Below are 236807 nucleotides of genomic sequence, written 5' to 3'. Positions count from 1 at the left end.
AATAACCAACAGGAAGTGGGTTCCTGCCTCACTGAGAAGGCCCTGGCCTGCTGGCCAGCACCCCCTGCCCTGCGCCCATGGGACCCGGGGGAGGCAGCTGGCTGTGGAGCACCAGACCAGACCCTTCCCTAGATCTGGCCTGCCACGGAGGGACACGTGGGCGACGGGCCCCACCTCAGGCTCCCCACACGCATCCTGAGGGAGACCCCCCCTAGACAAGGGCCACTGCTAAGTTCAGTTCCGTTTCTGTGGCTCAGCCTGGCCCGTGTGTCAGGCGTCCAGTTTGGAGAATTTGGAAGAGTGTCGGGGGGCTCCTGTCCCTTCAGGGCCCAGGCTTGCCACAGGACAAGAGGAGAGGAAGGAAACCCAGGAGCTCAGGATCTGAAGTGGGACCCCACCTCGGCCGGCCGACAGGTCTGCACCAGCAGGAGGTGTCCCATCAGCGGGGCCGCCCGTCCTCAGGCTGGAGGAACCGGCAGCTCCAGGGATGGACGCCTCCCTCCCGCCAGCACACACAGCAGGTGGCGGCACACACAGCAGGTGCCACGGGCAGACCACCAGGCTCCTCCAGCCCAGAGCCGGCACACCAGTCTCTTTCCTCCTCCCTCCCTCCCTCCCTCCCTCCCTCCTTTCTTTCCTACGGGGGATTGAACCAGGGTTACTCAACCAGAGTCACATCCCCAGACCTTTTTATTTCTCTGTTTTACACACACACTTTTTTTTAGTTATTGATGAACCTTTATTTTAATCATTTATTTATGTGCAGTGCTGAGAATCGAACCCCGCGCCTCACGCGTGCTAGGCAAGCGCTCTACCACTGAGCCTCAGCCCCAGCCGCCAAGCTCTTTTTACATTTTATTTAGAGCCAGGGTCTCACTGGGATGCTCAGCGCCTCACTCTGCTGAGGCTGGCTTTGACTTGCAATCCTTCTGCCTCAGCCTCCCGAGTCACTGGGATCAGGGGTGTGTGCCCCCTGACTCGGCCACCCCCAGGGTGACTCACTTGAAGCAGTGAATGAAGCCCCCAAGGTAGAGGAGGGTCAGGTCTGAGGAGCTGTCGTCCAGCGCTCATCACACAGGACACCCCAGGGGCAGGGGCCGCACCTCCCCCGTTAGACTGGAGCTTCCTGAGGGAAGGAGCCACAGCTCTCAGAGAACTGGATGCCCGAAAGCGAGAGCTCCCATCAGCCCAGGCACCGCCCAGGGGAAGGGACAGACACTCCCACCAGACCGGGGCTCCTGGAGTCAGGGGCTGGTGGTCTCAGTTTTCTCCCCTGCCCAGCTCTGGTCTGGCCTGCCCTGGGTTCATGCTGCTACCCTGAGCACTGCGTCTTCAGGATGACCGGTGCCACCTGGCCCCAGGTGAGTGGCATGGAGCCAGGACCCAGCCCCAGAGGGAGCCAGATGTCAAGCTGGCACAGGGTTCCTGAAGTAGGCTTCGGCTGTGGCCAGCAGTGACCAGGGACACCCTCCCTTGTGGTCCAGAGACTCATGGAAAGGCTGCTTGGGATGGAAGGAGGGACGGAGCCCAGCAGGGTACGGCTGTACGGCACGGGCATGCCCAGGACCCCCGCCAGGGAGGGAGCGACCCTCCCCCAGGCCTCAGCTCTAGCGGGTGAAGGACGCCATCAAGCCCGAGGGCCCAGCGTGTCAAACGGGCCGCTTAGGCAAGTCGCAACTCCTCTTGTGATCTAAAGTGGCCATCATAATCAGAGGGGTCGTGGCACGGACGGGGGACTGTGAGGACAACATTGAGGGACACGGGCCGGCCAGCACTGGGCACGTGCTCAGAAGACACACAGCACCTTGAAGATGGGGCTGGGGACGCTGGCCATACCTGCCTCGCTGCCCACCTGACCCCAATCCCCCCTCACTCTCTCCAGCCATAGAGACTCCCCAACCAAACCCTCCTCACCCACGAGCTCCCTGCACACGCCCTGTCCCTGGTCCTGGTCTTCGTTCAGGAAGGCTTGGGTAAGTGGGAGCAGCCAGGCCCTGTCCCTCCTCCTGGAATTGGCCTCCGGCTGGCCTCAGCTGGGGGCCGGTGCGGAGGGGACGCCTGTAAGCCCGGCTGCTCCAGAGGCCCAGGTGGGAGGGTGTGAGTTCAAGCCCTTGCTGCAAAATAAAAAGCAGGAGGGCCGCAGCTGGGTGATAAAGCGCCCCTGCTCAAACCCTAAGCCCAGTCCTCTGCGGAGCCCCGCCCAGCCTTACTTCCCCAGTCCCGTGGCACACTGCCACTGGTCACAGTTCGTACCACCAGGGCCCGGCCACTGTCTTCCTCCTGGAGGGCAGGAACCGCAGCCCAGGCCTGGCAGGGCGGCCTGGTGGAGGCTGCCTGCAGCCCAGCCCCTCTTCCACGCGAGCGGCGTGGGGAGACTGAAAGGAAAGCCCACCAGGAGGCCCGGAGCCCCGGCTTCCTGGACTTAGGACAAGGTACGTGGGGCTGAGACCCGGTCAAGCCGCCGGCCCCTCTCACCCGGGGCACCCACGGGCTGACCAATGGTAAGGGGCCTCGGAACGATGCCAGGAAACAAACTGACGCAGGGCCCAGGGAGTGGCGCCAGGCGGGCAGCCGTGCCCACCTCGCTGTCCTCCCCTCCTGCCTGTCACCTCCTCCAGGAAGCCTCCTGTCTCCAGGGAGACCTGTCCCTCTTTTCCAACTAAAATCACCCAGGCTAACCTCTGCGGAGCAATTTCTACATGCCAGAGTTTGGAGCTAAACTCCATTTAATCTTAAAAGGACTTAGGGAGAGGTGGCATCGTCGGAGCTAAACCCTATTCTGCTTCTTCCTGAGCACCAGGCACAGGACCCCCCTGGGGTGTCATTCTGGCTCCTGTGACCCACACTGGGTGGGGTGTGTCACAGAGAGGGCACCAAGATGGAGGTCAAAGAAACCAGGGGCCCTGGGAGGCTGGGCCGGGGCTGTGGGCAGACGAGTCCTCCCCTCTGGCTCTCTCACACCGGCCACCATGTTCCCCAGGGCAGCCCAGACCCCTGGACCTTGGGAGGGAGCAACGGAAACAGGCGGTGCTGGGAGTAGCGTTTACTAGGTGGTCTCGAGGCACCCGGGCAGACCGGGTGCACCTGCAGCTGTGGCCCCGGGACGGCCAGCAGGATGAGGTAGTGGGTGGAGGGCGAGGCACTGTCCTCTGAGGCCCTGGGCTCTCTGCTGCGGCCCCTCCCTCGAAGCTCCCTGGGACAGCTGCCTTGGACCCAGGGTGGGCGGGTCAGCCCTGGGGACCGTCCTGCTTCCGGGCAAGTCAGTCAATCTGGTGGGGAGGCAGTTGGGCCAGGAATTCTAGGCCTCCCACAGGCTGTCACCAAGGCCCAATCCAGGGCGGCGGCAGCACCACTGCTCACACGTCTCCCCTCCTGGGCTGGCTCCTGGAGGTCCCTGTCCTCCCGGGGTGCAGTCAGCTGGGGAGGAGGGGCTCCTGCTCGGGGGAGGTGGTGTTGTTCCGGTACATCAGGAACTGGATGGAGATCTGCGGCCACGTTAAGGCTGACCGAGCGGACCGGGCTGGACCTGCCTCCCTCGGGAGCTGCCTCCCACGTCCCTCCCTCTCGCAGGTGAGGGGCCAGGCGCGACCTCCCCACCCTGGCTCTCGCTGTACCCTGCCCCCTGCATGCTGTCCCGGATCCTTGTGCCCAACTACACTCCACTGGTCTTCAAGTCCAGCCAAGTCCTTCCTCAGGCAGCCTCGCCTGACCCCAGCCCAGGACCGGCTGTTCTCCCAGCCTACAGCATCGTGGGGTACACCCTGTAGCTGGGTCACTTTGGGCCACTAGAGCTTCAATTCTTTTCTTTTTTATTTTTTTGCGGTACTGGGGAATCGAACTCAGGGCCTTGTGCTTGCGAGGCGAGCACTCTACCAGCTGAGCTACCTCCCAGCCCAATTCTTTTCTTATCACATCCTGCAGGGACTCAGCAAATGTTAGAACAAGGTCCATGTTTCCCTTCTCCCAATAAGACCCAAGTAATGTCCTGTCCTGCCATGTAGCAAACATTTGCTGAGCACATGCTGGGTGCCAAGTCACGTGGGGAGGGCTTTCCGTTATGTGACATGATCACCCATTATCCTGCTAACTCGGACGAAGACATGGAAGCACAGGCTGATGGGGTGCCCTGTGTCACACAGCTAGGAAGGAGTGGAGGAGGCAGGATTTGAGCCCCGGGTCTTCTGATGCTCATTTTTGTGGGGCTCCACGTTCCAGCTCCCACTCCCTGGATGGAGCCCCTCTTTTCTATTCCTCAGGCCCTTTGCACAAGCTGTGCCTAACCAACCTCTCCCTCAGGCCAGCTTAAATGATCCGTCTGCAGACCTCCGCTTCCTCTCAGAACTGGGGAGTCCCGAGGAAATACTCTCCTGCTCTCTTTCTCCGCAGCACTTGGTATCCCTACGAGGAAGTACCTAGCTGACAATTCTGTGTCCTGACTCCCCACTGACTGTCAGGGTCACCAGGCGAGGGCCATTCTGTTCTTGCTCATTGATGAACCTGGTGCCTAGGTGGATGGGCAGATGGATGGGTGGGTGGAGGAATGGATGGAGGGAGGGGTGGATGGGTGGACTGAGGTGGGGGTGGGCGCCAGCTTGCCCAGGTAGGTGGATAAAGGGTGGGAGGGATGGCTAGCTGGCTGGGTGGAGAGACAAATGCAGAAGCTGTCATAGGCAGAAGCTGTGCCACCCAGCCTGCCCCGGCCCTCGAAGGATATGACAGTGTCGAGCAGCAGCACGCCCAGGCTGCCCACAAGCCAGGGCAGGTGGTGCAGCACGTAGCTGCCCTTGCTCTGGCCGACCTCGGGGTTCTTGAGCAGCACGCTCAGCCCATACGACGTGTTCCCCAGCATGACCAGCGCGAACAGTGAGTAGGAGATGCCCTGGGTCGACCTCCGTAGGAACTGGGGGCGAAGGGGCGGGTTAGGGACATCCAAGACGGCGTCTGTCGCCCTGGACTGTAACTGTCCATGTGTCTGTCGACCCTCTATCATAACACTGAGCTGGTTTTTCACTGTGCCCAGCACCCAACTTGCGCCTGGCATACAGACCAGCCTCTCCAGGGCCAGCTGCCTGACCCAGCCTCCACCCCCGTGACAGCTGGCCCCCCGACGCCCACTCTCCAGCCCTGCAGACTCCCGTGCCCTGCCAGCTTCCCATCCTGTCCTCACCTTCTCCCCTCGGCTGAGCTCAGCCACTCCCCCTCCCGTGACCCCCAACTGCCCTGAGACACACGCAGGTCTCATGCATTCCTCAATGGCAGCCCTCCCCACACCCATTTTCCAGAAGCAGAAACTGAAGCACAGAGAGTTGAAGGAACTCGCCAAGCCAACAGTGAGGCTGGTCCCAGACAGTCTGGATAACAAGCCCTGCACCAGGCTACTGCTTAACCCAGAGAGCTCGCAACCCGCCCCTCGAAGCTCACGTTGGTGTGGATCTGAGGCAGCCTGGACAGCAGGTAGAGCACACTGGAGACAGAGCCGATGACGAAGCCCACGATCTCCTGTTTTGTGAAGGGCTGGGGGGCGGGAGAGAGTGCTCAGTGGCCGGTGGGGGCTGCAGTGCAGAGAGATCCCTCCCAGAGGGGATCCCCAGCCCCCCACTAACCTGCGCCTCACCTTGCTGCCCGGCTCCACAGACAGGAGTGTCCGCCCCCGGAAGCCCTCCCTCGGGGCAGCCACTGGGCTGGTGCTGCTCAGCAGGGGCATGGTACACACGGTCCCCAAGAGGAACAGGAGCACAGAATTGATGGGGGCAGATACTGGTCATGAGGAGGAGAGAAGCCAAGGTTAGGGATCAGAGTGGCAAAGAAGACTGGGACTGGAGACCTGGCCTTGCCCCTAAGCTTTTAGATGCAGTGCCTCGGACAAGTGACCTAACCTCTCTGAGGTTTTTTTGGTTTGTTGTTTTGACGCTGGGGATTGAATCCAGCGGTACTTTCCCACTGAACTATCCCCAGTCCTTCTTACTTTTTATTTTCAGACAGGAGCTCGTTAAATCGCTCAGGGCCTCACTAAATTGGTGAGGCTGGCCTCAAGCTTGCAATCTTCCTGCCTCAGACTCTTTCTTTTTTTAAAAGAATTTAACAAAAGCTTTATTTTATTCATTTGTTTTTATGTGGTGCTGAGGATCAAACCCAGGGTCTCACCCGAGCTAGGCAAGTGCTCTGCCACTGAGCTACAGCCCCAGCCTGCCTCAGCCTCTCGAGTTGCTGGGATTACAAGCTGTACCACTGTGACGACAGTACCCTTCTCGAGGTGGACAAGGAGGGACGAGCTGTTCCCTCCCAGGGGCCTCCACGGTCCTGCCAGCCCTCAGGCTGACCTTGTCTGTTCACCCTCCAAGTCCTGCTGGGCAGACGCAGCCTGTGTGACATGTCCTCATTTCCCACCTCTGAGGCCAGGGACACAGAGGAGGAGCAAGGCCATGTTTGCTGAACGAGAATTCAGTGGAGTGACCTCCCTGCGTCTGGGCCCGTATGTGTCCATGCCCTGACCTTCCATCTTGGCCGACTGAGGTTCCGGCTTTTGGCTAAGGCCGCGTGGGGTCAGTCTCACCACCTGCGTGGGAAGCCCGCTTCCTCCCCTCTTCCAGGCCCTCTCGGCTGCCAGCGGACCTCCTGGCACTCACGGGGAGAGGGCCGCTTCTTGAACTTGTAATGGAAGTACAGCGTCAGCATCATCAGATCGGCCAGAACGTAATACACGGCTGTGTAGGTCTGCAAGACAAGGGGCAGGGCGCGCGCTGGCTGCGGGCCCTGAGACTGCCGCATCCCAGCGGGCCACCTGACTGTCACTTCCCCTCCCGGACCTGTGTCCTCCCCAGGGAAGAAAGAACCACAGGTCCTACCCTGGCACATAGGATCAGGTGGGCCGTGGGCCCCGCCAAGCATCCAGCCCCAGCAGCTGCCAAGGATCCATGGCCAGCGCTAAGTCAGCTCAAAACAGGACTCTGGTCATGCGATGCCTCTGGGTTAGCCTGACACGGGAGCAGTGGAGGCTTTATGGCCCCCTCAGGAGGACACTGTCTTCCTGAGATTCCAGCTCTGCCTGGCCACAGGAGCGGAGGCCACCTGGGTTCCCAAAAACTTCATTTCCTCAAGGGTTCCACACCCTGAAAACCCAAGGGCTAGCCTCTCAGGAGCCAAATGTCCCAGAGGTTTGGTGAACTCACACTGCAGAGGGGGAAGCTGAGGCCCAGAGGCGGGCGGTGACTTGCCCCCGTCACACAGCGTGACAAGCACGAGGCTCTCTCTAGATGTGGTCAGGGTCCTGGAGACTGGACCCCCTTTTTCGGCTGCCCCCAAGGCCTCTCCTTAGCTGCTCCACCCTGCCTGAGGACCCACCCACCTGCAGGGGCAGCTGGTCAGCCAGGAAGGAGCCGATGAGGTTGCAGGAGTCTCCGCCGATCCAGCCGAGGAGGAACCACAGGGACAGGGCCTGGTCCATGTTGCCTGTCTTGCAGGCCTTGATGTACTGGCTGTGGAAGAAGAGGACACACAGTTCAGAGGCCGGGGGCTGCGAAGCCCCCTCAGAGGGCCAGTGAGGGAAACTCCCCAGAAGAAGTGACCACAGTCCAGGGAGGAGGGGGCAGCGATGGCCAGGAGCCCATGCTTCCTGTGGGCAGGAGCGGCGGGAGGTGTTGCTCTCAGGGGCCTCCACCACACCCTGGGGCCCCTGGGGACTCAGATCTACCGAGGGTCCTAAGTTTGTGTCGGGCCAAAGAACAACTTCATAGGTTCCCTGGCAGCACTTTGTTTTTTAATCAGGATGGGGGTGCCGGAAGCAAGGCGGCCATGGCGGCAGGGCCCAAGACCCCGGAGCGCTTGATGACAGATGACAGGTTCGGCCGTCCTCAGAGGGCCAGCGAGGGTTGCAGGCCGGGATCCTGTCACTCTGCAGCAAACGTCCCAGGTTTTTGCTTCCCTGGGTGTTTTCCCAAAGGTCCCCAGTGCTGGAACCCTTTTCTGGAACTGTGGTCAGTGGTAGTATGAGCCTGAATCCCACGTGAGCCAGTGCTGCCCGGGCCACAGGGCTCGGAGCGCTTGCATACTGACCCCTTCAGACCTCACAGCCCCCAGGAAGGCAGGTCTGTCATGATCCTCCCCGCGGGGGACTGAGGAGCTGATGTCCTGGCTCGGATCCAGACCCCACAGAGCATCTGCCGCTCCAACTTCCCTTCCCTCCCGCCCTCCCCTTCCAGTGAGGGATGGACCCCGGGCCTCCCACATGCTGGGCAAGGCCCTGTCTCTGAGCAGCACCCTCAGGACCTCAAAGACCTGACTCATCTGCAAAGAGGAAGAAAGGACCCGATGGCAAAGGAGGGAGAGGAGGCTGGGGGCTGCTCGTGGTCCAGCACGCGCTGGCCCTGGGTCCACCCGCAGCCCCGGAAGGAAAGGGAAGGAAGAAGCTGAAGGGCATCTCGCCCCACCCACCGCCCAGGCCAGGCCCTTCCCGCACCCTCCGCGTCCTGACCAAGGGTCCCACCCAAAGCCCTGCTCCACCCGCACCCTCCATGTCCTGACCAAGGGTCCAACCCAAAGCCCTGCTCCACCCGCACCCTCTGCGCGTCCTGACCAAGGGTCCCACCGAGCCTTGTGCCCACAGAGCCGGCCTTCCTCTCAGATCTTTCTAGAACTCTCATCATGCCAAAGCCAGTCGGCCATCCACTCTAGTCCTCGGTAAGGACCACACCCTCTGGCACCTGCCCTGCGACCCCAGGAGGCCCCACCCCACCCAGCCTGGCCCTCCCTTCCTCCCCGCTCATCCCGATGGCCCTGCTTCAGGGCCCAGACAGCCTCCTCCCCTGGCTTCCCCCCAGGAGCCCAGCAGCTTCTTCTCCTCCCTCTGGTGACGCCGACAACCCCACCCCTCCTGGACCCACCTTCCTGAGGGCAGGGACAGCGCCTCAGGCTCCTCCTAAGATGCTCTGACTTGACTCGTCTCATAAATCACAGGAGAGTGACTTTGTCCATCCAGGGGACCCAGAGTTCTAGGGAATAACTAGGGGGCAGCGGCCCTTCCGCTGTCACTTGGGGCTCCCTCCGCAGCTCCAACCCCCTCACTGGTTAATCAATCAGGCCCAGGCAGGAAGCAGAAGCCTCAGGAGCGCCTCAGACAGTCTCCCCAGGACAGGGAGCCTCCCCAGCCTCCATCAGTCACCAGCCCTGTGCAGGGTGCCTCCTGTGGCCCCCACCCACCCTCACTGCTCACTGAGCTTCCGCAGCCTCCCAAGCTCCGGTCTCTCCCACCCTTCTTCCCTGTCACTCCCAGATTGTCTTTTCAAGGGCGCCAGAATGGATGCTCTGCAGAGGTAAAGATGCATCCATCTGGCTACTCATGTCACAGTTCATTGACACCCGGAGCAGGCAATTCAGCAGAAGCCAGCCTCGAACAGGGCACTGGGACAATTCAACCAGGAAGGGACAGTCCTTTCAACACACAATGCTGGGACCGCCGGATATCCACATGCAAAAGAATGAAGAGGGGCCCCTACCTCACGCCACATACAAAGCATCACACCAACCGACCAGACATCTACATGTACGTTACATCTAGGAAACTCGTAGAATAAAAGGACCAATGTCTGTTACCTGGGTTAGATACGACACCAAAAGAAAAAGAACACACAGAGTGGGGTGGGGAGATGGCTCAGCTGGTAGAGTGCTCACCTCACAAGCACGAGGCTCTGGGTTCGATCCCCAGCACCGCCAAAAAAAAAAGAACACATAAAAGGACTGAAGGGGTCAATACACAAGCGCTCCAAGCCCTGTGGCCCGGGCAGCACTGGCTCACGTGGGATTCGGGCTCATACTACCACCTGACCACAGTTCTAGAAAAGAACACATAAAAAAAAAAGGACACCATCAGAAAGCTCTGCACACCTACAAGGACAGCTATGATAAAAAGACCAAGGTCCCAGGAGGACTTGGAGGAAGGGGGTTCCTGTATACCGCTGGTGGAAAGGTCAAATGCACAGACCATTTGAAAAGTAGTCCAGCAAGTCCTCAAAAGACTAAACCAAGTTAGGCTGGCCACGGTGACACACACCTGTAAACCCAGTGACTCAGGAGGCAAAGGCAGGAGGATCACAAGTTCAAGGCCAGCCTCAGCAACTCAGCAAGGCCCTAAGCAACTTAGCAAGACCCTGTCTCTAAATAAATAATAAAAAGGACTAGGGATGTGGCCCAGCACAGTACCAACCCTCGCCCCCCACAAAAAAAAGATTAAACAGAGTTACCCTTTGACTCAGCAATTCTAATCCTTGGGAAATATTCAAGAGAAGTAAAAACATAAATCCTCACTAACACTTGTACGTGGACATATATACAACATGAACCACGGTGACTAAAAAAGAGCAATGATGCCAACGTCCATCGATGGATGAAAGCAAGAACAAAATGTGGTACATACAGAGAATGGAATATTATTCAGCCATAAAAAGCACTGAAGTACTGACACATAGTACAACATGGACAACTAACCTTCCTTTCTTCTGTCTTTCCTTCCCTCTCTTGCTCTCTCCTTTACCTCTCTCCTTCCAATTGAACCCAGAATACTTTTACCACTGAGCCACATCCCCAGCCGTTTTTGTTTTTTATTCTGAGACAGCTCACTAAATTACTTAGGGCCTTGCTAATTTTCTGAGACTGGTCTTGAACTTGATCCTCCTGCTCTTGGCTTTCCAGTTACTGAAATTGAGACTGCAGGTGTATATCATTGTGCCCCTCTCTCTCCCTCTGAGACAGGGTCCAGTTATGTTGCCCAAGCTGGCCTTGAATTCCTGGGTTCATGTGATCCTCCTGCCTCAGCCTCCCAAGCAGGTGGACAACAGGTAGGTACCATTGCACGAGCAACATGGATGAACCTTGAAGATCTTATATGAAGTGAAAGAAGCTAGAGCCAGAAGTCACATACGGTATGATTCCGTTTAAGTCAATGATGAAATGTCCAGACCAGGCAAATCTACAGAGATGGAGAAAGGAGACGGGTGCCCACCAGGACAGAGGGTTAGGGGAAAGCAGAAGTGACTGCTGACGGGTGTAAGTTTGTTTTGGGGTGATGACAATGTTCTAAAGTGAATTATAATAGTTACACAACTTGGGATCTACTGAAATCACTGATTTATACATTAAAATGGGTTAGCTGTACCATAAGTGAATTCTTTTTTTTTTTTTTTTTTTAGTTGCAGATGGACACAATGTCTTTATTTTATTTATTTATTTATTTATTTATTTATTTTTGGGTGCTGGGGATCGAACCCAGGGCCTTGTGCTTACAAGGTAAGCACTATATCTTTATTTTACTTACTTATATGGTGCTGAGAATCAAACCCAGTGCCCCACACATGCAAGACAAGCACTCTACCACTGAGCCACAACCTGCCCATGAATTCCCTCTTAATAAAGCTATTAAAACCATGTCAAGCCCCTGACTAAACCATTATCTTTGTCCCTCACAATAAAACCCAGGGCCTCACGCATACCAAACACGCTCTACCACTGAGCCAAGAGCTTCCTTTCTTCCTTCCTTCCTTCCTTTCTTCCTCCCTCCTTCCCTTCCCTCCCTCCTTTCTTTCTAATATTTTTTGTTGTCCATGGACCTTTATTTAATTTACTTATTTATATGCAGTGCTGAGACTCGAACCCAGTGCCCCACACATGCCAGGCAAGTGCTCTACCACTGAGCCACAACCCAGCCCAAGAGCATGTTCCTTAACACTGGAGAACAGACCTCAGGTGGCGGCTCCCTAGCTGACCTCCTTGACCTCCCCATGCTGTCCAGCCAGCGCCGTGGCACTGTCCCCTCTCTGCACCTGCTGATCCCTGGTGGCGCTCCCTCCCGCGCTCCAGTTCTGCCCCGTCGACGGCTCCTGGCTGAGGGCGACCTCCAGGCCCTTTCTGACCACAGCCCCTCCTGCCTCTGCAGACTGGGGAGGCGCCCTCTCCGCGGCTCCGAGTAGTGAGACGACAGTGCATGAGAAGGCCCGAGTGCATGTGATCCTCACAGCAGCCCCAGAGTGGCAACCTGTCCCCATTTCACAGATGAGGAGGTGGACACGGAGCAGCGGTGTGGCCTCCCGGTGGGTGGCAGAGCTGAGTGCGGGCACTCCTGACCCCTGTGGTCAGGCACTGTGTCCTTGGACCCCCATACAGCAGTGGTCACACTATAGCTCCACCCCCAGATTGTCCAAGCTCTGAGGTCAGGAGCCTGCTTGCTGCCTCCAGCCCTCCCACCTTCCCAGCTGTGCCACCCAGGGCCAGTTCCTTAACCTCCCTGGGTTTCAGGTCCTTCATCTGTCAAATTGGGAAAGCAGCTACCTCTGTCACAGGGTTATTAGGAGAACCAGATGAGGTAAAAACACGTCCAGCCCCTGGAGAGAGCAGGTGCTCAGTAAACTATACAGATGTTACCTGTCTCCATCAGAACTGCCCAGCATGAGGCCAGCCTACGCGGGGCTCCGCAGCCCCTACAGAGCTGGCTGGAGGAGGGGAAGGGAAGGGGTACACCTGGCCTGGAGCCAGCAGAGCCACTGTCCCTGCCCTGCTCTGCCACCAGGGACTACTCACGGGAAGGTGGATGCTGCAAAGCAGAAAATGGAGATCAAGCCCAGGCCCACGCTGGCCTCGTCCCAGGCATCCTGGGCACACTCGCCGAACACATCCCATATCCACTGGCTGGATCCATTGGGGCAGTTAGAGAAGTTGCCAGGGCCCAGTTTCCTCCGGATCATGGCTGCAGGGGGAGGGCCCCAGCCCGCGAGGGCGGCGTGGGAGAGGAGGTGCAGGCGTGCAGAGCAGGCGAGGGTTGGTTCTACAGGGAGAAACAGAGGAGGCCTCAGGGGTGGAAGGCCAGCTCCTGTCCACGGTCACCCCGACCTCCGCTCACCTGGGCCCAACCACCTGCCCTGGCCTGAGCCCCGGAACCAGAGGAGGAGGAAGACGCAGTCCTCACCCACGGGATGGGATGCAAGGGGCCTCTGGGGACATAGATCAAATCAAGTTCTGACAGCCACAAACACGCTGGGAGTGTAGGGTCTGCGGTGGGGACGGCGTGTCCACACCCCAGCTGTCCCACTGTAACGCTGTCAGTGTGGGCCAGGCCCCGGCCTCTCGGGCCTCGGCCCTCTCACCTGACAGTGGGGTAATGACAGGGCCTGTCCCGTGCGGCTGCTGTGTTTCAGCAAGTTCATAGGAAAAGCACGTGGAAGCGGGCCCCAGCGTCAGCTTTCATTATGACCCATGAACATTTGGGTGGGTTCGGGTTTTTGTTTTCATCATAAATCTCTCGAGGAGGGTCCGTGAGCCAGGCCTGTTAAGTTCATGTTCTCATTGGAAGGACGGCTGTCTATGCATTGACCAGATGAGAACGAGGAAAAGGTGACCCGAGTGGCCCAGGTGGCTGGGGTACAAATGCAGAATGCTCGGGCCTGTGTCCCCCCGAGGGGCGCCCGTGGCCCATGGGAATTGACAGCCACCTCCCAAGCCGGAACATGGCTGGTGCAGGGGCAAATAAGAAGGGCCCTCCCAGGACCTGGGCTCCTGGGACAGATGGAGCCATCGCTGCCTGTGTGCTAACCTACAGAGGGGAGAGGAAGCAGGGTCTGCTCGGGGCCACCTGCATCCACGACAGTCACCACGGTTCTGACCAGCGGGCTCTGTGCCAGGTGCCTGTCCTGCCCTAGTGCCTTTGGTGCTCAACTTGACTTGAGGGAGCAGGGACAATAGATCCAGGAGGGACCTGAAACCAGCGCAGGGTGGTGACCCGCCAGGGTCACCTGGACAGGAAGCAAAGGAGCTAAGCCCAGGGCCAAGACCCAAGGCCCTGCTTGCAGCCACCACGCCACGCTGCTTCAGATGCTTCTGTCCCTGCTTGTGCAGAACCTCCTGTGGTCTGGCAGTGCTGTGGCTTCTGGCAGAAGAGAAACCTGGCTTCCCCTTTTCTCGCTGTGCCAAGAGGGGGTTTCCTCACCCAAGCTGGGGGTGTGCTCCAGCCCCCTTGGTTCCCACTTGTGCCGGGGGCCTTGGGCTCCTCAGAAAGCAACGCCTGGCCGGACTCAGGGAAATGCTGAGGCCGGAGGATCAGGGAGTGTTAGGGAGGGAAAGGAAGCGAGTCAGCTCCTTTTCTCAGGAAGCTGAGGTTCTCAGCCCAGAAGTGACTAGCTAGGCTCAGAAGCCCTGGCTCTGAGGGCAAGGGCATCCCAGGCCACTGCCTGCCCCGCTCATTGCAGTGTCTCCAGGGCCAGGCACAGGGAGGAGAAAGGCTCCTCCTGGGTCTCAGTGGCTACCTTTGATGAAGCACATACCTGATGTGCGTCTCTGGACCCGAAAGGTCACCCCAGTGAACACCCGGTCCAAGTAAGAACTGCACCTCTGCGATGGACCCGAAAGGTCACCCCAATGAACACTCGGTCCAAGTAAGAACTGCACCTCTGCGATGCCAAACGCTTTTCAAATCCACCCCTTCTGTTCCCCAGCCAGCCTCCCTGTCCGACTGCCTCCCGCCTCCTCTCATGACACCGCTACAGTGTATCACGTCAGCACACCCCTGACTGGGTAGGGAACACTGTCCCCATTTTACAGATGTGCTGAGTGGCCTTGGGCAAGTGAGTAAGTCTGCCTGAGCCCAGCTATAAAACAGGGCTAATGGCACTCTATCCTAGGGGTGGCTGTGCTGACGAAATGCACATAACCCTCACAGCTCACGACCAATCTAACAGATGCTAGTGTCTGTTTTGAACACGAGAGTCCAGTATCTTGCCACCCTGGGGCCTCTTGCTCATTCCCTCCTTTCACCAGATTAGGGAGGAAATGGAGTGGATGGGGATTCTGGGTTCATGCAGGAAGGACCCTCCTCCCAGCTTCTTAAAGAACTTTGGTGCACACGAGGCACTGTGAGAAAGGATGGGCTGGAGAGAATCTCTAGTCCCACCTAAACCCTCTCCCTGATCCCAAGGGCAGCCAGGGAGATGGTTTCCCACCAAAGCAAAACAGGTGTCCACCATGACATACAAGTTGGAGTCCAAATTCCTTGAGAGCAAGGCCCCAAGATACCCCTAGAACTGCCCTCCTAACTTTATCTCCTGCTCCAGGTCTTCAGAGTCATTTCAGGGTCCCAGTCATCTTCACATGCTTTCTCTTCCCCTAGTAAGGCCCTTATCAGCCTTGAAGGCCTGGCAAAGACATATATGACCCAGTTCTGAAGCGCCCTATCCAAGAGCCTCAGCAAGAGGTAGCCAGACAGGACCTGCTGTCTCCTCCCCCGTCATGGGCCACACACGAAGAAGGCTTAATCACACTCCTCAGCAACCACAGGTCTTTACACACGCTCTTGCCCCTCACCCTGGTGGTATACTTCCTGTTCTCAGGGTCTATTATACCAGCTGCGTGGCAAAGGTTCAGTAAACGTTGCCAGAGAGAGAGGAAACAGGAGAGAGGAAAAGAGAATCAGAAAGGAGGAGAAAGAGAAAAAAAGAAAGAAAAGTCATAGATAAAGGAAAAGGGAAGAAGACAAAAATTCTGACCTTAGAAGGCCTAGGATTTAGAAGAAGCTACCTGCCTGTTGCCTGCAGGGTTAAATGAGATAACCCAGACTAAGCCGTGAGGATGGTGCCTGGCACAGGGCAAATACTGGATAGGAACATTTAGGGAGAGCCATTCGTCTGCTCTTGCTGCATCCCACTCCGGGGACCCGGGCACACGATAGCCTTCAGTAAACTGAATGGACAAGACCCTGGCCAGTCCTTGCCTATCTAAATCTACACCTCCCCAGCACACACTTGGAAACTTGTCCCAAGCCTGGTGGGGAGGGGCCGAGCTGGGCTCCCCTCCCTGCATACCTGGGCAGAATGTGGCGTGGAGCGTCCTGGCTTGAGGATTCCACCCACTCCAAGCCTCCGCAGCGGCGGTCACAACTCCTTCCTGGTGACTCAGGCTGGCGCGGGCCGTCTGTTTAGAAGGATAATGACAGGGCGGCCGCTGGGGCCAGCGCCGCGAGGCCCCCTCGCCCGGCCCGCCAGGGGGAAAACAAAGCCATCGAAAGCCAGGGGACCCGCTGACCGGCGCCAGCAGGTGAAAAGAGGACCCGGACCTCAAACCCTGGCCAGGCCAGCCCGAGAAGCCGTGCTGATCGCCCCTGAGGTGGGGGCGACCGGGGACCCCCGAGGGCTACCCAGTGCCGGCCAGGTGTCTCGCCCCAGGCTCTCGCGCCCTAGGAGGGGACAGAAGCCCGGGACCGTGCAGAAGCTGGAGTAAGAGGCTGGAAAGACGTGGCACAAAGCACCAAGAGTCCCGACCCCCAGCCTTGGGGTCCGCTGCCAGCCCCCAGTCATCTTACCACGTCGAGATCCGCCGCGGGACCAGGCTTCTGGGTTTGGTCCCCGTCTGGGTCAGCTGACAGAGCGCTGTGGCCAGGCCCCGGGAGCCGCGCGGCTCCGCCTCTCACGCCGCGCACTTGGCAGACGGTCCCTGGAGGCGTCGCGGCGCAGCGTGCGTGCGCCGGAAAGCCCCGCGCGCCTTGTCCTCGCTCCCTTACCTCAACGCTCCTCCCACGTCGTGGGCGGGGCCCGCGGGGTCCCCGCGCGCAGGCGCAGTCCCATGCTGCACGCCTTGTCTCGAGCCGCGGCCCGCGCCGCGGTGCTCAGTGCGCGTCGTTTGGATCGGTCGGGAGCTCTCACTGTCATCATGTCCCGACCGCCGCCGTCGCCTCGGGCTGCCTCGGGCGCCCGGGTCCGGCCTGCCACGGTTCTGGGCACCATGGAGATGGGGCGCCGCATGGACGCGCCCGCCAGTGCCACGGCAGTGCGCGCCTTCCTGGAGCGCGGCCACACCGAGCTGGACACGGCCTTCATGTACAGCGACGGCCAGTCTGAGAGCATCCTGGGCGGCCTGGGGCTCGGGCTGGGCGGCGGCGACTGCCGAGGTAACAGTCGCGCCTGACCTTGCCCTGCCGGGTGCAGAGCTGATCCTCTCTTCCCCTAGCGGTGCCCTGGCCGCAGTGGTTATCCACGCCCACCTCACGGCCTGTGAACTCCAAGGTCCTCAGGCACCTGTAGCTCCAGACAACGGAATGGTGCTTTGCAGTGGCTTCCCTTCCTCTTCTCTGCTAGCTGTAATCTCGGAGACCCCACCTTGTATCCGACGCCCCCCTGCGTCCACCCACTCCCGACCACCCATTTCTCTTCCTGGTCGTTGATCAGTCCCTAAACTTTGTCCTAAGCTCCTGGCAGTGCCTCTGGGGCTCTGGGACAAGGGTAAGCATGCCAAGGGCCCAGCAGAAGAAGTAGGAGTGGTAAGGCTGGGGGTGAGAAGCCTTCTGTGTCTGCACCTTCCAGGCCTTGCCACAGGATTGTAGGTGCCACTGAGGGCTCTCAGAGTCCAGTGGGGCAACTGAAGCAATCTTGGCTCTAGGGGGTGCTGAAGAGAGCACTCTGGGGAGGAGAGCACTCTAGGGGAGAGAGCACTCTGGGGAGGAGAGCACTCTGGGGAGGAGAGCACTCGGGAGGAGAGCACTCTGGGGGAGAGCATTCTGGGGGGAGCACTCTTGGGGAGAGCACTCTGGGGGAAGAGAGCATTCTGGGGGGGAGAGCACTCTGGGGGGGAGAGCATTCTGGGGAGGACGCGGGCGAGGCAGTACGGAGGGCTCAGAACACAACCTGGGTCTTAAAGTGCCAAAGTCCTCAGACCAGACTTGAGGCAAAGTTCACACAAGAATGCCTGAAGGGCTGTGGGCGAAGAAACTGGACTTTCCTCCCATGTCTGGTGTGATCAAAGGCACCCCTCTGGCCTGCTGAGGTGAATTGCCAAGTATGAAAAGTGCAGATCTCTCCACCCCTCAGTCTAGACAGTTGGGATACTTCATAGGGGAAGGAACTGGGCTCAGTTAACTCACTGCCAAGTTGCTTGGACGGCAGAACACTGTTGTTCTCATGGGGATGTTGCCTCTGCAGTGCGTGGGTGGCTGCGTACCGGGCTGAGGGTCTGGAAGGGAGAGGGACTCGACCTTCTCTTCAGTCTCCCTCTCCTTCAGATTGGTTGCTGCCAGGGGCCCACATTCAGGAGCCTGCATCTCGCCTACATTCTTGCAGTGGCCTTTACTGGTCTCCCTGCTTCCAGTCCTGCCCTCTTGAGTTCCTTCTCCATCCTGCCACCAACTAACTCACTGGTTCACACCCAACAAAACGTGGGAATGTTTGAGCCCAGATTCAGTGGGATGGTATCTGAGAGTGGGTCTGTGTGCCTCTGTGCACCCATCTCCTGTCTTGTGTCCCACAACTCCCTGCCCTGGAATTACTAGTCTCATGACTCAGTATTGGAGCTGGGCGGCCTCACATCTGTGTTTTCTTGCCTCCGTGACTTTGTATTCCCAGGCTTGTCCTTTGCCGGCCGAGACTCACTCTTGGGCGTGCCACTTGAGGTCCTCCCCTGGAGAACCCTCTCCTGGATTCCAGGATTGGCCTTGTGCCTCTCCTTGGGTTCCTTTGGCACCACCTGCATTTCTCCTACTGTACTAAGCCATACTGCAGTGACAGTCCCTTGACTGTCTTCTGAAGGGCAGAGGTCAGTGTGCTGGGCCCATCGCTGCACCTCAGTCTGCAGCGCAGGGCCTCGCAGAGCCAGCCATTTGGTGACTAATGATGGTGATTGGAAGGTGAACATTGAGAACTTGGATTCAGGCATCATTTAATACATGATTGTCACCCCCATCTTACAGATTAGGGAATTGAGACTCGAGAACTTACGTAATTCAGCCAGTCACATGTCCCCTAAGTGGCTGTAATAAGTCTTTGAACCATTACGTTCTTCTCCCAAGTGAAAATTGCCACCAAAGCCAACCCCTGGGAAGGAAAGTCACTGAAGCCCGACAGTCTCCGGTCCCAGCTGGAGACATCACTGAAGCGGCTGCAGTGTCCCCGAGTGGACCTCTTCTACCTGCATGCACCTGACCACGGCACCCCCGTGGAGGAGACACTACGTGCCTGCCACCAGCTGCACCAGGAGGTGAGGGTGGCTCTAGAACTCTGGGAGGTGACCTCTGCCCCTCTCCTCTTGGTGCTACCAGAGGAATGGGGCATCCGGTGCGTCCAGAGCAGAGCTGGGGCCACGCCCCACCATCCAGTGCCCCCTTGCCGGCCTCCATCCCGTGCCCTCTGACTGTGTTCTCACCCCACAGGGCAAGTTCGTGGAGCTGGGCCTCTCCAACTATGCCGCCTGGGAGGTGGCTGAGATCTGTACCCTGTGCAGGAGCAACAGCTGGATCCTGCCAACCGTGTACCAGGTAAGGCCTCCTGGGGTGCCGGTCTGCTGCTCCCAGCTTTTCCTCAGCCCTTGGACTGGCCCCTGTGCCCTCTACCTATCAGCCACACCCCTCTCAAAGCCGTGGGTGGCTCCAGGTGCCCTCAGGCCAAGCTCCCCGGCCTGGCCACTGGACACATGCTTGCTTCCTGCTTCCGGGTGCACCTGGCTCTCTCCCTTCCACGCCCCGCTCCCTGGGAGAGGTGCTCGGGTCTCAGGTTACTGTTCCTCTGGGAGCCCTTCCTCATGGCCCCCAGGAGCCTCTGATCTTCAAACCTCACATGTACCCACTGTGATCTTAGAGCCGACCTTTATTGTAATTCTCTTTTGTCTTTTTTGGGGGGAATACTGAGGATTGAACTCAGGGCATGCACCATTGAGCTATATCTGCAGTTCTTTTTGTTTTATTTATTTGTTATTATTTATTTATTTATTTTTAGTACTGGGTATATAAACCAGAGGCTCTTAACCACTGAGCCACATTCTCAGCCCTTTTTATTTTGAGACAGGGTCTCACTAAGTTGCTGAAGCTGGCCTTGAACTTACCATCCTCCTGCCTCAGCCTCCTAAGTCACTGGAATTATAGGTGTCTGCCACTAGCCTCAGATTTTTTCCCTTTTAGTGGTACTGGGGATAAAGCACATTCATTGTGTGTGCTAGGCAGGTGCTCTACCACTAGCTAGTCCCCCTGCCTTTTGTCTATTTTTTAAAAATTTGACTATAATGTCTCTTACAGGCAGGGATTTTACAAACCTGTCAGTGGTCAGAAATCCAGTATCCAGCCTGTGGAATGGGGCCTATAGATACTTGTAGAATGATAAATCAAGGCCAGTTTCTCTTCCCTGAGCCCAGCACTCTCTCTTCACTTCATACCAGCACTAGTGTTTAGAAATAATGTCTGAATGCTGGGCATTCTGGTTCACACTTGCAATCCCAGCTACTCAGGAGGCTGAGGCAGGAGGATCCCAAGTTCAAGGCCAGCCTGGGCAATGTAGCAAGACCCTGTCTCAAAACAAAATAAAATGGGCTAGGGAAATAGCTCAGTGGTAGAGTACTTTCCTACTATGTGTGAGGCTCTGGGTTCAATCTCCAGTATTGGAAAGAAAAAAAAGAGAGAGGAAGGAAGGAAGGAAGGCGGGAAGAAGGGAAGGAGGGAGGGAAGGAGGGAAGGAAGGAAGGAGAGAAAGAAGGGGCAGGGGTGGGAAAGATCCTGGGCTGCGGTGGACTTTAAAAACAAGACTGGTGGCACACACTGCGCTCCAACTACTCTAGACTCAGACAACAGGCGCGCCCAAGCCCTGGAGTTCAAGGCCAGCTCGAGCCACAGAGCAAGACCTGGTCTCTTAAAACAAGCAAACAAACAACAGTTCAAAAAAAAAATTTTTTTTTTTTTAAAGGAAGGCTGGGTCCCTTCCTTGACACACCCACCCTCTCCCGCTGGCCCCTCTCCCTGCAGGGCATGTACAACGCCACCACCCGGCAGGTGGAGACTGAGCTCTTCCCCTGCCTCAGGCACTTTGGATTGAGATTCTATGCCTACAACCCTTTGGCTGGTATGGGCTTGGGGACAGGGCCCTGTGGGGAGGGTGGGCATTCCTGGCCCTGTCTCTGCCTATTCCTGCCCAGGTGGATGCCCAGCCCAGGCCCTGGGAAGTAGAGGGGGCTGTGACAGACGCTGGGTCCCTCCTGCTCCCCAGTCCAGATCCGGGAGGGGTGTCAGCTCTGGGAGGGCGTGGCTGTGTGTGATGCGTGCTTCCTGCAGGGGGCCTGCTGACCGGCAAGTACAAGTATGAGGACAAGGATGGGAAACAGCCCCTGGGCCGCTTCTTTGGGAACAGCTGGGCTGAGACCTACCGGAATCGGTGAGCCGCCTTTCTACATTAGGTTGGGAGGGTGAAGGTCCCTTTGGTCTGAAATGAAGTTCCAGGCTATTTCCTGGGTCAAGGGCTTCCTCATACTTGTGACTTTTAATCCCTATAAGAATGACCAAACCCTCTGCCAGGCTCTATATTTTCTTGGGGCCTCTGTGAGCCATGAGGATCCCAGGGCCACATGGTCTTCCAAGTCAGAGATCTTCCCTGAGGAGCAGCTGCTGAGAAGGAAGGAAAGAACCCCAGATGAAGGCCTAGGAGGCCTGGGGCTGGATCTTGCCCTGTACTAGCTGTGTTGCTTCACTGGGAAAAAGCAAGGCAGGTTGACATGTTCCCAGGAGTAAATATATCAGTGATACCTGGTGAGGTAGCCAACAGCCCAGGTGAAGTAGGAAGCCACTCAGGGAGGACCTGGGCCTTCGTTGCTTTAGACCTTGGGGTGGAGCAGCCACGCTGGTGGGCTCTTTGGCTGTGGCTCCCAGTGTGACACCCAAGGTACTGACTCCTGTGTCACCCTCCCCACCCGCTCAGCTTCTGGAAGGAGCACCACTTCGAGGCCATTGCCCTGGTGGAGAAGGCCCTGCAGGCCACCTATGGCACCAGGGCCCCCAGCATGACCTCGGCCGCCCTGCGGTGGATGTACCACCACTCGCAGCTGCAGGTAACCAGCTGTCCCTGGGGCACAGCTTCTGCCTTTGTAGGGGACCCAGAATTATCTTGAGGTAGTTTCTAAAGTGTGTTTTGTCTTTTCCTCTGGAAACTCTCTTCCTTCCAGTCCCAGTTAGAGGTGAGCACAGCTTTAACTCCGCAACCCCTCAGCCTCTCTCCTCTGGCGGAGCTGGGTTTCCTTCTCCCGGGGCCATGTCTGCCTTGTGAAAATCCCTCTAGCGTTGGCCTCAGGAGTTCATGTCGTCCATGCTCAGTAAACAGGGCCTAAGTGTTCTTCTCCAGGATTTCTCTCTCTCATAACCACATTGAAAATGGAGAAGAGGGGATCTCAGAGACGTTAAATAACGAAGCTGTTGGCCCAGCTGTTGGGTGGCAGACGTACATAGGTCTCTGGACAAGTAGGGGATGGAGAGAAGAGAAGAGGAGGTCTGGAGTTGTGTAGGTGTGACTGTTGAGGGCACCTTGGGCTCTCTCTAGATGTACAGGGTATAAATAAAGATCCCAGATCGTGGCAGGGAGGGAAGTGTGACTGGAGCCACAGAACAGCAGAAGCATGTTGGTCTGGGCTTCTCCCCTCACAGGGCGCCCAGGGGGACGCGGTCATCCTGGGCATGTCCAGCCTGGAGCAGCTGGAGCAGAACCTGGCCGCCACTGAGGAGGGGCCCCTGGAGCCAGCTGTCGTGGACGCCTTTGATCAAGCCTGGCACCTGGTTGCTCACGAGTGTCCCAACTACTTCCGCTAGGCCCTGACATGGCTGGGGGTACCAGAGTCTTTTCTATCACCTCCCTTATTCTTTCACTCTGGCCAGCCTTTGCCTTAAGCTGACTTCGCACGGTCCTTCCTGATTGTCCCGATCCTGCAGTATTTTCTAGGTTCCTGCCCTGCTCCCTGCTGCCTGATGAGGGCATGCTGGAGCCCAGGCCCACACCAGCATTTCCGGTCTCAGCAAAGCAGGCGTCTGGCTGCAGCCCAGGCCTGGGCAGAGCCACAGACTCGTCTCCTGCTGCTCACCAGGAGGAGTTACCCACCTCCTGGGAACCTGAAAAGGGGCTGGCCCCATAGGCTGGGGTCTCCAGAGAGCAAAGGGAGGGTCTCAGGAACATGCTACCCTTGAAGGGTCCCCTCACTTTCTCCGGAATCCAACCCGATCACTCAGTCTTCTACCAGTGATAGAAAAATGGACCATGCACCCCGAAAGGAGATTTCCTCTCATTCAGAATCACCTCACTTGATAGAAACAATAAACTGGGCAAATGCTACCACTGGCATGAACGCTAAGAAGAATAAAGAAGTGTCTCAGGATGCTGCCGACCTCTTTTTTGTTTGTTTCTGAAATGGCACCCTGCAGTGTTGCCCCTGAGGGCCTCACCCTCCTGGGCTCAAGCGATCCTCCCACCCCATCCTCTGGAGCCGCTGGACTACAGGTGTTTGCTCTCTCTCAGTGTCAGCAGTGGCTTTACTCTGGTCTTAGTAAAGCCTCTTGCCAGGTCAGCCCTAGGAGGCTTGGCCTTCACTTTGCACCTCCTGTTGGAGGTGGGGGCACAGGGTATTATAATTTGGATCCGAAATGTCCCCCAAGGCTCATGTGTTGAAGGCTTGGTCCCCAGCTGGTGGTGCTGTTGGTAGCTGGTAGAAACTAGGAGGTGGGACCTAGTTAGAGAAAGGAGGTTGTTGGGCATGTGCCTTTGAATGGTGCTTTGGGACCTGGCCCCTTCCTCTCTTTCTGTTTTATTTCTGGCCTCCCTGAGGACAGCAGCTTTGCTCTGCCACGTGCCCCCCACCTGATGTTCAGCCTAGCTGCAGGCCCAAAGCAATGGCTCCATGTCCAGGGACAGAAACCTCTGAAATTGTGATGCAAAATAAACCTTTCCCCCTCCAGCTGTTTTTCTCAGGCACTTTGTCATGGCTATACAGGCAGCCAGGGTCCCCATTCCCTCAGCAAATCTCTCCTCCAAACAGGAGGCAACTAAGGCTGGAGAAGAAAAATCCCAGGTCTGGGGGTTGCTCTGTGTCCCTTTCCATCATGGCAAATCACTGGGTGGGGCAAAAGGAGGGGCAGCAGCAGCAGCTGGCATTAAGAGTCCCCTCTGGGAATGGTGAGAGGGACTCAACCTGGAAATCCCATTTCCTGTCTGGAGAGAGACGCCCTGCAGACAGCAGTAGCAGCAGCAGCAGCAGCAGCATTTTGCAGTGCTGAGAATTGATCCCAGGGGTGCTCGACCACTGAGCCACATTCCCAACCTTTTTTGGAGACAGGGTCTCACTGAGTTGCTTGGCGCCTCACTGTTGCTGAGGTCGCCTTTGAATTTGGGATCCTCCTGCCTCAGCCTCCCAACCTGCTGGGATTACAGGTGTGCACCACCACACCTGGCTTTTTAAAATGTATTTTGATACATGGTCTCACGTAAGTTGTGGAGGCTGGCCTGGGACTTGAGATCCTCCTAACTCAGCCTCCCGAGTTGCTGGGATTACAGGTGCGTGCCACTGCAACCAGCTCAGTCTGTTTACAGGAAGAAGTCACTCTCCTTTATCTTCATCTCCCCAGTGAGCCGTTGTATCCACTGTCATTGCACAACAAGCAGCCCCCAGCTGAGTTAATATATTCTTTCCCAATTGATCTAAAGGGTCAATGTACTCCCTATGAGAATTGCAGCTGGCATTTTTTTTTTTTTTTTGGTAAACAAATTGGTAAACTGATCCTAAAATTCATGGAAATTCAGTCTTGAGAAAAAGAACAAAGTTGGAGGATTAAACATTTCCTGAAAAGGTTACTACAAACTACAGTATTAAAGACAATGTGGGTCTAGGGTCATGGCTCAGCAGTAGAGCACTTGCCTAGCATGTGTGAGGCACTGGGTTCGATTCTCAGCAATGCATATAAATAAATAAAAATAAAGGTCCATCAACAACTAAAAAAATTTTTTTTAAATAAATAAAAATAAAGACAATGTGGAATAAGCATAAGGATACACATAGATCAAGACCATAGAATCAGAAGGTCAGAAATAAACCCTTACATGTACCTTAGGTAACAATTAGTTTTAAAGAGGCCCAAGTCAATTCAATGGGAAAAAGAATCACCTTCAACAAACAGTGCTGGGACAACTAGATGTCCTCATGCAGAAGAATGAGGTTGGATCCCTTCCTCACACCACATACAAAGATTTAACTCAAAGTGGATAAAACACCTAAATGTAAGCCCTAAAGCTATAAAACCCTAGGAAGAGAATATAGGAGTAAATCTTCATGACCCTGGTTAGATGTTACACCAAAATCACATACAACAAGAAAAACAGATAATTTGGACACCATCAATATGAAAAAGTTTTGAGCTTCGAGAGACACCATTGAGAAGATAAAAAGACAATCCACAGGATGGAGGAAAGTATTTTTAAAACATCTTCTAAGGAACTTGTAGCCAGGATATATAAAGGACTCTTACAACTTAATAAAAGACAACCCAATTAAACAATGGGCAAAGAATCCAAATGAACCATTCTCCAAAAGAGATACGCAAATGGCCAATGAGCACATGAAAAACTACCCAACATTATCATCAAGGAAAAGCAAATCAAACACTTCACACTTTCTAGGATGCCTAGAGTTGGAAAGAAGGAAGGAGAGAATAACAATTGTTGGTCAAGGTTGGAGACAGTGGAAACTTTGCACAAAGCTGGTGGCAAGGTAAAGGAAGCAGCTATTTGGAAAAGTCAGTTGCTCAAAAAATTAAACATGGAGCTGGGCGCGGAGGCACATGCCTGTAATCCCAGCAGCTCAGGAGGACTGCAAGATCAAAGTCAACCTCAGCAACTTAGCAAGGCCCTGTCTCTACATCAAAAATAAAAAAGGCTGGGGATGTGGCTCAGTGGTAGAGCACTTAGCCAGTGTGTACAAAGCTGGGTTCAATCCCTAGGGTTGCAAAATAAATAAATAAAAGGGCAAAGGAACAGTGTTGGATCTGCAATGTGCTGACCATTTTTAATCAAAATAAGGAAAACTGGGCATAAGAATATGAAAGGCTGGAGAATGGAGCAGCAGAGGTTTTCACATGGGAATTGTCCTAGGTCGTTTTCTGTAACTGTAATAGAGCACTTGAGACTCAGAGATTTGTAAAGCGGTCTTTGTTTTGTTTTTTGGAAGCAGGAATTGAACCCAGGGACACTTTACCACTAAGCCACTCTCAGCCCTTTTTATTTTTATATTGAGACAGGGTCTCACTAAGTTTTCAGGGCTTTGCCAAATGCTAAACTAACCTTGAAAATGCAATCCTCCCCTCTTGGCCTCCGCAGTCACTGGGATTACAGGCATGCGCCTTTGCGCCAGGAAAGAGGTTTTCCTTTTGGTCCACAGTTCTGGAGACTGAGAAGTTCAAGGATATGGCACCAGCATCTGCCCAGATCCTGGTGAGGGCCTCCTGGTGCTTCAACTCGCTGGGGAAAGTAAGGGTGAGCGGGCATGTGTGGGAAGGGGCAATACACAGGGGACAGCCTCCCTCTGTACCACCACTCTCCAGGCCTGCCAGCGGGAGAATTCACTAATTCCCAAGAGCAGTGACCCAGTTCTGTGAGGTCAGCATTAGTGACCCTAAATTCTGAAGGTCCCACCTTCCAGCACCACCACAATGGCAATCCAATTTCAACGTGACTTTCCAAGGGGACAGTTCACATTGAATCATAGCAGGAATCAACAAGAAGGGAAGCTACTGACCCTAAAGACTGCAGAGAGAGCCTCTGGGCTGACCTTACCTGTTGGCATTCATTTCTGGCCTACTTGTTGCTAATGATTGGTGAGGGTTCACGTCTCCAGTGTCTCAAATTTGCATTCTGAATACGTTCCAGAAGCCACTGGAAGGTAAGAGTGTCAGGCACCATAAGTGCTTATGAGCATGTACACTTCTGCTCTGTAGATTTTTAATGAGGCTATTTTCATCTTGACACTGGGTCCCAGCAGAATTTGTGTTTGTCCACTGCAAAACCGAATTTCTATCTTCAATGTTGAACGTTGTAACTACATTTAATATGGCATTCACAGTCAATGCCTCATCTTTGAAAAAATGAGTTTCAAAGGCTATACTTTAGGGGCTGGGGCTTTGGTTCAGTGGCAGAGCATTTGCCTAGCATGTGTGGGGCACTCAGTTCGATCCTTAGCCACATAAAAATAAACAAAATAAAGGCATGCTGTCTATCTATAATTATAAAAAAAAAAAAAAAAAGCTATTCTTTAACCCAGCAGCCTGAGAGTCTGAGGCAGAAGGATGGCAAGTTCAAGGCCAGCTTGGGCAATTTAGAAAGACCCTGTCTCAAAAAAAGATAAAAAGAAGTGGGGGTTTAGCTCAGTGATCAAGAAATCCTGGGTCCAATCTCAGTAGCAGAAAAAAGAAGAAAAAGGAAAAAAGAAAATGAACCTTCTTCATTGTACAAGCTAAATCACTTTCTTCAGATGTAATCTTCAAAAATCAATTACATGGCTGGGAGTGTAGCTCAGTGGTAGAGTACCTGCCTACCATGCACCAGGCCCTGGTTTGTACTGGAGGTTGTACAGACCATGTTGCCCTTCTAATTTATTTTTATTTATTTATTTATTATTTATTTTTATTTTTTTCAGGACAAGGACTGAACTCAGAGCCTTGCGGGTGCTAGGCAAGCACTCTGCCATGAAGCTAAATCCCCAACCCCTTAATTATTATTTTGAGGCAGGGTCTTGGTAAGCTGCTAAGGCTAGCCTTGAACTTGGGATCCACCTGCCTTAACTTGCCAGCTGTTTGGGATTAAAGGCATGTGCCCCTGTGCCTATCTCTCTTCTGCGTTTCATGTAGCCAGTGACATCGTTGTTCTTCATGACAGAAGACAAATACTGACATTGTGAATGAGCCATGTATGTATTATCAACTTTCTTGAAAAATGGAAATCCAGTGCTTAATATTCAATGAATGAGGGATCTGGCCCTTTGAAAATGACTTTTGACTCTGCCTTTGTCTAATCCTGTTAGAATAGTTTTTCTTCAGTGCAGATAGATATACACTCTCCCTTGAGGGAGGAAATGCAAAAAATGAGAGAGAGAGAGAGAGAGAGAGAGAGAGTGCGTGCAACTTTGGTTGTTGTTGGTGAGGTTCTCCCCAGAGATTGTCTTCTAAGTGATGTTTCTAAGAGTTAAATAACATGGATAAAGAATACCTAAGACCTATATAAAATAACAGGAGAGCATGTGAGTGTTTTGTGTGGGGTACAGTGGCCCTGCCCTTACTGGATGGCATAGTCAAGATGTCTGTTTAGAACTTTTTGAGTGAGGTGCGAGTGCTCAGACCTGCTGGTTAGAAGTGCTCATGATCCCCACAGGGTTGCTTGCATGCATTCAGTGGAGCACATTTAGGAGCAACCACACATGCCCGAAGCCTGCATGAGTCTAGGAATTACCAGAACCACACGCAGCAGAGGGGGGGAAATACTCTCTCCATTCAAGGACTAACACAATGCTATTTCTCAGCTTAATAGCACTGTCTGTAGATGAATTGGTTGGCAAATCACTCTGCACTACCAAAGCTTGAGTAAAAGGTGCCAATTTTTCTCCATCAGCACTGAACATTAGTGACCAAATTACTGCCATTACTGGCAGTTGGCATGTGACCTTGGACTTCAAATATCTTTTCATTATCTAATCAGGCAAAAGGTGGAAAACACTCCCAATGTTTCACTTGGCAAGATATGCAATACACGTTCTTGTTCTTTCATAGGATTTTCAATATTCTTCTGGTTTATTTCCTTAACAGGTTAGACAAACACTAGTACAAAAATATCTGTAGAGGACCGATGTCCAAGCATTTAATTACAAAAATGGAACTAAACATGGGCACCATGGCGTTGGCCTGTAATCCCAGTGACTCAGGAGGCTGAGGCCTCACAACTTTGAGGCCAGCTTGGGAAATTTAGCAAGATCCCCTCCACCCCCTCCCCCAAAAAGGATGTAGCTTAGTGGTAAAGTGCCCCTGGATTCTCAAGTTCAAAATCGGCCTCAGCAACTTAGCAAGGACCTAAACAACTCAGGGAGACCTTGTCTGTAAATAAAATATAAAAAAAGGGCTTTCAAGACGCCGCTGTCGCCTGTGGTCCTTCTCTGTCAGCCATGGTCAACCCTACCGTGTTCTTCCACATCGCCGTCGACAGCGAGCCCTTGGGCCGCGTCTCCTTCGAGCTGTTTGCAGACAAAGTTCCAAAGACAGCAGAAAATTTTCGTGCTCTGAGTACTGGAGAGAAAGGATTTGGTTATAAGGGTTCCTGCTTTCACAGAATTATTCCAGGATTTATGTGCCAGGGTGGTGACTTCACACGCCATAATGGCACTGGCGGCAAGTCCATCTATGGGGAGAAGTTTGATGATGAGAACTTCATCCTGAAGCATACAGGCCCCGGCATCTTGTCTATGGCAAATGCTGGGCCAAACACAAACGGTTCTCAGTTTTTCATCTGCACTGCCAAGACTGAGTGGTGGGGTGGCAAGCATGTGGTCTTTGGGAAGGGGAAAGAGGGCATGAACATCGTGGAAGCCATGGAGTGCTTTGGGTCCAGGAATGGCAAGACCAGCAAGAAGATCACCATTACCGACTGTGGACAACTCTAACACATTTGACTTGTGTTTATCTTAACCACCAAACCCTTCCCCTGTAGCTCAGGAGAGCACCCCTCCACCCCATCTGCTTGCAATATCCTATAATCTTTGTGCTCTCGCTGCAGTTCTTTGGGTTCCATAACTTTCCTTATTTCCCTCCCAAGTCTAGCTGGATTGCAGAGTTAAGTTTATGGATTGTGAATAAAAACTAAATAATATATATATATATATATATATATATATATATATATAAAAGAAAAGGGTTGGGGATGTGGCTCAGTGGTTGAGTGCCCCTGGGTTCAATCCCCGGTACTCCCCCCAAAATGAGAGACCTTGAATGAGTACAAAATCCAAGCAATATTTCTCAAGTAATCTTTTTTTTGAGATGGGATTTTGTGGTGCTGCTCAGGATAATCTAATCTAAAACTCTTGTGCTCAAGCAATCCTTTTGCTTCAGTCTTCTGCATAGCTGGGACCCTAGGTGCACAACACCACCACATCCAGGTCTTCAAATAATCTCATGTGGGACTATTTTGGCATCTTCCAAAAGACATTTTAGGACTCTTGTAAAGCAAACAGAAAGTTTAAAAAGAAATCTAGAGTCTCATAGCAAGCTGGGCACAGTGGCCCAAGCCTGTATTTCCAACTGCCAGGGAGGCCAAGGAAGAAGGACTGAGTTTGAGACTTGCCTCAGCAGTTTAGTGAAACCAGTTCAGAATAAAATAAAAAGGGCTGGGGGTGTAGCTCTGTGGTAGAGCATCCTGGAGTCAATCCTCAGTAACCTCATATACACACACAATCTCTTAATAGCCAAAATGTCCAGGTTTCAATAAAAAAAAAAAAAAAATCACTGGTCATACAAAGAATCAAGAATATCTTGCTAGGTGTGGTGGCGCACGACTGTAATCCCAGCCGCTTAGGAGGTTGAGGCAGGAGGATCACAAGTTGAGGTCCTGCCTGAGCAACTTAGGGAGACCCTGTCTCAAAATAAAAAAGTAAAAAGGGCTGGGGATGTGGCTCAGTGGTTCACCCCCATGCAGCATGAAAACGGTCCCAGCTCCACCAGCTCAGCAGCTGCGCACCCGCCCCTCGCGCGCCGGCCCCGCCCCTAGTGGGCGTGACCCTGCTGGTTCCTTAAAGCGGCATGGGGCGCGCGGAGCAGCTAGTGTAGTTGCCTGCCGCGGGCCGCCGCCTTCACTCTGGTTTTCCATCCGCTATCGCAGTCATGTCACAGGCCCGGCCCGCCACGGTGCTAGGCGCCATGGAGATGGGGCGCCGCATGGACGTGCCCACCAGCGCGGAGACTGTGCGAGCCTTCCTGGGGCGCGGGCACAGGGAGATAGACACTGCCTTCGTGTACGCTGACGGCCAGTCCGAGAGCGTCCTAGGCGGCTTGGGGCTCGGGCTGGGCGGCAGCGACTGCAGAGGTAACTGCCGTCCGACCTCGCCCTGCACCGTGCAGAGTTGATCCCTCCCCAGCAGTTTCCTCCTGCAGGCACCGACCTCCCCTGCCCTCCCCACAGCTCCGTGAACCCCGGGCTCCTTAATACGCGTATATCTAGCCTCTAACAGCTGAACGGTGCTTTTCCCTTTTTCCTTTCTTCCTCTTTCCCTTCTGGGAAGGTGGCCCAGGATCCCTCCCAGAGCGATGCCCCCAGCCTTGGTCTAGCCTGGAGCCACTGGACTAGTTTTTTTCTGGAGTCCGGGAGAACTTTGGAATCCGGCACTATGCAGCCCCTTCTCTCTCGTCCCGCCCATATTCCCTGAGGAGTCTGCTTTCCAAGAATCCTGTCCTTGCCCGCTGCGGGTGGGGGTACGCCTGTAATCCCAGCTATCCCAACTACTCGGGCAGCAGAGGAAGGAAGATGGCAGTTCAAGGCCAGCCTCAGCAATTCAGCAGGAACCTGTCTCAAAAATTAAAAAGGACTTATAACTGAGTGACAGCGTGCCCCTGGGTACAATCCTTAGTACTAAGGGGAAAAAAAAAATCCTGTGCTTATCCCTGGCGTTCTGGAACACTACCCCAGATTCCGCTTTGGACCTGGCAAATCTACTTCCTTCTTTGCTCAGGTCAGTCTTTCTCCAGGTCCTCCACCTAGCTCCTAGTAGCTAGCTGCAGGTGACTGTTGGGTTGCCAGTGTCTCCTGCCTCAGCAGGTGGCAGCCCTGGGAGCCATAGTAGCTCCCTAAGGGACTGGTGCAACTAATCTCTTGAATCTGTAAGAGAGAAATCCACACTGGCTCACTCTGGAAGCTCGGGTTTAGAGGTGGCTGGGGAACCTAGAGGGAGCACTTCCCAGGAGAGAGCCATCAAAGAAAGGCCCTTCAGGGAATGGTGACCTTAGAGAAAGGGAAGAAGTTTGCTAGGGAAGGAGTAAGAGGGGAAGGGGCTTCCAGGCGGTGGGCAATGAGATCTAGTGGTGCTGAGGGGTGGAGGAGGAAGCTATGACATTTCAGGGAAAGACGTGTGTATGGGGGCAGGTCTGATGCCATTTTAAGTGCGTGCAGGCACACAGTGAGGCTTAGAAATGTTGGCTGTTGCTTTCTTTTTCTTGGTGTTTGTTTTGAGATGAAGTCTTCCTGTTTTACCCAAATGATACCCAAACAGATCTCAAACTCCTGGGCTCACGTGATCCTCCTGCTTGGGTTTCCCAAGTGCTGGGACTATAGGTGTGTGCCACCCCGCCATTTTTTACATTGGTACATTATAATCATACATAATGGTTGAATTTGTTCCATATTTGTATATGCACACCATATAACAAGGTAAAATATTGTGGTTGCTCTCTTTTTAATATTGCCCTTTGCGTCCTTCCACTCTGGCTCTTTCCTGTCCCCCTCGGGTGGAGTCTTGCTCTTGGCCTCACAACTCGGTAGATCTGGAACAAAAGGACATGTGTCTACTTCAGTGCCGCCTCTTTCTGAAGCCCCTGGCTGCATCTCAGTGAGAACTCTGATCTCTTCTGATTTGTTTTCCTTTTCTTTCACAACACCTCCTTCCCTTTCATCCCAGAGGCCAGGGCTGGCTGGGCCCAAGTCCACAGACCTCAGATCTAAAGTTAAGTTCACAAGAAGAAGGGGGCAGAGAGGGAGGGTTGGGGTGGAAAAGTCCCAGATGCGAGCTTCCTCGAGCTTGTTCTCACCAGGTCCCAAGGACACCGGAGATTGCCCTCTGTTCTGCCCCTGTGACTTCCCAAACATGGCAAGTTCAAAGAGGACTCTCCTCTCACCCATCTGTCCAGCTAACTCGGCCTCATGCAGCGGCAGGGAGAACAGTGTGAACCCACTGGGATGGCCCGCAGCGGGCCTGGGTTCCCGGGACCCAGGCTGAAGCCTCCCGGTGTCTCTTTCCTGAGTTCCCGTGGTGCCTTCTCACTCCGCCCCGTTTCCACACCCGTGTTTCCTGCACACTGCATTCAGCTCCATCTTTCAGAACTACAACATTGACTGTGCAGCTCCCCACTCAAAGGCGCTCAGAGCACCCTCAGCCCCCTAACGTCCAGATTCTACTGGATGCTGTCAGCACTGGATGGCGTCTGGTCTGTGGCCCCTTCTGTTGCTGCATGTCTGCGACCCGAGACGGGTGCTCCGAGACCAGACCAGCAAGCAGGGCTCCCACATGTGCTGGGCTCTTGCTGTGTCCCGCGCTCTGGAGTGAACCTCCCACGTTTCCTGAACTGGTGGCTCTGACTAACCCTTGGATATTCAGGTTGGGGTTCTGAGGAGAGCCTTCCCGAGTGCCCAGGCGCTGCACGCCTCTGCTCTGCTCTAGCACTGTGTGTGTTCCTGTCTTCCTAACTCCTGAGTGGCCCCTCAGACTGAGTCCTTGGGGCAGGGAGCCCCTTCCTGGGCCAGCCCCTGTGCCCTCTATATGATCACCATAGTGAGGCCATCAGCAGCTCAGACCCTTTCAACCAAGTCTGATCAGTGGTCAGGATGTCCTCACAAGACACCATCTTTTTTGCTCCCATTTTACAATTGAGAGAGGATTGAGACTCAGAGAGGTTAAGCAACTTAGTCAAGGCCACAAAGCTAATAGTGGCAAAGTTGGGAAATGAAGCCAGATCTGTCTCTTAATCATTACACTGATGTTTGGTGATCTGGCTTGAGCTTCCATTTCTTTTCCCCAAAAAGCGAAAATTGCCACCAAAGCCATTTCATGGGGTGAGATGACACTGAAGCCTGACGGTCTCCGGTCCCAGCTGGAGACATCACTGAAGCGGCTGCAGTGTCCCCGAGTGGACCTCTTCTATCTGCACATGCCGGACCACGGCACCCCCGTGGAAGAGACACTGCGTGCCTGCCACCAGCTGCACCAGGAGGTGAGGGTGGCTCTAGAACTCTGAGAGGTGACCTCTGCCCCTCTCCTCTTGGTGCTACCAGAGGAATGGGGCATCCGGTGCGTCCAGAACAGAGCTGGGGCCACGCCCCACCATCTGGTGCCCCCTTGCCGGCCTCCATCCCGTGCCCTCTGACTGTGTTCTCACCCCACAGGGCAAGTTCCTGGAGCTGGGCCTCTCCAACTATGCCGCCTGGGAGGTGGCTGAGATCTGTACCCTGTGCAGGAGCAACGGCTGGATCCTGCCAACCGTGTACCAGGTAAGGCCTCCTGGGGTGCCGGTCTGCTGCTCCCAGCCTTTCCTCAGCCCTTGGACTGGCCCCTGTGCCCTCTACCTATCAGCCACACCCCTCTCAAAGCCGTGGGTGACTCCAGGTGCCCTCAGGCCAAGCTCCCCAGCCTGGCCACTGGACACATGCTTGCTTCCTGCTTCCGGGTGCACCTGGCTCTCTCCCTTCCACGCCCCGCTCCCTGGGAGAGGTACTTGGGTCTCAGGTGGCTCTTCCTCTGGGAGCCCTTCCTCATGGTCCCCAGGAGCCTATTGTCTCAGGCTCAGCTTTCCTCCTCCTCCTCAGTCACCAAGTGTTTGTACACCACTGTTTGCCCAGTAATTGTCACGGAACTTACTAGTGTAGTAAGAGGCCTCCTTACTCGGTTACATCTGTTTACACTCCAGACCTTACTCTAAAGTCCTGGAGGGTGGGGACTTTGTCCTTTTAGCTTGTGGTTCTGAGTCCAGCATCCAGATGATGATTTGTCCATAGACATCGGCAGAACTAATTTCCCTGGGAACAAGCCCCCTCCACTCCTGCTTCTCAGTACAGCCCTGACTGGCAGGGTCCCAGGATCATTAAGCCTGAGCTGTGGGTTTTGAGGGTTACATCCGGGCTCCTTCCCTTGACACACCCACCCTCTCCCGCTGGCCCCTCTCCCTGCAGGGCATGTACAACGCCACCACCCGGCAGGTGGAGACTGAGCTCTTCCCCTGCCTCAGGCACTTTGGATTGAGATTCTATGCCTACAACCCTTTGGCTGGTATGGGCTTGGGGACAGGGCCCTGTGGGGAGGGTGGGCATTCCTGGCCCTGTCTCTGCCTATTCCTGCCCAGGTGGATGCCCAGCCCAGGCCCTGGGAAGTAGAGGGGGCTGTGACAGACGCTGGGTCCCTCCTGCTCCCCAGTCCAGATCCGGGAGGGGTGTCAGCTCTGGGAGGGCGTGGCTGTGTGTGATGCGTGCTTCCTGCAGGGGGCCTGCTGACCGGCAAGTACAAGTATGAGGACAAGGATGGGAAACAGCCCCTGGGCCGCTTCTTTGGGACTCAGTGGGCTGAGACCTACCGGAATCGGTGAGCTGGGTGGGGCTGTCAGAACGGGGGTGGGGTGCTGGGTTCCCTTAGTTTGAGGCAGGGAATCCCTGAACCTGCATTCCTGGGCAGCCCCTTGCCTTGCTGCTCAGACCTAGGTCTCTGGACTCCCAGGGGCTTCACTGAGCACCATCTCCACGTGGGCTTTCTGCAGAGGGATGCGGGGCTGGGATGTGGGGCTGGGATGCGGATCCCCTGGCTTTCTTCCAGTCTGCACCATTGTGTGGAATAGCTCCTCCAGTGTCCATGGCAGGGAACGACCGTGGATGGACTTGGGGGAACTTGGGACTTGGCGCTGGCCCTGTCACCTGGGGCACAGTGAGGGCAAGTCTTGTAACTCTTGGCAGCAACACTGTCATCAGCGCCTCAAGTCAGTTGGTTGGACAGCTGTTGGGGTCAGCCACTTTTTCCCTTCCTTTCCTTTTTGAAAAATATTTCATTCATTTATGAATTTATGAATCCCAGGGGATCAAAGCCAGCGTGCTCTACCACTGAGCTCCACCCCACAAGGCCTCACTAAGTTGCTGAGAGTCTGGTTAAATTGCTGAGGCTGGTCTCAATCCTCTTGCCTCAGCCTTCTGACTCACTGGGATTATACTACGGGCCTGTACCACTGTCACCATCTAGAGTTTCTGAGGTCCTTGTCTCCGTTCAGCGAAGAATTGAAGAACAGGACATTTAAAGCAAGCAAAGAAGTAGGTTTATTGTAAAAGTGACAGAGATAGACTTCTCCAGAGAGCAGGGAGGCCTGTGGGGAGTTTTGTCTTGTTCTCTTTATGGTCTCTGGAATTTCCTCCTTCCTGTCTCCTCCCCGTCCACCAGCTCCTCACTATTATTGATTGCTGCTGCCTGTTTTAGTTTTTCTTTTGGATTCCTCTGCTTAGGAGTTTGATATGAAAGTGTCTGATTGGGTCCCCAGCTTGTGTCCACCAGCACTTCCGTCAAGCAGGAAGTCGCCCTCATCACAAGAACCTCTCCTTGCTCCTTTGTTGACCTCCTCACTCGCCATCTTGCCCTGACCGCCTATGCCCTTTCTTTTTCAATCCAAGATGTGTGTTTTTTTGTTTTTTTGTTTTTTTTTTTTTGGTGGTGCTGGGGATCGAACCCAGGACTTTGTGCTTGCAAGGCAAGCACTCTACCGACTGAGCTATCTCTCCAGCCCAATCCAAGATGTGTTTATTGGGACGTTTTCCCACTCATCTTGATTCAGGCTGCTTTTAGTGCTGCTTCCTCCTGAAGGAACAGCCTTCTGCAAGTCTTGCTTTTCCTCCCGCAGGCTGGCAGAGGACAGCTGAACAGCCAACACACAAAACTACTGTTTGTGCATGGCTAAAAACTGTCGTGATTTTATAACCTCCTGGGCATTTCACATCCATGAAATAGGAATTGGGGCTCTGCTTCTTGTTTCCTTTTCTCCTCTTCTAGAGAGGGATGAAGGAGATCTTTTGCGAGAGGCATGTTCTCTTGAGGAGCGTCACCGCCGGAAAGCCTGCCCTGCTTTTTTTTTTTAATTTAAATTTAAATTTAAACTTTCTTTATATTTTTAAATTGTTGATGGACCTTAATTTTATTTATTTGTTTTATGTGGTGCTGAGGGTCGAACCCAGTGCCTCTCACGTGCCGGGCACACTCTCTGAGCCACAGCCCGGCCCCACTGCCCTTCATCCCACTCACCACCAAACCATGAAAACAGACCAGACTGCACAGAAATGAACCTTGGGGGCTTGACTTCTGTAAATCAAGAAATAGTTCTCTAGCAGTCCAAGAGGACATCTCAAGTTAATGAATTAAAGCATGGCAACAAAGTGTGAACTCAGAGAACAAAGTAAATGCTAGCTGTTTGCTTTTCTCCCACACCGGCAGGGAAGGCGGGAAGGCCCAGCAAGTCAAGCTCTGTGCAGGAGGGCACCAATGCTAGTTTTGTTGAAATGGCGAAGGACACAGTGGCCGAGCATATTTGTGCTCACTTTGAGTCCTTCGCTGATTTAAATGCTTATCTGCACCTCCTCCCCCTGCTCTGGGTTTCTGGTCCTGCTGGCTGGGTTTAGGAACCACAGCCCTGATCTACGCTTCTCAAAAGTTGCCTTTTGTATGCTGCCGGGGACCAGGCCTCAGCTCTGGAGAATCAGGGCCTGATGGTCTTCTCTGGTGCACCCTCTACAGTCACCAAGGCATGATCAATTTGTCACCTCTTGTAGTCACTGTATGGGGCTGGCAGGGAATGTTTCCTTTCCTCACTGAGCAGATTAGCCAAGGCCACAGAAGCTGGAGCTGGGCCCAGGACCCGTCATGGGTCCTTCCTGTGACCCAGGGTGCACAGGTGGGTGCTGTAAGCACTTGATTCTCTGATTTGGGGAGCTGAGCTATTAACACCTACCGCCAGGTTAAATGCTAGGATTCTTGCCCACTGCATCTCCTCCCCTCACTATGGACTGAAAATCAGGAACCCAGAAATCTGCATGCATTCTGAAGGTTAGAGTTTGACACCTCCACTTGAGGATGCTGGTCTCTCAGCGTGTCAGGGACTGGGTCACCCTGGAATGATCCCAAGGTACTGACACCTGAGCCTCCCTCCCTACCTGCTCAGCTTCTGGAAGAAGGACCTCTTCAAGGCCGTTGCCCTGGTGGAGAAGGCCCTGCAGGCCACCTATGGCACCAGGGCCCCCAGCATGACCTCGGCCGCCCTGCGGTGGATGTACCACCACTCGCAGCTGCAGGTAACCAGCTGTCCCTGGGGCACAGCTTCTGCTTTGTATTGGTGTGGGTGTGGGGGGTTGAGGTAAGGAAGAGGGGAGGGGCTACACAATTATTTGGCTATTTCTGCAATTACTCTTTTTCTTCCTCTGAAATGCCTCTGTGGCCTCTGTGGCAATCCTATTGCTCTTAGAGAAGTTACTTAAGTGCCAGCTTACAGTATTGGCTCAGAGATGCTACTTCATTTGGCTAAGTTCCCACAGCTACATGTGGTAGGGAATAAGTATGAATTTGACTCTGAAATCTGCATTTTTTATAGTTTTGTGGTTTCTTCATGGTACTGGGGATTGAACCCAGGGTTCACTACCACAGAGCAATATCCCCAGCCCTTTAAAATAAAATTCTTCTTTAAGTTGTTGATGGACCTTTATTTTATTCATCTGTTTTTATGTGGTGCTGAGGATCGAACCCAGCGCCTCACACATGCTAGGCAAGCGCGCCACCATTGAGCCACAACCCCAGTTCGTCCCCAGCCCTTATTAGTTTTCCTTTTTAGATAGGGTCTTGTTAAGTTGCTAAGGCTGGGATCTCCCTGCCTTGGCCTCCCCAGTGCTGGGATTACAGGCCACCATACTCAGTAATCCTGCCTCCCTGCCTGCCCATCCTGGAGACAGAACCCAACTCTACACCCTGGTGGGGTGGGGGGCTTTCTCTCTCCCTGCTGCCCTGTTCCTGACTGGTTCCTCCGGTGTGGGCATTCTGTGGTACTGGCTCCCCTCTAGCCAGCTTCTGGTAGGTACCAGACCTGGAGCGAAGTACCTCATGCAGTCTGTAATTCCTACAACCACCCTCCGAAGTAAAGGCAGTTGGAAACCAGGTCAGCCAGCCCAGGTTGCCCGCCGCCGAGGCTCCCCACGCTCTGACCCACACAGCCATGGCTATTTGGAGCAACAGAAATTCTTGCTGGAACCATATAAGACTTAAATAAATAACAGGTCCCAGATCGTGGCAGGGTGAGGCACAGAGGGACATGTGACTGGAGCCCCGGGGCAGCAGAATCATGTTGGCCTGGGCTTCTCCCCTCACAGGGCGCCCAGGGGGACGCGGTCATCCTGGGCATGTCCAGCCTGGAGCAGCTGGAGCAGAACCTGGCCATCACTGAGGAAGGGCCCCTGGAGTCAGCTGTCGTGGACGCCTTTGATCAAGCCTGGCACCTGGTTGCTCACGAGTGTCCCAACTACTTCCACTAGGCCTGACCCTGGCCTGGTGTGGAGCATCGCCTGTCCTCTGGTTCTGCTACCTGGCCGGTTTTAGCTCCAGTCCATTCAGCCTTCTCTCCCTCCTCATCACAGTTCGCGAGTCATTTTTTTCCTGTTTTCTTGCAATATTCCCAGGTGCCTTCCCAGTGTGAGGGCCACCTGAGCTCTGCCCCAGCATCTCCTGAATAAAGCTGGCACTTGGCCTGGCTGGAGCCCAGGCGTGAGGTGAACCCGGTGCATCTGCTTCCTCTGCTGTCAGAGGCTGCTTCCTGTTGTTCTTCTGGAGGCGTGGTAACAAGGGAGGAGCAACAGGCTGGTCTGAGGGCATAAGCCTCCTGAATCTAGCCTGCCCTCTCAACAGGTGGGCTAGAGGTGACCTCACTCTTCTGCACCCGACGAGAAGGCCGTGCATGAAGCTGTGTTAGAAAAATCGCCAGGCCTCCCTCCACTGTCACACCTGTCAACATGGCTTTTACACCAGACATGGAGGTTCCTCCCACCAGCCAGTGAACAGTCGGTTTGGCAGCAGTGGACACCAGTGGGGTGTCCTCTAATCCAGTCTGGTTCTCAAACCACCTTCTTGGGGAGAGTATCAGATCCCACAGGATCCCCAATGCTTTAGATGACATAAACTCCACATTGCTTTACCTGTGCTTCTGACCCACTGGCTACAAACCAGGGTTCCCCTTCAGTTAATTTGCTTTAGCAACTCACAGAACTCATGGTTTAGTTTTATTATGAAGGACATTACAAAAGAAACAGATGCACAGGGGAGGGATGTTGGGGTGGGTGAGGGTGCAGTTTCCAGCCCTCTCTGGGTGTGCTGTCCTCTGCTCTCTGGGGAACTGCCTTGTTCACACATTGTGGAAGCTCTCTGAACATTTTTTAAAGTACTAGGGATTGAACCCTGGTGGACTCTACCACTAAGCTACCTCCCCAGCCCTTTTTATGTTTTTTATCTTGAAACAGTCTTGCTAAGTTGCCCAGGCTGGCCTCAATCCTGCAACCCTGCCTCAGCCTTGGTGAGCTGGGAGTACAGGTGTGCGACACTGCATCTGGCTTTTTGGTGGTACTGGGGACTGACCCTATGCCAGACAAGCACCCCACACTTAACTATACCCCCCAGTTGTTTATCAACAATTTTTGACATAGGGTCTCATTAAGTTGCCCGGGATGGTTTCAAATCCACCTGTCCTCCTGCCTTAGCCTCCTGAGGAGTTGGGATTGAGGCGCACCACACCAAGCCCTCCATGGTTTTTATGGAGGCTGCACTGCAGACAGGGTGACTAGCAGACTGGATGGGGATCCCCAGCAGAGCTGGTCTTCTCAGCTTTTCTTGGCCTCTGTAGCTTTCCTCCCTTGAGGATATGGGGCAGGATCCCTCTGGAATGAGGGTCTTAATCTACTATTCCAACAGGTAGGTGGCAGAATTTTTTCCTTTGTGATGCTGGGAATTGATTCCAAGACCTCAACCATGCTAGGCAAGCACTTCCCACTGACCCCCACCCACGCAGGCCCCAGAGAACACCTTTATTCTCAGCTAAAGACAAAGAAGATCACAGGGAGTCAGAAGCCACGAAGAGTAGACATAAACCAAAGAAGAGATGTTGCGTGAAACAGATGTTCTCTCATTCAGTGCTTTCACTAAATACCTGCGTATGAAACAATCTGGACAAAAACCTATCCCGGTTCCCACTAGGAAAACCCTCCAGGATGCTGTGGGATGCCACACGCTCGCTCCCACCTCCAGCAGAGGCTCCACTCCACCCTGAGGTCTCCAGTTTCTTGGCATCCACCAGTAGAGCCTGGTTGAAGAAGTGTTTATGCAGGGCAGGGCCTAACTTTCTTCAGCAAATCTCCATTCCAAGCAAAGGACAGCACAGGCCGGAGAGGACAAAGCTCAGCTCTGGGGGTTGCTCTTGGCTGTCCCCAGAACTGCAAAGCTGCACTGCCATTGCAGCCCCTCAGGAGCCAAAGTTGTACTGGCCGACTAGGTCAACAGAGGAATCCTGGGAATCCAAACAGAGGCACATACCCAAGGCCTTTTTCCTAAGAAAAGTCTCTTGCTGTCTACAGGGTGACACCTACAGACCAAGTTTTATTCTTCATGGGACAGTCAGTTCCCATCACCCACATCTATCTTCATCAGCAGCAAAAATAAATAACTGCTCCTTCCAGAGGGGGTAGGAACAATTCCACGTGGTTTGATGGAGACCCAGAATGTGCTAGAAGGCCTTCAGACAAGTCCCTGAGTCAGTCATCTTCGCTGTCCTCTGATTCTTCTGAGGACTCAGGTGCACTTTCTGGCAAGTCATCTCCCATCTCCTGGAACCTTCCGGACTGTGCATCCCACATGTATTTGATGGTCACCTTGAATTCAGCCATCTCATACCCGAAAAGCTTCTGCAAAGGGAAGCAAGATGAGAAGATGAGTGTGACTCCAGGCCCAGGGGAACACTTCCAGCAGGTGAAAGGTGGCATCCCTCCTGCCAGAGCCCTCGTGCCCCAGACTCACCAGGACGCGGGCCTGCTCCGGGGTCAGCACGTCACCCTCCTTGCACACCTCGTAGTCAGACAGCAGGGTCACCACACCTGTGGGAGGGTGTCCAAGTTACTCCTGCACAGAGGCCTGCATGACACTTGCTGCCACTGCAGCAGGAGCTGGGAAGCATGTGGTGATGGTTCATGGTCTCCATGTCTCAACACCCAGTGGGACAGTGGCTGCCTCCTCAGTGTCCCTAAGTGCTGTACTCTGGTTTCACTCACTGTCCACTCTCACCCCAGCTATGAGGTGGGCAGTCAACCCGCTTTCACCTGAGAAAATGGAGGCTGGTACAGAAACACCTTGCCCGGACAGGAAGGGGAGAGCCTGCATGCGCATGCTCCTGGGCTCTGGGCATGACCTCATCTCTAGGGACTGTCCGTACCTCTCCTGAGGGCAGTGGGCAGGCCCAGCTGCCTCAGCTGTGGCTCCATGGAGTGAGGGAACTGCTCCAGGGGCCCTGGATCCAGGTTCACGGTGAAAGCTGCTTTGTTGCCAGCTCGGGCAAAGTCCATTTCTGTGTATTTTGTGAACCACCTTAGGGAAAAGAGAAGTGGTGGGGGAGGGTCCAGACTGGGCCACCAGCCAGCCAAAGTCAAGTCCTCCCAGCTAGTGTGCTGTGGCCCTGTAGCCAGGCTGGTCACTGTGCTGGAGAGAACGGAGATGCCTCTGGTCACAGCCCCCTGGTCTCATTAAGAGGCTTCCAGGAGCCGGCTCCAAGATGCTCTGGGACGCTCCCATCTTCCCTCCTCCTATTCCTCACCAGCACTTACTCATTCACCTCCTCCTTTGTGCGGTTGGTAAAAAGGAGACCAACTTCACCCCTCAACTTCTTGCTGACCTGCAAAGCAGAAGTGAGCCCTGATTATCTACTGGGGGTGGTCTTGCCCACCAGGGGACATCTGGCAATGTTTGAAGACATTTCTACTTGTTGGAGTAGGAAGGGACGGACACGCACACACACACACACACACCCTCCTGAGGTGTCAAGGTGAAGGGAGAACCCAGCACTTTAAGATAGGTTGGGTTCCTTGTGCCAACGGTCTGCTCACATGGCTGGGGGCGGCATGTGGGAGAAACTGGAGAGAAGGCAGCTTAGCCTCAGCCCCTCCCCGGGGGTCAGGGTTTACCTGGTGCAGGTTGTCTTTGTACTCATCAGATGGGCTCCGACCCAAGGCCACCATCATCACCTTGTTTTTGCCAAAGAACATCCTACCAAGAGAAAGAGGGGGCTGTGAAGGAAGGGCCCTGGCCCTGAGTTACATTCAGTGCAGCTTGAATCCTCAGGAGCCCAGGCCCAAGTACGACAGGAGGCCTGGCTAGAGGCTCCCACTTCCCCACACAGCCCACCATGCTGTTGCCAGTCCAGGGTCCCCTTCGTTATCTTCCTACCCACAGGAACCAACACTGACAACATCCTTCCATGGGCCCACCCTGAGCACCATGTGGATGTGGACAGAGGTATACCAGCAGTCTCCACCACGGCCGGCACAGAGGGCCAACCCCAAGCCACCCACCCGAGGATGACAACTTGCCGCACGGCTCTTACAGCTTGTTCTTGAGCAGCCTGGCACCTTCCCCGCTCCAAGGAGTTCTCTTCCCTCTGCCCACTCACCGGCTGTGTTTCCAGGCATTCCTGATGTCCTTCAGCTTGCTGTTCCTCATGTTGGCCACAGAGAAAATGAAGAGGTACTTGTATGTGTCCACACATTTCCGAAGCTGTGGGATAATTCATGAGGCTCTGGAGTTCAAGGGGCAGCATGGGTAGGGCAACTGTGGTCTCAGATGGGAGAGAATCTATTCTACTCTATTTAAAAAAAAAATTTTTTTTTTTTGCTACCAGGGATTGAACCCAGAGGGGTTTAACCACTGAGCCACATCCCCAGAGATGGTCTCACTGAGTTGCTTAGTGCCTTGCTCAGTTGTTGAGGCTGGCTTCGAACTCACGATCCTCCTGCCGCAGCCTCCCAAGGTGTGTGCCAACATACCTGGCACAGAATTCAACTTTTGTGGAATGAAATCTCTGTCCAGCAGGAGACCGACTGCTCTCGACCTGCTCAGCTCAGGTCAGAAGTAGCGGATGGGTGGGTGCAGTCACCTGCCCCTGGTAACGAGCTAGTCTTTTGACTTTGGGCAGGAAACAAACCTGGCTAAGTTTCAGTAACCCCAACAACAAAACAGCAATAACATAATTTGGTGTCTACATCACAGGAACACTAGGAGGATGGTGTGGAAAAATAAATGAGACACTTTGCATAGTGCTGGGTACACAGAAAAGCTCAATCAAAGTTGGAGATCCTCATTATGAGAATTTTTATTGGTACTGCTGCTGCTAAAGGAAAAAGGGCTCAATCAGGAGTCTTTTACTCCTTTAAAAAACAAAGAACGCCCTAGTAAGCTCCCCTAGTAAATAGTCTTATCCCTACCATTATAAATCAAACACAAGCACTTAAAGAAGAAAAGGAACAAACTCTTACCTCTTCTATCAGGTTCTGTTTCAGTTCCAAGCCTTTCTTGGTGGTTTTGGTTAAGGAAACTAATACAAAGAAGAAAAAGAAATGGTGGTGAGTCTGGATGTCTTGGGGACTTTTTTTCCTTGTATGCAAGGCCATTCCCAGGCTCTGTGCAGCGACTACTCTCTATAGTGTCCCCGGGCCTGGTGATTCCTAGGCAGGTCTCCTCTAACTTACACAATTGACCACAGTGTGGGGAGGGGGGCTTGTTCTTCTGTTGGTGTGCTCTCAGTGGCAGCCTGAACCTGCTGGCTGAGGTGGGTCCCTTTTTGCTCTTGGCCACAGTGCCGAGGTCATCAATGGTTGGCCTATGTGGTGAACAGAATGCTGAACCCGGGGACTGTCCCATTACATATGTGCACTTCAGTTTTCCAATCTGGACCAACAGATGCAGCAATGCCTCTTGGGGAAGGGACAAGTACCTCTATTGTAGAAACAACTGGGGTTCAATTTGCTCCCTGCCTAGAATTTGACTTTTGCCATATCTGACCAGGACTGTCCCCACAGAATCAAATATCCCACAAACACCGAGCACCAGCTGCAAAGCCCTGGGTGCTTCCAACAAGCAGCCTGGTCCCCTCTGTTCATCCTGCCTGGTACTCAGTCCTCCTTACAAGGCACACACTGTCAAAGGCATTCATTTCCAGACGGCAGCAAGTGCAGCAAAGGAGGGCAAAAAATGACAACTGGCCTTGTCCCATCACATCCACTGCTGTGACTCTGGTCCAACATGGCATTACTCTCTGGATTACTGCTGCCCTTGCTGCTTTCATCCTTGCCCCCTGACCCCATCTTCCCCACACTATTCTCAAGAAAGCAACTAAAGCGATCCTTTAAAAGTCAAGTGAAACCAGGCTATTTCTCCCCTCAAGCTCCAGGACATCCTCGCATTTCACCTGGGTGTGAAAGCCAATTTCTTACAAAGGCTATGAAGCCCTTCCCCCATTCTGTTTTGCCCACTCCGCTCCTGCCACACTGGCCGCCTGTCCCAGAATATGTCAACCACACTCCCACTTTAAGCCCTTTGCACTTCCTGCCTCCTTCACTTGGAATACACTTCTCTCAGATAACTCCACAGGTCGCGTGCTTCCTTTCCTTAGGTTTCTGCGGATTTGTCACCTCATCAATTTCCCGAGGACATTATACAAAATAATGTCACTTTTGCCTTCTCTTTACCCCACTTTCCTTTTTAACATTTTATATTAGATGTAGGTGGACACAATACCTTTGTTTTATTTTTTTACGTGGTGCTGAGGATCGAAGCCAGGGCCTCACGCATGCTAAGCCAGCGCTTTACTACTGAGCCACAACCCCACTTTTACTCCATGGGACTCATCACCACCTGATATACTATCTTCCGACCCCCCACAAAGTGCCAGGCTCCTATCTGTTTTGTGAATGTGCTCCAGGGTCAGGGTGAGGCGCAAGACAGCACAGTGGAGGTAGTCAGGAAGGTCTCTTAGGAGGTGCCCTGTGAACGGACAACCAAGGAACCAGTCCTACGAAGACCGGAGCACAGGCAGGCCAAGCAGAAAAGGCAAAGCGCCCGTCGCGGGAACAAGCCTGTGCCGAAAGAAGGGAAAGGACACCGGGGTGGCAGGAGCCCAGAGAAAGAAGGAAAATGGGAAGGGGCTGAGGGGGGAACGGTGGGCCAAAGCGACATCGCGCTCAACTAGCTGTTTGGAATCTGCCTCTCGGCCCAGGAGGGCTGCAAGAGCACTCGAGGCCGCGTAGAAGTCTCCGATCCCTGGACCCGCCCGGGTTCCAGCTCCCTCCGGTGACCGCCGCCCCGCATCCGCCACCCGCGGAGGCTCCTGCGTCCCACTTCGTGTCCCCATCGGCCAAAGCCCCGACCAGAAGCCGGGCGGTCAGCCCTCGCAGCTCCCCACCACATCCCGAAGCGCCCTTCGCCCACCTTTCTTGTCGCGCTTGGATTTCGGCATCTCGATGAAGCCACGTGCGGCAGACGGCGGTGTGGCCCGATGGGACCCCGGCGGCGCGGGGGCCTCTGGGAGGGCCCTCGGCGGCTGCCCTCGCGTGTGCCTGAACCAATCGGCTCTGCGACTCTCCCCTGCCTCTCGCGCGGGCAGAGCGACTTCCCGGAAGTCCCAGCGGCCTCCAAGTCGCAAGCGCACACTAGGGCCTCGCGTGCGGCCCCAACTCTATGGTCTGCGGGGGCGGAGCCTGCGGCGCGGTGCATGCCGGGCCGCAGGCGGCGCCTGGGCTCCCGTCATGGCGGCGGCGCTGGCTTCCCGGTGCTGGCTCTGGGCTGCGCTGCTTGTCCTTGCGGCCGCAGTGTATGAAGACCAAGTGGGCAAGTTTGATTGGTGCGTACGTGTGCGGCCTTTTCGGGAAGTAGGTGGCTGTTTTCCTAGCACCTGTCTCCTACCTGCCGAAACGAGGGAGGTTGCCATTGAAGCAGGATCGGCTACATGACTTGCGGCACCCCGTGCAAAATGAAAATATGGGGTGTCTTGATAAAAAGATCAAGAATTTTTATACATCGACCCAGGAGCATTAAGCCAAGCGTCGGTGCCTCTACTAAGCTGATCCTTCTGTGACTGTACAGCTTGCATGCCCACTGTCAGCGCCACCATCCAGACAGGTTTTGGGGTTCTGGTCAGAGGTCACCGATTCCCTCCTCCCGCTTCAGGTCCTATTTCTGTGACTGTCAGGTTGCTCGTGTCCCGGGTGTCAGAGGCACCAGGCCTCAGTGGACTTTCATAACTGGCTGTTGTCTCTTAGGCATGAAAACATGGCCTTATGTCTGCTAAGTGTTTAACCTGAGTCCTCAATCCCCTTTTTTTCATCCCGGTCAACCCTGGGCTCAGAGTATGGTGGCCCAAAACTCATCACCCAGGAAGTGCCATGAATTTATTCGCCCTGCAGATGGTTTGCTTCTGTTTGTACATTTAGCCACTTATTGGGAAAGTGACTAAACCTGTCTGTGCCTTGATTTACTTATCTGTAAAATGAGCTTACTAACTGCATTACCTCCTACAGAAGTTGAGAGAATGAATGAGAGATGATCTCTTTAAAGTATTTAGCACAAAGTTTGACTCATCAGTGCAGTCAATAAATGTTACCCATCAGGGCCCAACTCAGATACCTACTCCTCTGAACCGTTTTTGTCTCAGATAGATTCATAAATTCAGTCCATGACATTGGTACTGTATGTTTGTTTTTATACCTTTATGCTTTTTTCATATTTTCCATATGGGTGGTGTTATACCCCCCTCTTCCCCACTCACATTTCTAGTGCTGGGACTTGAATACAGAGTCTTCCACATGCGTTGAGTTACACCCCAGCACGCCTTCCCCCATCTTTTTTGCAGTGCTGGGGATCAACCCAGGTCTTCACACACACCAGGCATGTGGTTTACCTATAACCCTCCCTTCTCCCCCATTTAGAGATTGGGTTTTGCTGTGTTCCTAGGCTGGTCTCACTCCTGGCCTTAAGTGATCCTCTTGCCTTAGCCTCCTGAGTAGCTGGAACCACAGGTCTGTGCCACTGCACTGGGCAAAACAGCAGTATTTCAAGAGATAATGTGATTTATTGTCAAAGATTTATTGATTTACTTCGAGTCCTAGTTCTAACTAATTAACTGACCTCTCTGGACTTTGGGTTTCTCACCTGTAAAATGGGGGTACTATTATTTGTCTTACATACTTTATAGGGTTTTCAGTGTATATAGTGAGAATAAAGTTTGTGCAAATATATGTACAAACTGCCAAATAAAAACCCATCTCTCTACTACTAGATTAGTTTCTTTAAAAAAATAAAACAAAAAGCTGGACTAGGTACTTGGGATGCTGAGGTAGAGGATTACAAGTTCAAGGCCAGCCTGTGTTTCAGGCCCTGTTTCAAAATAAGAAATGAAAAAGGGCTTGGATGTAGCTTAGTGGTAGAGTGCCTGTGGATTTTGACCTACAAAAAAACAAAAAATAGGCTGGGCATGGTGGCACACGCCTGTAATCCCAGCAGCTCGGGAGGCTGAGGCAGGAGGATCACAAGTTCAGAGCCAGCCTCAGCAAAAATGAGGTGCTAAGCAACTCAGTGAGACCCTGCTTCTAAATAAAATACAAAAAAAGGGCTGGGGACGTGACTCAGTGGTTGAGTGCCCCTGAGTTCAATCCCGGTATCCCCCTGCCAAACAAACAAACAAAAAACCCCAGAACCCCAAAAAGAACAAAAATAACAAAAACCAAAATAGAACCTAGACCAAACAGCATAACGTTAGGAGAAATGCAGTGTAAATGTCATGTTTACTTGGTGTGCTAGGCATTGCAGACCTTTATTAATAGCAAGGGGCAAGCACTCCTGTTAGGTTCCCTTTTTGTGCAGGTTAGAGTGTTGAGTGGTGGATGCAAGCCAGCAAGAGTATGCGTGCTGATCCGATGGATCTGAGTATGTGTGGGCTGCAAAGGGTCATAGAGGACAAAGTTCTCACCCCGTTTGTGGAGTTGGGTTGGAAATTTTGTGTGATTTTTTTTCCCCCCATAGTTAGTGGAAAGGGTTGGCTACATCTGGAGCCGTTTTTAAAAAATTGTCTGGAGACTGGGTCTTGCCAGGTTGCCCAGGCTGACCTCCAACTTGCAGTCCTCTTGCTTCAGCCTCTTGAGTGGCTGGGATTGCAGGTGTTCATCACCACACCCAGCTCATTTATGTGTTTGGTGCGGGTGGCAGTGGGGACTGGATGTGCAGACACCTCAGATGGAGATATTGTTGAAGGCAGGGCCTAGGTTCTCCCATTTCTAAGTGAGTGCCTAGTTTCACTATTAGTGAATACAGGAAGGACTTCAGCTTTGTTCTAGTGGATTTTGGGACAGGGGCTGTTTTGAGTATCACCTTGAGCAAATATGTACTTAAATTTGGCTGGGAGTCTTAGTATTTCTCATCTGTTCAGAGGTACATGCCCTCGTACCCTTTGCTTCTGACTCCACCTGCCTTTAGTCTGATCTCTACGTTAACAACCACAGCTTACCTTTCCTAAGGTAGGTGTGGTGGTGATAACCCAGTGAACTGCCTTTTCACGAAGTCAGTGATGACTTTGCCCCTTATGTTCCCCTGTACTTTTTTTCTCAGGAGACAGCAGTATGTTGGGAAGCTCAAGTTCGCCTCCTTGGAATTTTCCCCTGGATCCAAGAAGTTGGTTGTGGCCACAGAGAAGAATGTGATTGCAGCGTTAAATTCTCGAACTGGGGAGATCTGTGAGTGAGCCATGCAGAACGACTGGCTTCCGGGGGGAGGCTGACAGCCATGAATCCAAGTGGCCTGTGGCTTGCCATGCCTGCCTGGCTAGTCCCCAGGTCAGGGCCATGATGGCCAAAAGGGGCCTTTCTTGGTGGATTCTGATAGTTTTTTTCAGACTTCTCATTTTTGAATATTTAATATATTCCTACCACTGGACTTTTGCAGTTTATTCTCTCAACCTTGAGTATCCTTAAATAAGACACTGCTGCAAAAGACACATTATACTATTTTGCAGTAACTCCTATATTCAGGTTACCTCTGCTGGGTGGGTTTTTTTGTTTTTTTTGTTTTTTGTTTTTTTTTGGGTCAGTTACTACTATTTGTGTGGATGTATTTATTTATTTTTTTTAATTTTTATTTTTACAGACTGCATTTTGATTCATTGTACACAAATAGGGTACAACTTTTCATTTCTGTGGTTGTACACAATGTAGGTTCACACCATTTGTGTAATCATACATGTGCATAGGGTAATAATGTCTGTCTCAGTCTGGGTGGATTGTTTTTAGGCACTGAAATCATGAAAATAAAATTTTTAATCACTATTTTATTGTGATAGGCCTCGGCCTCCTGAGTTGCTGGGATTACAGGTGTGTGCCACTGTGCCCAGCTATCATTATTTATTTATATATGTGCTTTTATATATATGTATATATACATTTTTTTTTTTTTTCTTTGTGGTACCCAGGGCTTTATATTTGCTAGGCAAGTACTATAGACTGAGCTACATCTGCAGCCGTTTTAAAATATTGTCTTGAGACTGGGTCTTGCCAGGTTAGGTTGCCCAGGCTGACCTCCAACTTTCTGTCCTCCTGCTTCAGCCTCTTGAGTAGCTGGGATTGCAGGTGTTCATCACCACACCCAGCTCATTTATGTGTTTGGTAGGGGTGGCAGTGGGGACTGGATGTGCAGACACCTCAGATGGGGATATTGGTGCCTCCTCTCAACCCCTCCCACAGGGAGTGGAACTGGATCATGGTCAGTTAGCTGTATTTTGTCTCTTCTTCTAAATAAAATTGAATACTTTTATGCAAACAGAGACCTCTTCAGTCCTCTTTTTGGGTCATGGTAATGTTCACAGTAATGCCTGACACTTGTGTCTCTCAGTGTGGCGCCACGTTGACAAGGGCACGGCAGAGGGAGCTGTGGATGCCATGCTACTCCACGGACAGGGTAAGCAGAGGCCTGCAGGGTTCCCAGGGTGGGGCAACCCCCCATTCCTTGGTTCCTTCTTTGTACAGTGTCTGATAGGGAAGGAGGGGGGTGCTCCTGTTAACATCTGTTTATATAGACCCGAGGAGGTGACAGAGCAGGTTTGGGAAATAATTTCATCTTGGTCTTGTCTTTTCCAGATGCAATCACTGTATCCAATGGAGGCCGCATCATGCGTTCCTGGGAGACTAACATTGGGGGCCTGAACTGGGAGATAACCTTGGACAGTGGCAGGTAAGGGAAGAAGCCGTGTTTCATTTTGGCTGAGTGAAAGGCTCTGTGCTCTGTGGAGCATAGATCTGCATGGGCAGTAACTGTAGGCCCTTTGATTTTTCTGAAGAGGCAAAGATCATCAAACACCTTTTTTTTTTTTTTGGGTACTAGGGATTAAACTCAGGACCAAGGGGACACTTAATCACTGAGCCACATCCCCAGCCCCTTTTTTTTCCTTAAATTTTGAGACAGGGTCTCACTAAGTTGCTGAGACTAGCTTTGCACTTCTGATCCTCCTGCCTCAGCCTCCTGAGCTGCTGGGATTACAGGTGTGTGCCACTGTGCCTGGCTATCAAATATCTGCTCTTGGTGTTCTGTGTGGCATATGTTTACTCAGCCAGCATTTACTCAGCACTTACTAGATGCAGAGCTCTGTGCAAGCCACAGTGCTTATTCTTGCACTTGAATTCTTTTCCTAGTCATGATATGTGAACTTTGCCACGTACTAGGTATGAGAACATAATGTAAAACTTGGTGTTTTAGTTTTATATTTAGAAAACAGCTTGGGCCACTGTTCCGTCTTTGCTAAGGTTAAGTTATAGAGTTATTTACATTACCTTATTCATCTTAGGGTGGTAATTCACCTGGTAAATTCATGGTGGCCCCAGGCAATGGGCATACATATGAATGTGAGACAACTTCTATCATCAAGTTCACAGTTGGGGAGATAGGCATGTGGCCCAATAATGGCAGCACTTGTCTCATGGGTGCACGGAAGAGGGTTGGCCTGGTTGCTGTGAAGTTCCAGGGGATGAAAGGAACAGCCCTTAGGAAATTTGGGGGTTCGGGGAAGCAGTGTGGCTGTGTGATTGCAATGCAGACTCAAGGCAGCTGACAGCTGGCAGAGCCAGATTAGGATCCAGGTACGTTTGAACTCGAAGCCTGTTTCCTTGTCTACCAAGCCACAGTGGCAGTGGTGGGACTGTCTGCACTGGCCTGAGGCTCACCCTGTACCTGTGCTCAGTTTCCAGGCGCTTGGGCTGGTGGGCCTGCAGGACTCCGTGAGGTACGTCGCGGTCCTGAAGAGGACGACGCTTGCCCTCCGTCACCTCTCCAGTGGGCACTTGAAGTGGGTAGAACATCTCCCGGAAAGGTAAGTCTGTCACCTCCCAGGCCACGGCTACCTTGTTCCACTCCCGTATAAGCCCTCCTTCTCCTTAAGGGGCCTCCAGGTCTGCCAGGCCCCCTGCACGTTGGCGTCACGTGTGGTGGGTTGTGCTCCTGGATGTGGGTCTGAACGCAGCTGTGGCTGTGCGGGGAGTATCTTCGTGGGAGGAGAAAACTCCTAGCTGGGGCACCACAGCGGCCGCGCACGGGAGCCGTAGGCTTAGTACTGCTTGCTCCTGGGCATGGTACTTTGGGCTTTTCAGCTTCTAGTTTCAGTTAGACTGAGCCTTTCATTCATTGTAAGAGTCAGAATAATCAAGGAGGGTTGTTTCCAGGGGTCTGGTGGTGGGAACTTGAAGCTGAGAAGGACAAAGTCAGATTCCTGTGGGGCCAAGTGTGTACACCCATGAGTCAGGTTGGCCCCTTCAGGACTGCTGGGAACTGCAGTGTACCTGGCCTACCTCCAGGGGTCAGCCTTACACAGCCGATTGGTGCTCTATAGGTACGTAGGTGGGTATGTACTTAGGTCCAGTGTTACCACATCTCTGACCTAAGAAAAGCTAGAAACATGATTTTTTTTTTTTTTTCCTGTGGTGCTGGGGATTGAACCGAGGGCCTTGTGCTTGCGAGGTGAGCATTCTACCAACTGAGCTTTGTCCCCAGCCTGTAATCCTGTACTTTGAAGACTAAGGCAGGAGGATCGCAAGTTCAAGGCCAACCTGGACAACTTACTGAGACCCTGTCCCAAAATTGAAAATAAAAAAAGGGCTGGGATTGTAGGTCAGTGGTAGAGTGCCCCAGGGTGTCCCAGTACTGCTGAACAAACCCCTAAAAGCAACCAAATTAAAAAAAAAAAAAAACAAAAAAAACGTCTGGGGGTCTATGGTAGAGCACTTTCTTAGTAGGCTCAAAGTCCTGAGTTTGAACTCAGCCCCAGCACTGCAAAAAAAAAAAAAAAAAAAACAACAACCTAGAAGCACAACTCTAAACTCTGCAAGCTAAAGAAACCCATTTGAGGACTTGAGTTTGTGACATCTGAGGACTGGCACCCTAGCTTTGGAAGACCCCTAGGGATGCTCCTGTCTGAGGGATAAAACTGTTGCCCCTGCTCTCTCTTGCCCCTTAGTGACAGCATCCACTACCAGATGGTGTATTCCTATGGCTCTGGGGTGGTGTGGGCCCTCGGCATCGCTCCCTTCAGCCATGTGAACATTGTCAAGTTCAATGTGGAGGATGGAGAGATTGTTCAGCAGGTATGGGGGGACATCTTACATGAGAAGCCTCGTGAATGGGGAGCGGGGTCAAGAGGGCCCTTCTTTGCACTAGGGATCAGGGAAGTTGGCTGAGCAACTGCAAAAGTCATTTAGTCCCTGATTCTGAAGGTCAGTTGCCACTGTCTTGTCTTCATCTGTGTGTATTTAAAATACTTGCATTTGCTCGTGGTGCTCTTTTGGTGTGGCTAAGAAATTTTGCAGATCTAGTCACTGCCTGTAAGTGTCTTCTAAGCTAATACCATAAAATAACAAGAGGAAACCACCTGTGACAAACAGTAGAGAAATACCTCTCTGAAGTGTCAGGCATTTATAGTTATCTGGTATATTTTTCCAGTAACCAAAAAGAAAATCCTGACTTTTTTTTTTTTTTTTTGTTTTTGGAGGCTCTTGGGAGGCTGGTTGGTGGTGGGGGTGGGGACAGGAAGACCCTGTGGAACCAACTGCAACCCAAGCCTTGAGCTTAGGACCTCCACGGGATTCCGGCAGCGATGCTGCTGACGAGCTGAGGGAATTGTACGATCCTGCGTGGTCTTCCTGTTATGATCTCTCTGCAGGTCAGGGTTTCGACTCCATGGCTGCAGCGTCTCACCGGAGCCTGTGGCCTGGTGGATGAGGCCGTGCTGGTGTGCCCTGACCCAGGCTCACGTTCCCTCCACACTTTGGCCCTGGAGACGGAGTGGGAACTGCGGCAGATCCCCCTGCAGGTGACAGGCTGCAGCTGGTTTCGCTGGCCCTCAACTTTGCCTGCAGGGCTTGGAGGGGGCACACAGTTCATGGGGGCCTTTCTTCTGGTGGCATTGCTGCTTCCCTGTTGGGTTGTGGTAGCCTGGGGAGAAGTTTGGGCCTCTGGCAGAGCTGGTGTCAGGGGAAGTGAGCCACTTTCCCCTTTGAGGAAGCTGCATGGGAGCTTCTGGAGCCACCTGCCTGGTTTAGTTACATCCCCTAGAAAGTGGGGCAGAGGGTGTCAGCCTGGTGGGTCAGTCACTGATCAGCTGCCTGCCTCCGTCCTCCTTGTTCTTTTCTCCCTTAGTCTCTTGACTTAGAATTTGGAAGTGGATTCCAACCCCGGGTGCTGCCAACACAGCCCACCCCAGTGGATCCTTCTCGGGCCCAGTTCTTCCTACAGTTGTCCCCGAACCACTATGCCCTGCTGCATTACCACCACGGGGCTCTGAGTCTGCTCAAAAACTTCCCCCAGGTAACTGCTGGCAGTGTGGGTTGCTGGGGTTCAGGAGTGTCTGTCTAGGCTACTGATGCTAAGAAACAGTGCCTTCAAACCTGTCCAGGCTGGAGATTGGTGGCACCACCCCTGAGTGGCTTGAGAGGGTAGCCTTACGGTAGGAATGAAATACTTTTTCTTCTGAGTGTTACAGAGGGTCTTAAGAGTAAAACTGCCACCATCCTTGGAGTCCACATTCAGAGCCTCCTCAGGGATATAAGAGCAACACGGGGCCTAGTGGGACTGGCACCTGGTTGGCAGTAGGGTAGTTGTTAGATGCAGCTGGGGCCTCCTCTGCTCACAGACACCCTGGCCATCATTTCCAAAAGCTGGGAACGCTTTGAACTCCAAGGCCAAGGGACCTCCAAGGCCAAGGGACAGTGACCCTCCAGAAGGCTGCCAGCTGACCTAGGTCCCATTTGGGAGCTGACCCTTGCTTTCCCCACAGACTGCCCTGGTGAGCTTTGCCACCACTGGGGAGAAGACAGTGGCTGCAGTCATGACCTGTCGAAACGAAGCGGTGAGTACGGAGGATAGGATAGTAGCTGGGTGTGGGGATCCTGACTCTTCCTGCCGGAAGCCCTCAGCTAGTAATCTGGGTGCATTCTCCTGGTCAGGTCAAATGTAGGAGGCTGCCGAAAAGTGAATTCTTGTCTCTGGAGCTTTTTGCACAGCCCCTCTCTCCCTAGGAAGGAGACTTTAATAGAACCTTCTCACTTTGACCTGAGCGTTAGAAACCGCATAGACTTTGTGGGCAGGATGAGAAGTGAGGTTTGCCTTCTCTAAGTGCTGGGAAGACAGAAATAAAAGCTTTGTTTTGTGACTGAGAAGGGGCCCTTTATCTGAAATTTCTTCTGTCCTTCTCTTTCCTCTAGCAGAAAACTAGCAGTTCTGAAGATGGGTCAGTGGGGAGCTTTTCGGAGAAGTCTGGTGCACAGGTAGGGTGTGGCATCCGGCAGCATGTCAGACCTGGAGACACAGGAGGCCACCGGGGGAAGCTGGGGAGCAGCTGAGGCTCGCAGGCCTCCCTGAGTCCCTTGGGTTCTAACTCCTGTAAATTCAGTGGTGGTGCTCTTGACTCCTTTTCACTGTGAGATGCGGAGGTAGAATCCCTAGAATCTGTGCTGACTGCATCCTTCTCTGGGCCTCAGTTTCCCTGTTTCTCTTGGGGTCCAGTTGGTAGAGCTGAGTGTCCCCTGTGCAGTTGCTGTGCGGCAGAAGTGTGGCCCGGCTGAAGGCACGAGTTAGCTGTGGCTTCGTGTGAGCTTTTCCCTGCTTCTTGTCCTTGCGCCGTCTCACCTCTGGGATGCCTCTGCTACACTCCGCTTACCTGTTTCCTTCTAAAACAAGTGTACTAGTTGCAATGTCACTATTCACCCAGGTGCCTCATTCTGCCTCAATATTTGGTGTTCTCTGCTTTTTTTGTTTTCCTTTGCACATATTTCTCCTTCTGGCCTGGAGCCTTCTCTGGGGTATTTGTCCCTGGTATTGGACATCCTTTGGGGGACTTAGCTTTGGCGGATTCCTCTAGCTGATGTGTGCTGTTTGCACCCTTAGGAGTCGCTGGCATGCTTCAACCAGACCTATACCATTAACCTCTACTTAGTGGAGACAGGTCGGCGACTGCTGGACACCGCGATTTCATTTAGCCTGGAACAAAATGACACTCGGCCGGAGCGGGTGAGCCAGGGCCTTGGCCTGCAGACATTGAAGGCCTGTGGGCTTCTCAGCATGGGGCTTCCTGTCTTCAGAGCCAGGTCACAGCCTGGGTCCTGGGTTAGGTCTCTGGACATGGGTTCTAGTTTTTCCTGAGCCTCTGACTGGTCACAGATAACAGCTAAGGCAGGTATTTTTTATGCCTGGTTGTCACTGTGCCCCAGGCACTGTGACAAGCTTTTTCCTGATGCACTAACCGATGTGAACTTTTCACAGTCCTGTGAAGTGCTAGTTACTGACTGAGTTTTATAGATGTAACTGTGGCCTGGTGGAATTTGGTACCATATCCAGAGTTGCAGAGCTGTTAAGACATGTGGTCCAACTGGGGCTGTTGAGCTGCACAGCCTGTGCGTGTGATCCCTCTCAGTGTTCCTTCAGGGACACTGCATTGTGTCCCTCAGCTTCTTAGCTGTGGCTTCTTCACCTTACAATGTGAGTGTAGTCCTGGTCTCCTGCTGGCTTTATGGGGCATGGAGGGGTGATGTGATACTGCCAGGTGCTTGGGTTCCTTCATGGGCAGGTCTGAGGGACCATGGTCACGTTGGCTCCAAAGGGTACATGTTACCTTCTTGGTGTGTGGCTAATAGCTGGAGATAATGCCATGACCCCGACCTCTGATGGCACCTCTTACTTTGAATCCTGGGATCTGTTGCTCTGAGAGCCATTTGGATTCTCAGTGACTGCTCGGTCTCTAGCTGTACATCCAGGTGTTCTTGAAGAAGGACGACTCAGTGGGCTACCGAGCCTTGGTGCAGACGCAGGATCATCTGCTCCTTTTCCTGCAGCAGCTGGGTGAGTGCACCCCCTTCAACCCAGTTTCGTTTCAGTCTGCCCAGACTGGTTTTGGGGCTGTGAACAGGTTTCTGGGAAAGGTTCAAGTGGAGGATAGCCAGAGTATTTTCTCCAGAGCCATATGTCACCTACTTCTGAGTAATTCCTTAGCCTTGTAGGGTGGCATGTAGAACATTACACCTTTGACTTGTTAATTCCCGCTCCTTACTCTGCTGTTTCTGTTTCTTTCTTTTTTTTTTTTTTTTGGCATGGGGGATTGAACTATTGAGCTATACCCCCAGTCCCTCCCCTCCTTTCTCTCTCTATATATTAGTCATTGATGGACTTTTATTTTATTCATTTACTTATATGCAGTGCAGGGAATCAAACCCAGTGCCTCACACATGCTAGGCAGGTGCTTTACCACTGAGCCACAACCCCAGCCCCCAGCCTTTTCATTTTTTCAAATTTATTTATATTTTATTTAGTGATAGAGTCTTCCTGAGTTGCTGAGACTGGCTTTGAACTCTCGATCCTCTGGCCTTAGCCTCCTGAGCTGCTGGGATTACAGGCATGCACCACGGTGCCTGGCCCCCCAGCCATTTTTTATTGTTTTATTTTGAGACGGGGTCTCGCTAAACTGCCGAGAGCATCACTGAACTTGTGATCCTCCTGCCTCAGCCTCCTGAGTTCTGGGGATCACAGGCCTTTACCAGCCTGCCTGGCTTTCCCACTAGAAGGTCAAGGAGTCAGGCTGAGCTTTTGCAAACTGGTTTCCCTTAGCAGGGAAAGTGGTGCTGTGGACCCGTGAGGAGTCCCTGGCAGAAGTGGTGTGCTTGGAGATGGTGGACCTCCCCCTGACTGGGGCACAGGCTGAGCTGGAAGGAGAATTTGGCAAGAAGGCAGGTATGAACCCAGGGGATGGGGCAGCAAAGGTGCTGGAGGGACTGCTCTCAGACTGAGTTTGCTAATTGAAGCACAAGAGACCCTGCCTCATGGCAGCCTGGCTTCCTGGGTTCAGCCAGATGGCTAGTCTGTTGTGAATGAGCTCCATTTCCAATGCATTGGTGGCCCTGTGGTTTGTGTAACTATCCTTTCAGTGCAAGAGTGAACTGTGAATCCCTCTTGGGAAAGATTCTGAGGCCAAAAAACAGTATAGCAACAGCTGTCATCACCTGAATACCTAGAAGTTAGGCACTGCCCACTCATTGTCCCCAAAGCAACAGTTGCATGTGCTTGGAGATACATGACTGGATGAATCTGTTTCTTGTGGAAATAGCTCCATGTCCTTTGAAGGCAGCTGTAGTCCCAGCTGCCCGGATGAGACTGATCCCCTCCACTCTGATTCCGTCCTGGGCCCGCCCCCACCCCGGTCCATTCCTGGAGCTCTCTAGCAGGTGGTTGGTGAGGTCTGCCCTGGGCCAGGTGCCCTGCCAGGCATTGCAGGTTTTCTTAAACGGAGGATTAATTTGACTTTACTCTTTGTTTCTGCTGCCTGGATCCAGCGATTCAAGGTAAAGTCCGCCTCTTGCTGCCTTGCGCTTGTTGCCTGCCCACATGGCTAGCTTTCAGTTGATTGTTTTTCCTGACTTGCATCAATGAGGTATATGCTGTGTGAACTGCTCTACTTGTGACTTGTCCTCTCTACCTCTCACTTCTGTTCCTTGAGCTGAGATGAACAGAAAATAGAAAAATAAAGGTTCTACTTTATAGTGAGCGCTTAGGTGCCAGGTGTCGTGCTAAGTCCTGCATGTGCGTTGTTTGGTCTAAACTCTGACAGCCCTCTAGGATGCAGGCCATTTCACAGATGAGGAACTCAGGGCACAAAGGTCACACCAGAGTAGGGAGTAGATCTGGGGTTTTAATCCAGGCCCACAGACTCCAGAGACACCACTCTTTACTGTGTCACCTTGCAGCTGCCATCAAGCCTCCAGTCTCTGATGGTAGGGAATTGAAGAATGGTGGCTTCACTGGTGAAGTTAGGGGTAGAGGGAAGAAGGGCCTTGGATACATTGTCAGGTGATGTTCAGCAGGTGACAGTAGGAAAGAGGCAGAGGGAGATGACAGGGCCTGTTCGTGGTACACAGGTGAACACACGCACTCCCCTTCGCCCCCACCCCACGCTCTCTGGCTCTGTTGTGGCACCCAGAAGCCTTCCCCACACCCTGGGTGTGGGGCTGTGCTAGACATTCACAGCATGGCTGCATCCTGCATGGTGAGCCTGACCTCTTAGTTTTCTAGTCCCAATTCCAGGCAGTTATGGTTGAAAGAGCCACGAAAGTGGGTTTGTGAAGCTTGGGCATGGCTGAGTGTGAGACTTGGCATCGGAGCAGACTGCCCTTCGGGCTTGTGGCCTGGAGCGAGAGTGACGAGGATGCTCCACAGGAGAGGGCAGGGTCCCCTTTGGGAGAGGTACCTCCTGCCAGACACCCTGTCTGATGGGCAGTGCTTTACCCTTTTCTTGATGCCAGATGGCCTGCTGGGGATGTTCCTGAAACGACTCTCGTCTCAGCTCATCCTGCTGCAGGCGTGGACTTCCCACCTCTGGAAAATGTTCTACGATGCTCGGAAGCCCCGAAGTCAGATTAAGAATGAGATCAACATTGACACCTTGGCCAGAGATGAGTTCAACCTGCAGAAGATGATGGTGATGGTAACAGCCTCAGGCAAGGTGAGGGCTGGAAGCCCAGGTACCAAATCTGAAGTTCAGAGGGTGGGAGTCAAAGAGCCTTGCTAGGGGATGGTGCTGGTTCCAGATGGCACGGAATCCGTTCTTCGGCTTCTCTGTAGTGACTCGAGTATCTGTTTACCTTGCAGCTCTTCGGCATTGAGAGCAGCTCTGGCACCATCCTGTGGAAACAGTATCTACCCAATGTCAAGCCAGACTCCTCCTTTAAACTGATGGTCCAGAGAACGACTGCTCATTTCCCCCACCCGCCCCAGTGCACGCTGCTGGTGAAGGACAAGGTGAGGCTGTCCATGTGTGACTTGAGGCAAAGTGGGTGTGGCTCTTTTGGTGTTTTGTAATTTAAATTTCTTGCAGGCTTTTGGAATTCTCCAAGTGTCCAAGAGGAACATGCAGGGGTTAGGGATTTTTTTCTTCTACTTTCTTGCCTGTGTGGAGGATTGACTACAAAAGGATCTACCTTCAGCCAGCTTTCTTCTTCTTCTTCTTTTTTTTTGTAACTCACTGCAACATTCTTTTTAGAAAATTTTATTTATTTATACATGGTGCTAAGAATCAAACCCAGTGCCTTACACATGCTAGGCAAACTCCCTACCCCAGAGCCATAACCCAGTCCCTCAGCCAGCTTCCTTTTTTTCCAGTCATAGACCACTGTTGGTGGCTGAGTGACTATTTTCTATGTAGAAGAGTAGAACACAAAGCTATTTATATTTCTGTCTCTCCAAATTAGAATGGATTTGGAGGATTCACTCTAGCAGTATGAGAGAGGTAACTTGGATACTTCTGGAATGGCCGTTGTGGGGTTGCTGCCGAATTGGTATTTATTTGACCTTCTTGTTTGTTTAAGCACCCTAGTGGTGCTTAAACAACACTGAGCCACATCCCCAGGCGTTTTTTTTTTTTTTTTTTTTTTTTTTTTTTTGCGGTGCTGGGGATCAAACCCAGGGCCTTATGCTTACAAGGCAAGCACTCTACCAACTGAGCTATCTCCCCAGCCCTCCCCAGCCGTTTTTATATCTTATTTTGAGAAAGGGTCTTGCTAATTTGCTCAGGACTTTGCTGAGTTGCTGAGGCTGACTTTGAGCTTGGAATTCTCCTGCTTCAGCCTCCTAAGCTGCTGGGATTACAGGCGTGTGCCACCATACCCAGTTCTTATTTGTTCTTTAGCATGTCTAGTTCTTGGTTATGTTTGGAGCCAGAGGCAATTTGACTTTTTTCCTTTGACATTAGCTCTGGAACTGTTCACCTTCAGCCAAGAACTTATTTCCACAAAGAAGGAAAAGAATAGGGAATTGCTCACCGTTGAGCCAAAGTCTCAGCTTTATTGATTTACCCTTAGGATTTGCAGTCTTTTCTGACAGTTTGCTCTGCCCATTTAGGAAACAGGAATGAGTTCTCTGTACGTCTTCAATCCCATTTTTGGGAAGTGGAGTCAGGTGGCTCCCCCAGTGTTGAAGCGCCCCATCTTGCAGTCCTTGCTTCTCCCAATCATGGATCAAGACTATGCCAAGGTGCTGCTGTTGATCGATAACGAGTACAAGGTACTACATCCCTGGGGGATGCAGATACTCAAGTGGAGTCGGGCATGGCACAGGCTGGGCAGACAGGTGAGAAGCAGTTGGATGCCGTCTGCAGCCAGTACGTGCTCATCCTCAGTCCATCCCTCAGAGACATGGCTGCTGTGTCTGCCTGTCTTTTTTGTGACTGCTGTTTCTGCACTTGTGAATACACAGGTTCTTACCAGAATTAAGTTCAGTCCTGTTCCTTGAGTATTTGCTGTTGTGTTTTGAGGCTCTCTGATGAGGAAGCAGTAATGAGATTGGGAAATGGGGCTTAGCAATTCCTGAATTTTTCTTTGACCATTTTTATGGGGTTTTCAAGGTCACGGCTTTCCCGGCTACACGGAACGTCTTGAGACAGCTGCATGAGCTTGCCCCTTCCATCTTCTTCTATTTGGTGGATGCAGAGCAGGGATGGCTGAGTGGATATCGGCTCCGAAAGGTAGGACTTGTGCTCTGGCATTGCTGTCTGTGGGAGGAGGTGGGCGTCGCCTGGCTACTTAGCTGAGAGGCACCCATGCTGGTCATCCTTTTGTAAACTTAGATCATCAGCACAGTCCTGGGGTCTGATTGAAAATCGGTCACTTGCTCATGTTGGTTGGCAGGTTCTGGGTAGAAGACATGGCTCTGGGTGCTGTGGACAGAGCAGGACTTGATGGACCAAGTCTCTACCCTCATGGGTACCAGGGATCGAACGCAGAGGCACTTAACCACTGAGTCACATCTCCATCCCTTTTTATTGTTTATTTTGAGGCAGGGTCTCAATAAGTTGCTGAGGCTGGCTTTGAACCTGGGATCCTCCTGCCTCAGCCTTTTGAGCTGCTGAGCTTGCAGGCTGTGCCACCATGCCCAGCCTTCAGGAACTTTTCATTCCATGTTTCGTCTATAGCTCAGGGAAAGGATGTTTTCCCTTCATTCTTGGAGGAAAAGGTGATGGGAGGTGGGAATGGGGGTTGAGTAATGAGTTGTAATTTGTATGAAGAAGATTTTATTGGCCAGCTCTTGTTAGAGCATGTACTTTAAATTTTATTTCTAGAAATGGGATTGGTTTGCTCTGATCCTGACACACTTGAGCTGAGCTCTTCCATACAGCAGTCCACACTGGCACGGAGGTTTCTAAGGGGGTGGCCTAGTTAGCAGGGCTGCATAGAGGGGCCCTTGGTGGAGTGTATTCAGCAGAGAGACCTCCTCTCCTGTCCTATAAGGCCTTTTACTTATTTATTTATTAATGTTGCAGTACTGGGGTTTGAACCCAGGGATACTCTCCCACTGAGTCACGCCCCCAGATGGTTTTATATTGTTTAGAGACAGGGTTTTCCAAATTGCTGGCCTTGAACTTGCAGTCCTGCCTCAGCCTCCTGAGTGACTGGGATCATAGGCATATGTGGCCATGCCTGCTTAGCTTTATCACGGTTACTTTGTGAACTGGGGCGTATTGCATCTCCTAGTTTTCTTGTCTATAAAATAAGATGGTAAAGGCGCCTGCACCCTAAGGTTGCTATTCAGTGAATCCAGTGAGTTGACACATGTGAGTCACGTAAAACAGTGCCTGACACATGGCACATGCCATCTGAGGTTGGGCTCCTGTCATTTTGACAGTGTGATGCCCTTTCCTGACATAGTTGCAGCAGCTAAGCTTTATCATAAAGAACATAGAAGTGGTCTGCTCAAAAAACACATGCTTTACCCTTATGGGAGGAAAGAGAAATTGTCTTTTCAAGTTCATAAAAAGGGAACCTCGGAGGAGACTGTTTTTGTAGACACGGGAGCAAACGGAACGTGGCTGTTGTGCATCAGTGAAGCCCCGAGGACCTCATCTCAGTCAGCAGTGATCAGTGGGCGACGAGGAGGCGAACCTTCACGTGGGCCTAAGCCAGGGTGGCTTTCTGTCACTGCCACGTGTGTTCACTGCCTGTCCCTCATGTGCGGTTGTTACTCTGGGAGTGTTTTAGTGAGTCCTCAGGATTTCAGAGGAGGCTGGCACAGAAACCTTATTTGGTATTAATAAAAAGGTCTGTTAAAACACTTACATGAGTCGCACACCAGCTCGTTGTCATCATCGAAGATGCTGTGCTGCAGAGGCACACACAAGACCTGGGCGGCCCTGCGGCCCACTCCCTGCTGCTGTCCTGCAGCTCTGCAGCCTCTTCTGTCCATGTGTACTTATGAGGCCGTGTCCTCAGTCGTGCACACACACACACCTGAGTCTCACAAACGTTTTCTTACTGAAAGGGAATTGTCCTGTATTTATTTGCTTTTTTCTGATGTGTTTTCTGCCTCAACCTTTTGTTCAGAATCCCATGTTGATTAAAGTGACACATTGAGAGAAGTATCAAATCCTGAAGCTCAGTGAACCTTCATAAAAGGAGTCCATTTGTGTATGTGGCAGTCACCTTAGGATCGGAGCACCAACTCCCAGGAAGACTCCTGCCCCTTTCCAGTCCTGGCCCTCTACCACAGGGCTCCACGTAATTCTGTGGTGTGAACATCTAATTACATGTTGAATGGCAAAAGCGTACTGATTTCCTTTGACTGTGGAACCACACAGGAATGGTTTTGAGGTCTTGGCCAGCTGAGTAATTCACTCGTGGCCCTGGTGTACAGAGATCTTAAATTTTATTAATAAATGCCAAACTTCCCTTGAAGACATCCTCCTTTGATAAACAATACTGTTTATTGGAACACTGTTGGGTATTCTTTTCTTTACTGGCTTTGGTATTTTTCTTTCTTTGTTTCAATACTGGAAATTTAACCCAGGGACACTTTACCACTGAGCTACATCCCCAGCCTTTTTTATTTTTTGTTTTGAGAAAAACAGAAAGTTGTCTAGTCTGGCCCAAATTTGTGATCCTCCTACTTCAGCCTCCTGAGCTTCTGGGATTCCACGTGTGGGCTGCTGTGCCTGGTATTTTAGTATCTCCCTTAATCAAACCAAGGGTTCCACACTTCTTCATGAGCCAGGTCTTTATTGCTAATTTCAAGGAGTTCTGATCTTGCTTCTTCCAGCCCAGAGGCTTCAGACACTGATGTGCAAAATGGGCCAGCAACAGCTGTCTCAGGTCTGTGTGTCCCCTTCTGATCACAAGCACTTTTACCCCTGCCATAGGACCTCACTACTGAACTGAGTTGGGAGCTGACCATTCCCCCGGAAGTACAGCGGATTGTCAAAGTGAAGGGGAAACGCAGCAGTGAGCATGTCCATTCCCAGGGCCGGGTGATGGGGGACCGCAGTGTGCTCTACAAGGTATGTTACAGTAATCTGTCAGAGTGAGGACTTTAGAATCAGGAAAATAAGGACTTCAGTTCTGGCACTTGGACTAGTTTGCTTTTAATCCCTTTGAGTCTTAATTTATTATCTGGCAGGTGGGTATAATTTTTTTCCTTGGGTGCTGGGACTGGAACCCAGGGCCTCCCCTGTGCTTGGCAAGCTCTCTGCTCCTGAGCTACACCCAGCCTGGGCGTGGTATACCTTCTTCCTACAGTTGTGGTGATGATCACATGGGACAGTCACACTGAACCCAGTGACTGGTGTATAGTAACTACCCAATAGACGTTCGCTTTATCATTGGTAGTAGCGTTGATTCTACCTTCTGGGGGTGACCCTTAGTCAGTCCATCAGGGAGACAGGGTGACTGGTGGGCTGCAGAACTGTCCTGTGAGAGAAGGTAATCCTAGCAGTAATGACCATTCATACCTCTTCTGATGGAGCAGAGACTAAGCTGGAGAAGGGTACAGTAGAATAGGGTAGGGAGACCATGGAACTTGACCAAGAAGCTGCTTCACTGAGCATGTGGCAGCACAGCAGGCCGCAGGCCTCCAGGGGGTCTGTCAGGTCCAGATTTGCCCTGCCACAGACTCACTCTTCAGCGGGGGTCATCTGCTTCGTCTGCCTACCCTTCCGTTGTCACCAGTATCATGGGGTTAATAGCACTGACTTCTGAGCATTGTCCTGAGGTTAGAGGGGTATCATGATTGGAGAGGTGCCTGCCATGTGGGTCACATTATGATTAATCCTGTCGACTTCAATTCTTTTTTGGGGGGACACGGGATTAAACTCAGGGGTGTTTAACCACTGAGCCACATCCCCAGCCCTTTTCATTTTTATTTAGAGACAGGGTCTCACTAAGTTGCCTGTGACCTCACTAAGTTGCTGAGACTGGCTGAACTCCTGGTCTTCCTGCCTCAGCCTCCCAAGCCCCTGCACCATCATGCCCGGCCTTAACTTGAATTCTTTATTGATGAACACCTTCTATATGACAGCAGTCAGTTTTAGCTCATTTGGAATGACCCAAATGTTACAAATTCTAGTTTGGGCTGGTGGAACACTTGCTTAGTATGCACAAAACACTGGGCTCCGTCCTCAGGATCATTAAAAAAAAAAAAATCATAATAATGTGTGTATACCTGTATAAATTTTAAAGAACACATTTTGATCTATATTAGTAAGATGTAAAAGTTAAAATTTACTAGAACACTTATGCTTTCATGTTCTGAAAAGAACAGTAGCTACCAGTAGGAATTAGCTAGCAATAGGACTTTGTGAATTCGTAGTCATTATGCAAACATTCTAGGTTAGTAATTTTTTTTTTTTTTTTTTTTTTTAATTTTGATACTGGGGATTGAACCCAGAGGTGCTCTACCACTGAGCCTTTATTTTATGTTTGAGACAGGGTTTTGCTAAGTTGCTGAGACTGGCCTCAAATCTGTGATTCTCCTGCCTTAGCCTCCCAAATTGGTGAGATGACAGGTGTGTGCCACCACACCTGGCTCATGATCTTGATAGTTGTTTTTGTTTTTGTTTTTTTTTAGTTGTTGATGGACCTTTATTTTACTTATTTACATATGGTGTTGAGGGTCGAACCCAGTGCTTCACACGTGCAGGGCAACTGCTCTACTCCCGAGCTGCAACCCCAGCACATTGGTAGTTTTGATGAGTGCTCAGTTTTGGTTTGTCTGATGTTTTCCTGGGGTTGCCCTGTGGCCGTGGGTTTTGGAAGGAGGTCCACAGAGGCGTAGCAGCGGCTAGTTTGTGAGTGCTGGCAGGAGGCCGTGTGTTGTTCCTAGGTGGTGGGGTAGAGCAGTGAGCTGTGTATGCAGAACTTGCCGTGTTTACGAGGCTGCCATTGTAGGTGGGAGTGGCCAGTAGTGAAAACAATACGTAGGTACGTCAGTATGTTGGCAGGCTTTGGTTCTGTAGGTAAAATCAAACCAGGAGGAGGGAAAGGGACACGGGATGGGGCAGGGATGCAGTTTAAAACAGGTGACAAAGAGGCCCTCACTGTGAAGGTGGCATGGAAGCAAAGACTCGGAGGGAGGAAATGAGTCATGGATGCCTGGGGGGAGCCTTCCGAACTGGAGCCAGAGCATGCCGGGTGTGCGGAAGAGCAGCAGGAGGCCACATGACCAGAACAGAGTGAGCAAGGGCACTGGGCTGTCGGGTCAGCTGGGACCCCACCACAGCTTGCCACTCGGGCCTTCGTTTGGAGTGAGAGGAAGATCCCTGGGAAGCTTCGAGCAGAGAAGTGACATAAATGGCTGAGATGTAACAGGCTCATGCAGCCTGGACTGGACTGCAGAGGGCTCTGGAGGAAAGCAGGAAGACGACAGACTGTATGTTGTCTTCTCCAGGGAGGGTGGCAGCAGAAGTGGGTTGGCAGAAGTGGGTTGGCAGTCGAGGAAATGGTGAGGGGAAAACTTATTCTGGATACTTTGAAAGTAGAGCCAATAGAATATGTTGATAGGGTGTGTGTGTGTGTGTGGGAGAGAGAGAGACAGAGACACAAGGATGACTTGGACAGTTTGGTTCTGAGACATCAAAACATGGAGTGCTGTTGGCTGAGGGGGGCCCAGGCAGAGCCAGGTTAGGCAGGCATAACCAACAGGTCAGTCTGGGGTGGGTGAAGTTTCAGATGAGGCATCTAAGAAGAGGGTGATGGCGGGTTGTAGTAACACCTGCAGTTTTGGGGAGCGGGAGTCTGGCTTGGATACATAATTGGGACATTGCTGGCACCTTTAAATAGTGGTAAAGCACGAGGTTGCTGAGGTCACCAGGAGGTAAATGTAGATGGGAATGTCCACGGCCTGAGTGCTTGGGTGTCTTCATCATGAAGGTGCCAGGAAATGCGGAGGAGGATTCCTCCAGAGACTGGGAGGGGAGGCCAGGGAGGCAGAAGGAGACCAGGGCAGGTTCCTGGGTGAAGAGGATGCTCACCTCTCCAGTGGTTCTATTAGGTCAGGTAAGATGATGAGAACCAGCACTTACCCGCTGGAGTTAGGGGCAGGAGGGTACTGGTGACCTTGGGGAGAACGCCACAGTGCTAGAGTGGTATCCTGAGGTCCCAGGCTGCAGACCCAGGGTCTCGAATTGACCATGTTGGTGCCAGCCCTGTGACTTGACAATCACTTCACTGCTCTGACTTCCTGGTCTGGAATGTGGACGGTAGTAGCCACTTCACAGGGTCGTCGAGGGGATTAAGGGAGAGTCAAGCCCCTCGGCATGACCCCCAGTCCCTGGTGGACACAAACCAAGCACAGGAGTGAGAAGCAGTATTCTCATTCCTGGTTCCTCTGCCAGGCCTGTGAATCCTGGTCAGCTCACAGTGGACCTGGGCTCAAGGCCGAGCACAAGACACGTCATTGTCCTGAAGGAGCTCTCCTGTCTCTCCCCAGAGCCTGAACCCCAACCTGCTGGCCGTGGTGACCGAGAGCGTGGATGTACACCACGAGCGCACCTTCATTGGCATCTTCCTCATTGATGGTGTCACTGGCCGTATCATCCACTCGTCCGTGCAGAAGAAAGCCAAGGGCCCTGTCCATATTGTGCATTCGGAGAATTGGGTTGTGGTAAGGAGGGACCAGGGACACAGGTAGCCCAGGAGGTCTCCTGCATTTTAAGTCCTTTCCAGAAATCCAGCCACTGCTCTGTTTTCATAGGATTCCAAGATCCCTGGATGGCAGCATAGGTACTGGTTAGGGGCGGGCTCAGGAACGACACTGCCTAGGGGTGGTCTTGGCTCTTCCTAGTCCTGTCGACTGCAAGTTAATTATGTGAGCTCTCTGCATTGCATCACTGTGAAATAGGGATGATGACAGTCACCTCCTCTAGCTTAGGGCAGTTCCTGGGACCTGAGGAGCACTCCAAGGCATCTAGTTAGCTGTTAACATGACTTCTAAGAACACCAAGAATTCCTTTGTCATGTGGCAGATTGTGGATAGCCTAGTTAAATTGGCTTAAAAGTTAGTAAACTTAGGAGCCAGGAAGTAAGATGCTGTGCTGGCTGCTTCTTTCCCCCGGGTCTGTAGCTGATTTAAAGGTGCCGTTCAGTGTAGCTTCCCTTCCCAGTTGAAGCAGCACTAAGCCCTGAGCTGCCTCCCCTCTCCCTGCAGTACCAGTACTGGAACACCAAGGCTCGGCGCAACGAGTTTACTGCCCTGGAGCTCTACGAGGGTACTGAGCAGTACAATGCCACTGCCTTCAGCTCCCTGGATCGTCCCCAGCTGCCCCAGGTCCTCCAGCAGTCCTACATCTTCCCCTCCTCCATCAGTGCCATGGAAGCCACCATTACCGAACGGGGCATCACCAGCCGACACCTGCTCAGTGAGTGTTAGGGGAGGGCTCTGGGATGGCTGGGTTCCCCGAGGCAGCCACCCTGAAGGGCAGTGTAAGGGAAGGTTGGCAAGGAGGGCTCCATTTCAGTGGGAAAGTTTGGCCTTGCCCTGTAAAGATGACCACTTCTTCTTAGTCCTCATTTCTATTTTTTTTTTTTTTTCTTTTTTTTTTTGGGTACCAGGAATTGAACTCAGGGGCACTCGACCACTGAGCCACATCCCCAGCCCTGTTTTGTATTTTATTTAGAGACAGGGTCTCACTGAGTTGCTTAGCGCCTTACTTTTGCTGAGGCTGGCTTTGAACTCAATATCCTCCTGCCTCAGCCTCCTTAGCCTCTGGGATTAGAGGCGTTCACCACTGCACCTGGCTCTTAGTCCTTATTTCTGATGAACAGCTTTCCTTCTTTGGTGTTTTCACCTAGCAAGAAAAGTAGGGATGGAGTTATGGCTCAGTGGTAGAGCACTTGCTTGGCATGTGTGAGGCCCTGGGTTCGATACTCAGCACCATATATAAATAAATAAATAATCCATTGACAACTAAAAAATATATATAAAAGAAAAAGAAAAAACAAAAGAAAAGCAACCCCTGGTGTTATTTATTTATTTATTTTTGGTGGTATTGGGGATTGAACTCAGGGGTGCTCTACCCAAGCCTTTTTTGTTTTGAGACAAGTTCTCGAAAAAAGGCTGGCCTTGAACTGATGATCTTCCTGCTTCGGCCTCCTGAGTAGTTGTGATTACAGGTGTGTGCTACTGTCTATGGTTCTGACAGCATTCTTTTTTATTTTTCTTTAACTTTTTCTTTTTAGATATACATGATATGACAGTAGAGTGTATTTTGACATTATACATACGTGGAGTATAACTTATTCTAATTAGGATCCCATTCTTGTGGTTGTATGTGATGTAGCCTGATATATATATTTGTTATATTTTTTTGGTTGCCAATGGGCCTTTATTTTTATTTATTCATGTGCAGTGCTGAGAGTCGAACCCAGTGCTTAGGAAACGCTCTACCACTGAGCTATATAAATCCCCAGCCAGTCCCCTGATATTATTCTTTTTCTTTTCTTTTCTTTCTTTCTTTTTTTTTGGTACCAGGGATTGAACTCAGGGGCACTCAACCACTGAGCCACATCCCCAGCCCTGTTTTGCATTTTATTTAGAGTCAGGGTCTCACTGAGTTGCTTAGTGCCTTGCCATTGCAATTCTCCTGTCTCAGCCTCCCGAGCTGCCACTGAGCCCAGCCTGATAATATTTTTAACATAGCTTGTGTTAACTTGTGTAGACATTGGCAAGATCTCATCATGTATAGTCCAAGTTCAGGACTCAGTGATTGTTTAATGGTCTCCTGGGCCTACTTCATTTGACTAGAAACACTTGGGGCTCTCAGCTTTGACAACCACTGGCTACCGTATTGACTGTCAAGTATGAGGAAGGCAACCCTCTTGGCAGCATATGAACTTTGATCAGCATCGCTGACCCTGGCACTAACTAACACTGCCTGGCCCCCTGCCCCCATTGGCTGGCCAGGTGCCAGACACAGCCTCGTTTGCTTAATAGGAAGGAGACGCCTGCAGGGGAGGCAGAGGGATGAGGAGACCCCAGTGACCTTCTACACTCTTCCCTTTTACCATTACTGGTTGCTTGACTTAGCTTGATTTAGAACTTCTTCTTCTAATGTCTGGGGATGATGGTATGTGAAGAAACTAGTATCTTCAATAGTGGGAACCTTCATTCGGACCCATGTATATTATTGGATTTTTTGATGATTTAAAGGAAACTCACTGACCACTTTTTTGCTTGATTTAAACTCTTTATTTGAAATTTCTGTGACAGTAGTTTGTAACTGACCCTGTCCTTGCTTTAGGTAAGTGAACGTTCTCGTCTTCCTTTGCAGTTGGGCTCCCTTCTGGAGCAATTCTTTCCCTCCCCAAGGCCCTGCTGGATCCCCGGCGTCCTGAGATCCCAACGGAACAGAGCAGGTGAGAGCCTGTGGCAGTGCTCAAGGCTCTGACTGTAGGGACTTCACCTCAGCGCCAACTTTGACTCTCAGCCTGCCCGGTGCCATCCTGGCCAGGCCAGGGCCTGGGGAGGGGCTTACCTCCTGGTGGAAAATAGGCAATAAATAACAAGTAAATTGTGTGCAGTAATGCTAAGGAGGAAAAGTAATACGGGGTGCGCTCAAAGGGTGAGGGATGTGTCCAGGTGGGATTTGAGATCAGGTGGCCTGGGAATGCCCCTCTGAAAATGGGGACTGTCTTGAGTAAAGCTCTAAAGGAGTGGAGGAGCCTGAGTTGTGGATGGGGGAGCTTTCTAGGAAGAGGGAACAAGTGCACTGAGGCCCTGAAGCCATGTCCGCTGAGTTTGGGAGGACAGGCCTGTGTGGCTGCAGCAGTGAGTGTGGAGACACTGGCCAGTCCTGGGAGTTATGGGGCCAGAGCCTGGGGGCAGCCACTAGCCACTAGGTTGTTCGCTGTCAGCACTCTGCTTACATTCCCACCTCCATCCTGACTTCTGTTCAGTTTGGGGCGTGGACAAGTGTGGACGGTGGGAGACAGAGCAGATCTGCCCTTGTGGGTGAGGAGCAGAGGAGTGTGGGTCGGAGCACTGCCAGGAAGGGTGGGTAGAGCTGGGGAGGGAGCGGGACTGAGCCCTGGACTGAAGAGCAGAGTGGGCCTGCTGACTCGGTGTATCGTTGTGAAAACGGCCCTGACTTCATTGGTGTGGAATACCCGCCAACTGTGTACTACTACTTTTCAGGTTTACAGCAAAGAATCCAGATCTCAGCCTGACCCTCCAGACAGCCTTCCCAACATTCAGCCACTAAAATTTTAACCATTTAATGCAAGTAGGCCCCAAAGGAGATTTGAAGCTAGATGTGTGGCCTGGAAACATCCCAGGATGGAGGAGGGGTAGCCAAGAGGTCCCTGTACAGCAGCTTCAGAGTGCCTGTCCCCGCTGGTGTTTTGCAGGGAGGAGAACCTAATCCCGTATTCTCCAGACGTACAGATACATGCAGAGCGATTCATCAACTATAACCAGACGGTCTCCCGGATGCGAGGCATCTACACGGCTCCCTCAGGCCTGGAGTCCACATGTTTGGTGAGTGGAGCCCACAGCCACCCAGTAAGATAGCTGCTCTTCGTTCCACTTTTGGAAAACAGCTGAGGATATCATTCCCTTCTTCCCCCGAGTGTGAGTCATGTGGCTTGCTGGCTGCCTTTCTTCCTAACTCTCATTCCGTCTGCCTCACAGGTTGTGGCCTATGGTTTGGACATTTACCAGACTCGAGTCTACCCGTCCAAACAGTTTGACGTCTTGAAGGATGACTATGACTACGTGTTGATCAGCAGTGTCCTCTTTGGCCTGGTTTTTGCCACCATGATCACTAAGAGACTGGCACAGGTGAAACTCCTGAATCGAGCCTGGCGGTAAAGACTGAAGACATGGTGCCAGAGTGGTGAGCCATAAGGACATGGGTCAGCTAAGGAGCAGCAGTGTGCTCTGGGTCGGTGCATGTGTGTCGGGTTCTCTTCTCAGGAGTTGGAGGAAAGACGAGGGACCATCATGCGTGACTGCTTCTGGGATACTGGAACACAGTCCTGTGGCTGCAGACCTCACTCTCCAACCCAGCCGAGGGTCCCAGAGCACCTGAGGGGTTCCTCCTCAAGTCCATGGCTGCTGCTCAGCTCCCTTTCTTTGCCCATCCATGGAAGTTCTATTTCTTTGTAAGACCTCCGAATGGTTGTCTTCTTTTGTGAGGCCTGCTGAATGTGATTTCAGCTTCCCTCTATTTCTGAGTCTTATCTAGAAATCCTTCTGACTTCCCCTGCCTCTTGCTTCAAAGTCCCAGAGGGAGCTTTTCTGGCCAGCTCCACCTTATGGGTGCATTTACCGCTTAACCTTGAAGGGGTGGGCATAGGCTCATCCTGAGCTGAGGGTCGAGGACTGATCAGCTTCTCCCGACTTCTCTCTACAGTAACGGGGGTTGAGGAACCTGTGTGTGGTGTCAGAACCTCTTATTTCATGATATTTATTAGGTTAGGCCACCCAGGCTTTGCTTCAGTCTGTTGAGGCCAAGTGCATAATTACATCTTGGTTTATTGGTCATTACCTGTGCTTTTCTCCAGAGATGGGTCAGAGCTGAGACTCCCCCCCCCCCCCCCCCCAATTGTTTTTTTTTGGTGCTGGGGAGGGAACCCAGGGCCTCACACATACCAGGCAAGTGCTCTGCCAATAAGCTGCATCCCCAGCCCAAATGAGCCCTTTTGCAAACTACTGAATTATCTGAACCTTGAACAGATTTCACGTGAATGGAGAGTCTGCCTGTTTCCCGGTACCTCATACCTCACTTTACCTGTGGGCTGGCCTAGTTCAAGAAAAGTGTCCTTGTTTAAGAACCCTGTTATTTATTTTTAGTTTAGGGTTTTTGTTTTGTTTTGGTGCTGGGGATTGAATCCAGGGCCTCATGCATGCTAAACACACACTCTACCACTGAGCTAAATCCCCAGCTAGTTTTAAATATAAATTAACACGTGGGTCATATTTCCTTTTAAGATGAGGTTTTAAATCTTATTGATTTTACTTTTTCTTTGTGGTGCTTGCCTCACTCATGCCAGGCAAGAATCTACTACTGAGCTACATCACCCAGTCCCCAACCTACCTTTGAAGCTTTAAACAAGACAGGATGTGCGGATATTGCAGCACTGATTAGCTGGGCTGCTGTGTCTCTGCTACAAATGAAAGGAAATCTGGAGGCTTCCCCTTGTTCATGGATTTGGGGGAAAATGGGGCTTTTTTTTTTTTTTTTTTTACTGTGAAGAATAAAACACAGTATAGATCATCTCTAGCCCTTTGTTGAGAGGTACACTCAAGCTTCAGAATAAAGTGATGAATGACTGACCTGAGTCCTTTTTTGCGTCTTAGCATGATCACTCACTTTTACATTAGAGTAGAGAAAAGCACAGAAATGGAGTGAGTGTATTTAGTAAGGAAGCGTGACAACTGAGTTGGTTTCAGTTATTTAAAAACAATTTTTCCTCTTTCTTTGGTCTTATGCTGATGGTAGGTTATCATGGAGAAGGAAGAAACATGATAATCATTTCACTTTAGTAATAAGGTCAAATGGATGTTAGGAAATGATCATGTATTGCCAGAAAAATATATCTATTCAACTGGACTCAGTGTATTTTGTATAAAGTAACCTGTACTGGGTCAGTGGAACATGCCTGTAATCCCAGCAACTCAGGAGGCTGAGGCAAGAGAATCACAAGTTTGAAGTCAGCATTGGCAACTTTGTGAGACCTGTCTCAAAATAAAACAATAAACATGTTTGGGGGTGTAGCTCAGTGGTAAAGTGCCCCTGGGTTCAATCCCCAGTACTAAATAAATACATAAAGTAGCCTGGGGGAAGGAGTAAGTACAAGTTAAAAAAATATTGCCCTCGTTCTGAGATACATGGTTGGAATGCTGGGCTGCCTTGTATAAAGATGCGTAAGTGACATAATCAGCTAATGTCTTGCTGCCTGCTCTGCATCCTCAGCCCAGATAATCTGTAAGATTCTAGTTTAATTTACCTATGTTTCGAAATCTCAACAATCTAATGGGAGGGAAATGACCTGCCCTTTCGTAAGATTCCCTTATTTTGGCTCTAACTATTACCATCGACAGTTACTTCAGAGCAGGTACTTAAAAGAGCTGATGCCAGTCACACCCACGTCTCCCTCCAGGTGCAGTCTTCCTTCACCTCCACGAAGCACTTGGCCTTACCAGCTAATCAGCCTCCATACGGCTTGGGACCCTGTTTCCTCTCGGTTCTCAGATCCATTTGCTTGTCTTCCTTTTCCATGCACATCCCTTGAGTTTTCTCTGTCCTGGTCTTATTAATTAGGTTAGTTTTGGGATCTAACATTTAACTGAAAATGGGTGATTCCTCGGGATGTGACTCAGTGGTTGAGTACCTGAGTTCAATCCCCGGTTACCCTCTTCCCCCACAAAAAGGGGTGATTCCTTAGTATTTTCTAGGCTAGTTTTTAAAATTTGATCAGCATACTAGATCTTTGTCATAAATTTTGCAGCTAAGTAGTTCTGAGTACTTAGTGATCTAAATCCCTCTTGGGAATCATGTAAAATGATTTGTGACTTTTGTTGATTTCTCCTTAGCCTTGGACTTAAGATAGGAATCAATTATTGAGGAATGTGCAAGAATTAAAAACAATTCCAACTGCAACAGAAGATTCAGGGTTAGGAAGAGCTTTGTTTTGAGATTAGTTTTTGTGTGTCCCTGTCCCTTTATGTTATGATTGTATTGCCATAACCTAGGGGTGCCGCTAATAGACAGCTGACCTTGTAACTTAACTACCACATGAGTTATAGAGTTCCACTTTTCTGAAACCCAAATAATTTTTGTTAGCATTCTCCAGTATTTATTTGGTTACCAGAGTCCACATTGTAAATTGTGAGTAAATCATTTGCCTTTTTCAGTGGGCTGGAATTTTGGACCTGTCTATTCTTGTCTGCACGGGGCAGGTGTAAAACTCTTTGAAGACAGTCCTTTGGCTGCTTAGCCATGAATCCTTTTCAGCTTCTCTCTCTCTGCAGTACTGGGGATTGAATCCAGACCTCATGCATGTCATGCAAGTGCTCTATCACTGAGCTACCTCCCCAGTCTACTCCCCGCTCTTTTTAAAATAAAAAGTGTTGAGGGCTGGGCTGTAGCTCAGTGATAGAGTGCTTGGCTAGCATGCGAGGGGCCCTCAGTTCCATCCCCAGCACTGCACAGACAAGAACCCAAATCTCCTCTCAGACTCTATTTCATAGATTACCACTGAGCAATTTGGTATGTCTTCCTTGGCCACACAGTTGTTCTGCAACTTGATTTTATCACTTGGTATACTGTGGAGAGCTCCCATCATCCACAGCGTGAATCTCCCATGCCACTTTTAATGGTTACAAGGTTGGAATTCTGAAGTGTTATTCCATTAGAGATTTTTATGGGATCAATCAAGCACTCTCAGGAAAGTCTATCTTATCTTATTTAAGCCATCTTTCCGGTAAGAATTTATAACATAAAGAATGTGTACAACCTTCCCCCTCCCCCTTTATTTTAGGAATTAAAAGAGTATGATGCTGGTTGAGACTGACCTCCGACCAAGAAGGCTGTTTGCCACCAGCCCTAAGGCTGACATAAATTTCTGACCCTTAATACCAAGAAAGTGTCTTTATTTTTTCCAGAATAAAAGTTAAAGCCACTCAGGAAGCTGTCTCTACAAATTAGCCATATTTATACTGAAGCTCTCTGCTCCATTATCCCTGAGCAAGAATGAAGGGCTGGGGTGTGGCTCTGTGGGAGAGTGCATTCTTTGCACACAAAAGGCCCTGGGTTTGATTCCCAGTAGCACCAAAAGAAAAGTATGAAAGTTAAGAAAACAAATTATTAAGTGGAAATTAATTTGAAAGGCATACTCCTTCCTAAACTCCATCATACCTCATGGTCACATCATGGCTGTGATGGCATTACGTATCCCACATGCTGTGATAAACTGAGTTGGACTAGAAGACTGAAATCAGCCAGGTGTGGTGGTGCAGCCTGTAATCCGAGTGGGAGGCTGAGGCATGAGGATCACAAGTTTGAGGCCAGCCTCAGTAATTAAGTGAGGCCCAAGCAACTTAGTGAGAACCTGTCTCAAAAAAATACAAAGGGCTAGGGATGTAGCTCTGTAGCTCAGTGGTTAAGCACCCCTGGTGCTTAAAACAAAACAAAAACAAAAACAACAACAACAAAAAAAAACCAAAGCCACCAAAAACTGATAAATCAGACTGCCAGTTTACTGATAATGAAGTCCATATCATTGGTCCTCCATATCTGTGGGTTCTGCATCCTCAGATTCAACCAACATTGAACTGAAAATATTTGAAAAAAAACCCAACCCCCCCCTACATTTGTACTGAACATGTATAGACTTTTTTTTTGTGGGGGGGTGTCATTACTCAATACAGTATAAAAATTACATGACATTTATATTGCATTAAGTATTATAAATAACAAGATGATTTTAAGTGTATGGGAAGATATACTTAAAAGTTATATGCAAATACTATGCCATTTTATATTAGGACGTGAGCATCTACAGATTTTTTTTAAAATCAAATTCCCTGCAGGTATGAGTTTGTCAAAATGAATTCAACTACTGTGGAATTACAATGCTTTAATTAAAAAAAAAAAGTTAACTTTTTTTTTAATCTCCTGCAAAAAAGCTGGCAAGTTAAAATGCTACTGTAAGTTTGCTTGGTCATTATGGGATAAGAAGAGGAGATGTGCTATCTATTCTACTCATGGTTTTTACCGTAGGCATGTATCTGCAAAAGAAACAATACTAATCTCACTGGTGAGGACTGGCCAGGACAGCCTTTCTGTGCCCCAACTCCAACAGTGCTAAAAAATAAAGTATAGTAATTTGGTTCCACTGTCCCTATATGGATACTACTTTCCTTCTGTTAGGTGTCTGGCACATATAGGCTATCTGTCATTATACTCTAATCATGTTTTCCTAATTATAAAGCAAAATGTTACAAACTTTTTTCTTTTAACTTTCATTTTCACACAACTTACAACTTTTCTCTACGAAATTGTGTGAAAATATAATTATAAAGAATTCCCAGCTACCTTCCATCCAGATTCCCCAAATGTTAGCTTTTCTTTTTTAAAACAAATGCCTCACCACTGCATTATAGTTCCACATAGTAGTTGGGTTCATTTTGACAAAATTATACCTGCAGGGAATTTTGATTTCAAAATTTCAGTCCCTATACCCCTCTCCCCATCCCCTTTCCTCTAATCTGCTGATCTGATTTTGTTAAATTACTTCTATATTTTCTCCTCATTCCTCTTTTTTTTTTGTACCAGGGATTGAACCCAGGGGCACTTAACTACTGAGTCACATCCCCAGTCCATTTTTTGTATTTTATTTGGAGACAGGGTCTTGCTAAGTTGCTTAGCACCTCACTGTTGATGTAGAGGCTGGCTTTGAACTCGATCCTCCTATCTCAGCCTCCCATACCCCTGAAACTATAGGTGTGCACCACCCCACCCAGCCCTCCTTCCCTCTTGATCTTTCTTCCTGTGTTTCCCTCAACCTGTCAAAACATTTCTTAGACTGTAAATCCTAAAAGATGGTAATAGAATTGGGGAATCAAAAATAAGATTTTATAAAACTCTTCTATTTTTGCTTTTATGTAAGTTATTTAAGCTGAGTTGACATATCTAAACTTCATTTTCTAGCAATTTGTGAGTCAAGCTCTTACTAATTCACATTGGCTACTAATAATACCACTGCAAATTTGGATGTTCACCATATTGTACTGATTTTCAAAATTCAGTGTTGCTCTTCTTTCCTTCCTTGGTTTCCTGTAAGTCTTGCTCCCTCCTATTCTAGTCCCAAATTTATTTCTTTCTTAAAGCAAAAAGGTTGTAAGACACATCTTTGTTGTAAATTCATAGTATTATTGGGCAAATAATCAATACTTGTAGATTACAAATAATTGTGTCAAATTGCTAAATTGAATTGTTTCTACTCTAAATCTTTATATTCTTGGCAGTTGGAAAAAATCTGTTGTGACTCACCAAAAAGAGTTGCTCCCCATTTGTATCTTTGAGGATTCAAACTACAGTGGGAGTTTCCACAAAATAGGCACAATTACTTTTTATTGTAACTTTGTAAAAGCTTAAGGACAGATTGACCTCTGTGGCTGGTCCCTGGGAGCTAAAAGCTATGGATTTTTCACTCCATTGTTTCTAAAAACACTGTATCTGTTAGAATTTATTTCAAGCAACTCTGTATCAGATGGGACTTTTTAAAATAAAAATGTCAATATCTTGTTTTTTAGGTTCCTGCAGTAAGGCCCATCCACCTCTGGTTGTTAGATTGTTTGATGTACAATTTACAACCATTAAAGTGTACAAATTATAAGTAAATAGCTCAGTGAAAATACTATGTGTGTATATCCATGTAATTCCAACTAACCCTTCCCCCTGTGGTACTGGGGAATTGAACTCCATAGTGGTCTGCCTCTGAACTACACTCTCAGCCCTTTTAAACATTTTTATTGAGCTGGCATGGTGTTGCACACCTGCACTTGCAGTTACTCTTGAGGCTGAGGCAAGATTTTTTTTTTTAAACTGGGGGTTGAGCCCAGGGGCCTTAACTACTGAGCCACACCCCAGCCTTTGTTTTTTTCCCCCCCCTGTCGTGCTGGGGACTGAACCCAGGGCCTTGTGCATGCGAGGCACATACTTTACCAACTGCCTACATCCCCAGCCCCCCCCCCCCCCCCCGTGCCCTTTTTATATTTTATTTTGAGATAGTGACTTGCCAAGTGACTGGCTAAGTGCTGAGGCTGGCTTTGAACTTGAGATTCTTATGTATCCGGAGCCACTGGGATTTACAGGTGTGCACCACGACACAGAGTGCCAGAAAGTTTGGGAGAGCACTCTGGGTTCAATTCCCAGTACAAGGGGAGAGAGGGAGGGGGTATGTTGGGGGTGGGAGGAGAGAGTGAATGAAACACACACACACACACATATATAATCTTTATTTATTTATATATATGTAAACACACACAACTTTCTCCCCCCTACCCCTGGAGTGGTGGGCACCATTGCCCCAGCAAGGCAATTTTTCTAGCTTTCAGTAGGGGGTCTATCAATACCTCCACACTGATCTTTAAACCATATCATTCAACAAAGTTTGCTTAATTTTTCCTTTCATTGTATTTCCTGTAATAGGACTATATCATATATTTTATCAATTTAAAAATTAGTTTCAGTTCCATGCCCAGCCAGTTGGGATCAAAAGTTCTTTGCTTGGGATTTTAAGTCCTTCAGTTAATTCATAAAACTTTCTTACTAGTCTTTAGTTTCTGTCTGTTTTCTGGGCCAGATATTTCAAAATCTTATTTCATCCAGAAGTGGTTTAGTCTGTTTCTTTGTCATCTAAAGTTAGGCTGTCGATGCCATTCCAAGTTTTGAGGCAACACAAGAACAAGCCTCCAATATTAAAATAAATGTGGTATTTATCAAGGAAAATCTTTATCTGGGGCGCCTTCTCCAATTATTAGCCAGAAACACTGGAAAGTGTGATGCAAACACAAGCTGGTAGGTTTGTTGCAGAGGGAAATCCAAATAAAGTATTTGAGAGTGAAGAGAAGAGGATTAGTGAGTAAAATAACTGCAAGGTGGTGCCTGCAAGGTGGTGTGAGATGGAGAAAGTGTGCATCCTGTGAAGTGCTAGTAAATGACTAGTGCTAGTGCTGTGGGCACGCTAGGAGCGGGACGCGTGTGAGTGATGAGGCTGCGGTCTGCTCTTCTCCTCCTCCGCCGGCCCGGGCTGAGGCCAGTACCTTCGCGGATGCGCAGTCCGCCCTGCCGTCCCGCACATCCCACGAGTCCAACCCGGAGCTCACCTGTCCCCGCTTCGCCGGGCCACATGGAACCCACCTGCAGCAGCGCCCCCCGCGCGCAGGCGCAGAGGCCAGCGCTCCCCGCGCCCGCGCGCGGAGCTAGGTTCTGCGCAGGCGCAGCACCTCCGACCCGCCCGGAGCCGCGCCTCGTTTCTCCTGTGAGGGCCGAGGCCGCCCGCGCGTCGCGTTTTTTGACCGGCGACTGCGGCGCGCAGCCTGACGCGACAGATTGCGTCACTTCCGCCCCCTCCCGGGAGGCGGCGCTGAGCCGGTGGCAAGCCCCCGGAGGGAGCCGCAGTAGTACGACGGAAGATGGCGACGAGCGGCGGCGAAGAGGCGGCGGCAGCGGCGCCGGCGCCCGGGGCCCCGGCAGCGGGGGCGGACACGACCCCGGGCTGGGAGGTGGCGGTGCGGCCCCTGCTGTCCGCGTCCTACTCCGCCTTCGAGATGAAGGAGTTGCCGCAGCTGGTGGCCTCAGTCATCGAGAGGTACCGGGCGGCGGCCCCGGCGGGCGGCGCAGGGGGGAGGGGAGGGGAGCCGGATCGTCTGGACCCGCTTCCCGGGCCGCCTGCTGCTCTCAGGGACCCCCGCCCAGCCGCGGCCTCGGGCGCCCGGGCCCTGGAGGCCAGGGCTTGCCGCGCTTCCCTCACCAGCCCCTGGAAGCCATCTGTGCCTCAATTTCCCCTCCAGAGCAAAACTTTTGAGGCGGCCTCGCGGGAGGGCGTGGCCGCACACGTTGGAGTGACTTTGAGATGCTTCGCGCCCTAAGTGAAACGTCCTCGGGGCTGCCCCGTGCTAAGGTCAGGGCTTGGATGAGTTTGCATTTCTCGCCCGCACTCGTCCTCCTAGCCTGGGCCGGAGCGGAGCCCGGGGTTTAAATTGGAGACCTGCCGCATAATTTGATAACGGTCTCCCCGTGGTGCTGTAATCGCCAGGGGCACGTGTTATTTCTGTGACTGAAGCCACTAGTTTCCCCCGATGACTTTCTTTTTACTTTGCATCCCTTGCACATTTCTGCTGTAACGGTGTTTGATTGAAGACATCGCAGCCTGCGAGTCTGAGAGATCGTTTTCCCAAAGGAGTGTGTACTTCCTCATCCCTCTCGTGCAATAAAATATCTTCAGACTCACACGGGACTGTTTGTTGCCTTGCTGTTTCATGGTTTTGTTTTGTTTTGCAGAGATTCTTAGGCTGCAAGAGTCATGTTCACAGGAAGGCGGTGATCTCAGTGTCTACCTTTTCCTGACAATGTACTCAGAGCTGTCTTTCATTAGTTTAGCAGTAGACTTAACACTTTTAAGGCCAGTCTCACTTTCATTTTTCTAGCCAAACCTTGCTTCCGCGACTCCCTGCAGTTGCTAACTGGGTCACTTTAGCTTCTTGCCAACAAGGGTATATCAAAGTGTTATCAAGAAGGTGAGAAATTGCTATGGGTTAATCAAGGAAGGCTCATGATTTGACATATTATCTATTTTGGTGCTTGTTATTGTTCTTCGACTTGTGATGTTTTGGATGCAGAATTTTAAAAATTATAATAAAATAATTGTCAGGTTTGGTAACTTCAGAGTTAACAAGTGGATTTTCCCTTCCTACTTAGTAAGCTGTGAATGTTCTAAAGATGTAAACAAGTGTCAAATATAGCACTCTGAAATTATGTAGCCTTTTTTAAAAACTGCCTTAAACATTTAGATTAGTGGTATCCCCCCCCCCCAGAATCATACTCATAATGTTACTTGCAGTTAATAATGTTCCCACTCTTTTTAGAACATTTTCTTATATGTTTTGTGGATGTGAACTGAGAAGGTTATAAAACCTCCTGAACATAGTTGTATTCTGGGGCCATGCCTTTTAAACTGTAATAGTTAAGCAACTCCTCCAACCTGCTGAAGGAGCCAAAACCAAATTTATCACACTAGGTTTGAATTTTGCCAGTTGAGGCACTAGTGATCCCTCCCACACCCTGTGTTAGCTCAGATAATCAATAGTTGTCTGTGTTTGTAGTCATTAGTAAGACCTCTCTTTTTGGTTTAGAAAAGAAGTTCAAACTGATGGTTTTAATAATCGTTTTATTGGAAGGCAAGATCTTTGAAGGCTCTGTTTTGTTTTTTGTGGCTCAGTTAATTTTGAACGCCTGTCATTTGACCTCTTCAGGCCCTGTAAGAGAAGTATGATCATAAGAAAAATTTACAGAAGAAATATCTGGCTTACATGTTCTTTATGGTGTATAACAGTTAAACAAATCAAATGTTGGGTTTGGTGTAGAGCTTGGTATCAGCAAAGTTTCTAAAAAAGGCCACATGGTAGCAGGTCCTGTGGTCTCTGGCCTGTTAACTCTTCCAATGCAGCTATGGGCAATACTGTACATAAATGAATGGGGTGCAGTTGTGTTCAGAATCTTAGGCACAGACGCTGAAATTTGAGTTTCATGTGATGTTTACATGTCATGTAATATTAAACCCTCAAAAAAATTGAAAAGCCATTCTTAGGGGCTGGAGTTGTGGCTCAGTAGTGAAGCTCTCGCCCATGCATGAGGCCCTGGGTTCGATCCTCAGCACCACATAAAAATAAAATAAAGGTGCCCACCTAAAACTAAAATATATATATATATATATATATATATATATATAATATATTTTAAAAAAATTCTTAGATATGGGCTGTACAAAGATGGGCAGCTAGATGAATTTGACCTGCCAGTCATAGTGCACTGATTCCTGCTTTAGAACACACAAATTTTATACCGTGTCATCCGTTCTGAGAAGTTTTCTGTGACTTTCCAAAAACTGAAGAGAGGATCTCAAATTGTGGAATCATTTCTTGTATAGTGAGTTATAGCCACAGAGTATATAGTACCAGATCAAAGTAGACACTGACATACTGAGGTGGGGTTTGTCTTCCGGTTTAATCGCAGGTTTAGATGCCCAGGCTGTACTTTGCTTGTGTGGCTGCCACTCTTAATTTCTGCAGTTCCCTTATTTCTTTCTATTGTTATGCCTGCCCTGTTTTTCTTCCCTGTCTCCAGGGACCTTCTGTTTTTCTGTTGTAATTTACCATTCTCTGCTTCCCTTTTTGATGTCCTGGTTCCATCATATCAGCTTTTACTTCCTGTCTGGCAGCCTGCTCATCTATGCAATTCCTCTCCTTTGATTGTTGGATATGATGACACTTATTCTGAGAGATTCCTCAGTACTCCACCATTCTACTTCCTAACTATTCTTTCATGCTTTTATGGTTGAAATTGACCCTTTGAGGCAAAGGTAGATTACAATTTCTTAGAGCTAGACTCTTTTTGATAAGTTTGTTTGCCTTCATAACCAACTTGTGAAATGAAGGAGGAATGGATTAGCATTAGCGTGGATAAGTTGTGAAGTACAAAGTGTCGTCAGGAGGTGGGCTTGGTAGTGCATGCCTGTAATCCCAGCAGCTATGGAGGCTGAGGCAGGATGATCGTGAGTTCAAAGCCAGCCTCAGCAAAAGTGAGGTGCTAAGCAGCTCAGTGAGATCTTGTCTCTAAACACAATACAAAATAGGGCTGGGGATGTGGCTCAGTGGCCAAGTGCCCCTGAGTTCAATCCCTGGTACCACTGCCCACCGCCACCACCAAAAAAAAAAAAAAAAAAAAATTGTCATTAGGTTTTTAAAGGAAAAAGATACCCGAGATATTGACAGGGCAGTTTATGTTCTCTTCTGTCTCCCGCCCCCCCCTTTTTTTTTGGTACCGGATATTTAATCAAGGGTCTGTTTGCCACTGAGCTGCATCCCCAACCCTTTTTGCTTTTTATTTTGATATGGGGTCTCACTAAGTTGCTTTGGGCCTTGCTAAGTTGCTGAGGCTGGGATTGAACTTGTGATCCTCCGACCTCAGCCTCCCAACCCTCTGGGATTACAGGTTTGTGTCACCATTGTCTATAGCTAGCATGTCTTTTAGTAGTAAAGACTTAAAAATCTTTTAAACAAGATTATCTTTTCAGATCAGAAGTGGAGTTAAAACTTGTTCAATGGAGCACATACTATTCATAGGCTTAATTGCTATAATTGCTGAATGTAGCTTTCTGTGTTAAAGTGTACAAAATTTCTTAACTCTGCAAGATAATTTGGTGAACATCGTTGCCATTGAGTGTAGATCTAAAACAAACTGGAAAAGAAAAAACACCAAACTCCGAAACAAACTTTTCCTCTGAGCTAACCTGACCTCTTATAAGCCTCTGACAATCTCTGCCTCCCAGATATTTGATAGAATTTAGAGCAAAGACATCTACTTGGGAAGGAAAAGCTGTTACAATCTTGTCATTAGGTACCACACAGTCATTTCTTAAAAATATCGAAAAGGAGCTTGTGTTGCTATAATGCACAAATGTGCTTTTGCATTTGTAATCTGTGGGACATAGGGTGATGGTTGACCTACAGGGCCAAAAAGCTCACCATCAAAAGATAGGGTGAGATGAGTTCTTGTGACTGTTTCTATGTCTTGTAAGTCATTCACCATAGTTCTGTCAATGTGTGAGGAAAGTATCTGAAAGAAAGCACTTAGTTTTTTGGGTAACAATAGAATATGTATGTATGTGTAAAGTATTATGAAACAAATGTAATGGATTCTGTACTTAGAAGTTCATGTATCTGATGAGATGTCGGGTACTTGTGGAGTTTACAGTTTTTGAAACATGTACAATGTTACCAAAGAGGGAGAAGTGAGGTGAATCAGGAAACTTTTATTATGCCCCTCCTTAGATTCCCATCTCGTCCTAGAGTGAGGTAGATATTTCTAGACTCCAGTCAATTCTTTTTTCACTTACACATCAAATTGGATTTCTCTGACCTGGCTGCTTAGCTGCTGTTTCCCTTTGTGCTCTGCACTGCTTTTATTTATCACAGAACAGAAAAGCCTCAGATTCCATGTCGTCGGCAGTGTTTCAACCTCTGTGGTGGTGTTGTTGGAATGTGTGTTAAAGGAGGCAGGTGTTTCAGGAAGAGACCTTGACTGACCAGAATACAGGCATACTTTCACCTGTAAGTCTCTCTTTTTCTTCCTCCGTGCTGTGTCTGCCTTCAGTGTCTTCATTCCTATCTTTCCACCTGACCTCTTGCCCTCGAATTCTGAGCATACTGTGGTGTTTTGGTGGCTGTCAGTTTATTGGGGAATGAGGGTGGGGTAGGGAAGTGTGGCAGTACATTTTTATTAGGTGACTCATGACTCTGACACTTTCTTTAAAAATCCAGAGATCTGACAACGAAGTCATGGTGGCATGTGCCTGTAACCCCTGCTACTTGCTACTCGCGGCAGTCTAGAGGATTCACAAGTTCAAACCCAACCTGGGAATGTAACAAGACCCTGTCTCAAAAAAGTGACAACGCCATGTCTGATACTTTTCTACTCTTCTTCAAGTCTTTTAAAAACTAATCCTTAGTTGTCCTAAGCAGATTATAAGTGGAGGTGAAGAGTGCTTCTTATTTCCTCTGCCAGTGTTCATCTTTCCCCAGAGTGCATTCTTTTTTTTAAATGCCTTTATTTTTTAATGTGGTGCTGAGACTTGAACCCAGTACCTCACACGTGCTAGGCAAGTACTCTACCACTGAGCCATGCCCCCAGCCCCTTCCCCCCGCAGGTGCATTCTTCCATTTCCTTCTTGAAGTAAGACTGTTGTATATATCTAGGGGAAGAAGTTTGTTAAGTCTCAATGGATCCACAAGGCCCTGGGTCCAGTCCTCTCCCTAAATGAAACACAAGCAATGAGTGACACTGCCAGGCACCTCAGTGGGTTTAATGCTGTGTTTGGACGCACTTCCTTACCAGAATGGGAGTGAAAGCACAGAAGAGTTTGTTCTTTGGGTGGGCAGTGTTCCTCCTAGATTGGTAAACCTGTTCAGCTGAAAAAAAACGGGGTAAGCAGCTCTGAGTTTTAAAAATAAAGCAGTGAAGGTAGGTAAATGACTCGTAAAACACATCACATTACACAGCAGGAGAACCTTAGAATACTGAATAAGAAAGTAAATTGAAGTGAAGGAAAAACCAAGTGCATAAGGGAGAAGAAAGGGGATTTAGTAGTTTTTTACTGAACACATGAGTTACAAATGAGCTGATCAACAAGAATTTTGAGTGCTTTTTTTTTTTCTTTTTTCCTTTTTTTGTGGTGTGGGGAATTGAATCCAGGAGCATTCTGCCTGTGAACTACATGCCCGGCTATTTTTAAAAATTTTATTTTTTTTCCTTTTTTTATTAAAAATCGTAAATTTACATAGGGCAATGTTGTAAAAATTTTATTTTGAGACAAGTACTCACTAAGTTTCCCAGGTTGAACTTGCAATCTTCCTGCCTCAGCCTCCAATGTCTGTGGGATTATAGGTGTGGACCACTGCACCTGATACTTCCTCCTTTTGGGGGATGGGGTGCTGGAATTGAACCCAGGGATGCTTTACCATTGAGCTGCATCCCTGGCACTTTTATTTTTATTTTCAGACAGAGTCTTGCTAAATTGCTGAGACTGACTTAGAATTTGTAGTTCTCCCGTCTCAGCCTCCCAAATTGCTGGGATTAAAAGGCATGTTCCACCTCATTTGCCTCTTTCTTCTATTTTGATTAGCATGAGAAGTAGGGTTAAAATGACCCTTGATGGACAGGAAGATCCTTGTACATCATAGGTGTGTTCTCTCTCTCTCTCTCTCTCTCTCTCTCTCTCTCTCTCTCTCTCTCTCTCTCTCTCTCTCTCCCTCTCCCCTTCTGTACATATGTGTATAGTACATATATATGTATGTAGCTATTCTAAGATAAAGGACTAATCTTTGATAAATACCCACTTAATCCTTGATAAATCTCCCAATAACAAAGTCCTGGCAATGCCAGACTCTTCAGTGTTACTTGAGGTGATTCATCACTCACCTTCTAAACATTGCCTTGGCTTTTTGGCTCCTATGTTCATTTTGCAAGTGAATAGTCTTGCTGGCAGTGAATAGAGTTCCAACTGTTTGTTTCCTTTCCTAGGCTGATACTTCTTGCTGGGGATGAATTTACTAAGGAAACTGTTGAGCCAGGGAACTCTACTCTTTCCATTAAATAAGATACATTTTACTCTTTTCTTTGTCCTGTGTTTCATGTTCTGTGGAGTGGCATCTGACTTGATAGAGAAAACGACTTCATTGTATCTAGCCTTTAGAACTAGTTGGACTTCAGATTTTCACAGAATAGGGCATTTCCTTAGCTAGAGAGGAGGAATGTGATTTGAAAATCACCAAATCTGTTGTTATCTAACTTTAACTTCCTAGGGGGTGGGTGTGGATGAGGGGAGATGTTCTGGTACTCTGGTGGTAAATTTTGGATTTTAACTTGGCTCATAGGATTTTATTTAATTTTTTAAAAACTTTGAATTAATTCTTTACAAATCACTGAATTCTGGGCTAGTATTACGTGGTCTTCAAAATGGGTTATTTTAATCTGTATTTCCACTAACACAGTCTTTTTTTCTTTTTTCTTTTTTTTCCCCTGGGGCTGGGGATTGAGGCTAGCTTTCACTTAAGGATCCTCCTTCCTCAGCTTCCTGAGTTGCTGGAATTACAGGCGTGCTCCGCCACGTCCAATTCTACCAACAGTATCTTGAGTGCTCTGTTCTAACCACTTTTGATTATCAATGATGAAGATGTTATTAGCTTTTGGTCTTTGCCAATCAATAATACAGGACAAACTGGTATCCTCTTATGTTTTTACTTGTGTGTCTTTGAATGAGTTTGAAAATGTTTTCTGTTTATCAGCCTCTGCTTCTTACTAAGCCTGATACCTTGAACAGGATACTTAAGTCTATGAGCTTCACCTTCAAATTTTAAAAAAAAAAATTTTTTTATGATGTTGGAACTTAAACCTAGGGCCTCATGCATGCTACGCGAGTGCTCTACCACTGAGCCACATCCCCAGCTCCAAATCTTGAATATAGAGAATACTACTTACCATGCAGGGCTGCTGAAAAGGGTTAAGTGAAGGGATATAAAGGGATGTGTGACACATGGTAGGCACTTAATAATGTTGACTGCATTGTTTTCTTTACAGTGAGTCAGAAATCCTGCACCATGAGAAGCAGTACGAGCCCTTCTACTCCTCTTTTGTTGCGCTTTCCACACACTATATTACAACAGTTTGCAGCCTTAGTAAGTATTCTACTCTTGTCACCTCCTTTGAGGGCTTGTGAATAGGGGGATTGTTTATCCTCTTGTCAGATCATCCCAGCAAGTTGTTAATGAGGTCTGTGTTTTAGCACTCCTAAGCTGTTCACTGAGGAGTGGAGACAATTGCCAGCTGTGCTGGGTTCCAGTGGCTCCCTTACCTAGGCCAGCTGAGTGGCCTGTAAAAGCTGTTGTGCTTTGGCATCTGCTTTATGACCATCAAGTCAGCCTTCCTTTCCTTCTTAATCAGAAGCATTTTGTTGATTTCACACATTTAATTACTGGTATATGAATTTGGTGGGATATTGGTATCCCCAGAAATTAACTGCTAATCTGCAAGGTTAGCAGTTAACTAAGACTCTGTTCCTTGTTGGTTTTGGTGAGAATGTGAACTCTCCTCTTGTGTTCTCTGGTTTATGAAGAGTTTTCAACTTTAGTTCCTCATTTTCTGAATTTTCCTACCCTCAGAGGGACCAAGCCCTATTTTTTCATTATTTCTGAACTTTTGCTTTTTCAGTTTATTTTTATCCTATATTAAATAGTTCTGAATTATTCTAGTTATTTATTTATTTGAATCGTTTGCTAAGCATGTAAATCAAAAGAAACTACAGAGCCATTGAATAATCTGGGTCCAGTGCTGTTTCTTATATATAGGCACTGACAGCTGCTAGGAAAACCACTGTAGCTTTAAGAAACTAAAAAGTCATTTAGAACCTATGGAAAAAGAGCGGAGGTTACTCTTGTGGCCAGGAGCATAAACTCAAGAGGCAGGTTTCCTGAACTTTAATATGATGGGCAAGCCATTTAACCTCTCTGTACTTTAGTTTGCTTGTCTTTTAAAAATGGGAGAGGAAAATAATACCTGCCTTATAGGTTTATGTCTAAGGATTAAATAAGCTGATATCATTTGAAGTGCTTGGCACTTAGTATAACATATTTCCTATTATCATTATTTTAATTTCCAGTAGCGTAAGATGAATGAATCCATAAGCAGTTGATGGTTATCAATGCCAAAATGTCTTTACTCCTTGACTTGTTGGTTCTGAATAATTATTTTCATGGAATGATATTGGGAATGTTGAACATACAGACCTCGACATTTGTTTTATTTGGCTTATTGACTGTGAGGCTGAACAGTCAGATTAAGTAAGGCTTATTACTTTCTCAGTTCCCCGGAACCAACTTCAGTCGGTGGCAGCAGCCTGTAAAGTCCTAATTGAGTTTTCTCTCCTGCGTCTTGAGAATCCAGATGAGGCTTGTGCTGTGTCCCAGGTGAGAGTGATGGGCTCTTTCTGGCCCTTACTTTGAAGTAGGATTTGTGATTAACCAGTGGGATTGATGAAAAACGGATGGCATAGAGCAGAGATTGTAAACCTCTGTAATTGAATAGTGAATAATTTGTGACTCTGTAATAACGGTTGCAGCTAGTCAGCTCTGCCTTTGTACTGTGAACACAGCCATAGAGGATATGTAAATGAAGGAATATGGCTGCGTTCCATTAAAATTCATTTAGAAAAACAGGAAGTGGGCTGAATTGGGGCTGTAGTTTGTCATCCTTTGGTGGATAGGACTGTAGAGTCTTTTTCAAGGATTGCAAACTTATGTACTTAAGTGGCCAGGCAGGTGACAGAGCATGGGTGAATTGTGCTGGTTGACAAGGTCGTAGGCCCCACTGAAAGGAACCAGCCATTACTTGGCTCTAATTGTTGCCATGTAGAAATGGGGGCTTCAAGTGGTAATATCTTGTGAATTGTTGAGAGACGGAAGAATTCTGGATTTGCATATGAAACCTTCCATTTTTAAAAAACTTGCACATAACGTCAAATTGGGGAAACAAAAGGACTATGAGAATAAGACAAATCTGCAAGTCAGGTGGGGTCTGAGGATCATCAGCTTTCCATTTCTGCTTTTTTTTTTTTTCCTTCCCCGCTGAACTGCAGTTCTTTATGTGAACGTAAATTTGGCCCTGTGCCTGTTGGGATTCCCAAAAGAGTAGAATCTCCTGAAAGACATATTTGAATTTGTTTTCTTTTCAGAAACACTTGATTCTCCTAATCAAGGGCCTGTGCACTGGCTGTAGCCGACTAGATAGAACTGAAATTATCACATTTACAGCAATGATGAAATCTGCCAAGCTGCCTCAAACAGTGAAGACGCTTTCAGATGGTGCGTGTTCCTTCTCTAGACGTGGTTCATGGCCACCTCATTGGCCAGCTTCGCCTTTCGGTGGCACTCTGCTAATCCCTTTTTTGCTTTTGTTATGTTACAGTGGAAGACCAGAAAGAGCTGGCCTCACCAGTAAGCCCCGAGCTGAGGCAGAAGGAGGTACAGATGAATTTTTTGAACCAGCTGACCTCAGTTTTTAACCCTAGAACTGTAGCCTCACCACCTAGCAGTCCACAGGCTCTGGTGAGTTCCTTCAGCCAAATAGCCTCATCTCTGGGATTTGTTAAGGTGGTAACACTGGAAAAAAATTATGTGTTTTGTATTCGTGATATAAAGTGATAGTCACATACCACATATAACATTTTGGTCAAAGATGGACCATATATACAATGGTGGTCCTATGAAGTTATATCACCTAGTGTGACCTCATAGCCATCTTAGTTTGTGTACGTATACTCTGAGATGTTTGTACAATGACAATTGTCCAATGATACATTTTTTAGAATGTATTTCCTGTTAAGTCATGTGTGACTGTGCATGCCTGTGGTAGAAAAAAAGGAATACAAAACAATGAAAGTAAAATTCACCCCATTTGGTTCTGTCCGCAGTTATTATTAGTTTGGTGATCATTCTTGTAGGCAATTTGCAATGCATAAAGACCATATAGAAGCTGGGCACAGTCGTCCATGCCCATAACCCTAGTGACTTGGGATGCCAAGGCAGGAGGATTGCAAGTTTGAGATCAGGCTCAGTAACTTAATGAGACTCTCAGTGAGACCCTGTCAAAAAAAAAAAAAAAAAAAGGACTGGGAATGTGGGAATATAGTTCAGTGGTAAAGTACCCCTGGGTTCAGTCCCCAGTGCAAAAAAAAAAAAAAGAAGACCATATATACAATTTTCTGTAAAAGGCATCACTCTAGCTGGATGTGGTGATATACACATGTAATCCCAGTGATTTGGGAGGCTGAGGCAGGAGAATTTTAAGTTCAAGGCCAGCCTAAGCAACTTGGCAAGGTTCTAAGTTTAGTTCTAAATTTAGTGAAACCTGGTTTCAGAATTTAAGAAGTAATAGAAAAGGCTAGGGATGTAACTCAGTGAGAGAGTGCCTGGGTTTAATTCCCACTACCAGAAGGAGAAAAAAAAAAGCATCACTCTATGTTAGCTGTAGAACAGATATTTTTCCCTCCTCTTGGGAAAACAGAGTTTTTTTCCTCCACTATTAGTGAGGAATTTTTTTTTGTTCTTCCCATCATTTGGGAATCTGAGTATCCCTGGAGCTGCTGCTCACCTTTCATCGTGTATATAGCAGGGTAGCTTGCAGTGAACAGGTGGTAGGTAGTGTCTTGATAGACCTGTGTTACTTTTCAGGTGGAAGGAGAAAATGATGACCAGTCATCCACAGATCAAGCTTCTGCTATCAAAACCAAGAATGTATTTATAGCTCAGAATGTAGCTAGTCTTCAAGAGCTTGGTAAGACACTAGCTGATGTTGGAAAATGGTTTCTGTGCTTACAAAAACTCCTTAAGCATGCTTCTTCCACGTGGAGAAAACAGACATCAAATAGAGTCTTGTTTGTGAGGTTGTGTGTGTTCACTAATGCAGGTGGCTCAGAGAAGCTACTACGTGTGTGTCTGAACCTGCCGTATTTCCTACGCTACATCAATCGGTTCCAGGATGCAGTGTCAGCCAATTCCTTCTTTATCATGCCTGCGACGGTTGCAGATGCCACAGCTGTTCGTAATGGGTGAGGTGCTCTTCTGAGCTGTGCTTTATATTTTAATTAAAAGAGATATACCTGGTTCATTTTTATGGCAAGCTAATTTTTTTAACCAAATTATAGAAGCAAGCAGTTCTAGGAGACACCTTTGATCTTCCTTGATTTTCTCTATTATGTTCCAGTTTTCATTCACTGGTGATTGACGTAACTATGGCATTGGATACTCTTTCTCTACCTGTGTTGGAACCTCTCAATCCTTCTCGTCTACAAGACGTGACAGTCCTCAGCCTAAGTTGTCTGTATGCAGGTGAGAAGTTAAAATGTCTGGTCTTATTTTCTCAAACACAGATATACTTTCAGGAGACAATGAGAATCATGAGTACTCTGTCCCACTTTACTTGTTCCCTTCTCCTAGAGATTCTCTAATGTCATATGTAGGTGAAATAAAGTCTCAGTAGGAGTCTTTGTAAAGGATCCTTTTAACTGCTGGCATTGTGTTATAGACGTTGGATTTCATAGTATGTGTAGATATTGTCTACTGCATGAAGAACAAAATGCCAAGAACTTTGGAGGTGTCGAGAGGAATAATATATCATCCCTGCCTACAGGGAGCCTGTACCTGAGCATGAAGAAAAGAAAGGATTAAGTAGTATAATATAAAAGAGAAGATTAAAAAGGCAATAAAAGATTTATGGAATATTTTGGGCACACAAACAAGGGAGAAATTGAGTCTTGGTGTGGCAACAGGTTTGAAGGAGGCTTTGTGGAATGGAAGGTTTCTGTTTCTGTTGATAAATGAAGAATGCCATTCTCTGTGTTTCCATAAAATCCCTTCTTCCTATTGACCATGCTGTCTCGGAGGCAGTTCCTGACAGTTGGTGTTTATTCTTTGAAGTTATTGTTGAAGTGACTTTTTAACTCAAAACTGATCCCTGCTTTTAAGTCTTGGACATCCCATAGCCTGTTATGTCTTTGAAGTATAGCATTTTCAGAAATTCACTTGGTTCTGCAGGTGAGGGTTTGTGCATACAGTCTTAGAAACTAGACGTAGGGAGCATCAAGAAATTGTTGAGGGGTGAGGTTATAGCTCAGTGGTAGAGTGTTTGCCTTGCACGTGTGAGGCACCACATAAAAATAAAGGTGTGTGTCCGTTCACAGCTAAAAAATATTGAAAAGAAGATCGTGAGGTCGGTTCATCTCCATTCTTTTTTTTTGTAATACCGGGGGCTTGAACCCAGGGGTGTTTAACCACTGAACCACCTCCATAGCCCTTTTTAAAAATTTTTCATTTTGAGACAGGACCTGCCAAAGTTGCTTAGGGCCTTACTAATTGCTGAGGCTACATTTGAACTTGCGATCCTCCTGCCTCAGCCTCCTGAATCACTGGGATTACAGGCATGCATTGCCACTCGTGGCCCAATCTCCCTATATTCTCTGAACAGCTTTAATTTGAGCATCTTTGTACAAACAGAAACATAAAGGTATCTGTGTTTAAGAGGATATTAGTAAAAACCTTTTTTTTTTTTTTATGTCAAAGATACTGAGAGGTGAGGGGTATTTGCTATAGAATTTTAGAAGTAGAATTAATTTTAGTTAAGGAAGGCAGTAGTCTCGAAGGAGTTCTGATGCTGTTATCTTAAAAGACAGACAGGATTTTACCTTGGCTCCTCCTAGGCAGAGTCAAAAGCAGGACCAAAAGTATTCTGGAATTTGGGTGAACATATTACATAACCATGCATGTGTATAAGTCTGTGGGTTTTATGGGTCCTGGTGGGTGTTGTATAGAATGGACCGAAAGGAGGCTCATGTAGAAATGCAGACTAAGTCATTTGGACCACATTCAATAGACAACAAAAGGTTCTGAAGGTTGTGAGCATCTGAGTTTGTTTCACTGGAAGAACATTCAGGCATTGGAGTACAGGGTATTTTTGTCTGGGAAATATTGGAGGTAGGAAGATGGATTAGGAAAAATTTACTGTTCATTTAGGCAAGACACATTTAGGGCCTGAGCTAAAGAAGTAGTCTTAAGAATAGGAAATTCAAGATACATGTGGGAATGTGCTATCTCTACTCAGTGTCCAGTGTTTAGTTTCCTGTTATGTGTCCATCTGATTCGATCTTATATTTTTTAATTTGGGGTTTATTAATTTAGGTTTTCAGTGAATTTCTTGACCAGCACATGGATCTCAATGCATTTAGTCAACATGTAATGTAACTAAAATTGATAAGAATTAAAACTTTCTTTTTCTTTTTTGGTATTGGAAATTGAACCCCAGAGGCACTTTACCACTGAGCTACATCCCCAGTCCTTTTATTTTTTATTTTGAGACAGGGTTTCAAACTTCTAATTTGAAATCCTCCTGTCTCAGTCTCCTAAGTCTTTGGGATTACAGGTATGTGCCACTGCATCTGGCGGTGACAGATTTCTTAAAAATTCATAGTTGGGGGTTGGGGTTTTGCCTCAGTGGTAGAGAGCTTGCCTAGCACATGTGAGGCCCTAGGTTTGATCCTTAGCACCACATAAAAACAAATAAAATACAGGTATTGTGTTCATCTTACAACTAAAAAAAAATTTCATAGTTGGATTAATATCTCAGATTCAGTTTACTATTGAAATTTGATCCTTTGGAATTTAAGGAAAGAGATTTGACTTGGATGCCTTTGAAAAATACCAAATAAAGTTTGGGTTTTCTGGTTCATAATTTTAAAATTTATTTAGATTTTTTGAAAAAATGTGTAGATGGGCACAATACCTTTATTTTATTTTAAATTTTAAATTTTTAATTTTTTGTGGGGGATACTGGGGATTGAACTCAGGGGCACTCAACCACTGAGCCACATCCCCAACCCCGTTTTGTATTTTTTATTTAGAGACAGGGTCTCACTAAGTCGCTTAGTGCCTTGCTTTTGTTGTGACTAGCTTTGAACTCTTGATCCTCCTGTCTCAGCCTCCTGAGCTGCTGGGTTTACAGGTGTGCACCACCACGCCTGGCTATCTTATTTGTTTTTATGTGGTGCTGAGGATTGAACCCAGTGTTTCACATGTGCTAGGCAAGCACTGAGCTACAACCCCAGTCCCCAAAATCTTAAAATTTCTTTTTTCTTTTTTCTTTTCTTTTTTTTTTTTTTCTTTTTTGTCCCTCCACCACCACAAAAAAAGAAACAATAGTGCAATTGGTGGTAACTGATTGGGGCCAACAGTTATGAGTAGTCAAGAGAATTTGTACTGAGAATTGAGCCCAGGGGTGCTTAACCATTGAGCCACATCCCCAGCCCTTTTTTATATTTTTTAATTTAGGGACAAAGTCTTGATGAGTTGCTTAGAGCCTTGCTAAGTTGCTGAGGCCGACTTTGAACTCATGATCCTCCTGACTCAGCCTCCCGAGCCGCTGGGATTACAGGTGTGTGCCACCTCGCATGGCCAAAATCTTAAATTACAAAATTTTTTCATTAAAAAAAATTACCCAGATTTTAGCTGGGTATGTTGATACATGCCTGTAGTCCCAGTTATTTGGGAGGCTGAGGGCAGGAGGATCCCTTGAGTTCAGGAATTTGAGACTTGTCTGGGCAATACAGTGAGATCCTGTCTCAAAAAGAAAAACAAGTGTTTAAAAAAAGTCTGTTGTACCTCCTCTCCCCGTGCATAGTTTGCCCTGTTAACATCTGGAATAAGTATGGTACATTTGTTATCATTGATGAACCAGTCTGACACATAACTATTGAAGTCCTTAGTGCTTTAGGGTTCCCCTCTTTGTGTTGTAGAGCTCTATGGATTTTGACAAATGTATAATGTTATGTATTTATCATTATCATATCATACAGAATAGTTTCACTGCCCAGAATATCCCCCATGCTTCACCTATTTAACCCTTAGCCTCTTACCCAACCCTTGGTAACTGTTGACATTTTTACCATTTCTGTTGTATTTTCTTGTATTTCTTTCCCAGAATGGCATGTAGTCAAAATCATACAGTATATAGCCTTTTCAGACTGTTTTCTTTCACTTGATAAACATGCATTTAAGGTTCTTTCATGTCTTTTCTGACTTGATAGCTCATCTTTTTTTATTGCTGACTTATGTTCCTTTGTCAGCACAGCATAGTTTATCTATTTCCCCATTGATGGACATCTTTTTTGCTTCCATTTGTAGGCAGTTTATGAATATAACTGCAATAAATATTCATGTGCTGGTTTCTTTTGGCCGGGTGGGGTGGTTATAAGTTTTCTGCTCATTTGGGTAAATACCTAGGAGTGTGATTGCTGGATTGTGTGGAGTGACTATGTTTATTATGGTCTTGCTTTTATGGAGTTTATTTTAATACTCAGATATGGAATTGCTTATTGCTTATGAGTGGGGTGTATATTTGTCTTTCAGTTTTGAAATCTGCTTGTTCTTTTTTAGGTGTTAGTGTGGCAACCTGCATGGCCATCCTTCATGTGGGTAGTGCTCAGCAAGTACGGACAGGGTCCACAAGCTCCAAAGAAGAAGACTATGAAAGTGATGCAGCTACAATTGTCCAGAAATGTGTAAGCCAAGCTTCTGGGTCCAGGGACCCTTGATCATTCAGATGAGGGGACATACCAGTTCCATTTCCCCAGCAGAGGAGAAGGTTCAGGGTATTCTCTCCATTCTTTTCCCTGGGAAGTAAGTCTAAGGCTGATTTATTTGGCATTTGGTTTGCAAAGATGTATCCCTTTGTTGACTCTTCAGGAAACACTGCAACTTTATGGTGGCAGTGGACTTTGTGGAAGATTATTCAGTCAGCAAATGCATTTGAGGGCTTATTAGGTGTTTGTATACTACTTTCTTTTCTTTTTTCTTTTCTGGCACTGAGGATTGAACTTGGGGGATGCTCTACCACCAAGCTACATCCCCAGTCGTTTTTAGTTTTCATCTTGGGACAGGGTCTACATTGCTGAGGCTAGCCTCAAACTTGTGATCTTCCTGCCTCAGCCTCCTGATTTAGTAGAGGCATAAAGTAAGCAAGAACTGTGATCGAAAGCCATCTCATGCAGGCGTGGTATGCTACTTTAGATTGGGTGGAGGAACTACCTCTGAGAAAGTGATATTTAAACTAAATGGAAAGTGGCCATTAGCTCCATATGAAGATCAAGAAAGTATGGTGGGATTATATCATTGAAAAGTGACCTGTGGATATTTAAACTCTTCAAGTTAAATTAATTAGGGTTAAGATTTAGTATTAATAATGAAATATGTCACCTTGCTGAAATATTTTGTGTCTGTTTGATGCTGAACAGCTCGAAATCTATGACATGATTGGGCAAGCAATAAGTAATTCCCGCCGGGCTGGTGGTGAGGTAAGAAGTATGTCTCTGCTGGGTTCCTATCTTGTAGTCTGTAAGATATGAATATCTCCATGTTCATGTTTTATTTTGTGCCTTCTGTAACAGCACTACCAGAACTTCCAGTTGCTGGGCGCCTGGTGTTTGTTGAACAGCCTTTTCCTTATATTGAATCTCAGTCCCACTGCCTTGGCTGATAAGGGGAAAGAGAAGGATCCGCTGGCTGCCCTCCGAGTCAGAGACATCCTTTCTCGTACAAAAGAAGGAGTAGGCTCTCCCAAACTGGGGCCTGGCAAAGGGTATGTTTTTGTTCCTGTGGCTGCCACTCTGGTTTTGTTGTGCTGTCTCACTGGTGAAAGGGCTAGTGTAACTCCTCTCCTCTCTCTATTAGGGGGTGTATGTGTGTGTGTGTGTGTGTGCTGGAATTGAACCCAGGGCCTTGGACATACCAAGCAAATGCTCTGCCACTGAGTTGCACTTGCAGCCTCTCCTCTCCTTATCAATAGAAAGATTCAACTTCCTAAATTCTACCTGGTTTGAATTTAACAATGAAGATAATGATCATGGTCCATGATCTGTGGGATTTTGGATAAGTCACTGGTTTCCTTTGACCCTGTTTTCTCATCTCTCAGAAGGAGAAAATATCTGTAATGGGTATTTTAGAATTATTATCAAGGTCAACTTAGAAAAAAATGCTTGTGTTGTAAAATGGGCTCCCTTGATTTAGAGTTGAGTGCTCATGCACATGTTTAACCTGTGAGGTGAGGATGTCATCAGATCATGCTGGAGTGCTTCCTGGAACATTGGCCACTGTTGCCACCCTTTCTTGGAAGGAGGAGACATGATTCATATGCTGTTCAAGGTTTAGTTTTCTAAACCCAGGTATTTCTGGATTTTATGTATTCTTTCAGAGCCTACCATGTACTCAGCTCTGTTCTGTAGAGTTTGGAGGATATAGCACTTAAAGCAGTACCCTTGCCTTTGTGGCATTTGTTTTCTAATTGGAGAAATAGCAAACAATATACCATTAAGTACCTTGTAGAATATCATATGTAAGTGTTGGGAAGGAAAAGAAGCCAGAGCAAGGGGCTAGTGAGCGATAGGGACTATTATTAGTTGAGATGGAACTGGAAAGGACTCTGAAGACAGTACATGGAGACCATATATGAAGTGACAGGGTGAAGCCATTAGGTGTTTGAGGTAGAGTTGTTCAGATTCCAGGCAGAGGTGTGATTGTCAGTTTTGAGGATCACAAGGTCAGTGTGAGTAGAGTGGAGAAATTAAGGAGAGAAAGTGGCAGAAAATTAGGTCACAGAGATAGCCAGTGGCCAAATAATCTAGAGCTAAATGCTGTCTGAGGGTTTTTACCAGGAGAGATGTGACCTGATTTATTGGTGATCTGAGAACCTAGCTGGTGTGAAGACTAGGCTGCAGGGGCCTAGAAGGAAGGAGGATGCAGGGAAGCTGGCGTCTTATTCTGTACAGTTTGTTAATGACTGGTAATATTCTGCTATGTAATTGTATCATTATTGACTAATTTCCTTAGTGATTTATACTTAATTTGCTCCAGATTTCTTGTTTCGATATTTTTTTTTTCTTAAGCACTGGGGATTGATCCCAGGGGCTCTCTACCATTGAGCTTTACCCCCAGCACTTTTTATTTATTTTGAGACAGTATCTTGCTAAATTGCCAGGGCTGACCTTGGGTTTGTGATCCTTCTGATTTGCTAAGATTGCCACCATGCCCAGGAATAAATCATACTTCTTATAAATCTCCTGAAATGTAAATTTTTGGGAACTTGTTAAACTGTCCTCTTAGAGTAAATTCTTAGAAGTACAATTGTGATGATAAAGGACACAAATATTTTAAATTCTAAAGTATTTTGCCAAACAACTCTTTAGAAGTTATAATTTGCATTCCCACCCTCTGTTCATATGCACATTTCCCCATGTCCTTTTTGACACTGGGTATGGTTAATTTTTATGTTTGTTAATCTTAGAGGGGAAAAAATGCTATTTATATTTCTGTACTTACTAGTGTGGTTTTCTTCCTATTTACCTATTTATTGGTTATTTGTGTTTCTTTTTTTGTAAACTGCCTATGTCCTTTGCCTCAGCTTTCTTCTTTATTTTTTCCTTATTAACTTATGTGTCTTGTTATATATTTGATTTATAAACCCTTTGTCAAGTGGATATTTTGGGCATATAGAAGGTTTTATTCAAATGGGATATGAAATTTTATTCTCTTTGGTTAGTTCCCAGATATTTTATATAAGTTGGTAATTTTTATCTTTTTCTTCCTAAAAGAATGATTATTTAAAAGTTCGGCTAACGCTTACATGTTAATATTTTTAAATGACCACAATGGCTTTGAACTGGTAGTTTAAATTCCAGAAATCCATGGATTTAAAAGTTTCTTCTAGTCCAGGAGTTCTTGCTCTGATGTCTGCAGATCCTTTGGCAGTCCATGGATGGGCTTCAGGGAGACTGTATTTCTGTTTAAATGCCAATTTTGTGTGCATGTATAATTTTTTTTGGAGTGTAAGGGAGGTTCATAGAGCCTACAAGGGGTGTAAGACCCCAGAATGACAAGATACACCATTTTAGAGACTATAATTCATTGGTAATTATTTCAAGGCTGTGTTTTCCATTTTCTTTGTGTAGGCATCAGGGATTTGGGGTACTCTCAGTGATATTGGCAAACCATGCCATCAAGCTGTTAACCTCTCTATTTCAAGACCTGCAAGTGGAGGCTCTTTATAAGGTGAGGAGGTTATTACCTTGGAATCAGCATATCAAATGCTAGATCCAGTTTGAGGTCAGCTAGCTTGATCTATTAACACAGGTGTGTGTCGTCCCCCCACAAGTCATATCATTAATTTCCCTTTGATACTGATATTTTCAGGGTCGGGAGACAGATGGTCCCCCTGCTGTCTTGAACATTATGGCCCAGAGCACTTCCATACAAAGGATTCAACGGCTAATTGACTCTGTCCCTCTGACAAACCTGCTCTTGACGTTGCTCTCAACTTCTTACAGAAAGGTGAGTGGAAGTCAAACCATTGCTAATTTGGAAGAACTTAAATACCCTTCTCAAAATGAATAAGAGTCACGATATACCATGCTCTTTAAAAACCCAAATTTGTGGTAATTGTTTTGAGGAGAGGATTTTTTTTTTTCTTGGTACTAGGGATTGAACTACCCAGAGGTTCTTTACCAATGATCTGCATCCCCCAGCCCTGTTTTTATATTTTTTTATTTTGAGATAGAGTCTTGCTAAGGTGCTGAGGCTGGCCTTGAACTTGTGATCCTCCTGTCTCAGCCTCCCAGGTCACTGAGATTACAGGTTTGTGCCATGCCCCAACTTCAGTTTAACTTTATATAGTGTAATTAGACCATGTCTGTTACTGCCACCAACTGGTATGTGAGTACCACCATTTGCATGGTCACTGTAGCTTAGCTACAGAAACACCCGTTTGCCACAGTCTGTTCCCTACATCTTCTCTGTCTTAGAGCATTGATTAATCAGTCGTCTAAGTCACGTGAGAGTGGAGACCATGTCTTCCCTAACACGAGGGTCTTGTTACTGGGCATGATCCTCAGAGGAGGCACAGACCAGAAGGATCTAAAAAATGAAAGATATGGAGAAAACACTTCACGTGGTGAATGAGATTAAGCAGAATGGCTCTGTTTTTATGATCGTCAGTTACAGAAATCTTGTCATTTCTAGGCGTGTGTCCTGCAGCGGCAGAGGAAGGGTTCCATGAGCAGTGACGCCAGTGCCTCCACTGACTCCAACACCTACTACGAGGATGATTTCAGTAGCACAGAGGAGGACAGCAGCCAAGGTAGAGGCCTCCTTTTTCTTTCCCGGCTACGTTACAGAGTGCAACAGGTTCCATAGTTTCTTGGTTCCCATTTTGTGTTCACTTGTCTGGCTTTTTTGTGCTCTCAAAGATGATATGATATTTAATAAGAGCAAGTTATGAATGAGGAACGCTACTTTCAGCTAAGCTCACATTGCTCCTTTTCCACCAAAATCAGAATACATCTCAGTTCATAGTTCTCCCTGTGTTGACCCCTGTAATGAGACCTCTGCGTACAGTTTTCTCAGTGCAACTCTAAAGATCACATCTGAGGTGTTTGGTTGGGCTGTTGTTCATAGGTTTGTAGTAGGGTAATAAATATAGGGGAGAAATGGAAGATTGCAGTGAACAACAGGGCCAAACATTCCCTCCTGCCTTGTTCTTCACACTTAAGCTTGTGAGAGCAATGTGAAATATTGAGAGGGGTATGATTCTTATCATCTCAGGGTTTACCTTTGGTAAAACAAATATCAATTTCATCTCATAAAACATTTGAGTTATTATCAGTAAATAAAGTGAAATTATTTCTCTTCCTTTGTTGGGTTTCTTTAAAAAAATTGCGTGTTATTGAGTTATAACATACAATAAAATGCTCTCATTTTATGTTTACATTTAGAGAAGTTTTAACAAATTTATGTACTCTGTAACCACTTCTATGATCAGAATGTCCTTTGTTTTCTGATTTAGAAAAAAAAATTTTTTTTCTTTTGCTTTTTCTTTCTCTATTCAGATGATGACAGTGAGCCTATTTTGGGCCAGTGGTTTGAGGAGACCATCTCCCCAAGTAAAGAAAAAGTGGCACCTCCACCCCCTCCCCCACCCCCTCCACTGGAGAGCTCTCCTAGAGTTAAAAGCCCCAGTAAGCAAGCTCCTGGTGAGAAGGGCAACATTTTGGCTAGTCGCAAAGATCCTGAGTTGGTAAGAGTGAATTTCGGAGGTTTAGTGGGAGAGGATTTGAGTGAAATGATTATGAGAAGCAGATCATTTAAACTAAAACATTGTATAGGTTGGATGATTAGCATTTAAATATACTTTTGCTTAGAACTTATGTGTATTATTTATGTTTTATTAAATAGCTTGTACTTCTGGTATTGTTTCTCTGATTGATGGTTATTAGCACAGCCTGTAGACTAGACAGAACTATCTATTTCTGCTACTCACTGACTATAGGTAAGAATCCGAACTACTTATTCTAAGCTTTAAAAAGTTTTGTTGCTGGGTGCACACCTGTAATCCAAGTGGCTTGGGAGGCTGAGGCAGGAGGGATTGTGAGTTCAAAGCCAGGCTCAGCAACTTAGCAAGGCCCTCAGCAACTCATATATTTTATTTAAATAAAATATAAAAAAGGGCTGGGAATGTGGCTCAGTTGTTAAGTGTCTCTGGGTTCAATCCCCAGTACCAAAAAAAGAAAAAGTTTTGTCTCCTTATGTAGGAACGATTGTACCTCTAAGGATGTTGGGAGAAAAACATTTGAAAAAAACCTTAGCATAGGTCTGACATATCATATGTGTTTCCTAACTATTGGTTTAGCCAATATTTATTGATTATCTACTATGTGTCAGCCCCTGTTCTGATAATTTATCAGTGAATGACTCAGATACAATTCTTAGTTTCATACAGTTTACAGAATAGGTAAAGTCATGAACATAAAATATTTATTCAATAACTGAAATTAATAGAGAAGTAAAGAGCCAAGAATTCTACATATGTGTAATAATCATTAGTATAGGTATTAGGGGGCTGGGGATATAACTCAGTTCATAGAGTGCTTGCCTGTCAAGCACAAGGCCCTGGGTTCAATCCCCAGCACTGCAAAAAAAGAAAAAGTAAAGGTATCAGAATTCACTCTGTTAATTTCTAGAGCTGGACAAAGGCCCTTCGAGAAACAAAGGAAATGGGTTAGTAGTTGGAAATTCTTATCTTCACACAATATATTCTGAAGTCTGTTGTATTGCCTTAGCATACCATTTTATATAACTGGTAGAGTTATGTAGGAAAAATTCTCATGATTAAACTTAGGAAGTGGTTTTAAATATGATTCTTTAATTCATTGTGTTTATTGCATGAGACCTGTGGGCATATTTTTGTTTATAATCAGGGTTTGTAAGAACTTGAGGCTTATGATCCTGATAATGAGTTGTTTTGTGTTCTTTTTAGTTCTTAGGTCTGGCTTCCAACATTTTGAACTTCATTACCTCTTCCATGTTGAACTCTCGGAACAATTTTATCAGAAACTATTTGAGTGTGTCTCTTTCAGAACACCATATGGCTACCCTGGCCAGTATCATCAAGGAGGTGGACAAAGATGGACTCAAGGGTCAGTAGGCAGACTCTGTGCTTAGTGGATTTTTATTGTGGAGTGTGGCTATTGGCAAGGTGTTTGTGATGCATCAGTAACTGCTGCTTGAGTAACTGACTTCCCATCTCTCTTAAGGTTCATCAGATGAAGAGTTTGCTGCTGCTCTCTATCACTTCAACCACTCTCTGGTGACTTCTGACCTTCAGTCCCCCAACCTGCAGGTTTGTGTGCACTGTGGCCAAGTAGGCCAGGAACTCTTTACATCAGCTCCTATAGGATGCAGTTGTTCAAATTGTTGAAGAATGTTTTGTTCTTGGTTTACCTTGCTGTAAAGAGCACTGAGAGATTATCCTTACATGTCTCTGTGCCTTATATAGGACTATTTCCAGAAAAAGAAAATATATCCTTTCCCTCCAAGTCAGTAAGCTTAAAGAAAGGTAAAAACTGTAAAAACAAAACCCTAATAATTATGCCTATAGGAAAGCAGATAAAATATACAAAAATCCATTTATTAAAAAAGAAATATAAATGGCCAAGAAACATAGGAAAATTTTTTCAATAGTAATGGTTGACAGATGTGAATTAAAATGCATTTTAAAAGATCAATCAAATTAAAGGAAAGAGATGTTCTCAAATATATACTTATTTGCAAACTCATTACTGTGAACATATAATCTTACAGTTCTGTCTCCACTGAATTAACTGATGTTTTGAATCCTAAATTTCAAGTTTGTCATTTCCTCTGTTCCATACATGTCTATATTCCTTAAGTTAAAAAATAAAATTGTTTTTAACTTTATAGCAAATGACAGCATGCTCTATGCAATCTTTAGGCTTTCTTTTTTTCTTGATATTAATTATATAGTATTATATTGACAAGATTCATCTGTATTGTGTATTTCTATAGTTTTTGTTTGAACTACTGTATAATATTCCATTGTGACTACCAGCTTTTTCCTCTCCACTCCCACTGAAGTTCATTTGAGTTATGTCCAGGTTTTATTGCTACTTCTACTATTGCTGATTTTTCTTATACAGGTCCCCTGTTATACAAGGACAAGTGATTCTTTAGGGAATATAATTAGGAGCCAGGTTATACAAGGTGTAACCTTCAGCATACAAGACCAAACCATCTCTAAAGTAGCTGGAACAGTTTTTATTACCACCAGTGATGTGTCAAATCATATGGATTTGCATTTTTCCCCCAACATTTCACAGTGTGTGTGTGTGTGTGTGTGTGTTTTTTTTTTCTTTCTTTTTTTTTTGGTAGGGGAAAGGGTTCAGGGGATTGAACTCAGGGCCACTCAATCACTGAGCCACATCCCCAGCCCTGTTTTGTATTTTATTTGAAGACAGGGTCTCACTGATTGCTTAGCACCTCATTTTTGCTGAGGCTGTCTTTGCATTTGTGATCCTCCCTCTTCAGCCTCCTGAGCTGCTGGGATTACAGGCGTGCATCACTGCCCTGGCTTGCAGTGTATTTTGATAATTTCATAATATCATCAGAGTCCATAAGGATTCCAGGGCATGTTTGTTAAAAATACAGATTCCAGGACTGGGTGTGTAGCTCAGTAGTGGAATGTTTGCCTTAACATGTGCAAGACCGAGGGTTTGATCCCTAGTGCCTTAAAAAAGAAAAATAATGCAGATTCCTAGTTAACCTGATACTCCCTCCCTCAATAGGATTTAATTAGGTAGGTCTCCAATTATTTGTCCTGAATATATTTTGAAAAGTATTTGTTACTGTTAGGATTATTTTAGATTCATAGGTTTAACATAATTTAAGGACTTGTCAGTTGTTCTGAAAGGGACAACATCAAGGAAGTTATATTTTGAGAAGTTTCTTAAAAATGCCTTTTGTTTAAAAATGTGATTATGTGGGCTGAGAGCAGGGCTCAGTGGTAAAGCATTTGCTTGGCAGCACCTGTAGCATGGAGGTTGGGAGGGTTATTTATGTTTCATTTAAATGAAAAATTTATTTTGGCAGAAAACAAATTGAATTGAGAGGTTGTTGACCTAAGATAAAGGAAATGCTTTAGTTAACATACAGCCCACAGTGTCCTTCTAGGCAGTGCAGGTGTGTTTCCAAAGTTAACAGTTCCTAGATCGGGTTTATTTAGGGAAGTTTCAAAGTTCACAGATGTAATCTTTTCCTGCCTAAACTTGCCCAAAGAATAGGGAAGAAATACTTTTCTCTGGAGAATAGGAGTCCTTAAGATTCCTGTAATGATGTTATCCTCTTATTTAAAAAATAACTACAGACCTTGTGTGAACATGAAGTCTGATTGCATCAACTACTTTCTTCATGGCAAAGAAAATCATTAAACCTCCCTTTTCATTCCATCTCCAAACATGGGACTTTAAATTCTTCCCCCAAACTTCTTTTCTGTGATGGCAGAAAGTAAAGGACAATTGGTTTAATCTATCTGCACTTGAATTCCCTTCCCTACTTATTATTTCTTTAGAGTAATGTGAAAATCATCTTTACCCAGGTGCTTGACTTCTGTGGCAAGACAACACACACAGTGTCCTTGAGGAAACTTAAAGTGTACCCAATCTGTGAAAATAAATGTACAGAAGTTAAGCCTTAAACTTGGTCTTTGTCTTGGTCTTAGGACATTAAAGGACTATGATTCTGACTGAGAAAGACCAGTAAGTTATTCACTAATTAGAGAAGAAATGAAAACTAGTGGTGTTTGAATATCTTTGAAGGCAGACTTTCTGCTGAAAGGCTGTGGGGAAATGTACTTGGCAGGTCCTCTCTGTTCTTTTTATGAATTTTTCTGATCAAGCAGTCTGGTAAAGTGTTAAGGTGGCTGGAGGGTTCTTTTTGGCATTACTGGATTTTAGGATATCCTTTGTTGGAAGGCTGTCTTCCTTGATTCCTTTCTTTCTTTCTTTCTTTTTTTTTGGTATTGGGAATTTAACCCAGGGACACTTTAGCATTGAGCTATATCCCCAACCCTAAGTTGTTTAGGGCCTTGCTAAATTGCTCAGGCTGGCCTTGAACTTGCAATCCTCCAGCCTTGGCCTCCCAAGCCTCAGGGATTATAGGCATGTGCCCCTGCACCCAGCCCTAGATTCTTTCTTTAATAAGTGTTAGCACCATAAAGGAACAAAGTACCTTGCTAAGTGCTGTGAGGTGATCAAAGGTGAAACAAGCCCTGTCATCCAGGAATATAGGTGGTGGGTACACGGATAGCTGATGTGATAGACTGTCGGGTGTCCAGCAGAGGAAGAGGAGTAGGAGTTGGGTGAAGAGGGAGAATGCCCTCGGTGAGGGGCGGCATGGCAGTGGGAAGGTGGAACGTGCTGTGGTGTGGTCGGCGGGTCACGTTAGGTGCGGCGCAGGAGAGGGGAGGGTGCTCACCGAGGTCAGGCACTTCATGGTACAGCATTCATGTTGCTGAGGGAGGATACCAAATAGTTCGGGCCAAATTTTTAAAAAGATTATTTTTATATGTATTTTTAGTTGTTGATGGACCTTTATTTTATTCATTTATTTATGTGTGGTGCTGAGAATCGAACCCAGGACCTCACACATGCACTGAGCCACAACCCTAACTCAGTGGGACACATTTTAAGGAGTTTTGAAATCCACATAAAGGAGGTGAAATAGTGGAGAGCCACTGGAGTATGTTTTTATACGTTTAGTGTGGTAGTGGGATGAACGCTGGAGAACATGGAGACCCAGAGCTTGGTGTTTGCAGTAGTGCCTGGCAGGACTGGGATGTAGCTCAGTGGTCGTGTGCCTCTGGTTTTAATCACTAGTATCTCAGGGGAAAAGCGTCTGGTTTAAAACAACAGAAGTACCATGTCACACCCATCAGGAAGGCTCTTACAAAGAACCAAACAAGCCCAGAAAATAAGTGTTGGTGAGAATGTGGAAAAAGGGGAATCCTGTGCATTGCTAGTATGGATGTAAAATGGTGTAGTTGTGGAAAATGGAATGGCAATTCCACAAAAAATTATATCTAGAATTACCAAATGGGTTGTGCATGTCACTCATTAGTAGAGTGCTTGCCTATCATGCACTGGGTCCCCTCCTCCAATACTGAAAAAAGCAAAAATTACCAGATGACCCAGCAATTCCACATACATACCCCAAAAAAATGAATGCAGGTACTTGAACACATATTTGCATACCTCATGTTCATAACAGTATAATTCACACTAGTCAAAAGGTGGAAACAACCCAGGTGGCCATCAAAATTTGAATGGATAAAATTTGTTACAGTGAATATTTTTCAGCCTTAAAATGGAAGGAAATATTGGCACATGCTGCAGTGTGGACGAACCTTGAAAACATGCTAAGTAAAATGAAGCAGGTAGAAAAGGGCAAACTGTGGTTCCACGTAGAGCAGTCAGGTTCATAAGGGCAGGAAGTGGAAGGGCAGGTGCCAGGGGCTAATGGGAAAATGGGAAATGAGTTTCTACTGGGGCAGATCCAGCTGAAGCTGAAAATAAGATCTGGAGGTGGATAGTGGTGAAGGTTGCATGATAATGTGTGCACATGTAAAGCCAGAAGTGTACATGAAAAAGGTTAAAGTGGTGAATTTTATGTTAAGATATTTTATCACACAAAAATGGTAAAAATATAGTGCTTGGCACATAGTATAGTAACAGCTAAATGTTAGCTATTAATAATATTGCTATTTAATAATAATATTGCTATTTAATAATACTGCAGTTTCTAGGTTCTTTCATATTCATTGAACACCTGCTTATTATAGGCATGAAGAAATAAAGATGTCTTAAATTATATGGGATGGTGAGGATGGAGGGAGATGTGTGTGGATACACGTGTTGCAGAGATCATGAGGAATTACTTAGACAAAGTGAAGGGCAGGAAGAGAAAGGACTCTTCGTACCTCGATTTAGAACTCAGATGAGACTGATGCTGTAGTCATTAGTAGAAACAGTGAAGCCAGCAAGGAGAGTTGGTTTGGGGTAGGAAAGACAATCCATTTCATTTGTTTTTTTTGTTGTTTGTTTGTTATTTTTTCCCCATATTTTTATTGGTTCATCATAGTTGTACATAATGGTGCGATTTGTGGCTACATATTTGTACATGTACACAATGCTTTAAATATGAAGTTGGGAGGTGCCAGTAAGGGGAAGGTATCTAGAAGAATCATTGGAAATATGAGTTTGAAGTTAGAGAGTTAGAAAATTCAGGTTGACTGTATGACTTCGGGAATTATTCATGTGGGCAGCCTTTGGCGTGTCGCGAAACTGTGAGGTGAGTGGGGGAGAACAACAGGGCTGAGGCTCCCACCTAGGGGATGTCCGTGGTGGTGGCGGGAGGAGGGATCCTGAGAGTAGAGGGGGATGACTCATTCAGGATTTTGTGGTTTTATTTCTTAGAAAAAATTAAGTGACCGAGAGGTCTTTAAAAACCAGGTTCCTTTGGAAAATTTGCTCCTATTTCTTTGTTTGCAGTTCTGGAGATTGAATTTAGGGGTGCTCTACCACTGAGCTGCCTCCCCAAGTTTGTCTGGGCTGGCCTCAAACTTGCTGTTCTTTCCTGAGTGGCTAGGATTACAGGCAGGTGGGCTTTGTCTCACATGTTTACTCATTGCTTATGGCTCTGAGGCCTAAAAAGCAGACAGAAAGATGCAAACACAAACCCTCACTTAAAAAATATGCAGAGCTGTGCACTCGCCTGTAATTCCAGTGGCTTGGGAGGCTGAGGCAGGAGGATTGCAAGTACAAGGCCAACCTCAGCAACTAAGTGAGGCCCTAAGTAACTTAGCAAAACCCTGTCTCAAAATGAAAAATGAAAAGGGCTGGGAATGTGGCTCAGTAATTAAGTGCCCCTGGGTTTCATTCCTAGTACCAAAAAAAAAAAAAAAAAAAGAAAAGAAAACGTCCTGCACATTTTTTCCCATTGATAATCTTTTCACTCTCTTGTGTGTGTGTGTGTCTGTGAGAAAATAAGTTGCACAAGTTGCAGTTAATAGTTAACTGGCCAGAAAATGAAGCTCATTTAGAAGTTCTATTACAATTGGTAGCAAAAAGTGGCCTTGCTTAGTTCTAAATCCCCTTGTATCTTATAGGCAGAAGTTCTCTGTTAGTACTGTTACTAGGAGTAGTTGGATTGACAAATTGTTGCATCTCACCACACTGTGGGTTATTTGGGTGCTATTTTGGTCTTACGTAACTGGTTATGAAAGAGATAGTCAGCTATTACAGGTCAAGAAGTTTTCTTTTAGGGCTGGGGTTGTGGCTCAGTGGTAGAGCACTTTCTATCATGTGTGTGGCACTATGATCCTTAGCACCACATAAAAATAAATAAATAAAATAAAGGTATTGTGTCCATCTACAGCTAAAAATTTTTTTAAAGTTTTCTTTTGGAAATTCTCAAAGCATTTCTCCTTTTGGGAGCCTGTTTCAGACATGAATTGAACTATGGGCATTATTGGGATAGATTAATAATTTTTTACTTATATTTTTCTCTTGTTGAACTAGATGATTTTTCTCCTTATCACCTCAGTCTGAATTTCTGGATCCATTTTTCTTTACTCTGTCCAATATGAATAAAATGAAAAAAAAAAAAGAAGAGGAGCATGAGTGACTTTTTGGCCTTGTCCTGTGTCTTTCCCCTAATGGTGTCATGTGTGTCTTTCTTGTCAGAACATACTGTTGCAGCAGCTGGGAGTCGCTCCTTTTTCTGAGGGACCTTGGCCCTTGTACATTCACCCTCAAGGCCTCTCTGTACTTTCACGTCTTCTGCTCATCTGGCAACATAAAGCTAGCACGCAAGGTGACCCTGATGTCCCTGAATGCCTTAAAGTTTGGGACAGGTAAGATAACTCCAGGAGAAGAAGATAAAGATTTACTGTCCTTATTTGTTTGAGTTCCTTGTAGTTAACCTTTGAGATGCTGCTGTGCTGGTGTGTTTAGAGAAGGGTGTGGAGGAGCGATGAGGGAGCTGTGGGAAGATGCGCACCACCTGTGGGCAGGCTGCAGCACCTTCCTATAGCATGTGGGCGATTGGGTTATATTTATTAGATAGAACCTGAATCCTGAACATAACCAGTTTTATCCTGACCTGGTTTTTTGAGACAGAGGGAGCTAGGAAGCTAACTCTATCCTTGGTTATTTTGCTTTCAACATGAAACCACTCAGAGTGACTTGCAGTCTTTTTTGGATAAAATTTAAAGAATTTGTTTCCTTGGGGGAAGCTCAGATTAATCATTTAAATCCTCCTTAGATGGACCTGTATTTGCCATTTTTGTTTACATGGTTAGAAGTCTTCAAAGCAGTTTGTTTTCCTAAAAGGCTTTGGTTTTCTATTCCTCATTCTAGGATCAAATAGCTCTAATGTTGGATTTGAGAAATCATAAACCTCCTTGAATGCCAGAGGCCCACTATATTTTTCCTGGTGGAATCTTGCAAAAAGGCCGGGAGCTGGCGGTGGGGGTGTGTGAGGGAAGGGTGGACTTATTAAAACACAAATCTCTTTCCTAATAGCCAAAGGCAGTGGACACAGTTGGCTACATGCTATATTCATTTCTTTTTTTGCATAAAAGCTCTTCTGACACATTCTTAAGTATTTTAATTTCTCTTTATTATTTTGGTCTAATTTATTTTTAACTATTATTATGCAACTATTTTAGCCTATAAACTATCAAAACTAGAATTAAATTATAGAATCAGGCTGAGGTGTAGGTCAGTAGTAGGTGTCCTGGGTTCAGTCTTTAACACACTCACACACACACAGTGTGTGTGTGGACAGAGAGAGAGAGAAAGAGACTGAGGCCATCAAAATATAGGGGAAAGAAGTATTTGGATTGGTTCTACATCTCCAGGTTCTTTAAACAGCCACACCAGTAAGAGTTTACTGTTCTTTCCATTGTCACAAATAGCAGTGTGGACATTGATGCTACTGTGGCCATGATTGAGAGAATCAGAGCGCTCTTGTAAATATTTTGGGGGCTAAGTTTATCTTTTTTGTAGGCAAAATTTAATTTTTGCCTTTATCGTGTAGCTCTTTTTCTTCTTTAATTTGTTATCTTAGTGACTGGGTCTAAGAAGTTTAACTTCCAACACTGGATATCGTAAACTTAGGTATTGCTGGTGTTTTCTCTGTAGATATGTTCTCCCTTCTTCTCTGGTAGGTTTTTGTCTACAATGAAGCAGAATGCCCTACAAGGGCTGGTACCCAGTGAGACAGAAGATCTGAACATAGAGCACCTGCAGCTGCTTCTCCTCATTTTCCACCACCTGTCTGAGAAAGGCCGGCGGGCCATACTGACCCTGCTTGTTCAGATCATCCTGGAATTGAGTGTCAGCTTGGAGGCTCAGATGCGTTCTGTGCCTCTTGTCCTGGCTCGCCTCCTTTTGATCTTCGATTATCTGCTTCATCAATACTCCAAAGCCCCTGTGTATCTGTTTGAGCAGGTATAGACCAACGCATTCTGTCTGCTTTACTATTACTGAGAACTTGATTCTTCTCTGCTGTTATGATCAAGACCCAAATGACCTGTGCTGCTCACTTTAGGTTTTAGGTATTTGATGTAAATTTATAAGTAGGATTAGAAAGCTCCTAGAACTTTCGTATGTGCAGTTGCACTTTATATTTAGCCAGAAGTGACAAGTGTAGATTACTTGATTTGATATGTTTGTTAAAATTAGATTTTAGGCTGTGTTCACAGGTGTTCTTCTTGAATTACTCTGCTTTACCTGTGTGTTGCACAGTGACCTGAACACTGGTCCTCAATAAGTATTTGTTGGTGGTTGAAGAATGAATTTTATGGATTTGTAAAGTCGTTTGTAAGGATTCAGTCTGAGGATGGGAGGCCAAGTTAGTTGTTATTATGTCCAGCAGTTCTTAAAATGTTTCATTGAGCACTATTTCTTTTATGTTCTGTCAAAAATTGCTTTCCAAAAGAAGTCTCAGAAGATTAAGATTTCATTTTGGCTTGTTACGCTGATCTGTTATCTTGTCTGGGATGAAAAGCTAAAAAGGTGACTGTGTATCTTATTTTGAGTATTTTTATTTTAAAAGGTTCAGCACAATCTGTTGAGTCCTCCTTTTGGATGGGCAAATGGATCCCAGGATAGCAGCAGCCGCCGGGTGACCACTCCTCTCTATCATGGGTTCAAAGAAGTAGAAGAAAACTGGTCTAAGCATTTCTCATCAGGTCAGAAACATAGTCATAAGAAACTGGCATACTGCTTCTTCTTGGCAGGATTGAATGTGAAGTTTGGAGATGCTTGGAGGATCTTTGGGCAGTTGCTTTTGCTTTAGTCTGCTCCCTGTGGGTGGCAAATAACCTATGGGATTAAAACAGCTTTAGAAATTAACTCCCACACATCCCATATTAATTTTTTTTTAATTGAGATGTAGGAATTAAAAGTCCTTGTGTCTGACTCTAGGATAAAATGTATGGATTCTTGTCACTCAGTGATTAAATTTAATTTTTCTCTTAAGGATGTGGTTCTCACCCACAGCTAAATTTTCTTTTTGGTTTTAGTGATACAGTATTCTGAAAATCATGGGAATGTAATATTTTCTCCAGTGTTTTTCTCATGTAGCAGAGCAGTTTTCTTATTCTTTTGACGAGTTATCCCTGGTTTCATTCATTTTTCTTTTCTTTTGTTTTTTTTTTCTTTCTTTTTTTTTTTTTTTTTTTTTGGGGCAGAACTGTGGATTAAACATAGGTCCTTGCACATGCTAGGCAAATGCTCTGCTCCTGAGCTATATCCCTATGGGACTCCTGGGTTCATTTTTAGTGTTTGATCTGAAGGATCATTAAATGTTAATTTTCATGAAGCCTTAGTGTGAACTTACTGGTTAGCCCCATTGCTATTGAGGAAATAGCTTATATGTTTAATGCATTCAGTCTAATGATACAGTTATGTTGATCAACTTGATTGCAGAGTGCCTTACTTGACTCCTAGAGCAGTAATTTAAACTGGGGTGATTTTGCCCTGCTGTATGGGATATTTGTTAATGTCTAGAGATATTTTTTGGTTGTCATGCTTAGTGGGGGTGCTTCTGGCATTATAGGCAGAGGCCAGTGATTCTCTTAAAGCTCCTATGTTTCTTAGGGCAGTCTCACAAAGCCAAGGATTATCTGGTTCCAAATATCAGCAGTTCAGGTGTGAGAACCTTGTTCCAAAGTATTTTTAAGATGTTTATGTTTTATGTCTGTTAGACTGACTTGAGAAGGAAACTGTTCCTTTAATAAGCACATTGTTTTCCAGATGCCATCCCACAACCCAGATTCTACTGTGTCCTGTCCCCAGAAGCCTCAGAGGACGATTTGAACCGACTTGATGCTGTGGTACTAGGAATTTAAAACCCTGTTTTATATGTGGGCCTGATGGTCTCCACCAAATCAGTGTTTCAGGGAGAAGGGGAATGACTTACTTTTTGTAATGAGGAAATTTGGTCTTTGATAGGATTTGAACTTCTGTCAAAAGGAAAATGTTACTTTGGAATCTGCTGGGCTGCACCTTTGCTAAAGGGTTGTTACCTCTGGCACTAACTTCTGTAGACTGATGTTTTAATGGACAAAAAATAGTTCACTCCTCATTCTGAAGCTTGTGGTTGTATGCTCACAGTGGTCCACAGAGTGAGTGGGGTCCCAGAATGTGGAATCTGCTGCAGGGAGAAACCAATAAGTATTCTTCGATGGGATATATTGTCAATTGTGAGGTCAGGCAAATAGTGCAAGGATATAAGCAAAAAAGTTTCAAAAAATAAGATGAAATGATTGTGTTTCTTTGTTAATATCAGGCATGTGAAGTTCTTTTCTCCAAGCTCGTGAAGTACGATGAGCTTTACACTGCATTGACAACTCTGCTTGCAGCTGGATCCCAGCTTGATACAGTCAGGAGGAAGGAAAACAAGAACGTAACAGCCCTGGTAAGTCCATGGAAGCCTGGGGAGCTTGGGCTGTGTTTAATAATTGATCATTTCTACCCGAAATTTCCTTCTGGGATCTAATCAGTTATTGAATAGCTGCAAAATTAATCAAAACTTTAGTATTTATGTCATTTGAGTAGTTCTCTTCACTGTAGAGAAAGTTCCCCCCATTTAGTTAGTATTTAGAGAAATGTGACCAAGGTTCGGTGTCCACCCTGGAGCTGTGTCGCCTGTGACTGTGGTTGACGTGTAATGTCGAAAGCCTCACACTGGAGCTCTCTTCATGGTTCTCTGAACATGTGTCTGTACTTCTAGAAGCCATAGCAGCAATTCCAGGCCACACAAAGGGCTGATTATGGACCCGCCAAGCAGAGTGTCTTGTTCTTTTTTGGTTAATTGTTGAATTTGGGGGATTCCAAATTGGTCTCCAAGCAACCTTTTTGGCCTCAGAAGTGTGCAGAATGTAGAACAAATTGTATGTTCATTTTGCCATTTTCTGCTTTATCATTTTGGTATACTTTCTAGAAAGATCTGGAGAGCAGATGCTAGGGCCAAATCTCAGTTGAAAATAGGAACTCCATGTAGGGACGTGATATTGGCCAAATTATATTTTTATATTGTGTGAATGTATGAATATGCAAGAATAATTCCCACCATTATGTATGACTATATTGTACCAGTTTAAAAAAATGCGGTGCAAATAAAAAGAAAGAAGAAAAGAAAATAAGGATATTGTACAATTCTACTTTGTATTTGAAGCAGTTCTTACTGTTAGATCTTGAGGCAATAATGCATGCCACCTCTATAACTGCTGTTTGCTTTCTCCAGGAGGCCTGTGCCCTTCAATATTACTTCTTGATACTGTGGAGGATCCTAGGTATTTTGCCACCATCAAAGACTTACATGAACCAGCTGGCCATGAATTCACCTGAGATGAGTGAATGTGACATCTTACATACTCTAAGGTGGTCTTCCCGCCTCCGGATCAGCTCCTATGTGAACTGGATAAAGGTACCACAGTGGAACACAGAGCTTGCTTCAAAGGGGTATTCATGGCTGACATGATCTATGTGTACGGGGTCTTTTAAATTTAATGAAAACTTTGGACTCTTCATATTGATCTCTTAAAACACTTTTTCTCTTGCCATCCAAACAGGATCATCTTATTAAACAGGGAATGAAGGCCGAACATGCTGGCTCTCTTGTAGAATTGGCATCCACCAAGTGTAGCTCAGTGAAATATGACGTTGAAATTGTAGAGGAATACTTTGCTCGACAGGTATAGTAGAGTTGGAACCATAATGACAGAACTTGGCTTCTACCACATCTTTGGCCACAACTAATTAATATCCTGGGTGTTTTTAAAGATTTCATCATTCTGTAGCATCGACTGTACCACCATCTTGCAGCTCCATGAAATTCCTAGTCTGCAGTCCATCTACACCCTTGATGCTGCTATCTCGAAGGTCCAGGTCTCTTTGGATGAACATTTTTCTAAGATGGCTGCAGAGACTGATCCTCATAAGTCATCCGAGATCACCAAGAACCTCCTTCCAGCCACGCTCCAACTCATTGACACCTATGCATCGTTCACTAGGTGTGATGAATTGCCCACCTGAGATGTGCTAGTACGGCTTACTCTGGGGACTCCCTTTAACCGCCCCAAGCTTGGTATAATGTTTTCTTCTCTAGTAAGAAGTGGTGCCTACTGAGGAATTTTACACATAGCTCATGAATCCGAAGGAAATTTGCTTTCTATTCTTTAAAATGTTTTCTAGAATTTTATTTGTAGGATTCAAAGAAATGTAAGTTTTAAAAGCACCATCATTCCTATTATTAACTGAGTTGAACACTTTAAATGCTTTTCAAATTTCATAGTATGTAGATAGAGGAAAAACATTTTTTCTTAATGAGTTAGAGGTTACCTTGAAATTTTGTTTATTCTACAACTAACATTGCAAGTTGTGTGTCCTGTAGATTTTGATCTGTAAATGATGTTTTACAACCTTAAAATTGCTGGGCATGGTGGCACACGCCTGTAATTTCAGCAACTTGGGAGACTAATGAAGAGATCACAAGTTTGAGGCCAGCCTCAGCAACTTAGCCCCTCAGCAGTAAGCAAGACCTTTTCTTAATAGGTGCATAGCTCAGACCACTGGGTTAAATCCCCAGTACCAAACCAAACAAACAAACAAACAAAAAAACCCCAAAAAACAAACAACATCAACAACAAAGCCAATCAAACTTAAAATTTATTTTTAACATATAAAATTCGGAAGATTATTTAAAAATTGAGTTTCTTTTGGTTAAATTAGAAGAACTGACAAAATTGGACTGACTTCTCTCATGACAGTAATAGACTAGAGCAGAGGAGTGACTTCTGCCTGCTGGAGGGCCCGCCTTAATGGTGGCTCTATTAAGCTCATTTATTTTATCTGGTTCCTTATAGTATCTCACTGTTAAAAGCATCTGCTCTGTGAGGCTGGAATCATTATAAAACTTGACTCACCTTGTCTTATTGTATGCATTTCTTGCAGCAGAGAGAAGGCTATTGGCTCGAGGCTTTTTTTTTTTTTTTTTAAACAAATATGAGGTGTAAACATAAATAACAAATGTGAATGCCTGCTCTGTGCCACAGACTGTTTTTGGTGTTAGGGGCACAGTGGTAACCAGAGCAGACCCAGTTACTGCCCAGTGGGTATTTCTAGGCTCCAATCTGGCCTACTAGGCCAGTGCTTTTGAAAATGAGTTGTTAATAGATATTCCTGTGCAAGTAAGTTTGGGAAATGCTAGGTAAATTAAATAGGTTTTCATTTTGATTTTTAAAATATAATACTTCTTAGAGCCATTGATATATACATTGTCTATCTTCCAAGGTTGAGGAAGGAGGGTAGATAGAATATTCATTGTTTCCCAAGTTTATTTGTCATGGAATCCTATTTGGGAGTATTTCAAGAGGATCAGATATTCTTTGAGAAACAATTACCCATTGGAGTTTCTATGAAGTGGCTGGCATTGTCAACTATATTTAGTAGGTTAGGAAACTAAGATACAAGCTTTGCAACTTCTCTGGGGTTAGTTTCTCCTGACCATGGGATTAGATTCCTATAGCTTCTCCTATTTTTCTGCCCTCCTTTTTTCCTTCAGAGCCTATTTGCTACAGAACTTTAATGAAGAGGGAACCACTGAAAAACCTTCCAAGGAGAAACTGCAAGGCTTTGCTGCTGTTTTGGCCATAGGTTCTAGTAGGTGCAAGGCGAACACTCTGGGTGAGTGAATGAATGTGCTACCTCTCTCTACCTGTCTACTGGCGTTTACAATTTTTTGGTGCCTTACTGTGAGTCAAGCATTTACATAGGATTATCTGTTTTGAACTTCATAGTAACTCCAGGAAGTATTATTTCTTTCTTACTCACTAGGAAAGTGAGACTTAGAGAAAGAAGTTTATTTGCCTCAAATCCTGTATCTTGCAAATGGTGCAGCTAACTGGGGTCCAAACCAGGATGTTTGTTCTAAAGCATGAGGCTCTGTTGTGTTTATCAGATTGGCGTTCTTTTCATTTATAGAGGTTAGGAAGACTAGCCAACTACTATTTCATGCTTGGAATAATCTCTTTCCTGGGTTAGGAGTGATCTAGAAGAAATGTATTAGAGTGGAGAGTCAAAGAACTTGAGCAGGATTGGAGTTAGGTGCAGAAATTACCCTTTAAAATTTATGGCCATTTGTGTTTTCCTTAATGTCAAGCTTTAAATACTCTTATTATTCAGTCTCATTATGCTTCCACGAATGCTGTTCTTAATGTGCCTTAATGATCTCTGGCCTCCAGATTTGTCTTTAGGAGAAAAGAAATTAAAAGAGATCCCATGCTTATAGAAGGGGGAGCGATGTTCAATGGTGATTTTAGCCTGACTTGCTAAAATGACTCCCCCTCACTTTGTTTTCAGTTGTCTTTACTTGCAAGATTAGAAAGTAGATATGATGGAATATGAAAACCTTACAATTAAGATTGTTAGCTAGTAAGCAATTAGCTGGTTCTTGGACATAGTCCTGCTATTGGAATATCTATCTAAGCAGTCTTAGTAATTATTTTGACAGCCTGGGCTGTAATGTTTCTTTCTGTATTTGAACTTGGCTTTCAAAATGCTTTGTGTCATTCCTTTTTTCTTGTGATGATTTTGTGTCTTTTCCACTACCTCCAGGTCCAACTTTGGTTCAGAATTTGCCGTCTTCGGTGCAGGCTGTGTGTGATTCCTGGAATAATATCAACACCAATGAGTTTCCTAACATTGGCTCTTGGGTGAGTCCTGGTTGTTCTAGGGATAGATGCTGAACACCAGCTGTTTTGTGTTCTGTTCTTACTCTACATGCTTAAGCTACCTACAAAGAGATCTTCATATGTTGTAGCAGTATTTGCTGTGTTAACTATTCCTTTCATTTTTATGTTATGTGTCAGGAACTTTCTCCTTGCCATGATTTTGTGAGATAACTTTTAAGTTCTCTAGGTTTTTAGATGCTATTGAGTCTTCTCTTAGTTTACTTGATCTTTGTCTATGCTCTGCTCACACTACCTCTTTTAGTAGATTATTTTGTCATTGAAGTTCTTTGGAAAAGTAAAGTATTACAATCGTATAATCCCTGCTTTGTAATTGTGACCTCTGTTTACATCACCCAGAGCTGTGGTACAAGGATAATTATAATCTTTGTAATGGAAAACAGATGCATTACAAAATCCACATCCTTCTCAGTCATTATAGACAGTCAGTAGTTTTACTCCTAAATATAGTATATTATATATTCCACTCATTTGGAATTGGTATTGGGTGTTAGTTTCATTTGTTAACTTTGAATTTACTAGAATCTGTGTACTGCCCTTCAAACCCTCTGCCTTTCTTCCTAGGATGAATAACAGTGTATACTAGGTGAAGGCCACAGTTTATAAACCTCAGTGGAGCCTTAATTTTTGTCATTTTTTTTTTTCCCACTAGATAATTTTATCCAAGGTAGATGGTCTATCTATTCACATCTGATTTGCTTTCTTTCAGCGTAATGCCTTTGCCAATGACACCATCCCTTCTGAGAGTTACATCAGCGCTGTGCAGGCTGCTCACTTGGGAACTCTCTGTGGCCAAAGTCTGCCCCTCGCTGCGTCCCTGAAGCACACCCTCCTCTCACTGGTCAGGTTGACTGGAGATCTGATTGTGTGAGTACCAGTACCTAGACTTCAGTGCTTTCTACAACTGTGCTCTGTTGTAGCTAAAGGATAGTCAGAGTTTCTATAACTGTATAACAGAGATTTCCATATATCCTTCCTGATCCAAGGAAACTTGCTATTTTAGAGTAGAGGATAAGCACTTACCCTGGAATGGTTTTAAAAAACTCAAATCTGAAGGGCAGCAGAGAACTTGCCTGCTTATGCAAGAGGCTTTAAACCATATTGTGATTTGGAGGTGCTTTGGGTTTAAATTTTAAAGTTATAGGGACTGATTACTAATGTTTCTCCAGTCATTGCAGGAATTAGACTTTACCATCCTAAGAAGTAGGGTAGGCACAGTTTGTCTTCCAGTACATAGGTGACAGGTAAAGTCCTATACTTCAGTGCTATATGAATAGTCAGATTTCTGAGTTCATCTAGAAAACCTTCTCGGATGAATTATTTTATTAGGTTTAGTTTTCTTTTTGAATATTATAAAAATGTTATTAATTTGACATTTAATAGTGTATTTTCATATGGAAATGATTTTTCTTCTGCTGTAATAGTGAAAAAGAATATGAAATTATATGATTATATGTATATAAAAAGTTACTGTCAAGGAGAAGATTGGAATAAAAGCCCTCTCCCCAATAAATAATTGAATTACCTTGCCTTGCAGAGTTTTGGAGTTGTATATTCACTTAACTTGGTTCATTTTCTTTGCTGAAGGTGGTCAGATGAGATGAATCCACCACAGGTCATTCGGACCTTACTACCCCTTCTTTTGGAGTCAAGCACTGAGAGTGTTGCTGAGATTAGTAGCAACTCTCTGGAACGCATCTTGGGCCCTGCAGAGTCTGATGAGTTCCTGGCTCGTGTTTATGAGAAGCTAATCACTGGTTGTTACAACATTCTGGCCAATCATGCAGATCCTAACAGGTGAGCCTGGAGCCTGATGGAGGAAAGCAGTTAGGTTCCTGAGAATGCTGCTGCTCTGAGATGTACACTACTGCTGAGAGCTTGTTACTACTGTGCTTTTCAATAGGAAATTCTGTGCTTGTGTGCATTTTGCATTTTTGTCGAAGTTTTTGCAGAGTTATTTGCAGTCCTCTTTTGTGATTCTTAGGGATAAATGTTCAGAAAATGAAAGGTTTTTAATGTTCTGATTTGGAGACTTAAATAATTCAACAAACAATTATTGAGTGCTGTACTAGATGTGATGAGATGTATAGAGGAGCACCATAAAAAATTAGTTTTTCATGTTTTTGTCACCATAATTTTGAAATGGGTGGTCCATGAAATTGGAGGTCCTGCTGCATCGTTTGGTTTTGGTATTTTATTCTGTGTTGATGTAGATAAGCCCCATAAAGAAAGTCATGTTGTAATTACCCCTCTGAGAACTATAAAATACAAGGGTCTCAGTGTTGGAATTTCCTAAGTCTTGAGCTCAGGTTTTTCATAGAACTCCTTTTTTCTGCTCCTCTCTTCTTTCTTTTTAAATAAGGAATTCAAGACAATTTAGCTATGTAGAAATGACTCGTGAAATGCCTTTTCCAAAAAAATTATTGGCCAAATCTGAATTAGGACTTCAGGCTTCAGGTGCCTTTCTTATTTAATTTCCTAAGAAAAGGGTTAGTAAAATAAAATTGAGGTGTTGCTAGTCATTCATTAAACATTTATTGAATACTGTTTTCTGCTATACTTTGACAAAATACAACTGGAAATTTCCCTCAAGGTCTAGTTGTAAACTGCTTAGGGTTTCAGACAGCATGAGGAAGACATTGTATCTGATTGATCTGATTACTGCTGGTTAATTATTCCTTTTGATCCTCAGTGGACTGGATGAATCCATCTTAGAGGAATGTCTTCAGTATTTGGAAAAGCAGCTGGAAAGTAGCCAGGCCCGGAAAGCTATGGAGGAGTTTTTCTCTGACAGGTGAGCTGTGTTTTACTTATGTAATGTGAACATTTTTGAATGCCTTCTGAAAGCAAGGAGCAGTTGGTTTAGGTGTTCTTTTCCAGGGAATTACCGAAGGCGCGCTTATGTATCTCCCTTGAGGAGGACCAGGATTAATTGCTGACTCCTCGGGGTTATCCATCAGGGGCTGGATTTCACAAACACCTTGTGTTGCTGACTCACGAGTGACCATCTTCCCTAGAGGAGATGAGATTGTGAAGAAATAGAGATGGATTCCTTTCATATGAGGCTTAATGTGATTCTTCCATTTCCCCCCCCTCCCGCCTCCCAGTGGAGAACTTGTGCAGATCATGATGGCAACAGCCAATGAGAACCTCTCTGCTAAATTCTGTAACCGAGTCTTGAAATTCTTCACCAAACTCTTCCAGCTGAGTGAGTGACAGCTTTTAGTAATCTTCTTATGGGAACTTTGATGTCCAGCTAATACTATGCCTATCTTCTGCCTGAGTTTAACTGCTGCATGAAAATGCTAACAAGTGGAGAGAATCCCTCAGAGAAAGTTGGGAAGGATGTGGAAACTGCTTGGAGCCTTTTCCCCTTTTCTGGCTCTCCGTTTGTCCCCTTCTTGCCTTTCCCCAGCCCTTCCTTATGGACTGTTTCCTCTTGGTCTGTTCCTAGCTGAGAAGAGCCCAAACCCGAGCCTTCTACATCTCTGTGGCTCATTGGCACAGCTGGCTTGTGTGGAGCCTGTGCGCCTGCAGGCCTGGCTCACGCGCATGACTACATCGCCCCCAAAAGATTCCGATCAACTGGATGTAATTCAGGAGAACCGGCAGCTATTACAGTTACTGACCACATACATTGTTCGAGAAAACAGGTAGACTACCTGCTTGTGTATCACGTGTCCCTAATGATCCCAGAAATACATGGAGAGCATTTGTAGCTATCTTCCCTTCTTGCATTAATCTCAGCATTTTCAGTGGTTCTATACTTCCCTCTTGATGGACTCCAGGAATCTAGTCTGGCTTCCTCATTTTTCCTTTGGTAAAACCTCTGGAATGGCTTGGCCCAGCATTTGCAATCTGAGTGAATGTTTTGTGCTACAGTAGCCCCAGTCCAAAGCTGGGATTGGTATATAGAGTCATGTATTTAATATTTAATCAAAACTTCTTCTAATTACTCTTAAAAATTTGAAATCTGATTTGAGAATCAGATTCCTGTTGGTTACTCACCAATTTGCTCTTTCTTTTCTACCAGCCAAGTTGGGGAAGGTGTGTGTGCTGTGCTTCTGGGCACCCTGACTCCCATGGCAACAGAGATGCTAGCCAATGGTGATGGCACTGGCTTTCCTGAACTCATGGTTGTGATGGCCACCCTGGCCAGTGCAGGTCAAGGTGCTGGTCACCTTCAACTTCATAATGCTGCTGTGGACTGGCTGGGCAGATGGTAAGATGATGAAATTAGAGGACCCTGTCCTTCCCTTTCTTCCTTCTCCTCCCCTCTCCTCCCCTCTCTTCCCCTCTCTTCCCCTCTCTTCCCCTCTCTTCCCCTCTCTTCCCCTCTCTTCCCCTCTCTTCTCCTCTCCTCAGGATTGAATCCAGGGTGCTTTACCACTGAGCTACATCCCAGCCCTTACATTTTTTATGAGATAGGGTCTCACTACGTTGCCAAGGCTGCCTTTGAACTTTGGATCATCCTGCCTCAGCCTCCTGAGTTGCTGGATTTAACAGGCATGCGACACTGTGCCTGACGTCATTTTTTTCTTAGTAAAGTTTCCTATTTATTATTTTTGAGAAGTCTTGGGAAAATATACCAAATATCAATGGTAGTCCTAAGACCAGAGCCCCCCGCAAGCTGTATAATTATGGGGTTTTCTGAGAATATTTTTGCTTCACAGTATCCAAAATTGATCCAAGGCTCATAAAGATTTTTTTCTTTATTTGATGCCTTAGACAATTTATTGTCTCCTTCTTGTCTCCTTTCCTCCCCTTCCTCCACTTTGGGACAGCAAGAAATACCTGTCACAGAAGAATGTGGTTGAGAAACTGAATGCCAATGTAATGCATGGAAAGGTAAGCAAAATGAGAACAGGGAGTGGGCAGAGATAGTCTTATCTTTGTGGCTGAGTGGAAATCTCTCCTTTCTGTGGCTGGGCTAGGCTGCAAAGAATGAGGCTGATGATCTCAATGACCTAGCAGTATGTCATTTCTAACTGTGTGCCTTCAGGCCTCTTCCAGGTGGCAAGAAGTGATAGGAAGGAAATTGTTCTGGTAAATATCCAGCAGAATATGTCTTAAAACATAGTGACTTCCTGGTACTCTAAGACGGTGGTATATGGTGGAAAACTGCTTCCCTGTTCTTGCCTGGCATCTGTGCACTCTGAGTCATTGCTGGTTGGGTTGAAGACTGTCTCCTCAACGCCAGTCCAGATGCTGTAATTGCCAAATATGCCTTCAGATTCAGGTCTCTGCTGAAAAAAAGGGTTTGAGAATGAGAAATTTTTCATTCAGGCACTTTTTCTGCCACCCAACTCGTGAATCTGATATGGTGGCTAGGGGCAAATAACGGGCTTCTGACACACCACAGCAGCATTCGTCTCTCTATCCTTTCTTGCTCATGGTTATCCTTTTGGCCCTGAAAAATCACAGAGCAAAGAACTTAGATATCAGAGTCTTTGTTGACAGACTGTTGGTATTTTTAGGGAAATATCAACTACCTGTAGTTGTTTGTTGTAAACTTATTACCTCTAAAGTTACTCCTTCCCTTCTGCGTTAGTTCAGTTAATTAAAATGACTTCACAATGTTTAAAAAAAAAAAAAAAAGCAGATGGTAAGGGAAAAGACCAATGAGAGCCTCTTTGTATTTATAACCTGGTCTTGTCTTGAATGATTTAGTCTCTAATTTTACTCCATTCTCCCAGTTTCAATTCTGCTTTATAAAATTTCATGAAGGGTTATTTTTGTGATTAAGGATTGAATGTACACTAGTCCACTACAACTTACTGACCAGCTATGTGTAGACTTTGAAGAGCTAAGGAAACAGATAATGAAAACATCTTAGTTTTCTTCTCTGCCTATATACCATCCCTCTGATCTCGATCTTTATTGAGAAAATGTGGTTTACATAATAAAACACAGGGAACCAAGTTTCTGTGAGAATTTGGTGTTCTCTTGTAGCACGTGGTAGTCTTGGAGTGCACGTGCCATATTATGTCTTACTTGGCTGATGTCACGAATGCCTTGAGCCAGAGTAATGGTCAAGGGCCAAGTCATCTCTCAGTGGACGGTGAAGAGAGAGCTATTGAGGTGGACTCAGACTGGGTGGAGGAATTGGCAGTGGAAGAGGAAGATTCCCAGGCTGAGGATTCAGTAAGTAATAACTACCCTCTAAGTTACCCTTTTAAGATCAGGACTTAGTGTGCTAACTTTTAAGCCTTTGGCACTTTTCTCCAGCCCCTTCATAAACTTCACAACCCTGTTCCTTTCTTCCAACTCCCATATCTCATGCCAGGCTTGGCTTTTGTAGGCCTGCAGAGCAAGCTATGGGGAGTTCTCTCAGGGAAGAAACTTTTCAATAAGCAGATGCCTTTCTTTTGTCCAGAATCACTTGTCCTGCTTTTTTAAACTTTGCATCCAAAGTAGAACTTTGGGGATGATTCCTTCATGGAGAAGGGAGTGCACTTGTAGAGAAAGTGTTAAGATTTTTCTCTTACCACAAAATCCTGAGGTTGTATCTGAAGTTGCTGCAGTTTTCAGCCAATTGGCTGTTTCAATTTGGATAGGTGTCTGTTGGTCACCAGTGATTCTTCATAGTGTGTTGAACCCCATGTGTTTTTGTGAGTATCTATATGGAGGAATAGATTTCTGATTAAAATTACTTATTGCCTTTTAAGGATGAAGATTCTCTCTGCAATAAACTCTGCACTTTTACAATCACACAGAAAGAATTCATGAACCAACATTGGTAAGTGTTTTTCCTTTTAGGTGAGGATTTGCTGGGCTTTGATCGATGATGCTTCTGAGCTTGCTTGCTGGTTCTTATTTTTTGTAGGTACCACTGTCACACCTGTAAAATGGTGGATGGGGTTGGTGTGTGCACAGTATGTGCTAAGGTATGCCACAAGGATCACGAGATTTCCTATGCCAAATATGGATCCTTCTTCTGTGACTGTGGAGCCAAGGAAGATGGCAGCTGCTTGGTAAGAGATTTGCAACCTTCTCTGAGCCATAAAGGGCGACTTATTAATGGCACAGGAATAACTATTTAATCCTAACTGGAAAATTCCCACGTCACCTCCATGGTGCCTGGGTCCATCAATATGTTCAGTATGATCTGTACAATTGTATCCTAAGCACTTCACTTCGAATATTAGAACTCACAGCCTCTTTAGAGATCTTGCAGTCAGTTTTTACTATGAACTCCATGGTTTCAGATGTTATATTCAAAGCTTGATACTACATGTGGGAGCAAAGTTAGATATTAGGTGAATATCATTAATTTTAGCTTTTTGGATAATTAAATACATGCTTAGGCAATTTCTTTTTTGACTCCAAGATCTTAGGAAGTATTTCATCTCTGCTGTGGCAAGAACTTAGGGACCTTGATGTTTTATGTCCCCAGGCTCTGGTGAAGCGAACTCCTAGCAGTGGCATGAGCTCTACCATGAAGGAGTCGGCATTTCAGAGTGAGCCCAGGGTTTCAGAGAGTCTGGTGCGCCATGCTAGCACCTCCCCAGCTGACAAGGCCAAGGTCACCATCAGTGATGGAAAGGTCACTGACGAAGAGAAGCCCAAGAAGAGCAGCCTATGCCGTACAGTAGAGGGCTGCCGGGAGGAGCTGCAGAACCAGGTGGGACTTCCGGATGGTCCTTGGTATAGGAGGAAGAGTTCAGAGCCTGACAAGTTAGTGTGAAAGTCAGTCATGCCTGGGGCTCCCCTTGCAGCTTATTTTCATTTTTCTTTCTCATTTTCACAGTGCAAATATAAATAGTATGTGTGGTCAGACTATAGAGAAGGATTTATGATTGAGGAGTATTAGTAGTGCAGAGGTTGGTGGAGGGCAGTTCTTAGTTTTGTAATACTCTGGAGCATACTTTCTTGTCCTGCGTTCCTTATCTGGACCCCAGAATGCAGAAGATGATTTGAGTGACTATTTTCTCAATTTTCCCACCCTATATGCATGGGAGAGAAGTTAGCTTATTATATCTTCTGGATGCCTTGTATCATTAGGTTTTTGGACCCCTAGTTTGGAAATATTCCTCCAGCGTTAATAGCATGGTAGCATATTAATTGGAATGAAATCCAGGATTATGGAGAGAATGAGATGATGGTTAGGATATTCAACTGGAAGGGAGGAAACTGGATTCTGAAGGCAGTTATTGGCAAGAATATTATGAGTATGACCCATTCTTTTTTTCTCTTTTTTTATTTTCACTTGTGTATTTCAATTTTTCTCAGGCCAATTTCTCCTTCGCTCCTCTCGTGTTAGACATGCTCAACTTCCTCATGGATGCCATTCAGACCAACTTTCAGCAGGCTTCCGCTGTGGGGAGCAGCAGCCGGGCACAGAAAGCCCTCAGTGAGCTGCACACAGTGGACAAGGTGGTTGAGATGACAGACCAGCTGATGGTGAGTGTGTCGGGGCATGAAATTTGGTGGTTCTAGGAACCAGCAAGTTCATTGGAATACCCAGGTGTGCTAGATCCTCTGAGGAAGGCCCTGAGAAGTCAGTCCCAGGCCATGCAGGGTGTAGTGTCTAAGATGTGACATCCCCCACTATACTGTGAACAGTGTAATAATGAAGCATATGTGATGTGCTTCAAAAGAAGATAATCAGAGGCATTTAAATCAACCTACTTGATCTATGTCTTCTTTGTAGGTCATGAACATATGAACCCCTAAGATGTGGGTACTCCACTTTGGGGTCATTATAATAGTTATACATTTGCTTTTTATATAAAATAGAAAATCTCCTTACTGATTCTTCTCCAGTGTTCATCTCACTTGCCAAACAGTGCTTGTCCTCTTTTGCTTATAGTGCTTTAGACAGCTGACCTGTGATTCCGCATGTGCTATCGGGTGTAAGTCATCATCCACTTTAAAACCAGCTGCTCAGCACTGATTGTGACTTCTCAGTGTGATCTTTCTGATTTTTTTAAATTTTTATTTTTAATTAAAATTTTTATTTTTGCAGCTTGCATTTTTATTCATTGTATACAAATAGGGTACAACTTTTCATTTTTATGTTTGTACACAATGTAGATTCACACCATTCATGTAATCATACATATACATAAGGTAATACTGTAGTCTCATTCTACTGTCTTTCCTACCTCCACTCCCTCCCGCCCCGTTTTCCTCTAAACCATCCAGAGTTCCTTCATTCTTCTCTCCCTGCCGCTGCCACCCCCCATTATTATGTATCATCATCCACTTAGTAGAGAAAACACTCGGCCTTTGGTTTTGGGGCTTGGCCTATTTCACTTAGCATGGTATTTTTCACCTTCATTCGTTTACCAGCAAATGCCATAATTTTATTCTGCTTTATGGCTGAGTAATATTCCATTGTGTATATATGCCACAGTTTCTTTAAACATTCATCAATTGAAGAGCATCTCAGTTGGTTCCAGTCTAGCTATTCTGAATTGAGCAGCTATGAACATTGATGTGGCTGCATCACTGTAGTATGCTGATTTTAAGTCCTTTGGGTATAAACCAAGGAGTGGGATAGCTGGGTCAAATGGCAGATCCATTCCAGGTTTTCTGAGGAATCTGCATACTGCTTTCCAGAGTGGCTGTACCAATTTGCAACTCAACCAGCAATGTATGAGTGTGCCTTTTCCCCCACATCCACGCCAACCTTTAACTATTGCTTGTGTTCTTGATAATAGCCATTCTAATTGGAGTTAGATGAAATCTTAGGGTGGTTTTAATTTGCATTTCTCTAATTACTAGGAATGATGAGCACTTTTTCATATATTTGTTGATCACTTGTATATCTTTCTGTGACATGTCAGCCCAATTCTTTAGCTCATTTATTGATTGGGTTCTTTGTATTTTTGGCGTAAAGTTTTTTAAGTTCTTTATAAACTTTGGAGATGAGTGCTCTGAAGTGTGTGTGGAAAAGATTTTCTCCCACTCTGTAGGCTCTCTTTTCACATTATCAATTGTTACCTTTGCTGAGAAAAAGCTTTTTAGTTTGAATCTATCTCATTTGTTGATTCTTGCTTTTGTTTCTTGCATTATGGGGGTCTCGTTAAGGAAGTCTGGTCCTAAGCCAACAGGATGGAGATTCCGGCCTACTTTTTCCTTTATTTGGTGAAGGGTCTCAGGTCTAATTCCTAGAATCGTGTTCCATTTTGAGTTGAGTTTTGTACAGAGTGAGAGGAGATAGGAATTTAATTTCATTTTACTGCATATGGATTTCCAGTTTTCCTAGCACTATTTGTTGAAGAGGCTGTCTTTTCTCCATTGTATGTTTTTGGCTTCTTTGTCTAGTATGAGATACTGTACTTCTGTGGGTATGTCTCTGTGTCTTCTATCCTGTACCAGTGGTCTACCTGTCTATTTTGGTGCCAATACCATGCATGCCATTTTTGTTACTATTACTCTATAGTAGAGTTTAAGTTCTGGTATTGTGATACCTCCTGTATCACTCTTTCTGCCCAGGATTGCTTTGGCTATTCTAGGTCTTTTGATCTTCCAGATGAATTTCATGATTGTTTTCTCTATTTCTATGAGAAATGTCATTGAGATTTTAATTGAATTGCATTGAATCTGTATAGCACCTTTTGAAATATGACCATTTTGATAATATTAATTCTGCCTATCCAAGAACATGGGAGATCTTTCCATCTTCTAAGGTCTTCTTCAATTTCTTTCTTTAATGTTCTGTAGTTTTCATTGTAGAGATCTTTCATTTCTTTGGTTATATTGATTCCCAAGTATTTTATTTTATTTTATTTTTTTTGAGGCTATTATGAATGGAGTTGTTTATATCATTTCCCTTTTAGATGATTCGTTGCTTATTAATAAGAATGCTTTAGATTTAGGCGTGTTGATTTTATATCCTGCTATTTTACTGAATTCATTTTTTAGGTCTAGAAGTTTTGTGGTGGAGTTTTTTGGATCCTCTAAATATAGAATCATGTCATCAGCATATAGTGACAGCTTGAGTTCTTCTTTTCCTATTCGTATCCCTTTAATTTCTTTGATCTGTCTAATCACTCTGGCAAGTAGTTCAAGGACGATATTGAATAGAAGTGGTGAAAGAGGGCATCCCTATCCCTAGCTTGTTCCAGTTTTTAAAGGGAATGCTTTTAGTTTTCTCCATTAAGAATGAGGTTGGCTGTGAGCTTAGCATAAATAGCCTTTACAATGTTGAGGTATGTTCCTTCTATCCCTATTTTTTCTAGTGTTTTGAACATGAGGGGGTGTTGGATTTTGTCTGCATGTATTGAAATAATCATGATTCTTAACCTTAAGTCTATTGATGTGATGAATTACATTTATTGATTTCCAGATGTTGAACTAACCTTACATCCCTGGGATCACCCCACTTGATTGTGGTGCACTATCTTCTTAATATGTTTTTGTATGCGATTTGCCAGGATTTGGTTAAGGATTTTTTTGTCTATATTCATCAGAGATATCGGTCTAAAATTTTCTTTCTTTGATGTGTCTTTGTCTGGTTTTGGTATCAGAATGATATTAGCTTCATAGAATGAATTTGTAAGGGTTCCCTCCTTTTCTATTTCCTGGAATACTTTGAGGAATATTGGAATGAGTTCTTCTTTGAAGGTCTTGTAGAACTCAGCTGGGAATCTGTCTGGTTCTGGCTTTTCGTGGTTAGTAGACTTTTGATGACTTCTATTTCATTGCTTGAAATTGATCTGTTTAAATTGTGTATGTCCTCCTGGTTCAGTTTGGGAGGATCATATGTCTCTAGAAATTTGTCGATGTCTTTGATATTTTCTATTTTGTTGGAGGATAGATTTTCAGATTAGCTTCTCATTATGTTTTGTATTTCAGTGGTGTCTGACATGATATTTCCTTTTTCATCACAAATTTTAGTAATTGGAGCCTTTTCTCCTTCTCTTTGTTAGTGTGGCTAAAGGTTTATCTATTTTGTTTACTTTTTCAAAGAACCAACTTTTTGTTTTGTCAATTTTTTGAATTGTTTCTTTTGTTTCGATTTCTTTGATTTCAGCTCTGCTTTTAATTATTTTCTGTCTTCTACTACTTTTGGTGGTATTCTGTTTTTCTTTTTCTAGGGCTTTGAGATGTAATATTAGGTCATTTAGTTGTTGACTTTTTATTCTTTTCTTAAATGTGCTCCATGCAGTGAATTTTCCTCTTAGTACCGCTTTCATAGTGAACCAGAGATTTTGTTATGTTGTATAATCATTCTCATTGACCTCTAAGAATTTTTTATCTCCTCCCTGATGTTTTCTGTTATCCATGCTTCATTCAGTAGCATGTTATTTAGTCTCCAGGTGTTGGAGTTGTTTCTGGTTTTTTATTTTGTCATTGATTTCTAATTTCATTCCATTATGATCTGATAGAACACAAGGTAGTATCTCTGGGTTTTTCATATTTACTAGGGGCTGCTTTGTGGTATAACGTATGGTCTATTTTAGAGAAGGATCCATGTACTGCTGAGAAGAAAGTGTATTCACTTGTTGATAGATGGAATATTCTATATATGTCTTATAAGTCTAAGTTAAGTTAGTCTGTGTTATTGAGTTATGTGGTTTCTTTATTTAGTTTTTGTTTGGAAAATCTATCCAGTGGTGACAGTGGTGTGCTAAAGTAACCCAGAATATCATGTTGTGGTCTATTCAGAAGAATTTGTTTGATGTACATGGATGCCCTGTCATTTGGGGCATAAATATTTACGATCGTTATGTCTTCCTGATTTATGGTTCCCTTAAATAGTATGAAATGTCCTTCTTTATCCCTTCTGACTAACTTTGACTTGAAGTCCACTTTATCTGATATAAGGATGGAAACTCCCGCTTTTTTACTGAGTCCATGTGCATGGTAGGTTTTACCCCATCCTTTCACCTTTAGACTGGATGTTATTTTCTGTGAGATGAGTTTCTCGAAGGCAGCATATTGTTGGGTCTTTTGATGGATGAGTTTTGGCCATTAACATTCAGGGTTATTATTGAGATATGATTTGTATTTCCAGTCATTTGGGCTTATTTTTGGTTTCTAACTTGATTTGGTTTCTCCTTTGATTGGTTTTCCCTTTGCTGACTTACATTGTTGTTTTTCATTTCCTCCTCATGGTATATTTTGCTGAGAACATTCTGTAGCGCAGGCTTTCTATTTGTAAATTCTTTTAACTTTTGTTTATCATGGAAGGATTTTATTACGTCTTCAAATCTGAAGGTTAGTTTTGTTGGGTATAGGATTCTTGGTTGGCAACCATGTTCTTTCAGAGCTTGAAATATGTTGTTCCAGATCCTTCTAGCTTTTAGGGTCTGGGCTGAGAAATCTGCTGATATCTGTATTGGTTTTCCCCCAAATGTAATCTGATGCTTTTCTCTTGCAGCCTTCAAAATCCTATCTTTATTTTGTATGTTAGGCATTTTCATTATAATGTGCCTTGGTGTGGATCTGTTTAATTTTGTACATTTGGTGTTCTGTAAGCCTCTTGTATTTGATTTTCCATTTCTTTCTTCAGGTTTGGGAAATTTTCTGATATTATTTCATTGAATAGGTTGTTCATTCCCTTGGTTTGTATGTCTGTGCCTTCCTCAATCCCGATAATTCTTATATTTGGTCTTTTCATGATGTCTCATAGTTCTTGGAGGTTTCTTTCATGATTTCTTACTATCTTCTCTGTTTGGTCAACTTTATTTTCAAGGTTAAATATTTTGTCTTCCAAGTGATCTAGTCTGTTGGTGATGCTTTCCATTGAATTTTTTATTTGGTTTATTGTTTCCTTCATTTCAAGGATTTCTGTTTTCTTTTTTTTCTTTTTTTTTTATTTTTGAGAATCTTTGTCTTCGTTGAAATCATCTTTTGCTTTCTGCAGTTGCGCTTTCAACCTCTTGTTGGAATGATCATTCATTGCCTGCATTTGCTCTCTTATCCTTTGCTTCACATCTTATTTTAAATAAGTATATTCTGAACTCCTTTTCTGACATTTCTTCTACCATACTGTCACTGGATTCTATTAATATAGAATTTAGGTTTGTTTGGAACATTTCCTTTCCTTGTTTTTTCATGTTGTTCACATATCTTCCCATCTAGCAGTGCAGATCTGGGGTGTTAAATTTTCCCCCCTGTAGGCTTATAGTGACCCTACAGGTTTCTAAAACCTCTTCTTTAAGGGGGAGATCAATATTAGCAGCACCCAGTACAGACAATATGCAGCCCTAAACCAAATAGCACCTATGAAGATATTAACAATATTGTTATAATAGAGAGGATGAGTTCAACTATTATCTACAGTATAACAAATAGATTTGTAATAAGGTCTGCAGTTCCAATGGAGGACAAAGAGGATGGGAAGGGGTGTAGGATGTAACTGTTAATGGGATAAGAAAAAAGTACAAAGAAGTTCTAGATTGTAGACAGAATAAAAGCGTAATAAAAAACAGTTGGTTGTTAGCATGAGAAAAGGAAGAAAGAGACTCTGAGGAAATAGGTAAACAAAAGGAAACTAGAGCAAGAAAAGTAAAGAAATAAAATCTTAAAATTTTTCAAAAAGAAGAAAAAGAAAAAAAAATCTACACTATAACAGTCATATAGTATTCAAACCTCCCAATCTTCAGTAGCCTGATGCATGAGAGGTACCTGACAGTGAGCTTTCAGTCTCCATCAGGCAGCTCAGGATGAATTTGCCCCACCTAAAATGGGAGCTTCTGCTTCCAGGATAATCCAAGATGGCCACACTGGCTTCCAAATGTGTTGGCAAATGGGGAGCTGCAGCTCGGGGCATGGGTGTGATTGAGCCAGGGGTCCTGGAGGTGAGGTATGGTTGGTCGGGCAGGGGTCCTGGAATAGGGTTGTGGTCGATCTGGTTGAGGGGTCCTGGAGGTGAGGCATGGTCAGTTGGACTGAGGTATCCTGCAGGTCCTGGCTGTTGTCTCAAAATGGCTGCAACCATGTGTAACCAAACCTGAGGGTACTGTGACAGTGGACTTCCAGGCAACAGCAGGCAGATGGCAATCTGCTGGCAATCTGCGGTCCGTCTGCAGGCTACCAGTGGACAATCAGCAGGTGGACCTCAGGTGATGGGTGATGAGTAGGTGAAAGGCAGGCAATGGGCAGGCAAGAGACAGGCAAACAGGCAAATGGCGGATGATAGGCAGCAGTCAGTGAACAATCTGCATTCAAAAAGTAGTCGATATGCTGGCTGACTGTGGGTAATCGAGGTGGACAAATGGGGCAAACAGCAGGGGATTAATAAGCAACAAAGACTGCCTCACAGAGAAACAGCTATGCTCTGCTTAAAACCTGAGCTACAGAGCGACAAGGAATGCAGCCTCCCTCTAGTCCACCATCTTGGATCTCCCTGATTGTTTAAGTAGTAGTGTTGAGTATGAAGTAAAGTGGAGGCAATTTCTGAAGAGTAGTGAACAACTATGAGTGAGACCCTCGAATGGGTCTCACAAGGTGGCTATTACTGAGGGAATAGTAGTCATTCGGAAGTATACACATCCACACATACTCTGGTATTTTGTTAAAAATAAATTTTAGAATAGTGCTTTTTAGACTTTTTTTTTTTTTTTTTTTTTTTTTTTTTAACGGTGCTGGGGATTGAACCCAGGGCCTTGTGCTTGCAAGGCAAGCACTCTACCAACTGAGCTATATCCCCAGCCCTCGACTTTTTGATATTAAAGATGAAACTAAACTATATTAAAGTTAGATTGGTGACTCAAAAAGTAGCTTTTACATTTTGCCAACTTATATCAAAAAAGACAAATTCCATGTATCATCACCATAATTTTATAAGAGAAAGCACCTTTAACATTTTATAAGAGGTCAGTACTTTGTATTGATTAAATTTAGGTTTAGGAGAAATTCTTATTGGGCTGACAGTACATGACAGATTTACCCAGATGTGCATGCATGAGTGGTTGGAACCCATTGCTTTTGAACGACTAAATTGTGCAGTGTCTATCATGTGAGTACTGTATGAATCCATTTGATCTTACTTGCTGTGTTACTGCTTGCTTTCCCTGTTTTCCTCTGCCAGGTTCCCACCTTAGGCTCCCAAGAAGGTGCCTTTGAGAATGTTCGAATGAATTATAGTGGAGACCAGGGCCAAACCATACGGCAGCTGATCAGTGCTCATGTACTCAGGCGGGTGGCTATGTGTGTGCTCTCCTCCCCCCATGGGCGTCGCCAGCATTTGGCTGTCAGTCATGAGAAGGGCAAGGTGAGTCTTTGGATTCCTTCCCACTTAATTTAAGTCATTTTTGTTTAAATGCTAAGCAGCATGGAAAAGGTGCCATGCTTGGACTAGGTTCTAGGAGTGCGTTAAGGACAGATTCCATGGAGTCTTTCTACTTGAACCTTGAGTTATTTGATTAGACTTAGAGCTGATATGACTAGGACAAAGACTGGCCTACTTAGTAAATTCCCACTCAAAGCTCCTATAAAATTTGTAGGGACCAGAAGGTACTTAGGAGACCTTGGTCCTCTGTCTTTCCCAGTTTGGTCACCGTAAGGGTACAAACTAAGAGATTAAAACCTCCATGGGAAGACTTGTGTTCCTTATTTAGTTCTTCTCTGTCTTCCCAGCTCTCAGGACAGGGAAATTTGTGTTTTATGGAACTTGGAGAAGCTGGAAGAGTGCTAAATAATTTGTGTTTTTCTGGATTCTGCCCTCATCACAACTATGGTTTATTTTAAACTTAAAGTGAAAGTGTCAGTGGTCCTTAAAACAGCTACAGAACATTTCAAAAACAGTTTCACAGGAAACGAGAAAATGATAGAAGTACATAGGGGGAATCTATTTTGTGAAATGATTCTACAAAGATAAGTTGGTTTTGTTATGCATTCAGTGCCTTCTTATGAGGTGGGAATGAAAGTCCTTTTGTGTCTTTTTGCCTGAAGAAATAGAGGCTAATATCTGCCTAAAAATTTCCTAAAAGACTTTTCCATTTAAAACAAACAAACAAACAAACAAAACCTGTGAATTAACACCTCTGAAGGAGGGTTGTCACGTGCCCTGGGCCTTCTGTTGTCTGAGAAGCCTAGGGTTAAGGACAAATCGGTAATGGTTCCTTTGCAGATCACTGTTCTACAGCTTTCTGCACTCCTAAAGCAAGCAGATTCCAGCAAAAGGAAATTGACTCTGACTCGCTTGGCTTCTGCCCCAGTTCCATTTACTGTGTTGAGCCTCACTGGAAATCCCTGCAAGGAGGACTACCTGGCAGTTTGTGGGCTGAAGGTAAGAATGCTGACCCTGGTTTGGTTATCTTGAACTGTGGGCCCTGGTCATCTTATATCCTGTTCTCAACAACATTTTTCTTACTCATTGTTGAATGGAAACTTAAAAGCTATTGGAATGCAGAAGAAATCTCCCTTTGAGTTTCCTCCAGGTCTCCCAGATTTTCCTGTGTTTGAAACGTCTATGTGTGTTCTGCAAGCCTGAATATGTTACTAGACAGTGTAAATACTGTCTTATGTCAGGGAATGGCAGGGAAGAAGGGGAAGCACGAAGACTCAGATGAGTGGGTCTGCTTGTCAAGTCACCTTTTAACCACTTACCTTTAAACTGTGTCTAGGACTGCCACGTGCTCACCTTCAGTAGTTCAGGCTCTGTTTCGGATCACTTGGTGCTGCACCCCCAGTTGGCGACAGGAAACTTTATCATCAAAGCTGTGTGGTTGCCTGGCTCTCAGACTGAGTTAGCAATTGTCACTGCAGACTTCGTGAAGGTACAGTTACAGCTCTATGATGATGTCGTTCTGGATTATAAATTTAGAATACTGGTCTCCATTATAGGCTAGCTTCTCCCAGAAATCAGAAATAAAAAAACAAAAACAAAAACAAAAAACTTTTTTTCTTTTCATTTTGATGCCGAGTAGGTACTTTCTGTCTGTAGGTAAGGTGGAATTGATAGTTTCTGTCCTCACTGTAAGTGTACACTATTACTGTCCTTGTTACAGAATTTGTGTTTGTTTCCCACTCATTCCCTGAGGAAGAGTAAAAGATATTTCATTCATGTTTGTATGCCCAGTGCCTAACACTTAGTAGGAGCTTGCTGAATGCAGAGTGAATGCCCATTACTCGCCAACTGCAGCTGTTAGAATTCTCCAGAATCTTTGGGGGATGAGACTGAAATAGATCACCCTTTATTTAGGCTTTCTTCCATCTTGCAGATTTATGACCTGTCTGTTGATGCCTTGAGTCCAACCTTCTACTTTCTCCTGCCAAGCTCAAAGATAAGAGATGTTACCTTTCTGTTCAATGAGGAGGGAAAGAACATCATTGTCATAATGTCTTCAGCTGGGTACATCTATACTCAGCTTATGGAGGAGGCCAGCAGTGCCCAGCAGGGACCCTTCTATGTCACTAACGTCCTAGAAATCAATCATGAGGACTTAAAGGTTAGTGCATGTATTGGCATTTCCTTCTGTTCCATGTTTCATTAGTTTAGCAACTCCTCTGTTTTTGTTCCATTTTCCTTTTTCTTTCTTATTTTGTGCTTCTAGCTTGTTAACCTAACAGTAAAAGCCCTTATCTTTTATGACTAAACTGATTCAATTTGAAGTTTCTTTATTCGCAGGGCGTTTCTGAAGTTTCCCCACAGGGATCTCATGCTTAGAATGTGAGAGTACCTGACTGTGATTTAAAACTCATAATAGCCTACCCTGGAAGCTGGAAGCCAGGACAACAAGTTAATGCACATGTGTGTCTCGCCCCGGTAGGACAGTAACAGCCAGGTGGCAGGTGGAGGTGTTTCTGTGTACTACTCCCACGTGTTGCAGATGCTGTTCTTCAGTTATTGTCAGGGCAAATCGTTTGCTGCCACCATCAGCAGGACAACTCTGGAGGTATTGCAGCTCTTCCCCATCAACATCAAAAGGTAGGAATGAGCATTGAATGTCCATCTTCCAATACCATCATTCAACAGGGGCTGTCCACTCCCCTCCCAAGTGTTGGTGTCCATCTTAAGAGATGTAAGAAACTTACTTTTCTCCAGCAATCATCTTTCCTGCTAGATATCCTTAAAATCAAGCAATATCCAAGGTTGTCAGATTTGTCCTCCACCATGGAGACCCCCAAGCTATAAGAAGTAGTTTGGCAGTGTTAGGGGGTGGGGTTCCTGTTATGCAGAAGGGAGAAAGATCTATAGTCAATTCAGCAAATGTGATTATAATAATTACCAAGTTTTAAGAAGGCATCATAAGGCACTTATCCTGCCATTATGCCCTTTACATTTCTTTCTTGTGAGAAAATCACTGTATCAGGAAGTAGAACTTGTTATCAGTACTGGAGGCATGACTGGAACTGGAGGAGGTGGACACTTTTGCCCAGTTTCCAGATGAGAGTCATGTGTGTGCTAGTGGGTCTTATTTAGGGAGAAGAAAGGAGACACCCAGGATCTCTTCAACATTATCTGGCACTAAAGAGTCATTATGGCATTCTCTCAGGCCTCTCTTTTGGGAATTACCTGGTTTGGGATGAAATAAAATGAACAACACTACTTCAGATATCACTGGATGTGCTTAGAGATCCTTACAGGTTGTTGGTCATTAGCCTTAGGCAACTCTATGACCCTATGAGTTGAAAACCTCTGGGCACTTAGTGTCACTTGTTTTTCAGACCATGACGGCCTAACAGTTTAGATTTTAAATGAGGACTTGTCCTGGGAGTGCACCTTAGAATGTATCAGTGTCTCTTGGGGTTTGGAACAAAACTGTCTCATAGATAATGTGAATCCTTGGTCAAGGGTGTTATTCTGGGATCATAGCTAGTTGGAGGGTGGCCTTTGGTCAAGAGAACTATTAAATGGTGATTGATACCCTAACTGTGGACAGTTTTATTATCTGCAGTTCCAATGGTGGCAGTAAGACTTCTCCTGCCCTTTGCCAGTGGTCCGAGGTGATGAACCACCCTGGCTTGGTGTGTTGCGTCCAGCAAACTACAGGTGTACCACTGGTAGTTATGGTGAAACCAGACACTTTTCTCATCCAGGAGATTAAGACTCTTCCTGCTAAAGCAAAGGTCAGTGCCTGAATCTCCCATATGGTTATGAAACTTTTCCTTCTCTTTTCAATGGAAACCTTTAAAAGATTTTTCAGTCCCTATGCCCTAGATGGCTTTTCTTCACTATCCTTCCACAACCCTACCTGACCACAGAGCCAGTAGCCTTTCTTGGTCTTTCTCTCTGTGGGTTCTAATCTCTAGGTAAAGGCAATAACCCCCTCCTTTGTCTCCTCCACTCAGATCCAAGACATGGTTGCCATTAGGCACACTGCCTGCAATGAGCAGCAGCGCACAACCATGATCTTGCTGTGTGAGGACGGCAGCCTCCGCATTTACATGGCCAATGTGGAGAACACCTCCTACTGGCTCCAGCCATCCCTGCAGCCCAGCAGTGTCATCAGCATAATGAAGCCTGTTCGAAAGCGCAAAACAGCTACCATCAGTAAGGCCCCTCTGTGGGGAATGGGCACACAGTCTTCTAGGCAGTGACAGAATGAACCACTGTAAAGATTTGAGAAGAAATGGTATCCTGCTTGTACATTTGATTAAAAAAAAAGTCAGAGATAAGTATTAGTTTCCTGAAAGGAAAGATTCCAGATGGCAAGCACTTGTTGGCTGTCTGCTGCAAGTCATCAGTTGCTTGGTGCTCCATGAAGAGTAAGGCAGTCAACCTTGTTTGAGGGGTTTTCTTTCTGAGTTTAGGGAAAATAACTTGCTTACAGGATTGAACTGATTGGAGAATAGATCTCCTCAGGCGATTAATTCCCAGAGTAGTGAAGAAAATCCATCACAGCTCTGAGCTGGTGATCTTGCTCCTGGCTGATAGAGGACTCTTTAAGGGAGAGAAAACTGAGTTTAGGAGTTAGTGAAACTGGCTGAGTAAGGAGCATTGCAGCTATTGTCATATTATATCATTCTAGAATCTGTGTTTGAGATAATGGTGTAGCACATTCTCTCGTACAGAAATAGTTTCTGTTGTTTATTGTCGATAAACCGGAGACAATTCTTGCTTTCCATATACCCACCATCAGTGTAAGATTTCTTTTTTTTTTTCTGGTACCAGGGACTGAACCCAGGGGCGCTTATCTACTGAGCCTTTTCCTCAGACCATTCTATTTTTATTTTGAGACATGGTCTTGCTAAGTTGCTTAGAGCCTCGCTTAGTTGCTGAGACTGGCTTTGAACTCTTGATCCTCCTGCTTCAGCCTCCCAAACTGCTGGGATTACCCGTGCTCTGCTAGTATGAGATTTCTTGGCACTGCTAGGTCTAGTGGTTAGGGATAATAACTACTGGAGAGCTAGTAGGTGGCATGTAGGCATCATGCTGATGCAGATTCTGTGATCAGAGTTTGCTTAGAAAGATGAGAGGGAGTGTGTGACCTCAAGTCTGAGAGGAGTCCTTAGCTGTGGAGTGGGAATGGAGGCACCAGAGACCACACATACTGATGCTCCCTGTCAATCTGGTACTGTTCTCCATAGCAACCCGCACGTCTAGCCAGGTGACTTTCCCCATTGACTTCTTTGAACACAACCAGCAGCTGACAGATGTGGAATTTGGTGGTAATGATCTCCTACAAGTCTACAATGCACAACAAATAAAGCACCGGCTGAACTCCACTGGCATGTATGTGGCCAACACCAAGGTGAGGACTTTGTTGTACTGGGTTTAAGCCCTGAATAGAAGGACTGGTCAATAGTATGGTTTAAAAACATATCTCCTTTTAGATTGCAAGCATAAAATATGTAGTCATAATCACTGACCCTCAATTCTGGCTAAATAGTCCGTAGATAAATGAACATTTTCTCTCATATGTGGAAAGACTCTGATCCTATAAGTTTGGTTTCCACCATTTGGGGTTACTGTGTAAGAGTGCAGCAGAATGTTGTTAAATGCTGGGGAGAAAGAAGTCAGACATGAAAGAGAGTCCTTTCCCTGCCTGTTTTCTCATTCTTGTAAGTAAGAAAGTCATTACTGAGGAGTTAGAAGAAAAAAGTCTTATCTGGGCACACACATTGTGACAATATCAGAGCATTGAATTTAATTTAAGAACTTCTCTTAGTTTACTGATACATGCCTTCTCCCTCCAGCCTGGTGGCTTCACTATCGAGATTAGTAACAACAACAGCACCATGGTGATGACAGGCATGCGGATCCAGATTGGGACTCAGGCTATTGAACGGGCCCCATCGTATATCGAGATCTTTGGCAGAACTATGCAACTTAATCTGAGTCGCTCACGCTGGTTTGATTTCCCCTTCACAAGAGAAGAAGCCCTGCAAGCTGATAAGAAGCTAAACCTATTTAGTGAGTCACCTACCCTGCATGCAGACTTCCGTCCTCTCATTATGAGTGCTGGATTAGAGGCCACCAGTCTGTGGCCCACCAGTGATATAAGATCTCTCAGCTTTACTGATTTCTCTGTGGTCTCTGCCATCAGGACTCTTCACTTGGGATGTAAAAGAGGCAGGTGCCAGGAACAGAGTATACCTAAGAATGGGAGGGATAAAGATAGTGTAGCCTCAGTCATGTGTTGGCTTCTGTGGTGTCAGGCTAACCTCACTGATGGGGCTGTGAGGGGAGGCAGGACTGGCATATGAAATTACAGGGCTTTCTCCAAGTGCGGGTGTAGGCCTCAAATCCCACGTCTCTGAGAGGTGTTTTAGCAAGTCCTTGTTGTGCCATTAAAGACTTAAAAAAGCTTTCCAGGTACAAATCTCTAAGCTTTTCTTAAGACTGGCTATCTTTTCTGTAATTTTCTGGCCACCCATCTGACGTCCTTTGTTCTAGAAATAGTGCATGCTGATGACCTCTACTCTGAACAGTGGAAGTGTTCAGAGACTGCCGGGGATGAGATGGCACAAGAGGGTCCTTGCATTGATGTTTAGGGACTCTTTGAAACTTCATAGACTTTTGGTGCATGGAACTGTTTCTTTGTGCAGTCACCATTTAAAGTGCCACTAGTGTCTCAAGAGATAAAAATGCTCTATGTTTATAAAATTGATGTGATTTGCCCCTTTGCCCAGACTGCTCTGGCTCTTTGCCTAGGTTGGTCTTAACTCTTTAGAGAATGTGCTTCCTATAGGCTTCTCTTGCTTATTGCAGTTGGTGCCTCAGTGGATCCAGCAGGTGTCACCATGATAGATGCTGTAAAAGTTTATGGCAAGACGAAGGAACAGTTTGGCTGGCCTGATGAGCCCCCGGAAGAGTTCCCTTCTGCTTCTGTCAGCAACATCTGCCCTTCCAACCTGAACCAGAGCAATGGCACTGGAGAGAGCGACTCAGCAGCCCCTACCACGACCAGTGGCACTGTCTTGGAGAGGTACCAGCAGTGGCGGGGGTTGGCTTCAGTTTTCACCATGGTCCACTGACTGCAGAACCTTGCTGTGTCTTAAGATTCTGCCTCTGCGCCTGTTCCAAGTCTAGCCTGTGATTTTCTAGTTTTCACATAACTCCCCCATGTTCAGTTTCTCCTTAATGTGCAGCTAAAGCCTGAAAGGTGGGCTCAGAGTCATCTGATACCACAGTTTCTGCTCAGGCAGGTGTTTTATCCTTTCTCCTAATTCTTGGTACATTTTGGAGCAGCAGAGGCCACAGACTGAAAGGTACTTAAGTCCGCATTCTAGACTAGGATCCAGACTTGCTGAGATGCTAGGGAAACATCTTCCCTCCATGCTGATTGCATCATCTTCTCATCTTCCTCTGCACTAGCTACTTACTTTGTGGTTATGACATTGCCAGAAGAGAGGCTCTGCTGCACCCTGTAGCAGAGTCTCCTTATGTCCCCCTATGGTGGCATTCACAAGCATCGTGCTTGGCTTCTGTGTGCTAGGGAGCTGCTGGTTTGCCATGGTAGATGAAATAATTCACAATGTAAGATTGTGAGTTCTTACATTGTAAGTTGTAAGAATAGCCCTGCTTGAAACTAGTGCCTCCCACCAGCAATCACCTCCTTCTTTCTCTTTCTCCCTACCCCCACCCTATTCATATATGGTTTGCTTAGGATATGTTTCCAGGATTCTCTGAGCTTCACATTTTTTTCCTTTTTTTTTCTTTGCCTCTCCCCCAAGTTCTGAAACTGAGTCCCTAACCAAGCTGGACCGGTTAGTATGCCCTCTTTCTTTTCTCTGCACGAGTGAGTGTGTGTCAGAGAGCAGCGTATGCAATGGTGTGGCTTTGCGTTGATTCTGCTTCTGTTAAGAGTCCTACTGCTTCTTTCTGTTCTGGTCATTGCATGGCTGCAGAGCTCTCCCTGTGTAAAAATGGAGCATACCCAGGATTGTGAGTGCACCTTGGTGTTGGCCGTGTTAGACTCTCTCAGCTCTCTCTCCCTTACCCCAGTCCTCTCTACTCCTCTGTAGTAGATGAGAAGGGGTCGGGGTGGAGGGGCCAGCAGAAAGCCCTGTGAGCTCACTAGCCATAGAGAGCTTGTCCTATCTGCGTCTGTTCTGTCCTCAGGTCCTCTTCCCTAGTACTCCATTGCCTTCCTTTACTCTCACACCTTTTCTCCCCAGCTCCCCTCTCAATGCTTATCCTTCTCCGTCCAGTTTCAGCTATCAGGACGTTGGTCTTTTTACTGTGCTACGTTAAATTCAAAGGAGTAAGCCCTGGGAACGTTACTTGGTACCTTACTAGTTGGGACTCCTGTTCCTTCCCTAAGGAAGAATTGTCAGTTTTTTGAGAGATGCTTTGTATTACCCTTTGAATATTGGCGAGTGGCATGCACCAAAAATAGTTTGTTCACTCTGCCGTACCTAGGGATTCATGGGAAGTGTCCATGTGCATTTTCTTGTAAATGTAAGAAAAATCTAACCTCCTCAGTATGGGAAGCTGGCTTTAACCTTTCCCTTTGTATCTCCCTTTGCCCACTGATCTCTGGGCACCTGAGCTTTGGGTCCCATTGCATCAAGACTGCTAAGCCCATCTCAGTGATCCTCGCCACAGGCAGCAGAAGGAAGCACATTTATCCTCTTTGAGCAAGAAAAGCCCTGTCTTTGAGTTACGGATTATGAACATGGCCTCAGGTTGATCTCCGAGCAGGAGCTGGGCTTCTTCTGGCCTATAACACAGGCAGCGATATGCATGGTGCCTGTGGCAGGTCTTATTGTGCTTTGATTTTGTATTTGGCATTCATTAGCTGTCCCCAAGGTCCTTATGACTATAGTTTGCCTAGGCTAAAGCACGAGACGGAGAGAACGGTTGTTGTACTCAAGCCAGGTTTTCTGTCTCCCCAGGCTGGTTGTGAGTTCTTTAGAAGCCCTGGAAAGCTGCTTTGCTGTTGGCCCAATCATCGAGAAGGCAAGTTACTTCTTCAAAGCACATGGGAGCTTTCTGAAGAGGCAGGAAGTCAGTGGAGTTGTCTGAGGCCCAAGGCCTCACAGCTAAACAACACTTATAGCCTAATCTTGATTCTCAGAGAAGCTCCAGAGAAGTCTTCGGCTTTGGGCCTCACATCCTGCTTTTGGGGGCCCATAGTGAGCCATGTCATAGAGTAGGATAGGTAGTTGTGAGCTTGGATCCTAGTACTTCACCTATGTTATAGGAAGATTATGATTGCTGAAACAGGTTTTCTTTTTTTCCTTTTTTTGGTCTTTGCAGCCTATGCCATATGACCTAGCTCTGGCGGCCTCAAAGGCAGGATGGGGAGGGCAGATAGGGAGTTCATTCTGCAGTGCGTTGGTGGGGTTAGTGATAATTGCTGTCTTTCACATCAGGAGAGAAACAAGAATGCAGCTCAGGAACTGGCCACTTTGCTGCTGTCCCTGCCAGCACCTGCCAGTGTCCAGCAACAGTCCAAGAGCCTTCTGGCCAGCCTCCACACCAGCCGCTCAGCCTATCACAGCCACAAGGTAATCGTTCCCTTTCAGGGAGGCTTCAGTAGAGTTGGAAGTTGTGGCCCTGCCGGGGAGTTGAGTAAGTTGCTGTGTGTGTGAAGCAAGGGCACAGCTGTGTAAGCTGCACTGAGGTTAGACCAAAGTCTAGAGTTTCTCCTGGGAAATGCATGAACACCACTCAAAACTAAGGATTAGCTGTCCAGTGGGCCACTGATTTGTGTTGTTTTTCTATTCCTCTAACAGTATCAGCAAAACTTAAGAAAGAGAGGGACACTAAGGGTGGCAGCTTCTCCCTAGAAGAGTGAGGGGAGGGTAGTCACTCAGCGGGTAGAGCTGCTAGTGTTTTCACCCCACTCCTGGCTGTAGGATGACACGAAAGGCATCCTGTTCCTTGAGGCAGTGTTGACTGATTAGTCATTGAGGAGCATCTGAAGGGGAAATTTGGGCAGAGAGGGCCTTACCTATAAAAGTCAGTGGCTGCTAAAGGAGGTGAATTAGGCCAGTTTCCTTATGTGGACAAGATGACAGTTTAGAAGCCACCAGCCTGGGTTACTTTCTTGTCTCCTGCCCATAAAACTGAGAAATGTGAGTTTAACCTGCTGACCCTCCCAAGGAAAGGACGTTTTGGAAATGTCACCCTTAGGCACTAGGAACTTGCTGAGAAACTGCTCTTCTGCTGGAGGGAGATCCGGGCTGCTGCAGTCCTGGAGACTTGAGTGGACTAATTTTCCTATCATGCTTTGATACTGATTGCATGACTTTTGACTTTAATGCTTTATGTATTAGTAAGTTTAACATATTGGGCTGCTTTGAAAGTTTGTTCTGGGTGGTTGGTTGGAATTGATCTGCTCTCCTGAGAGGGGTTGACATTCTTTGCTTTAGTGTCCTGCCTTTGCTTATGGTTGATTCTCTGTGATGCCATGTCTTATAGGATCAGGCCTTATTGAGCAAAGCTGTGCAGTGTCTCAATGCATCCACCAAAGAAGGCAAGGACTTGGACCCCGAGGTGTTCCAGAGACTGGTGATCACAGCTCGTTCCATCGCCATCATGCGTCCTAACAACCTTGTCCACTTTACGGAGTCAAAGCTGCCTCAGATGGAAACAGGTGAACTTGGCCTGTGTGGCCGTGGTCCTGAAATCTGCTTAATATACCTTCTCTACCCTCTCTCCTCCTCTTTCTGTACTCACTGGCCTCTCACTGACCTCAGGCTTTGTGACAAGGATTTTGCTCCTTGCTCTGTATTTTGTAGGACCTTTGACGTTAGGATTGTCCCTTTTTAACTGAATGCCCTTTCTAGTGCTCATCTTGAGTTTGATTTGATTATACTTGAGTTTATTTAGTGTTCTGGGCATCAGGTATAATACGTGTCTGGACTTAACCCCTATCGTGATCTTTAGGGTAAAGCCAAGCTTGGGTGCCCTGCTCATATTGAAGTAATGGGTTGTATCTTGCACTCTCATGCTGTCTTTTTGCCAGTGCTTTATTACTATGTGCAGTGGCCTTTCTCAGTGCTGGATTCTGTTTCCTCATCTTTCCTCACATTAACTGGGTAGCTGATATGTTTTGCCATTTTCAAATATAGTGAATCGATGCCTTTACGTTTTCTTATTATTTACACGTTCGCCTGTGCTGTCATTGTCCTGCTTGTCCTCCTAATACTACGATCCTAGAATCATTCTCAGATGTTCCCCTAGATTTTAGAAGTTGAACAGTTGGAATGGACATCTTTTAATCTGCTGTAAAGATCCTGAATGCTCCCCTTTCTACTTAATTCTAACATACAATGTTTTCTGTGACATTCCTTTCCCAGACTGTTTTTTTCCTAGATGTGCCTGCTGGAATCTAGGGATAGTTGGCATGTTGATTGGGGCCCCACTTGAAACTCCCTCCGCAGGCAAGCTTCCTTGACCTGAGTTAACCTTAAAACAAATTAAATTCCATCTTTGATTTACCATCGTTAATAATCTTCTTTCTCCTGCGTAGAAGGAGTGGATGAGGGGAAGGAGCTGCAGAAGCAGGTGGAAGGAGATTGCTGTAGTTTCATCACCCAGCTTGTGAACCACTTCTGGAAGCTCCATGCATCCAAACCCAAGAATGCCTTCTTGGCCCCTGCTTGCCTGCCAGGTATCATGTTAGAAGGGATATTTGACACTTGATACACAGTGAAGTTGATATAAGTTCTGTCTTTGAATTGCTATGACTCTTAACCTGTAGCCTTCATCATTCATTTCTTCCAGAATCAATAATTAGGAAATAGAAGTCTGTGAGATCAGTGCATTATTCCTGATTCAGGAATTAGCATTGTGGCAGAGTGGGATTTTCTTGTGCTATATCTCTTCATGTGGGGTTGCATGTTTCACATACAGAGATATTCTTGTGCGTGTGTATCTTCTATGGTATTTATTATTATTTTTAAAAACATATTTTAAAACTTGGTTCAGGGGCTGGGGATATAGCTCAGTTGGTAGCGTTCTTGCCTTGCAAGAACAAGGCCCTGGGTTCAATCCCCAACACCACAAAAAAAAAAAAAAAAAAAAAAAAAACTTTGTTCAGGGGGCTGGAGTTGTGGCTCAGTGGTAGAGCACTTGCCTAACACATGTGAGGCACTGGGTTCAATTCTCAGCACTGCATATAAATAAATTAATTAAATAAAGATCCATCGACAACTAAAAAAAATCATTAAAAAAAACATGGTTCAATGCTTGTTGAGAAGTTGAAAATTAAATATCAGCCTTGAGAATTATTTTATTTACAAGCTGCTGTTGTGGTGGGTATCTTAACTTCTCATGGTACTGAAAGCTTAGGTGGAAGAGGAAGCAACAGAAAATAGTAGAGGGACCTGGTGTTCATCTGTGTTTGGAGATTGCTTGGACACTAGACTGACAGCATTGTCAAGGTCATGTTTTATCATCGCCTGAGGTTTGGGGATAGGAGGGGGCATTTAGTGTCTGCCTACCTCTTCACATTTCCCTGCCTTGTCTTTTGATAGCTGCAGGGTAGATAGCTGCTTACTTCTCTCATGCAGGATATCTGGAAGATATGTAAGGACAGTTTGGGAGATTAGAAGACTGTTAATAAGATAAATCACAACTGCCGCTGACAGTCCACATTCTCTGTGTGTGTTTTGTGGGTTTGTTCTGCTGAGTTGTGCAACTGTTGTCTTTTGTTAGCTTGACCTTTATGTGGAAGTAAGAATTTGCACTTTTGTCTTAAGCTCCCAAGTATCTAGAGGTTTTTCCACCAAGTTTTCAGATAATATTTTTCTTCCCTTTAGGCCTTACTCATATTGAAGCTACTGTCAATGCACTGGTAGACATTATCCATGGCTACTGTACTTGTGAGCTGGACTGTATCAACACTGCATCCAAGATCTACATGCAGATGCTATTGTGTCCTGTACGTATTAGTACCACCCCCAGATGCCTCTCATTAGACACCATGGGAGTGTCTGGAAAAACATTTTAATAAGTGTGCTAACCTAATGAAATAAAGTAGACTTAAAGAAAGGTAATGGGAATGCATAGGTCCAAATACCAATAAAAACTTTAAGATCTTACAGCATGGAAGAGTAAGGATTGGAAAGGGAGTGAGTGGGCTTGGTCTTTCTTGTTTAGTGCTGAATCCTCAAAGACTAGTCTGGTACTTGCTATGTATTGCTAAGTAAGTGTTACTTAAATGAGCACGTGAATGAATATAGTACACTAAGATGTGTCTTTCTAGTGACCTGGCACAGAAGCTGGATGTTGGAAGTACCGTTTATAGCACAGAGCTAAGAGGAGCACTGAGGACTTGACCATCTGAAGAAAAACCAGGGTCCATTTGTAGGGAGTCAAAAGTGACTTCAGGGGCAAATAGCCTGCCAGCCTGTCACCAAGAACTGAAAGATAGGAAGGCAGTGAATGGATCTTCTTTATGCCAGGTTAGAAGTCCAGTCAGCTTAACCTGCTTAATTTGGTCAGTTGAGTGCAGGAGAGATAGGTCTTCACGGTGTATGAGTGGCAGTGTTGCAGCTGCTTTTTGTGAATAAACATGATAGTTTCTTTTTAAACTTCAGGATCCTGCTGTGAGCTTCTCTTGTAAACAAGCTCTAATTCGAGTCCTAAGGCCCAGGAACAAACGGAGACATGTGACTTTACCCTCTTCCCCTCGAAGCAACACACCAATGGGTAATGTGAGGTCTGGGTGTAGGCTTCTGTCTCTTGGGGGGTTGGGGAAGTGGGAGAAGAGGTACAGCCTTAGGAAGGTGCTGCTCATGTTGACCAAGAGCTTTTGCTTTCGTTTTTCTGTTTTTTACCCTACTATTCCATGAAGAATTTTAGGGTGGCATATAAAAATGCATATGGTAAGTAGACTAAAAATAGTGAAAATCCAGACCATGCAAAAATAAAGGTAACACAGAAACCAAGCAAACGATACAGGAATTTGCATGACAAGGTCCCGCCTGGTCATTAGTGAGTACCTCATACTTGGTTGAGTGTCTTTGGAGTCCCAGCATAAGAACATTTGTAAAGGTCATAGTGACCAAAGACAAAATGAACTTATCAGAGAAAAAAAAAATTTCCCTGGCACAAAAACTCTTCTTAAGGGTCCATTTTGTTGCCTAAGGGGCAGAATCCTCAATGGACTTACTGACAATAAGTTTGAGAGCACATTTTACAGATTTCCCTCATAATATACTTGGATGGGGTCAGGGGTTCACCATTTTACATTTTAGTAAGAGCAGTTCTACAAACTGCCTAATAAGCATTATACTACATCACTCTGGTTACTTGATTTGATCCAGAAATAAGTTTCAAAGGGAAGTTACATATGTTTTTAAATTTTCTAACAGCCACATAAGGAGATAATGAGCTATGGATAATTAATTTACTAAAAATGTACTTGATCCAGTATAGCAAAAATATTATTTCAGCATGTAGCCAATATAAAAAACTACTGGTGAAACGATTTGTTTCGTGGCACTGCCTTTTAAGTCCAGTGTGTGTTTTACATGAGTGGCACATCTCTGTCTGGACTAGCCAACTCTTAGTGCTCAATAGCCACATGTGGCTTGTGCCTGCTGGATGGGACAGTGTGCGTCTGGAGAAGTGTATACAGAGTGTGACTTTCAGACATTCTTCCTTGAGGAACTTGTATCTTATCTAAGCTTTTGATGAGTTAGGTTGTAGTTTGTGGTCTTTTCTTTAGCTAGAACCTACACTGCCAACAGTTTGTGTTTCTAATTAAGGACGTGTTTGCTTTGTTTTTTATATTTAATATTTTTTATTAATCCTCTATTATTGAAACTTCCCTCTAAACCTCATAAATAGTTAGAATTCTTACATGTAAATTGAAAAAAAGTTTTCTGTGTGAGATGACATGGAGTAGAGAATTTGCTTGCTGTAATAATCCATTGAACCTGGCTGTGCAGGATGACCTGTGATCACAGTGACTTGGAAGACTGAGGAGGGAGGATCTCAAGTTGAACGCCAGTCTTGACAATTTAGAGAGGCCCTAAGTAACTTAATGAGATGCTATCTCAAAAAATAAAATGGGCTAGGGATGTGGCTTAGTGTTAAGTGCCTCAGGGTTCAATCCCTATTACCACTGCCCTCTCATCCAAAAAAAAAACCAAAACAAAACACGTAGAGACTCCTGACCATCAGGAGTCTCTGAACTTCCTCTTTTCTAGAAGGCCCTCCCACCTTCCCATGGAAGTGGGCTTACCTAGGACCTGTTGTGGTGTCCTTAGTTCGCATTTGATGGTTTTATATTTTAATGCTAATTCTTCTCAGAATGATTATGTAGTGTGGAAATCTTACTAACCTAGTTGTTTTGGAGATAAGTAAAGAATAAACTCTTAACTTTCATGACAGAAACACGTCAATTGTATTATTTTTCATGTCTTGTCTAAGTCTTTGTGAGAATAGGTGGGAGTTTGTTGGGCCTACTGGTCTTAGACTTCTCTGCTTTAGGGAAATCCTTCTCAAATCCTTTTTCAGTCCTGTTCCTTGGGGTCAAGCTGTCTGTGCTAACTCCGTTTTCCTAGATCCTGCTAGGTCCCAGAAGCAAAAGGAAAAAAAAAGGCCTCTTGGCATAGCACCCTATAGTTTTACCTGGGAAGCACAGGGTGTTGTCTGTTGACTTTTTGCTATGTGACTTACACCACCACATATAAAGGAAGGAAAAACAAACACCTTCAGGTGATTGGGGTTTCTTTAATTCAGGAGACAAAGATGATGATGACGATGATGATGCAGATGAGAAAATGCAGTCATCAGGAATCCCAGATGGTGGGCACATCCGTCAGGAAAGCCAGGAGCAGAGTGAGGTGGACCATGGAGATTTTGAGATGGTGGTGAGTCTGGCGGCAGGAGAGGGAAAGAGGAGCTTCAAATTCCCCTCTAGTTCTTATTCAGTGGACTTCCAAAAGTCACAGTTTGCTGAGGGACACTGACAGAGTTTTCTCTCTGCAGTCTGAGTCGATGGTCCTGGAGACAGCTGAAAATGTCAACAACGGCAACCCCTCTCCCCTGGAGGCCCTACTGGCAGGCGCAGAGGGCTTCCCTCCCATGCTGGACATCCCGCCTGATGCAGATGATGAGACCATGGTTGAACTAGCAATTGCCCTGAGCCTGCAGCAGGACCAGCAAGGTAGAAGGCAATGCCAAGAACAGAGTGGCCTTTGCCTTGCACAGCAAAGAGGATTTGGCAGTTACTGATATCCAGCTGACTTAGCTTTTCCCCAATTTTGGGGAGAGGTTGATCTGGGTGAGAGCTGTTCAGGGATACAGGTGGAGAGTGAGAGGGATTGTGGTGAGAATTTCGGACTGGGAGTCAATCTCATGGTCTGCTAGTTTGGTTTTGGATTATTTCCTCCTGAATCTCCTCGATTCCTCCAGCCTCTGTTCTGCCTGAGCTGAAGGAAGCATTTTACCACCTCCGTAACTGAATTTGGGGGTGGACACAGTGACCGTTGATTAACTTCCTGTAGGCCAGAGGGGGTTGTGTGCTGGCTTTTAGAAACTCCTGAGGGCAGCAGGTGGCCAAAGCAGCTGTGGATGGGGTCTGGAGGGGATGTTGTGCTCACTCTCCACTTGTTTCCCAGGCAGCAGCAGCAGTGCCCTGGGCCTTCAGAGCCTAGGACTGTCCGGCCAGGCACCCAGCTCTTCCTCTCTGGACGCAGGAACCCTCTCTGACACCACAGCATCAGGTAACTGTCCACAGCAAGGAGCATGGCTCAGGGCCCCAGGACCCTTGGGCCTTGTCTAAGTGCTGTGAGAGTGTAATGGGCAGCTGCTTTGACAGGCCATTCTGGACTTCCTGCTTCTGCCTGGCTTTAGGAATGTGGGTGTGGAAGGCATAGTGCTGAATTTGGCACCAGTGCTCATGGCTCTGCTTCCTCACACTGCGCATGCTACCTGGCTTGAGCTGACTCTTGAGGAGAGGCCCACAGGGCAGTTTTTGTAGGCTGATTACACTAGGCCTTGAGTTATGTTGTTTAGTATTCCTTATTAAGAGTTTTAACATGTTAAAAAATGTTAAAAGGGAGACAAGAAATAGAGCTCATACCATTTAACTTTTTACTCTTTATTTGCAAGTAAAAATAAAGCTGCAAGCAACTGGGTTGTGCTTCAGAGTTGTGGGGCTGTGTGGCCAATCATCAGGGACCTGAGCAGGAGAGGTAGGGGTTTGTGGGTAACCAAAATTCACAGGAAATCTTCAGAACTCTTTGATTTGAATTTCACTCACTGTCCTAGTGTGAAAAGAAAAAATATAAATATTTCTGAATAGAGAGTTGAACCAAACAGAGGATGGGCATACCCAAGAAGCCCACTGGAGAATCAACCCTGGAGTAACAGAAGTGTTGATTTATACTTTTCCAGACTGATGTGTCCCTTTTTTTTCTTTTTTTTTCTTTTTTTCTTTTTTTCTTTTTTTTTTTTTTTTTTTTTTTTTTTTTTTTTAATTGTGGGAGTTTGACCCTGGATAGATAAGAAAAAGAGAACTGGCTGTCCCCACCTGCTGCCATGGCTTGTTGCTTTTCTGAGGTCTCTTCAGTTGCTGTCATTGCAGGCTGAGGTCGCTGTTGTGTTGTCTGGTTGTGTTCATATTGTACCATGCTCTGTGGCTGTTGTGGCTTTCTTCCCTGTGTATCTCATCTAGCATTTTCCTCCTGTCTCAGCTCAGCCCTGATCCTGGATGCTGTGGCTGTCTCTGGGGAATTTCCTTGCTTCATTATTAGCATCTGATGAGGATGATTAGGAAGTGTGAAATTTCCCAGTGAGCTCCCCTCTGGACTACTTGATTTCAAAAAACAGTCGATTCAGGAGCTCATGACGTGATTCCTAAGCACAAATTGACTGATTTCAAAACAAATCTCATTAAAATACAGAGTTTGATGCTTTGAATGGCAATGGCTAGTTTCAAATCTCTCAGCAGGTGTCAGTAACACCTAGACAATGGTGACCATGAAACATTTAGCTTACAAGACTCAGTGTCCACGTCACAGATTCCTACTGAATCTCTGCACTGTAGTGTAAGAGCGAAGGAAATGCCCAGTAAACTGGGTTTTTACTTCTGTCTCAGTATTGTTTGCAATGCACCATGTACAGTGTTTGTTCCTGTTAGTGATTAACTGGAAAAGCAAATCTTTCCCTTTTTTCTCTGACTATAGGATACATAAACTGCATTGTGTTCTCTGCACTATGTAGTTTGATGCTTTCACCCCAAGGAGGGGTCTTTACTTGTAACAGCTCTTGTTACTCTCTCAGCTCCAGCCTCAGATGACGAGGGCAGCACAGCAGCGACTGACGGTTCTACCCTGCGGACCTCTCCTGCTGACCATGGTGGTAGTGTGGGCTCGGAGAGCGGGGGCAGTGCAGTGGACTCAGTGGCTGGCGAGCACAGTGGTAATGTGCCTGGGGGTCCTGTTCTTATTGGGTAGAGGGTGGGGACAAATAGGAATCCCTGTCTGAAACTGCTTTCAGCAAAGAGAAGTTGTGGGGACTCATTGAAAGTCTTGTGGAGTTCATTTACCTGCAGCACTGTAGTTTCAAGTGTTGGGTTTGCTGACACTCAATGGAGTTAACATTGAAATATTTTACAGGCATCTGTTAGTTTTGTTAGTGGAAGAAAAGCAGTGACATACACAGTTCTATATCGTGATTTAAAATAACTGACCATGAAACCCATTATCCTATAGTTTTTGCTGTTTACTGAGGAGAACTTTGGGCAGTCCTGGTAAAGATCAGATGTATTGATGTAGCAAGCCAGCCCCCCAGTACACTAGCTAATGAGGTGGGACTCTGGAATGAGGGAGCATGATAAAGCCATTTTGGTTTGGTCTTGGAAATGAGTCTGTAGTTAACAACTGACTGACAGATTTTTTATGGAGGAGATTCAGAGTAGCTGATAATTTCTAGGTTTACATATCCTAAGGTTTGTTTCCTCTCAAGTATTTGGTAGATTGATCAGCAGTTTGAATGAAGATCATTCTTGTGGGTGGAACTTGGGTACTACTGTAGGAGGTCGAGTCACTGGAAAGTGTGATTTAGTTTAGTGCTCTGGGGTCAGGATCATGAATTCGGTCCTCATTCAGCTTCATATAGAAGAAAATGATTTCTAAAGCTACCACTTACTGTCCATCCTTTGCTGACTTCAGAGTGCACTGTGTTCCATTCTTCTTTGGAGTCAATTTGTGTGTTTTTTTTTTTTTTTTTTAACCATTTTCCTCTAGTGTCTGGCCGGAGCAGTGCCTACGGTGATGCCACAGCTGAGGGGCACCCAGCTGGACCAGGAAGTGTCAGTTCAAGCACTGGCGCTATCAGCACCACCACTGGGCACCAGGAAGGAGATGGCTCAGAGGGAGAAGGAGAAGGGGAAGCTGAAGGAGACGTCCACACTAGCAACAGGTCAGGACAGACCATTCAGTCTTAAGCTTTGTCAGGGTGTTTCAGAAACAGGAGGTGGAATGGTGACAATGGTGTGTTTCTTACGAAATATAAAGGCAACAAACTGATGAAGCAGATTAACATCTTAGGAAGTGCTCTAGAGCCATCTTCCTCCTCTTCCTCCTCCTCTACCTTCCTCCTCTTTCTTTATCCCCCCAGTACTGGGGATTGCACCCAGGGTTTTTGCATGTTAGGAATGTGCTCTAATAATGAACATTCCCACCTTTTTTTTGTTTTGTTTTGTTTTGAGACAGTGTCTTGATAAGTTGTCACAGGCTGGCCTCCAACTTTCAGTTCTCCTGCCTCAGCCTCCCAGGTAGCTAGATTACCTTTGTATGCTTCCTTACCCAATTTAGATCTGTGTTATCTGATTAGAGTTCTGAAGATCAATTTCAGAGAAAATAGAAAATAGTCTTTCTCTTAATGCTCCCTAAATCCCATAATAACTCTAAAATGGTTGTCATAAAACGATGAATTTTCCTTATTAAAATCTTTTTTGTTTCATTATTACTTAGGAACTCGTTGTGTCACATCCTTTTTGTAAAAGGCACTGTTTGAGGCTCATCATTAAGTCATTAGGTAGATTATACTAGAAATAGCTCCTTATTCAGCTTGTGTAGAAGGTAAAGGAGAAATAAGACAGAGCATTGATATTCCTAGATTAGAACATTTTGAGTTTCTAATCCATTCCCCTTTAAGGAAACTTGGTGGTATTTGGTACTGGATTGGTGAGTGAATGTATTCTTAACTAAAGAGTGGCTAGAGAAATAGAAAAGGAGGAAGAAAAATTTAAGAATTACACTTGTGATTGCTGGTCACAGTGGCACACACCTATAATCCCAGCTACTTGAGAGGCTGAAGCAGGAGGATTGCAACTTCAAGGCTGGCCTCAGCAATTTAGTGAGACCCTCAACAACTTAGTGAGACTCTGTCTCAAAATAAAAAATAAAAAGGCCTGGGGATGTGGTTCAGTGATGAAATGTCTCGGGGTTTAATCACCAGTACCCTCTCCCCTCCAAAAAGGAATAATACTTGTGATATGTTTGTTGATTTTGTTGAGACCAACAGTTATCACATTAGTGCCAAACAATGAGTCAGTATTTTAAACTGAATGATTTCCATCAGGAAGAAAACAATTACTGACACAGTCAGGTGTTAGAGACATAAGAGAACATCCGTGAGCATCTCCCATCCCCCGCTCCCCATCTTTCTGCTTCAGCTGAAGCCACTTGTAACATATTTTGAATGAAGATCTCAGACTCTGTTAACTATGATATTTTGATGGCGGGTTTTAAAAAACTTCTTAAGAGGGTTTTCTACTGAATCTTTTTTTTTTTTTTTTCTTTTTTTTTAATTTTAGTGTGATTTCTAGGTTAATTCCATTGTGTTCAGATAATGTGGGCTCTGTGTTTGCTGGCTTTTTTTTTTTTTCCCCCAGTACTGGGAATCAGTCACACTAGGCAAGTGCTCTACCACCAAGCAAAATAGGATGGCTTTCTTTATGTTTGTTTCCTTAGTTGTCTGGGAATCTTGAATGTGTGGGTTAGTATCTTATTAGTTTGGGAAAATTCTCATTAATCTCATCAGAGGTTGTTTCTGCCTCACTTTCCGTTGTTTTGCTTTCTGGGGATCCATTTAAATAGACGTTAAGTCATCATAGACTCTCCCCATCTCTCTTAATATCACTTTTCATTTTTGTTTCTTGTGCTTATTTATTATTTGTTGAGATTTATTTGAGTAGAATTAAATAATAATAAATATGTAGGAATAAGTTTGACAGCTAAGACTTCTATACCGAAAACTGCAAAACCTAACGAGAGAAATTAATGAAGACCTAAATAATTGAGGTACCTCACTGTGTCTGGATTGAAAGGCTCATTCTAAAGATGACATTTGTCTTCAGATTGATTCAGAGCCACATAATCCCTGTCGCAGATTCCAACTGGTATTATGTATGTGTTAAAATTGGCAAGTTGATACATTTATTTGGAAGTACAGTACTAAGTTTAGTCAAGACAATATTGAAGAAAATTCATAAAATTAGAAAATATGACACAACGATAGCTTATTATAAAACTGAAACTGATAATTAAGGCAGTGTGATTGGTGTAAGGATATACAAGTAGATTGATAGAACAGTCTGGAGTTCAGATGTAGATTCACACATGCATGGTCGTCTGATTTATGACAAAGGTGACACTGTACAATAGGGGAAGGATGGTGTTTCCAGTAAACATGGGTTAGTTGGAAATTCATACAATTAAAATGAACCTTACATTATGCACAAAACCAATTGAATCATAAGCGTAAATTTAAAAGGTAACCCATTATCAGTTTTAAGAGACAAAATATTTTCATAACTCAGACTTGGCAAAGAGCTCATAAAAAGGACACAAGTAGTGTTATACCAAAGGACCCCCGCACCCAATTTGGTTTGGTTAACATTTCTTGTAGGCTTCTGCATGGGGGCAAGAGTGGCATGAAGGGAAAGTAGTTTTTACTGTTTACTTTTAAACTAAGAGTGTATCCTTATGTGGTTCTTCCATGAGATTCTCACATACCCTATTAGGTCCTCAAAATCAGAGGCTTAAGTTTCCTTCAGAGCATCTTGGCCTTTTTTTTAAGAAACCCTAAAATCAATCTCAGTGCTCAGCTTACTTTTCTGGTTTCTATCTTTATTCAGCCTTTGGCCTATGACTTCTTAATTTCTAGTGAGTTCACTGTTACTCTTATTTTGACTTTGTATCCAGAGACTTTTCTAAATTTATTTATTCTAATTACAGATTCTGGTGGATTTTCTGTATACAGTCACCTATAAATAATTATAGTTTAGCATTTCTCATTCCAATTTCCTTTTCTTACCTTATTAAATTGGCTACAATTACCAGGACAGTGTTGAAAGCAGTCGTGGTGAACATCCTTATCTCATTCTAAAAGGTTCAAAATTTCACCATTAAGTATCCTGTTATTAGCTGGAGGGTTTGTTTTAACAGATATTCTTTATAAAATCAAGGAAATTTTATTTCTGGTTTATTAGGAGACTTTTTATCTCCAGTGATATTTTAGAGCTTTCCAGTAACTTTTATTGCATGATTATTGTGTTGGTTATATCACTTTTTCTCCTTTAATCTGTTAGTGGTTGTAAATTACATTGATTTTTCTCTTATTAAATCAACCCTATGGGGATACTAAATGATGATGTTATCCTTTATATTTTGGGGTTTTTGATCTGCTAGTATTTTGTCTAGCCTCATAATTTTCCTTTAAAATAGTCAGGCCATATTCCCCTTCCTCATTTCTTTGGAAGGGTTTGTGTAATAAGATTGCTATTTTTTTTTTAACCACAAATTCTTGAAAAATTTAGCAGTGAAGTCATCTAGAGATAGACTTGCTTTAAGGGAAGATTTTATAAATTATAGGTTCATTCTTTTTATCTGAATAATCATTTATTAATTAATCCCAAAAATATTTCACCAAAGAATAAACTAGAAGATTGTTTAAAGTATCAAAAATCTATAGCTGTTATAGCATATTCTGGTCTTTTAACTCTGCTTTCTTTTATTTTTGTTTTTAATTTTATTTTTACAGACTGCATTTTGATCCATTATACAGAAATGGGATACAGCTTTTCATTACTATGGTTGTGCATGATGTAGATTCACACCATTTGTGTAACCATACATGACATAGGGTAACCGATGTCTGTCTCATTCTACTGTCTTTCCCTCTGCCCCACCCCCATTTCCCTCTACACAATTCAATGTTCCTCCATTCTTCTCTTACTCCTCTTCACCCACCCCTCTTACGTATCATCATCCACTTATCAGAGAGAACATTCAGCCTTTGGTTTTTTTGTGCTTGGCCTATTTCACTTAGCATGATATTCTCTAATTCCTTCCATTTACCTGTAAATGCCGTAATTTTATTCTTCTTTATGCCTGAATAATTTCCCATTGTGTATATATTCCAGTTTCATTATCCATTCATCTATTGAAGGGCATCTAGATTCATTCCACAATTTAGCTATTGTGAATTGAACTGCTGTAAACCTTGATATGGCTGCATTACTGTACTATGCTGATTTTAAGTCCTTTGGGTATAAACCAAGGAGTGGGATAACTGGGTCAAATGGTGGATCCATTCCAGGTTTTCTGAGGAATCTGCATACTGCTTTCCAGAGTGGCTGCACCAATTTGCAGCCCCACCAGCAATGTATGAATGTGCCTTTTTCCCCACATCCACGCCAAGACCTATTATTGCTTGTGTTCTTGATAACCATTCTAACTGGGTGAGATGAAATCTTAGGGTGGTTTTGATTTGCATTTCTCTAATTATATATATTCATTCTTTAAGTGAAAATTATTTCTATTCATGTATCAATTTTAGCATGTTATAAACATGTAAGGAATTTGTTTTATTTAAGTTGCCAGTTTTATTGGCATATAGTTTGTAAATTTATTTTTATCATCCTTATGATGTCTTTAAGGTCTATAGTATCTTCTTTTTTTTTTTTTTGGTGGTGGTGCCAGGAATTGAACCCAGGGCCTTGTGCATACAAAGCAAGCACTCTACCAACTGAGCTATTCTCCAGCCCCTCGTATCTTCTTTTTATAACAGTCATCTAGCTAGTGGTTATCAACTTACAAAGGACTGGTTTTCTTCTGTTGTTTGTCTGCTTTGTGTTTGTTCTTATCTTTATTAGTTCCTTTTACCTACTGACTTTTTTGCTTAAATTTCTATTATCTTTTAGCTTCATTAGATGGAAAGTTAAACTATTGATTTTAAATCTTTCAAAATACATGTTTGAAACTATATTTCATTCTAAAATTCCTTCTTAACCTTCCGTTGACTGTAGCCCACATATTTTGATGACATGTCGTCATTGTTGTTCAGCTTAATCTGTATTTCTGTATTTTGTTGTAATTTAGTCATTGGCCATTAGTTAAGAAGTATTAACTAAATTTCTAAATATTTAGAGAATTTTCTGATTATCTGCATTGATTCATAGCTTATTTTTTTGTTTTGGAGGACATACTAGGTTATTTTAGTCCTTTGAAATTTCTTGAGACTTTTTTTTTTCTTTTTTTTTTGAAATTATGTTTATTTAGCATATGTACACATAAAAGAGAAATCACCCTCTGATCCCACCCAGCAGAAAACACGGGTAAGCCCAAGAGGAGGGACCCCGACCCCAAGTTTGTGGTTAGAAAGATGCAATCCTGTAAGTTGAGAGCCCCAGCGGGAGAGGGTGCTGATGTAAATTCCCATTGCTTGTCTTAGAAGTTTCACCCCTTCTTCCTTCATTAAGGCCACAAGATCTGTGTCAGGCTCATCTGTGTCAGGACTCATGCTAATCTCCTCTTAATCCACACTGTTTTCATCAGACAAATTGGGGATCTCCACATGTCCCTTGTACTGAACTCCTGACTGGGAGGTACCTGTCCAGTTTAGTTTGCTGCTTCATTTGTAGAAGAAGATGAGTTGGCCTTTTTGATCGTTAGTGGATACCTCTCCACGAGCTTACTCACTTCCGTTACTTCGCGCTTGCCTTCCATATTTTGCACCCTTACTGCCAGGATCAGTGTTTCCAGCTTTTCTGTGGACCAGTTTGAAGCATCCCTCTTTGTCCGGGTGCCCATTGCTGATGTTGGTGGCCTCTGCCTGCTTCTCCACAGTCCATCGTTGGTTGGCCTCACCCCACCTGACCATCGGCTGTCCTACCATGCCCCCACCAACTCCCAAGCAGCTGCAGCCACAACCACAGGCCTGCCACCTGGCAGCACCTAGAAACTGCTAGAAGCACTTGTAGCACCTTCTGGCTTGCTTTTCCCTCCAACCCATCCACTCCCTGCCTGAACTTCTGGAGGCTTATCATTTTTTCTAAAATGCTGTAATATCTTTTTAGGATTTTCAGTTGATTTTAGGAGGAGAGTCAGTTTAGGTAACCTAGCCATATTGGTGGTGGGAGTCTATAGTACTTTTCAATTACCTTTTTTTCATGAGTAAGTTAATTAAATGGTCACTGAATTTTTTTAAAAGAATAAAACTAAATTTTACTTTAAGTTACTAAGGCTAAGAAAATTCCAATTTGGGGGCTTAAGGTTTCATTTTCTCGTTAAGTTTCAATAATAGCATTTATTTGAAAAGTCAGTAATATGGCATGATCTTGGTTGAGGTTTTGACTGCACTTATTTTTGTCCTTTTCCTTCGTACATGTGTGTCCACATGTGTCTTTTCCAAATCTGAAGACATGATTCCATCTCAAAATCTGTTTTATCTACAAAACTATTAAACTCCTGCTGTTATCTTACATTTCCTCACTACCTTGTCTATCTCTGAGCAGTTCTTACTCATTTGTAGTTCCCACACAGCTTGCAGCTTGCCCAGTTATTCATGGATGCATGTGTGGAATTTTATATATTACCATACTCTGAAGAACAGTTAATTCATTCCTTTGAGTTCTTTTTAGAATAACAACCATTATGGTTCAAGTAAGATCCTATACTTTCATTCAAGTATTTATGATTTTGAAAATATTCGAGATACCTGTTAGGATATGTAATGCATGAAAATCATGCACAGTTCTTACAAATAGTCCTTGAAGTGGAATGAAGCAGGGCCAGTTTACTAATAATGAAAGTAAATCTGTATGTAATCATGTGTTAGGTGAGGCTGCCAATCAGCTCATCAGTAGGAACTTAATTAATTAATACATTTTCATATTGTTCTTCTTGAACCAGCATATTAGCTAGAGTTCCAGAGGTGTGCTCTTGGTACATGAGAACAACTGTGAGTTTTTAGATGAAGAGGGCTAGCTAGGTTGGAGCCAACTAAATATGTTGGAAAATTCCTGGGCCCAGTAAGAGAGTGATATCAACATTAGGACAATGTGTATACAATGTGAGAGAGAATAAAGCAGTTTTACTGACCTTCCTGAGGACTTAGGGAACATAAACAAAAAGAGGTCAGCTTACGGTGCAACTGAGAGATATGGAACTTGTACATCAGATTTCAGAAAATAATTCCTGGAGGCAGGTTAAAGGCATGTGTTGGGAAACCATAAAACCTGCAATTAGAGGTTTAGTTCTTTGGTTGGTTGGTTTTGTTGTTGTTTTGGTACTGGGAATTGAATCCATGGTCTCCCCTTGGACATGCTAGGTAAGCATTCTACCACTGAGTTACATCACCAGCCCATTTTAAATTTTATTTTGAGATAGGTTCTCACTAAATTGCCTAGGCTGCCCTCAAACTTAAAATTCTTCTGCCTCAGCCTCCCAGATTGCAGACGTGTGCCACCGTACCTAGCATGGGTTTGGTTCTAATACTTAGAATGGCTAGAACCTGATAGTTTGCTTGGAAAATATTTTTAACCATCAGTTGTAGATTAGAATAGTTTTGCTCCCTTTTAACAGAAAGAGATTTCTCCTCCTGTGTTGCTGGTGTATTTCCTACATCTTTTTAATGCTAGGGCTGTCCCTAAGAATTTAGATCCTCCTTTCCTTTGGTGGCAGGAGGAAAACACTGTACCCAGCTGGTTCTCTTGGGTACTAACTTATGTTTCATGTATTTTTCTTTATCTTTTAGGTTGCACATGGTCCGACTGATGCTGTTGGAGAGATTATTGCAGACCTTGCCCCAGTTACGAAATGTTGGAGGTGTCCGGGCCATCCCATACATGCAGGTATCCCTCACTTCTCCTGGGTCTGCTACATTACAGTGTCCTTAAGGAGGGAATACATTTTCCAGAGGACCTGGAAGCCTTGGTGTTAGGTCACAGAGGATGGAGTGCAGGCTTGAGCTACAAGTCACAGCACTTCATTTTTAGATGAGAAGGCTAAGGGTCAGAGAAGCTTTTTAAAATGCACAAGGTCATTGCTCTAGTTATGAACTGAGCCAGGAGCAAAGGCCTATTCCTGAGACTCTGAGACTCTTAGTCTGTGTCGTCTCTAAGTATTGGAATGTTGTCTGGGTGCTATTCTTCTAGCTTCCTTCCTTGGAGGCAAAATTGTTCTGAAATTCTTAGCTCAGCACACTGCCTTATTTTAATGGATGTAATGTAGGTTAGTCAATTTTGTTCACTTTTTACAAAACCTTTTCAGTGATGATGGGCATATGTCAAAATATGACTCTTATGACTCTGGACACTTAAGCTTTAGAAAACCTGGAACACTTCAGTGCATTACAGTTATGGTCAACAGGGAAGTAGGATTGAGATTTCTCTAGAGATGCCTATGTTCATAGTCACTGTTCTTTAGGAGATTGGCTTTCATGTTTTCTCTCTCTTTGCCTCCTAGGTCATTCTGATGCTCACTACAGATCTGGATGGAGAAGATGAGAAAGACAAGGGTGCCCTGGACAACCTCCTCTCTCAGCTTATTGCGGAACTGGGCATGGATAAAAAGGTAAAAATGGGAGAGGCATGCTGTGTAAGAAGCAGAAATCGACTGAGATCCTTTCTCTGGAGGAGCTTCACTTGGCTTCTAAGGGTAGCTATCCACTGACAGCTTCCATTCTATAGATTCACTGTGTGGGTTCAGGGCCTACCTTGGCCCAGGCATAATATTGGATACTGAGCAGAATGATGAATAAGACGAAGTTCCCTGGGGCTGGGGAGATAGCTCAGTCGGTAGAGTGCTTGTCTTGTAAGCACAAGGCCCTGGCTTCGATCCCCAGCACCAAAAAAAAAAAAAAAGACCAAGTTCCCACCCTCACTATCGTAGCTCAGTGAAAACATCTTCTTAGGTATTTGCGTCTTACTATGGCTCTCTGAGTGTAGTAGGCTCTCGCTCTCGATACCTCAGTTACAGTCCATGGAGACCCCGGAGCTTGGTTTTTCGGTGATTCCACCCAAGAAAGATGAGGGCCACTGGACTTGAGGGAATTTTATTCAGAGGCTGCCTCAAGCTTAAAGTAAGTATAGGCAGGCATCTGGGCTTCTGCTTCTGCCTGCAGGATGTCTCCAAGAAGAATGAGCGCAGTGCCCTAAATGAAGTCCATCTGGTAGTGATGCGCCTCCTCAGTGTCTTCATGTCTCGCACCAAATCTGGATCCAAGTCTTCCATATGTGAGGTATTTTTGCTTTTAGCTTATTAATTTGGGGAAAGGTAAGAGGATTGTCCAGTTGGTGCAGGCTGAGGGCAGAGGTGGTAGTCCTCTTTTAGAATAAGGCCATTGTTACCTGAGGGGAGTAAGAGTCGAAGCTGTTACCTCTTCAAGAACAGAACTTCCACCTTTTTCAGAATCCCTTCCAAGCTCTGGTGTTTGCCAACAATTCCTCCAATGGAGGGGTTAAAGGGTTTGGAAGTTCTATTATTGAAAAGCAAGGGCCTGTTCTGCAAGGCACAGAGTGGCTAAGAGGATTCCCCTGGTGTCTGTTGCTATAAGGTATGGTAATAAAGCAGAAAGAAAGCGAAGTGTGTGTGGTGAAAGGAGATTAGCACAGAGCGGAGAAGGTAGAAATTGAGGCTGAACTGCATCCAATCTTAATGAGCTTATGAGCTGTGGGGTTTGCTGGGATTTGCAAGGCTCTCCTAATGGTCTTATTTACAGTAGCTTTTCTCGTACTTTTTTATGCATGTGATCACTCACCCCCATCTCCTTTGGAAACTGGCTCTATGGAAGCACCCCTACTGGGAGGGTGAGGTTGTTGTAGAACCTATATGGAAAGTTCTCTCTTTCCTCATTGAAATGGTCTTCTTTTCTCATTGCCCAAGGAAAAAGAGAAAACCCGGAAGGGTTCTTCTAGTCCTCACCTCCCTGGTCTCTGGCACATGCATGCAGAGAAGTTAGACTAAGCACTGGTATTCATTTTCTCTTACATGAGGGCTGTTCCAAAAAGTTGGGGGAAATCTTTGAGCTAGTTGGGGGAAATATTAATGCAAGAGACTGATGAGCTCACTTCCATTGCAGACTGTTGTAAATGTGTTTCAAACCCCTTAGCACCTAGTTTGCACAGTTTTTAACAAGACATTCTTGCCTTCTCTGTGTGTATTTTTTCTCCCTTCTAGTCATCTTCCCTCATCTCCAGTGCCACAGCAGCAGCCCTGCTGAGCTCAGGGGCTGTGGATTATTGCCTGCACGTGCTCAAATCACTGCTGGAGTATTGGAAGGGCCAACAGAATGATGAGGAGCCCGTGGCTACTAGCCAGTTGCTGAAGCCTCATACGACTTCATCCCCCCCAGATATGAGCCCGTTCTTTCTCCGCCAGTATGTGAAGGTGAGTTCTTCCCTGGTCAAAGGAGCACTCGCAGCTCTCCTCCTGAGCATTCTGCTCTGAACTCAGGGAACAAAGCTTAAGCAGCCTCAAGTGAGCTTCAGCAGGAGGGAACCAAGTTCCTTGGTGCTGTTTAATCTCAGCATAATTTAATAAATGACTACCACCCCATCCTTTCTTATTCCTGCCTCTGGACACCTGAGGCTCTAAATGAAATCAGTCATCTCATTCCACATTAAGCTCCTTAGAAAAGGATGAGAAGTGTGCAAAGTAGTGCCCCCTGCTGTGGGTCGTGTCCTGGTGTATGTCAGATAGCCCTCTGCTGTCGTGTCACAAGAAAATCTTGAAAATGCTAGGTACCATGGGCTTTCTGATGGAAGAGTCTATGAACAGTTCCCACCAGTGTTCTTATCTACCAGCCATGACTTTTAGGTCAAAAAGTCCCTTATGGATCCAGCCACCTTAATTCTCTAGCATTATTGCTTGTAGCACCCCTTGCAGGCAGCCCTACCAGGCTGGGTGTTGATTATATTATGTGCATGCTGTGCCTTCTGAAATTCTTTTCCTGTGTTCATTTCTCCTTCCATTTAGTGAATTCCTACTCCTCCTTCAACACCCACCTCAAGCATTGGATCCTTGGAAAACTAACACACTTTTCTGCTACCAGTTTTCCCTGGGATCCCTGAGCACACAGTACATATTTTCTTGTCTCTCCCTCTAAACTATTGGCAGAAACTATTTTTTTAATTATTACTTTTATCTTCAGTGCTTAGTATAGAGGCAGTAAGAAACTGGGGATTGAATATATGGAACATATTGTACTCCCAGACTTCTGTGGATTCTTCCTGTGGGACTACACAGCTTGTAAGATAACTGTTGTTCCCATCATCCTCAAATCTCTCAGCACCTCTGCCTGTTTGTATGATGTGAACCCAGGAACCTTGACCAAACTTGGTGATTCTGGCCTGCTTGGTTTATTTAAATATTTGTTGTTATAATGGAAAGTATTGGTTCTAGGGAATGTGATACATCTCTCATGGAAAGATGGGAAATCCTTAACTACTCCATTTTTTTCCCCCAAAGTTTTGCCAGTTTAGCTCTAATTTTTGTGTAAGCTGAGTACAGTTGATGCACTGTCTTAAGCCATAGAAGGAAATGCCAGAACATCAAAGAGCAGTGAGCTGTCACCTCTATAACCTTTGCATTAACCAAGTTGTCCTAAGTCTTTCTGTATTTGAAAACTTACTTGTCTGTCAGTCGTGATGGTAGCTTCGAAAAGTGCCCTTTGCCAACTCTAGAATGTAGATAACGCCTATTGAGCAATAGCTACCCTTTCCTAATTGTGGCATGGAAAAGTGGCAAGCACCGGTTCTCACGTTCATGTTCTCCTAGGGCCATGCTGCTGACGTGTTTGAGGCCTATACTCAACTTCTCACAGAGATGGTGCTGAGGCTTCCATATCAAATCAAAAAGATTGCGGACACCAATTCTCGAATTCCACCTCCTGTCTTTGATCACTCGTGGTTCTACTTTCTTTCGGAGGTGAGTGAAGGTCCTGAGCAGTGTTCCAATCTAGAGGTAGACACATCTTCTGTCACCCTGTTGGCCTGTTTTGTCCTAATCCTCACTCAGTGTTCCTCCAGCAGAGCCCTCCCATTCATTTAGATCATGAATCTGCCATTGAGGGAGACTGTGGACAGTGTGTATCCAAGCAAGCCATAAGCTCTAGTTTCTGATTGTGTATGTTTAACTTCCCTCACATGGGGCAGTGATGGGCAGGTTCACTCATTTATACTCTGTCAGAGAAACAGGAAGCACTCTAGTTACCTTCAGGGATTTCAGTGTAGGGTATTGGTTAAATGCCTATTTGAGAACCAAAAAGGACATAAATGCAACACTGTGGTAACCCAGAGAGCTACCAGCAACCCTGGAATGAAGAAGAGAAGCCCATGAATCTGGGCAGCAGTTCTTTGAGGAGCAGGTACTGTTTCTGGTACCCCCTGAGCTCTGAGGGGATGTGACATGAAGATTTGGGAAGCACTGAAAGAAGCTGCTGTTTAGAGCTGGCAACTGTCCTGAGTGAGGCTGTCGGCGGGACTGCAGAGGAAGTTAGCTCCTTGCTTTCTTTCCCCAGTTTCCCTCCAGTGCTCCCCATTGGCAGAAACTTGGAGGGAGCCGGCTGGCAGTGAGGCAGTGCAAGTGGTGTGATTCTGGCCTGGGCACCACAGTGGAGTATGGTGGGTGGGGTTGGAACCCAGAAGTGGTAGCTTAATCAGATGGCAAACCTGGAACGAAGAATCTCAGACTCCCATTTCGAGTTGAATAGCTGCACCACCTCAGCCTCTTCCCTAGCTTTTACCTGGAAAAATGACTCATAATGCTTATTTCCTTCTAGGTATTTGTGGGAAGTGAGAAACTGCCAGCTTCCTTGCAAATATCTTAAGTATTTGAGGAAGGAAGAGGAACATTAATACTGTGATTCTTTTTTTCCCTTTTGAATTCTTTCTTTCTATGTTTTTTCTTTCTTCTGGTCCCTTTAAGGGATACCTAAGTTCATCAGAGGCTGATGTGTCTGGGAGGAAATTCAGTTGGCCCTTGGTATCCATACATTTACACATTTAACCAGCTGGACCAAAAATATGTTTTGTTTTGTTTTGTTTTTTGGTACCAGGGATTGAACCCAGGGGCACTTAACCACTGAGCCACATCCCTAGCCCTTTTTTTTTTTTTTTTTTTTTTTTTTTTTTTGAGACAGGGTCTCACTAAGTTGCTTAGGAAGTTGCTGAGGCTGGCTTTGAGCTTGCGATCCTCCTGCCTTAGCCTCCTGAGCCACTGAGATTATAGACATGTGCCTCTGTGCCTGGTCAAAAATATATGTTTAAAAAAAATGTGTCTCTACTGAACATTTGTGGACTTCTTCTTGTCATTATTCCCTAAACAGTACAATATAACAGCTATTCATAAAACATTTACATTGTATTGGATGTTATAAGTAATAGATTATTTAAAATATATGGAGGATGTGCATAGGTTTTATGCAAATACTGTACCATTTTATATAAAGGACTTGAAAATCTGTGGATTTGGGTATTGTGGCAGGGGGGCTCCTAGAACCAGTCCCTGTGGATTGGGTTGTAGATTGGACAACTGTGTCTTGTCTTGGGTTACTCACCAGTTTTAATTGGAGTTCATTAAAACCCAGGTTTTTAGAGTTAAGGTGGTATAGATATAGTTCTAGAGACACTGACCCTGTTGTGTTTATCCCCTCAAGTACCTGATGATCCAGCAGACTCCATTTGTCCGCCGCCAAGTCCGCAAACTTCTGCTCTTCATCTGTGGATCAAAGGAGAAGTACCGCCAGCTCCGGGATTTGCACACTCTAGACTCCCATGTGCGTGGGATCAAGAAGCTGCTGGAGGAACAGGGAATATTCCTCCGGGCAAGTGTGGTTACAGCCAGCTCAGGCTCCGCCTTGCAGTATGACACACTCATCAGTCTGGTACGAGGGCTGGGAAATTGTGGGGTAGGGGAAGGGCATGTGATGAGACTCAGTAGGTTATGGGATGGAGCAGTACAGGGCTTTAAAACAGTTAGAGGGTGTCCTGGCTAGAGTTGAGCTCCATGTAGAATGTAACACCGGGGTGGGTGCTGTGTCTTGTGTAGTTGGTTTTAAGGTCTGGAATTCCTCACCGTACCTGGCAGCAGTTCCTGTTATGAGGTTGAGGTGGCTTGAGCTTCTTACTGATGTCCTTTACTCATGTCATAGATAGGATCAAGCCAAAACGTATGCACCTCTGGTTTTTGTCCTTGAATGCTAAATAAATGATAGAGGTTGAAGTATAGAATATATTACTGCCTGAAGAGATACTGTTTGGACTTTGGGGAGTAAATGGAACCTTTTGCTTTTGAGCATCTAAAAAGAAAATCTTTAATTTTAATAACTCCTAGCTTGCTCATCTAGTGTTCTTGCTTTGTGTTTGTAGCAAGAAAAAAGTGAAGTGGATTTATAGTTTCTCAGGGCGTGGTCTACCTTGCTTCTGCCTTAGTGAGTAGCCTGAAGGTTCCCTGAAAACCAAGGCCCCCTGCGTGGTGGGAAGCAGAACAGAGGCAGCCTCCTGTGAGCTGCAGTGGTGGTGAGCCCTGCTCCCAGGTTTATTAGCAGTCCCTGCATGGAAGACCGTGGTCACTTTGCAGTCCCAGGCTAGGTGACAGCCACTCGAGGCAGCAGGTGTGGGCTTATTTGGGCTGTTTGGTGGAGCTGCTCATTTCTCGTGATTGGTTTCCCTTTCAGATGGAGCACCTGAAAGCCTGTGCTGAAATTGCCGCCCAGCGAACCATCAACTGGCAGAAATTCTGCATCAAAGACGACTGTAAGCACAGCTGCTTTTTTGGTTTATAGTGTTCATTCCTTCAGGAACTGTCTATTGAGGCTGCTTTGTGCTAATAAGCACTGAACTGGATGCTGGAGCCATAAGAAGATATAGAGACAAAACTCTGCCTAGCAAAGAAGAAAGTAAAAACTTAAGAGTGATAAGGACTGAATGTCAAAATTTGGGGTGCTGTAGGAACACAGAGTAGGAGTATCTGACCTTGAGGTTGTGGCAGTGAAGCTAAAGAGGAGTAGAGACGTTTGGAGAATCCCCTATGCAAAGGAGTGGAGACCAGGTCCAGGTGTCACAAGTCGTTCTAATGGTTTTGAGCTGTCTCCTCTTCTGGGCAGTGTCCACAGAAAACTCAGAGAAAGCTGGTGGGAATAGAGCGGCTGTGGCACAGCTGTCCATTCTTGTGTGGCTGATCACCACCCCTCTGCTTACAGCTGTCCTGTACTTCCTCCTCCAAGTGAGTTTCCTGGTGGATGAGGGGGTGTCCCCGGTGCTGCTGCAGCTGCTCTCCTGTGCTCTGTGTGGCAGCAAAGTGCTTGCTGCCCTGGCAGCCTCCACGGGGTCCTCTGGTGTGGCTTCCTCCTCAGCCCCTGTGGCCTCCAGTTCTGGACAAGCCACAACCCAGTCCAAGTCTTCCACTAAAAAGAGCAAGAAAGAAGAAAAAGAGAAGGAGAAAGATGGTAAGTCACCCTTTGGTCTTGGTTATTAGGTGATATGTTTAACTCTCTTTTGGAGCACATGCTTTGTTCTGAAATTCTGGTGTGGTTTTTTTTTTTTTGGTACTGGGGATTGAATTCTGGGGCACTCGACCACTGAACCACATCCCCAGTCCTATTTTGTATTTTATTTAGAGACAGGGTCTCACTGAGTTGCTTAGCACCTCATTTTTGCTGAGGCTGGCTTTGAACTCTTAAACCTCCTGCCTTAGCCTCCTGAGCTGCTGGGATTACAGGCCTGTGCCACTGTGCCCAACTTCTGTTCTGAAATTCTGAAAGATCTTTCATTCTGGTTTTCTGAAGTGCTTTCTAGCATCTGTTTTTTTAATCTCATTTTCAGCTATGCTGAATGAAGGTTGGTCTTCTTATACCAGGTGATTAATGGGAAAGGTCAAAGTGCACTGAACATTTTTAGTAGGCCAATTTTTTTTTTTCCCTGTGAAATACTAAGTAACAACACCTGCTCTGTGACATGATTGTGAGAATTAAGTGAAATACTTCTTAGTCAGCTATGGCTGCTCTGTGGATGTCAGCTCTTTTGGCTTTGCTACTTTTCATGATCCTTGAAGACCTGAGACAGGTCATCAGCAATTGAGGGCAAAGGGAGGTGCTTTACCTTACATTATTTTGTGTCTCAATTAGGGCCAACCCATTTTTCCCCTGGTAAACAGAAAATTATTTTACAAATTATAACCATTTAGTAGAAACTTTGAGATATAGACAGAATTCACTCTTCTCCTTCCAATGGCACAGACCTAGGCCCCTGGGTGACTTCTTCCTGTCTTTAGTCCTCAGTCTTGCCCTGATCTTGTAGGTGAGAGCTCCGGCAGCCAGGAGGACCAGCTGTGCACTGCTCTGGTGAACCAGCTGAACAAATTTGCCGATAAGGAAACCCTGATCCAGTTTCTGCGTTGCTTCCTGTTGGAGTCTAATTCTTCCTCAGTGCGCTGGCAGGCCCACTGCCTGACACTGCATATCTACAGGTGGGGCCAGGGCTTGGTTTCCCAAATGTGCATAGGTCTGGAAACAGGGTGCATTTGAAGTAGTTCTACCTTGGCTTTTTGTCATATACTCGTGGTCACATTGTCAGTATTGACACCAGCCTGAATCCTCTTGAGTATTAAAGATTTCTTCCATGATCTGTCACTCTCTAGCTATTCAGCTAATTTTATAGGCAAGAGACTACTTTCTGTTCATAAGCCTGTTTAGGAATTTTTTAAATGAGCAGGCTTGACAATTGGCTAAAAAAGCTCAGTTACCTGCCCTGGAGTAAGGTCAGATGAGAATAGACCACCTACTAAAGATTAAATGACGGTGCTACCTTTGTTAGGATTGATTGTCAAAAGAGCCACCAAACCATTCCACCTTAACCTATGTTTTAGGAAGTAGATATGTCTACAGAAATAGTACCTGGGCTGTGGTGATAAATAAAGGTGCCTCAGGATTTTCTGCTGCCTGCTAACAGGAACTGTTTATTTACAGAAATTCCAGCAAATCTCAGCAAGAGCTCCTGCTAGATCTGATGTGGTCCATCTGGCCAGAACTCCCAGCTTATGGTCGTAAGGCTGCCCAGTTTGTAGACCTGCTGGGCTATTTCTCCTTGAAAACACCACAGACAGAGAAGAAGGTAATAATCAATATGGTCAGAGAGACTAACTTGTCTTATTTCTTTTTTCTCTAAAGAAAATTATGACTACCCTAGATGACAGGGTGTGTGTGTGTGTGTGTGTGTGTGTGTGTGTGTGTGTGTGTGTGTGTGTTGTGAAATCTCTTTTGAATATATTTAGTTCTGTATTTCTAATTAAAAATGCCCAATAAATTTGTATATTGTGTAGATAATATGCACTAGCAAGTAAGTATAGTCTGAATTTGATTCGGCCAGAAGTCTGTCAAATAAGGAAGGAAATGCAGCCCAGTACACAATTGACTGGGAAAGAGAATGGCCTGCCTGTGCTGGTAGCCCATTTTTGTGCCTAAAAATGTTTGTACAATTACGTAACCATTTCATGACTTCTCCACAGGAATAAAAATTATCTTTTTCCATAACATCTGAGGGTGAACTATCACTGAGTCTGTGGAACTTTTAAAGGAGGAGTTGGGAAATTAAACAGTTGGGAATTAGTACCAACTTTGTATGATTGTGAATGGGGACTGAAGTCTAGTACTTGGAGAGTAGTCTTCAGCCAGAAAGCAAAAGACCAGAAAAAGTCTTTTTAGTGAGACTTGACCTTTAACTATGTTTCTTCACTGGATCTTATTTCAGTTGAAGGAATATTCACAGAAGGCTGTGGAGATTCTGCGGACTCAAAATCATATTCTTACCAACCATCCCAACTCCAACATTTACAAGTGAGCTTTGTTTTGTTTCCTGTCTGTCTGAAGCACACTCACCCTTTTGAATAGCTCTGTACCTATTGATAGACTGTATGAACTGAGAAACTCCTTAGGAACAGCAAACCCACCTAGTCGATCAAGTCTGACTCCCTCCTTGTAGCTCAGGCCCTTGCACCTGGAAGACACTCAGAGTGCACTCGCTGAGTTCACAGGGTGGTAAGGAGTAATATCAGCTGAGAACATGTCTAAGGTCAATTAGTTGAAATTTTTTCCCATAACTTCTAAACCCTGTTTGGATTTTCTCATATTCCATATGTTCTTGCTCTGAGATGGCTCAGTTTGAGGGATGCTGATTGGCTTTATTGTACTTCTTTGTGAAGCTCAGGGTTCTCTAAAATGAATTTTCCTTATGCTGAAAATGTTTCTTCCTTAGCACTCTGTCTGGCTTAGTGGAGTTTGATGGCTACTACCTGGAGAGCGATCCCTGCCTGGTGTGTAACAATCCAGAAGTGCCATTTTGTGTAAGTAACACCTTTAGCATGGTATTCTGGGCTTGCAGGTGCAGTGGGTTTCTTGGTTCCAAAGATTGGCTATTGTTGTGTAGATTCCTCTCCTAATGTCTGGTCACCAGTAGTGTAGATTCTTGCATGCCACATTTGTTACTGTGAGTAGCAGCTTCATCCATGGATGAAGGCTGTAATATGCTGATGAATGTTGAAGAAGGCAGGAGGAGCCTGTTAGTTCTTGAACTAATTCTTGTTTTTGTGTACCTTTGTATTTAGTATATCAAGCTGTCTTCTATTAAAGTGGACACGCGGTATACCACCACCCAGCAGGTTGTGAAGCTCATCGGCAGTCACACCATTAGCAAAGTAACAGTGAAAATTGGGGACCTGAAACGGACCAAGATGGTGCGGACCATCAACCTGTATTATAACAACCGAACTGTGCAGGCCATCGTGGAGTTGAAAAACAAGTATGGGATTTGCAGACTTGGGGTGGGGTAGCAGGTTTGTAAGGCTTATATCAGTTGTTGGCTTTGCTTCCTGGAAGGGCACAAATTTGCAAGTCCCTAGAGGTCAGTATGTCCTTATGGCTGAGTCAGTAACTGAGGGACAAAAGTGAAATACTAGTTCCTGAAGATACTGGCAAAGATTATTTTTAAATTAATTCAGTGGCACCTTAGGGGGCTGTGGAAGCTCTTCAGCAGCCTGCCTCGGGAGAGGGAGTCGACAAGGGCCTTTCAGCATTTCATGTCCCTTTTAATTAGAGTAATTCTAGTCTTAAGGAAAACCATCTACATTGCCATTTCTTGGATTAAGACAGCTATATTTTTTCACATAAGCATGAAGTATTTCTCAAGAGTGTTCTCTAGTGTGTATTTGTTCCATTTCTGCATAGTGCCTACCCTCCATATCTGCCCATGTTGAGTCTTTTTAAGCCCTGGGCCCTAGCATCTGGATCAGAGCATGTGTCATGTGGGTCCAAAGAGGTCTGAGCTGTGTTATTATGTCTGTTGTCACAGAGACAGAACTCTTTCTGTTGAGGTCTCAGGCCTTGCTGTTGGATGGAGAACATAGGTTAGATGCTACTTGCATATTAAGACTTGTGATGCTTTCAAGGTCAGCCTCAGCAACATAGTGAGACCCTATCTCAAAATGGACCAAAAAAAAAAAAAAAAGGTCTGGAATGTGACTCAGTAGAAGAGGGTTTCTAGGGTGAATTCCTAGTATAAGAAAGAAAAAGACAAGACTAGGCTTGCAGTGCTGTTCTGCACATAGAAAGTGGAATTGTCGACCATTATTCCAAAAGGCAGAATAATGTGAGTGCACCACATCAGCATTGCCAGGAGCTCCGCTTGAGGGTATTTCCTCTTCCTTTGAGAGGCAGAGTTAACATTGGTAACCTGAAACCAGCTGTTGCCAATTTTGGTTGCACCTGCAGAGGAGGTACATTTGACTTTCTGTTGTGTTCAGTCTGCATGGCTACTGGTAGATGGTGTGGTTCAACTCCCATCTCTGTGACTTTGAAGAACTTACTTAAACTTCAATTTGCATAACTATAAAATGAACCCAGGTTCCCACTTTCAGGGTCTTTAAGAATTTAATGACCTAATATGTGTAAAGTGCTGGAAACTGCCTGACATGTGGTAAGTACTCAGTAAAGTATAACTCTAATCATATTATTGTAGTCACCCCTAAATTACTATATGCCTGTTCTCTTTATGACTCGGTTTAGCACTTGGTTTTGTCCCTAACCAGATCCTGGTATATGCCTCTGCTCTTGAAAATAGCCTAGCTTTATCCTACCAAGGTAGACATCATGATGGGAACTTGGTGGCCGTCATCATTGTGCCCCTTGGGATCATAGGCATTAGTGTGGAGTAATGTCTTCCCTTGGAATGAACTTGTGTTATTTTCTTCAAATCTCAATTTATCATATATAACAGTTTAAAGCATTTTTATGATCTGTCCTTTTTTATAGAGAAAACATAGTACAAAAAATATAAATTAACTTGCAATTTTTTCTCAGATTTCTTTAGAGTAACCACTTAACTGCCTTAGAAAAACATATAGGGCAGTCTTTCTTTTTGTCTCATCCAGACTGTCACCATGGAGGGTTAAATGACTCTCAGGCCCTCTGTTCCTCTGTCTGACACTATCTCTCCTAGGCCGGCTCGCTGGCACAAAGCCAAGAAAGTTCAGCTGACCCCTGGGCAGACAGAGGTGAAGATTGACCTGCCCTTGCCCATTGTGGCCTCCAACCTAATGATCGAGTTTGCAGACTTCTATGAAAACTACCAGGCCTCCACAGAGACCCTGCAGTGCCCACGCTGTAGCGCCTCTGTCCCTGCCAACCCAGGGGTCTGTGGCAACTGTGGAGAGAATGTGTACCAGTGTCACAAATGCAGGTAAGTCAGTGACTGCCCCCTGGCCAGGGCGAAGCACCTTCTTTGTAATTTTCTGTAACAGTTACAGGCAATTTCAGGGTCTGGTACCCTCCATATTTAGAGGATTATGGGTATGTATGGTGGGTGCAAGGATTGGGAATAGAACGAACAGAAGGAGGCAGAACAGTGGGGTACGTGTGTGTGTGGTCGCCTATCCAGTGGCAGGGGTGGACCCAGAAAGGGATTGAGTTAGTTCTCCTTCTGCCTTTCTGCTCACCTGGTTGCATACGTCATTCTCACCTACTGTTGTTTCTTTGGTGATTCCTGAGATTGTTTCCAGAGTATAGAGGGGGCACCGTGCATCTCCTTAGACACCCTTGCAAACCTGCTGCCCCAGTGACTCACATGCTTTGGTTCTTCAGATCCATCAACTATGATGAGAAGGATCCCTTCCTCTGCAATGCCTGTGGCTTCTGTAAATATGCTCGCTTCGACTTCATGCTGTACGCCAAGCCTTGCTGCGCGGTGGATCCCATTGAGAATGAGGAAGACCGGAAGAAGGTGAGGCCAGATGTGACCTAGACTCAGGGCAGTGGCTTTGATTTGAACTTGGGCAGGTCTGGTATGGTACAGTGGTCTTTCCTTTAGCACGTCTTCTTCAACCCAGTAAATAATGGGCCTTAGGGCCCAGCTTTTGGGTGGGAGTGAATAATGGCCTAAGGTATATCCGTCTCACAGTTTGCGTAGGAGTTCAGAGAGGTGTTGGTTGGTCCTGGAACCAGAGCCCAAGTTCAGGTAGAAAGAAGTCGGACGGCACGCCCTGTGCTTGTTGCGAGCTTGCTTCACACGAGGCCGTCAAGCCTTCCCTCAGCACTGTGCTGCTTCCCAGTCAGCATGATGTGGGTCTGGGTAGAGAAGGGCAGTGGCAGGGGGGACCTCCTGGGGTAACAGCAAAGCGTTTACCTTGGAACCAAGGACACAAGTTCCCATTCTAGCTGTTTTTTTTTTTTTTTTTTTTTTTGATAGTTATCAATGGACACAATATCTTTATTTTATTCACTTATTTTTATGTGGTGCTGAGGATAAAACCCAGTGCCTCACTTGTGCTAGGCAAGCACTCTACCACTGAGCCACAACCCCTTCCCTCTAGCTGTGCTTTTTAATTCTTGTGTGACCTGGCCTGAATTACTTCTTGGCATTGTTTTTTATTGTATACCATTATGAAAAATATACCAGCTTGTAGGATCATCGTGAAGAATAATGTCTGAAACATCGCGCTTGACTTATGGAAAATGTTTTAGTAAATGGTTGGCAATTGGAATTACTCAGGGAAAGTCGTTATACTGGTGAGTGTTTTGAGTGTTCACGCAGTTCCTGTCTCTTTCTGGGTAGGCTGTTTCCAACATCAACACTCTACTGGACAAAGCCGATCGAGTGTACCATCAGCTGATGGGCCATCGGCCACAGCTGGAGAACCTGCTCTGCAAAGTGAATGAAGCAGCTCCGGAAAAGCCGCAGGTAATCTCAACCTGGAGAGCACTTAGAGAGGTCTTTGGGCCGTGATCTGAAGACTGCCCCCAGGTGAGGTATCCTATGTACAGGTCTGAGTGTCGGCCTCTTGGGATTGCAGGAAGACTCGGGGACAGCAGGGGGCATCAGCTCCACTTCAGCAAGCGTGAATCGTTATATCCTGCAGCTGGCTCAGGAGTACTGTGGAGATTGTAAGAACTCTTTCGATGAACTCTCCAAAATTATCCAGGTAGGGAACGGGGGTAACTTTTAAATGTTTTGTTCAAGTGTTATTGATACTGTCTTCAAAGCATTCTGTTGCTCTCTTCCAGCAATTACATTCTTGGTGTTGCCTTTGCCGATGCTAAAGCAGGCAGAGTGACCGCACCAAATAGCACCTCTCACCTTGTAGCTTCTGGCATTTGTCAGAGAGCTGAGTTTGTGCTGGAAAACAGAATGATAGTGATAAGGGGTTAACATGGGTCTGTTTTTCTTGTCCTTTAGCTTATCTTTGTTTTTTGTTTTGTTTTTTTTGTTTTGGTGCTAGACATTGAACCCAGAGGCACTTTACCACTGAGCCATATCCCCAACCCATTTTATATTTTTATTTTAAGATAGGGTCTCACTAAGTTGCTTAGGGCTTCTCTAAGTTGTTGAGGCTATCCTGCAATTTCAGATCCTCAGACTCCCAAGTTGCTGGCATTACAGGCATGTGCCAACATACCCAGCTTATTACTTTGTTTAGTAGAGGGATTACTGACTTTAAAAAGATGGGTGCCAAGATTCCGTTCCTTTTCTGATATGCCAGGTTTGTAGGCTAGAGGGAGGATCAGGGCATATCAACTGTAGTTGACCAGAGTGACCGTGTGTCTATTAGTGTACTTGACCCGATGTCCATGAGAAAGGAAACTGGCTACAGGCAGTGGAGCCTTATACCAAGAGAGCACCCATTTGCCTACCTGCCAAATTGCTAGTGTGCTCTCTTTGCTACATGAGCATACCTTTCTTTAAAGTATAGTTTCCTGGGAGTTGAGTGTGAGCCTCTTCCTTTGGTCAAGCCACCCTTTGTAAGTTTCAGTTTCCTCTTCTGTAAAATGGGGTTAGAATATATAACACGTAGGGTTATTGAGAAAGTTGAATTATATCACGCACATTTAATTTTGGCCAAAGCAAAGCTATTTTCCAGTTAACTTCTTTCTCCTTATTTTACTTGCCAATTTCTTCCTTTGATGTCTTTTCATTCTTAGAAAGTCTTTGCTTCACGCAAAGAGTTGTTGGAATATGACCTGCAGCAAAGGGAAGCAGCCACCAAATCATCCCGGACCTCCGTGCAGCCCACATTCACTGCCAGCCAGTACCGCGCCTTGTCTGTTCTAGGCTGTGGCCACACTTCCTCTACCAAGTGCTATGGCTGTGCCTCAGCTGTCACGGAACATTGTATCACGCTGCTCCGGGCGCTGGCCACCAATCCAGCCCTGAGGCACATCCTCGTCTCCCAAGGCCTTATCCGGGAACTCTTCGATTATAATCTTCGCCGAGGGGCTGCAGCCATGCGGGAGGAGGTCCGCCAGCTCATGTGCCTCCTGACTCGGTCAGAGCCTGCTCCGTGATGATTGGGCCCATTGATTCCTACTAACACTGGGGTTGGTAGCAGCAGTACTGCTGGGAGCATTGAAGGGTACCAAGAATTGTACTGTTGCCGCCACATGGGTTAGTTTATTACAGAGGAGATGTGCGAAATATCCAGGTCTAGGGAGCAAATTTAGGGAGCAGATTGTTCATTTGATTTATGCTTTGTTGGTTCCAGTATGTGTCTTGAGGAAAGTGTCCCTGGGTCTTGGTGAGGGAGGGTGAGAGAGTGGTGGTTTTCTTGAACTAAGAAAACTCACATGCAAGAAGACAGGAGAGGAGAGGAGAGACATGAGCTCAGGCTCTGGAACAGAAAGAACCAGGTGCCAGACATGGTACTTTGTACCATGTGCCTTAAGGAAATGGTTTAATTTCTCTGAGCCTGTGCCCTCCTAGTGAGCGAGTACCTTACAGGCTTGTGGAGGAGAGATGCAGTAGTCCAGCAAGTAAGGACCCATGTTGCTGAGTACTTAGTAGGGACCCAATACTGTATGCATAGCTGTGTGTGGATCATCACTGTGTGACATGAGTTCGAGAACATGTTGGGTGCTCGGTAAATGTTACCTGCTACGTTATTTATTCACTCGTTAACAGGTATTATTGAGAATCCGTTAAATGCCAGATTCTGGGAATAGAATGGTAAATAAAGTCCCTACTCTCATGTGGCCTACTCCTAAATGAGGAGAACTGTAATAAACAAACAGTGATACAATATGATGTCAGAAAGTAAAGGTTGTGAAGAACAATAAAGCAGGGAGTGTGACCCCAGGTGTAGGAGGGCTTGCTGTTCTGAGTAAGGTGGTTGGAGACTTCTCTGAGTTGGGTGAGGAAGACGGTGAGCCCTGTCAGCACCCCACAGTGGGCTGTGCACAGAGGAAGCAGCTGGTGCAGAGGCTGAAGCGCAGGCTTATGTGGGGAGTGCCGTCATGACAGGGAAGCCTGCGCCGCCATGGAGAGAAGGGTGCAGTTCAGAGGGAAGGAGCGGTCGGAGTTGCAGAGGAGCAGGCCCCACGGTTTTGGAGGCATTGGTGGACTTAGGGCTTTATGCAGAGTGTGTTTGGAAGCAAGAGAGTGGCGTGGTGTGGTTTATTTTTTTCTTGTTGGTAGAAACAGATATTACAAAGGGCCATAGCTAGGAAATCTGGGTGCTGTGTGGGAAATGACATGAAGGCAATTGAAGAAGATGAGGAAAGGTGTGTCCTACATGGAGGGCAGACCCCCCCGATTTTGGATATCGACACGCTAGAAAGCTCCTGGGGCCCTGCAGCCTGGTTTGTGGACCCCAGACATCAGTGCTATTCTTCCCTCAGCCAGCACCTGTTCCCAGGAAAGGTGGAGGAGAGCCCTAGCCATTCATTTTCTCTGGACCTCTTCAGTTGGATAGGAAGGGCATAACCTATTGTGAATAATGAACTCCATTGCTTTTCCTTCCCAGAGACAACCCAGAAGCCACCCAGCAAATGAATGACCTGATCATTGGCAAAGTCTCCACAGCACTGAAGGGCCACTGGGCCAATCCGGATCTGGTGAGCAGGCCAGCTGCCCTCTCTGACTCCTGCCTTGCATCCCTTTTGCTCCGGCTTCTGCCCCCAAGCCCCACTGATGGAGACCAAGGAGGGAAGGAGGGGCACTCTTGGAGAGCTCATGTCCCAGGATGACTTCCTGGGGACAGTCTGTAGCACAGGGGTCTCCAGTACTGGTTTCCTCCAGTGGAGCTGTCCACAACCAGACATTTTAGCTAGGCTTCTTGGACTGGAGCTTGGACTGCCCTTTAGAGCCTTTTTGACACGTGTCTCTTCCTGCTGGCTTTCTAGGCAAGTAGCCTTCAGTATGAGATGCTGCTGCTAACAGATTCCATCTCAAAGGAGGACAGCTGCTGGGAGCTCCGGTTACGCTGTGGTGAGTTTGGGGAACATCTAGGTCAAGGCTTTTCCAGGAATGGAAAGGGACCGACAAGGCACAGTCCTGGCTGCAGAGGAGGAGAAGTGAAGGAAAGAGGGCATTTGGGCAGCCTCTGCTGGGGCAGGTGGCATGTATCTTGTGGTTGTGACTCTGCCTTTCCTGACCATCCTTAGCACTCAGCCTTTTCCTCATGGCTGTGAACATTAAGACTCCTGTGGTTGTTGAGAACATTACCCTCATGTGCCTGCGAATCTTGCAGAAGCTGATTAAACCACCTGCTCCAACCAGCAAGAAGAACAAGGTACTGGGCTAGGGGGCTCTTGGCACTGTGCCCTGCCTCCCTGAGGCCTCTGCCTTACTTTGAACCAAACTGCCTTTGCCTCAGTTCAGCAGAGATGGGTTGGGATTTGGCGGGGGGGGGGGGGGGGGGGGGATGTTTAGAGTAAAATAAGCATGAAAGTACATACACATAGGACACAGTCCTTGGAAGGACTATGCCTTTCTGAAGTCACATCAGATGACTTGCAGCTTGACATTGTGTTCTTTCCTGTCTTGTGTGTTTGCACCTGTACCATGGTGTAGTGGGGGCATCCCAGACCCTGAAATTGGCTTAGTTCCAATCCCTCCTCTTCTTTCTACTAGCATATGACCCTTGGATAAGTTACTTATGTTCCTCAGTTTCTCATCTGTAAAATGTAAAGCAGTCTGTACCTTGAAGTATTATGTAAAATAATGATTTAGTGAGTTCCTTGAATCTAAGGCCTGTCTTACTATAATTTTGTATTTCTACTACCTAATGTGGTATCTAGCGTATAATAGCTGCTCAGTAAATTATTAAATGAATAAAGCTAAGTTTTTGTCCTAAAATAACTATAGCTTAGCCACAGATTGACTTGCTTATTCAGCTTATAGAATATGTAGGCCTTAATTATTTCTCTTGGGCATGCCTGAGGCTATGTGCCTCCAACCAGCCCTGGGTTGGTTCTTAGGTCCATTAGATGGGCCAGGCCTTCAGCAAGTCAGAGTGTTGGTGATGGTGGGCTGTTTTCATGGCAGAAGATTGCTTTGTGGTTGCTGTGTACCAGGGGTTGTGGCTAGGCATCACAGTTTCTTGTGTTTCCCTTGTCCTGGTCTAACCTGCCTGTCTTGAGCAAAGACAAGGCTGGAGCACCCTCATTTCTTTTCTTTGATGAAGAATTATTTCCCCAGAGCTGATTCCTAGCTAATAAAATCAGTCCTTGAATGGAAAGAGGAACTTTGCCCAAACCCCATAAAACTGCCATTTTTTTCCACCATGTGAGGCAAAAGGAGATTTTCACAGAGTTACTTACCTCCTATGTACTGAAGCCCAGTGTTGATGTTTGCCTTTTGCTCAGGTTTAACCTGGAGAGAAGAGTAGTTCTGAAGATTTGGCTCACAGACCCCTGGGCATTCCTACGAGTTTCAGGGCATCTGTGCAGACAGAGCTGTTTTCTGGTTAGTGATGGCTCTCCACATTCTGTAGAGTGTGCAGTGAACCCTGGAAGATCTGTGCTTCTGGAAACTACAGATCAGCCTTGGGATGAGGTTAACATATGTGGCTATAGGACTGTCCATAGGAGGCCAGCTACACCTCCTCCTGCTCTGTAGAACTCAGGGATCTTAAGCTCAGTGTAGAGATGCTGCCGATAAATTGGATCAAGGTGGCTTAACAGGAATACATATTTTGGCCCAAAAGATACACATGTTGTTCCTCCTGATCTTCCTGCCATTGCACATCACTCCTTGGGAGTCAGTGCAGTTTCACTGGACTGGGAGTCAGGCGTGCTCTTGAACTTTCTCTCCTCGCTCTACTCGCTTCCTCCAGGACGTCCCTGTGGAGGCCCTCACCACGGTGAAGCCATACTGCAATGAGATCCATGCCCAGGCCCAGCTGTGGCTCAAGAGAGATCCCAAAGCATCCTACGAAGCCTGGAAGAAGTGTCTTCCCATCAGAGGTATGTCTGTCCAAGATATCAGAGCCTCTCCCTCCTGCCTTGGTCCTGATGGCCCCCCTTTTCAGTCACTTCCTTGTACTCACCTCTGTCTGCAATCCTTGGCCTTGCAGGGATAGATGGCAATGGGAAATCCCCCAGCAAGTCAGAGCTCCGCCATCTCTATTTGACCGAGAAATACGTGTGGAGGTGGAAGCAGTTCCTTAGCCGCCGTGGGAAGAGGACCACCCCCTTGGATCTCAAACTAGGGCATAACAACTGGCTTCGGCAGGTGAGTGGCTGCCTCCTGGTCCCTTGCCCACCACGCCCTGATCTCAGCAGTGTGTGTCTCTCTCCTCACCCAGTGTCTGTTCTGCTTTCTCTTCTTTCTCTTTGTTGTTCTTGTTTCCTTTTAAATAGTAGAGCTTCTTGGTTGTAACCACCAGCATGGTGGACTGGCCAAAACAGAACTTTCCTCTGCCTTTCTCATCAACCTCATTGTGCTGTCTGCCTCCCTCTCTGCTTAAAGGAGCTAAACCCCAGCACCTGTGCTCCTTTTCTTCATCTTTCTGTGTCTATTTTCCTTCCTTCCCCCTTCTTCCTAGCTAACGTTTTAAAGGCTTGAAATCATTGTTTTTTTTTCCATTATATGTTTCTCATTGATGAATAAACAAAATACTTTGTTTTAAATTCAATTAAAAGTATGCCCAAAACAATCAAAGTTTTTGCCAAGAAAAATGCCGGCTTAGCTTTTTCTCTTTTAGTTATCCTAGGTATGGTCTCCAGATCCCTTGGTGGAGAAATCTCCATGAAGAAGGGGGCTTTTTAGCTGCCTCTTTCTTAGTCTGCAGCAGTGGGTCCTGTGTTAGCCAGTGATTTGAACCTTTAGCCCTTTCCTAGAGAGGTTCCCAGAGGACTTCTGGATGGGTGGCAATTGATTGCCCTGCTGGGGCCTGTTTAGATAGGGTGTCCCTGAGCTGGTCCTTTCCCATGTCCTGTAGGTCCTCTTCACTCCAGCGACACAGGCTGCTCGGCAGGCAGCTTGTACCATTGTGGAAGCTCTAGCCACCATCCCCAGCCGCAAGCAGCAGGTTCTCGACCTCCTCACCAGGTACCGTTTCAGGATGGGATGCAGAGGGTGGTTAGATTTCATCTAGAACGGTTCCCTTGTTCCCAAGGGAATCCACAGATGAGGGCTTGGGAGCACACATGTATAACCCTCTCCTTGCCTATTGCAGAAACAACACAGGGTAAGAAGCTGCATTTTAGTGGTGGTAGCAGTAGTGATGTTGGCAGTAGTAGTATTTATTAAGATTTGTGAGCACACAAATGCTTATCATGCGTTATTTTATGTAATCTTTGTGGCACCAACACCAAAATATGAATGCTCAGAGTCCATGGCATTCATTCCTTGTGGTGCCCTGAAGGCTTTCCTTGATTCTCAGCTGTCCCCTTGCACCTTTAGAAGGAGGAGGAAGAGAGGCAAAGCAGAAGATGTGTAAGAGGGAGTGTTGGGTCCCTTAGAGAGCACTTCTCTAGCCATGTCCTGTCTCTTGATGCCAGTTACCTGGACGAGCTGAGCATAGCTGGAGAGTGTGCTGCCGAGTACTTAGCTCTCTACCAAAAGCTTATCACTTCAGCTCACTGGAAAGTCTACCTGGCGGCTCGGGGAGTCCTGCCCTATGTGGGCAACCTCATCACCAAGGTATTCTGCCCTCTTTCTCTAATTCTCATTCTATCATATTTCAATAGAAACTTTGCAAAGTTCTTTTTTGCTGAGGAAAAATACTGGTTGAAGATATTTTCAAGACAGCCTTTTCTGTCATACGACTGCAGCAGTCTGTTGGGCCTTTAGGCTGATTCCAGGTTTAAGCAGTCCTCTAACAGCACTGTAGCTGTCTGTGACTTCTTGGAAAGGAGCCCCAAGGGTTAGAAGGAGGAGACGCCACTCCTGAGTGCCTTTGGTTGGTGTTGCAGGCTCCTTGGATGGCGGTACTGGGATCATTGACAGTGCTGTCACACTGTGCTTGTCATCCTGTTTAGGAAATAGCCCGCCTGCTGGCGCTGGAGGAGGCCACCCTGAGCACTGACCTGCAGCAGGGCTATGCCCTCAAAAGTCTCACAGGTAGAGCCACCTGGCCCTTCCATTAGGGCAACCTGGGTATGTTTTAAGGACTGACACTTAGTTTCTGGGTGTTGAGTCAACTCTCTTCCCTCTTGTGCTGACTATGGTACAGATTTAAGCTCTGCATTTTTCCCCTCATTGATGACTTTGCACTTTTGAGCTCCTGTTCACTATTTACCAATTTGATTCATTGAACATGTGCTGTGTGTCATCCACAAGGATAGATTTGCCCTGGGCTTTGAGTTGCTCATGATCTTTGGGTGACACAGGTCTTCCTTGCTTATATTCTCATCCAGAGCTCTTGCAGCATTATTTTCCTCTCCCCACAGGCCTTCTCTCCTCCTTTGTTGAGGTGGAATCCATCAAAAGGCACTTTAAAAGTCGCTTGGTGGGTACCGTGCTGAATGGATATCTGTGCCTGCGAAAGCTGGTGGTGCAGAGGACCAAGCTGATTGATGAGACACAGGATATGCTGCTGGAGATGCTGGAGGACATGACCACAGGTAGCACTTCCCAGGGACTGGAGCCCAGGCTCACACACCCCTCCTATGCTGGCAAAGTACATGATTCTGATGTCCCCAAGTGCCACAGAGCTAGAGAAGGGTTGGCAAACATCTCCCCACATTCACGGAGAGAAACCCGTCTCTTAAAAGCACTGGTTCTTAGAACTTGACTGTCAACTTGGACTTGATATGTCACGCTCTAGAGCAGGAAGGGGCCAGGAGTTCTCCGACTGGTGTTTTTAATCAGCCTAGAAAAGTCTCAGCCCTTGTCTCTTTGCTCAACTCTGTTCTCCATCTTCCTTGGCACTGCATTCCCACCCAGTCATCCTCGTTCCTCCACCTGTCTTCCATGGCGTTCATCTCATGGTGTGTTTGTGCTGTGCTTTGGATAATTTCTTCAGGTTTTGTTTTTTTTTTTTTTTTTTTTTTTTTTGCTATGTGTAATTTGTTTAATCTATCAGTAGTTTCTTTTAGTTCTAGATTTTATAGTCTTTTATTTTTTATTCATGTCTCACATCTCTTTTAATAAATAACCTTTAAGCATGTTAAACACATTTGTTTCTGATAATTCTAAAATTTGAAATTTTCATGGCTCTAGTGCTGCTGTTTGTTATTCAGGTTCTTGTATAATGTCTTAAGTCTTATCGTATTTTGTGATTTTTTTTTTTTTTTTTAACTGTGACCTTGTATTTCTCAGATTTATTGTGGAACCTCTTTAGGACTCATTCCCAGATGTATTTCTCTAGAGAGGGTTTTATAATTGCTTCTGTGAGGCATCCCAGGGCACTACCATTCCAGAGCTACCTCAAAGAAGCCCTCAGTTTCAGGGTTTTCAGTCTTGGGTAGCAGCAAGTTTGAACCACAGACCCCTTCAAGCAATAGTTTGTTGTAGTTCTCAGAGGAGATTTGCACCCCTACTCAAATAGTACCATATTTTAAGTAGAGTGAAACAGACATTATTACCCGTGTACGTATATGACTGGCAGACCAATGTGATCCTATAATATGTACAATCAGAAAAATGAGAAATTACATTCCATTTATGTATGATCTATCAAAATGTATAAATGCATTCTACTGTCATGTACAACTAATTAGAACAATTTAAAAATTAATTTTTTAAAATGCCATATTTTAAGGAAAGAAAATTTATTTTTGTTATTTGGATGGAAGAACAAGAACGGTATTTCTAGTTGACCCTTATGCCAAGAGTAGGATGATGGGTTTGTGTGGGAGGTGGTGGTGAAGGATTTCCTGCTGTAGTCCTTGCATTGGCAGGTCCAGGGCTCCATACCCAGCTTTCAGATTGGGGTAGATTGTGGAAACCAAAGCTCAAGGCCAAAACCACCTTGGCATTTTGCTCATCTCCTTGGGTTCCTGATTTCTCAAAGATTTTGGCTTTTGGTTCTTCTTGTTAGTGCAGCAGTTCACAGATATGTACTCATTCAACATTTTAAAATTGCTTTTAAGCAGCGGGAAGTGGGGAGTAGTTCTGGGAACCTTGCTTGCTGTACTGTAAAATGAAGTCCTTTTGATGCCACTTTCATCATGCCATGCTGAACTGGCTGGCGACCTTGTGGTGCCACCCTTTTAAAGACCATATTTCTTCCCCATTAGGTGACTTAACGTTCTCTTTGGCTTTTAGAGGTCAGTCTATTTAATCTTTTAGAAAGAAGCTTAAAACTGTATCCACCCTTTGATTTGACTGGTATACAGTTAGGATTATTAATTGATTTGGTCCTGAGATGTGTTTTTGGCAAGGGGATGCTAAGTTGAGTAAGGCATACGTAGTCAGTTCCTCTCCATAAGGAGGTCATACCCTCAAGAGAAAGCAGCACACATACAGAGCTAAGCAGGGTGCAGTGTGTTGATCTGGGTGTTAAGGATGTCTAATCAAATGTGTCTGATTATAGAACCAGTCAGCATCAGGTTTCCAATGAACTGTTGATATTGCCATGTAGAACACGTAAAGACATAACTAGGCAGAAAGATGTCAGTGATGGTACTTTTTTGAAAGCCTTGTCTCCATTCTTGTTGGTGAAGCTCTTTCCTAATTAACTTGGCCGCGTTGATTTTGGCAGGTACAGAATCAGAAACGAAGGCCTTCATGGCTGTGTGCATTGAGACAGCCAAGCGCTACAACCTGGATGACTACCGGACTCCTGTCTTCATCTTCGAGAGGCTCTGCAGCATCATTTATCCTGTGAGCAGCATGGTGCTCCCTGTGGCCCTCAGCTGTCAGCACAAGCCATGGTTCTGAAGCCTCTTGGGAATTCATGAGAGTCCTTAGGGAATGTTGCCACATGTGAACCTTTAGTCAGCATTGTAGGAAGATCCACTGACACAGAACAGAAGCAACCTCATGTTCAATCCAGTGGTCTTCCTTGGTTTTACTTCTTAGATTCTAGGTTAAGATTAGTCTATATTTTTTAATTGCCAAAAAATCTCATTGCTTATCAATCCAGCATGCTATTGGAAAAAGCAGTTTTGAACAAGAGCATAAAGGCATTTCCCCTTCTTTCCTTCCTTCCCTACAGCCCCTCATTTTGTGCACATAAAGTACATGTGTCTTTTCTCCCCAGCCTGAGCTATGTGGAAGCACAGTGCGAACCAAAGACCCCTTCTTGCTATTGAGGAAGGAAGGATGGAAAACCTCAGTCTCCTCAGACAGCAATGAGAGGGCACTGGGGCTGGGCATACAGAGTGTATGTCATATAGAGAGGCTCTCTTCTCACTTCAGGTCTTCAGTGACACTTGCACAAGACGAGCACGTCACTCCTTATCTGCTTATTGTGTTAGGCTTCCTCTCCTAGTCCACCCTGAGTGTCGGAGAAGATATTTGATATTTAAGGCCATTTGGATTGTATTTGGCCATTTAGAATGACCTGTGAACTTCCTGTGCTTTATAGTTTTCATGTGTAAGGGCTGGATGCATTTGGCATGTTCTCTTGGGGTGTCCGTAGAATAGTGTAGCATGGTATAAATCTCTGCTTCTGCTGTCCCTTCTGATACGTCCTTCTCTCTCTCCTTTAGGAGGAGAATGAAGTCACTGAGTTCTTCGTGACCCTTGAGAAGGATCCCCAACAAGAAGACTTCTTACAGGGCAGGATGCCTGGGAACCCATATAGCAGCAATGAGCCAGGCATTGGGCCACTTATGAGGGATATAAAGAACAAGATTTGCCAGGACTGTGACCTGGTGGCTCTCCTGGAGGATGACAGTGGAATGGAGGTAGTGGAGGAGGACAGTCTGCGGTGACTCGGAGGGTGGGCCGGGATCAAATACAGCTGATGTCCTACATAGCTGATTAGCCTTGGGAAGGTAGCCGGCTTCAGCCTCCTCATCTGTAAAGTGGGCTTAATGATTCCCACCTTTTGCCCTGCTGGGTTTTACAGTTAATTACCCATGAATGTTCTGCCCAGGGCCTGGTGTGGAATAAGCACGTGGTTAATGGCTTTTGTTTGTAGTGGAGATATGTTTCCATTATCATTGTTGCTTCTGGCAGAGATATCTGAGAGATTCCAAGTTTCTGGCGCTCCCAGAATCCTGGCATTTTAGCACCTGTGTAAGGCATTGTGTCTGATACCTTCTGGCAGACAGCCTCTGGGGTTTGGCATTTAAATGCACATTGTGAAGAACATGTTGAATAAAATGAAACATTGCTTTTTTTTTTTGTTACTAAAGTCAGCTCAAGATAGAAGGTCTTCAGCAGGGGTTTCTAAGCTGGAGTCCATGATTGGGTTAGTTTGTCCCTGAAACTGCACAAAATGCTGGCTGTTGTACACGTATGTGCAGGTTTTGGAGCAGGAGTTTGATGGGAGAGGTCCACAACACCCAGAAATTCTGAATTACGAACCACTGCTGTAAGATGTTTTTGATGTTGGGACTTAATTGCCTTACAGTTATTTGGAATAACATCCTCATCTTTTCTCTTCAGCTTCTAGTGAACAATAAGATCATTAGTTTGGACCTTCCTGTGGCTGAGGTTTACAAAAAGGTCTGGTGTACCACAAATGAGGTATGTGCGTGTTTTCTTGCTCGGAGGTGTGGGTGTCCTTCTCTGACCTAACAGACTTGTACCAGGAGGGGCCATCATGTGTCAACACTTACCCAGCTTAGAGGACACTTAGGGGCTTTGTTTCCTCTGTGATTATGGAGAATGAACTAGTCATCTAGTCTGCTTTTGGAGGCATCTGACTAATGAAGATCAAAGAGCATTTGATAATGAAGAAAGCACGAGCATTTTCTCCCTGTCCAAGATCTCGAGTCCCAAAGATCTGAGACCAGGTGGCGTTTTCTGAGGCCGTGCTGTGACGGAGATGCCAGCTGTCTTGAACTTCGTAGACCTCCTCAGAGTTGTTCAGCTGTCACAGGCCCACTCCCTCATCAAAAGGGTTTTCCAGTAGCTGGGTCAGGAAGTGTTGTTCCTGTTTTACTCCTTGGGGGGACTGAGACTCAAATAGGGGAAGCAAAGCAAATACAGTGCTGTGGTGCTTTTGGTCACCTTGATGCTTTTTGTCCTCTTAGGAAAGTCTTAGACATTTCACTTCCCCTTTCCTTCTTTCCATGTTTCTTTCTCTCTGGTCTTCTTTCTTCTCTTCCTATGTCCTTCCTTCTCCATTTTTCTATGTTCCCATCCTTTTTCTTTTGTCTCTGCTGGGGGTCTTTAGTAAACATCAAAATACTTAACTTAATTATAGCAAAGTAGTGTACTAGTGAAGCATAGCAAACTTTTTTGTTTTATTTATTTGTTTGTTTATTTTGTGGTACTAGGGATTGAAGCTAGGACCTGGAGAATGCTAGGCAAGTGCTCTACCACTGAACCACATTCCAGCCCTTTTTATTTTGAGACAGGATGTCACTGAGTTACCCAGTCTGGCCTAGAACTTGCCATACTCTTGTCTTAGCCTTCCTTTCAAGTAGCTGAGATTACAGGCATGCACTGCCATCCCTGGCACAGCAGATTTTTAAAATACTTAGTCCCAAATATTTCTGTAGGGAAATAAATTGGTAATACACTGTACCTTTTGGCCTTTGACTTGACATGCATTTTTGCCTCTCTCCTTTCTGTTTTCCCACTATGCCAGGAATCTTGGTCCTGTTTCCTGTTAGTCTGTTGCCATTTGGGTAAATGTAGCACTATTGAAAGAGGGACAGGCAGAAGACTGCCCCAGTCATTATATCTTGCCAGTAACTTATTAGCATCCAAGTGGAACAATACAGGCTTAATCCCTAATGCATATATACCCATTTATATATCTATATAAATGAAGATTAAGCATCTGTGGGCACTCTTGTAGGTGGTGATAGTACACCAAAGAATGCATGTAAGCTTCTCCCCTTTTGAACCATGAAGTCATATTTAGGTTGAGAATCATTCATTCTTCATGTTGGTGTGCTTACTTTACTGAGGGGTTCTGGACTATTCCAGAATTCATGGTAGTTTTTATCTGGGCCTTCAACTTCCTGTCCCTCCTTTACCCTCCATTTGCCTGATAAACAGCCCATCTCTTTAACTACTTTCTGGTGTCTCTGTTGTCTGTGGTGGTTCTCTCTGAGGAATCCCCTCTGGGCTTCCCTAGATGGAGGCCCTTATGGAACTGACCTTTCTGACGGACTCTTGTTCTAAAGCTGTGCGTGGCCTTGGAAGCAGGTGGATGCCATTGGGGTGGTACCCATTCACCACTTCTTGAGAAGCAAGCTCCTGCTTCTCACCTCCAAACCAAGTGCACCTGTGCTGGGGTGCCTAGCTCAGTGCCTGGCACCATGTGGACTCGCACAGGGGCTCATTCCTCACCATTCTAGTTAGGCTGTGGGTGTAGGTGTGGAGCAGTCTGGTCGAACCCTCTCCTTGTGTGGTAATATGGAGATTTCACACACTCCCAAGTAGAGACCGATTGGTTCTCATTTCTCCCTTGGTGCCTGAGACCTGCACTGAAGCTCTTTGGTGTAAATGAACTTGCTTGTCATGGTTCTCTGGGTAGTAGTCCCAGGAGTTGGCGTTTTTCCTGAGCAAGGCATAGGCTTAGAATTAGACTGGTGCATACAGCTGGATAACTGAACAAGCTGTTGAGTCTGGTACAAAAGGATAATGTAAAGTGCTTAATTAGCATAGGACCTACTTAACCCTCAATAAATAGTTGTGGTGAATGAGATAGTAATGTAAAGTCTTTACACAGTGCTTACCCTGCCGTAGACACTGGGCTGCTTCCTTTCTCCTAAGGGAATTATAGTGCATTTGGAGTCTGGGAGACCTGGTTCCCAGAAAACTGAAAAGCAGAGGTGCTTCACATTGCCAGGGCATTAAGCATGACAGGTTGCCAGGTCCTTTGCATTTTTCTCGGCTTATTTACAAGTACCTTTCTCTAACTTTCTCTGCTCAGGGAGAGCCCATGAGAATTGTTTATCGAATGCGGGGGCTGCTGGGTGATGCCACGGAGGAGTTCATTGAGTCCTTGGACTCTACCACAGGTACCGTCCCTTTCACCCACAGTGCTGCACATTGAACTTGGGGTTTCAGACCACATTGTCATGTTCAGGAATTTGGGTATTCTCAGCAAATACTCTCTTATACTCTGCGTGAGAGGTGTGGAGTTACGTCTCCATTGAGGAAAAATGCACATCAAGGCCTGATTTCAACACATCTGAAGGTTGAGAACAATCAAGCTTTTAGGGGGAAAATGCAGTTAGCGACAAATTTGAAATCAGTTTTATTTTTGCCCTGGTCCCCCACTTCCCCACCGTTGGTGATAGTGATTACTTGTATGTTCCTGTTTGAGTAAGTGATTTTAATTGACTGGAACCTTAAGAAAAGCTCCTATTGGAAATGATGTTGTGTGGTTTAGTATCCAGTAGTGACTCTTTTTAGTGGCTACTCTTCATTGGAGATAGGGAAAAGGGCCTTCAGCTCTCGACCTGGAAGAAGGCAGTTTCATTCTGGGGATTCTGTTTTCTCTGTCTTCACCCGCCTCCGTGGCTTTTCTTCTCTTCCAGATGAAGAAGAAGATGAAGAAGAAGTGTATAAGATGGCTGGTGTGATGGCCCAGTGTGGGGGCCTGGAATGCATGCTTAACAGACTGGCAGGAATCAAAGATTTCAAGCAGGGGCGCCACCTTCTAACAGTAAGTCAGGGCAGCAAGGCTGGAAGGAGAGGCCTCTGTGCAGGGCAAATCTGTGGCTGTTGGTGCCACTTAACCCTAGAGGGCAGCATGGTGCCATGGATCAGTGCAGGACCTGGTAGTTCCCTGCACCCTCTGAGTCTGCGACCCCCATTCCTCTTTCCTGGCTTACTTCCCAAGCACCCAGTGTCATGGAAGCCTCTAGTACTTCTTCAGTCATCTATGGGACCAAGATCTCATTGTTTTCATCCAGTTAACTGCACTGTGTCAATCATCATTGATCATTATTTTTTATTGCTTTTAAAATGGATCTTCTAATATAACTATTTTCTCACACTGTATGATTTTGTTTGGAGGTTTTTCTAGTTATTTTGTTAGTCAGAATTACAGGATTCCAGAGGTATCGCAGATATTTCACTACTATTTTTATCCCTCTGTACACGAGGCTCAATATTACCGTGTCTCTTTTAAATGACCTGCCTGGTGCTGAGCTCCCACAGTCTCTAGGAACTCTGGCATCAGTGTGTTTATCATTGGTTTAGGGTCTTAGTGTTGAAATTTTCCCAAGATAGAAAAATAGCACCTGTCCCATTAGGAACTAGTGTCACCACCATCATTTAGGGATGACAGAAATAAGCTCAGCTTTGGGGTGTGGTCTCTGGAGAACATTGCTCTTTTAAGTGCCAGCCTGTTAAGAGCCCCACCACCTTACCATGTTCCCTCAATGTTCACTGCCCTGCCACCCCCTGCATTTCAGGAGTACCTACTCATTACGCATAAACCCTCTGGGACCTTCATTCTTGCTGGCCCCACATCTTGTGGACATTATCATGGGTTTTGACTGGCTTCTCTTGTCAGGTGCTGCTGAAGTTGTTCAGTTACTGTGTGAAGGTGAAAGTCAACCGGCAGCAGTTGGTCAAGCTGGAAATGAACACTTTGAATGTCATGCTGGGAACTCTAAACTTGGTAAGGAGTTGAGGCTTCAGATGATGAAGAGGGAGCATTAGCAGATCTGGGTTGAGGGTCGGGGGAATCTTCAGTTGTGGCTAGGTGAAATGGACTTACTGACTGGTAGAGAAGCATGAGTTCTTCAGGTGCCCCTCTCCTCCTGCTGACTTTTGCCTGTGCTCTTGCTGTGGCACCCCAGACCTTCCTCATTCCTTTTCTGAATTCACATGAGAGATGCAAGGAAGGCAGTCCCTGAAACAGACTGTATGCCACAGAAAAGTAGTAGAAAAGTAGTACTCCTCTCCTCTGGGCATCCAAGAAAGAGACCTGAACGTTTTCATTGTCCTCAAAAACCCACATACTTGTCTCCTTCTCAGAATAGGCACATGCTATATGCTCAGACTGTCTCTGGGAATTAAGGCCATGGAGGGCATCAGATGTTGTCAGCAAATGGTTGTATCCTGAGAGTGTCTGGGTCTCCTTCTTCTACAGGCCCTGGTAGCTGAGCAGGAAAGCAAGGATAGTGGGGGTGCGGCTGTGGCTGAGCAGGTGCTTAGCATCATGGAGATCATTCTAGATGAGTCCAATGCCGAACCCTTAAGTGAAGACAAGGTGAGTATAGGGCCCAGTCTCTCCCCAACAGACACTGGGAGTCAGCCCCGTGTCATTCCAGCAGCAAGCATGCCTGTGTCTTAGCCAAATTGAACACAGAATGACTGAGCCCTCTCAAGTCATGGGAATGGCAGGGTTCAGCTATGGTGACATTATTGTATTAGAGCTGAAACCTTTATATTCAGAAGAAACAAAACTGCTAAGGATGTTCTTTTACTAAAAAAGTGCCCCTTGATGGGATCTGGGCATGTCTTAGCTGATAGACAGGGACCTTAGTCCACCCTTCATTTCTCAATTGAGGAAACCTTACACCCAGAGAAATGAAATGAGCTGTTCAATGTCCTGTAGTTAATTACTGGTGGATTTGGGCTGGTGCTAGTGATTTGGCCAGAAATGAGCCCAGATGAATGTTCAGCCATCTGCCTTCTCTGGGAGGAGGGGAGATTATACTGGTTTATTTTGACCTGAGACTGTTGAAAGAGCATCCCAGAAACTTAGAAACTAATTTATCAAGTGAAACTCGTCCTGTTCATTGTTGTCCTGAAAGTGTTGAAAACCGGTTCTTCTTTGTCTGATGGGAGTGGATGACCTTTAGGGATCAACTGTTGACTACACAGTCCTGACTTCATCCTTTTCTCTTTTACAGGGCAACCTCCTCCTCACAGGTGACAAGGATCAACTCGTGATGCTCTTGGACCAGATCAACAGCACCTTCGTTCGCTCCAATCCTAGTGTTCTCCAGGGCCTGCTTCGTATCATCCCATATCTCTCCTTTGGAGAGGTAGAGAAAATGCAGATCCTGGTAGAGCGGTTCAAACCGTACTGCAACTTTGATAAGTACGTGAGAGTCCCCACAAAACCCTGAACTTGTTCTGTGAGACCCAAGAAGGAACACTGAATTTCTGTTGGATTGTTGTGTCCTTGTTCTGGCTTTTAAGGGATTCAGTCTAGTGGGGGGGCAGGCAACAATTAAAATATATTGTGTTAAAGTAGAGAAGGTAAAGTGGTTTGTGAGGTGGAAGGGGGCATGACAAGGTGGAGCCCTGTGCGCAAAGCTTGAAAATGCGAAACTCAGTATTATGAGTTTGGGCACAAAGCAGGTAAGAGGGAGAGTGGCACAAGTCAGGTCCAAGGGTTCTTATGTCACTGTGGAATTTGGACTCAACCATAGAGGTGGTTGATGAATGACATGGTGGGTTTTTGTTCTGCCTTCACACCTTCAGACTCTGCTTTCTGCTCCTAGGTATGATGAAGAGTACAGTGGCGATGATAAAGTCTTTCTGGACTGCTTCTGCAAAATCGCAGCTGGCATCAAGAACAACAGCAATGGGCATCAGCTGAAGGATCTGATCCTCCAGAAGGGAATCACCCAGAACGCACTAGACTACATGAAGAAGCACATCCCTAGTGCCAAGAAGTGAGAAGCTCTCCCCCAGGGATTGGGCTTCCCTCCCTGTGCTTGGTCTGCTCTGTCACCATCTTGGTGCAAAGCTTTGTGCCTGTTGCTCTCCTTGGGGGCCTCCCTCCCTTCGGAAACTATCAGGGTGACCACGCAACAACTACAGACTCCTTAAGGAAAGGATGGTAGCTTGTTTGTTTTCTCTTCAGACTCGTCACTTCTCTCTAGTTTCTCAACTGAGCTGGGTGGTTCTTAATGATTCTTTGTGACATTCTTGGAGGGTCTGGTTTAAATCAGCATTGGGAAAGCCAGGTGTGGTAGTACAGGCCTGTAATCTGAGTGACTGAGGAGGCTGAGGCAGGAGGATCACAAGTTCAAAGCCAGCCTCAGCAACTTAAGAGATCTTGTCTCAAAAAATAAAAAGGACTTTGGATGCAGCTCGGTGGTTAAGTTCCCCTAGGCTCAACCCCTGGTACCAAAAAACTAAGCAAATGAACATGTAGTCCCTGGAGTGTCAACAAGCCAGAACGAACAACTTAACTTCCAAGTGCTTTGCTTCTCGGGCCTGCTAATACTCTTAGTCGTCTTCTGTTTTGCAGTTTGGATGCTGACATTTGGAAAAAGTTTTTGTCTCGCCCAGCCTTGCCATTTATCTTGAGGCTTCTTCGAGGGCTGGCTATCCAGCACCCTGCCACCCAGGTGAGTGGCCAGCATGCATGTGGAACTTATTCTGTAGACAAGACATGAAGTGGGAAGGAGCCATTTTCTCTCTCATATCTACCACCAACTGAGCAAATAAAGACCAGTGTGACTCACCCAAATATATGAAATTCCTAGAGTAGAAGGGACTTTTAGAGGTCATCTATTTCTCTCTGTGTGCAGAGGGAAGTAGTTATTTTTGTGATTTCCACATTCACTCAGTGATAAGCAAGACTTCCTTGTCTCATGAATCAGCTGTAGAGCATTTGAACTGTGAGGATCATGACTGACCAGACTATAAAACAGTTGAGATTTCTGACCACAATTTCTGGGACATTCACAATACCATTGCCAGCATTTTCTGCTCTGCCTCGGGCAACTGGAAACTGTGCTAAGGGAAGTCCATGCATTCTACTCTGTAGCCCATTCCTGATTTCTCCCCACTGGGCTGAGGTGTCTGTTAACCCCTCACAAACCCTAACTGGCCCCTGACAGCAGGTGACCAGGGCTGGCTTCATTTTATATAACCACACATTCATATGTAGTTGTTAGATAATACAGAGAAATCAGACATGCCCTTTACCCAGTCTTTTTTAAGAAGGCATCTTGCAAAACTGCAGCACATGTCACAGCCAGTGTTTAACACTGATGGTCAAGAAGCAAGATAGGTCATCACCAGAAGGGTCCTTCTTCTTGCCCTTTTATATCTGCATCCACTTCCCCCGGTGCCCCTGCCTTGAAACACTGGAGTTGATCTATTTTTCATTTCTATGATTTCCATTTCAAGGTTGTTGCATGTGAGGAATCATACTGCACGTAACCTTTTCAGATTGGCTTTTTTCACTAAGCATGATTTTCTGGAGACTGACCCAGGCCGTTGCCTGTATCAGTATGTGTGTTCCTTTTTATTGCTCCACTGTGTCCTATGATGGAGACATAGCCCAATCAGGTTAGTCATCCAGTCAGTAAAGGACAACTAGTTGTTTCCAGTATCAGACCATTATTTATGAAGCTGCTGTGAACATTCAGGAGCAGATTTTTGTGTAAATTTAAGTTTTTGATTTCTGGGAAAAATGCCCAAGAGTACAATTGCTCAGTTGAATAGGAGTTGCATGTTTTACAAGAAACTGAAGATTCCCACAGCAGCATAGGAGTAGCCTGGGTTCTCTGCGTCATTGCCAGCACTTGGAGATGGTAATTCTAATTTTTCGCCTCCTGTGGATGTGCAGTGACCTCTTGCTGTGTGCTGGCTTGCATTTCCCTGGTGCTATGCTGTTGCACATAGGCACCTTTCTGTCTGATTCATTTGTGTCTCTTCAGTGAAATGACTTAATGTCTTTTGCTCATTTCTTAGGTGGTTCATTTTATTTTTTTTAATGTTGAGTTTTGAGCATCTTTAGGGTTGTATTTTTTTTATGTCTATAATGTTCTGTATTGAATGCAGTTCCCACATCTTTTTTGATGCTCTGTTTTGATAACTCGCTCCAAAAATGTGGTAACTTGATTAAAGATTCTTCCAGTTGTTCCACTCAGATCTCTGTTTTGTTCCAAACTCTTGGTCAACTCAGTACAGATTGTCATAATTAGCAGTTTTCGTAGAGGTGATTTTTTTTGTAGTACAGGTCTTCCCGTACATTGTTTTCCGTAACCTTGTAGCAGCTCTATTTTGCATAGGAATAAGTCAAGGAACAGAGCTGCGATTGAGCCCCCGTAGTCTCAAACCAGCTGGTTCCTGAACTTGCTCTGATTGCTAAATCGAACTATTTTCTTTAGAGCAAGCCTTTGTCTAGTTAAATACTTGACATTCACAATTTTCTTTCAACGGATTTACTGAGCCACCTGTCACGTCTAGTACTCGGCTGAGCTAAGTTGCCGAACGAGATGTTCACTGTGTCTGGTGGAAGATGGAACCAGAAACATAATAGTGACCATGCAGTGAGATAGATGTAGTGTGGAAGGGAACAAAGGAAAGAGAATTTCTTGGAAGAGAGAGTGACACCTGCGAAGGCTCTGAGGCAAAAGAAAGTTTGAAGCATCGCAAGAAACCAAAGCAGTTTTCTGGGGAGAGGAAGTGTGGCCAGAGCTGACGCTGGGTTCAGAGCACATTCTCCAAGGAGAGGAGTGTGCTTGTTCTCTTGCGGGTGGTCCCTGGCCCTAATGTTACAGAGAAGGGAGTGAAGGGAGGTGAGACGGGAAGTAGGCTGTTATCCTAGTTAAGGAGCGTGAAATGGAGCTTGAACTAGTTCATGAGTAGACTCAACAGAGATCTGGGAGGTAGAATGATGAGAGTTAGAGATTGCACAAGGTGAAGAAGCTGAATGAACCAGGAACACGGCTCAGTCTCTGGATCAAGGGTTGAGGTGAATGGCAGTATGGTTGAAGGAGACAGTGGACACGGGAGAGTGTGTGGGGAGGATTCATTGGCATATGCTGTGGATGTGTGTTCTTTTCTCCTTGCTGGAATGTGAACTCAGGAGAGGGTCTTTATTTCCCCATCACCTAAAAAACTGCTTCATACACACGTGTACATCCACATGCATACACAGTAGACACACAGGCCGGGGCGTTCAGTTTGGGGTGCCTGTGGGGAAAGTTCAATAGGATTTAAATCATGGGCTCAGCATTTAGAAGCATGAGACATAAGATAACTTGTAATTTTGCTGAGATGCAATTTGAAGCGTAGCTGCAATGAGAATAGATTTACGAGCTAGTAAATGATTGGAGTTGAGCACTGAGTTTTCACATTGCAAATTAGCTTTGTTGTTTTCAACTTATTGTCAGATATGTAGTCATTGTCATCAGTTCACTAGGGACGGAGTGGTGGTAATGCCCGGTGAGCTCACCTGGGGCCTTTTCCAGGTGCTGTCTGCCTGAGGTGTGCTGATACTCTCCATGCCTTTTGATGGCAAGGTGCCACAGTGCAGTGACTTCCAACCTTCTCGGGCATGGGGGGTGACATCTATTTTTGTTTCTTTTTTATTATCTCTACCCCCACGTATACTAGCTGTGCCTCTCGTATCCCTGGGCTGAGGAAACTGCCCCAGGTTCAGTGGACCTGCGGGGCTCCTGGATGAAGAACTCAAGGGTAGTGTGTCATACATGGCAGGACTCGCTCTGCCTGGTGGGCACAGCGCGCAGGTGCTGCTGCTTCTCTTACCAGGATAAGGGACCCTGCTGGCCCTGTTCACACTCATTGTACGGGCTTCTTTATGTGTGTTACCTGATTCTTAGTTTTTACTTCAGCCATGGCTAACCCCATTTTATAATTGGGAATCTTGAAGCTAAAGGTCGGAGTAACAAGTGAAAGGAGTGGCAGAGCCTCCTCCCTCCACGTGTTGGTGTCGCTTGAAGTTTGGAGTCAGGGGGTCTGACTGTAGTTGAGCAGGTGACAGATTGTGCACACGGGTGATTTTCCAAAGCTTTATGCTCTTGGGAAGAAGGCTTGTCTCCGTAGTTGGATACATGTATCTCTGGTCTCTTATTGGCAGGTTCTGATTGGAACCGACTCCATCACAAACCTGCATAAACTGGAGCAGGTGTCCAGTGACGAGGGCATCGGGACTCTGGCAGAGAACCTGCTGGAGGCACTGCGGGAACACCCTGATGTAAACAAGAAGATTGACGCGGCCCGCAGGGAGACCCGGGCTGAGAAGAAGCGCATGGCCATGGCCATGAGGCAGAAGGCTCTGGGCACCCTGGGCATGACGGTAAAGCCACCTCCTCCAGTCCTGGGCTGAGGGTGGTGCAGGTGAAGGTTGGCCAGGAGGAGGCAGGAACTAAGTGTACTGGTACCTCAGGGGTGTGACTGCCACTCTGCTTATAGATGGGCTCAGGGTTGACTTAGCAAGTTCACAAAAGTAGTAAAAATGTGGATAATAACCACTGGATATTGAGGGTTTGCTATAGGCCAGGCCCAGGGCTGGAACACCTTACTTGTAAGATTTAAGTCCTCAAGTGGTTCTATGAGTTGATAGCGTTATATCCATTTTTCCAGATGAAGAAATTGAGAAGTCAGTAGGTTGAGGCATGAAACTAATTGGTTGACAGGGTTTTGACCAGGATCTGTTTGATACAAAGGGCTCTGTGCTTCACTGTCCCGCCTTAGAGGAAGCAGTAATCCTAGAAGTGCCTTGTTCCAACCAGCAAACTTGAGTGTCAGCAGTTTCAACACTCACACAGTAATGGTGAGCAAACCAGAATGCAGCAGCCCCTCCCAGCTGAGACCTGGAATTGCTGGAACAAAGAAAGGGGGCTTTTTTGGTGACAAGTGGAAGTACCATTTGGAAGTTCCCATTTGAAGTTTTCTCCTGCCTCAGGGGTTCCTGCAGGGAGTAGAGAATAGCAGAAGAATATGGGTCTGAAGGACTTTTCTGTTGATGTCACAGTGTTTGAGCATCCCCAAGTCAGGGTGGAAGGGCACGTGAGAATCCCTTTCTGACATGCCACCTGGGTTCCCTTATAGACAAACGAAAAAGGCCAGGTGGTGACCAAGACGGCACTCCTGAAGCAGATGGAAGAGCTGATCGAGGAGCCGGGCCTCACGTGCTGCATCTGCAGAGAGGGATATAAGTTCCAGGTACCACTGCTGGACAGGAGTTGGCCTCAGGGGCGTGGGCTCTGATGGCATGGTCTGGCCTCTTTTTCAGGAGGCAGCCCTCTCCTGTAGACCCTGTTCTTAGACTGGGTTAAGGTTGTGTGCTATCCTCTTTTAAAGGCGAGAAGGCACACTGATGAACATCATCATCCTCAGTGAAAGTGGCACCCACTGGGTTCCTTCTGTATGTGAGGCCTCAGGCTCAGAGCTCTGTGTAGACTGAGTAATTGTGTCTTTAAACATGTAAAAAGCCCCAATTTTTAGTTAAGAAAGCAAAGGACACGCGGTGGAGCCAGAATTCCCGCTGGGGCTGCTCTTGCTCCAGACCTGGGATTTTCACTGCACACTGTGCTGCTTCTATTCAGGGTGATGGGGGAGAAGTTGAGAACCCCCACTTTCTAGGCACATCCAAGCTAGATTAACCTGAAAGGAACAGAGCAGCAAGTGCCCTGCTTGTTCCCCTGAAGGCCTCGTAGGTGGCCTCTTCCTCCTCAGTGTGAACCTCCTGCTCTCTGGGCACCCAGGCTGTGGAAGGGCAGTGCCTTTGTTGGTCCTGCTGTGCTGCAGCCTCTCAGCTCTCATAAAGCAAGTGGCTTATCAAGAATTTTCCAGTTAGATGAGGCCTGGAGAGGAGGACAGCTTGGGCTTGCTTCTCTGCCTCTCTCTGCCCAGCCCCTCTTGGGCAGACTCTCATACCCCTTTCCCTGGACTGTGCCCAGCTGGGTGCCTAACCCACAGCTGAGGTGCCAGTCTCCTGGTCTGTTTCCTCTGCTGTACATAACAGAATGTCCAAGATTAATCTGTAAAGAACAAAGGTTTATTTAGCTTATGGTTCTGGAAGTCCAAGAGCATAGTACTGAAATTGTGGTTTCTGGTAAGCTCTCCGGCAAAGTGCAAGTGTGTGGTGTGGAAGAGAGACATGTTGGGGGAGCCGAGAGAGGCAGTAGGCCCTCTCACAATACCTGCAGAAAGGGAACTGTTGGTCCCCGTGAGGGCGGAGCCCCCCGACTTAACTGCTTCTTTAAGGTCCCACCTCCCCTCAACACTGCTCTGAGGAATTAAGCCTCAGCTTGATTTTTGGTGGGAACAAACCATTTTAAACCAAAGCACCCGCTCTTCTGAGCACTTCCTGGGTAAAGCAGCCTGAATCCCAGGGCATTGCCTAGGAAGGAGGACACTCAGTTCTCCTCATTCTGCCCTACCTCCTTCCTAACCCAAGGTGGCGTTTCTCTCCCCTTCTATCATCTGTTGTCTTTGCAGCCCACGAAGGTCCTGGGCATTTACACCTTCACAAAGCGGGTAGCCTTGGAGGAAATGGAGAACAAGCCCCGGAAACAGCAGGGCTATAGCACCGTGTCCCACTTCAACATTGTGCACTACGACTGTCACCTGGCTGCTGTCAGGTAGGCACTGGCTTTTGCAGAGTGGCTCCTTCAGCAGGCCTTCCCAGAAATTCCCCTCTCACTCATGTGCGCTTCCGCTCTGCACCTACATTATTTCAGAGGAGTGGCCCACTTGCCTAAGGCCCTGGAGTTGCAGGGAGTAGGACTGCCAGCCCCGAGGTTCTAAACCTACTCTTTAGTCTCTGGGGAGTAATCTTTTCTACCTGAAACCATATGGGCCAGAAGCCATTCTTGACATAGTAGAGACATGTGTTTGGCTTTGACCCAAGGCTGGTAAAAGTAGTTTATTTACCTGAGATAGTGAAGCCAGCAGTTACCATGGTTTACAGAAGTCTGACCTGCTGAGGCCCACACCACAGGGTGAGAGAAGAAGCACCCTATTTCTGGGGTACTGTTTAAAATTTTGATTGGTTACTCCCCTTCTCTCTTGATGTGACATAAGACTCAGGTCTGTAGAACTGGTCCTTAAGTCCAGAGATTATAAGTGGCTAATTCTCCCCCTCGGGTCAGAGCGTGGCCTGACGTACATACTGTTAAACAACAAGCCTTCCTCCACCCGTTCGCCCAGGTGTCTGGTGCCAGCTTAATTCCAGTAGTCATCTGTCCCTGCTCTACTCCCCACCCAGGTTGGCGCGAGGCCGGGAAGAGTGGGAAAGTGCCGCTCTGCAGAATGCCAATACTAAATGCAACGGGCTCCTCCCGGTCTGGGGACCCCATGTCCCTGAATCAGCTTTTGCCACTTGCTTGGCAAGGTGAGTATTGAGCATTTCCCATGGTAAAAAGTATGGGATTTGCTGGGCACAGTGGTGCACGCCTATAATACCAGCAATGGGAGGCTGAGGCAAGAGGATTGCAAGTTTGAGGTCAGCTTCAACAGCTTAGCGAGACCCTGTCTCAAAATTTAAAAACGGCTGGGGACGAAGTGCCCCTGGATTCAATCCCCAGTACCACAAAAAAAGGAAGGATTTACAGGAGATGGGAAAGATACGCTATCAGTCCAGTCCTTTTCCTACCTGCTTCCTTGGGCATACATGACCCTTTTTGCTTGCTGACTGAGGAGCTGTGCAAAGCAGGTGGGAACGGGGAATGGAAATTTACCGAAGTCCTGACCTGCTGAGGCCCACCCACAGGGGGAGAGAAAGAAGCACCCTCAGTTTCTGAGGCACTGTTTAAAATTTTGGTTGGTCAATCTTCTATTGATTTGATGACGTAAGACTTGGACCCCTGACTTGGTCAGACCAAGAATGTCCCAGAGTTCACTTATAATGGTGTATGGCTCTGCTGTCTAACTAATGACAGTAACCAGGCAGGTGATGCATGCCTGTAATCCCAGCTACTTGGGAAGAGGATCACAAGTTCAAGGCCTGCCGAGGTAATTTAGTGAGACCCTGTCTGGGAACGTAGCTCAGTGATAGAGTGCCCTTAGGTTCAATCCCTAGTACCTCAAAAGAAAGAAAGAAAAGAATACTACTAATAAGGAAAGCAGCTTAGTTGCATGGGGATACTGGGCTCCTTTTAAGGCCTCCCTGCTCCCACAAATCCAAAGTGGCATAGCTAAAGCTTCTCTGAGACCTTGTGTTTTGACAGGGCCTTGTGGCATGGTGGTGCTTTCCCAAGTCCTGTTTTAAAGCTGAGTGATGAGAAGGTGTTCACTATAAGCCAGGTTTCTGGAGTAATAATGATTAAAGTAACAGCAGGCAACATGTTTAAAGGTTTTTCCATGTGTTGCTTCTAGCAGTACAGAGGGGTTGAGTAGTCTACTCAAGGTCACCCACCTAATAAGAGACAAGGCCCAGAAGGACAGGAATAGACACTGACTTATCTAAAACAAACAAACAAACAAACAAAAATAAAAACAGATTTGAAGGTTGAAGAGAGTTCCTATGGGTAGATCATCATGTCATAATGGAATAAATTCCACGTTTCTTCCTCTAAAATATGTGTCCGTGATATGTGCTATGACGTCTGTCCATACTTAGGGAGCATCACACTCAGTCACAGAAGAAATGAGAATGTCCTGCTGGCCCTGCCTTGTCTCTGCTCTCCCTTGGGTTCTGTTAACCCCTGCAGACATCAGGCCAGGTGCCAGAGGGGGTTCTGCCTTCCAGCCTGGCTATCACCAGGAACTCACTTCTGCTTCCATGTTTGTGCTGCTTCTATCCAGGCATAACACTTACCTCCAGGAGTGTACGGGCCAGCGGGAGCCCACGTATCAGCTCAACATCCATGACATCAAGCTGCTCTTCCTGCGCTTTGCCATGGAACAGTCGTTCAGCGCAGACACCGGCGGGGGTGGCCGAGAGAGTAACATCCACCTGATCCCATACATCATTCACACTGTGCTTTACGTCTTGAACACGTCAGTATCCTGTAGCACATTGGCTGACCTACCCCACATCCTCTGCCCAACAAATTCCCCTGGCTTTCCCATCCCTTCTCTTCTTAGTTCCAGAGTCAATGTCTGACCTTAGGCAGTCTTTACTGAGGTAGTGAAGTGCATCTGTAACTTTTTGGGGTTGCCCAGAGTAAAGTAGAGTGGGTGACTTTCCAGAGCTCTCCTGTGTCCCACCATGGACAGCAATGGGCTGCATCCTTGCACTGGTCTTTGGCCTGGAAGGTACTGAAATGGGCAAAGCCATTCCGTCCTCTTGAATGGGGGGCCATGACTGGAGCACAGCATTCATCAGGACCCACTAGCTGTTGCAGGTGGAGGCTTCCCACTGAGGCGAAGCAAGGGAACTAAAGCCCCGCTTCATGCCTGGAAGCTGGGTTTATTGTTCCTGTTTTTTCTCCAGCAAGTAATGCTTCTGGCAAATGAGAGGGGAAGGGCCTGTTGAAGATTATCTGGGAAGTCAGCTGAGAAGGAAGGCGGCGAGGAAGAAAACGTGTTTCTATCTGTGTGCACAGGATGGCATAGTTAGGTGACACCCAGAAGTGTCATTTTAAAGAACACTCAGGAGGTGGAAAAGATTCTTCCTTTCCACTCCAGGTTTTAGAAGCAAATTAAGAGCTTTATTGTACCTTAGCTCTTGGGTGTGAATGGCTTTATACTTGCAGGACATGTTCCTGGCAGAACCCCACAGCTCTGGTGGGCAGAAAATTGGCCGCCTGTGGAAAGCTGCACAGTCCACCTGAGGCACTGCCGTGCTGTGGAGGCAGCAGTACAGTCGGCTTTTGTCCTTTCTGGCCTGTCATCAACAGTGTTGCTTTCTTACTCCTTTCCTGTCCTTGAGATAAAAGGCTGACCTCAGGAACGAAGTCTTCACTGTTACAGAGGAAGGGCAGGGCTCCTCTGGAGTGCGTTACATCATCACCAGACTCCTTGGGCATCAGAAGACACCTGGCCTCCCTGACGGCACAGACATGCCCACTGTCCAGACCATGCCGCGGGCCTGGCAGTACTCATTACCAGTGTTCTTGAGGCCCTGACAGCAGGTTTTTGTAGAGACATGTCTTGGCAGCCATGGGGTGGAGTGAACTGCTCCATTCCCCAGGGAGAGAAGCAGACCCAGTGAGGAAAACACTTTCTGTGATTTAGCCTGCTGGGATGGAGCTGGTTACCTATGGTATCACCATGTTCCTACATGCCAGACATTTAGAACTCCTGCTCAGGTCTCTGAGTTAAAGGGGAGTTGCCTCTTGGCAGTTACCTTGGGCAGGCAGAGGCTGACCCAGAGGCTTCTGTTCTTCCACCACATTCTGTCTTCCCTCATTAGCTTGGTTACAGAGCACTTAGTGCCGCTGGTGGACATGCACAAAGGTGAGTTTGTCACACCATGACTCCCATAAGCCAGAGCAGAGCTTGAGCAGATCCTAAGGTGTCCAGCAAGTCTCAGGTTCCTGAGGGGCTGGAAGAGCCTGTCAGATCCTTTCCATCCTTTCCAGCCAGGCTCATTCTGTAGGGAGCAGCAGAAAGCAGGGTATCCTTGCCCTATCCCTACCCCGCTCCCCGCTTTGCCTCCATAGCTCAGCTATAATGACGGTGCCATCTGCAGACCTGGGAACTGGGATTCTGGTGGCTGCTGACATGGAATTTGTTTACTTCCCATTCTTCCCCAACAGTCTAGCAGCAGCTGGATAAGACAGCGTAGCCGCATGTCAGAACTTCATCATGGGGAGGGGTCTTAGCCCAGTTGGTGACTTTGGGTCGGTACTGAACTCCTCTGCTCTGCAGTTTTCTTCTTTGTAAAATCGGGTCAGTGGTAGTACCTGCCTCACAGGCTCTTGTGAAGATTAAGTGAATAATCACATCAAGCACTGAGCATGGTGCTGTGATGATCACCCTCGTGTAGTTCAGGCAGGAGTTCGAGTGACCAGCCGTGCTTGCCGGGAGAGTCTGCTCTTATGAACGAGGGAGAACACTGTCTTGAAAAACAAACCAAGTAGAGAGCCTGGGAAAGCAGCCAGATGCAGTGGCTATGTGGAGAAAGGGAGCGTTCAGGCTGTGAGTCGAGTCAGGGAGTCTGGATCCTTCCACGCTTGCTGCTGCCACTCACTGGCTTAGTGACATTAGGCAAGTCTCCTCACTTTCTGGGTTTCCAGAGTGGTCAGGTAAGTCTGCGCTGGAGTGTTAGTGAACATGCCATTTGGTAGGGTGCTCAACAGCAGGCAGTGCTGGGTTGAGCAGGGTCGGGGGCGGGGGTGCAGAGAAGCTGCCACAGACAAGGGCCTGAGAGCACAGACGACTTGGATTGATGGCGGAAGGGGCTCAGCCATGCCCATGTTCAACCAGCTCTGAAGGAAACTGGCACCCTGATCCATTCCCCACTGTGTGACACCACGCCCCTTTTCTTCCAGAACCCGAGCAACATCCCGAGAAGAGAAGAACCTCCAAGGTTTCCTGGAGCAGCCCAAGGAGAAGTGGGTGGAGAGTGCCTTTGAGGTGGATGGGCCCCACTACTTCACAGTCCTGGCCCTGCACGTCCTGCCCCCTGAGCAGTGGAGGGCCACGCGCGTCGAGATCCTGCGGAGGCTGCTGGTGACCTCACAGGCCCGGGCGGTGGCTCCAGGGGGGGCCACCAGGTCAGTACCTGCTTTAGGAAGCTGCTGTCTGGATTGTGTCTGATGTGTTTCTTTTTTTTTTTTGGTGGTACTGGGGATCGAACTCAGGGCCTTGGGCTTGCAAGGCAAGCACTCTACCAGCTGAGCTATCTCCCCCAGCCCCTGATGTGTTTCAAAGATGACCGATCCACGTGTGCTAGGCGAAGGTGTGCTCATCTGACTCAGCAGTTGACATTGACACTGAGAGTCTAGGCTGCTGGCTGGCAGTTGCTTGGGCCTCTCTGGGTTTTGTATTCATCCTCTGGAAAAGTGAAGCCAGATTTACGTTCTGTAGAAAATTCAGGGAGGAATGCAGCTAGGCACCGGGTGATACAGCTAATGAGAATCATAGGACCAGCAGGGTCTAAGCCAGGTAACTAGGTTTTTTGTTATGTTTGTTTTGCCATAAACTAAGAAGTTTCAGCATGACCATGATAGGGAATTTATTTTTTTATTTTTTAATTTTTTTAAAGATGTTGACAGACCTTTATTTGTATTTATTTATGTGCAGTGCTGAGAATCCAACCCAGTGCCTCACACATGCTAGGCGAGCGCTCTGCCACTGAGCCCCAGCCCCAGCCCAGGGGTTTCTTTTTTCATAATTAAAAGCTCGTCCTTCTCACTTCTTGGTTGCTGTTCCCGTCCCGTGTTCTGTAAGCCTGTCTTCTTCCAGTCCCACTCTCCCAATCCTGGGCACACTCCCAGAGAGGAGGGGCCCTTCAGGAAGGAAGTGGTCCTTGCTTCCATGACCTTGTGCTGCCGTTTGGGTCAGATGGGAGGTATCTTGGGAGAAAAACAAGAGCAAACAAGAGCAACCACCCCAGCTCTTCAAGATGACCACGGTGGTGGCCGTGTGTGGAGGGAGCCCTGGCCCCACTCAGGCCGATGTCAGGTAGTCCAGTGGCTTGCTGTTACCACTTGAGTGAAATGTGCCCCTGCTTTATTTCTGGAAGATGTCCCTTTGATTCTGCTCTCGTCCTCTGGATCCTTTAGTTTAGGATCTGAGGATCATTTCCACACATATAGACCAGCGGGGAAATAGACAGGGACTTTCAGGCTCATGATAATGACAAACCAAGTGAAATAGCAGGGGCTCGAAATGTCATACCTGGTTTCTTTACCTCTGTCAGCTCTGAGATAGCAAGCATTTTCTGATTATAGGCATTTCCTGCCCCAGAAGAACCAGACTGGAGCTGTCCTGTTGAATCTGGCCGATACCAGCCTGTTTGGGTGGAGGCGGGCAGTGAATCTTGTTAGCTTTTTTATATAACTGCTGTCCCCATTCCATACATGTCACTTGCCAGTGTTTCCTAAGAGCCTGAGCATTAATAGTTAACTAGCTACTTGAAATCTAAAGTTAGCCCTTGTGAATATAACATTGTTGATAAGCCAGACTGAGCCTGCATTCATGGCAGACAGAGTGACTGTTTATTGGGCGCAGGTTCTCCATGGCAGGTGTGAAATCTGAGCCTACTAGAGTTATTCTGCCTTCAGCTAGGAGACTGGAATTCACTATTGTCCCAGGCAGTTAAAGAAAAGCCAGTTAGGTCAAAACTTAATTAGGAAATGCAGTGTGAGCTACATTCATGTGTTGCCATTTTCTCTGTAGCAGTTTAGTCACCTTTACTAATTAGCCTTAAATAATTAAATTGGGCAGGGTTACCCAAGAATTTCTGCTTACCAGGCAGGACAACCACAGAGAAGAGCCAAGCCTGGCCAGGGTCTGAGGTTGCAAGCCTGCCACCTATGAAACAGACTGGCAGAGGTGCTGAGGGCTTTCCCAGTACAGGGACACCCCCCAAGGGGAGGCTGCGGCTGACAGGCATTTATCCCATCTGTCCTGTGTTCCGTGAGCCTTTCTTCTTCCAGATCCACTCCCAGAGAGGAGGTGCACTTCAGGAAGGAAGTGGTCCTTGGTTCCATGACCTTGAGCTTCAGTATGTGTCAGAGTATCTTCCTGGGATTGGGCACTGTCACTTTGTCCTCAGTCTGGTACATTTTGAGGTAGGGGCAGTAGCAGATACACACAAAAGTAGCTCAGGACAGACTGATGACTTTCATATTTTACATTCAGAAAAAAACGGCTCCTCCTCTGCTGGGAATTCGCAGGTATTTAAGCTTGGGAATTGCTCAGACCTTCATCACAGTCTTCTCTACTGTCTTATCTGCCAGGACTTAGGGGTGCAGAGAAGTGCACAGTTGCCCTCATCCAGGGGCCCACCTGACAGTAATTTTTACTTCAGGCTGCAGCATCCCTGGGCTGTAGACAGGGGAGAAAGGGGGCACTTTGAGAGATCCTGGGCAGAGGGGAGCTCCAAGCAGCATATTTTAACATTCATCTCGTTTTATTTACTTTACTTTTGTGACTTGAGCATCTGCTGAATGCAGGTGTGAATGGCCTGCCTCATGCTAGGCGCTCCCTTTATTTGAGGCCCATGGTTTTAGCTTCTAGTAAATAACATCTGTGCATATCCTGTTAGGATTCTTGTTTGATTGTTATTTCCACAATCCCAGAGTGCTGGGGACTCGAACCCGGGCCTCCAGCATGAGAGGCAGGCACTATATGAGACAGGCTATATGGCCTGCACTTCCTGTTAGGATTCTTACCGATACTCATATGCATGTATTTTAGTACTGAACGTTCAGTACCTGTCCCTTTAGTCATAGGATGTGTTCCAGGGTATAGAAAACTCCAAGGCAAGGGTTATCTGACTTTTACTTACTTACTGCAGATGTGGTGGCTATTTGCAAATGGGACCTCTCCTAGAGCTTGGGTGGTAGAAACCAAATCCTGACTCTGAAACTTCACTCCCTATGTTGAGGGGAGTCCAGTCTTTGTTTTTCATTAGACTCCACCTGGTGTAATCATTCCTCAAGCCAAGGCTGTCTGTTGTGAAGGCCATGGCCTTGTCAGGGGCAGCCCCTGGTGGTCCAAGGTACTGACTAGTCTTTAATCCTGAACTGAATCTTTAGCAACAATACAGGTTAGGAATAAAGGGGTGTGGTGAACAGCTAGCTCTGGAATTACCCCAGGATTTAGGAGGTGTTGGGGTGATGGCATGCTCCATCCTAGACATTACTGTTGCTCAACACTGATTTTCTACCAGCTTGCTGTTTTTTAACAGAGCATGTGTTTGACAAATGACAGCATTTGGCTGGTTTGGGTCTGTTGTTTATAAAATTTCTCCTGGTGGGAATGTAAAGATTGAAATAACCCGATGTGGTGATGCAGCCCCGTAATCCCACTGGCTGGGGAGTCTGAGGCAGGAGGATTTCGAGTTCAAAACCAGCCTCGGCAACTTAGTGAGGCCCTAAGCAACTTGGTGAGATCCTGTATCAGAATAAAAAGGGCTAGGGATGTGGCTCAGTGGCTAAGTGCCCTTGGGAGTTCAGTCTCTGGTACCAAAAAAAAGATTGAAAAATTGAAATGGAACCTTGTTTCCTTCTTCATATATTAGGCACCATCCTGTCCAAAAGCTAGTATAAGGCTAAACGTGGGACCCCTTTACAACCGTAAGTCAGGAGCCTTTGGTTGCCATGTTGAACTTAGGTCTCCCTCCCGTTTGTTTCACTGTGCTTTGGAAGATGTGCTGGAGAGTTAGATGCATTTCATGGAATGTCTTTGTAACGAGTGACCCTCTGGCCCAGGGCTTCAGAAGTCCGTGCCCACAGCTGCATTTTCCAAGAAGACAAGGCACATAGCCCAAGCCATGTGAGGCAGAGGTCATTTGGGGCCCTTGGCCCCAAATGCTTTGCTCTGCCCTTGCGAGTATCCTTCTAGGAACTTCATGGCACGGGGTTTGATTTTCTCTTCCAGGCTGACAGATAAGGCAGTCAAGGACTATTCTGTTTATCGTTCTTCCCTCCTCTTTTGGGCCCTCGTCGATCTTATTTACAACATGTTCAAGGTAAGGAAGCCAGGGGGCCCAGCTGGTTTCTGCAGGGGCGTGGGCTATCTCTGCTCCTGGCTCTGACCTTGCCTCAGCATCCACAGGCTGCCCCTCACTGACTTGGAGGCACTTTGCTCCTTAGAAGCATCTAGCCCCTGCTGTGAGGAGGGCTTAGGCCAAACCCGTGCATCCAGTGTCCATTTGTAGCTGGGTCACTCCTCATGCCCCTCAAGCTTGCTGCCAGCTCCTCATGCACCTCTCTGGGGAGCTATGTCTTCAAAAAATCAGTGTTTAGGGTGGCTCCTGTCATCGTCTGAGTGAAGCAGTCCAATCAGCGCATGGTGAGGGTTCCCTTAGCTTTGGCGTGCAGCTGTGCAGTGTGTGGGCAGGAGTGGGCAGCTGTGGCGGTGCTCCTAGGTTCAGGTGGCAGCGTGCATTGTGAGGACTCTGTGAGGTGTGACTCAGAGTCTGATGGTCCTGGAGGTAGAACACACCCTCAGGAAGCTCTGTGCATGGGGAGGACTCTCTGTGGGTTTGAGATGGTCTGACCAGCTGCAGCTCAAGGACTTGGGAGTGCTGGGGTTGAAGCCAGGGCCTTGTGCATGCTAGGCAAGTACTCTACCAACTGAGCTACATCCCCAGCCCTGTCTGTTGGTTCTTGTAGAAGGTGCCTACCAGTAACACGGAGGGCGGCTGGTCCTGCTCTCTGGCTGAGTACATCCGTCACAGTGACATGCCCATCTACGAAGCCGCCGACAGGGCCCTGAAGGCCTTCCAGGACGAGTTCATGCCAGTGGAGACCTTCGCAGAGTTCCTCGATGCAGCCGGTCAGTCTCAAGGCTTGTTTTACGAGATCCACAGGTGTGAACCAGCTCCCTCCAAAAGTCCCCAGAAAGGATGTGTGAACACCAAACCATGGATAAGCCAGCAGGAGCTCTGTTGTGCACTGAGCACTCGCCACCTCCTGGGCTGTGGAGTCTGAGTTCAGTTCTCTCAGCTGCCCTGTGTGAGCCATCCACTCTGCTTATCCCCACTTTTATAGACACAGTGACTGAGTTTTTCAAGATAAAGTGAGTGGCCAAGTGAACATAGCCAGGAAACAGTAGAGCCCCTTTTCAATTTTGACTTTTTGTAACAGTTTAGAGCATTAACATGAGAAACAGGGTGAATCGTCTTCCTCCTGCCTCTCATGTCACAGGTACCCCAGCGAGATACGGGAGACTTTCACTCTGATTCTTAACAGATGGTAAATCAAATAGCAAAAAGCACCTCTTCAGTGTATGAATAGGGCAGCACTTTAGACAGGTCAGGGGACACTGGCCGACACTTCTTTATCCCACAGCTAGCGAAACTGAGGTTCACTATTCTCTCCTGGGTGCGAATTCTTTGTATAACAAATCTGTCATCCTAATTGCAAACACATTACAATTATGTTTGGATTTTGTGCCCAAGCACCAAGTAACAGCAGGGGGAGGTGACTTGGGTCTCCGCCCGGGAAGCCCACCTAGGAGTAAAGTTCAGGGCCCCCTCATCCCGGTGCCCTTGCCTCCGGCCTTCTGTCAGAGGGAGCTGCCCCAGGCCAAAGCAGAGGTAACAGCATGCCTCGCTCTGATTCGTTAGCTTGGTTCTCTGCTTCACTGTTTCTGATGCTCATTGTGAGGATTGTGTAAAATAGTAAAAATGCAGGGAAAAAAAAATCCCCCCAGATCTCACTCTTGAGAGAATACCTCTATTAACATTCATCTTTTCATTCTCTGGGAATGAGACTGGATGAAGGTCTAGAATGATGTACAGTGTGAATTCCTCTTTCTTCCAAGCCCACTGCCAACTGAGCAGCTTTTCCAAGAGCCTGGGGCCTCTGCATTTGACTATTCCTAGCAGTGGCCTTAGCGGAAGGTTTTTGTCAGCCCAGGGCCTGCTTGTGCGTCTGTGTGGCCTCAGGCAGCCCTGCTCACCTCAGTCTCTCTTGACCTTGTTAACTCTGCTGGGGCTGGGTGCTGTGCATGCTGCTCCTACCCACCCTCTGCTCTGTGTTTTCCAGGTCTTCTGTCAGAAATCACTGATCCAGAGAGCTTCTTAAAGGACCTGTTGAACTCGATGCCCTGAACATCCCCACGGAAGCTGCAGTTGACGGAGATTGAACTAGCTTTGCCTTCCACTCCTCTGTTGTCCCTCCTCGTGCATTGATTGATTCCCCCACAGGATGCTGCATTATTACCCTCCCCCCCTCATTTTTCCTGGAGTGGCCTGGGGTTTAGGCTTCCTGTTTTATCTCGTGTGTGTGGTGCGCTAGCTATGAAGTTGTCTGTAACCCAAGCCGTTGAAGGACCTGTACATACCTAGGAGCCATGAGTTGTCCTGGCCAACTCACTACTTGAGTGTGCACATCTTGAGAAATAAACGAATGACTTGAGGTGTCAACTGCTGCTTGCTCCCATCCTGGAGACGCTGCGCTGGTCCTTGAGCGCACGGCCCTCTGGGCGTCGGCACCAGAACACTGATGGACCATAGTCATTTCTCTGGGCCTCTTGTCAACTCCACGGGGAGTCCATCTATTTCCAGCCAGTAAGTTGGGGCACTGCATTTAATGACTGTGTTTTTATTTTATCCCAAACAAAACCCATGGCCTCCATCTTAATTTTTTGGCCTTAAGAGCTGGAATCCAGATTCAAGGACCCTGGTAGTGTTCTAGTGCCCAGCCTGAAGGGGAGGGCTCAGTGGAGCAGCCCCTGGTCTTTCTCTAACAGACCTTGGAGCATGCTGGCTGCTTTTGGGAGTCCTTGGTGACGTAAGGGTTGTCACGGGAAGAGAGGCCAGGGCAGACTTGGGCTCAGAATGATGAGAGTAGCTGCTGTTTCCATTTTCCCCAGTGTCATTATAAGGAAGCACCAGTGAACTAACCTCACGTGCCCAAGGTCAGCAGCCAGGGCTGGCAGGTTTGTGTCTCTGAAGCTGCATCCTGACTGGAGGCCTCCTCCCTGACATTCGTGGGGCTTCCTAAGAGCCTTTCCCAGATTTTAGCAAAAGGCGGGGAGGAAGAGCTTGCTAACGCCCACCTTCCTTTGTTTTTCTGGCCACTCTGCCGATGCGGTGCATGCTATCAGCCTCCCATCTGGATGTCCAGTTCATCTGGCTCGGATCAGACCATCTGGGACCAGGGTGCTGCAGGGCCCCTTTGGCACACTTCACAGTTGGACTGCAAGTCCCTTCCCCAGAGCCCCTGACTGGGCAGCGATGAGCAGGCGAGATGTCGAGCTTAGGCTGAGCTAGAGACAAAGGAGATTTATGACGACCCAGCTGGAGGCCCTGGCAGACCAGAGTGTGTGTGCCCACAAGCACGGGTACACTTTATGTTCTGAGGACACAGGGGACACAGTCTGAGGGACTGACTTGGCTTTCGGGGAGGGGAACAGCAGCGTGGGAGCAAGGTCAGGCACTCCTTCGGCTTAGACCCCAGTTCCGGCCTCTGCAGTCCCTTCTGCTGTTGAATGGGAACAGTGCCAGCAGGTTTGCATGGCAGTGCAGTTGCTCGAGGTGGCCTGCCTGCACGGTGGGTACGTAGTGACTCCTCTTGTTACCAGGGAGCTCGTTTTCAGTTCTTTAGACCTTGCCTCTCCTTTCCAGAGCTCCACGTCTTGCACAAGGTGCTGGAGTGTTTGGTGTGGGTGGAGATCTGGCTGTGGCTTCTTGGGTCTCGCTGGGAGTGCCGCGGGCCCTGCCCTCCACGTGCGCTCTCACTTTTCCTTCCAGTGGTCTCCCAGGAGGCACCCCAGGCATGGGGGCTGTATGGAATTGCTGTTCACAACGCCCTGGTGGGGAGCAAATCAGAGCAGCTTCCTGCAGGGCCGGGACGAGGGGCAATGTGGACAAGGAGTCGGACCCACCACTAGATGCCAGGTTTGTGTTGGATCTCTATTGTAGGCCAAGCTGTATGTGTTGTCACACCTTGAGATGTTTAGTGTTGACCCAGATCCTTCAAAAGCTTAACCAAGACCTGTGTCTCCTTGGCCTGCAGACCTGGAGTCACCAAAGCTCATTACAAGTGTCTGCCTTTGTTTTCTGTCCATGGTTTGTTATTTCTTGCGAAGGCCTTAGAATTTTGGCCCCAGCCCAGACACATCTCGCTTTCACTGTTACAGCTTCCCAGTGGCCCCGCCACCATGCCAGGCAAGCTGCTGACACAGTAGTCACGCGAGTCTCAGGTTCCAGGGCTGCGCCTTGGTGCCTGAGCAGGAGTGGAAGCTGGCCTAGGGAGAGAGCAGCGCCTCCCTGGCCATGTCCCATGGCACTGGGCACAGCACCAGCAAGCCCTTCTCCTGCCCTCATCCAGTCCCTGGTCACGGAGCTGCTAGGTGCCGTCTTCCTCACCCCACTGTGGAGTTGTTGGTTCCCGCCTGGTGGCAGCTGCCGCTGAAGCGCGAAGCCTGTGGTCGTCGCCCTTCCTTCTCAAACTGCTCCAGCCTGCGGTGCTCCTTGCCATCTTGGTGTCGTGCTTTCCACGTTAGAGGTTGCAGGGAGCTGGGTGTCCCCCTCTTGCTCGAGGCCTGCCCCCATGCCCCCGCCGCCTGTTTGTCGGGAAGCCGAGGCTGTGCTAGGCGCTCTCCGTTTCATCCTTGAACCCTGCGTTAGGCGGCAGTTTTCTAGTCTCCAGATGAGGGGAAGACCCGGGAGGAGGTACCTCACCTGCTAGGGAGTCAGGGCTGGTGGGCTCTGGGGCTCCAAGGACCCGGCATCCCAGGGCCAGCGTGCCCACTGTACCACGTGCTATCAGTGCGTCACGCCCTGTCCTTGTAGAGCTCTGCTTCCAGTGAAGGAGATGGTCACCTAGGCGGTCTGGGCCCACAGACAGGGAGTATCCTTGTCACAGTCCCACTGGGCCGGATCCCGTTCTCCTAAGATCCCACCAGGGGCAGGGCCATTTATTTACCTGGAACTGGTTCTGGTATCCCAGGCCACAGCAAACCTCTTTAGCTGGGGCTGAAAGCAGAGCTGAGGAGCAACAGACAGGGACGTGGTAAGTCCCCAGGCTGAGCTCCCTGGAGCTGGCAGCTGAGGGTTATCCTGGGGCAAGGCCAGGACAGCCTCTGCCTCTTGGCCTTAGCTCATTTGCAGAAGGAGGAGCAGAACAGTGTGGGAACGAGCTAGGGATGGGGACCTCTGCTTGGAGCCCAGGGGAGCTGGGTTTGGCTGCAGCCCCTCCAGACCTGGCCTCCACAGCAGGTGACAGAGGCACAGCCACCACTGCCGGGGAGAGCTGAGTTGGATCAGGGCTCTTGGCTCCATCCCGGGTCAGGAGAACTGGCTGCACTTCCTGCTGGAGCAGGACCTGGGGGAGAGTCAGAGGCTGCCAGAGTGTGAGCCAGGGTGGCCCCTCCTATCCTGCAGCCAGAGGTCGTGTGGCACGGGTGCGTTTCCTGGCTAAAGCGGCTGCGGGTAGCACGCGGCCTCCATCTGGTGGCCTGATGCATGGTGAGAACGAGTGCTTCCCAGGGTCCCGCTCTGCTGTGGCTTGGATGCCGAGTGTGGGAGAAGGGCCTCGAACCTTGCCCAGCCTGGCGACGCTGGCCTCAGCTGTGGTCATCAGCATGTGCAGCATCAGTGCGCAGGTGATGGGCCCTTAGCAGCACTGGCATCACACCCAGGTGGCAGGCAGATGTCCCACCTGACAGGCACGCACAGGCCTCCTCAGCCTGCAGCTCAGTTGCCTTGGCAATGGATCTGTTTGCTCTTATTTCTGTCTCTGCTGCACCAAGTTTCCTGCCCCGGGGGGGACTCCTCCCTTTCCTACCTGTCCTCGTTTGTTGCCGATCTTGGAGCTGGCCCCTGACGGGCCTGGAGAAGGGGCTGGGCACGCAAATGCAGAGCTGTCTCCTGCTGCTCGGCCCTGTCGGTGCAGTGCAGCCTCCACATCTCACCCTGTGTCCCTTTTGCTCCATCCCTTTTCTCTAGGGCCGGGGACAGTGGGCACAGAGAAGGAAGGACTTCCCAAGGCCACGACTCAATCCATGCTCTCCCACATCCAGACCTTCAGTGGTCCCACGTAGGGCTCAGGAGGCGCTCCAGGCTGCCACCCACAGGAAAGAGCGTGAGAAGACGGGCTGGAAAGTGAGCAGAGCGCCCCGCGCACCCCTGTCCACCCGGGGCTCAGACCCGGGCCAGAGCTCCGGCCCAGGCGCGGGATGAACTTCGGCTGCTGGGACAGCTGGGCTTCCTCCCGAGGGAGGGGGCGCTGTCCCCTGCAGCAACCTCCTGGGATGGGCAAAGGGAGCAGGAAGTGAGCAGCTTATGTTGGCATGAAACACGGTTGGCCAGCATCTCAGGGTGGCACGTGGCGGGGTACAGAAAACCTGCACTTCACTGGGGCTGGGTCCAGGGGCCACCCAGACCAGAATCCACCCAGGCGATGAGTACGGGGTGATCAGTGGGACAGTCCAGCACCGAGCTGGCATCGGCGTTCTGGGCAGGAGTGAGGGAGGGGCCTGTACTTGTTGCCCTCTGAACACTGCCCCTCAGATCCCTCCACCTCCTTTGCCTGAGGACCTTGTCACTCCATCTTCCCCTGCTGTCCCCCATCCTGGACCCCCCGTCAGGCTAATGGTTTTAGAAATTTGGAAGAGCTGGGTGTGGTGGTGCACACCTACAATCCCAGAGACTCAGGAGACTGAGGCAGGAGGATCCCAAGTTTGAGGCCAGCCTCGGCAACTTAGCAATACCCAGTCTCAAAGTGAGAAGGGCTGGGCATGTGGCTCAGTAGTTAAATGCCCCTGGGTTCAATCTCTGGTACGGAAGGAAAGGAAGGGAGGTAGGGAGGGAGGGAAGGAAGGAAAGAAGGGAGGAACGAAGGAAGAAAGGAAGGAAAAAAAGAAGGAGTACAAATTTGGAGACCCCATAATACTCATTGAGTACCTTCTCTGGCCAGAGCACAATGCCTCAGTTACTACTTTTCCTTCTGTTTTGCAGATTAGAAACCTGAGACTCAGAGAGGCGAGTTCACTTGCCCAAGGCTGCACAGCTTGTAAATGGGATGCAATCCCTGTCTGTCCAGCCAGCCTGAGCCCTGCTCATTCATCTGGTATTGCTTCCTATCTGGCCTAGACATAGATTCAGTTAGATCATCCCAGCACCCAGCAGCTTGGGGAGCCAGGACCTGGCCAGGTGCCCAGCAGGCAGGAGGGGCGGCCACAGCTGAAGGCTAACTGCCCTCCCGCTGGGAGCTGTGCCCAGGGCTGGGCAGATGAGCTGCAAGGCCCTGGGAACCAGCTATGGGCCCAATCTGTGGGACCCAGTTGGCCCTAATGCCAGGGCAAACAGGGCAATTAGAAGGTGGCTTTTGTTTGGTGGGGCCCAAGTGCTGGGCTTAGGCTGGGAGCGCAGGGGGCCCCACCCCAATCACAGCCTCTCTTGGCCCTGGCCCCTTCGCGTGGCAGGGATCTGCTTGTCCATGGGGACAGGGTCACAGCCCTGTGGGGCGTGACTGCAGATAGTCGGACAATGCTGCTCTGTTGCTTCTCCCGGCTCTGCAGGGGCGGCTGGTAGGCCGATTCTCTTCAGAGCGCGTCTTGACGTGGCCGCAGCCACGCACCTCCTGCTTCTGGTGGGCGAAGGGCTCCTGCCACCTCTCAAGGGACTGACTCAGAGGTGCTCCAGGCCCACTGCCCTTCACACAGCCGCTCCCTCCAGCTTCTGCCTCAGGGGCCCCTGTACCTGCTTGTGCAGGACTGTAGTCAGTAGCTCATGGCCACTTCCCTGTGCCCACAACTCACTGGGGTCACCTGCTGGTTCTGTTAAAGTGAGACCAGGGCTCAAGTTGGGGTGCCTCCTCTGCAGTCTGTCCTCAGACCAGGCTGCCAGAGCAGAGCCAGGGCCGAGATAAGTTTGAACTTCAGACCAATGACTTTAAGGTAAGTGTCTCTCAAATATTGCACAGGACAACTTTTTAGTATGAGCATGTCCCATGCAATATTTGGGATAGACTAGTACTAAAGAGTGGCCCATCATTCCTCAGAGTGTTACTGGGCGTCCTGTGCCGAATCTGGTCAACCTTACTGTCCTCGCCGGACACGCCAATGGCTCCCTGAAGGAGCCCCTCCAGTGGGGGAGACCAGACCCAGGCACAGATCCCCGGAGGGGCCGAAGGAGCAGTAGACACTACCTGGAAGCGCAGGCGAGTTAGCGTGTCTGGGGAACTTCAGGTGACAGGCCTGGAGCGTTGTGTTTGGGGGCATCAGGGACTGGTGCCGAGGCTTGTCCCAGGACAGCAAGCAGGGGACACAGTCCCGGCACCCTCGTCGGCCCTTCGTGGACCGTGCTGAGACCCATGGGCCAGCTCCAGGTCCCCCGACCCTTCCCATGGCCTCTTTCTAGAACCCGACCTTGCCGTACCCTGCCCAGCTGCTTGGCTCTGCCTGTGGCCCTGGTGGCCAGGAACAGGAGGCAGAGTAGTTGGGGTCAGAGTTTGGAGTCTCCCTTGGGTCGGGACTGGCTGTGTGGCCTTGAACCCAACCCTCCAGCGCCGGGGCCTCGGTTTCTTCATTTGTAAACTGGATGTGTCCCAGGGAGGCTGTGAAAATGTCACTAGGCTTATGAATGGCAGTCCCAGGAAGGGCTTTGCAAAGTGGCTTGGGTTCCATCTGAAAAAGCAAAACAGTGACAACAAATCCCAGCCCAGTGGCCGGACTTCTGCAGGGTCAGAGCTGCGAGAGGGGACGTCCAGGCAGGGCCCGCCACCTGCCATGTGTTGGCCTGGCCTCAGGGGCTGATGTGTTGGTTCACGTCCAGCTAAAGGGCCTCTTCTGCAGATGGAAAGGCCCGGGGTTCTGGGTTCTGGTCCTGCCTGCGTGACTTCAGACAAGCTGCCTCACGCCTGGGACAGTGGCTCTACCTCCCAGGATCTTGTGACCGCGAGCAGTCTGGGCCCAGCTCTGTGCAGCCGCCAAAGTCGGGGCTTCTAGGAATCATCTCCCTGATGTGGGAAGAGGCCTCTGAGGAGCTTTTCATGGGCCCAGGCTGGGAGCCACCCTGTCCCCCTCCCTGCCACTGGCTGGTCCCCAGGGGGCGGGGCTGTGTGGTGGTGAGAATGGCTGGCAGGCGTCTCAGAGCCCAAAGGAGCCCCGGGGGCGGGGGCGGGGGCAGTGTCTGTGCTGCGGGAACACAGCCCTGCCGCCCGCTGCCGACACCTGCAGGAGGGACTTGTGTTTTCTCTCTGCCAGGGGAGGTGAGGCGGCAGCAGCCAGATGGGCGGGTTCTCTCGACGGCGCATTGTGCTGCCCCAGCACCCAGTGCAGGGTCGCACAGCTGGGACGCTGTGGGCAGGGAGGGCCCACCTGTGCATGACGTTTTCCACTTTATGAATTCCTGGAGGGTGGAAGGGCCCTGGGTGAGCTGGTACAGTCTGACTTTTAAAGACGGAAACAGACCCAGAAGGCACGGAGTTGCCCGAGTTCATGGGTGTCTGACCCTGTGGGGCCGGCGGTCTGGTCCTACAGCTGAGCTAGGTGCTGCTCAACCAGGTCACAACAGCAGCCGATGTGGGCCTTGTTCCATGGAGAGAGCTTAAGGTGCTCAACCATCACCCCCATTTTAGAGATGAGGAAACTGAGGCCGCCCTATCAAAAATGGACAGAGCAGGGATTTCCATCCATGGCTGAGGCCACTGTCCACATTTCTTGCCACTTGTTGGTCCTTGTCCCAGTCAGACACTATCTTGAAAATAGAGGCCCTTGACTGGCCAGGACTGTGGGGCAGACCTGAGGAGCGTTTTGCTGTCTGGGAGGCTGACGCGTTCCAGGGGGGCTCACCAGGGCTGGACCCCTCTCTGGCCCTCAGAGCCTCAAGTCCTTGTTGACTCCACAGAGGAAGTTCACCGGGTCTGGGTCAGCCTGGCCAAGGCAGCCGCGGTGGATCACGACGGGGTGCAGGCCTGGGACCCTGCCGGCCCTCCAGCAGCCTTTCCACAGGCCATCTGTCCCCTTCTTTGACAGTGCAGGGTGGGAGAAGGACACTGGCCTCGGGGGTCACATGGACCAGGGTTCAAATGTAAGTTCCGCCTCTGCCTGACTGGGGCCCTGGGCAAGCGAATCTACCCGAACCTGCCTCCTCCCCTGGGAGCTGGAGATGGCCGCACCCACCTCACAGAGCCGCCGGGAGGATTAATAACTAATAATGATGGCGCAGCAGAAGGAGCTGACCGGCAGGGTGCTGGGTGGACCAGGAGCTGCTGAGCCAGTGGCTCGGTGGGTGGTCAGGGCCTTAAGTCTGTGCTCTGCCTCCAGGTCACTCCCCCGGAAGTCCCACGTGGCTCCCGCCCCCAGCAGAGCACACGGGAAGGGGACAGAGTGCTGTAGCCACTTCCCGAGACTCTGAAGCCCCACAGGCCCCCATCACCTCTCAGGGGCCAAGCATAGGCCCTCGCCTATCTGCACGCTTGTCCTTGTTAGGAGACAAGGACGACTGTGATCTGGCCCCCAGCTGGGTGGGGCGGGCGGTACCTGCCTCCCAGGGCTTGCTCAGCAAGGGGGAGGGGGATGCCATTGGTGGCAGCAGCAGGAGTGGGTGTCTGCCCTGCTCATCCCTTGGGTCTCCTGGCATCCCTCCCTCCCCCTCCTGCTCCTCCTGCTCCTCCTTTTTAATTTTTCTAGTGGCAGATGGACACAGTGCCTTTACTCACCTATTTTATGTGGTGCTGAGGATCAAACCCAGTGCCTCCTGTGTGCTAGGCGAGTGCTCTGCCCCAGCCCCAGCCCCAGCCCCTCCTTCCATTCTTGCCAACAGAACTGTCAACACAGGCCATCACACTCCAGACACTGGGCACGACTGCCCATGGCCACGGCCACTGCCACTGCCACTGCCCCTAACTGGGAAGGCCTTTAGAGGAGGGCATGGCCTCCACCAGACTAAGGTCAGAGGGCCTCAGAGCGGGACAGAGGCTCAGGAGTTGGGTAGTCAGGCCAAAAACAAGGACACTATCCACCATAGACAGACACTGGCTTACCCCAGGTGGTGACCTTGGAAGCAGAGATGGTAGTTCACAGGAAAGCCTAGGTGCCAAGGAAGTCTTACCACCTCCGCTATTTACCATGCTGTGCACCTTGGGCAAAATGCTTTGCCTCTCTGGACCACTGTTTCTTCATCCATAAAGGAGGACTGATAATACCTAGAGGAGAGCTAGGTGAGATTGTGGCTGCGCAGCACTGAGCTCGATGCCTGGACATGCGAGTCCTGTGCATCCCTGGTACCATGTGACTGTCAGCGTGAGTGCTGCTCAAGGTGGACCTGCAGGGAGCCCCTCAGCCTGTCCCTGTCCTGCAGCCCAGGACTTGCCAGACTCAGGCCAGGCGCCCTGAGCTGGCGAGAGGAAAACCTAAGAGCAGGGCTGGAGGACTGAGTGCGGCAAAGGACGCTGGGGTTTGGAGGGAGGGAGGAGCCACGTGCGGTGGCAGGGTGGTGTGCAGGCAGCAGGGCGGCAGCGGGAGCAAGCAGAACCAGGGCCGGGGCGCGTGGAGGGAGTTTGGAAGCCCTGGGCCCGTCTGGCCTCTGGTGTGGCCACTGCCCTGGGAATTCTTGGGAAGGCGTTGGGGGGCTGCAGGGCTGCACTGCAGGGTGACGCTGGGGAGGGGCACGGGAGGAGGGGCGTGGCAGCACGGGACAGGACCAGGGCCCTAGCCCTGCTGTCCACCTCTGACTCAGGAGGCCTCTGCTCCCGGAACCCAGTGCTTCCCCTTCCTCCATCTCCAAGAGCCCCCGGCCCCCAGAACCTCCAGGGCCGCGGGACAGTGGGGCAGACCTGCCCTCCACATGACTTGGCGGTGGACGTGAGAACTGTTGGTGGTGCAGTGGACATGAGTGCTGAGCACTGTTGGCGCTTGGGTTAAGTCAACACTCTGAGCACCTGCAGGTCGCCATTCCTGGGCTCAGAGACGCACGAGGCACCGCCATGCCCCTGACAAGTCGAATGGACCCGGGTCCCGACCCCTGCTCTGAGTGGGACCTTCAGGGGAGCCTTCCTGGAGCTCTTCCCTGCCTTTCTGATGGCGGCGGAGACCACAACCACGACGACGAGACTGCGCGACCATCGTGGACGCTCCTCTGCTGGACGCCTTTGGTCCTTGTAGTAACTCCTCAGAGGCGTTGTCCATGTCGTTCCCATTTGACAGAGGGGTATACCGAGGCTCGGGAAGGTTTGTTCCCCGAAGTCACATGGCAGGAAGGCAGAGCAGGAATACAAATCAGGAATACAAGTCGGAGCCCAAAGTCTTAACTTCTGTTTTGAAGGACTCGTCTCAGAACTTGGATGGAGCCCAGAAGCCTCTGCTGTCCACCTGCACCCTGCTGTGCTCTGGACCAAAGGTCCCTGGCCCTAGCGTCACCCATTGAGTCACCCATTCTGCCCGGCTCAGCTGTGCACATGAGGCCCTGTCCTGGAGGGGCTGCCAGGGTGGACATGTCCCTGCACCTGAGACAACAGTAGCGGCTGCCCTTCAGCCCAGAGCCCATTGCCCAGGGGACTGTGTGGTGTAAGGGGGCATGGCCAGCCCGTTCCGCCTCTGGTCAGCTGGTCAGCTCTGGGCCGCCCATGGAGCCGGTCTTTGACAAATGTCTGTGACACAGAAACATGACCACCCTGGGGTCAGCCCTCTTCCAGAGGAGCCTGTTTGGATCTTGTTAGGACAGGAGAGCAGGAGGCCCTGTCCTCAATCCCCCAGAATAAGTCCCCGTTGTGATGGGGACAGAACCTGCTGTCCAACTGTCCCGAACCCCAGTCCACAGTGATCTGCTCATGAGGGGACATGCGAGTCACCTGGCTGAGCTGGGAGGGGCGAGAGCGGTGCCCAGGTTCCTGGGGGTCTTCCTGGGAGCTGCCGGAGCTACTGCTGCTTGGGGACAGCTGCTGCCACGACAGGGGGTGGGTCCCTCCTGTGCAGCCAGCAGGGGCCATGGCCCCTTCACCCCTCCACGAGGCTCCTTCAAGGCCTGGTTTCCGCTCCACTGAGCTCACCTGCGCACCCCACACCCTCCCCCCGCCCCCGCCTCCACCTGCTCCTTCTCCCACTCCTGCTCTGAACCCTGGACCCAGCCCCTCCTTCTGGAATCTTCCATCTCTGCGCCCCCTCTGCCTGCGCTTCCCTGGCCTTGTGTGGCTTTATTCTCTCATGGTACAGATGGGCAGACCGAGGCCTGGCAGAGGGGCCTGGCAGGGCGGGGCAGCCAGCGGTTTTGAGTTTGTCTGGTGTCTTCTTATTCTTTTGTGTTCTAGAAGATCACCACCCAACTTTCCCCTCAAGCAATGACTCCAAGTGTCGCTGAGCGGGCTCCGCCACCTGTGCTTTCTGTGTGTGGGGACTGGCAGCTTGGTGGGGTGCAGGTGATGCCAGAGTGTTGTCTGCCCACCACGAGGGACAGAGAGTGACCACGGCTCTGGAGAGGACTGCCAATTGGCTTCCTGCTCCCTGATTCCCTTGCTGGCCTGATGGCTCCTGGGCACCTTTCCTGTGCCAGATGCTAGGCCTGCCTCTCACGGTGTCTTCTTGAAGGGACAGAGCCAGCCCTCGTCAGGGGTGGACAGGAGGAGTCATGAGGCCATGACGAAGGTGACGTGACTGAGCCAGGGAGGAGGAGTAGCAGGGGGGCTTCCAGGGCCAAGTCCCCACGACTAACAGGATGGGACAGGACGCAGGCAAACGGTGGCACCACTGGTCGGGGATGGACTCTCCAGGCAGGACAGCCAGGGCGAGTGTGAGGCCAGATGCTTTGGAGTTGTTGGGGGACTGAGCTGTGGCAGGGAGCCTCCAGATTCACCCGGGGCAGAGAAGCAGGGCCAGAGGGCAGAGCGTGTGGCCCGAGATCCTGGGGACCACGGAGAGGCTGTCCGGCGCCCTGCCACCCTCCCCTCAAGCAGGTGTGAGGCTGGGTGGGCGGGTGACTGCAGCGTTCCGTGGTTTTAGCTTCCACGTGTAGGTGGCAGGGTGGGCCCTCCATCCCTCTGGGCCTTGTTCGGCTCTTTTAGCGTAATGCCCTGAGGACGGGACTTTTTCGTTTCTGAAGGCCAAGGAGCGTGTATATGGCCACGTTTTACCCCCCTGTTGACGGACACCAGGTGGGTCGCCTGCCTCTGCTGCCGGGGACAGGGTCTCTGCCGTGCCGACTGTTCCCTTTGGTGTGCATTCGGAGGTGCCATTGCTGGAGCACATGGGAGTTCTAGTTTGAACTTTTGGGGCCGTAATTGTAAGAGTCAGATCCCAGGTACCCCGAGATCCCCGGGCAGAAACACCCTGTTGTCCCTGTACCCCTTCGCTGGACTAGGGACCTTGGAGTATTTCTTTTTATCTTTCTCCTCCTTTTTTTTTCCCTCCTCCTCTTTTTCTTTTTGTGGTGCTGGGACTGAACCCAGGGGTGCTCTACCACTGAGCTACCTTCCCAGCCCTTTTTATTTTTTATTTTGGTTCAGGGCCTCGCTAGGTTGCCGGGCTGGCCTTGAACTTGTGGTCCTCCTGCCTCGGCCTCTCCAGTGGCTGGGGTTATGCGCCCCCGCACCCTGCTCCTGGGGGTATTTCTCCCAGCGGCCTCACAGCTACCACCCTCTTGGCCCTGCAGGGATGAGCGGCCGAGGGGCCCTGAGGTGCTGTCCGCCCTCCTCCCCGTCCCTTCCTGTGCACAGTGGTCTGCACAGCAGGCCTGCTGATAGAGACGGGGGAGCCGGGGCTCCAGGCTTCTCCGGGTCTTCACACTCGCTGTTTCCTAGCCCTTCCCGATTCCCACCCCCATGCAGCAGCGAGAGGCACCCAAGAGCCAGCTCTGGGACTCGGCCTTGCCCTCCCCCCGTGGGCCAAGACCCTGTGCGAAACCTCAGGCTCCCAGAGAGCAGTTCAGAAACCCCTCTGGAATCGGGATCTCGTTCTCCAGATGGGAAGCCGAGGCCCTGACACGGGGGTTCACGACAGCCCTGTGAGGCGGGCAGAGCTGCGGACACCCCAGGCACTTTCCCACAGACCCCTTCTCTTCTGGTGCCTTGTCATCCCAGCCCCCAGCAGATGCTCCCTGTCTGTGAAGTCCGTCTTTACCAGGGCCACAGGGGACACTCAGGTCAAGGTCCTACCCCTGACGGCCCCTTTGCTGACCATGACCTTGTCCTCCACCCTGGAAGGGTTAGAGGCCCCTGAGGTTTCCTGGGGTGGGTGGAGGCCTTGGAAGTGCCCCACGGTCCTTCCTGGTGGCAGCGGCTCTCTTTCCGAGGGTGGCATTGCACGCCCTGGGCTGCGCCGCACTCGGCTCCCAGCCTGTGGAATTCGGGGGACCAAGGCTGTTCCCACTGCAGGGAGTGGCGCGCTGGGCAGGGCGGTGAGTTCGTGCTGAGCTCAGCTCAGGCTGACTCAAGCGGGCACCTCTCCCAGGGCCCGTGGTGTGGCCCAGCTGCAGGGACCTGGCTTCCCTGAGGCTCCCACGAGGCAGCACCGGTGGCTGGTCCCTGTACACGTGCAGGGCTCGTAACCGCGCCTGCCAGGCTGGCTGCCCCGCCTGTGACGGGGCCTGAGCAGGAGAACAAATTCTGGGCTGGGGGAGCCGCCCCGAGCCCCGGGCGGACCTGCCATCAGCTCCCGCTGACTGTGGAGTTCCGTCCTTCAGGGACTGGTTTCCTCCTGCAGGACTCCAAGCAGCGGGGACACCAGTTCGAGGGGAGATGCTGTCCTGGGTGCCGATGGGTTCACCAGGGACAGTGAGGCAGATGACCTCATAAGACACGCTGGCTCGGCCTGTAGCGACTGGTCCCAGTGGGAAGGGACAGGCGCTGGGCCTCCAGGAAGAGAGGGTGTGGGTGCCCAGCTCCCCATGACGTCTGCCCCAGATCGTGAGCTCCAGAGGGCAGGGATGGAGCCACCCGGTCCCACCATGTGGGATCCAGAGCACACGCCGAGGGTCTTCAGGAGGGGACAGGGGTGTGGTGAGCCCTTCTGAGCTAAGCCACCCCCAAAGACGGAAGCCGATGGTGGGGTGCAGAGGCCTGGACCTGGGCAGCCAGGCCTAAATGGGGTTCCCACCTCTGACACTGGCGGTCTCAGTTCTTTGGGTCAAGTCTCTTGCCGGCCACCACCTGAGCCTCCAAGCCACTGACTATAAAATAGACTGGATCCTCACTGTCGGGAAGACTCGAGTTTCCTGAGAGCTTTGCGAACTGTAAAGTGCTGTTGAAAAAGTGAGGTGTTTTTATCATCTGCCACAGGCAGGAAGGCACCCCAACCCCCAGCTTCACCCTGGGGAGGTCCGAGGTCCCGACTGAGGCTGCAAGCCAGTGGGAGAGAGGGCCAGGTCTGCAGCCCCAGGGAAGGCTGGAGGTGGCCTGCTCTTTCCCCCTGGGGAGCCCGTCTGTGGCGAAGCTCCGTCCTTAGACGCCCCAGCTGGGAGAATCACGAGCAGTCCAGAGGAGCGGCAGGATTTTGCGGCGAACAAAGCGATGAAGAGCCTGTGGTCTGGATCACACGGACCTGGCGTAGAGCTTGGCCTGAGCACCTGCTAGCTCTGTTGAGGAGCATGGGTGTCCACAGCGAAGCGGCCAGAGAGGGCTCAGAGGCCCCGCGTGGAAGGGGTGACCCACCGAGGGCGCCTGGCGGGGAGTGCCAGAGCCCGGGGGAAGGGCGGCTGAGGGCCTCTCTGTGGGTGGCGGGTGGTGGCCAATTAAAGAGGACCCGAATTCACACCAGGGACTCCAGCGTTGGTTCCAGGGCAGGGAAGAGACAAGGGGGCCCGGAAAAACCTCTTAGTGCCAGAAAGTCATGAAATGACAAAGGAAGATGGAGATATGTCAAAATGCCCTGCAGCCACTTGAAGGGGCCACCGCGGGCCAAATCTGGGACAATTTGAGCATTCTAAGAAACAATGACCGTCGTGGACTGTAACCTGTGGGATAAGAGACTACAAGTCCTGCTCCAGAAGTCAGTGCGTGAGATTCGGTGAGGCCTGGATGGTTACACGGCCTCTAAGTATTTCTTTACAAACTATTTAATTACAAAGGGAGAAAGAATAACTTCTCAGTGGAGATACCTGCCACCGCCATCTTAATGAAGTGACCAGATTTAACATCACCACTCATGTCACAAATGCAAAGCACCCAGTAGCGCCACCAGGGACAGCCCTGCCACAAGCACGTAGCCTGAGTCTGGCCAGGAGGAAACAGCAGCCGAACCCAAATTCTACAAGAGAGCTGACCTGGAGTTTTCCAAAGCTTCAAGGCCGTGGAGGGAGCGCTGGGCGGCCGGCCAGGCTAAGGAGATCTGAGAGGCTCACACCTCGGGACACTGAAGGGGGCCGCCGGGTACACAGGGCATTTGGGAGATGGTTGGCAAAGCTGGCGTGAGGTCTATGGAGCCGAAACTATCAACTAGTGAACTCTGAACGCCAACTTCTGACCTGAGGTTTTACTGTGTCATGAAATGTTCTTCTTTGTAGAAAATAAACACTAGAAAACGGGATGGTGGGATACCAGGTCAGCAACTTTTCAATGGTTCCGGAGGGAAAATATTCAGCATTATTACACATGCAAATTTTATACAGGTTTGCAGTTTCTTCAGAACTTAACATTATTATTTTTAAAGTGTTTTTAGTTGTAGATGAACACAATACCTTTATTTATTTTTATGTGGTGCTGAGGATCAAACCCAGTGCCTCACACATTAAGCAAGTGCTCTACCACTGAGCCACGACCACAGCCCCTTAAAATCATTCTTAATATAAAGACATAAAATGAACATCAAGAAAAGTGTTCCAAAGAGCGAGAGCGCCTGAGCAGCACTTAGGTAAGTCTGGACGTAGTATGTGCTCATCTAATGTCTCCTGATTATGCAGGTGACTCTCAGCTCCCTGCGTCTGCTGGCCTTGCCTTCTGTTTCTGCTGACCTCTGTGGTTTCCCTCAATGTTCAGAAGGAACCTCCTCCAGGAAGCCCTCCAGGGACATGTCATGTGCATCACTGACTCTGGTCACTCTGCATCTTCTGGGTTCTGGCCTCTCGTTTCGTTTTCATTCACGAGTTGGCACGGGCAGCAAAGGAGAGGGTTGGGCTAATGACGCTGTCCCTGTCCCCTAATCTCCCAGAGTCCTCCGATCTGGGCGTGCCCCACCTTCCTCAAAGCAGTGTCTTCTCTGAAACCAAGGGCAAGTCCATTCCCATCGCTCCTGTCCCAGAATCAGAGACTCTGGTTCATCAAGTCCAGTCCCCTGCCTCTTAATCTGGCTTAGTAAAATCGGCCTTATCTCCCCCTGCATTCCCAGGGAACAGGCTGTCCAGTGCTTTGGTATCTGTTGACAGGAGCTCTGGACTCTGGGCGGGGGGCCGGCGCGGCCGGTGCAGAGCGCTTTCCCGAGTGGCCGAGTGGGGGCTCCCCCTGCCTCAGCTGTGTGAGCTCGCGCAGCACCTTGGAGAGGCCACGGCTGCATGTCCACTTTATGGATGGGCAAACAGAGGCCAGAGAGAGCTGGACCCACTCCTGGAGCCTGCTCTGCATCCAGCTGCCAGGCTCTGAGCCAGCAGCTGGCACAGCTGTTTGTTCTCCCAGTGACTGCGAACTCCTTGTGGTTCTCTGGGGAGCTGGTCTGAAGTTTCTAGAAGTCGGGGAGGGGGCCCTTAAAGATACAAAATACCTTCTGTGAGTGAGCCCATTGCGAGGGGCCCTGAAGTCGAGCTCCTGAGCTCAGAGAGGTGCAGTAACTTGACCTGCGTCCCTCAGCTCCCCAGGAAGCCTCCACCCCACTTGGGCCTGGGCTTCAGAATTGCCCCGGCAGCGAGCGGGTCAGGAAGGCGCGTTCCTGGGCACTTGGAGGCAGATCCCATGGGTCTGGGGCAGCGTCTCCAGGTGAGGCAGTTGCTGTCACCTCTTTGGGACCTTCAGCTTTGGGGACACCTATCCGGCCCCGTAGGCTCTGTGTCTGGCTCCCTTCCAGGGGGTCCGGCAGAGCGACTGAGGTCAGGTTAACGCGCTGCGGGCAGAGCCGCCTCCCTCCATGGCTGCCCTCCCAGCAGCCTGGCGATTTGTCACCTCCTTCACTGCAGTGCAAGCGCTGGCTTGGGAGCGGGAGGAGCTTCTTCCCCTCGGGCTCCCCGAACACCGGTCAGCTGGTGGGGCCAGCGCACGGAGATGCCTGATGTCGTCTGGGGCCATCTGGGGAGACTTGCTGGGGGAGGCGGCTGCTGGTGAGACCCCCCCAGGGACTAGGACTTGGCCAGGTGCTAGGGACAGACTGATGTTTGGGATAGACGCTGCCCCTGCCCTTGTGGGACTCTGAACCTGTTGGAGACCAATAAGGACATGCCCAGAGTGACGGACGTGGCAGTGGACGGGAGGGGCCCCAGCTCCTGTCATGCTTCCCCTCCCCCAGGGGGTGGCCTGGGTACGCCTCCCATCCAGTGAGGGACCTGCGTCCTCTGCCTGAGCCTGGGTGACACCACAGGTATAACGGATGCTTCGTGTGTACGCGGGAGCTCTGTGGCCTTCTAGCCCTGTGGTAAAGACGTCCTCCCCCTTGCTGCCTGGGGTGGTCACGCTGGGAACCTGGCCGCCATGCTGTGAGGAAGCCCAACTAGCCGCTGTGAGAGGGAAGGAGAGCCCGCGTTAGTGTTCCCACCCACAGCCCTGGGACTGCCGCCGCCCCTAGAGTCACCCCAGCCTCAAGTCTTCCCAGCGGAGGCCCAGACACCACCAAGCAGAAGTGAGCCGACCTCATCTCTCAAATCCTGACCCTGGGCTGGGCACAATTAAGTGGTTGTTGTATCCACGCCACTAAGTTGTGGGTGGCTTCTCAGCCAGGCGTAGCAGGGGGTACAGATGCTGAGGCACCGAAAGACTTCAGCAGTGGCGACGTGGTGGGAGGAGAGGAACGTTCTGGAAAGGCCGCCAGCCAGCAATGTGGGCAGTGGCTGGAGGGGATGGGGCTGCAGACTGGGGCCTGTGGGTAAACACGCATTTGAAACCCAGCACCTTAGAGGGGCCCGGCTCCCGGGCTGTTGGTTTGACCCCCGAGGAGCAGGATCCCAGCCCACAGTGCCAAGGGGCAGCCAACCTCTGCCTGCCCGTGTCCGGTGAGGGAATCCTCAGATCACCCCCAGGCTGCCCTCCCCTGTGTCGCCAACTCAGGGTCACTGGTCATTTTAGATCCAGTGGAAACCTGTCACTGGCAGCACCCCGTGTAGACGCTGCTCTGCCCTCTGAACTCCCGGGGATGCTTCTCTGCCATTCCGCCCTTCAAGGATCTGGTGATGGTGACCAAGTGTGGACTCTCCTGCAAAGTCAGCACCTCCTCAGATGGCCTCCAGGGCTCCGTGTGGCCAGGGGCAGGTCTGAGCTCCGCCGCTTCGGCCGAGTGGCTCTGGATCCTGCTCTCACCTCTCTGAGCCTCAGTGTCCCCGTCAGATGACAGGGCACAGTAGTGCCCGCCTCAGATGGCAGCCAAGGTTGGAGGGCTTCGATCTAGGCGGGGCCTTTAATGCACAGCAGGGACTGAGAGAAAGTCCCTCCCCTGGCCACGGTGACGCAGAGGGGACGAGGGGCAGGAATGCTGAACACTGTCGAAGGCCAGCCTGGGCAGCGCGGGCCACTCTGTTCGGACCTTGAAACAAGCCAGCACTGGAGAACCAGGCAGTGAGGACAGGGCGGGCCAGCCCTCGGGGCCGCTGCAGCTCTGTGGTGGCCGCAGTCTCCCCCTGGGTCCTGCCCAGTCGCCGGGTGGTGAAGGCTGCAGCCATCTCTCCCCCTCCGTACTTCCTCAGGACAAGGCCATGGCCAGCGGAGGGGTCCCTGGACATCACCTGGTTGCTTCCACCAGCCGGGATCCTGTGCCAGGAACCGCTCAGGCCTATTGATTCAGGTGACCCGTCCCTGCCAGAGATGGGGACAGTGGGGGCTCCCAGGGCCCTGGCAGCGGGGAGGGGCTCAGGGCCTCAGCCTCCTCCACTCAGGCCTGGTTTGTATCTGGGAGTTCCCTGCAAGCTTCCCCCAAAAGGGTCGTTTAACCAAAACAGTTTAGACACATTTGCTCTTGTGCACGCGCCTGAGACCAGGACGGGTCACCCGGGTCCCGCAGCCAGATGGTGGCGGGTATGGAACCAGGACCCAGGAGACCTGAACTCGCCCACAGCCTCCCAGGGATCCAACCTCCTCTTGCAACCTCCTCACCCGCAGAGGGTGGGAACCAGGTGGAGCCTGTGACCCAAACTCGGCCAATCAGAGGTCACCATTGCTCCGGCCGGACACGTGACCAGGACAGGCCCTATCAGAGCGTCTGGGACCGCCCGACAGATGCTTTGCTCTCCTGCCTGCAGGTGACCTGGCGACTCACGGCTCCAGAGCCACTGTGGGTTCGGGGCCTGGCAGCCTCGAGTGGCCGGCAGCCGGAGGGGAGGGAAGGTGGCCTCCCGTGACCCTGAGTCCAGCCTTGCCCGTCTGAACCCCATTTCAGCTCACGGCGACCGCGCAGCCCTGGGGGCGCGTCCCTGCCGTGGGGCCAGGGGGCGTGGCCGGGCCAGGGGGCGTGGCCGGCCACCTCCAGGCCCCTGGCCCTTTGACCTCTGAGCCCCCTCCTGGTCCTGTTCATGCCCCGCCCTACTCGGTGGGACACGGACGGTGCCGCTCCGGCTCCTGGTGCGGCCTTGCTCAGGGCCACCCCTCGAAGCTCATGCCGTCGCCAGAGCCAGCCAGGCCTTGAGTCCCCTTCAGCGGCCCCCGCACTGGGCTCAAAGGGTCTCACCTCCTCAAATTCCCCTCTCAGCCTGTGGCCAGAGCGCCACCAGGGAAACACAGGAGGGGCTGCCTCATGGTCAGTCCTGGCCCAGCTGTGCCTAGGGGCTCCTGCCACATGCTCTTGCCTCTGTTGAGGGCAGTTTATTACATGCCTGCTGTGGGCCGGAGGCTGTGTCAAGCCCTCCTCTTAATCTTCACGGTCATCTCAAGTCAGCAGTGTGACTCTGGAGTTCACAACAAGGACTCAGGAGCCAGAGTCCTGGGTATGAATCCCATCTCTGCCACATACTGGCTGTGTGACCTTGGGCAATTTACTTAACCTCTCTGTGCCTCAGCTCTGCTGTCTATAAATTGAGACACTGAATGATAGGCTCTTTTTAAAAAAAAAATTTTTTTTAGTTGTTGATGGACCTTCATTTTATTCATTTACTTATATGCAGTGCTGAGGATCGAGCCCAGTGCCTCACACACGCGAGGCAAACGTTCCACCGCTGAGCCACAACCCAGCCCAGTGACAGACTCTTGAATGAAGAGTTAATGTACGAAAAGCCTCAGAACAACCTGTGCGAACGGAGCAGGGACTGCACTGTCATTGTCACTCCCGGTTTCCAGATGGGAAAACTGGCGCTCAGAGAGGACGAGTGAGCGGCCCAGAGCGCACAGCTTAGTAAGCAGGTGTGTTGGATTCCAGAATCAATGACGCATTTTATTGCCATTCGAAGGAAATCCTGCCTGTGCCACCTGAACGGTTTTCTGTAACTGGACCAGCCAGGGCCAGTCAACGGGAGGCAAGAGTCTCCTGGGAGGCCCTGGGACTCCTCCAGCAGGAGGCCACTCACCATTCGGGGCTCCTTCACTGAGGAGGGGAAGGGAGGGAGAGGAGGGAGGGAGGGGAGGGAGGGGGAGAGGACGGGAGCGCTCTAACACCACGTCACAGACCTGTGGCACCGAGGCTATTTCGGAGTGTGGGTTAAATAGCGTATCATTAAAATTAATCACACCTGTTTACTCCCACGTTTACGTGGCTCCAGGACACGTGTGGCTCCTGTGGCACTCTGTGGGACAGGCCATCTAGGCCATTGGGGAAAATGAGCCTGGGGTGACAGGCCTTAAGGGGTCTTGCTGGCCCAGCTGGGCTCCCCAGGACCCCTGGAATGCCACCCCTGCAGTGACCAGAGGGAACTGGGCTGCAGAAGTGGTTGCAGGACCTGTGGCCCTGCTCTGTCCCTTGCTGGTGGCCTGCTCCCCTGCGCCACGTCCCTGCTCCTCTGTCCAGGCCACGATGCTGGAGAATGGCCCAGAGCTTTCTGAGAGGCCACGAGCCCAGCTCGCCAGCCCCTGAGGGAGGGCTCCCAGCTGTTCTGGAGGAGCAGCCCCCTGCTCTCGAGGCCCGTCAACCTGTGGCGCTCATTCCAGGCCACGCTCCTGGGGTCCTCCTTCACAGTCCACAGCTGTCCTGCCACGCGGGCCTCCTTCGCCCTCACAGGCTCCTGAGGGTTTTCTCCAGCACCGTTGAGGAGCGGAGGTGATGTTCAAACACGGAAACTTCTGGAAGGACTGCGCTCTTGGCAGAGGGAGCCTCTGCTCCCTCCCTGCGTGGTGGTGGCCGCTAGACCCTCTCATCACGCGTCTTGGGGCAGCGATGGGCAGGATGACCACGTCGGGGATCCCTGGAGGCCTCACCTCCGGTGCCGTTCTTCCCAGTGAGTAATGGAGCCACTCCTGAACATCAAGGGGACAGTGGCCGGGCCCTGTGCGCCCAGCTCCAGTGGGAGACATTTCCCATGGGGCCGCTGCTGTGTCCGCGCCTCTGCCACGCCACTCTGCTCTAGTCTTTTCTGCTCTACAGGATTTCATTATAAATGCTGCCGTGGTCCCCCACCTGATTCACAGCCCGCTAGGGACCTGTGGCTCGGAGCGCCGCCAGGCAGAAACCGGGCAGGGGGCAGGCTTTCCTGCCGCTCGTTCTGCTGAGCTCGCGTCCCGAGCAGGGCCGGGAGCGGGTGGCAGCTCCTGGTGGGGGCAGAGCACAGGAGGGGAGCCGCCTCTGTGGCCCACGGCCATGCCCATCAGGAGCTGGCTGGATTGTCACCTCTGAGCTCCGGCTGGGGAGTGACAGGGGTGACGACCTCCGCAAGTGGGACCTGGGTCTCCCCACAGGTCGGCTTCAGCTGGGCCCACTTGGTTCCTTTCACGTGTAAGTGTCTCTGGTTAGAGGTGACTGGGGACTGGGGATCAATGTACTCACTGGACTGACATGGGGGGAGGGGGAGGGAGAGAGCGGGGAGGAGGAGGGAACTTGAGGGAAGGCTTGTCGTGGAGGCTGGAGTTAAGTTCATGGAGAAGGGAAGGTCTTTCTGGACCTGCAAATAGCCCTGAAGACCATTGCCTGGATGTGGCCCCAGGCCTGGGCTCTCACCTACCACAGACCCACCCCAGCAACCCTGGAGTGTGGCTCCACTCCCCGTCCTCAGGCCGAGCGGCTCCGTGGGCCCCCACTCTTCTCTGAACCTGAGTTTCCTCTTTGGCAACACGGTGGGGGGAGGGGTGTCAAGTGCCAGAGAAACAGCACATGATGTTTCCCACGCCATTGCTGGCACACAGTAGGACCCAGCCAAATCCGCCTGTTTCCCTTCTCCATCCCCCTCGCTCCTACGTACCACCCAGGAACCAACTCCTGGGAAAAGATGTGCCCAATGGGGCAGTGAGTTCCCCATCGCTGGCAGTATTCAAGCAAAGGCTAGAAAACCAACAGATTCTGAGCCTGGTTTCAGGCACCTGGTAGGTGCTTTAGGGATGGTGAATGAATAGAGGATGGTGATTCCTGCATGGGAAGGAGGCGGTGTGGAACATTCCCGAAGCGTGGTCATGTAGCAGATCCACCTGGGGAAATAAACAGTAGATCTGCCTGGACCCTGTCCTCGGGTCCTCAGCCCCGGCCATCCGATCCCTGTGCCAACAAGTTGGGAACAGGAGCACTGAGTGTTTTTGTAACTGCAAATGACATCTTGTTTCCAAACAAGGCAGTGACTGTAGTAAATAGCAATGTATTGTGTTCTGGAAAATTGCTAAGAGGATAAATTTGAAATCTTACCACACACACACACGGTGAAGATGAGGTAATGTGGAGGGTAATTAGCTTGAGTTAGCCATTCCACACTGCGAACGTAAATCGAGCATCATGCTGCGCCCCATCCATACGTATGATTTTTATTAGTCAATTTAAAGCGTGGTTGAAAAAGCCTTGTAAAGCCATTTACATTCTGGTATGAAGTAGGTCAAAGTGACCGCATGCAGTAGGTAATATATAAAGTAAGGGATGTGATAAATGGTTCTAAAATATGAACTCAGACGGCAGAGCACAGCGAGGGTCTTCCTGGTGGGGCAGAGGGGGCCCAGGTGGGTCAGCTGGGCCGTGAAGGCTAGCAGCCCGTTGGCATCCGCCTGAGTGGCTGAGTTCAGCAGGAAGCCCGGGTGCAGAGTCTTCTGGGCCTGCGTAGTTCAAACAGGAGCCTGCAGGGCGATGGAGGAGGCCCGCCCCGACTCAGGGGCTGCTCACCTGGCGCCCCTGGGGTAGGCCCGGCCCTTGCCTTCCTGAGACCTCCAGTCTAGGGCAGCCACCTCTGCAAGCTTCTGACGACATCACCCAGAGTGTCCAGTTTACAGAGTGTTTCTGTATTGCCAGCTTCAGTAAGTGACCGGCCTAATGAAGAGGGCCAGGGTCGCCCTCTCAGGGCACGAACGTGGCCATTTGGCCCCCCTGGGGGACTTTCTGTGGAATCCCTCTCTCCAGCATTTCCAGGGCTGCTGGGGGAGACCTGGCTGTGGAGTCCTCAGGAAGCTCTGTGATGGCTTTGGGGGATGGGAACAGGGGGGCTGGGCCCCTCTGGGGTCCTTAGGGCGTGGGCAGCCCCATGTGCCTGTAGCACGCCCAGTTCTTTGGGTGGTCAGTCTCCTCTTCAACACGAGGACGCCCTCGTGGTCGCACTCTGTCTTACTTTCTCCTGGGTCCCCAAAGGTTTGCTGACTGACTGTTGGATGGGGCCAGGGACTGGGGGGCAGGGCAGCCTCCTTCCTTGGAGGTCCTTGGCCTCTTCTCTTTCTACTGCCAAAAGTCACTCCTGGAGTGAGCTGGAAGGAAGGGCACTCACATGAAACCGTGATTGTCCTGGGAGTGGGGGCGACAGGCCTCCATGTCCCTGCTGTTTCCCAGGCTCCCAGGCTTGGCCTTGACAATGGAGCGAACCTTGATTTCTTGAGACTCGCTGGAAATTCTTCCAGGTCCCGCCTGCAGCTGCCTCCTTTCCTGATCAGTCTGAGCGGTTCTGGAGGGCTGGGGCTGCGGGCGCGGCTGTCGCTTCCTCTCCTGGTTGCCAGCACGGAGTCCATGCCAGGAATATGTCCCTAACCACCAGAGGTTACTCAATCAGTGTCACGATCTGACTGCTGCCCCAGGGGGCTGTGCGCATTCCAGGTTGCTGAGATCAGGGACACGGAAGGGGGCAAAAATCACCCCCTCCCTCC

The 236807-nt window shown here is 47.5% G+C and overlaps 6 protein-coding genes and 1 pseudogene across 29 annotated transcripts; 4 read left to right on the top strand and 3 right to left on the bottom strand.

Annotated features, from left to right (window-relative positions):
* Positions 1-2767: 2767 nt before the first annotated feature.
* Positions 2768-16468, bottom strand: SLC66A1 (solute carrier family 66 member 1). 4 transcript variants are annotated; one of them, XM_079147202.1, is made up of 9 exons: positions 16331-16468; positions 15834-15942; positions 12884-12974; positions 12565-12808; positions 7346-7475; positions 6627-6714; positions 5615-5757; positions 5422-5514; positions 3886-4900 (listed from the first exon to the last, which is right to left on the bottom strand). In XM_079147202.1, exons 4-9 carry the CDS (start codon positions 12726-12728, stop codon positions 4505-4507), a joined length of 1014 nt encoding a protein of 337 aa, XP_079003328.1. In that variant the 5' UTR covers positions 12729-12808; positions 12884-12974; positions 15834-15942; positions 16331-16468; the 3' UTR covers positions 3886-4504. The 4 variants fall into 4 exon arrangements, with proteins under 4 accessions (XP_079003330.1, XP_079003328.1, XP_079003327.1 ...); XM_079147204.1 differs by lacking the exons at positions 15834-15942; positions 16331-16468 and adding an exon at positions 2768-3485 and having other exon boundaries at positions 4715-4900; positions 12884-12959; XM_079147201.1 differs by lacking the exon at positions 12884-12974.
* A 107-nt stretch (positions 16469-16575) lies between these two features.
* Positions 16576-23139, top strand: AKR7A2 (aldo-keto reductase family 7 member A2). Its single transcript, XM_079147192.1, has 7 exons — positions 16576-16915; positions 18806-18993; positions 19166-19270; positions 20744-20840; positions 21050-21149; positions 21690-21819; positions 22409-23139. The coding sequence occupies exons 1-7, from the start codon at positions 16591-16593 to the stop codon at positions 22568-22570; spliced, it is 1107 nt and encodes a 368-aa protein (XP_079003318.1). The 5' UTR covers positions 16576-16590; the 3' UTR covers positions 22571-23139.
* Positions 23140-28893: 5754 nt separating this feature from the next.
* On the top strand, positions 28894-29572 carry LOC306665754 (peptidyl-prolyl cis-trans isomerase A-like). The gene has a single exon (XM_079147379.1). It carries the CDS (start codon positions 28948-28950, stop codon positions 29440-29442), a length of 495 nt encoding a protein of 164 aa, XP_079003505.1. The 5' UTR covers positions 28894-28947; the 3' UTR covers positions 29443-29572.
* Positions 29573-36292: 6720 nt separating this feature from the next.
* On the bottom strand, positions 36293-36596 carry LOC306665782 (small ribosomal subunit protein eS27-like; annotated as a pseudogene). The gene has a single exon. The product of its transcript is annotated as a small ribosomal subunit protein eS27-like (transcript).
* Positions 36597-39697: 3101 nt separating this feature from the next.
* On the bottom strand, positions 39698-46215 carry MRTO4 (MRT4 homolog, ribosome maturation factor). 2 transcript variants are annotated; one of them, XM_079147347.1, is made up of 8 exons: positions 46054-46215; positions 44103-44161; positions 43241-43344; positions 42756-42837; positions 42399-42466; positions 42011-42162; positions 41599-41675; positions 39698-41486 (listed from the first exon to the last, which is right to left on the bottom strand). In XM_079147347.1, exons 1-8 carry the CDS (start codon positions 46079-46081, stop codon positions 41337-41339), a joined length of 720 nt encoding a protein of 239 aa, XP_079003473.1. In that variant the 5' UTR covers positions 46082-46215; the 3' UTR covers positions 39698-41336. The 2 variants fall into 2 exon arrangements, with proteins under 2 accessions (XP_079003473.1, XP_079003474.1); XM_079147348.1 differs by having other exon boundaries at positions 43241-43366; positions 46054-46134.
* Positions 46216-46314: 99 nt separating this feature from the next.
* EMC1 (ER membrane protein complex subunit 1) lies at positions 46315-73722 on the top strand. 2 transcript variants are annotated; one of them, XM_079147053.1, is made up of 23 exons: positions 46315-46465; positions 49225-49349; positions 50500-50565; positions 50745-50838; positions 51842-51970; positions 53111-53237; positions 53813-53962; positions 54289-54456; positions 54926-54997; positions 55356-55415; positions 56035-56157; positions 56889-56985; positions 57748-57870; positions 59436-59635; positions 59782-59931; positions 61030-61191; positions 61532-61651; positions 64316-64453; positions 67879-68052; positions 68596-68806; positions 70718-70802; positions 71793-71922; positions 72076-73722. In XM_079147053.1, exons 1-23 carry the CDS (start codon positions 46371-46373, stop codon positions 72253-72255), a joined length of 2979 nt encoding a protein of 992 aa, XP_079003179.1. In that variant the 5' UTR covers positions 46315-46370; the 3' UTR covers positions 72256-73722. The 2 variants fall into 2 exon arrangements, with proteins under 2 accessions (XP_079003179.1, XP_079003178.1); XM_079147052.1 differs by having other exon boundaries at positions 55353-55415.
* Positions 73723-80564: 6842 nt separating this feature from the next.
* On the top strand, positions 80565-212978 carry UBR4 (ubiquitin protein ligase E3 component n-recognin 4). Of its 18 annotated transcripts, none has more exons than XM_079146917.1 (108): positions 80565-80765; positions 88310-88407; positions 89591-89694; positions 90459-90588; positions 90692-90831; positions 91957-92059; positions 92192-92333; positions 92489-92613; positions 96709-96833; positions 97566-97625; positions 97719-97909; positions 100275-100374; positions 100516-100653; positions 101341-101458; positions 102207-102394; positions 103634-103793; positions 103911-103996; positions 110412-110581; positions 111899-112181; positions 112789-112924; positions 113991-114070; positions 114526-114654; positions 115483-115665; positions 115811-115933; positions 116022-116251; positions 117802-117923; positions 118854-118951; positions 119697-119854; positions 120575-120784; positions 121680-121781; positions 122095-122195; positions 122442-122640; positions 123021-123209; positions 123772-123835; positions 124940-125131; positions 125656-125726; positions 125814-125961; positions 126384-126611; positions 127220-127390; positions 134976-135158; positions 136017-136175; positions 136513-136665; positions 137110-137337; positions 137659-137816; positions 138787-138958; positions 139181-139382; positions 140420-140583; positions 141029-141245; positions 142044-142260; positions 143009-143041; positions 144173-144236; positions 144653-144787; positions 145704-145878; positions 146585-146668; positions 146758-146898; positions 148049-148170; positions 148829-148940; positions 150981-151111; positions 151230-151407; positions 151862-151966; positions 153510-153665; positions 154493-154667; positions 162291-162387; positions 163001-163108; positions 163659-163775; positions 164714-164923; positions 166313-166462; positions 168192-168419; positions 169212-169290; positions 169737-169982; positions 170833-171001; positions 171501-171645; positions 172282-172367; positions 172786-172873; positions 173135-173328; positions 175024-175263; positions 175665-175803; positions 176635-176760; positions 176873-177001; positions 177999-178342; positions 179816-179906; positions 180195-180279; positions 180456-180583; positions 182129-182258; positions 182369-182526; positions 183236-183345; positions 183798-183939; positions 184278-184359; positions 184689-184862; positions 186944-187065; positions 187896-188093; positions 188800-188880; positions 191246-191333; positions 191856-191983; positions 192839-192946; positions 193421-193540; positions 194187-194377; positions 194784-194957; positions 195539-195638; positions 199127-199345; positions 200101-200214; positions 201493-201635; positions 202232-202387; positions 203800-203994; positions 206433-206657; positions 210493-210583; positions 211230-211392; positions 212607-212978. In XM_079146917.1, exons 1-108 carry the CDS (start codon positions 80590-80592, stop codon positions 212669-212671), a joined length of 15711 nt encoding a protein of 5236 aa, XP_079003043.1. In that variant the 5' UTR covers positions 80565-80589; the 3' UTR covers positions 212672-212978. The 18 variants fall into 18 exon arrangements, with proteins under 18 accessions (XP_079003043.1, XP_079003042.1, XP_079003045.1 ...); XM_079146916.1 differs by having other exon boundaries at positions 138772-138958; positions 146761-146898; XM_079146919.1 differs by having other exon boundaries at positions 138772-138958; positions 153534-153665.
* The last annotated feature ends 23829 nt before the right edge of the window (positions 212979-236807 follow it).

The sequence above is a fragment of the Sciurus vulgaris genome (genome assembly GCF_902686455.1).
Source record: "Sciurus vulgaris genome assembly, chromosome: 1".
In the NCBI taxonomy this organism is placed as follows: Eukaryota; Metazoa; Chordata; class Mammalia; order Rodentia; family Sciuridae; genus Sciurus; species Sciurus vulgaris.
Note: the sequence above shows the minus strand (reverse complement) of the source record. Positions and strands in the feature narration are given on the sequence as shown.

Bases quoted from the DNA above. Each gene is read 5' to 3' on its own strand.
- LOC306665754 (XM_079147379.1), top strand. From the start codon at position 28,948: ATGGTCAACCCTACCGTGTTCTTCCACATCGCCGTCGACAGCGAGCCC.
- SLC66A1 (XM_079147202.1), bottom strand. From the start codon at position 12,728: ATGATCCGGAGGAAACTGGGCCCTGGCAACTTCTCTAACTGCCCCAAT. The intron at 6,715-7,345 runs GTGGGTGGGTCC...CTTGTCTTGCAG, and splicing joins CTGACCAGCTGCCCCTGCAG to ACCTACACAGCCGTGTATTA. The intron at 5,515-5,614 runs GTGAGGCGCAGG...CCCGCCCCCCAG, and splicing joins CTGTGGAGCCGGGCAGCAAG to CCCTTCACAAAACAGGAGAT.
- MRTO4 (XM_079147347.1), bottom strand. From the start codon at position 46,081: ATGCCGAAATCCAAGCGCGACAAGAAAG. The intron at 43,345-44,102 runs GTAAGAGTTTGT...ATTATCCCACAG, and splicing joins AACAGAACCTGATAGAAGAG to CTTCGGAAATGTGTGGACAC. The intron at 41,676-42,010 runs GTACGGACAGTC...ACCCTCCCACAG, and splicing joins GCCCACTGCCCTCAGGAGAG to GTGTGGTGACCCTGCTGTCT.
- UBR4 (XM_079146906.1), top strand. From the start codon at position 80,590: ATGGCGACGAGCGGCGGCGAAGAGGCGGCGGCAGCGGCGCCGGCGCCC. The intron at 121,782-122,094 runs GTGAGCTGTGTT...CCCGCCTCCCAG, and splicing joins GAGGAGTTTTTCTCTGACAG to TGGAGAACTTGTGCAGATCA. The intron at 125,727-125,813 runs GTAAGTGTTTTT...TATTTTTTGTAG, and splicing joins GAATTCATGAACCAACATTG to GTACCACTGTCACACCTGTA.
- EMC1 (XM_079147052.1), top strand. From the start codon at position 46,371: ATGGCGGCGGCGCTGGCTTCCCGGTGCTGGCTCTGGGCTGCGCTGCTT. The intron at 49,350-50,499 runs GTGAGTGAGCCA...TGTGTCTCTCAG, and splicing joins TTCTCGAACTGGGGAGATCT to TGTGGCGCCACGTTGACAAG. The intron at 71,923-72,075 runs GTGAGTGGAGCC...TCTGCCTCACAG, and splicing joins GCCTGGAGTCCACATGTTTG to GTTGTGGCCTATGGTTTGGA.
- AKR7A2 (XM_079147192.1), top strand. From the start codon at position 16,591: ATGCTGCACGCCTTGTCTCGAGCCGCGGCCCGCGCCGCGGTGCTCAGT. The intron at 16,916-18,805 runs GTAACAGTCGCG...TCTTCTCCCAAG, and splicing joins GGGCGGCGGCGACTGCCGAG to TGAAAATTGCCACCAAAGCC. The intron at 19,271-20,743 runs GTAAGGCCTCCT...CTCTCCCTGCAG, and splicing joins TCCTGCCAACCGTGTACCAG to GGCATGTACAACGCCACCAC.